Source organism: Diabrotica undecimpunctata, chromosome 6 (genome assembly GCF_040954645.1).
Source record: "Diabrotica undecimpunctata isolate CICGRU chromosome 6, icDiaUnde3, whole genome shotgun sequence".
Lineage (NCBI taxonomy): Eukaryota > Metazoa > Arthropoda > Insecta > Coleoptera > Chrysomelidae > Diabrotica > Diabrotica undecimpunctata.
The window spans coordinates 4,112,947-4,352,143 of record NC_092808.1 but is presented as its reverse complement, the minus strand read 5'-3'; the positions used below and the strand labels follow the sequence as shown (position 1 = coordinate 4,352,143).

The 239,197-nt window shown below is 34.4% G+C and overlaps 11 protein-coding genes across 15 annotated transcripts; 4 read left to right on the top strand and 7 right to left on the bottom strand.

Annotated features, from left to right (window-relative positions):
• Positions 1-17,702: 17,702 nt before the first annotated feature.
• Positions 17,703-33,536, bottom strand: CCT3 (chaperonin containing TCP1 subunit 3). Its single transcript, XM_072534032.1, has 10 exons — positions 33,403-33,536; positions 33,280-33,341; positions 33,011-33,187; positions 32,709-32,906; positions 32,412-32,648; positions 27,905-27,988; positions 27,491-27,814; positions 23,818-24,022; positions 18,558-18,736; positions 17,703-18,452 (listed from the first exon to the last, which is right to left on the bottom strand). Exons 1-10 carry the CDS (start codon positions 33,437-33,439, stop codon positions 18,300-18,302), a joined length of 1,656 nt encoding a protein of 551 aa, XP_072390133.1. The 5' UTR covers positions 33,440-33,536; the 3' UTR covers positions 17,703-18,299.
• Positions 33,537-34,052: 516 nt separating this feature from the next.
• Non1 (nucleolar GTP-binding protein 1) lies at positions 34,053-37,936 on the top strand. Its single transcript, XM_072534031.1, has 8 exons — positions 34,053-34,228; positions 34,285-34,759; positions 35,281-35,561; positions 35,632-35,886; positions 36,053-36,284; positions 36,341-36,597; positions 36,659-36,834; positions 37,579-37,936. The coding sequence occupies exons 1-8, from the start codon at positions 34,178-34,180 to the stop codon at positions 37,781-37,783; spliced, it is 1,932 nt and encodes a 643-aa protein (XP_072390132.1). The 5' UTR covers positions 34,053-34,177; the 3' UTR covers positions 37,784-37,936.
• A 164-nt stretch (positions 37,937-38,100) lies between these two features.
• On the bottom strand, positions 38,101-39,358 carry pasi1 (septate junction component pasiflora 1). Of its 2 annotated transcripts, XM_072536476.1 has the most exons (5): positions 39,218-39,358; positions 38,945-39,165; positions 38,681-38,868; positions 38,460-38,510; positions 38,101-38,338 (listed from the first exon to the last, which is right to left on the bottom strand). In XM_072536476.1, the coding sequence occupies exons 2-5, from the start codon at positions 39,129-39,131 to the stop codon at positions 38,255-38,257; spliced, it is 510 nt and encodes a 169-aa protein (XP_072392577.1). In that variant the 5' UTR covers positions 39,132-39,165; positions 39,218-39,358; the 3' UTR covers positions 38,101-38,254. The 2 variants fall into 2 exon arrangements, with proteins under 2 accessions (XP_072392577.1, XP_072392576.1); XM_072536475.1 differs by having other exon boundaries at positions 38,945-39,263.
• A 4,829-nt stretch (positions 39,359-44,187) lies between these two features.
• Positions 44,188-44,941, bottom strand: ND-13A (NADH dehydrogenase (ubiquinone) 13 kDa A subunit). The gene is made up of 3 exons (XM_072536473.1): positions 44,754-44,941; positions 44,410-44,586; positions 44,188-44,350 (listed from the first exon to the last, which is right to left on the bottom strand). Exons 1-3 carry the CDS (start codon positions 44,883-44,885, stop codon positions 44,282-44,284), a joined length of 378 nt encoding a protein of 125 aa, XP_072392574.1. The 5' UTR covers positions 44,886-44,941; the 3' UTR covers positions 44,188-44,281.
• A 256-nt stretch (positions 44,942-45,197) lies between these two features.
• On the bottom strand, positions 45,198-51,849 carry Hel25E (ATP-dependent RNA helicase 25E). Of its 2 annotated transcripts, none has more exons than XM_072534029.1 (8): positions 51,698-51,849; positions 51,255-51,480; positions 50,716-51,120; positions 50,540-50,658; positions 46,173-46,304; positions 45,835-45,981; positions 45,503-45,758; positions 45,198-45,335 (listed from the first exon to the last, which is right to left on the bottom strand). In XM_072534029.1, exons 2-8 carry the CDS (start codon positions 51,457-51,459, stop codon positions 45,322-45,324), a joined length of 1,278 nt encoding a protein of 425 aa, XP_072390130.1. In that variant the 5' UTR covers positions 51,460-51,480; positions 51,698-51,849; the 3' UTR covers positions 45,198-45,321. The 2 variants fall into 2 exon arrangements, with proteins under 2 accessions (XP_072390130.1, XP_072390131.1); XM_072534030.1 differs by having other exon boundaries at positions 51,595-51,711.
• Positions 51,850-52,304: 455 nt separating this feature from the next.
• Su(dx) (WW domain containing E3 ubiquitin protein ligase suppressor of deltex) lies at positions 52,305-87,740 on the top strand. 2 transcript variants are annotated; one of them, XM_072534028.1, is made up of 12 exons: positions 52,305-52,667; positions 52,989-53,048; positions 60,269-60,621; positions 60,674-60,950; positions 61,395-61,545; positions 61,605-61,786; positions 75,986-76,111; positions 76,470-76,743; positions 77,267-77,583; positions 81,805-82,063; positions 82,341-82,599; positions 82,677-87,740. In XM_072534028.1, the coding sequence occupies exons 2-12, from the start codon at positions 52,991-52,993 to the stop codon at positions 82,944-82,946; spliced, it is 2,526 nt and encodes an 841-aa protein (XP_072390129.1). In that variant the 5' UTR covers positions 52,305-52,667; positions 52,989-52,990; the 3' UTR covers positions 82,947-87,740. The 2 variants fall into 2 exon arrangements, with proteins under 2 accessions (XP_072390129.1, XP_072390128.1); XM_072534027.1 differs by having other exon boundaries at positions 52,306-52,667; positions 52,969-53,048.
• A 5,020-nt stretch (positions 87,741-92,760) lies between these two features.
• Plod (procollagen lysyl hydroxylase) lies at positions 92,761-189,050 on the bottom strand. Of its 2 annotated transcripts, XM_072534022.1 has the most exons (10): positions 188,919-189,050; positions 183,975-184,052; positions 142,011-142,292; positions 141,620-141,901; positions 140,919-141,268; positions 139,365-139,486; positions 136,290-136,517; positions 98,543-98,867; positions 94,487-94,770; positions 92,761-93,803 (listed from the first exon to the last, which is right to left on the bottom strand). In XM_072534022.1, the coding sequence occupies exons 1-10, from the start codon at positions 188,971-188,973 to the stop codon at positions 93,551-93,553; spliced, it is 2,259 nt and encodes a 752-aa protein (XP_072390123.1). In that variant the 5' UTR covers positions 188,974-189,050; the 3' UTR covers positions 92,761-93,550. The 2 variants fall into 2 exon arrangements, with proteins under 2 accessions (XP_072390123.1, XP_072390124.1); XM_072534023.1 differs by lacking the exons at positions 183,975-184,052; positions 188,919-189,050 and adding an exon at positions 173,562-173,762.
• On the top strand, positions 103,898-117,323 carry LOC140443003 (immunoglobulin domain-containing protein oig-4-like). Its single transcript, XM_072534025.1, has 5 exons — positions 103,898-104,112; positions 107,810-107,910; positions 107,969-108,050; positions 111,480-111,547; positions 117,067-117,323. The coding sequence occupies exons 1-5, from the start codon at positions 104,031-104,033 to the stop codon at positions 117,223-117,225; spliced, it is 492 nt and encodes a 163-aa protein (XP_072390126.1). The 5' UTR covers positions 103,898-104,030; the 3' UTR covers positions 117,226-117,323.
• On the top strand, positions 123,283-131,730 carry LOC140443004 (immunoglobulin domain-containing protein oig-4-like). Its single transcript, XM_072534026.1, has 4 exons — positions 123,283-123,475; positions 126,789-126,860; positions 129,209-129,358; positions 131,121-131,730. The coding sequence occupies exons 1-4, from the start codon at positions 123,377-123,379 to the stop codon at positions 131,277-131,279; spliced, it is 480 nt and encodes a 159-aa protein (XP_072390127.1). The 5' UTR covers positions 123,283-123,376; the 3' UTR covers positions 131,280-131,730.
• Positions 189,051-197,347: 8,297 nt separating the features above from the next.
• On the bottom strand, positions 197,348-220,232 carry Gbeta76C (guanine nucleotide-binding protein subunit beta-2). The gene is made up of 6 exons (XM_072534024.1): positions 220,075-220,232; positions 216,323-216,602; positions 213,365-213,530; positions 212,470-212,671; positions 212,180-212,396; positions 197,348-197,626 (listed from the first exon to the last, which is right to left on the bottom strand). The coding sequence occupies exons 1-6, from the start codon at positions 220,144-220,146 to the stop codon at positions 197,520-197,522; spliced, it is 1,044 nt and encodes a 347-aa protein (XP_072390125.1). The 5' UTR covers positions 220,147-220,232; the 3' UTR covers positions 197,348-197,519.
• A 9,753-nt stretch (positions 220,233-229,985) lies between these two features.
• On the bottom strand, positions 229,986-234,056 carry Tasp1 (Taspase 1). The gene is made up of 5 exons (XM_072536472.1): positions 233,916-234,056; positions 233,674-233,802; positions 232,804-233,226; positions 231,679-232,061; positions 229,986-230,164 (listed from the first exon to the last, which is right to left on the bottom strand). The coding sequence occupies exons 1-5, from the start codon at positions 233,941-233,943 to the stop codon at positions 230,060-230,062; spliced, it is 1,068 nt and encodes a 355-aa protein (XP_072392573.1). The 5' UTR covers positions 233,944-234,056; the 3' UTR covers positions 229,986-230,059.
• Between the last annotated feature and the right edge of the window lie 5,141 nt (positions 234,057-239,197).

Sequence of the window (239,197 nt, the reverse complement as noted above, 5' to 3'; positions counted from 1 at the left end):
TATATCTATATTTTCGGACTTTTGTTCTTCTATCTTTATATTGGCCTTTTGATTCCAATACAGATTGATAATGATTCGTAAGTCTCGTCTGTATATATCTTTGTTTCTCAGTATTTCTATTAGTTTTTCATGTCGGACCCTGTCGAATGCCTTCTCGAAGTCGACGAAACAGGAATAAATATCTAGGTTCATATCTAAGCATCTTTGAGAGAGGACATTAAAAGCAAACAATGCCTCTCTCGTTCCCAGTCCCTTGCGGAACCCAAACTGAGAATCATCCATATCATCTTCTAGTTTTATATATAATCTACCATGAATCACCTTTAGAAATATTTTGAGGGTATGGCTTATTAGTGATATTGTCCTATAGTCTGAACAATCTTTGGCATATACTGTTTTTGGTATTGCTACAAAGGTGGACACCAACCATTCCTGTGGGATTTTTCCAGTTTTATATACTTCATTAAATAGGTCCAGAAGTGCAGGTAGAGTTTCATCGTCTAGACATTTCAGTAGTTCCGCAGGTATTTCGTCTGGACCTACAGTTTTTCCGTTTTTTGCGTTTCGTATTGCTTGTTCGATTTCCTCTATTATGATCTCTGGCCCCGTTTCGCTGTCGATTTCTTCCGGTACTTGCCGATTATCCTCAAACAGATCTGTTATGTATGTCTTCCATTTTTTAATTTCATCCATTTAATCCATTTCTCTTTAATTTCTATAATGATTTTTCCATTTGCGTCTTTCAGAAGGGCATCTTTCTTTTTTCTCAGTGTATTTGTCATTTCCTTTATTTTTTTATGCATGTTAAAGCTATCATACTGTTTAGCATATGCCTCTATTTCACTGCATTGATTAGCAAGCCAGGTGGATTTGGCCTCTTTTATTTTCTTTCCTATCAATCTCTGTAGTTCCTTGTATTTTGCTTTACTCCTGCTTTTATGTTTCCTTCTTTCCTCCATTAGATCTAAGATTCCTGAAGTCATCCATCTCTGTTTTTTTCTTATTTTTGTCTGCAGTAGCTTTTCTCCTGCCTTTATTAAAGTTTCCTGTACCATGTTCCATTTGTCATTAACATCTGTTGTTTTTATCACGTCTTGTTTGATTTTCTTTAAGTTATCATTTATTTCTTGTTTTAAGCTCTGACGTATAGGTTCTTCTTTTATCTTTGAGACATCAAACCGTGGTATATTTGTTTGTTTTTGGATCTTCTTCAATTTTATCTGCATTACGCCTACTAATGGATTATGGTCTGAATTTATGTCAGCTCCGGGGTATGTTCTCAGAGACTTTATAGCGTTTTTATATCTAGATTTTATTAAAATGTAATCTATCTGGTTTCGAACAATGTTGTCCTCTGAATCCGCAGGTGATTTCCAAGTATAAAGTCTTCTTTTAGGTAATTTAAAATTTGTATTCATTATTACCATCTCCTCGCTTTGGCAGAATTCGACAAGTCTGTCCCCTCTTTCATTTCTTTCTCCCAAGCCAAATTCCCCCACGCATCAGTCCACTTTTCCTTTTCCAACCTTGGCGTTGAAATCTCCCATCACCAACAATATATCATCTTTTTTTGTGGATCTTATGATTTCGTTCAATTGCATGTAGAACCTCTCTATCTCGGTCTTATCTTTGTCGGCAGTTGGTGCATATATTTGTACAATGTTTATCTTTTTAGAAAATGTCTACAATTGAATCATCATCAATCTCTCTGAGTAGGGAGTAAAACCAACTACTGATTTATCTCCTAGTACCTGGGAGAAATTAAGTCTAGTTCAATTCTCCCAACTAAATACCAAAGTTTCCCTTCCCATACCCTATTCTGATGTCGGGCAGCGGCATCACTAGTACCAAGATAGAGCGTAAGGGAAATGATCATGGATTGCTCTGTTATAGAATACTACGAGTTTAAATTTAAATTTAACCGAACAATTACCGGCACAAGTAATCCCGCCTTGTTGGTCAACAGCTACGGGTGGAAGAGAAGAACCGACACGTGGTAGGGCACTTCATTGCCCTGGAGCTGAAAAATTAACTCCGTAAGACGAAAAAGCTAGATCAGCCAACGGCATTGAGATGTGGAAAGCCACATGATGACTACCACATTAAAGATAATTAAACCACTAGTCGATAATTAACTTAATGATCATATAGCTCGAAATCCATGATCCGGCAGGGCAGGACAATCATATTTAGATGACAGGGCCTCTCAGGTCGGCATCAAGGTAAATATCTGTGAAACAAATAAGAATAACTCTATAGCCTTGAAAATTCGAACATGGAACGTAAAGAGTGTATACCAATCTGGCAAAGTAGATAAAACTGTGCCGAAAATATGCAGAATGAAGATTAACAAACCGGGGCTTAATGATATACATTGGCCTGAATCAGGAAAATGTATTACTAGAAATCTAACAATGTATTGTTCCAGTGACAACAACTCCAGTCACAGGCAAGAGTTGGCATTATAGTTGATAAGAATTCTCAAAAAGCTGTTTGTAACTTTGTTCCCTAATCTGATCGAATATTGCTGTTGTCTCCCAACTCTCATTTAAAACGTAAAATAAATATAATCCAAGTATATGCACCCACTGCAGACAAGGATGAAGACACCATAGAAAACTTCTATGAACAAATTGGCAATGTCTCAAAGCTGACTAAAAGACATGATATAAAAATTATAATGGGAGATTTAAACGCTAAAGTGGGCCAAGGAGAAGTGGAAAATTGTGTGGGGCGATATAGACTCGGGGAGAGGAATGAACGTGGCGATATGCTGGTTTATTTCTGGATCAATGAGGAACTCGTAATTGCAAATACCTTGTTCAAACTTCCTAAACGTAGATTATACACATGGAGGTCACCAGAGCTGACAATAACAACAAAATAGTCAAAAATCAAATAGATTATATTCATCCAAATATCATCCAAAACTTATCCAGGAGCGGACATATCCTCCGATTACAATCCGGTAGCTTTGTCGGTGAGAGCGAAACTAAAGAATGTAAAGCACCCTAGCTCCAAGAAAATCATGGCTACAAGGCGGCTCAAATAGGCAACACATATGCGGAAACGAAATTTAAAATAAACGAGAACTTAAGGAAAGTGAAAGAAGGTAATGCAGAAACTCTAACTGTTTTGTATAAAACTTAATGAGGTCGCTGGTTAAATGATAATCGATAAATAATAATAAAAATAAAAATAAAAAATAATAAATAAAAATAATAAAATAAATGAAATAATTTGTTTGTAAGTAAATTAGCGAAAAATAGCAAATGTTCGTAAATAGATATGTAAAATAAAATGCAATTCAAATAACAATTGGCAGATTTAATATCTTATTATCTGTGGTTGGGCCTCGCTCGGAGTCTAAGGTCTGAGGGTAAATATGGGATGCACACCCGATGCTGGTTTGCTTGCTTCTGTCTACGATGAGAGGTTGTTGTAAAGTGGCCGATCATACGAAACAAAATATGTATGTACGCGAATCCATTGGGGTGGTTCTTCTGTTCTTAGGACCTCCGTAAATAGCCGTAAATTAAGCTTAAAGTGGCATTTTAAATTTTCTACACAAAGAATGGGTACGTTTCCTTAAGGACTCTGAAGTGTTTGGGTTGATAAATGTTTCCCAAAAACATGTTGTTTTCAGACAAGTGAATTCTCAGAACTTGACAATAATTAATCAGCCAATTTGAGTTCGAAAATTTAAAGGATGAACTAAAGCCATATTATACTTAGCTAATATACCATGATTGAATAAAAGATTTAACACTAAATAAGGTCATATTCTGAATATTAAAAATAAAATATTTAAATCAGTCTTGATACTTTTCCAAACACTATTGACCAAAAATGGGAAAAAAATTCAACATGCCCTTGTGTCAGTTGGAAACGAAACCCTCAAACCACTTGGGGAAAATACAAAACTGTAACGATTATTTTGCCTACCACATAGGGTATTATTATAGGGCGTTGAAAATTTGAGACAGAAATTATTGGGGTGGAGATAGGGCAAGCCAAACAAACTGAAACATTACGAACGGCCACTCAGGGTTTATTTGGAGAACTGGGACGTGGATAAGTGAATGACAAGGGGACTGAAATGGGGTAACTACAAAAATGAAACAAAAGCTATTTAAAATAAGGACGCCACCTTGAAGAATCTTGCTTGATGAAAGAAAAGGTTCTTCCTTCCTGAAAACACAAAAAGGGTTTAGAGAGTTAGTTAAAAGAAATAAGCAAAATGGTTTAGGGAAAAATTAAATATTTATTACTGTCTTTACCAAATGTCAAAAAAAATAAAGCTAGCTGTCAGATGTCAATATTAAATTTTAAAACAGAACAAATAATATGACAGCTAGATCTAGACCACACCCTAGCATCTACAATTTTAATTATTACAATTTCTTAAACTGTTATGAAAGCAATTATTATTAGAAAATGTTTATTTTTCTTTTAAAAATCAAACACAAAAGTTACCTGGATTTCACTAAAATTTCTGGGGGTGGAAACTGGACTTACACTCTCACAAACAATTCATCTTGCCACACGAACAATTCATATCCAAACTGCGAAAAAGCCTGGGATGGCAACCAGGGACAAACAAAACGAGGAAGGAAGCTGCTGGGTAAAATGGAAACATGTGGTTATCCTTCAAAGTTGTTGTAAATGCCGTTTTATAAATATCTCAGATGAGAGACGGCATGAAAAATAAAACACAGTGATTACTCGTTCAAAATTGACAAATTACATTGAGTATAATTCACTTTTTTCAACAAATTTGCCGGTTTTTAACGCCCACACTCACAGCATCTTGACTGTTCAACGATTCTTCCAAAACATCACTTTAACTTCACATAAACTTTACACTGCTACTCATTTTACCATAAAAAAAGGCGAAAAACGAAAAGATATTTACGAATTTGAATCTAAATTTGGACAAACACTGAAACCAACTGCCTCAGACAGCGGCCTTAGCGAGAGTAATGTAATTATCTTTAAAATTCATTCTCCCGATATGCATGACGATGATCACATTTTAGATAGATAGAAACAATATTACGAGGATCTACTGAACACTGACGTTTTTGCCCAAAAAAGAATCCCAAAAAGCCAAAGTGGCCATCTATAAAACAGTGTTTGTGCCCATTTGAACTTTTGGCAGTGGAAGTTGGACATTACTCACAGATTACGATCGAAAATACAGAGCATAGAAAATAATGGGCATAACCAGGTTGGACAGGATTAGTAATGAGGCAGTTAGAGAACATCTTAAGGTCCAATCAATTATTAATGAAATTGAAGACGCCCAACTCACCAAGATGGTAACACCAGCTAAACAAGTATTGGAAAGGAGAAGACAAATTAAGAGACCAAAGGGCAGGGTAATGAAGACATGGGACGATAATGTAACCTTAATCCTAGAGACAAAGGGAATCAGCAAAGAACAAGAGAGAAACCAAGTGAAGAATAAGAAGCAATGGAGAAAAATTGTGTAGGGAAATAACTAATGACATTACACCGGACATCTTAGGGTAAAATGGTTGAGGATTACATAATATGTATAAAAGAATTACATCTAACCAATGAATAGCTGGGTGGAATACTTTAACCAGGCACTTGGAAAAAACACTGGAATATCGCATTGATACTCACCACATATTTATCAACTACAAAGTAGCCTACGACTCTATGAATAGAAGAGAAATGTTGAAAGCAATGAAAGAGCTAGGAATACCAAATCAGTTGGTTAACAAAACTAACTTTTGAAAAAGTTGAATGTAGAGTACGAATTCAGGGGGAACTGTCTGTACTTTTTAGAACAAATATCGGGCTGCACAAGTGAGACCCTCTGTATACAGTTCAATCTGGCTCTGGAAAAAGTAATACGTATGTCACAAATCACAACCACTGGTTCAATCTATAATATATCAGAGAATAAACGCTGTACGTTTGGTGTATGTAGCATTAAAAGAATCAGCTATAAAAATGGGTTTAATAATAAACACCAACAAAACGAAGTATATGAAAATAAGCACGTAACCAAAAATCCTACCATTTGTTATAGAAAACGACGTCATCGAAGCAATGAACGAATTTGTATACCAGGGAGCGCTCCTTAACACTGAAAATAATACTACCGCAGAGATAAACCGCAGAATTTGCACGTCCAACAGTGCTATTTTGGGCTCAATCTCCTTAAATCCATTATTATGCCGAGAAAGATAAAAATAAAACTCTACAAAAAATAATCCTAATATATTGTTCAGAGACCTGGACTCCAACAAAAAATAATGAAAACATGTTAGGATGTTTCTAAAGAAAAGTACTAAGGCGAATCTATGCAGCAGTGAACGACAATGGAGTGTGGAGAAGACGATACAACTTCGAACTGTATAGAATATACCAGGAACCTGATATCGTAAAACATATTAAGATAGGACGTTTGAGGTGGATAGGGCATGTAATGAGGATGAAACAAAATGACCTAGCTAGAAAAACACTACTTGATAGACCCATTGGTCAGAGAAAAGGTCAGGAACTAGAACAAGGTTCGTTGATAACATCGATGAAGATATGAGAAATATGGGAATGCGTGCTTGGCGGAGAAAGTCGATAGATAGGGACGACTGGAGAGAAATTCTTGAGGCCGGTAGGACCCACGCAGGTTTGTAAAGCCAGAATGAATGAATTAATGAAGATCACATCCTTTATTAAGACCAGCAGCATTAAAATCACGATCACTTCTTAAAAACGAGTACGCTTGGAAACAATTAACTACTACCTATATATGCATTTAACCACAATTATGGTATGAAAATGATATCAGATTCACAATAAAATAAAATTCAATACATATTTTTGAAAAAAAAAATGTTTGACCAAAAAGAAAGAAATGGGGAGGAATGATAAGTAATATCAGTAATCCAAATCCAACACCTGAAAGTGTAAAAGGGAGGAGGAAAAGAAAGTGTTTTATATACTAATACTACCTATTTATTATTTTCACGGAATCCGTTTTAATGATTTATGAATTTATTGCGAAGCGCGAGTGTGTGGTTCGCCTTAATTCGTCAGTTTCATTCTGGAATACTACTTCTCCCCTCTCCCCCGCCGCTCCGCTTCAAAACGTCAAGACATTTGTTATTCTACCTCTTTCTTCGAAAACTTTCAAACCTGTTTAAGCACTCGAGAGCAGCTGTCTTTGTCTGAGCTTGGATTCACCTTACCACCAGCACATACGCTTCGCTCGCTCTAACACATATCGCCTTCCTCGTTTATTTTTTGCCAAGCGTGCGATAGCGATACTGAGTTTAAAGTCTACTTAAAAAACATTATTCCAATGCTATATAAACAGTCACCGATCGAAAAACGGAATTGTGTTTACGATTTAAATTTTGACTTTATAATTTGCATGTCATCGTCATGGTATAGTCGTTTATTTTTTATTCAACATCTCTATAAAATTGGAAATAATACCTCGAATTGTAGTCGATTATGCGTGTGGGATCATAGGCTATTTTTAGGAGAAGACTAATTGCCGAAAAGTACGTAAGCATTAAAGCATCTCGAGATGAATTCTTGGAAAAGCCGAGGGATCACCGATGCATCGCGTCATCTTTTTCTAATCTAGCGGAATTTCCTCTCTCTCTTATTGAAGCGGATTCTCCTCATTGTCCTTGTTTTATGTAACAGGTTTTCAGTTGTATCGGAATCACCCTCGGTTGTCCTTGTTGTTTAGTGCATGGGTATGGTTATGGGCGAGGCGCGAGGCTTACAAGGCACTCAAAGACAGGACCGGCATTGCGCAATAGCAATTAATTAAAAAAAAACTTCTAATATAGATTATGGTCAAATTTCTTAAACTGTACTATTAAGGATAGTGCTATAGTATCAGGTGACCTATATTACGAGTATTAGAGAACAATAAAATTAAAGTTCACTAAAACGGTGGAAAAATATTTTGACGTTTTCTTAACATTTCCATGCTAGAAAAACTTACGCTTTACGCCGTGTGGAGTAACTATGACACTCCACTGAAATACTTCAGGAACTTTTGTTCAACATCAAGTTATAGAATAAAACAATAATTCAAAATGGTTTGCAAAAAAATGTTTTGATTTTTCAATTATTCGTTAAATAAGTGATGGATTTGACCATTACTTAATGGAAATTCATTTCATATAACAATAATCACATAAACCTTTTGTTTTAACACTTCCACAAAATGTATTATAATTTATTACCACTATAGCTGTTTCGGCAGACTGCTTTTCTCAAGTGATCTATTTTTGTTATGCGTTTACACTTTATAGTATTTAACTGAATAAGTTGAGGAGGGGAGAATTGTTTGTCTCAATTTGGTCATTCAAAATTATGTCTGTATTTTTTAATTTGTCAATTTCCATAGATTCTAATAAAGACAGCTTTTTTTTCTTTTGAATAATTATTTCTTGTCCGGTCTCTTCTGTCCCTGTTTTTAATTGTGAATATATTTATGCCGCATCTTCTGTTCTGCGAGACAGAATGCTAATGTCATCGGCATAGGCGGCAATCTGTGTTGATTTATTTGTTAGAAGATTACTTCTTCCTATATTCAGCTGTCTTATCACATATTACATATTTAAGAGTCAGGTTGAATAATGTAGGTTATAAATATATATGGAATGTTGAATATAAAAAGACCACAGATGAGATGGGTTGATGACATTAAAAGAATCTTCTTCTTCTTCCTATGCCGTCCCCATTAACGGAGGTTGGCGACCACATTTTTAAAGGCTTCTCTATCTTTTGCAACGTGGAATAATTCGTCTACAGTCATGTTTGTCCAGTCTCGAATATTTCGCAGCCATGACTTCCTCTTTCTACCTATTCCCTTTTTGCCATCGACTCTACCCTGCATGATGACCTGCAGAAGACTATATTTATTATTTCTTAGTATGTGTCCAAGGTATGCAGTCTTGCGTACTTTTATCGTTCTCAACAATTTTTTGTCTCGACCCATTCTTCTCAGCACTTCCTCATTGGTGACCCTGGCAGTCCATGGGATTCTCAACATTCTCCGGTATATCCAAAGTTCAAAGGCTTCAATCTTTTTAACTGTTTGCGCTTTTAGTGTCCATGTTTCTACCCCGTACAATAGTTGCGACCAGACGTAACATTCAATAAACCTCAGTCTCAGCGCAATATTCAGATTTTTGTCACAGAACAATTGTTTGAATTTTAGGAACGCTGCCCTTGCCATTTCTATTCGTACCCGGATCTCTTGGTCTGGATCTAATTCTGTGTTGATGTAAGCTCCCAGATATTTATATTTTGTCACTCTCTCTATTTGCTGTCCACCAAGAGTTAGTTGTTCATTATTTATTGGACTCCTTGATACTATCATAAATTTGGTCTTATCTGTGTTGATGTCAAGTCCCATTTGAATGCATTCACTATTTATTGCATCTAGTAACGTTTGTAGATCTTTTATACTCTCAGCCATAATTACCGTGTCATCTGCAAATCTCATGGTGTTTATGATTTCTCCACCAATTCTTATTCCCTCTTTTCTTTCCCATAAGGCTTTTCTGAATATGACCTGTGAGTACACGTTGAAAAGCGTCGGAGACAAGACGCATCCTTGCCTAACCCCTCTCGCAATCTGTATATTATTTGTTTCTATATCGTTCACCTTTACTACTGCTTTCTGGTTCCAGTATATAGCCTTAATAAACTCAATGTCTTTTTTGTCTAAATTGATGTTTTTTAATTCATTTATTAACTTCATATGCTGCACTCGGTCAAAGGCCTTCCTAAAGTCTATGAAGCATACATATGCACTCTTGTTATACTCCCGACATTTCTGCAAGAGTACCGTCAACGCAAATAATGCCTCTCTTGTACCCATGCCTCCTCTGAAGCCAAACTGAGTTTCATCTATCTGCTCCTCACATTTCTTATAAATTCGGTTTTGAACAATTTTCAAGAGAATCTTTAAAGGGTGGCACATTAGGCTTATCAATCTATAGTCATTACATGATTTGGGATTGTTGTTTTTTGGTAGAGGTAAAAATATCGATTTAAGCCATTCTTCCGGGATGTTGCCCTCTACATATATGTGGTTGAGAATTCGGGTGAGTCTCTTTATATTACCGTCATCTAAGGCTTTTAACAGTTCAACTGGAATTTGATCAGGACCCGGTGCTTTTCCTTGTTAAAAGTTTCCCTATTAAAAGAATAGCCGGAACAAATTGGAAATATGTTGCTCAGGATAGAGACCGATGGAAGGAGTTGGGAGAGGCCTATGTCCAAATATGGACGACAGAAAGCTAAGGAGAAGAAGAATATAAAAAAATCTGTTTTTTAAACCAGTAAGTAAATTTTGGGGAAACTTCTTATACCGAAAGCGCGCAAGATGACTCACATAAAACTTCATTTCATAAAAAGCGTCATATCAGTAAAGATAAATGAAGAGAATATAGAGAAAAAAGGAAAAAGAAAGGCTACCAGGCTTCAGGGCTGTAAGATCTTGTACGGACATCATTTGCTTGAAGCAACAATAGAAAAACGATCAAATGCATATATTAAAACTCACAATATGTTCGTGAATCTACGTAAAGATCTTCTTCCTTCTTGTATGTAAGCTTTAAAGCCTGTTTCTGTTTCAGTATTAGCCTCATAAATTGTTTAAATTATCGAACCATTTTTTTCTTGGTCTACCAATACTTCTTCGTCCATTTGGTGACTTATCTCGTGCTATTCGTACTATCCTATCCTCTGCCATTCTACAAATGTGTTCGTTCCACTCCTGTTTTCGTTTTGTCACCCATCCATTTACGTCTTCTATATTGCATGATCTTCTTCTGTTTTCGCTTCTCTCCCTATTAAACAGACTTTTCCCTGATATTCGTCGGATTATTTTCATCTCTGTTTATAATAGTCGTCTCGTTTTAGATGTGTCAGGTCTTGTCTCCGCCGTGTATGTTAATATAGGTCTAATTGCTGCTTTATAGATTCTTGTTTTTGTGTCTTGTCTTAGATGTTTGTTCTCCAGATAGTGTCATTAAGAGATCCCGCCGCTTTACTTGCTTTTAAGCTTTGTTGTCATACTTCTTCTTCAACATCTCCGTATTGTATAATGCGTAGTCTGCATAACATAATATTTGGATTTCTTTGTTCCCCATTCTGCAACCATGACCTTTACGTACTGCTTGTATTATTTCGTCCATTATTATATTTAAGAGAAGTGGGCTTAACGAGTCACCCTGTGTGACTGCGCTTTGTACTGGTATACACTGTGTTAGTTTTCCATTTATCTTTGCCTATATTCGATTATGGAAGTAGATGTTTTCGATGGTTTGTATAATATTAATTGGTATGTTTCTTTTATACAGTAGGTGTAAGACGTCCTCGACTTGGATGCGATCGAATGCCTTTGTCGGGTCTATAAAACATAGATATGTTGGTTTATTGTACTTGATGGTCTTTTCTGTGATTTGTCTTAGTACCAATACGGCGTCTACGCAGGATCTTCCGGATCTCGTTCATCTGATAAAGTTGTTAGTTTATTGATTGTGTTGGGTAAGACTTTTGTGGTAAGCTTAAGTGCGGTGTTCATACATCTATAATTGTTGGGGTCTTCTTTCTTTCCCTTCTTGAACATTGGTATCATTATTCTATTTCTCCATGCGTCTAGTATTTTGCAGTACCATATTAGTTTTTGTATAAGTTTTGTCATCTCTAGGGTTATATTTCCTCCTCTGTGTTTTAGACTCTCGATCTACGCAAAGTGTATGATAAAATTTTTGTAAAAACGATTTTGAAGACACTACAAGAAACCAATACCGATCACGCTCTTGTAGCCTCTCAAGCCCTTAAAAATTTCGATAGTGAGTTAACTACAAGATTAAAAATTGGTAACGTGAACATACATAAGAAACTCACCTCTATGAACAGGAGTTACAACCTAAAAACTATCCAAGGCTAAATCATCCTGCCCAAAATATTGAACAATTTATTCGTGTGACAATAAAAAAAATTAATTTCATCCAAATCTTCGGCCAGCAACAAAATAGCTGAAACTATAGTCAGTAAGTTCAAAACAAAAAATTCTGAAAGGAACCGTTCAAACTCTTTCTTCTCAGGTCTTCACTCTTCTCCTCAGGACTTCACGCCAACCACCAACACCAACCACTAGGGAGAATACAACACAAAATACCAACACACAAGTTGTATTCTATACACACCTTAACAACCGAACACCCAAGACAATTATCGCGAAGACAATGGTGACTCTAACGGTTATTAGTATTTACTTGATCTTCAAGCGAAAAAAGAAAAAAATATTTTAATCGAAAGTTTATTAATTTTATTAATAAACATTCGAGTCTTTCATTACTTTAGTTTAATCTTACATGTAATGATCAGCTTTTTAATTTCTTCTTTTTTAGAAACTGATTTCAAGTGTTTGATGGATAATGCTAAAGAAATCTTTTTATATAAACAAAGTCCGTTTATGCATTTGACATTCTATAAAACAAGCCCTAATTCATTAAGCATAGAAGATACAAGTCCGAAGTCTACAAAATAAAAAAAAATACTGACATAATTTTTAAATAACTTATGAACAGTTGGGGCTAGTGCGGTACTGCGCAAAAGGCCTCTAGTTCAGTCGACTGGATTTGATTTGTTGTATTCTTTCTTGCAAGTTATTTGAGATATCGAGTGTGAATGGAACAAAACAACCAGATTGAATCAAGTCAAAGCAAAGCTGTTTTTGTTGTGTTGCAGTTCACTGTCTGCGTTGCTAGGACGACTGTTTGAGACCTTTAAATTTTTAATACAACGTTGTCGAATTCCATTGAAAGGCTAGTTCATTTAAGAGCATATTTATAATGTATTAATAAATATACTTGTATATAAAGTTTATAAGAAAACAAATTACAGAAGCCAAATGTAAACATTGAGAAAATGCAGCTGCTTTATAATGAAAATTGGATTTATTGTGGATCTATATATAATGTCGGTTTACAACGTTCTTTGACGTCTTCCGATTTCCATTCTCCATCTCATTCTATCGTTCCATATATCGTCCTCCAGTTCTCTTTCCCTGATTTCTTTATCAACTCCTCTCCAACTTCTTCTAGGCCTTCATGGTCTCCGCCTACCTCTTGGTTGTCATTCAAGAATTTGTCTTGGTATTCTATTGGCATTCTCCTTACGTGTCCGTACCATCTGAATTGTGTCGTTTTGATGTCATCAACAATATTATGTGTAACCCCCATGATTTCTCGGACTCTCTCGTTTGTTATTCTGTCGCGTCTGGAGATTCCCGCCGAGCGGCGCCAGAAGTCCATTTCTGTTGCTCTAAGCATTTTCTCTGTTCTGTCTTTTAGGGGCCATATTTCGCATCCATATGTTGTGATACTTTTTATTATGGTGTTGTATATTCTTTTATTTTCCTTAGAGATGTTTTTATCCCACAGTACGCTGTTCAGTAAGGCTATGCCTTTCCTTCCCTGTGTATTTCGTTCCTTAATGGCTGCATCTAATTTTCCGTCCTGAGTGATCTTTACTCCTAGGTATTTGTAGTCGTCACATAGTTTGATCTTTTGATTTTCCTCTACGAGAAGGTTATGTTGATCTCCTCCGATACTCAGTTTTTTCCATATTCTCTTCCAAACCCCACTCTGTATACTCTTCTAATAGTTTTCTCATCATGTAACTAAGGTCTTCAGAGTCCTGTGCGATGATGACCTGGTCATCCGCAAAGCACAGAGTGTACAAAGTTTAGTCCATTAGTGGTATGCCCATATTCGTACATTTTTTCTTCCATTTGTTGAGTGCTGCTTCGAGGTATATTTTGAATAATGTTGGGGATATGCAGCATCCTTGTCTCAGTCCTTTAGTCACTTTAAATCCCGGTGTTATCAGATTTCCTGTTTTAATTCTTGTTGTTTGTTGGTAGTACAACGGTTTTACCGCTTCAATCAATTCTATGTTTATATTTGTTTTCCCCAGTGCCTCCCATAATTTATCAAGCGGGACACTATCATATGCTTTCCTAAGGTCTACGAACGTCAGGTGGACTTCTTGGCCATGAGCAACTTTCTTTTCAATTATCTGAGTAATAGAGAAGACATGGTCTATTGTAGATCGACCTGCACCAAAACCAGCCTGTTCTTCGGCTTCCATATCTTGGTATTCTTCTTTTATTCGATTTTTTATTATTTTCCCATATATTCTGCTAATACTAACTGCAATTTCTCTATAGTTTTCAGGTTTAGATTTATCTCCCTTTTTATGGATGGTGCTCATATGCGATTCTTTCCATTCCTCAGTTATTTCATGTTTATTTATGCATTCCTGGAAAAGTTGTCGTAGCCGTTGAATTAGTATTTTGGGTCCATATTTGATGAGTTCCGGAGCTACATTTCCTGGGTCAGGTGATTTGCCATTCTTTAGATGTCTGCATACGGTTTCGACTTCTCTCTCATTTACTCTCTTTGATGATCCTATCAGCCTGACGCCTTGTAGACCATAGTTCTCTAGCTGTTTGAAGGGCTCTCTTGTCTGTGTTAGTAAATCTTGAAAGTATTCTTCCCAAGTTTGCGGCGATATGGACCGGATAATATCTCTTTTTCTGTTGTTTCTTAAATTTTTTAACCCTTTCCAGCTTTCTGAACTTTGGCTTCCACCAATGTATGTATTTAGCATGGTGTACTTTTTTTCCCAGGATTCATTTTTCTTTTGGCATATTTTTCTTCTGACCATCGCTTGCATTCTTTTGTATTCGATTCCGTCTTCCACATTTCTTGTGTTCAGATATTTTTGATACAATTTTCTTTTCTGTGTTATTTCCTGCAAAATATCTTGATCCCACCAATATGGATTTTGTTGTCCGATCTTTTCATATCGCCCTAGTGCTTCTAGGACAGCGGCGTGTATACATTCTTTGATGGTTTTGTATAACTGATTAACATTCCTGGTATTATCTTCCGTTTCAATTAGTTTTTGTTCCAGTCTACGTTTATATAGGTTTCTAACACTTTCTTGGTGTAAACTATTCAGATTGTATCGTACTTCTTGTACTTGCTCCTTTGAATGGTTATCTTGCGGCGTTTTCTGTTCTCTTTTATGTGGAAATTAAATATCTGAACGTAGGAGGTAGTGGTCACTGCCGCAAGTGGGTCCTCTACATGCTCTTACGTCTGTTATTTTCAGTCGACTTTTTTGTTTGAGGATGACATAGTCTATAACTGATTTTAAGTTTCGTGTTTCCTGAGTCCACGTATATTTATGAATGTTTCTATGTTGGAAATATCCATTCATAGATCTATGATCTATTCTATGGGCATACCACTAATGGACTTAATGGAAATATCCATTCATGGATTCCATCTATTGTGGATCTGCCTTGCATAAATCAAACTGATTTTCCGTTAATTCGGTTTTTTAATGCCGTCTATCAATTGCTCTCTCTCTCTCTCATATTCTGCTATGGTCCAATTTCATAAAATATTGTTATGAATGTAATCACGCGCTGCTACTCTATTTAATATCCATGCTATACGATGGAGCCATGGAGTTACCAATAAAAACCCTTCTGTGCTGTGTCCTCTTATAGAGCAATTATTGGACTCTGATTGATGACTTATATAAGCGTCTGAAACTGTAGAAATGCAATACCTATTGTCCATCAAAATTTATCAAAAATCAATGACTTCCAACAAAACCCAAGAAGCTCTTTCTTTAGACCAATTAGATCCTGAGAGCACTTGGAATTTATCTCAAAGATAAGATAATCGAGGCTGCAAAAGACTGAGGCAGCGGTTTCCACGTAAGCCGTGTCAAAAAAGAACATAAAACTAGATACGGAAGAAACGATGAATACAGAGCGTTATCGAAAGAAATAAAAAAAAACAGTACCACAAAGACAAAGCTGATGCAGAGAGATAGAGGAACATGGCTGTCGAAATGAACCGAGGGATTTATTTCAGAAGATCAAAATCCTTACCAGAGAATTTAAATCTCAAACGTGGTCTGTAATAGATAAGGAAGGTAATCTAAAGACCGATACTGACGAAAATTCGAAACATGGCGAAACTACTGTGGCGAGCTATATAAAAATAACCCTATGACTACCCTAGGAGGTACCAGCAGAAAATCAATGGCCCTATGACTACCCTAGAGAACCTACTATCTTACTCGCTGAAGTCAAAGATGGAATTAAATCGCTAAGAGAAATAAATACCCAGGCATTGATTCAATACCAGGTGAAATACTACAGTTACTACGTAACAAAGGATATCATCCATTCTATCTGTGTCGCTGTTTGGAATTCAGGAAAATGGCCATCTGATTGGTGTACCTCAATTTATATCCCGCTACACAAAAAAGAAACTACTACCAGATGTAAAAACTACCGCACACTGTCACTAATAACACATGCTAACATGCGCATGCGTTGTAAGTCTCTATTTGACAGAATATAGTCTATCATAGATCTTTGTCCTCTACTGTTTTCAAAAGTGTATCTGTATTGTTCTTTGTGAAGGAAAAATGTATTTTTCTGCAGAGGTCCGTCAGAAGGTCTTCATTTTCATTATATCGCTGTTTTATTCGTGGAACTATATCATTACCAACACGGGCGTTAAAATCACCCATAATGATTATATACTCATCGTTTGGGGTCTCGTTTATTACAGTCTGAAGCTGTTCGTAAAAGTTTTCTCTTGTGGTGGTATCTCTGTTGTTTCCTGGTGCATAGATTGCTATCACATTCAGAGATTTGACATCCAGTTACTTATTTAACTTCTACACTTACTATTCTTTCAGAGGTATATTTATATTCTTTCACTTGGTGTAAAAATTTTCTATGTACTAACAGAGCGACTCCTTCTTTGGCTCTGGTTTCTGTCACACCACTATAAATCATCAGATAGTCATCTAGCATATTTTGATCCTTTCCTCTTTTCTTCGTCTCTTGTATATTTTTCTGTCTTATATTTTTTTCTACAAACTTTTGTAATTTCTTGCTCTCTTTAGAGACTTTACGTTCATTCTTGTTCCGAGGCATAATCTTGTTTCTGTGAGCTGTATGGTTTTAAAGTCTATCAGTAGGGTGCTAATCTGGCTGTGGACCCCCTCCTCCTTTATCCGGGCGTGGGACCGGTAACAGTTGGAGTCTGGTGAACTACTCGATCCACCCAACAAAACTGCAGGCGGAGTTACTACCCAAATTCGGAATGCTTAATAATACACGCAGAGATTTTTATAAAAGATTAAGTGAACACCGATAAAATATTTTACTTCCTTTAGTATGTTAGTTTTGCCTGATATGCTGATTCCAAGAAATATTAGTTCTATCTACAGTTCGTTCGTGACAGTGACATGTCTGTAAATGAAAGTTACTGATACTGCCAGCTATTAAAAATTGAAAGAAGGTTATAAAATGGCACAAAGGCATTTAAATCTTGGCGAAGAGCTCACAAAATGTCAGTAGGTTTAGTTTAGCTTCGGTGTGAGCCTCTCCTGCTCCTAAAGCAACATTCTAAGACCATACAATAGTTTTTCAATTGTATCCAGGCAAGTAATAGTTTTTGGGCGTCAACAGTGGAGTTCTGTTCATTTGAGAGCATTTTCACTCATACACTCGCCCTAAAATTCGGTAATACCCTCGTATGCTTACTTTCTGGATACCTCTCGTAAAAAAAAGACAGTTTACGTTATAAATATTCTTTATTACAAACCGTTGTCAAATATAAAGTAGCGACATTTTATTAAACGTGAATGATGTGAATTAAGCGATAAAAACAATTAACAAAAGACATTTTGCAAGACACAATTTTATCCGCTTAAACAAACAAATTATCAGTTCACTGGGATCAAAATCACTGTCCTATAAACATAAAATACTACTCAAATGCCGGATACTCAATATGTAGACACACGAAGAGGATTTTCAAAAAATGTACTAGACACAGTTCAAATATTTCACTTCAATTGGTTTGTTAGTGTAAAATTAAGCGTATAGTTTGTAACTATACGAAGCGTGAAAAGAAAAAATATCACTTTAGATCTCAAATCTTCCCCAGAAGTTACTTAAACTGGACATAAACTAACATTTTTTGAAAATCGTGTTTGTGTGTCTACCTCAAGAAAAAAACAATTTTTTTATATGTGGTACACAATATACTGCGTAAAAGCGATGCAGACATCGAACAGTTCCAGTATTGGACGAAGCATTATTATGTGTATGTATATAGATATCTTGCAAAGACAGAGTTATTAATTTATTGAATGGTTACAGAATTAGTTTATTCAGCATCTCCTCTAGCTTCTTGCTGTTGCATTTGGCTAGGAGTCGGTGGTTCGTTGCCCCCCTTCTTTTTGGAGCCAGATACGATGCCGTCGATGCGAAGTAAGAGAATGGCAGTTTCTATAGCGGTTTTGTATGTTTGTAGTTTGACCTAAAATAAAATATAGGTGGTTATTTAGACAGTGGAAGGAGACAGCTGCAAAACTTTTACAATCAACAGTATTAAATAATAATAAATATATGTTTTTTGACTTACAGCTAGAGGCTCCCACAATTCTTTCTTGTCCATCTCCACGAGTTCTCCAGTTTCGCCATCGATACCCCAAAGGCATGGTTTGGTAACGTCTGTGTGGTTGGCGTGTTTCGCTCTCAAAGCAGTTAACGTTCTGATGGTGTTAGCTCCGCAGTTCTGAGTAAGAGTTTTTGGAATAATTTCTGTAAAAATGGAAACGTATTAAAGAAATTTAAATCAAGAAAAAATCGATGTTGTGAGGTACCAAATCACCGATTATTATTCCTAAAGTTCATTTAGAAGAAAAATACCAAGATTAAATAAAATAAGAAGTTAAATTAACTTCAATACATAAATGTCGGGTCTACTAACTTCTAAAACAATAAATTTTTCTGCCAGCAACATGGCCGATAACCAAGTGACAAAAAAGATCAAAGGCAGCATTTGTGAGTTTATCTTATTTTTTCTTATACTGTGGCTGAAGTATGTCACCAGAATACTAAGAGACTGTAAAAATACAGGAAAAACAAAATCTTTAGGACTTACTGAACCTGAATTGATTAGAAACAGTGACAATGGTAGGTGTTAAAGCAAAACAACAAGTAGAAAAAATTTTTTAAACTATAAAGCGGACTAAAAACTTATTATGTAATTTTTGTGTAAAATAAGATGTGAAAATGACTTGTGAAATTATTGATTAATATACGGGGTGTGTCATAAAAGCATCCGATCTTCGTTCATACACCTTGATGGATCAAAATTTAAGTGCACTGGATCAGTAGCAATGAGTAGTGGTGATGTATCTTATTCCATCTGAAATGGACACACACGACTCAAGTTTCTAAGTATTTAAAACCTTCAATCCAAGCAAATGCACATTTGGGGCAGTCCTCGTGAATTTTATGTAATTTTTTTATTTCATATTTTACACAAAAATTGTAATTATAGTTAAAATAATGATAATTTTTAAAAACGATACATCAAATTGTCATGCAATTAATGAAATATGTATAGACAAATATACACAGAGTTTCAAAAGTAATGCATCACCCAATATTTTCGCCAATTAACTATTTTTTCATAAATAAAATTATATTTTATGTACACATACATAAAAAATATTTCAGATCATTTATATAAAAAAAATATCATACCATTAACATGTATTTTTTGTTATAAAAGAAATACCGTTTTTTTTAATAAACAAAAAATTAAAAAATAAAATTTGTTTCTAATTAAAATATATTTAACTTGTTAATATTATTTATATTCCCATCACGAGCATCGATGCAAGCCTGGATCCGAGCTCTAATAATGCTAAGTCGATCAATCATTTCCTGTGGCAGATTCTTCCATTCTTCTCTACAGGCAATTGTAAGTTCATGAAGGGTTCTAGTAGCATTCCTTCGGGCTTGAATAGCTCTGGACAACAGATTCAGATGCATGTTCAATGGGATTCATGTCTGGAGAATCGCAGGCCACTGCAAACAGCGAATAACTTCTGCCTCAAGATAGTCATTAACTGCTTGAGAGATATGTGGACGGGCGTTATCATCCATAATAATACAAAATTTTCACTCACAGCTCCTTGCCATAGTCTCACATGAGGTTCTAGAATCCATGTGACATACTTTTGTCCTATTAAAGTCCCGTCAATAACCACCAATAGCGTGCATCCACCTGTCATAGTCTTCTTCTTAGGGTGCCTGTCCGTTCCGAACGTTGGGGATCATTCTGACTATGATGACTTTGTTGGTTGCTATAGGAAATAGCTGTGTTGGGGTCTTTATATACCATGCTCTCAGGTTAGCAAGCCAGGATATTCTTCTTCGTCCTGGGGCCCTTTTTCCTTCAATCTTATCTTGCAAAATGCATTGGAGTAGCTCATATCTGCCTTGATTTCTCATTATATGTCCCAAGTACTGCAGCTTACAGTTCTTCAATACTTCTTCAGTTCATCCTCCGCAGTACTTCTTCATTGGTTACTTTGTCTGTCCATGGTATCTTCAGGATCCTTATGTATAACCATAGCTCAAAAGCCTGAAGTTTTGATAAAGTTTCAGGCCGTTAGACAAATGCCGTCTGACCTGTCATAATACCTGCCCAAAACACAACACTACCACCAGTGAAAGGAAGTATGGGACAAGCATTTGCTAGTTGTACAGCTCTTGTTGGCTCTCGCCAAATACGAATTCGCCGCCTACCACTATTTAAACAGATTCTGGTCTCGTCTGAAAAAAGCGCACAATTCCAAAACTGTTGAGGGAGCTGTATGTGTTCTTGAGCCCACTGGAGGCGGTGTAAAACATATTTAGGACGTAGCTGAGGAACTCTTATTGGTCGACGACTCCTCAAACCTGACTTTAAAATTCTTCTAATTGCAGCCAACGATACTCTGACTCTTGTAGCATGCCTGAAGTCTCTTTAGAGGTCTGGTACAGACATAGAAGAATTTATCTGAATGTAAATTCTGATATATATGTTCTGTTGCTCATTGGTAACTCGGGGTCTACCGGAGCGAGCTCTATTTTGTATCAAATTTGTCTCCAGACAAATCGGACATCACTTTGAGAAACATCCACTCTTTCCGCCACGAACCGCTGTGAATGGCCTTCTTCAACTAAAGCGATAATCCCGCATGGTCCAACTCAGAAATTAAATTAAGATTCATTACAAATAAATTTTACCAGAATAAATTTTTCAAATGTTTACACTTAACCCTTAAGTACCATGGCGGGGTCAAAATTGACCCCCCGCGTTTTTAATGCCAAGTTTCGCTACCGAAACATAGATTGAGCATTGCGCGCTTTCTGCTAATCTTCGACCGGTAGGCGATTTATCTGTTACTACTGCAGAGTTAGGCACGCATAGGGTCAATTTTGACCCGCTTAGGGTATAAGTGTTTCTAGTGCAATTAACGAGTAATTTGAAATGGCGGGGTGTAGTCGCAATAAACGTCCTCTGACACAGAAAGAACTTGAAGAGGAGGGACAAAAAATTATGGATAATGGACTAGATAGTGACAGTGAGTTTTTAGACCAGGCTAGTGAACACAGTGATCACGAAACAGACAGTGAAGAGGAATGGGACGATGATGACGAAAAAAATTGGCAAATTAATAATTCCGAAACTGGTAGTGAATATTCGGGTGAAGAAAGTGATATAGCTGACTCAAGGGATGTGTTTTATGGCAAAAATAGGTACAAGTGGTCTAAAACTTCTCCCACCTTTTCTCGTACACGTAAGCATAATTTAATTAGTCATTTACCTGGTGTTATTGGAAAAGCTCGAGCTAGTATGCCAGAGAAATCAGTTGATGCTTGGGAATGTATTATTAGCCACGATATATTGCAAGAAATTCTTGAGAAAACCAATGAACGAATAACTAATATGGCTTCTAAATATAATTTACACAATTTATCGTGTCAATATACCAAACATCTTGACATAATTGAATTAAAGGCCTTCTTAGGCTTATTATATTTAGCTGGGGTATTTAAATCCAATAATGAAGATTTAAGGTCTTTATTTGCTACGAATGGTACTGGCCGTGATATATTTCGAGCAACCATGTCACTAAACCGATTTTATTTTTTGCTTGGAAGCCTTTGTTTTGACGACCCAGCTACTAGACAAGAACGTATTACGCACGGAGATAACCTGGCAGCTATATCCAATATTTTTAATATGTTTATAATTAATTGCCAGTCCAATTATAGCTGTGGTGAATATCTCACAATAGATGAAATGCATATTGCATTTAGAGGAAGGTGCCAATTCAGGATGTATCTCAAAAATAAGCCAGACAAATACGGTCTGAAAATGCAGTGTTTAGTAGACTCTAAGACACGTTATTTGCTAAATGGTTTTATATATACTGGAAAAGATACACGCAGAGCAAATCCAAAAAAGTTATCCATCCCCACTCTAGATGTTTTGACACTTATTCCACCAATTTCTGGTACAAATAGAAACATAACAGCAGATAATTGGTTTTCATCCATTGAGCTCATAAAAGAACTGAGAAGCCATAAAATTTCATATGTTGGAACTCTAAAAAGAAATAAAAGAGAGGTTCCTGCTGAATTTCAACCCCAAAAAAACAGGCCACCTAATTCTGCCTTATTTGGTTTTACAGCAAGCGAGAGCCTTGTATCTTTTGTTCCTAAGAAAAATCGTGCAGTGTTGTTAGTGTCAACTATGCATCATTCCAATACAATGGTTAATGGAAAGCCAGAGATTATAAATTTTTACAACGAGACAAAAGGTGGGGTGGATTCATTGGATAAGAAATGTGCATGCTATAAAACTGGCAGAAGAACTCGTAGATGGCCTCAAGTAATATGGTTTCGCATTTTGGACATTGCAGGATTAAATGCTAACGTAATTTTTAATGGAGTTCAGCAAAATCAAATAATGAAAAGAAGATTGTTTCTAACCACTTTAGGTCAAGAACTTATTAAGGCCCATTTAACTCGTAGAGCTCAGCAAACTTGTTTACCGAGAGAAATTCGTAGTGCCATTTTTAAAGTTTCCGGACTTCAGGAACCAATGCCTGCCGCAAATCCAGAGCCACAACGACGAAAAAAGAGGGGAAGGTGTAAAATATGTCCCTATTCCAAAAACCAAAAGAAAGAAAGCTCATCGTGCGATAAATGTCGAGATTTTATTTGCAAAAATCATTCCCGCATACAGACGTTATGCATAAGCTGTGTTGAAAATTAAGGTAAAATCATGCTTGTCATTTTTGAGATACGAAATCTAAATCGATTTTTTTTATTTTAGGTAGGAGCTATGATACCTAGATTTCACCATTAGATATAAAAAAACTGCACATTGTTATTATTTTTCTTATAATTCGAGAAAGTGCATAGCTATGTTAATTTGACTGAATACAAAAGTTTTTTTTAAATAAAGTTATATCTAATTAACCAAATTCGTTTATTTTTATATAAATGTAAAAGTAGCTGTAAACAAAATAATTTAAAATAAACCAAGTTAAAAAAAGAATATTTTTTGATATAAAAAACAATGGGGGGTCAAATTTGACCCTGCCATGGTACAAATGTTACTATTTTTGGCCATGGTAGTTAAGGGTTAAAACCAGATCAATTAAATGGGTATTTAAATTAAATAAAAAAACCAAAAAAAGGATATTTTATATGAAAAAGGCTATTAAATATCTGATAAGATACGAATTTATAAAAGTATAAAAATCGTGAATACGAGGGGTGATGCATATTTTTTGAAACTATGTGTATATAGATAATCACGTTAAACTTACCTAAAGCGTGTGCAAGAGCTCTATAAGGTCCGTGCGTCGCCTTCTGCATCAAACGTTGAGCTACAGCCATTTCTATGGCGCCACCTCCGGGCACTAAACGGGGAGATAGGATAATATTTCTGGCGACTTGTAGAGCGTCTTGTAGATTCCTTTCAGTTTCGTTGAGAATGTCTTTACTGGCACCTCTGAGTAAAATTGTACACGCCTGTAAATCAAAACGTTTGTAAAAAAGATAACGAAAATGATGTAAACAATAAGAGAGGCATCGATAAAGTTTGATAAAATACATATTGGATATGTTGCGTAACAACAATATTTAATATTTTTATCTTATTTTGTGTCACATTATTTTATATCACACTGTATATTAGTTTAAGATTTATAAAATTCTCTGTACCATCCAATAATCTGTATGGCGTCGATAACTTGCATTCAAATAACTTTCTAGACATAAGCTTTTAAAATCATCAAAGAATCATAACAATGAAAGGATTAGTAATTCCAAATTATCGGTTTGAGTCATTTGAAATTTCCCAACATTAACGAAAGTTACCCTTCTCAGGTAATTTTAACAATAAAATAAAGGTCGAAGGTATTGAATGGAGATATATCCGTTAGATACGTCGAGGGGGCCAGGGGGAGATTTCTTAATGTGAAGAAACGGTTACAAGCCGAGTGAAAAATCAGTTTGCATTAGTTCGAATCCAGCATTGGATGAGCTCTAGGCTCATACTCGCGCCAGTCGCACTTCAGAAGGTTTAACACAGTCGGGATATTAAGTTACTCAGTTCGTGGCAATATTGTATCACCGACAATTGATCTAATTTTATAGTTTCATAAATCAGCTATCGTAAGCAAGTTATCGGCGTCCAAAATACGTTGTAGTAATAGTTTAAATAGATTTGTTAAAACGTTCTTTTCGAAACTTTCATTTGTCCCAGTTTTCTGGGTGGTCCTTCAAAGAAGTATATAAAGTGAACCTATTTCCCTAAGGACAAAACTTGTTCCCCAAGGGAAAAAACCAGCGACCTATGACTGGTGCGCGAAACAAAGGCATCAGGACAAGGTGTAAGGAAAAACACACCTGCATCTTCGCTCAGGATACATTAACAACGGTAAGAAATCGTTAAACCTGACAAGAACACGTTAAAAGCTACGAAAAGAGTTAAAAAATGACAAAAGTATCGAATAAGCGATGAAAATCTTTTATAAACCGTTATAAATTTACAATAAGCATAAAAAAGCTTTAAAAACTGTCGAAAAGGAGTCAAAAATTGTGACAGGCATTTAAAAGATTGATAAAACATTTAATTTTTCTTTTTATTGACAATTCTATGCATTAAAAGGCAGTAAGACATAGCTACACATGTTTATAAAGAGTTAAAACCTACCAAAAAGTGTTAAAAACGCCAAAATTATCAAATAAGCTATGAAAAACTGTGAAAATGCCGTAAAAAAAAGGGGGATGATTTTTCTCTTTATTGCCCATTACATACATTAAAATTAGGGAAAACACTGCTAAAAGTGATAAAAAAAAAATGCCAAAGTATCGCATACCGATGAAAAACTTTGTTAAACCGTTATAAGCTTCTAAGTAAAAAAAGACAAAAACCGTTGGAAAAGCGGCAAAATTGTGAAAAGGAACCGAAAAGATTGGCAAAACATTTCATTTTTCTCTTTACAGACCAATACATACACTAAAAACAGTTAAATGCTACGAAAAAGAATTAAAATATGCAAAAAAATGTTTTGACAATCGTTACGAATCGAATCTTTTAGTGGCAGATATTGTTTTAATGTTTTACTTCTCATTTAATGTCCATATTTTAGTTATTTTCATGCAGTTTTTAATTTGAATCTGCTTAGAGTAAATATATGATGACTAAAAACAAATTGATCGAGAGTAGTGAATCGATGTCAAGCACCGCTTTTCTATGACACTACCCGTGACGACGCCGTCTTGTGGCGCTAGTTCCGTGACGCTTGCCTCAGCATTTTACTGTAGAGAAAAAAAAAGTAATACAATACGTCAGTATAGAAGCTTCGCTTCAAAAAGCATTAAAACCGTTGAAAAGGCTGTAAAAAAATGGAAAAAAGCATCGGAAAAGATTGATAAAACACTTAATGTTCCTCTCTATTGGCCGTTGTGTATACTAAAAAGCGGAAAGACACCTCTAAACGTGACGAGAAAGCAATGAACAATATTATACGAGGCATGTTTTTTAAGTAAGTACCGTTTTGCGATTCCGCCGCCGCAGCGCTACGGTCGGCGTTCCGCGCATGAGCGCTGGTTACCTACATCTCTTGTCTACGCACTGACGCCATTACAGTCTGGTTCTTCATTGAATACTTGTTTACTCCAGTGTTTAAGATGCCTCCAACAATCGTGAGTCACGCTGATTGTGAAGTACGGGCTGTTATACGATTTCATAGTGCTAAAGGCGTAAAACCGATCGATATTCATCGTGAGATCGTTGAAGTTTACGGACAAAACATTATGAGTGCTGGAATGGTAAGTAAATGGGTGAGAGCATTTAAAGATGGCGGCACAAATGTGCATGATGAAGAACGGAGTGGGCGACCTTCGGTCGTTAATGAAAATTTGGTGCAGAAAGTGGACGAAAAGGTGAGAGAAAACAGACGCTTTACAATTTCATCATTGTCCGACTGCTTTCCTCAGTATTCTCGTAGTGTTTTGTATCGCATTGTTACCGAGAACTTGAATTACCGGAAATTGTGTTCACGTTGGGTTCCAAAAATGTTGACGGATTTGCACAAAACCCAACGTTTAGGCAGTGCATTGACTTTCCTTGAGCGGTTCCAAAGTGAAGGTGAAGATTTTTTAGATCAAATTGTTACTGGTGACGAAACGTGGGTGGCCTACGTCACACCAGAATCGAAACAACAATCCATGTAATGGCGACATTCATCATCACCCAAAAGAGTGAAGTTTAAGCAAATAATTTCTGCCCGGAAAATCATGTGCACAGTTTTTTGGGACAGAAAAGGAGTATTGCTAGTGGAGTTTCTGCCTCGTAATGAGACAATCAATGCAGCGTCTTATTGTGAGACATTGAAAAATCTGCGTCGTGCAATCCAGAACAAAAGACGTGGCAAGTTGAGTAAGGGTATCGTTTTGCTGCATGACAATGCCCGTCCACATGTGGCTAATCAGACCAAAGATCTCATCAAATCATTTAAATGGGAAACTCTAGATCATTCTCCATACAGCCCTGATCTGGCGCCCAGCGACTACCATTTGTTCCAGCACTTGAAGAAATTCCTGGGCGGTCAGCGTCTTCAAGACGATAACGAAGTCAAAACATTTGTGGTGCAGTGGTTAACAAGTCAGGCGGCAGAATTTTATCAGGAGGGTATTCAAAAACTGGTGCCACGTTATGACAAGTGCCTCAATATTCACGGAAATTATGTAGAAAAGTAGATTAAGGCACAGGCTTTCATGTAAAAATAAAATTATTGCCATATCTTTGCACGTCTTTTTTTAATTCCAAAACGGTACTTACTTAAAAAACACGCCTCGTATCTGTGATAATGAACAAAATTTTAATGCTGATGATTTAATTTTGATAGCAAATAAAAAACAGTTTAAAAGTTTACTAGACAAAAATAGTTGATCTATAAACCCATGTTTAATATAAAATATCTTTCTTACCTTTGGATTTTTGCATTCAACCACAAAGCAGAAATACTCATCCCCAATTTTCTTGATTTCGAAGAGTCCAGCTCCTAAACCAACATCGCTTTCTTGTAACTCTTCAGTTCTGTTAACAATCGTGGCTCCGCAGGCTCTGGCAATTCTGTTATTATCAGATTTTCGTACACGTCTGATAGCGGTAATACCGGCTTTCAGCAAAAAGTGTTGCGCCAAATCGGACACTCCTTTTTCTGTGAAGACGACGTCGGGTTTGAGTGCGATTATGTCATCGCATTGACGCTTAACGTGCTCCTCTTCCAGTTCTAATAGTTTGGTGAAGTCCTTTAAAAACACATTACATATAAGGAATATATTTCTCCAAATTCTAGTTAATTAAATATTGGACGCAATAAAAAATTAAAAGGTACTTACTGTGTCTCCCGTGATTTCTACATTTGTCTGAGATTCCCCTTTCTTATATTCTAACGCGCAATCCAAAAGTATTATTCTCGGATTCTAAAATAAAAAAATTTTTAGTTTGCTTGGTTAATTTTAGTTTTAATGCTTGTACAATGATAAAAACAAAAAAGATGGTATTCTTTACAGTAAATGAAGCCTATAAATTATTCTTTATGTGTATTTATGTAGCGGTTATTTGAAAAAAACTTGGATTTGCGAATAATTATTTTTACTCCAAGGTTTTTTTAATCCACAAATGACACACATTTTCCCTAATTAGGGTTAGGCATTGTAACGAGAACGTCGTCATCAGTTACCAACAGCTATTTCCCTGTGTGCTCGCACTCCACCAATAACCGATCACCACCATCGATGCGCGCTGGAGATGGAACATCGACCAAAAGTATAAAATGCCATGAAGGACGAGAACTAAGTTCGATCCGGAATATTGATCTGGCAATAACTTCTATCCCGGTCTCTGAGTATTGATCAGCGTTGAGAAAAGGCATTAAAGAATATGAAAAATATCCAATTAGCGTGGAAAGTATCACAGAAGAGCTAACAGAACATTAAAACCATAAAATACGCAAGGAAAACTTTTGAAAACAGTTGCCAATGCTTTTTCGACTGCTTTAAAGTGATTCTATGCTAATTAGCGCTTCGTCAGCAGTTTTTAATGCTATTTTTTCGCCTTTTAAGTTTATTGTATGCCTTTAAACACTTTATTCCATGATTTTAACATTATTTAACGCTTTTTCGGCTCTTCCTTACGCTGTTTGATGTTTGCTCAAAGTTTTTACTGTTTTATGAACACTTTCTCGACCTTCTTAACGGTTCTTTATGCTCTATTGTGGCTTTTTCCCTGTATTATTAACCCTTCCTCGACTGTTTTTAATGCCTTTTTTGCCTTTCGCGTTTATTCAATATCTTTAACATTATTTAACACTTTTACAGCTCTTTTTTAACCTTTTATTAATACTTTCTCGTAGTATTTAAAGAGTTATGATACTTAATAGATGTTTTAATGCTTTCTCAATAATTCTTCATGTCTTCCATGACTTTTTTCAGTGATTACACACAGTCTTGAGTATGCTGGATCCAGTCAAATATTTTTTCCAAAGCTGTTTACGATTTTAACGAATTTTTGACGCTATTTTATATTTATTTGAAGCATTTAACATTTATCAACGCTTTCTAGGCAATTTTTTTACCACTTTTCATGGCCTGACAATGGATAATCTTGAACATGTTGGATGTAACTGAGATTTAGAAGTTAAAAGTATGCTAATGTGGCTTACTATATACTCCAATTACTATTTTCGTTGGGAATAAGCCACAATATAAGTTTAAAATAAGTCTATTTTTGACGCTTCGATTTCCACTTATGATATAATATACTCCAATCTAGTGGTTAACAAAAAAATGACATTTAAAATTTGTTAAAAGCATCAAAAATGCTTTTTTGGCCATACAAAGGTTTTTTTGTCACTTTTAGCATTTTTTAAGCTTATTTGACAATGACTTTTAACACTTTTCCTTCACTTAAAACTATTTGATGATTTTAACATTTTTCAAATGGTTTTTCAGCAGTTTTAACGCTTTTGTTTTATTCTTCTATGCTTCTGTTTTATTAAAGCTTGTTGAACAGTTTTCATCTATTTGTTAAGCTCATTCGATCTTTCTAAAATTTTTTTAAAGCTCTTTTTAGGACTTAAAATTTTTTTAAAGGCTTTTTTTTAACGCTTTTCCGATTCTCTGACATTTTATAACGGATTCCACAATATATAATTGTTTTAAAATTGATTAAGGGTTTTTGAAAGTTACTTTTTTTGTAGCTTTTAACGGTTTTTAACAATCCCTCGTCATGTCTATCTGTTTTTTACCCCTTTTTAGTGTACCCAAAAGTCATTCACTAGAAAACTTAAATGTTTTATCAAACTTTTTCATCACTTATTTCATATTTTTGGAATTTCGTGACACTTTTTCACTGCTTTTTAGTTAATTCAATGGTAATGTAAAACATTGGTAACGCTTTTTTATTATTGGATAGTTTTGACATTGTTTTTAAAGTTTTATCTCGCTTCTTTTACCTAATCAATGTCTTTAACATTTTTCACTAGTATTTCATGTTCATGCCTATTTAATGTTTTTTACATTTTTTAGCACATTCTCGATCGTTTAAAGCCTCTCCTCTCTGATAGAAAGTTAATTTGTTGTAGATTTCAATATTTTTAATGATTCAATGAAGCCTATAAAGTTTTGAAATCCCTTTTTCATTGTTTTTAACAATTTGTCAGGCTTAAAAGTGAGGCTTTAATATATCTTTTTAAAGCTTCTTCGTCACTTTTAACCTTCTAATGCTTTCTTGATGCTCCTTAACATCTTTTGTAATGTTCCATTAGGGATACGTAGTTAAATATGTTTATACATTAGAAATAAAGTTAAATTGAAATTTACCTTATTCACATTTCAATTCTATTTCAAATAGAGGGTATTTGTTTACATTAGTGAGGGTCCCTAAAAATGCGAATTTTTGTTGGACTTAGCCTGAAAAATAGAAAAAAGGCAAAATTTTCATGTTTACGTCTACGGAAACACACAAAAAGTGAAAAAATGTAACAAAAATTGAAAAAAAAATCATAAAAAGTATAGGAAATCAAAAATTAACAAGAGAAAAATGTTATCAAAAGACGAAATAGCCTTAGTAGTTACATAAAATTTATAAATCAATTGTAAATACCAATCATTTTCCCCGTTAAATTATCCAAAAATATTAAATACATATTGTAAAGTGTCCAAAATTCATTTATTTGGAAAAACAAGTCAAGCGCGTTTGCGCACAATATACAATATTCTGCGCAGGTTCAATGTTGCCACATATATATATTTGTTTTTTTCGGAGTAAATATATTGAATTTAAATTTTAATAAGAGACTCCATATGACTTAATATTGTTTTTTTTTTTGAAGAGTAAATATATTGAATTTAAGTTTTAATAAGAGTATACTACATATGAGTTAATATTGTTTTTTTGCGGAGTAAATATATTAAATTTTTAAGTTTTAATAAAAGTGTACCACATATGACTTAATATTGCTTTTTGTGGAGTATATATATTGAAATTAAGTTTTAAACACTGTTGTCAGGTTGCAGAATTAGTGTTTTGTAAAAATCATTATTGACTATTAAATAACAAAATAAAACCTAATCTAAACTAATCCAATCACATCTAAACCTTTAAATTAAAAAAGAAGTTAATAACTAATGCATCCAACAAAATACAACATAAAACGAAATACTCACCAGTTTAATGGCAACGGCATGGGAAAACGGAAATTGGACTAGTATTTTTGCAAAACTCGTTGTCAGTATAGTATATTAAGTAGGTAAGTATGTATAAGATTAAAAGATTGGGGCAATTAAGATTTCCAAATATTTAAATAAAGCTTTTGAAATATTTGTTACTAATATTTTATTCCTATATTATTTGTTTGACATTACAAGTTATGTACTCCTGTCAGGTCAGCTAAATATTTAAAACTGTTGATGTTGCCAGGGTAACTTTAAAACACACGCGTTTTGGAAAGTTGAATTTAAACACGCTACGGCGTATTTTAAATAAGCAAAATGGGGTACCAATAAAAAAAAACAAATTAAAACCTAATCTTAATTAATATAATCACATCTAACTATGTAAATTAATAAAGAAGTTAATAACTAATGCACCCAACTAAATACAACATAAAACGAAATAAACTATAATCTATATGTAATAACATAAGTGAATAATAAATGAAATACAGTTATACGAATCCCTTAGAAACAGAAAACGGAAATAATACTCATTATCATTATTCCTTTATTATTGTACTTGAGAAGCTTGAGAAATAATATTTTCACAATAAACAATATATTTAAAAAGTGTGGCAACATTGGATCAAGAAGTATGTACTACGCACACGCACATCATTGACAGCAGCTGTAATGGCGGCGGCATCTTGAAATTTGTCAAAATATCAGTTTTTTAAATACGAAATACAGAAAAACTATAGCTCAGCGTAAAAAAATGTATAGATTGAAAAGTGAATAAAAAATAAAACATAATCCACTGTCCAAATTTCAGACTAATCCGACTATCCTCACTAATGTAAGTAATTACCAAATAGAGTAATACTATAATCAAAAATCTCAAAAAGTAACTATAAGATTTACATTAGTATTCAAAACAGCAAATATTAGGAACAAATAAATTAGACAATAGATAGATGATATTTGAAAAATTTGTTTTTTATGATTGTCTGAAACTTTATGCAGAAATTTCACAATAAGAATTGACTAACAAAAATTTATATAACTTATTTTTATATTAGATTCTATTGTAGTCAGTTTATTCTTGTTATATACCCATGGTTACAGATTCAAACATTATATAAATAAAATTGGGAGCCTACGAGATGATTAGGTATTAGAGTGTAATTACCTGTATATATCTTTTCATTTTGGGATGTGTTACATCTTTATTAAGCATAACACCTTTTAAAATTTTAGACTCTTCAATAGATCCTCCAGGAATCTTCTCAACTTTGGCATACCTCTTGATATCAACTTCAGTTCTGCCATTTTCTTCTAATAATACTGTGTTTACTGCATCTAAAGCAATATTTACTGCTAAATCTGACCATTTACTTATGAATTTTGTACCAATGCAGCCTTTAACCTATAACAATAATTGATAAATTACTGTCCTAAGACAACATTCAGTTTTAAGACAACTTACAACTTGTGCAAGAGCATTTTTATCATTTCTATCGACTGGTATACTCAATGGACCTTCCAATAACTGGATCATATCTTCAAGTGCTTGTCTGTACTGGCGAATTATGATTGTTGGGTGAATGTGTTGTTCCAAAAACTGTTCAGCTGCCACTAACATTTCTCCTGCTAAGACAATTACTGAGGTAGTACCATCTCCAACCTAAAATAGTGTATAATAAATGACCAGTTTTTATGAATTCAAGATCCAACATTATATTGGAGCATCAATTGCGATGTCCCTACCGAAAAAAATGTTTTACTTACTTCTTCATCTTGTGTTCTTGCAATTTCAATCATACTTTTAGCAGCTGGATGTTGTACTGTAATTTCACGTAAAATAGCATTGCCATCATTAGTCATCACAATACCTCCCATTGGATCCATAAGCATTTTTAACATAGCTTGAGGACCAAGGCATGTCCTTATCACATCCGCGATTTGCTACAAAACAAAACATTAGTTTTATTTAACACTTTAAATCACTTTCTGTGTGATATTTTCAGAATATTCTAAAATCACACGTGCTTTTTTACCTTTCCGGCATTGATGTTTTCCAGCTGAACTTTTCGGCCGGATTCTCGTTTGGTATTTTGACCTAAAACACCAAAAAAAAATTTATTGACATTAGTTAGTTAACAAAATTTTAAAATTCGTACTTAACACCAAAATAGGGGCACGTCCTCCACCAAACATTTTATTTTTTTATAAAAAAGTTCGAATGAAACAACACGAGATTCGAGAGGAACTCCTAGTTGTCAAATTGTCAATGTCATAGTGAAATTCTTCTTTTTTTATTTATGTTATCGCTTTAATATCACATGTACGTACGAACTTTGGTTTTTGAACCATGGTTGGTTTTGGATGGTTTTTATGAAGGAAATTATCAATTTTTAAAAACCTAAATTATATTCTCAAGGAAATATTATTTTCGCAAGAATATAACCTTTATTTAATTTCATCTATACTCGGAGATACTGCATAATTGCACTAATTAATTAAATAGGCAGATTAATCTGCCAAGAGAGCCTATCATACCTGTTACCATTTTAATGGAATTAAATATTATCTTAAAAGGAAAGTGATTTTTTTTATTTATTATGAATAAATATTATTCTTACCAAAGTATAGATGCATGCGTCTATATTCTTTGCTAAGACATCTATTTTAAAATAATTTTATTCCCCTTTTATTCTGACTTTTTTGTTGCTGAATAACTGAACTGTACACGCAACTTAATTGTTCACTCTCCTCGTATTTCGCATTGAACAACTTCTGTGTCAAACTGCTCAAAAGTGTCAGTGTCAACACTGTCAACCTTCCTTTCAAGTCCCCAGCTACAACTGTAGCACGTGGGAATTTGTCAAAAAACATATTCGCAGTTAAATATTCTTTTATATTTTTAGGCAGTAAAGTTAACAACAAATTTTCAAAATGTCTAATATGTACAATTTCAAAAAAATAGCTGTAGTTCCTACAGCAAAGGTAATTTATGAAATATTGTTCAATGTTTTGAAATCCTTATCTCTGTTTTGTTTTAGGACTTTATAGATATTATATTGTCAAAAACACAAAGGAAAACACCTACAGTAGTCCACAAACAATATAAAATCACAAGAATAAGGGCTTTTTATGTGAGAAAAGTTAAATTTTCTCAACAAAGTTTTCATGATAGGTTAACACAAATTTTGACTGAATTCCCCAAACTGGACGACGTCCATCCCTTCTACGCCGATTTGATGAACGTTCTGTACGACAAAGACCATTACAAATTAGCTCTGGGTCAATTAAATACAGCGAGGCATTTAATTGACAATGTAGCTAAAGATTATTGCAGACTTTTGAAGTATGGAGACTCACTTTACAGGTGCAAACAGCTTAAAAGAGCTGCTTTGGGGCGTATGGCTACCATCATGAAGAGACAAGCCGCTAATTTGTCTTATTTGGAACAAGTTAGACAACATTTGGCGAGATTGCCTTCCATTGATCCTTATACAAGAACTATTATTATTTGCGGTAAGAACTTTTCTGTTTTTATCGTGTATTTACAATGGGTTTCCATGTGTCAGTAATACATAAGTAATGTGCAGTGCTCAAACAAGATTTTTAGGAAGAGTAGAACTCTGTAGTCGAGATCTGACTACTGAGATTGATTGTATCAAGTCAAACCTTAGGATTTTTGCAGAAATTCTCAAATGATATTTTGGATCTCTGGATAACGATAATTTGAATATGCACCTGCTGAAAAAGTTGTGGAAAATTCAAGAACAATTCTTTTGTACAAAAATCGGCATCAAATACCCCATTTTTAAGCTATTTGTCCTGAATAATTTGGTTAATGCTGCATTATCTATTTAGATCCCAATGATGCATTACTGAGTAATATTTAAAAATACAAAAAGTTTTCTGCTGTTTAGTAATTCTTCAACTTGTAGCTGAGCTATATAGTTTGCCATGCAATTTTTATTTGGGAATTTAGATTTTGAATTGACTCTAGTTTAATAGCTGTTTAAACATCTTTTATTTTTGTAATTTAGGTTTCCCAAATGTCGGCAAGTCCTCGTTCATCAACAAAATCACGAGAGCCGACGTTGAAGTTCAACCATACGCATTCACAACAAAATCGTTGTATGTAGGGCACACAGATTACAAATATTTGCGTTGGCAAGTCATCGACACGCCTGGTATATTGGATCATTCTCTCGAAGAAAGAAATGTTATTGAAATGCAGGCTGTTACAGCCCTGGCACATCTTAGGGCTTGTGTTTTATACTTTTTGGATCTGTCTGAACAGTGTGGACATAATTTAGATGAACAAGTAAGTAAATTGAAACGAAATCAAATAAAACGATTCTGAATATACAGTATGAAAATCACTGTTTTTTTAGGTAAAACTTTTTGAATCAATCAAACCATTATTCGCTAACAAACCTCTTTTGCTTGTTGCAAATAAATGTGACATTATCAAATTAGACGAATTGCCAAAGGAAAAAAGGAAAGTTCTTAAAGAGATTGAAGAAGATAAACAATTGACTGTTATAGAAATGTCAACAGTTGATGACACTGGTGTGATGGAAGTTAAGACTGAAGCTTGTGAGAAATTGTTGAGCTTCCGAGTCGATCAAAAGATGAGATCCAAAAAGGTAAGTACTTCTCCAATATGCTGTATACCATAAGTGGCAATTTCGAATTTGGGTCTTTATATAAAATATTGCCTGTTTAAACATTTAAGGTTTTTTATCATTATTCTTTCTATCATGTGTTATGAATGTGAGGGAAAAGACCTATAAATGTGTCTACTATTTTAAGGTTGATGGTGTACTTAATCGTTTACATGTAGCTACACCTAAGCCCAGAGATGATAAGGCTCGTCCTCCTTGTATCCCCGAAAGCGTTTTAGCCAAGAAACAATTGTTAGGAGAAAAACGTAAAAGAAAACTTGAAAGAGATATTGAAATTGAAGAGGGAGATGACTATGTTCTGGATCTTAAGAAACATTATGTCGATATACCAGAAGAAGAAAGACATGATATCATACCAGGTACCACTTTTTGTTTTATTATTGTAACATTCAATATTACAGAGACATTTTTTCAGAATTTTGGGAAGGTCATAACATTGCTGATTACATTGATCCTGAAATTTTTGAAAAATTGGCAGAATTGGAAAAAGATGAGGAATTCAGGGAAGAAACTGGTATGTATGTGGTACCTAAGATTGAACTGGATGACACCATGAAAGAGATTAAGAAATTGGCTCTCCAAATTAGACATAAAAAGGCTATTATTAAGGATGAGGCGAGGGTTAACAAGCAAAGTAGGAAACCTGTTATGCCAAGAACAGCTGGAGCTAAGGTAAAGTAATTTTCTTAGGTTGGCATCTTTAATTATAATTTACAATTGTGTTTTGATATAGGTTAGAGGAAGATCAGCTTCAAGACTTCGTGAAAACATGGCTGAATTGGGTGTTGACCTTTCTGACAATGAGGATGCTCATTACATGAATACTAAGCAAAGAAGCAGATCCATGGGTCCACCAACCAAGAAGATGAGGATGGAAGTAAGCGACAGTACCTCTCTCAACAGATCAAGGTATGTTTTTATGTTTGCATATTAGGTGCTAAAAGATAAATAAGATTAATGTTAAGTATATAGTGCCAAACAATATTCCTGCTTAATGTTCATTTATTTTTTATAGGCGCTTTAAGATGTTGTCAACATCCACTATTCAGATAAACAATACTTCTATTTGTCCTGCTTTGCTCTAGCCACTGCATTCAGTTAATTTTTTTGAATAGATTTATAGTTATCCTGCAGGAACTTGCTATTGGAAAATTTTTTTATGTATATTTTTTTCTATGTACTTAAAGTTTATCAATTTTAAATAAACAGATTTGATAATCATCCAAGTCCTCCTCATCCACTATATACAGTTTATCATCATATATGTAAAAGCTTGTAGCAGGCTGTTTCAGGCCCATAGCTTAGTAATTCTTTTCCATCTACTTCTGTCTCTAGCTTCTTTCCTCAAATTTTCTATCTTCTTTTCTTGTAGATCTTCCGCAACTGCTCCCCTCCATCTTCTCCTCAGTCTGCCTCTTTTCCTCTTATCTTCCGCTGTTCTCCATGCTATGTTCTTTACCTCTCTACTCTCCTCCATTTTAACAAGATGACCCAGCCACTGCAATCTTCTTACTTTGACAAACTTCCTTATTCTCCCTTCGCCAAACATTTAATAAATTTCAGCATTTGTTCTTCGCTCCCATCCTATTTCTGTCAACTTTCCTCCAAAAATTCTTCTTAATCACCATAATTTAAGCTTTAATAATGTTTCAGATCTTTGTCGAAACCTCCAAGGAATGAAATGGGTGTGAAAGATGTCGCCATGAAGAAGAAATTGGCCAAGATTGCTCACAGAGCTATAGCTAAGAAGGTCAAGAAGATGGGATTGAAGGGTGAAGCAGACAGGTTCATTGGTAACAAAATGCCCAAACATTTGTTCTCAGGAAAGAGAGGAGTAGGAAAAACAGACAGGAGATAAGTTAAAGAACATATACTGGAAGAAAAATGATTTGTGTTGGACATGTGTTTTGGTATGACCATAAAAATGATGGATGGTGTTGTTATTTTATTATAGAACATGATTAGATTGTTTGTTTGTAATTTTATTGATAATAAATAAAATTTGAGCCTTTGTTTAAAATAATTATTACAAAATATCCTTCCTAAACTAAAAAATAAGTCCTAAACCATACACCTGAGGAAAAATATTTGATAGTTTTGTCTGTGAATATGTGTACAGTATTATTTTCAAATCAAACCAAATTTACTGCAAAGAGCCAAAATAAATAAAACACATTTTTTAAATAAAAATATATTTAAAAACTTCCATATAAAAACAAAAGAAGACAAAATATCTAAACCTATATAGTATATAGATAGTATAAAAACGATTTAAAATACAAAATCTTAGTCTATATGTGGACGGATTGTTACAAAATAAAATAATGCCTTAAGGCCACAACAGTTCAATATTGGGAGACTGCAACTTCTTTATCACCTTGTATTGGGAGTAAACTACAATCCAACAATAAACCTGGAAACAAATAATGTATTAATTTCATCCAGCATTTCTTTTAATAATCAATTTAATATCATGCGCAAAGATAAATACATTTTTTTCGACTATTTTACATCAAAATATAAATTTAACTTACATTATAGCCCATCCAACACCATATAACGATGGCATAGAGTACTGTTTCAAGCTAAAAAAAAATGAAAATATTAAAGAAATAACAGATCAAAATATTCAATTCTAGTTTATAGTATCATGGATCTTTAATAGATTTAAGAAGATATTTTTCGATTTAAAATTCATATTTGCCGTTCACATTGCTCCTAACATTTTATGCACACTTAAAACAGTACAACTTACATAAATATAATATCCTCCAATCAGCCACATGCCAAACACAAGTTGAAACAAAATAGCAAATCCAAAACTAATCATCCATGGCACCATAAAACCTCTTACCATTTCTCTTATACCATACACCAGTGAAACAGCTGATGCGACCAGCAATACAAAATAGAGTATGATGAAAGCTCCCACAACTTGCATAGCTACAAAAACACAAAGCTTAACATATGACTTACACTGCATAAATGAAACAAACATCAAATTGGTGTGAATACTTACACAATCTCACATCAGCTTCAAATAAGGGATTATATAGCTGTGTGGAATCTCCACCTGCCATGTTAAATATAACAAAAGTCGTTAAAACAACGCTCATTGCTCCAGTGTAATATGCAATTGCATTGCAACCTGATCTCAGATTATCAGTCCAAATGCATGGAGACCAACAGGAATTTACTAGGACCATTTTTGAATATTTGTACTTAATGTGCTGCCAAGACCTAAAACCTTAATTAATTAATCATTAACCTGACTAATAATGGCACACCCTACTGTATATTATTATTAGAGCTTGTCTTGTCAACAAACTTCAAATTGTTAACCTCAAAATAAATCACAGCACACTCCCACACAGCAGTGCAAGTTCTGTGTTAAAAAGTAAAACGACGATTGGTACATTGCTTAGTGCCAGGGTGCGTAACTATATAAACTGTTTGGGTTTCTCAGAGATATACACTATGCATTTTCTTGTATCATTTCTTAAATTATTTCTGATATAACAAAAAAATGGATAGTGTCATACAAGCGTATAGTTCTTATATCAGAAACGATACAAGAATTTGTGTCCGCTGCAGTTTCTTGTACAAGAAATGCGCCAATTTGTGCGCAAAAACGTAAAACTTCTGTCATAATGGCGGCTGGTAGAGAACTTTGATATACAATTAGACCAAGCCATCGAGTTAGAACCTATGGTTAGAATCTAACTCGATGGACCAAGCAGACATCAGAGAAAAGTGCACACCAACAATACCCAAGATTATAACAGCAGTAGCCAAATTGAAAAACAATAAATCACAGGGATTGGATCAAATAGCATCGGAACTTCTGAAATTAGGAGGAGATGTATTACTAAAAACAATACATAACCGCTTTAAAAATTCGTGATAAGTTTAAAAATTATTTTATATCTCCAAATAATTTAGTTTTAATATTGGGACATTTTATTTCTTTCATTTTTGAAGCACAGGGCCCTGATTCTATTTCATTTCGATGTCGAAATTTAAAAGCGACTACGCCATGACAGTCGCAATCGCTAGCGATTCTCATTCATTTCGATTGTAGTTAAAACTGGGGATATTTACTTTATCATTTTGACACTGCTGAAAATTTGGGTTGGCCCTGTTGTTTATTGGCTGCACTACGCTTGTTGAATGTTTGTTTTGTTTACGTTACGTGAACGTCTTTTTTTTCTTGTTTGAGTTGTTAAATCATAAATAGTGGCCATTCTCAATTATATTTTGAATTGAAAGAAAAGATGGCAAGAAAAAAAAAGGCGATGTGGGAGATCCTTAAGTTATAACCACTAAGATTTGACTTAGTGGTTATATTCTAATATATTTTTAAATTTACTGCAGCTTAGTAATACTAACCCTAAACATTTTGGGTATCCTAGAGGCATAAACATCTTCCAAATATGGTTCTAATACCCTTATTAAATAATTTGCAACTTGTTTATTAAGCCGGAATTGCTGCCTAAATTGAGCATCACTTAGTGAAAAAGAATTTTGAGTATTCCGTAACATTCTTCTTATCGTCCGTTATGAGCGTCGGATATCTATCTAATCTCTCTAATTCCTCCAAAACTAGCAAATGTCCGTAAAACACAGCCATATTAATACTTTTTGCCTCAGTTTTCCTTGCAAGGATCAAAACACCGCCTACCTAAACTGAACCTATGTTCACTTCTCCCAGTCCAGTGTCCAGTCAGTCATGTCACTCATGTCAGATTAATTTCGACTCGAAATTAAATTTCAACCACTTTCTTGAAGTTGAAATTAATTTCGATAAATCGAAATTTAGTGACGTCGTTTGGTTAGTTCAGCTGAAATCCACAAGGTTCGCAAAGTCGCATTTCGACGTCGCCATATTAATTTCGACTTGTTTTGAGTCGAAATCTCAATTAGAATCAGGGCCCAGTATTTTAAAAAATAATCAGTAGCATCTAGCTGGGGTTCTCAGGTACTGCAGTTCTATTTTTATATGTGTCAAAATTTCGACCAATCATGTGCCGAATCACATACAATTTCCGGTAAAAGAACTTGCATAGTGTCATACTGAGCACAAATGTACGTGCAAGAAACGATACAAGAAAACATAAATAACTTTCTATATCAGAAACGATATAAGAAATGATACAAGAAAATGCATAGTGTCATACGGCCTTTACATATCTCTGCATTAGAATAACAAAATAATTATTTAAATACTGACAAGTTCTTGTCACAAAATTAAGCACATTAAATTATACTGTACTTTACTTGTATTATTTGTAACACATATAACATTTCTTGTAATATTTTTATAAAGATTTTATTCTTTAATTTCTTTAATCACTTTGGCATTTTAATGTAATGGAAAATAAAAATATGACCCCAACATAACAAGAAAACCTAAATAATGTAGGAACAATATATACATATTATCGTACAGAATAAGGGTTTTTTTGTTATTTTAACATTATATTGATTTTCCATTACTTTAAAATGCGTTTTCCTAGGTAATTTTTATGTACCGTTCGCGTCATAAAAAACTGGTACAACTCCTATAACCGAAAATCGTGTTTTTTAAGTGGTGTAAATTGAGCTTTTCACATGTGTCATTCTAATTTCGAAGGCAACGTTGCCAGTTAAACGAAAATATTATATCAAACCAGCTAAAAGCAGGGCTGTGTGACAGGTCGCAAGTTTTTAGTATATCAAAAACTAAAACAATATCGAGCATTCTCGATCAGTCAGTCACATTTATATTTAAACATTTATTTAAACATACATCTCAAAAATTCTATTAATTTTGAAATTTTCCATTATCTCAGTACCTATACATTAATTCGTGTTTAATTATAATTTAATAAAATATTTCAATTCAAAAATCTGTATTGAGTTGTGGAATACTACAGTAAATAAAACCCACTGGACACACATCTTTAAAAATTCATTTTGACAAATTCTGTCAAATGTGACTGATGACAAGCAATATTTTTTATGTTTAATTTTTATGTTTAATCGTTCGGATATGTTCGGGAAGTTTTCACGTACTGATAACATCTGTAGATACTAAACCAACATTTTTCAGTTATAAGAGGATTTTTTAAGACAGACGATGATATCTTACTCCCCTTAATTTTATTCTCATTATCATTTACACACCGTAAATCATTTAATTTTGAAAAAAATATGCATGTCAATGGGTAGGTAAATGTTTTTTGTTTACATTTTATACATAATAATGTAAAAAAGTAATAGTCTATTTATAGATAAAAACGGATTACAATTAGGGTGTAGATTCAACCTCCATAAGGAACATTACAGTGAGATATTGGATTGTAATGTAATACTGTCACGTTTTGAAAAGCATTTTTCTACGTAGGATAAAGTATAATGTTAGTTTTTCACATTTATCGTTTATGTAATAAATAATAAATTAATTTAAGTAGTTTGCCTGTTACTGAACTTATTGACATAACATACAGTCAACAGTTTGTGTTCGGTAAGTAATTAAGTAAAGTATAAAATTACAGTAGATGCATTCCAATGTTCCCTGTGCCAATACCCTACGTTTAAATATCGTTCAACATTTTGGACATTAACTTAATCCTCTCTCTGGTTATTAAATTTATTAGATACGGTTTTTTGTTGTTAATAATAAAAATAATACCTATCTAAATACTTTATACATTTTTGAACGTTATTTTTTACGTTTTAAGTTTTATTTAAATTTACTGAAATTCCGTTATCTGTGATGGCAACAACGAATTGATTCACGAACCATTGTGTCCAGTCTGAACACAGGTTTACATTGGAAAAAAAAAGTGTACCAGTTTTATATGACGGGAAGTGTACCTTTTGAATTTATATATGTACGTATATATAGTTACGCACCCTGGCACTAGACGATGCGTCAATCGTCGTTTTACTTTTTACCAGAGGACTTGCACTGCTAAATGGGAATGTGCTGTGTTAATGACTAATGACATAAATTGACAAAGAATAACGCGCAGGAGCATGGAGGTAAGATATTTCTTACCTCCATGCGCACAATCGAGACTAGTAGTGCCACTAAACGGAAGGGTGCACAAATAAAACCGAAAGTACTTATAATAGTAAGTAGTTTCTTTGTACCAACATTACAAAATTATTGTTAAGTTAGTTGCGGGTATTAAGGGCACAAGTTTAGCGTTTTAAAAAAAGTGTTACTACAAAATGAGGGACAAAATTTTGTATGGCGTATTAACCAGGAAATGCCTCTAAAGTTGGAACAGTCAAGCATGTTTCCTTTTTTTGTGTATATATAATTTCAGTATTCCAATCTTCTGGAAAAGCGCGTTCTTGCCTTTACAAATTAAAATAATTTGTGAAATAAGGTTACAAATATTTGAGGGCCACATTTAAATATTTGTGCAAGTAGGTTGTCTGCTCCGGGCGACTTATATTTTTGGCTAGAGACTGAATTGCTTTAGCAAAGTAGGTAGCTCAGTTTCCTCATGTTCTATCATATTATCTCTACTTTCTCCATTAAGTAGCATACTAAAGTGTCCCTGCCACTTTTTCAGTACTTCTACTGGGTTGTTCAAAAAAATTCCATCATGAGCCTTGACTTGGTTTGCTTGTGACTTGAAATTTTTTCTTTTTGTTTGTAAAATGTTCTGTGCTCCTGTTCTTTATTTAAATTTTTGATTTCTTTGAACTTGATTTGTTGCAGCTTTTTCTGTTTGTACTTTTGATTTTTGATTTGAAAAATTCTCATATACAGTTTGAAAACAAAAATATCTTTTTTATATATTTTTTTTTATTTTCAGATTACAATTTATGCCACAGAAGTTCAATAGCGTCTTCTAAATATTTTTGTATGAATTAAGTGCTGTTATATACATTAATGAGATTATACTGTTAGATATGACCATAGCATAAAATACAAAACTCTGTATCTTATACATTAGACTTAATATCATATAAAATATAGAGAAGGAAGTCAAATTTTCAGTCTTTTTTTGTTAAATGTGTCTATATTCTGCAGTAGCTCTTGTTCATGTCTTTTTTTTGTTTGCATGTATGGTTTATTAGTTTTTGTACCCTACACATGGAGATTCTATTAAACATAAATTGCTTTATTTAACATGCAATAATTCAATGAAGAGAAGTTAAGATTTGCTTTCGTTTTAGTCCATTTTTCTATTAACTCCATTTAAAAGATTTGCAGAATTACTTTCAAAACCAAAAATCTATTACAATAAAAAAGAACAATAATTTAAACACATTCACATACTTTTATTTGTTTTCTGCAATACATTTTTTTATATACCTATTAATTTAGTTCTAAATAAAAAATCTTTAGATGCATTTAATGATGGTGCTCTTCCCTATAAAACCTCAATCCGCAATATCCACAGGTATGATTGCCGGGTTTATCCTAAAAAATATTTATTACAAATTTCAAAACATCAATAATATATTGATTTGTTAACATACCAAGTTGATATATACTTTTGGATGACCTGTAGGGCCACTACCTCCATCACACCATACTACGCGATCTTTACATGGCTTTGGGGGAACTTCATCAATAAGATTAATTGCGAAGTTTGGATTGACATGTTTTGGTCTGTCTACGAATCTAGATAATCTGTAGTCATCGGAATCCCATTTCTGAAAGAATAGGTGGATGATTTTATTTATATACTCTAGTTTATACAATGGATATACTAATTATATTAGTATGTTCACTCTAATTATCGATTAGGCAAATGCTATAATAATGTTTGATACTGCTTTAAGCATTAAAATTAATAAAATTGTAATATTTGTTAACCAACCTGTCCAGTGTGTGTTTCTTTTTCTTTAGGTACCCAATCAGACGTACATCTAACAGCTGGTCTAGCAATGTTTTGCCTAAGAATTCTCTCTGAAAGCTGGCCCAATAATTTTACTTGAGACATTTTTACCATTATTTTGAAACTATTCTTCTATGACATAACTCAGATGAGACTGTAGTAACCATACATTTTCTTCTTTTTTACTCGTAATTTTGGTCTTTATTTGTTAGTATAAACAGCCATTTTATATAACAGCTGAATCACAGCATACCAACACAAATTTTTGTTTCTGATGGCGAATTAAAATCAGATAAATTCAATTTAGAAAATATTCTCAATTTGTATGTACTTTATAAGCTGTTCTTTTCATTGTAGCTACGTAAATGCTGGTTTTAACATTTTTTCCATGGTATCCTTTCTATAATTAAAATTAAAACAAATAGATTGTAAAAAGACCATTTATTATAATACTAACTTAATCACATTGGATAAAATAATGACAAGTGAAATTACATCTAGTGGAAATCTTATTCTATATCTTAAAATTACTTCAAAGATCTTGATATCCTTATCTTCCTTCAACTAGAAAAGAAAAAATATATATTAGCAAGTGGAAATATGTGGTTGAGTAACAGAAATGAGTATGAAACACCACACACTTTTGATTTACAGCATCTTCCTGTACATTTCTCATAAAATGTGCGGTTTTTCAACCTCATACATATTCTCAAATCGTTCTCAATACTCACTGTATGAACTGAGATCTATTTCGTCAGGTAATTCGGTAATATTAACATCAAATCGTTCTTGTACTTCATTCAATATTTTGGCATCCCCCTCTTCTGATACGAAGGTAATGGCTAGACCTTTGGTACCGAAACGACCAGCTCGCGCCACTCTGTGCAGGTAAGTGTCGGAATCCTCGGGCATATCATAGTTGAAGACAATGTTCACTCTTTCGATATCCATACCACGTCCAAATAAGTTAGTGGCTACTAGAATTCTCTGAAATGAAAAATTGGATTTAGAGAAAAGAATAAAACTATCCTATATACAAAAACTGGTTGTAATAAATACAAACCTTTTGGAAATCCTTGAATTGTTCATACCGGGACAGTCTTTCTTTTTGATCCATTCCTCTGTGGATTCCTATTGCTGGAAAGTTTTGTTCAGTCAGTAGTTGTGCCAGCGCCACACACCTTTGTACGGATTTTACGAAAATAACAACCTTAAAAAAATAGATTATTAGATTTTGAACACAAAGATTACACATGAATATATTTTAGTAGTAAAAATCAGTGAGAGAGTTCGTGATTTCATCAGAATCATATAAAAATCTTTCATCATAGTATTCTTAACATAGGTATACCTTTTAAATATCTGAAGACTAAACTGTATATCATAAATACAAGTACATACCTGGTTGAATTCCAAAACATCTAGTAACTCAAATAACTTTTTATTCTTTTCATTTTCTTTTAGTTTTACATAATGTTGTTGTAGACCATGCAATGTTAATTTAGCTTCATCGTCAACATATACTTCCATGGGCTGAACAAAAAATAATTAATTACACACATTTTTCTAGTATGATCTACATTCTCTATAAAAAATTGTAATAAACACACTTTTACTACAAGAATGACACAAGAAATTTTTTTAACAGTAGTTAATTTGTAATAATTGTTTTTTGATGAAGCTGCAAAGGAAATGTCCAGGAAGAAATTACAATATCAAGCATATCAGCCTGGAAAACATGGTTCATTACAAAACACAGACAGCAAGGAAGAAATTATCCAAAAACCGGAAATATTTGCTTATGTATGGAAGCAAAACTTTGGTAATTATTGGAAAGACTTAATATAGTATAATATAAGTAAATATCCTACATTAATGTAAAACACCCCAAATCACAGACAGTGATGGAACAAGACAACAAATAATCACTACAGTGCATCAAGCAGCTAGAGGGGCTCTCAGAAACAGATTAGGGTTTAGATTAATATAAGAATGGCAAGATCTCAATAGACTGTCAGAACATGTGTCACACTGGAGTTTCAGGTGATCCTGGAACTCGTCTGCAGATGTTAAATTAGATGAAAATTATGCTAACAGGACTGAAGTACTGAAGAAACCAAGCACGGATACACTCAGGACAAATGCCAGTGAATGGACACCTGCAAAGAATGTCACCCTAGAACTCATCTGCAGATTGGTATATTGGATGACAATGTGCTAATAGGACTGAGGTAGTGAAGAAACCAAGCAGGAATACACCCGGGACAAGTGCCAGTGAATGGACACCTGCATACAATGGAACTGTTTCATGGAGACAAGCTGCAGAGAGCCTGAGAAACATCCCTTCGGAAAACCAAAAAACCACCTGAGATATTGTTGAACATCTTGTGAGAGATTGAAGCCCTACACAAAAGCCTGTATAGAATATCATGCAAGTTTCAGGTTAGTCCTTTTGGCCATTAACCAGATCTTCACTTTATATCAAATTTTTGGAAAAACATTTAAAAGCAACATATGACATTAACCAATTAGAAATTCCTAATTCATATTTGGAATCTTTGAAGTCAATAAATCAAAATCAAGCAAGATAACTGATTTAGTTGGTTTCCAATGTTCACTTTGGGGGGTATATTACAAAAACTAAATGTGTGACATGAAACATTAGGGTAGAAAATAATTCTCAAAGTTTCTTGAAACATATTCATGTGATGCTCCATGTTAAATACCAAATGATGCACTGAACAGAGTATCCACAGAATAAGAGGAATTTATGAAATGCAATTTCACCTAAGAGAAAAAGTGTAGGTCCTATTATCTTCTTGATACTAAGTAGACTCAAGACTAAGAAATTACCTTAATACATATAGCGAGCAGTTCTCTTTAGTTGGGTTTAGTGACAATGAATAGGGGCTGTGTTGAAACTGGGAGAAGTCTAACAACCCAAGGCAAAAATGCATATTGCAGGCTCCTCACCATAAAAGACTTACTGTATATAATTAGACAAGAATACAAAAACATGCAAACAATACAAATTTGAATGTGTCATTTTTGTAATAAAGGCATAAAAAAATAAAGTAAAAAAAAAATGTGGCATATTTTTGGAAGATTAAATTTTTTTTAACCAAATCTGTCGGTTTCCAGCACACCAGGGCAATTAAAATGTGAAAATGATTAATGTGGAATCAGAAATTGAATAGTAACATAATTTACTGATTATGAGGACAGTGGTTGAACTTGATTCCTATAATATGAGGAAAATAAAATTTTTATTACGAAACAAAAGCTAAAAATTGAAAGTGGACAATAAAAAAACTATAGCACAGCAAAAGCAATCTTAAAAAAACACAGTATAAAAAATGTACAATATTAGCTAAAACATGTAAGAATTGATGTATAAAATATGGGAGAACTTAAACATTGATTGTTACACAGTAAAACAACTAGAGATATAACATCTGAAGAAATAGGGTCATTCCTGAAATCCTTGAAATTGAAAGTTTTATCCTGGAAATAAAAAAAAAGATAAATGTCAATATGCAATTATTATTTTTACTTTAGTTGTTAAAATCCATCTCTCCTTACTCCTGCCAGTCAAATAACAACCTGAACACATACAAAAATATGCCACGTAATTCAATTGTCATTTGATTAATTTTTAATAGAAATAACTGTTTTACTATAAGATATTGTAAAGTTTCTGTCCTAATGATCCACAAACAAAATTTAAGCATAAATTACAGAAAATGATGATATTGACTTTGTTAATAACAGGTTTCTAGTAAATATAAAATAGTTTTTATTGATTGCTGTCTATAAAAATTACTAAAATCAAAAGTAATGATAAATTATTATTCATATAAAAAAGATTGATGGACTTATCAACACAAGTGCCACAATACAAGACACCAAATGACAACTGAAGAGAAAATAAGATAACCAAAACTATGATTTTGGGTTAAATATACAAAAAAACTGCTGATTTAAGTAATACCTTGAAATATTAGTTTATCAACATGTATTATTATTAAAACAAGTATTTTTAAGTCAAAAGAAACAAATAAAAAAAGGAAAAACAAGAATACATTTGAGATAATCAGGAATTACTTATAACATAAAAAAATGCATTTATAAAAAATTTAGTATCTGTGGAAAGAAAAACTGAAAATTATTTACATCAAGAATAAATAAAGTTATCAATACAACTGAAACAGTTTTAAACCATGTTTGGCTGATATGATTCTATAGATCAATATTTTCTGTTAATGTTGTTAAAAAAATTTAACTACAAAATGATGCTTATATCACTTACTGAATCTTTATAATAAAGGATTTCTTTGTTAATAGCAGGTTTTTAGTGAATATAAAATGGTTGTTATTGATTGCCACCAATTAAAAATACTGGAATTTTTAAAAGGTATAATAATGGAAAATTTTGTTGACATCCCAACAGAAGTTTTTTAATAAAAGTCACTAAAGAAAACTGCATTTGAGATGTACATATACAGACAAATGTTGAGAATTCCATGGGTACAAAGAGTTGCTAATGTTGAGGTACTTCATAGCATGTGTAAACAAAAAGAATTACTAAAAATAATCAAAGAGAGGAAAATGCAATACTTGGGTCATGTGTTGAGAGGCGAAAGATATGAATTACTTCAAGTTATACTGGAAGGAAAAGTACAGGGCAAAAGATCAGTAGGAAGACCCAGAACTCGTGGCTGAAAGACCTGAGGAGATGGTTCGACCGCTCATCCACAGAAAACTTTCGCTCAACAGTTTCCAAAACTACAATTGCCATTTGGATCGCCAACCTTCGAACGGAGACGGCGCTATAAGAAGAAGAAAGAAAACTGATAAAGAAAATAAGATAACCAATCCTATGCTTTTGTGTTAAATATAATAAAAAACTGCAAATCCAAATAATATGTCGATATATTCAAGTATTCAAGATGAATAGTCATTACAAGCATTATTTTATTAAAAGTATGAAAGTATTTTGAAGTTGAAATAAATTAGGTAAAAAAAAAAAGAAAACTAAATTGAGATAATCAGTAATACACTAAATGTAATGTCTTCCACTACTTCATCACAAATGAATACTCATTATATCACATAATTTTAAGTCTTACAGCCAGTTTTCTGTGAAAATTTAAATGAAAAAAAAATACTAATTGCCAGTTTAAATAAAATCATAAACAAAATCATAGTTTCCTTATCATTATATAAATTATTTGAAATAATAATTGAGGCGATAAAAAACTCAATTATTACTTTATATTTATTAAAATAATGAACTAGTCTGCAGTTACGAGGCTCAGGAGGCTTGACTGAATCCATCGTACATACAGTCAGTTGATATCTCGCATCCCATCATCGCTGCATCACCATTGAAATGATCTCTGAACAAATATCCAAAAATACTCTTCTAAATAAATCAAGAAAGAACTCCACTGGTACTTCAAATGTTAACCCCATTAACTCTATTGGACTTGGAGGGTGTGTAAATTTTTCTACATTGTAGCACGGCCGAAAGTGTGGTCGCGAAACCCTATATACGGAAATTTAGAAAATCTTGTATTGTGTCCTCTTCTTGGCCCGGCCCACCCCTGCCTACTCGTTGGGCTACAATGCGCTAATGATTTAAACCCAACACCCTCATAATTTAAATGATTTAACAAAACTTTGCCCCATATTTTGAATTAAACTTTTCAAACATTGCGAGTGGGTGCGTCATTACAAAATTGTGTATTATAAGAATTTTGAATTACATCTTGCATAAATTTCTTGCAAACTGGTCTAATTTCTTTACTTAAGGTGGCACTGAACATCATGACTTGTTTTTCATGGGGAGTGTTACGATATATTTCCTGAACATCACGTCTCATATCTGAAAATCATACATCATAATTAAAATTGAACACCAAACAGTTATTAATATTCCTACCTAATAACTCTAACATTTTATCACATTCATCCAAAATAAAATGCTTTAGATGTTTGAGATTTAGTTTTTTAGATCTGACCAATGCTAAAATTCTTCCTGGAGTACCCACAACAATATGTGGGCAATTATTTTTCAACACCTCCTCATCTTTCTGGATAGGCAAACCACCAAAGAAGACACCTACTTTAATATTGGGCATATATTTACTGAACCGTTCATATTCTTTGCTTATCTGGAATGCTAACTCTCTAGTATGGCACATGACAAGAACATATGCAACATTTTCTGTAGGATCCAGCACTTGGAGTGTAGCTAATACAAAGACAGCAGTTTTCCCCATACCGGATTTGGCTTGGCACAGAATATCCATGCCAATGACAGCCTGAGGAATACATTCATGTTGAACTACAACAAAATGACCATTATAAACAAAATATCCACAAACATTCAATTGTATCCACTGTGTGGACAGAATACCTGATTAAATTTCGCAATTGATTTGATCGATATTTCTAACTGGGAAGTAAACAGAAACTTACCTTCAGAAGGATGTTCGAACCCGCAATCTACTATAGCTCGTAGAATTGCTGGTTTTAGAAGAAAATCTCTAAACCCAGAACTGTGTATTGATACGTATGTGCCCTTGACACCCTTTTTCTGTACCTCAGTACTCGCTGTTTCCGTTGCGGTTTGCTCTGTTTGTTCCTCATCTTCATAATCTAATAGATCATCAGCGTCTGCCATCTTTTATATTATTACTGATAACTAAAATAAAATTATGAAATTTAAGTACATACGCTTGTCAAAATGGCGGCAAATAAACCGCTTGTTTTCATTGATATATTTTTTGTTTTCCAAAAATACATGCGTGTATAATACCTAATATCGTTTACTTCTACTAATAAAATTTTTGTGTTACATTTACATAAACGATGACTATAAATTAAAACGATTTTAAAATTTTATATTTTGAAGACCTTACCCTATCAAAAGAACACAGCGAGGAGTGAACAGAAACAGAACACAGAACAGACAGAGAACACCACAGTCACCACAACAGAGAACACAGACAAGAGACACTGCACACAGCACATTCCCACTTCCACCTAGCAGTTCCCATGTTAACGAGTAAAACGACGATTGGCGCGTCTCATAGTGCTGGGGTGCGTAACTATATATACATTGCCGTAAATTCAAAACGAACGTAAAATTACCTCAGATTGTAAACTCATTTTAAAGTAAGGGAAAATCAATATAATCATAAAATATCAAAAAAAAACCTTATTCTATACGATAGTATGTATATATTTTTCGTATACTATTTGTGTTTTCTTGTTATGTTGAGGTTATATTTTTATTTTCCATTACATTAAAATGCCTGCTTATTTATATTATTTAATGTCATTTATCAACATAAAAGAGTTCTTCAACATGTTATGGTTTCAAACTCTTTATTATAACAGAGACATCTATAAGTTATTTCTTAAAATATGACAACCTGTTTATGAAAAGATTTTGAAACAATTATACCAACCAACGTCATAAAAAATATAACAAAACAAAAATGTTATCTTTATACAATAAATTAATTATACATATAATAGATAAGATAACAGAGGTATTTGTATTGTATGGATTACTATGTAGAATCGCTTTTAATTGAAAGGACAAATAAAGTCCATCTTTTTAAAATTTTTTAGGGAGTTTGCTTGTAATTGAAGTCATTTTGGTACTATTGTGAAGTGAAAGAATAATGAAAAATGTCGGACAGGTTTTGTGTTGTCAATATATTTTCGTAAATAATTGTTACAGTGATATTTTCTCAGAGGTTTAATTCAAAGTGCATATCCAATGAATTGCCATACATATTTAGAAAGACAATAACCCTGGAATAATATTTTATTTGAAATCACGTATTTTTATTGTGTAATGATTCCCTACGTCAGCGCTTGGTAAGTTATCTTTTCATTTTTTATTGTACACTTTGAACAATTTATCAAGAAATATATTATTTTCGTCACAGTGATAAATTTATTAATATTTAACACTTCCCTGGAAGTCATTTTGATAGTTGTTTTAATGGTGACCACAGTTTAAATAGAAATAAAAAAAAAAGATAGTAATGGATTTGATCCTAAAATTTACGTAGAAATTAGAAATTATCGTACACAAAGTTACATCATTGTCATTGGTGATTAACAAACCAATTATTTATTTGTTGTTGTGTGTAAACCATGTCCATATAATTTTTAGGTCTTTAATTTGATTGTTAGAAATGGATCAAGCTCAAGGAAATGTTGCAGGACCTGCCTTTTACCAGCTTAGTATTACTGGTAAGTAATTTTTTGTAATGCAAAGGGACTATTTAACATATATTATGAATTTGGTACAATGTAGGTGCAATTAACCTTTGAGTGTGTTATTGTCAGATTGCTTGCTATTGTTTTTTTCTTGTAATGTTTTGATATAGTACATATGATTTCCAACAGTTTTATGATTTTGTGTAAGGTTTTCTTTAGGTATTCATACTTAGCAAAGCAGGAAAACCACATGCAAAGTGATATATATTTATGATTTAGGGAAATCCCATTTTATAGTGTGCCATGAACTTTGATTTTTATAATTAATTCAACTTTTCAACAGATAATGGCCTCTTTATTTTTTATTTAAGTTCTTTGATAAGGAATATTTAATGTAAATGAAGTGATTAGTCATGCTTTGGATTACATTTTTATTTTACTTCATAAAAAATATAGATTGTGATAACTGCTGTTCATATAACTGATAAACATCAATTTTATGAGAATATGTGTAGGCAGTTTTCAGAATCTTCACTCCTCGTGAATTATTGGGGGCTTCTGTGTTTCTAATTCAGTAATGTGAGATAGCCTATAGGTTGTGTCAGCACAGACTATATATTTGGTCCAAATGAGATACATTAATAGTTTTAATTTATATTCTTTAATATCAAAATTTATAACTTTTTACTAAAGCAAAAAACTTCAATGCTTAGTACATATTTTTCTTTCTTAGTATTTAGTTAATTATTACTTTAAAAAAACATGCCTAAACATAGATATTATATTCTATTACTTTCCATTTTAGTCTATTTTGTGCAGGTGTACCTTGTTTCCCTTTTACATCTTTTAAAGCTTTTGGTATCATCTAATTATTGTATCCTCAGTGGTTAGTAATATTTCCTATACTGTGGATCCCGTTGCTTTAGTACTTCTTGTTTGAGCTTAATCTTTGTCATGTAATTTTGTTTTTTGTTATATATTTGTTGAAAATTATATAGTGTGCCTTTTGTTTGTAACATTTATAAAATTTCCTCTGTTATCACTCCATCTATTCCCAAATTCTGTTTGTTATGAACATACTGGTTTTGAATACAATATTTTAGTTGGATATACTTTTTTAATTTTAAATTCGATCTAAATTCTATGTGTTATTCTTTTTTGTACTTCTAACATAAATTTGATTAACTGTATCATCTTTCTTAATAGTCCCAGTCCCTTGTATTATCTGGAACATTCAGTTTCATTTATTATATCATTGGATTATTTGAAATCTTTGACAACTGTATGTGATGTATTTTTATGTTTGGAACAACTCGTTTGCAGCCTTTTGGTAGTAAAATTGTTCTGTAATTGACCCATGTATTTATAAATTCCACTTGGAATGATCAAACTGCTTTTTAATACAAGATAAAGTTGGATACACATTTTCTGTAGACCAAAATATCAGATTGTGATGAAAAATGGAGAGATGTATATAAAAAGAAAAATCATCATCAACAGATAGATATTTTAGAATTTTTTCATATTAAAAACATGTCACAATAGAAATAACATTTTAGATGCACACAAAAGTAATAAAAAGAAGGCATACAGTAACACATAAAGTAATTAAGAAATAATACAATAATATGAATTCTTTTATATCAGTTACCTACTGATTTTGACATGATATTTGCTAATAATTTTAATAATAGCAGCTGTATCAGTTTTTTTTACTGTATACATTGAAATAAGATAAGACTTGATTTGAAGTACATCAATTGTCATGTTAAAAATTCAAGTAGCATATCTCATGTAGATTAGCAACTTTAAAGATTTGCAAAAATCTGTAGGGTTATCCTAAAATGGCTTATCATATTGTCATTCCTAGTTTGTAACAAAATATTCCCTTTTTTAAGCTCAAACTGCTATTAGGTATTTTTCTTTACTTCCAATCATTTCCTTATTGATTATATTGGTTAGTTTCACATCACTGCATAAGTGTCACTAATATTAAGGTACTTATCAGGCTTACCACATGATTTGACAGCCACTGTAATAGCCTGATTATGTGTAGTGCCCGTTTGGTAGTCTCTTTGTTTGTTTTTTCTATCGAAATTATTCGTTATATCCTCCCCTTTTATTTGCTATGTCGCATGTGAGGATTCGATCAGTTGTTTATTTTGTACTCCGCCTGAGGCCTTCTGCAAGTCAATAAATCAAAATTTGTGTTATGGTATATCTGTTTTTATCTATAGTGCCGTATGATACCTTGTATGTCGCTATACATTCATTAATAATGAAGATACTGTGTAGTGTCCTCTTGGTAGTCGCCTTGTTTGTTTTTTCTATCTGAATATATTCGTTATATTCTCCCCTTTCATTTGCTATGTCGCATGTTAAGATTCGTTCAGTTGTTTATTTCGTACTCAGCTGAGGGCCTTCTTTAAGTCAATAAATCAACATTTGTCTCTTAATTAAACTATTTTCATGCATAGTGCCCTATGACATCTTGTATGTAACTATACATGCATTAATAATGAAGACACTGTGTAGTGCCCTTTTGGTAGTCGCTTTGTTTGTTTTTTCTCTTAATATATTCGTGATATCCTTCCCTTTCATTCAACGTATCACACGCTCCAATCGGACCAAACACAAAAACTTGCTGTGACTCAGCCACCTTACGTCGATGTCTGGCTCAGTTGAAACTTTTGTGTTAAAACTTTTACTGGTCAAGACCTGTTGATGAATAAGGCAGTGGTAATTAATGAAGTCCGGGAAATCATCATCTTTGTGAAATAGTGATATAAATCCATTACTAACACCAATCATTACCCGAGCCTCATCTGTCGTTATTGAAACAAGCTTAAATAAAGGTAAATTAATCTTACCGACAAAATGTTTGAATTCCATGAATAAATCAACGCCACTTATTCTGCCTTTTAAGGATATCATTATTAGCAACTCTTCTCTTGTTGAGAAATCATCAAAGACCATCCGAATGAAAATAAGTAACTGTGTAGTATCCATGATATCCGTTGACTCATCAAGCTGTAACGAAAAGCAACGCACCGGAGTAGATCTCTTTGCAGTTGTTCTTTAAGATTACTCTAAGAATCTCTAAGATCTCTAAGAAAAGTATACATGATACAGAACATATTTTCCTGGGTAGTCAAAAGAGATTTTAATGCTTGAAATTTATTCTTTCTCACTTCACTCTTAGGTGGAAAGTCTGACTGGTATTTACCGTGCATATAAATATAGCCGTTTCAAAAACAAAATATGATTGAAATATGGTAGTTCATATTTCTTTCCTAGATGGCGCCGTTAGTTTACTGGACTTACAGTGTGACCTGTCATTATAGCCTTTTGTATAGATAGATTGTATTTGTTTGTCATCACAATATTGATCTTCGAAATACAGTTGCAGAAACACATAGTAAGTCACTGTGCACTAGACAGTGAAAATAAGTAACTGTGTAGTATCCATGATATCCGTTGACTCATCAAGCTGTAACGAAAAGCAACGCACCGGAGTAGATCTCTTTGCAGTTGTTCTTTAAGATTACTCTAAGAATCTCTAAGATCTCTAAGACAAGTATACATGATACAGAACATATTTTCCTGGGTAGTCAAAAGAGATTTTAATGCTTGAAATTTATTCTTTCTCACTTCACTCTTAGGTGGAAAGTCTGACTGGTATTTACCGTGCATATAAATATAGCCGTTTCAAAAACAAAATATGATTGAAATATGGTAGTTCATATTTCTTTCCTAGATGGCGCCGTTAGTTTACTGGACTTACAGTGTGACCTGTCATTATAGCCTTTTGTATAGATAGATTGTATTTGTTTGTCATCACAATATTGATCTTCGAAATACAGTTGCAGAAACACATAGTAAGTCACTGTGCACTAGACCAGAACAATTGAAGCAGTAATAACTTTAATTTTTATAGCTACATGTTGACAGGCGTTGTCATGTAGGAAGACTATCCTTTTATTTAACATGCACAGACTTTTGTTTTGAATTCCAAGGCAATTTTTTATTTAAAGTCAATCTGATTCCAAATTTATTTTGGCAGCAAGGTCCAAAAAATCAACAACACTCCCTCTCTGTTTCAAAATGTGGTACAAATAATTTGTCAGACAAAAATTGTCTGCTTAAACTTCATTCTCTTGGGTGATGTTGAATGTATCCATTCCATGTTGTTTTGTTTCGCTTACTTAAAGATTTGTTTTCAATTCATCTATAATTAAGACATCTAATCAAGTATCTCATACTAATAGTTTAAAGTAATAATTTTCTTAAATCACGTATTTCCTTTCTATGTTGATACATGGCATATTATCCATAAACTTTTTGTAAGATGGTATGTAATTATTGAGTGTTAACAGCAAATATAATGTGAGATGCTCGTCCCTTAGCCAAATGCAATATTTGATCTCTCGCTTTGTGATGTATAACTGAAATTATCTTACTTGTCCTTGAACATAACATAAAGCAATTCTTTCTCCCAATCACTATCAAAATAGTATGTTTGACTTTTTTTCTGTACTCATTATGTGTTTCAAATATTGCTATTTTACAGTATTCTTGAATTCTTTGAACTGAAACTCTATGAATTCTTTTGACTGTTTGAGAAAAGCTGGTTTAAGCACTTTGTAACAATTTCGTGGATAATACTTTTTTAAAACTTAAGGGAAAATTAATGAAGCATCTTTACTCTGTTATTTTTTCTTCAACTTTTTGGACCAAATCTTCAGTAGATTCGCCCACTCAGTTGCTCTTATAAACGTTTATCAGCCATTTTTGAAGGTTCTTACCCATCATTTCATCTGTGCTAGAGAATTCGATCAGAAGATCGACATTTTCATTTCTGACATTCTTGTTACATCATTGTTTTATCTTTGGTACTATGTCATCTCTAATCATCATCATAACGGGGGTCCTACGGCGATTGCCGCTTCCCGCATTTCAGCCTCCATCTTTTCCTATCTCTCCAATCTCCCTCTTCTAAGCCTCTAGATTGCATTGTTTTTGTAATTTCTCTTCTCCAGGAATTTGGTGGTCTTCCCCTTTTCCTTCTTTCTGGCGGAACATACATTAAGGCTTTCTTTGGCCACCGCTCCTCCTCCATTCTCATCACGTGACCATACCATTGTAATTGCCTTCCTTGTATTCTATCTGAAAGAGTATCTCTAATTCCTGTACGGTTTCGTATTTCCTCATTCCTGATTCTTTCCATTCTCGATACTCGACATGACCTTCTAAGATAATCCATTTCCACAACGTCTACTTTATCTGGTTCATTCTTTGTCATCGTCCAACATTCGGCACCATATGTGGTAATTGGTTCTATACTTGTTCTGTATACTCGAAGTTTGGTATGCATCTTTATTTTATTAGACCACAGTAATGAATTCAGTATTCGGATGCATTTTTTCCCTTGGGTTATTCGGTTTTGTACATCTATCTTAACTCTGCCATCTGCTGATATGATGCTTCCTAGATATTTATACTGGTTTCAGCCTTTTATGACTGCGTTTTCAAGCCTCAGATCTGTGGTATTTCCTCCAATTTTTAAATATTCTGTTTTGCTTATGTTTACAGTAAGCCCCCATTTGGCATATTCCTCAAATAATTTTCGATTCATATAATTTATAACTTCCTCATCGGTTGCAACCACCACCTGATCATCTGCAAACAATGTATACAGAGTTTCTTGTCCCACTTGGATGCCCATAAATCTACATTTATTTCTCCAATTCCTCAATGCTTCTTGGACGTATATTTTAAAGAGTGTCGGTGACAAACAGCATCCTTGCTTTAGGCCTTTAGTGACTTTAAATTCATTTGAGGTTCTGGTTCCAATTTTTACACAACTAACTGCATTTTCGTACAATTTATATATCGCTCGGATATACGTCGAATCCAATCCGGATCTTTCGAGGACCTCAAACATTTTCTTTAACAGGACACTATCATATGCTTTCTCAAGGTCTATAAATACTAAATGGGTCTCTCTACTTTTCTACTCGACACGCTTTTCAATTATTTGTCGTAGGATAAATATATTATCCAGGCAGGATCTCCCGGTACGAAAGCCGCTTTGTTCTTCAATATCTTGTATCTGTCTTTCAACCCTCTTCTTTAATATTCTGCCGTACAACCATCGCCAATACAGGCCTTAAAATAATTCATTATGATCCTATATTCATTTTGTAGGGTCTCTTTTAATGTACTTTGGAGTAGTTTATAGAAGCTTTCCCTTGTATTGTCATTTACGTTTTGTTTTTCATTATAATTATTATGTTGCCCACATATGGTAAAAATTGATGCCTAATGTTGAAGATAACGATTTACTGCATGAAACAAATTATCGGCTTTTGAAATATTCATGTGTATTGTTTGGAGGACGTTTTTGTTTACAAATTTATAACAATAGGTAGTTATTGTAATGTCATTTATATGCACAGATGTTTCACCAGCATTGTTTTTTGTGTTATATTGAGTACTTTATCGCAGTAAAGGTATTAAAGTATGTAAATTAGATCAAAAAATGTGAATTCTTAGAGTAATTTTCTAAAGCTGCTAATTTTTGGGCCATTTCATCCAGACATTTTCTCTTAATATCTATTAATAACTAACTATACTCTTTAATGAAGTATTCTGTGCATCTTAGCGGATATGTAGTGATTAGAGTGTTGACTTTCTTCCAGAAATATTTTTTTTATGTCATTCTCCATGTTTCTTCATTTTGGGTTATTCACGCTGCACTTTTTTTGGAAGCTGGTCGTACTAGAGCCAATTAGCTTGTTGAACATCTTTCATTCATTCATGATACCCATTTACGAATTGTGTGACCCTCTACCAGGTTATACAGGTTTATTGGATGAATACCATCTGTTTTTGGAGTCGATTGGTAGTCTTCACTCTAATTCAGGAGTCCTATGTTTACTAAACCCATATTGGTGGAAGAATATAATATTTTTCTGTTATAAATTGTATAGATAAAAATATTATTTTCAATTTTAAGTGCCTAAGGGACAATAACGACACACCTTTACTTGATGAAGTCTTAGTTTACTCTACTTTGTAAATCGATGTAAAATTAATTATTCAAATCACCCTGTGCTAACTCAGTTCACTAGTCTGCTTAATTAATCTTTCTAATAAATGTAATTCTGGATAATGTTATTCTTCTCACATCATAAAATGACAGCAGCACATTAGGACTATCTACTGCTTATTTCACATGTACTTGTTTTTAGTTGAGTCCGCCAACTTAAGACCGAGCATGCTACTCAAGCCTTACGTAGAGATCCTGGTAGACGATAGGGGCGCTCAAAAGACTGAGACGGTAAAAACGAGTAGCTGTCAACCGAAATGGAATGAAACATTTACTTGCTTGGTCACACCTCGATCAAAAATCGTTTTCTCCGTTAAGGATCATTACAGAATCAAAAAGGACACAGTTATAGGAGAGAAAAAAGTCGATTTGTTTATGTTATTGTTTCATTTTAATGGAAGATGTGATAATTTGGATGTTACGTTAGATCTCATGGGCGAGGCGAAACAGAACGATGCTCCAATTAAAGTCGGTGAATTGATTTGTACATTTAAGGTAAGCAATCGAGTGATTCATTCGATGTGTTACTAAATATTTCAACTTTCAGGGACTAATTGTTGATATGACTCAATACATTCGCTCAAATGACTCTTTACCACTAGGACAGAACAATACAGACTCCACGACTAGGGCGGTACTAAATGGCATTCGAGCCAAAATTAAAGGGCAAGGAGCAGAGAATGTAATGCCGACCCAGAATTCCTCATCGACACCAGCCACAGCTAGAAACAGTACAGAGAGGATAGAGGCGAGAAGAAGCCAGGTGGTCACACCAGCTGCTACACCCTTGCCGATGTCCACCAGCAGCAACAATATTCCTAATGGTAAGTGTATATTCAATATATATTAAAAAATAACGTTCTACTCAAAAATTTTAGGATACCTTGTATTTTTTATATATTGCTTGTTCACGCCCTAATCTTTCTTTCTCGTTCGCTTCGCGAAGAGCAATAATGGACCAGGCAAATAACGATTTTCCCAAGACACTCTATGATACTGATATCTAACAAATGCTTTTTAGCAATACGTAATGAACAAAATATACTAAAGATTAAACGTCATTTCTTACTTATAAACAATATATAAACAATGAAATTAAATATTTGGAGCTGAATGACAATTTGTTTATATTTTTTCAATTTATATACCAACTTTAACCTCTTGCAACTGTATTGAGGTTTGCAACCTCCACAAATTTGCATTCAGCGTTAATTCAAAAAGTTGCATGCTCATATATGGACTTGGTTTAAAATTTGACGTAATTTCAGGCTGTATCGGACCACCAATAACTGTGCCAAATGGTAATGTCGTACACAGCGAGTCAGATGAAACCAGAGCCGACGCTGAACCTTTGCCACCCGGTTGGGAACTTAGATTCGATACGTACGGTCGAAGATATTATGTGGACCACAACACTAGGTGAGTAAAGTTCATTAATGTAGAGATTCGACGGTGTTTTTATACGTTTCGTACTGTAGGTCGACGTCTTGGGAACGACCACAGCCTTTACCGCCCGGATGGGAAATGCGGCGGGATCCCAGAGGTCGCGTCTACTATGTAGATCACAATACAAGGACCACTACATGGCAGAGGCCGAATTCTGAGAGACTGCAGCACTACCAGCAATGGCAAGGACAGCGACAGCACATCGTTTCGCAAGGTACGTTTTTTTAAATTGTTACGTTCCAAATTTAAAGTAGAAAGTCCCACCTCTATTTTATCAAAATTTAAATAATTCAGGACGTGTAAGAGCGGTTGCCTATAATATATTATAAGCAAGGTGGCGAAAATAAAATTAGTAATTTTCAAATAGGGGTAATGTCTGGCAAATTGTGCTGAAGTTAAGGGAACACGTCCTCTTTTTTGTGAAGAAACTAATTTAGATCGTTCTTTCTAGAGTTATCTTGGAAGAATTGGGATCATAAAATTGAAATTTTTGAATCTCGGTATTATTCGGTGACCTCCGTGTGTCAAGTTGTCAAGTGTTCGGAAAGACGACGGAAAGAAAGTGATTCCAGGTTTGACGGTGTAACTGAAAGGTTGGGCTAGATTAAAAACGGCATTTTGTTTTTTGCTTTTGCTGCTGTTCCATGTGGGATCTGGACTAGTCCGAACCGTGTGGATATTCAAGGGGATTTGCTGCCTTCGTGGAAGGGTTTTTTTTTGGAATATCCACAATTTCGCTAAAAAAAAGCGGATCTACAGTACACGTGAATACCGGGAGTCGTATTTAGATCAAGAAATTAGCCTTAATCACGAGTCCAAATAGCCGGCTACGCTTCGGTCCAATTTGGGATATTTCAAACCCCTAATCTGGCTAAGAAGGGTGAGTGTTAGAACATTTCGTTTTTAATTAATTAAAAAGTTGTAGTTATTTTTTTATCCCATCTCTAAAAAGCTATTCACATTTTTATCAGTTTTCATACATTCAAGTTCGGAGACAAGTTTTTTTTGTATTGCTCCATTATCGCCAAAAGGCAGATAAACAAAGTGTTAAAATCAATATATTTATTTCCAAATAATTATTTTAGACACAGATGGTAATTAATGTTTTCTTGCTTCAGGGTTGGTTTGTTTGTTTTTTTCTGCTTCTTCTTCTTCGTATTTTTCCATCTGGCTGTAATTTTCAACTTTTCAACATTGTCACACAAGTCTATGTACATCGGCAATCGTATGGGATTTTGGATTGAAGACACGCTGAACTATAACTGGAATTCCACGCGGTGAAGTATATGAAAATTCGAGGTATGGATCGATAATTAATTTTCAACGGAAGATTTAAGCACCGTCTAATTTGGTTTGCGGAATACAATAGTTTTTTTTAAAGATTATTTGCTGTTAGTTTTTATTTTCATATTTACAAATACTTTACAGATTTTTTTTTAAAGATAATTTGCGGTTTATTTTATTAATTCAATATTTACACATACCTATTTTAATTTTGTAAACTGCGTCTAAGGGGGGGTTATATATTTGAGATTTATTTTTTTATATTATTTTCTGCGCACGCACTTGAGCTCACGTGGTGTCCTATTTGCGTTAATTATTTTTTTTGGTTGGTATTGAACCGCACACCCCTTAGCGTCCGGTACTTTTGATACGTCCTACCTTTCATTTTGTTCTGTTAAATAGAAATAACTTATGAATTTTTGTTAGGCAAGCAGAAGCCGCATTTTTATATTATTTTTTTATTAAGCCTATGGTAAAGTTAAATAATATTGTAATATGTAGTATGTATGTATTTATTTTCAACTATCTTGGGAATCTATTTATTAAAATTGACTAAATTCTAATCTGACAATTTCATTTATTTTTTTTTATTTATTCAGGTTGTATACTGTTACTTAGTATTTTAGTAGTAAACCTATTGGTAAGTTGGTGGTTTATTGAATAGTAACGTAGGGAAGGCTGTGGGCCAATTTACCTGGCGCCCCTGATATAACTTCGGATTTTTTTTGTTTTGTGGACCGCACGACCATCTCCACTGTTTTGTCTAGCCGCGAGCCATTCCCAGACTGTCACCGTATAGTACTTTTCTTTCCGGGTGTACGTCTGATTTATATTTGGTACATTTTATAATTTTTTTTATATAGATTCGGTTTTGTACGCCACATATTTTGGCGCCCAACGTGGGGCCCTTAATTAATTAACCTTTTTTTGTCAACCCCTTGTGTAGATTCCTTTTAATTAGTTAACCTAACGTGTTTGGGCTTTAATTGACTAACTTTGATTTATTTACTTTACCACTGGTTTTGCACTTAGTAGTAGTCTTAGAACTTCGTGTTTAGTGGAAGTGTATGCCAAGAAGTGCTTACTAGTTTTTTTTTGTGTGACGTGAAGTTGGAAGAAGCCAAAAATGGAACTTAAAAGAAGATACTTTGAAGTGGTGTTGTGGAACTTAGAAGAATTATGGATATATTAGGACTTTGAAATATTTCTATTTCAGTTGGAGTTCAAATTTATTTTTTTGAGAAGTTGGACTTCGAAATTCTACATTGTGGTTTAACTTACTTATGTTAGGGAATGTAAAATCTTTTTTTGAGATTATGTTGTGACTTGTAATTTGTTCTGAAACAATGAAATTTTGAAAATCTTTTGTGAAATTTTATAGATTGAATAAAGCGACTATTACTTTTATTTTGCTTTTGGTTTGCTCCCATTAATAAAGTAAACTGTACCTGTGTGTTAATATTTTTACTTATATCTTGATTTTGTTTGAATATTTGCTCCTTTCGGTTGATACATTTTTTTAAATTTTGAACTTTGGCAAGATGGTGCGAAAACTTGTACCCAACTACTTAAGGAAAGAGGAACTGGAATATGAACTCAAAATTCGTGGAGTGTCTACTGGCACTGTTGAGTCTATGAGGTCTAGTCTGTCTGATGCACTTAGTCGTGAGGCAGCAAATGAAAGCTTTAGATATCCTGAGCACCCATTCACCTTTTCACAGGATAAAACTGCAATCGAGACTAAACTTGCGGAGCTGAATACGGCTGTTGGAAAGTTTGCCGGAACTCCTACTTGTGCTGAGTCCTTGAGATTGCGGACACAGATTAACCATGTCTTGGGGAGAATTGATCTTATGGTATTGCCAACAGGTGACGATGCAGACGCAGCCCAGGTTGTTAAGTCAGACTTTCTTGCTGAGATTTTGAAGTTGTCACAGGATTTACATGATAAGCAGCATCCAATCGGATCTGGTTCGGTACCAGTAGCGCTCGATGTGATTTCGGTTTTAAATCAGTCTTTTCAGGCAGGGGTAGGACAAGTTCATGCTTATCAGTTTTATAAAGATGTTCGTCTACGTGTAGGGAGTTGGGCTGAATTAGTTGAAGAGTTTCGTAGGGAGTACCTGTCAGCTCACCATGGGGAAGCGCTTTTTGAAGAGCTTCGGAGGAGAACTCAGCATTCGGCTGAGACTATTGGAGTTTACTTGGCAATAATGAATAGTTACTTTAATCGCTTGCGTTGTCATGTTCCAGAGGAAGTTAAATTGTCTATAGTTATTAGGAATTTGCATCCGTTCTATCAAGATAGATTACGTGATCCTTTGCCAGCTACCTTGGAGGAACTTCGTGTTCTATGTCGCAGTATGGAGGAAAGACGTGATTGTATTAGGAACTATGTTGAACCGAATAGTAGGAAAATGAATACTTTGGAAAAGGACCTAGCTTATATCAGTGTGGATGCTGAAAGTTGTAGTAGTGTTAGTGAAGGTCCTGTTGTTTCATCCGAATCGGAGTCCGCTAGAGGAAAGTTTAGGACTTTAATCTGTTATCGTTGTAATCAGTCAGGCCATAAGGCAGTAGGGTGTTTAATGAAGAAGGAGGCTGTTCACTGTTTTAAGTGTAAGAAAGAAGGGTTTACAGTCAGAACTTGTCCTTCGTGTAATTCGGGAAACGGAAGGAAGCGCACCTAACTGGTCGAAGAGGTGTTGCCGACGTTGACTCGACCAACCTACGTCCTATTTTAGACTTTATTTTACATCATTCCGAAGGAGATGAACGTCCATATTTGAAAGTTAATGTCTTAGGAAAGGAAATTTTGGGATTATTGGATTCTGGTGCTTCAAAGACCATTGTAGGAAGAACTGGTTGGAAATTTTTACAAAACTTGGGTTTAGAGTTGGATACTTCGAAGAAGATCGTTTGTAGAGTGGCGAATGGTCAGATGTGTGAATCGTTGGGGGAATGTTTAGTACCTTTCATGGTTAGGGATCGCTTGCGTGTCTTGCCAGTATTAGTTATTTTGGACGTACCGCACATTCTGATTTTAGGATCTGATTTTTGGCGTGTTATGGGTATCGTTCCAGATTTGAGGCATAACGAATGGTATTTTTCGGACGCTCCAGCAATGGTAGGTTCAGTGGATCATCTCCGAGGTCAAACTATTTTGACCGATGCAGAGAAGTCGCAATTGGAGGAAGTTATTAATAGAAGTCGTGAACTAATGGGCACTTCTCTTGGTTGTACTGATGTCACTGAGCATGTGATTGTTTGTAAATCTGCACCCATAAAACAACGTTACTATCCTGTATCCCCAGTAATCCAAAGCCATATTGATAAAGAGCTAGAAGATATGTTGGCGAAAGGAGTAGTGGAGCGATCGAATAGTGCTTGGTCGTCCCCGATTCTCTTGGTGAAAAAAAAGGTTCCAGAAGGTGAAGAACCAAAATGGAGGTTCTGCGTAGACTATCGAAAGCTTAATGCCGTAACAGAGAGGGATGGCTACCCATTACCGTACATCTCTAATATTTTAAATAAATTGAAGAACGCGCATTATCTTTCCACCATAGACATTAAGTCGGCATATTGGCAGGTACCTGTTGCTAAGGCTTCCAGGCCTTATACTGCTTTTACGGTTCCTGGTCGAGGTCTTTTTCAGTTTTGCAGAATGCCTTTTGGATTACATAATGCCCCGGCTACATGGCAGAGGTTGATAGATCGTGTCCTCGGTCCGGAGTTGGAACCCTATGTTTTTACTTACTTGGATGACGTGGTCATCGTGACAAAGTCTATTGAAGAACATGTAAGGATCTTAGAGGAAGTCTTTAGACGCTTGAGAGAAGCTAAGTTAACCGTTAGCTGGGATAAATGTCAATTTTGTAGACCGGAACTAAAGTATTTGGGTCATGTGGTTGATAGGAATGGACTACATGTTGATGGTGATAAGGTCAAGGCTATGCTACGTATCCCAACACCCACATCCGTCAAGGAAGTTCGTAGCATCATAGGCACATTTTCCTGGTATCGAAGATTTATTCCTTCCTTTGCGACACTACTAGCTCCAATTACAGCGATATTGAAGAAAGGAAGAAAATTCAATTGGACCCCGAGTTGTGAAGAATCTTTTCAGAAAATAAAAGAATGTCTAGTTTCTGCTCCGATACTTAATTGTCCTGACTACAATTTGCCTTTTGTTGTCCAATGTGATGCCTCAGGATATGGAGTGGGCGCCGTGTTATTGCAGCCAGGCCCGGATGGTGACGAAGTAATTAGTTTCCTGAGCAGATCACTAACGCGTCAAGAAAGGAATTTTTCCACGACGGAACGGGAATGTTTAGCTGTGTTATGGGCAGTCGAAAAACTGCGTCCTTATTTGGAGGGTGTTCCGTTTACGGTCGTGACTGATCACGCATCCCTCGTATGGCTTCAAAATTTGAAGGATCCTACTGGAAGATTAGCTCGATGGGCGGTAAGATTGCAACAATATGACTTTAAGATTGTGCATCGGAAAGGAAAAGAACATGTTGTCCCCGATTTGTTATCTCGGTCAGTTCCCGTGCTTGATATGGTTGAAGAGGTTGTACCGCTTCCTAGTGGTGATAGTTGGTATGATAAACTTTGTAGAAAAATCGAGTCTAATCCCTTGAAGTATCCTCAGTGGAGAATGTCTGGTGGCAAACTTTATAAATACATCCGTCCCAGTCATGGATTTTTGGTCGAGGAAGCGGACAATTGGAAGGAAGTCGTTCCTAAGGGTCAACGATTGGAAGTGCTGAAGTTGTGTCATGATAGTCCTTTAGCAGGTCATATGGGGATCCTGAAAACTTATAAGCGTATTAACGAGAAGTATTTTTGGCCGAAACTGCGGAGTGATGTGTCTCGTTACGTTAGACGTTGCTCACTGTGTGCCATGCATAAGATGGAACAAGGTAAGCCCAAAGGCTTTATGACTCCTCAACCTAAAGCTACTCAACCATGGGAGATAGTAGCAACCGATCTTATGGGACCTTTCCCAAGATCAACTCAAGGCTATAAGTTTATCTTAGTGGTAATGGATGTGTTTAGTAAATTTTCTTTGGTATTTCCGTTGCGATCCTCAAAAGCCGTGCATGTCGTTAAGAAAATAGAAGAAGAAGTTTTTCTCGTATTTGGAGTTCCACGTCTGTTACTATGTGATAATGGTGTCCAGTATACTTCGGGTATTTTCAAGAAAATGACGGAAACCTATGGTGTCTCAGTTCGTTATAATGCGTTGTATCATCCACAGTGCAATCCATCTGAACGCTATAACCGAACCCTTAAAACAATGATGGCAACTTATATAGCTGACAACCATAGGAAGTGGGATGAAAATTTGGCCAAACTAGCATGTGCTACGCGCACTGCATACCACGAGTCGACTGGTCAAGATCCCTACTTCATAAATTTCGGTCGGAAGATGGTAGTGGATGGACGAGATTTTTCCCGAAAGGACAAACTCGGAGACCCGGAGGACGAAGTAGCTAAAATGGGATATAATCGATCGCGTGGACTCCAGGAATTATTTGTTGATGTTAGAAAACGTTTAGATAAAGCTTCGGCTAAGTGTGAGAAGACCTATAATCTACGGAGACGTCCAGAGGAATTTCAGCCCCATCAGTCAGTATGGCGGAGAAATTTTGTGTTGTCAGATGCCGCTAAATATTTCACGAAAAAGTTAGCTCCTAGATGGATAGGACCCTACTTCGTGAAGAAGAAAGTTTCCCCCTGGACATATAGTTTAGAGGATGAAAATGGCAAGGATCAAGGTATTTGGAATATTAAGGATTTAAGGATTAGTAACCCGACTGGTGATCCCGATAGGATTTAGGTCGGAGTAGAACGGACTAGCAAAGTTTTGTCTAGTCTAAGTAAATTCTTCTGAAATTGGTTGTATTTATTTTTTTTTGTTGTGTCCGTGAAGGATGACTGAGTGTTGGCTATGATCGGTTCTTAGGATGTATTTGGATGGTCAACCGATTCGTTTTTTTTTGTGTTAGGTAGCCAATACGAAGTCGTAGGGTTGCGGTAGCCTTAATTTCTTTTGATTTATGGAATTGAATGTCACTTAGGTTTGGTCAGAAATATGTTGTCTTCGATGATATGGCGTTGGGATTTGTTTTGATGTTAGTAAGCCATTCTATTTAATTGGGATTTTTTCGAAGCCACATAATTATGTTTTGGTGAATCTTGTTTTATAATAGCTTAGTTTTGGATGATTCACTAAATTTCGTTGTATACGGATTTAAATTCTGGAAGACCTATCTCATTTTTATTTTAATGAACAATTGGAATTACACTACTGTTTCGGTAGATGTTTCTCGCAGTATCAGTAAGAGTGGAATGGTGGAGAGTTTCTTATGGACTCATGTTATGCGAGGTATAGTGAAGTACTAGCGATGCCCCAGAGCTGGGAGGTCGCGAATAAGGGCAACATCCAGTAACCGACCTAATCAGTGTTGTCAGATTGACGTTGGAATTTGAAACTATTCTACTTGATCTCATACGATGAGAGATGACTGTTGTGTGGAAGTGGAGTAAGTGTTGTAAGTAAGTTGTTGCTTTGTGCGTGTGGTTTGAGATTGGTATGTCTTTCGTTGTCCAAGTACTTGCGCATGGTGAAGACGGTGTGGATGATGATTGTGTTGTGGACTTCGCTCGGAGTTTAGGTAGTGCGTCGCTAGCGCGAGGGAAAATTTTCTTCGTCTAGTTTTTCCTCGTAAATTTTCCTCTGGGAAAGGGAGGTGTTGTTACGTTCCAAATTTAAAGTAGAAAGTCCCACCTCTATTTTATCAAAATTTAAATAATTCAGGACGTGTAAGAGCGGTTGCCTATAATATATTATAAGCAAGGTGGCGAAAATAAAATTAGTAATTTTCAAATAGGGGTAATGTCTGGCAAATTGTGCTGAAGTTAAGGGAACACGTCCTCTTTTTTGTGAAGAAACTAATTTAGATCGTTCTTTCTAGAGTTATCTTGGAAGAATTGGGATCATAAAATTGAAATTTTTGAATCTCGGTATTATTCGGTGACCTCCGTGTGTCAAGTTGTCAAGTGTTCGGAAAGACGACGGAAAGAAAGTGATTCCAGGTTTGACGGTGTAACTGAAAGGTTGGGCTAGATTAAAAACGGCATTTTGTTTTTTGCTTTTGCTGCTGTTCCATGTGGGATCTGGACTAGTCCGAACCGTGTGGATATTCAAGGGGATTTGCTGCCTTCGTGGAAGGGTTTTTTTTTGGAATATCCACAATTTCGCTAAAAAAAAGCGGATCTACAGTACACGTGAATACCGGGAGTCGTATTTAGATCAAGAAATTAGCCTTAATCACGAGTCCAAATAGCCGGCTACGCTTCGGTCCAATTTGGGATATTTCAAACCCCTAATCTGGCTAAGAAGGGTGAGTGTTAGAACATTTCGTTTTTAATTAATTAAAAAGTTGTAGTTATTTTTTTATCCCATCTCTAAAAAGCTATTCACATTTTTATCAGTTTTCATACATTCAAGTTCGGAGACAAGTTTTTTTTGTATTGCTCCATTATCGCCAAAAGGCAGATAAACAAAGTGTTAAAATCAATATATTTATTTCCAAATAATTATTTTAGACACAGATGGTAATTAATGTTTTCTTGCTTCAGGGTTGGTTTGTTTGTTTTTTTCTGCTTCTTCTTCTTCGTATTTTTCCATCTGGCTGTAATTTTCAACTTTTCAACATTGTCACACAAGTCTATGTACATCGGCAATCGTATGGGATTTTGGATTGAAGACACGCTGAACTATAACTGGAATTCCACGCGGTGAAGTATATGAAAATTCGAGGTATGGATCGATAATTAATTTTCAACGGAAGATTTAAGCACCGTCTAATTTGGTTTGCGGAATACAATAGTTTTTTTTAAAGATTATTTGCTGTTAGTTTTTATTTTCATATTTACAAATACTTTACAGATTTTTTTTTAAAGATAATTTGCGGTTTATTTTATTAATTCAATATTTACACATACCTATTTTAATTTTGTAAACTGCGTCTAAGGGGGGGTTATATATTTGAGATTTATTTTTTTATATTATTTTCTGCGCACGCACTTGAGCTCACGTGGTGTCCTATTTGCGTTAATTATTTTTTTTGGTTGGTATTGAACCGCACACCCCTTAGCGTCCGGTACTTTTGATACGTCCTACCTTTCATTTTGTTCTGTTAAATAGAAATAACTTATGAATTTTTGTTAGGCAAGCAGAAGCCGCATTTTTATATTATTTTTTTATTAAGCCTATGGTAAAGTTAAATAATATTGTAATATGTAGTATGTATGTATTTATTTTCAACTATCTTGGGAATCTATTTATTAAAATTGACTAAATTCTAATCTGACAATTTCATTTATTTTTTTTTTATTTATTCAGGTTGTATACTGTTACTTAGTATTTTAGTAGTAAACCTATTGGTAAGTTGGTGGTTTATTGAATAGTAACGTAGGGAAGGCTGTGGGCCAATTTACCTGGCGCCCCTGATATAACTTCGGATTTTTTTTGTTTTGTGGACCGCACGACCATCTCCACTGTTTTGTCTAGCCGCGAGCCATTCCCAGACTGTCACCGTATAGTACTTTTCTTTCCGGGTGTACGTCTGATTTATATTTGGTACATTTTATAATTTTTTTTATATAGATTCGGTTTTGTACGCCACAAAATTACTATTTTTAAATGATAATGTTTTTTTTTCAGTTTTCAACTGATAAAGAATTTATGTTTAATTTTAAACTCATTTGAACAATCCTTTCGGAATAAATCAAAGAACGTTTTCGGAATAAATATTCCATCTTCAGTGCTGCTGCAAAGGTATACATGTTAAAAGGCACTGAATACATAGGTTAAAATCCTATAAATGTTATTAAATTGATATTAAAAATTTTTGTACATGTATACATGTATACCTTTGTAGCGTAGTAGCACTGAAGATGGAATATTTATTCCGAAAACGTTCTGAGATGTAGCCCGAAAGGGTTTGTTAAATAAATATACATTTTGTAAAGGATTTTGTAATAAATTTTTTGTGCCATATGGTATACAGTCTACTACAGGAAATTAACTTTTCGTTGTGGATTGTTTTCTTATTAATTGCATTATCAGGGAGTAGAATTTGTTAAGAGATTTAACATTTTTTTGACATCGATAACTGACGAATGAAAGTGAATATGCAATGCTTGACATTAATCTAGACTTACATAGATGGCGTTTTTTAAAGTGTGTCACCCAACACATTGATATGAAAAGGCTATTCGCTCGATTGGTGCTGCATTTGCTTATTGTTGATCAAAAACGGACACGCATGTTGGCTCCGTAGAATATTTTCGCAATCCGAAAAATTATTTTTCTGTATAAGTAATCGTCAAAAAAACGTGGGTCCATTTCTATACTTTGGAGCTGAAAGAACACTCAAGGCAATGGAGAAAAAGTCCATTGAAGAAGGAAAAATGTCTTCTGGGATCCGAAAGTTTTATTCACGATGATTAATTGAAAAAGGATACAACAAAAAAACAGGTGTGGCAGTCCAGTTGGACTGCCGGTGGAAGTTACACTTCTGTACACGCATTCGCCGTTACAAATTTATTTGGGAGTCAATCTGCACAATCATTACATATGTAATTCTATAGTAAGACATAGCAGAAAGAGAAACAGAATTAATAACAACTTACTAACAATGAAGGATTGAATCAATATTTTGATGAAAATGTATATTTTTATTTTCATATATGTATGAAAGGAGTTGAATGCAAAAATTTTTTTACACATACTCTGCAGTAAAATTCATTGTTTATTTTGTTATTAATATAATAATACAATACAAATTAAACTGTAATATTCATAAGTATTTAAAAATGGCAATAATATACATAAAAAAATACACTACAATACAGTGCAACATAATTCCATATAATAATACAATACAAATTAAAATTCAATATCCGTAAGTATTTAAAAATGACAATAATGTAATAATATTAATAAAAAAGTCCTCCCCGACTGGGAATCGAACCCCGGTCTCCCGCGTGACAGGCGGGGATACTGACTACTATACTACCGAGGACATGACACAAATGTATTTCAAAATTGACAGTTCTAGATCATACAGTGATTTATTGAGATTATTATTTTGAAATACAAAAGAATAATATACACTCGCGATCATAAAATCCGGGTCATCTTGAAAGTTTCAAGTTTCTTCAATATTTTTGCCTCTGGTGCAGTAATAACCTTTTTTTTTGCTAATGTATTTTTTATTTGTCATCAATGTTTGTTTTGAAAGAAAAAAAATGGTTTTTTATTTTTATTGAAAAAAAAAACAGAAAACAAATCAAATTGTTGATAAAACAGACATACGAAAAAATATGGAAAATACAGAACGTGGTAAAAAATCAGCGAAATTTCAATGACCAATATTGTGTATTGCCTCCCCTTGCTCTAATAACCTCTTGCAGACGACGGGGCATACTCTCAATTTTTCTCCGGATTACATGTTGTGGTATGTTATTCCACTCACTCACTAACAGATCCTTAAGCTCCTGTGCGTTGTTAGGAGGAGGTGTATGGGTTTGAATACGTTTTTTCAAATCGTCCCAGAGATGTTCGATGGGATTCAGGTCCGGAGACCTAGCTGGCCAGGGTACCCTCGTAATTACAACTTCGTCCAAGCATTACATACTGATCCTGGCAACGTGCGATCGCACGTTGTCCTGCATAAAAACGGCGTTTTCTCCAAGACCTGCCATGTTGGGCATACCATGTTCTTCCGGAATCTCCGTAATGTACCTTCGTGCAGTTAGGGACCCATTTTCGATGAAGGGTAATTCTGTGTGGAAGTCGGAAGATATACCTCCCCAAGCCATGACCGAGCCTCCACCAAATGGCATTCTTGGAGCAATGCAAGCTTGTGAAAATCGTTCACCGGTTCTCCTCCAAACTCTTACACGTCCATCGGATCCAGTTAGTCAGAAACGGGATTCATCTGAGAATAACACTTTGCTAACAATTACTTTGTAATTAACAATCGTTAATTCCCCAACGCGCGTATTGTCGAGCAAAAGCTAGTCGTGCAACTCGAGGCACCCGGCTAAGTGGCGGTCCTCTAGCCATTACCCGAGAAAATAGTCAAGAAGAACAAAGTCTTCTTCTGACTGTTGCAACACTAAAATTGCGATTTCGTACTTCCTCTAGGCGATTTTGATGCATAACCGCTGTTGAGGTCCGGTTTCGTAAAGACTGAAACACAAGGAAACGGTCATCTAGTGCCGTGGTCGTTGTTCTTCGTCCAGAGCCAGGTCGCCTGGTTAGCAAACTTGCCTCCTGAAAGCGTTGAAGCACTCGTTGAACCGTAGAAAGGCTTACGCCAACAGTTCTTGTGACTTGCCGTTGAGTGTGACCGTCTTCCACAAGTGCAACAATTTGTGCCGTTTCAAGAGTCAAAGGCATTTTTGTCAAAAAATAAACACTAATAATGGCACTAAGAAACACTAATGGTGGCAATAATAAACGTTTGTCCGTTGCATTTTAACAGAAAGTCGAAGCACAAATGAGACATTTAAAACAAGCGGAGTTACAGGTAGCGTTCATTTTGGGAAGTGTGCACTTTACCGCGAAATTGGCACTATTGGAATTCTTTGTTACAAAGGAAACCGCAACAATTCTCAGAAACATGTATTAGTTTGTATTTGTGTTATTATTATTTACGATAAAGCTCGTTAAAAATGAAATATCGGTGATTTTCAAGGTGACCCGGATTTTATGATCGCGAGTGTAATTATGAACATTTAATAAATAATACAAAACATATCACATAAATAATAATATTAATAAATATTTTTTTATATGTATAATATTATATGTATATATATCTTTATATAATATTTATAATATTAAATTATATATACAAAAGGAATATTCTTATATTCGAGAGAGTAAGACAGAGAAAAAATATCTTCTGTCTCTCTCTTACTCATTATCTTACATATGTAATGGTTTCACAGATTCACTCCCATACAAATTTCCAACGTGGAGCGCGCGTATAGAGGTATAACTTCAATAACAGGCAGTTTTCGCTTTGCAAAAAAATTTCACTTATAAACGCGGCACGTGCACCAACCTGCTCACAACGCGGTCGTTGCAATAAAATTCATTAATTAAGGTACGAATTGATCGACCATCCACCGCATTTGTCAGATTTAGTCCTATGTGACTATTTCCTCTTTCCAAACTTAAACAACATGCCGCGTAGGACCTTATTTATGACCAATGGAATTATTTTTTAATATATATCCGGTGTCTCGTCTAAGCAAAAAGACAAATCTCCAAGTTAAGGATCGTATCTCAAAAAATCGAAGAGTGGAAATTGCTCTATCCGGTACGATACCCTATCAGGTACATAAGCCGCTTACAGACAATTTCGAGTACCCTCATCGACAAGATTATAATACTCATTTTCGTCAGTCTAAAGATCGAGTCTATTGGCAAAGATAGATCCCATCTTAAACCGATAATCTCAACGAAAATAAGGACTCATGCAGCTATCGTAGCGAACTACGATTGCCGAGGAAAGTCACATTATTTTGAAATTTTTGACCCTCCGAATTCCAAGAGATATAGTTGCAACCGTTGACTAGAAAGGATACGACCTTGAGACATTAAGGCATAATTCCACAGGTGGGATCTTCGCACGATTACCCGCTCGAGTACAAAGTAGGATAAAACTAACCTGTCTTACAATGGTCTAATTCCTGTGGTATGGGGAACAAACCAAAGCTTGGTAATCTGATTTGCAGTAATAGGAAGAGCCGACATACAAGGATCAAAAAGCAACGTCGTCGCTATGAATGCTTGGCCGTCACAAGTCAGTTATATCTGTGGTAACTTTTCTGATACCTTTTGCTGAAAACTCTTGAAACCAAAAGGATCGCTAGGCCATACACTAGGCGTTCATACTGAAGACAGTTTACAAGATATAGGTACATTACAATCAAAATTTTAAGGGCCATTATTACTAGAAAAATCAAACCCTAACTGTAACTGCTTCTACAGTCCTTATACACAATTGGACGCTTTAACAACGTATTCTTTTTATAGGTAATCAAAGATTTTTGTATCCCCAACACCAACCCGGGCCCATACCAGGTCCTTCGGTTGTTGCTGACGACGACGATGGTCTGGGTCCTCTTCCTTCTGGATGGGAAAGACGCGTGCAGCCAGAAGGTAAGCCTTACTTTTATTGTACTGTATAAAGGTAGTAAATAGAACGTTGAACTTCACGCTCAACAAGTGTATTTACTAGGGAATAAAGGGAACTACAGTAAATAGTGAAAATGGCGGACATATAGAAAACGTTGTACTGTATAACTAATTCGAGTTGAGTCGAATATGTTGAGCCTAATATGTGATCTATTTGGTGTTCTATATTCCCGTTGTCTGGGTGTCACCAGGTCTGCCAACTGACAGTTTTAGATATCATTATGTATTAAATTGACAGTTGTATTTAATTCAACTGTCATTTTAAAATAATTACATTTAATGGCAGTGTCTACCCAACCGAATATCCTTATTATTGTTCTAGGTCGTGTGTATTTTGTCAACCACAAGAACAGGACCACCCAATGGGAAGACCCACGGACTCAAGGACAGGAGATCAGCGAAGTAGAGGAGTTACCGTTGCCGCCCGGTTGGGAAATTAGATATACGGAGGATAACAAAAGGTACTTCGTGGATCACAATACGAAATCGACGACTTTCGATGATCCTAGACCCGGTGCGCCTAAGGGACCCAAAGGAGTTTACGGCGTTCCGAGGGCATACGAGAGGTCGTTCAAATGGAAAATTAGTCAATTCAGGTAAGAAATGGCGTCTATAAATTGTCTTTAATAATGTAATGGGATTTAAAATGTACGATTCAAGTTTAATTTACTTTTTATTATATTTTTATCTCTAAAACTAAAAATGAGCTCAATTTGTAGCCATACAAAAATATTCGAGAGACTTCTAGTAAATAGAAGAGGTGTTTTCAAAATATAATGCCATTGGTAACTTATCGTAGATACTTCGGAAATGTACAGCTGATACAGATCCGGCTTAGCACACAATAGTTTTCTTATCAATTTCCGTTTGCACAAATATATAGTAGTATGATAAAAGTTGACCTAAAAAAGAGAGGAAGTGTGGAAGAGAGGAAAATTGTTGGAGAAAAGACATAGTGTCGTAACTGGACTTTTGAAGCATGAGACATCACCATATGGTAACAAAGGACTTGTATACTGAATGAAGAAGAAACAAGCGTCCAGATGAAGATGATTTCAGCAAATTACACTCGAAAGAATATTTATTCAGCGACATTCATTCAGGGTCTTTTTGTTTCAGATTTTTGTGTCAAAGCAACGCCCTCCCCAGCCACATAAAGATCCAAGTCACCCGTCAAACCTTATTCGAAGACTCTTTCCATACTATCATGAGGTTACCGGCGTACGAGCTTCGCAGACGGCTTTACATCATCTTCAAAGGCGAAGAAGGCTTAGATTATGGCGGTGTTAGCAGAGAATGGTTCTTCCTCGTCTCCCACGAAGCGCTCAACCCGATGTATTGTCTGTTTGAGTACGCGAACAAAAATAACTACAGTTTACAGATCAATCCCGCTTCGTATGTCAATCCGGAACACTTGACGTATTTCAAATTTATAGGTAAGTGATTACATCTTCTTATATAACATTTTTTTCATATGATTTTATGTTCCAACATATTTTTTAAACAACTATTATCATACGGCAAGATTCTAGATGAGTCTTTGGGACAGAAACCATAGTATATTAACATAAATGTAATAAAATTGGACAAGAGTAAGAACTATCAATAAGAAAATCTCTACATGGATAAAAGGTACAAATAATACATCTGCTTCACCTTCAAATCTTTAAAATAGGAAAAAGGGAGTAAACATGGAAAACTAAGTGGGTGAATAGCATAAACTGACATCAAAATATTAAGCGGTTTAAGAGAAAAGTATAAAAGAAAGAATTCTACAAGACTCTAGATCATCATTCAATCTTCGCTTATCCACTGCTGGACATAGCTCTCCCTCATAATTTTCCATCTATTTCGATCTTGTGCCTCTTGCATCCAATTCCTATGACAACGTTTTAGATTGTCAGTCCAACGTGTTGGTGGACGACCTCTACTTCGGTAGGCATCATCTCTTGGTCTCCATTCCAGTATCCGCTTTGTCCATATATTGTCTGTCATTCGAGCCACGTGACCTGCCCAGTTCCATTTTAGTGTTGCTACTCTCTCTACTGCATCAGCCACTCCTGTTCTTTGTCGTAGCTGGCGATTTGGGATCTTGTCTCGTAGTGAAACGCCCAACATAGCACGCTCCATCGCCCTTTGACACACACGGATCTTTTGAACTGTTCTCCTTGTCATGGTCAACGTTTCGGCACCGTAAGTTAACACTGGCAAAACACACTGATTAAACGTTTTTCTTTTAAGGCATATTGGTATATCAGACGATTTAAAAATATGGTTCAGCTTGCCGAAGGCTGCCCAAGTCAGTCTTATACGACGGAGAAGCTCAACGGTTTGGTTATCTTTTCCTATGCGAATCTCATGACCTAGGTATTTATAGGCCATTACCTGGTCTCTGGATCTTGTTCCTACGCATATATCTTCGCTGACTACAAGATTTGTCATCATCTGGGTTTTAGATATATTTATTTTCAATCCCCCTTCTAGCGAGGAAAGGTAGAGCTGATTTAAAAGTTCTTTGGCCTCATCTATCCTATCAGCTATTAGTACAATATCATCTGCAAACCTTAGATGGCAGAAGACTCTAGATAAATCAAAAGAAATGTGAGAGACCTACTAGAGAATATGGAGAGATCCAGAAAAAATAATGAACATACGGCGACAGCACAATAATTATGCAGAAATCAAAACTAAATAAAAGAATAATTAGAATATCAGAGAGAAATAAGGGATATATAGTAAATGATTCACATGGAAAGATAGACATAAATATGACCATGGATAGACAGAGAGCAAAAAATATAGAGAGACAAATAAGAGGAAAAAGATAAAAGAGATAAAGTGCGAGTGTAGAAAAGATAACACAACTTGACACTTATGGTAGTGTAGAGGGGGAAGGAAACAGATAAAAATGGCAGCAAATAGCTCATAAATCGAAAGAAGTAAAGGGTATTGATATAGTAAAGGGAATTGATATAGTAAAATATAGATTACAGTAGGAAAAATAAAATATTGTAGAGGTAATTAAAACACAGGTTTAAATTATTTACTCAGATAATTTATTTAAATGTTTACAAACTTAATGATCTCGAAATTTATTTTATAACTGACTCTTCAATCAAATCAAGCGTTCCTTTATATTAAATCATATCTATTCGAGCCACTTCTGGGGATTTCTATGTGACCTCGAACTTCGAGATAGTTCAGCGCCTGTCACTTCCCACATTATAGACTAGCCGGCGTGTACCGGCAGCATTCTGAGTTCAGGACAAGACTTGTAAAACTTGTAACAATATATAAATCAAAAGAGCCAAATAGAAAGGTGCATGTAAATAAGGCTAGATACAGGAGACAATGAGTGACAACAAGAACTTATGGAGCGGTAGAGGAGAAACACAACAGAACAGAGAAGCTGGACTAAAGGAAATAGCCTAAGTCGACGTGAACAACCTGAAAATAATATAGACAATGGAGAAAAAATAAATAAAGGGGGAGAAAAATAGAGATTAAAGTACAGCGAAATGATCTGACATTTAGTAGGATGGAGAGATGAAACAGAGAGATACAAATTGTTAGGAAATTGTTGATGTGGATAAAAAAATATAAATAGAGAGGAGTAAATATAGAGATATTGGGTAGGAAGAAGAGATAAATTAAAAAAGAGAAATAGACTGACAACATTTCACCGGAGTCAAAAAGAAAAAGTCATAGAAAAGATGGGAAAATCATGGGGAAGTATAGATCATTGAAAAAATAAGAGAAATAAGACAGGAAAGCAGTGAAGCCGAGAAAGCAACAGGGATAAAAGCATAAACAGCGAAATAGGATAATAAGACAATAAAAAGAGAAAAACAACGGATATACGGAGAAAAAAATTAAGAAACGTAACACGGCCAAAAAGTTAGAAAATGGCCATAGAAAACGTGGAGAGATCATGGAGAAAAGGGATCGTGATGAGGTCAAGCAGAAAAATAAGGGCTAATGCAGGAAGAAAAACGATATATTGCGACGATTAAATAGAGATAAAAGTAGTGAAATAGTTGTAGTAAATGTCAGTGAAATGATTTAAAAAAGATAACAGATTTAAAACAGTATAGAATTCATACGAGGCGATGGATAAATGAAGGAACACATAAAGATGTTTTGGGATAGAGAGGAGAAAAACGAGCTAAGAGGATGGAGAGCCGAAAAAAAAACATGACAAGATGGAGAAATAGAAAAATGGAATTGAAAAATAGAAAAATGGAATATTTGTAGATCATAGAGGAGGCTGGAAGGAAAACAACAGACAAAGGAAATTGAAAAATATAAAGAAAGAATAAAAATGGAGCGAAAAGAAAAAGAGAGAGGGAGAGGGAGGTAAAGATGAACAATGGAAGGAAAAATAAATATGTATTGGGGATAGAGGGGAGAAAAACTTTTCTTCAGGGGAGCTAAGAGAATGAAGAGTGGAAAAAACCATAGAAAAAATGGAGAAATCATGGTAGATCATGGGGAAAACGAGAAGGAAAACAACATACAAAGCAAATAAAAGATATAAAGAACGAGGAAAAAGGGAGACAAGAGCTCAGTCAGTGAAATTATATAAAACACATAATAGAATAGAGCGGAAAGGAAAAGGGTTGAGGGGAAATTGTCAGCAAATAACTCACGTAGACCGAATAGGTAGGAAAAGATGGATAAAGGAAGGAAAATGAAGATGAATTTTGGATAGAGAGGAGAAAAACTTAGATCTAAGAGAATGAAGAGTGGAAAAAACCGTAGAAAAGAAGAAATCATAGAGAAAAATCGATTATAGGTATAAAATAGACAGATCAAGAAAAAAAAAACAACAGGAAAAAGAAATAAAAAATATAAAGAACGAGGAAAAATGGGGAGAAAAGCACATACAGTGAAATAATCGAAAAAAAATTGAGGCGTACGGTGGAAAAGAAAGAAGAAGATAGGAATTCAGTTGAAATGTCTCACTTGGACAGAGAAAAATCGAGAATATGAGAATGAGAAAAGATAAATCTAAACTGAACTCAGAGTGGGAAAGCAATAGAAAAGATTTATTATGGTGAAAGACTGATAATTAAAAAAGCAACCAACAACAAAAGCACAGACAACGACATGATCTAAAACAGATAGTAGGAGAGGGATAGAAAGAAACAGAGAAAGAGAGATTAATTGACAATAAATGACTCAAATAGGCAGAAAAAAGATACGTTGAATGTACGTAGGGAAAAATAAACTAGATAAGAGATAATTCAGTGTGGAAAAACTACAAAAAACACGAAAAAGTAATAGAGGAAGTAGGATAGTTGATGGACCATGAGTTCGGGAAGAAAAATAACAGATAAAGGAAAGAAAACGATATAGAGAATAATTTGCGTGTCAAAAATAAAGAAAAAGTATAAAGGAAGAAAAAATAAAGAGGTACTGTGTAGATAAAAAAGTCAAAGTAAAAAAGGTGAAGTAAATAGTATTGAAGCAAAATGGGAAACATAAGTACACGGAAATTCGTGGGAATAAAAATAAGAAATAGTATATAACTGATAGTGATAGATGAAGAGCAAAAAGGAAGATATAGAGAGATGAGAAATATTGCTAACATTGCTCATTTTAAAATTCTATGTGGTAAAGAATATTTTTATTGGTTTATTTTATTGTATTTGCAGGTAGATTTATAGCGATGGCGCTCTACCACGGTAGGTTTATCTATTCCGGATTCACGATGCCTTTCTACAAGAGAATGCTGGGCAAGAAACTTGTAATGAAGGACATCGAAAGTATAGATCCAGAATTTTACAATTCGTTAGTGTGGATAAAAGAGAACGACATCGACGACTGCGGTCTGGAGTTGTTCTATAGTGTAGATTTTGAAGTTTTGGGTCAGATAGTGCATCACGAGTTAAAGAAAAACGGAGACAAAGAAAGGTATGTCTAGTGTTTTATAATATAGATTGATATTAATTACATTGGTCCTTCGAGCCGGATTACTTCCATTATATTGCCACGAAATACATACATGTTGAAATGTGGAACATAATACGTTATTTCTCAGAGATGATGAGTCTTCTTTGAAAGTTACCACCCAAAAACTTTCTTTATGGACAAGAATTGTTGATTTTTGTTTCCATACATTGTTGCCACATTTTCGCTTTCTGATTCTCTTTTATATCTATTTATATTTTACCAAATTTGTATATTTTAGAGTCACTGAAGAAAACAAAGAGGAGTATTTGACGTTAATGACTGACTGGAGGATGACGAGGGGCATCGAAGAACAGACCCAGGCGTTCCTTGATGGTTTTAATGAAGTGGTACCGATTGAATGGCTCAAATATTTCGACGAACGGGAACTGGAACTTTTATTATGCGGAATGCAAGAAATTGATGTCGAGGACTGGCAGAGGCACACGATATACCGGCATTATACAAGAAATAGTAAACCCGTAGCCTGGTTTTGGCAGGTCAGTCGTTTATTTTAATCTGATATTGCAGTCAATAGAATTTAAGACAGTTTTTTTAATGAATATTTTCCTTGCAGTTTGTCAAGCAATCAGACAACGAAAAACGTGCTCGATTACTACAATTCGTAACCGGTACTTGTCGAGTACCGGTCGGAGGCTTCGCCGAACTGATGGGATCCAACGGTCCTCAAAGGTTCTGTATAGAAAAAGTAGGCAAAGAATCGTGGCTGCCCCGCTCACACACCTGCTTTAACAGGCTGGACCTTCCCCCATACAAAAGCTACGAACAACTCGTAGAGAAACTGACGTACGCTATAGAAGAAACCGATACTTTTGGACAAGAATAATAATCTTCACTTCTAAATGTATTTGTACCTGATTCCGACATATAAGTCTATTTCCTCTAGAAGTTTTTGTTTTTGGGTGGTCTTAGAAATGTAGTACTGCATCGCAAAATATTAATTGTTTATATTAATATAAATAGTAATTGGTCGTCGCACGATAAAGGTGAAAGTATTTCTGACTTTTCTATAAAATACCAAAAATTGGACGGTTCAAATAATACTATGAGAAATAAACAAACAGTTTATTAGTAATATTCACAATTCTTCATCTTATGCTTGTATCGCGGTTTTGGTAGGTAAGCTATCTACTTGTTTTGTTATTTTAAAGTTTAAATCATCAATAATAACGATTCATCCCATCTCTATTTTTCAAAAACTCTTGTCTCTAAATAATAAAATTCTTTCAAGTAAGTAAGTTACTGTAACGTCTTGTTAATAGGAAGGCCGTATAATGTATTTTTATTGTACAAACACGTTGAATGATCAAGCTCTAACTAACTTGTTTTTTGATAGATCATTATGAATTTTAACCATTTTTTAAGTTCGAATCGTCAAAATTACGACTCAGTCCAATTTTGTTTCCCATCTCTAACTCTTCATCCCATCTTCAAAAAAGTTCAAAAAGTTTCACATCTCTTAATAATATAATTCTTTCAACCTATGATGTCTTTTTATTGAAAAATCCCTATAATGGATCAATATTGCATAAGACACATTTTAGACAATTTTAAAGTTCGAGTTATCAAAAGTAATGACTCAGCCCAATTTTTTTTTTCTATCTCTAACGTTAAGAAAAATACTTCTGGTATAGAAGAAATGTGAAAATGGACGAGTTACTCTCATGTCTAATAAAGATTATGTTTGTCACAGTGGTGATTCTTTGGTGATTTCTGCAGAATCATATAACACACCGACATTATACAAGAAATAGAGTTTTAGCTTGTTTTTCTTTTAGCCAATTTTTAAGTTCGATAGATTATTAAGATACTCCCATCTCTAATAAAGATTATATTTTTCACAGCAGTGGTTCTTTTGTGATTTCTGGCAGAAACATCATACATATCGACGTGTCGATATGTCATATTTGACAGTTCAGCCACGCCTTTTAGCTAATTTTAAGGTTTGAATCATCAAAAGTAACGACTCAGTTAAATTTTATTTCCCATCTCTAATATAGAGGAAAATATTTTTGATATAAAAGAAATATTAGGGGGAAATGAAATACTCTTAACTCTACTAGGGATTATATTTTGCCAGTGGTCATTTTTTTTTTAATGTCTGAAATATGCAATATACTGATATTGTATGATAGCACCTCTCAACTCTTATAGGGATTATATTTTTGCCAGCGGTGATTTTTTTGTGATGATCTCTAGTAATAATATACAATATATCGACATTTTACGATTACACGGCAGCTGGGTTTTTGATAGTTCAGTTTTTTTTATTAATTTTTCGCCAATTTTAAAGTCGAAAAGAACGATTCAGTCCAATTTTATTTCCCATCTCTTTCGTACTCTCACCTATAATAGGGGCTATCTTTTTGTCAGCGGTGTTTTTTTTTACTATATTGAGTATAAATAGGCAGTATACTGTTGTCATGCGATTTCACCTGTAGATTGTTTTTTTGGTAGTCCAGTTATTTATTACTGATGGTTAATTTTAAAAATCGAATCATCAAATGGAACGATTCAGTCCAATTTTATTTCTCATTTCTAACGTAGCACTACACTACTCTAGTAGTGCACTACTCTAGTAATATTACAGATGGGGAAATGCTCTCATCACTAATAGGGATTATATTTATTCTCACATTTGTTTTTTGATATAGCGTGGGTTTTGGCAATACATTTAGTTATTACTTCTAGCCAATTATAAATTTTGAATTGTCAAAAAGATCGATAAGTACAACTTACCAATCTTTAATATAAATAAAATGTTTTAATATAAAAGAAAATGTTTTTGATGTAGAAGAAATATTAGAGATGGGGAAAAAACTCACCTGTTCAATATACGTTACATTTTTTCCACTATTCTATGCTAGTATTCCAGTTACAGTTTTGTTCTAGCAAATAAATTATTTTCGAGGAAAATATTTCTGAACTGATATCATATTTACCAGCAGCAGTGTTATCTTTGTGGTAGGAGTATACAATATACCGAGAACAGTAAATAATTGTACAAGGTTTTGGTGAAATCGAGTATTCATCATTTTTAGTTCTTTTCAACTTCAACTCATTCAAAAGAACGATTCAAATGTTGTTAACCATCTCTAATATAAAAAAAATATTTGTGATACATAAGAAATAATACTTTCATCTTTAATAGATATTATATTTTTCTGAGCACTGAAGACATGAATATACCTGTAGCCTGGCTTTTGGCAATTCAGTTATTTATTACTTTCAGTCAATTTAAGAGATCGAATCATTTCTATTTTGCGATGCAGACATTTACGAAGTGCAGCAGGGTTCATAGAAAATATGTATTTATATTTTACAGTAGCTCATATACATATTACTATAATTCAAATATACAGGGTGTGTTCTTTATTTAACACTTTATTCATAATATATATGGTTTTTATAATAAAATCACTATTTCGTGAGATATGAACTCTGATTGTATCACTTTTTATCGTGTTTCTAGTAATTGGCAAATATACGGAGTAATTTTGATAATTTTAAATTATAATCATATATTTGGTCATATTTTAACTAGCTAAACGATGTTCTTTTGTTAAAAATAAAATCAATCATTCAACATTTAACAACTTTTCTGCCTAAAAATAAGTTATATAAGAAGATATATAAGGTATAATAAGCTCATTTTATGCAAAACTTCGTAAAAAAAATTACTGGATGTGTCTTCGATTGTTACTGGACCAATTTGTAGGTGGGTATCTCATATCAAGATGAAAAACACATAAATTCACTTAAAAGTACTTTATTTTTACATCAGTCTCGAGTTATTACAAATTATACATTAAAAAAATGTACTTTAATACGAATATTGCTGATTTTTATCCATTAGTGTGTTTCTAGACCTGTTTGAACAGTCCCACCACCTTATTTATCTCGTTTGCTGTCTAAACTGCTATAAATAATGTTGAATTATTGACGATAATAATTATATTGATATTATTATGTTACTACCGCATTATTTACTAAAAATATTTGCTGCAAATTCAGTCTGCTCCATTTACAAACTTCTGATATTGCCAACTACTAACGCTCACTTATTTCGCACTTTCCTAAGGGAATTGAAGGAGTATATTATAAATCCGTGGGATTCCCCCGACTCAGTATTCACTTCCCACAACTTTTTAACTGTATTTACTTAAATGTGATATCTAGTAATATATTGGCCTACTTCTGCTGTTAGATGTATCTTTTATTGTGAAAGATCGATGGTTGAATAATTTTCGAAGTTATCACAAGAATTGAAGTCGTATTTGAGGTACGAAACGTTTATATTTTGATAAAAAAAAACTCACCAGCAAACCAAAACGGTCCATTCAGAGGTTTTTCTAAGTAATTCGGGATACATATTTGAATTAAACAAAAAATAAATAATAATACAATATAAAACTAAATAAATTATTAAACTAAATACTGTATACGCTATTTTTTGTCAAATATCGACAACAATGTTGACAAATTGTCTGTTCTGAATCTTTCTAAGCAGAGTATTTCAGCTTAAGCCCACGTATTCTCGAATTTTCTTCACCTAGGTGCAATTTCTGCACCAAGTCTTCTCGACTGGTCTAAAAACATTTCAAAAGCTTCCAGTGAAGCTTAGGACAAATTTTGTGAATGAACGTTTTATTTTTCCGGTGACTTTATGACTTAATATATGCTAAAACTTACTTTCTTATGGATTCTACATGTCGTGATTAACACATAAGTGTGCAAGTTTTGGAACTAGAAACGGATAGACTGAAAAATATAACCAAATTAGACTAAAATAATATTTATTGCTGATACCTACAATATTAATGCTGTAAAGAAGCTACGATGACGTCTAAAAAGATTGATATATCACAATTTAATAAACATTTTTTAGTGAAATATGGAGATTTTGTGGTCAATGACAATGGAATCTCAAGTTTCTTCATCCTTTTCTGGGCAGCGTTGAAGGAATCTTTTGTTAGAATTCGCGAATCCTCATCCGCTAGTCTTTAAACACATCTTTAAGTCAGAAATCGAAGGTCCACTGTATTCCTAAACTCTGAGCGAATATTTAATGTCAATACTTGACAGCTGCCAAGACAGGGTCACAGCCAGGTTAGTGTGGTAGCGGTTTAAATTGTTAAGCTTTCCTTGTAGGTGCAGCGGCTTTATTTACTTTATATTGCCATGCCAATGAGCTAAATACAATTTTAATGATTTAAAATTGTCTTTAACTCACAACCATGTTCGTTTTTTTGTAGAAAGTGCTTCCGAAATTTACCAAATCATCGACCTTTTGCAGCGGTATACTAATAATGTATATAATGACTGTAGAAAGTACATATATAGCGATTATTTTTGAAAGAAAAGTTCAAGTAACAAAACGCGAACATTCCTGATATCTATTATTTACTTGTAAGAGATTAATTAGTCTATATAACGGCCTCAACGGAAAAAGAACCAAAGGTTTTGTTGATTTTTTCTATACACACCGTATTTATTTTTAATCAAACCGTATAACTTTTTGTATATTTTAATTTTAATGTATAGAATTGTAAATGATAAATTATAGATGTAAATATATGAATGTATATATAGAACGTACTACAATAAATTATGGATTATTTTTTCTTTTTTATTGAACATTTCCTAAGCAATTAACAACTTTTATTTATAATTTAAAAATGAACAAATTCTTGACAAAAATAAAAAAATCAACAATTATAGGAAAAGATATAAAAAGTGCGAGCTGATAATTAACATAAGAGATATTAAAAGAAAGTATAGAACGGTGAGAAACGGCAAAGATGGGAATGCAAGAGAGATAAATGAAGAACAAAAGAAGTGGAGTGAGTAAACAGTAAAATAGGGAAGGACACTGTAATGATTCAAAAATCTTTTATTTTTTTAAACTCCATTTAATTCAGAAAGCAGTAACTTTTATGCGATCCTGCATAAGGTTATAATTGAAGACATGAGTTTATAAAGGTGCTATGTCCATTTTTTTTTTCAAAAAATGACTTATTTGTATATTTGGTTACCTAAAGTCGTAATACAACCCCTGAATAACTCAAGATTCTTAAATTGTTAATAATAAGGATTATTTTCATTGATAAAGGTACTATGTCCTATGACTAAGTACCCTTTTTTATTAGATAAAGGTGCTATGTCCATATTTAAGGATAAAAAAGTCTTTAAAGCTCAAAATGACTTAAAATCTGGCCAGGTAATGCCCTCATCACATAAGCAAGGGCATCACAAAAATTCAAAAAAATATCCGATGAAGTAATAAACTGCATTGAAAATCATATCAAGCAGTTTCCTTCAGAAGAATCACATTATTCTAGGACTAAAAACCCACATAAAAAATACCTTTCCCCTTTACTAAATATTAACCGACTTCATCAACTGTATATAGAGGATTGTCAAACAAAACGCTCGAAACTAAATATTTCGTAAAGGCCTCTTTTTACAGACATATATTTGAAACAAGGTTTAACTTATCTTTTGGTGTACCAAAAAGTGATACTTGCAGTTTATGCGATGCTGGAGAGAACTCTTTAGAGCACTCGAATAATTTTCAACTTGCTTTTGCGCAGCAGAAAGTTGACCGCGAAGCAGTAAAAATTTCCAAAGAAAAATGTTACATAACAATGGATCTTCAACAAACGATGCCTTTGCTAAAGCTATCAACGTCAAAATCTTTTTACTTAAGACAAATAATGTAGCTATACAACTTTGGAGTCCACTGTTTAACTAGTTCTGGTCATAAGTCCTATTTTTTTACATGGACTGAGGATATTGCCAATAGGAGAAGTAATGAAATAGCAAGTTGTTTGCTACGATTTTGTCTGCTTCTTAAAGAAGAAAATCCCCAAATTGCTCATTTAATAATTTGGTCAAATCAATGTGGGGGACAAAACAAAAACTTCTCCATTATTAACCTTTTTCAATACCTAATATTAAATAAAATATTTAAGATCATTGACCATAAATTTCCCGAAGTTGGTCACAGTTACCTTGACTCTGACAGAGACTTTGGAAGAATAGAAAAGGTTCTTAGAAAACATCAGAATATTTATATACCAGACCAATATCGGGAAATTATTAGATCTGCGAGTACCAAACAAAGTGGAACATCCCTTAACATGGAACATTTTTTTTATTGCTTTGAAACTCTACCTGCAAAACTTCATTTAAACAAAAGACTCACTAATAGTCTTGACCAAAAAATAAATTTTCGAGATAAAGTGAAGTGGCTAAGAGTAATTTGTTTTGGAAAATACTTTTACAAAACTAGTTTATATCATTTACCCCATTTATGGAAGTTGACTTACAAAAAAAGAGAACTGATAGTACAAAGTAATCAAGTTGTTTTACAAAAGTTACCTAAATGCGGTGGTTTGACTTCTGAAAAAATTTCAAATCTACAAGATCAACTTATGTTTATTCCAGCAGAGTATAAATGGTATTATGATATTGTTAGAAGAATGTTTGAAAAACCCTAAGAAAAATCGTAATTCATGATAAATTTAAATGTTTCTGTGTCTTAGTTTATAAATTTTTAATGTATCTTACTTTGCTTTTGTTAATCTGCAAATAAAATTTAATTTACAGATTATTTAATAGTTTTTTTTATTATTTTTTTAAAATTTAAATACAACATAGGTGACATAACACCTTTCTCTACTCAAGTTTATACCAACATCTGCATAAAATGTTGGTTGATTAAGGTGCTATGTCCATTAAAATTAAAATTACTAAAAAAGTTTAAATTCTAGAAAAACAAAAAATATTAAATAAAAAAGTACAAAACGATTCTAATCTAATAAGATATTGGTAATTTTTATAAAATTTATTAAAAAAAATATATAAGTGAAAACGCGTTTCCTTCAATTACTCAATATCTGAAAAAGTGGACATGGCACCTTTATCATCTCATGTCTTCAATTAGAGTTGGTCGGAGCCCTTCAGACTTCCTAAGACGGGTCCATTGTATCACATCGAATACTTACTATGATCCAAAGTAATCGAATCCTATCCGACAAGTCCCCGATACCAAAAGTAATCACAAGACCCACTAGATACCGATTTAAATACTGGAGTAATCAACACGTCACTCGCTCACTACCATAATATCGCTACACGATACTAATAAAAACTGAAAGTAATCGTAAGTCATTCGCTCACTCTCAAGCTTAAGTGTAAAAAATTATAATGGATCATGGTTGGGTTGTCTATTTCATCCAGATCACTTACACTTTTATGTATAGTTGTCAACAAATTATTGCAGAAAACCTTACTACAAAGTCATTCGTATTTAAGTGGTGTCAGTTTCGAGAGGTATCTATCGTAAACAAATAGTCCAGTTACAGATGAACAAAATGCTACTGCTCTCTGGGAGTATGCTGCACTGGGACATGGGAAAATTTTTGATCTCAATTGCATTTGCTCTTACATCCCGTCGAAGAAATCTACATTACTAACTGTCATAGTTCAATTATTAAACGCCATTTTTAAAATAGCTATACACAGTCAAGGATAATTGAAGGTGAAACGGCAGAGAAGCGTAATGCTGGGAGGAGATACAAGTGAGATAGAAAAATAAAAGGTTGAACTACAAAACAAATGAGGTAGAATAGCAAACAGGGACAGTACAGGAAAGAGATAGAGGTGGAGCAAAAACTGGAGTTTTTCTCAAAAAGTCATAGAAAGCGAGAAATATAGTGCTATATCGAGGAACGTATGGACAAAGTTAAAGAAGACTGAAGTTAACAAGAAAGAGAGCGAGCGAGAGGTACAGACTGACGAAAATTGGAGCTAGAACATCAGTGAAGACCAAAATAAATGGTGAAAGTATTAATAGGAAAACGTAGGGAAAGTCATACAAATGAGAAATATAGATTCACGGAGCGCGTTTAGAAAGAAACAATGAAGATTGCTGATATCCAAAGAAAATCAGAGGGACGGGAGGACGAAACAGCGAAAAAGGAGTGGACAAAGATACAGGCACGTAGATTAAAAAAAGGCAAATAAAGATACAGAAAGCGAGAGATATAGAGTGGCAGATAGTGAAGGACATAAACGAGGATAAAGAAGACGGGAGATAACAGCACGGACAGCGAGAGAGGGCAGAGATACGAAATTAGAACAGCAGAGAGATGGAATGCAAGAGAAATATAGAACGAGAGTAGAAAACAAAAGAAGGGGGTTAAGTTATAGAAAAAGGAAGATATACTTGTGGACCGAGGTAGGTATAGAGAACAACATACCGAAAATGGGTTGCTAGCTATAGAGAGACAGGAATATTTAAAGTGAAATGGCAAAGAAGAGAAGTACTGAGAAGATATGCGAGAGCAAAATAGAGGACTGAAATAGGGGGTAGTGCAGGAAAGAAATAGATTTGGGCCGAAAAAATGGAGTAAGGATACAGAAAGCGAGAGATATAGGGTGGAATATCGAGGAAGGTATGGACAAAAATCAAGAGGTCTTTAGAAAATTGTAGAGAGGAGGAACACAACAGGTATAGAGGGAAACATGTCTGATAACTAAAGAGAACCAAGGAAAATGGAGGAGGGGAGTGAGAGAGTATAAGAAGGGTAGAATAAAAAGACAATAAATAGGCAGATGTGTACAAAGATACAGAAGAAGAGAGATAACAAGAGAGTGAGATCCTGTGAGGAGTACAGAAGAGATGTAGGAGAGCAAAATAAATAAAAGGAGTAGAAAACAGGAAAAGGAGGAAGAGTTATAGAAATCGAAAGATATAAGAGTCACAAAGCGAGGGAAATCTAAGGGGAAATATAACGAAAAATGATGACAGCTAGAGAGAGCCAGGGGGGCTAAGAAGGGAGAAACAGCAGATAGAGGAAGTGACACATCAGTAGAGCGAAACAAAATTAAGAAAGAAATTTGAGAAAAAATTTAGCGAGGGATATAGAGTGGCAGACTGAGAGGGAGAAATGGATGAAGATAAAGACAAAAGGGTGATAACAAGATAGATAGAGATAGAATTATAACATAAGAAAACAGGGCAAATAAAGCAGCAAAGAGGGAGAATGCAAGAGAGATGGAGGGAGAGCGAAAAAAAAACGGATGTAAGAACACAAAATGAGAAATATATAGTGGTAGATCGAGGAAGAGAGTGCGAGTGAGATGAATAAAATGACAGAAAGAGAAAACAAGGCAGATAGAACACTAGTAGGGTGAAGTGGAGAAAATAGAGGGAGCAGATAGAAGAAAAGGGAGAAAGACATAGAAAACGAGTCGCAGAGCGGGGAGGGAGGTATAGAGGAAACATGACAAAAATGGGTTATCGCTAGTCAACTAGCTAGGACGGCGAAAGTGCAGACAGGGGAGTGCGGGGGAGATATGGGAAGAAGAGCAAAGCAAATTAAGGAAACGAAAATAAGAAGAGACAAAGAGGGCGACTAATATAAAGGAAAAAAGAAGATAAATAAGAGCGTTAGAAAAATATACAAAAAACAGAAGTACAGAATCAAAAATCGAGATTTCTATCATAGAACAATTTTTGTGTTTAATTCTAACGATTTTCTGTCAGTCTGTGCATCTTATACCCTTCCAAAAGCTTCAGGACTTCCAATAATAGGTTAAATATAAAAATAAAACAGTTTTTACTAAAATAGTTTATTTTTTTATAAAACTAGTTACAAAATTGTTCGTTTCTAACTTTAAGACCTACAAAAAGAGAAAAAAAAGGAACAGGGCAAGCTTAGCAGAATACCAACACTGTGTTAGATTTGTTAAGTAGTTGTTTGCTAAGTTAGAGAGTAAAACTGACTAGTACTACAACTTAATCGATGTAATATTGATACAGATATGTTCAAACAAATTAGAAATGCTACGTGTTTTACGAGGAGACTGCGAAAAGTTCTAAGACTAGCCCTACTAGAGGGTACTGTTACTATTGAAGTTACTGCTGTTGTGAGGTTCGTACACTTGTTGCAAAGTAATACTCAGCAACGCATCAGGACACTGTCCACGCTTCCTGAACACAAAAAGTTACCCCAGTTTATAGTGGAACTCGTAAAAGTTGGTCATAAAATATTGGTCATAGCGACTTTTGTGCCATATTAAGATAAATACAACAGATTTTATCCGTTGTTTTAATACGATCTAAATTACTTTCCGGGAATATTATGATAAGTGTTTTCTATAATTCTAAATAAGTTTTTTTAGTTAGCTTTGTTATCTTTGTATAGTTAAACAATTAATGAATACTACGCATAACTTTTTGATCAGCTACATGAAAAAATGAAGAAGAAAAATACTGATTTGCATAAGAAAACTACAAAAATATAGCAACCGGTAGCTGGAACTTTTCACATTACTCTCGTATATAGCTTTTACTAAAGAAAACATTAATAAATTTCGTTGTATCAATAAAGTACACATTAAGTAAAATATTTCTACTGTTTATGGATCTACAAACGCAATCATTATATATCTTGTGCCTTTGGTAACGCGCAATCCTTCGTGGAAGTGGGTCAGTCTTCCAGGATGCATTAACAGCCATCCCGGTTTGGTGTCCACGACGCTACAGTTGTATCGGATGAATCTGCATCCGCCACCTTCATAATCGACACCTCTTCGGTTGAGTGCTATGTTGATGGTGTACGTAGAGCTGTCGTGGTGTGGTCTTAACTCTGGCTGTTCGTCTGGGCGATACCTAAAAGAAACAAAGTAGTAACAATTATGACATCGCAGATTTGATTTTAAAAAGTCGTTTGTGTAACGGATTACAAAACACAAATTTGTACTAGAGATAGAGATGGAAAGATAACGAAGTTAAGGGATAAAAAGATAAAGGGAGAGAGGGCGAAGGAGAGTTAAACAGATGCGAGTGAAATCGCACGATTGGAGATTGATTTTTAGAGGGACTATCGTAAAAATGATCGTGTTTCTTTACTCCGAAATGATCATGCTTTCAAAAACGGTTGATTTTTACTTCTTTATCAAAAGATTATACAGATCTGGAAATATCTGTCGCTTTTGCCACCAAGCCGATAATTTCTGATCGAGACGATGAGAGCTAAAAGAGAGCCATTTTAACAAGCTCCTTGACTAATGTGCGATAGCAGGAATTGTCGGGATTATATGAGCGGCAGAAATCTTTAGATATTGTACGAGGATCCAAACTGTTTTTTGTTAACTGTATAAATAAACAAAAAATCTATATCGAACCGTGTGTTTTATTTAACGTTGCAATATATTGCAACCTGTATCAACTCTCAATCTCTCTCAAAAAATATCTATCAAATTGAATAAGAGGTCTTTAAACAACATCCGCTTGAAAAAATAATAAAATTAATGCGTAGCTACTAGTACCTATATGAATAAAACTGCACTTACCTCACTACGAAGTTCATTAGCGACTTCGGTGGATCGTGATAGTAACCGGTGAAAACCTTTTCTTGCAAAGGTCTTACGTATTTTTGCAAGAAGTGCAACCAGTGACGCTCCCATCCAACTTGGTTCATGTGTATATCCCTGGTGGGAACTGCCTCGTACCCACCATTTAGACGATCGTCTTCATTCTTACCCGACGACCATTTACCGTAGCTCTCCATCATGTGGATGAGGGCTTCGTTGAATCTCTTGGAGACGATTGGGAACCAGTATACGTCAGGGCAGGGCTAACATGTACAATAAAGGTTTTTATTTAAAAAAGACATAAATAGTTAAATATACTTAAATATTTTTTAAATTTAAATTTTAGGGCAAAGTGGGGGAATGTAGGAGAGAAATACATATAGAGCATAAGAAGTGGACAGAAAGCGGGAGATATAGGATTGCATATCGATGGAGATATGAACGAAGATACAAAAAAGAGAAGATAAAAGACAGACTACAGAAGTATGAAGTTGAAACAAGACAGATATACTAGTAGATAAGATGAGTATAGAAGATGTATGAGTCACAGAAGATATATATTTTTGCTAGAAAGAGCTATAGTAAACGAGTGTTGCATGTTTCTCCAATAAACCACGTCTACATAAACCTTTCTACCACCGAATCAAAATGGATCTCTCATCTCTGAACACCACCTTACCTCCTTGCTTTCCCGTTAGTTTTGAACCTGCTGCACCATGGACTTTGGGAGTACCTAAAATAATAACTACCCTAACATCATTGGACAAACACACTACTAACCATAGTATAATACATCAAAATCTGCAAAACTTATTATCAAAGTATACAAATTTCTCTTAAATTTATACAGATGCTTCAAAATCAACAGATGGCGTGGGAGCAGCAGTTATATCCTCTAATATGTGTCAAAAATATAAGTTGCCAATACCCTGTAGTACTCTTAATGCAGAATTATATGCCATTTACGAGGCACTCACATATATTATATCCTCACCAAATCAGAAATATATAATTTTGACTGATTCACTAAACTCACTACAATCTATAGGAAGAATATACAAAGAGAATCATATTCTTGAAAAAATAAAACAAAATCTGATAGAGATAGAAAATTGTAATAAGGAGGTAATCTTTATTTGGATCCCATCACATAATGGTATTAGAGGTAATGAAGAAGCAGATAAGTGTGCGCGTGAAGCCGTCAATTCAGCTGACTCTATTATTGTCAAATACGTGATAGCTAGTGATGTTTCAAGTGTTATCAAATCGAGGATCCTAAGTAAGTGGCAAAACCGGTGGGAATCTTCAGTGTCCAATCTTCGGAATATTAAACCGGACATTAAACCATGGAGATGTTTCCCCACTAAAAGAAGGGATCAAGTGACAATAACTCGTCTTAGATTAGGTCATACCAGTGCCACGCACAAGTTCTTAATTACTAAAGAATCCGAACCAAAATGTGAGCAGTGTAACGTTAAACTCTCGGTGAAACATGTTGTTGTAGACTGTCCAGTTTTCTCCACAGCAAGAATCAATTATGGTATCTCAATAAACTTAGAGCAGCCGTCTCAAAAGTCCGAATAGCTATGATGATTGCCGACCTCCACCGCGGAGATGGCACTTGAAGAAGAAGAATAAACTTAGAGAAAGCACTTGGTGCAAATTGTTCATTCACAAATATGTTAAACTACTTAAAAGCTATTAATTTTGTTAATATATAATATATTTAATATTGTAAATCTGATTCTCGCTAATAACCTTCGGGTTGATGCGAATTTGTAAATAAATAAAAAAAAAACGAGTGTTGACAGCGAAATAGCAGAAAATGGAAGTGCGGGACATCTACTAGAAAGGGTAAAATAAGAAGAAAAAAAAATAATGGGTACAGAAGAAAAAATAACTTATAATTCAGATATCGACAGACATAAATCAAAGATAAAAATGTTAGAAATATATAGATATAAGAAACAGACGTGGATTGTTTAGAATCGAAAACTCTTTTTGATTTCCATTTCAGAACAATTCTTGTGGTTACTTCAAAGGGTTTTTGTCAGTCTATGCATATCTTACCCTTTTAAAAGCTTGCTCTAAATACACTTCTCAACTCTTGAAGTAGATATTATGAAAATGTGTATTTTATTTTTTGTTCAGGTTTCAGTTCAAGGTTAAATAGAAAAATGGAGTGATATAAATAAAGATTTATTTTTACTTCGTATTCTCATATAGATGAACCGAAAGAAATAAATTCTTAAAAAAAAAAATAGAAAATAAACAAAAATTGTAAAAGTAACAACCTACAATTTATATTCCTGCTCAATTTCTAATATCCCGAAAAGAAAAATTAATAGTGTGTGGGTCCACCTCTGTGTCGCCTTAGTACTCTAACTCTATTTAGAAGACCTCTTATTAAATTATTGATGAACTGCTGCGGTATACGTTCCCAAATCGCGCGTAATGTATTGGCCAACTGATCTAAGGTTTGGGGCGGTTTAAGGAGCCTGTTTTGTTGCCTAGACATTTCGGCCTAAACATGTTCAATGCAATTCATATCAGGTGAACACGGTGGCCACTTCATTCTTGTAATGCCATGAGCTTCTATACACTCGTTGACAATTCTCGCACGGTGAGGGCGAGCATTATCATCAATCAGAACAAATTATTCACCTATTTCACCAAAAAATGGAACAACTATTGATACTATGACTCTGTCTCGATATCGTGTAGCAGTCATTGTCTCATTAGTTAAGACGACTAAGTCCGTGCGACCGTCAAAACATATGCCTCCCCACACGCAAACGGATCCACCTCCAAAAAGAGTGGTTGGGACTCTCAGATTTTTATTGTAACGCTGTCCTCTTTCCCTTCACACCAATATTCGGCCATCATTCGTATACAAACGAAATCTGGACTCGTCAGAGCAAAGAGACAATTCCTCCAATTTTCGAAATTCCGCTGATAGTGTTCCATCGCCCAGCTATATCTGCATGCACGCTGCTCCCTAGTTAGTCGTGGATGGGTAGCGCGCCGTCTAGCCCATAAATTGGATGCATGTAACCGTATTCTGACAGTTTGACTGGAAATCGCTCGTTCAGTAGTATGCCTGAAGATACTGTTAATTCTGGAAGTCGTGAATGTTGGATTTCTTCTAGCCGTCAGAACTACAAAACGGTCTTGCCGACGAGTTGTAGATCGTTCTCTTCCTCCTCGATGCCTGTATGTTGCAGATCCAGTTGCTACATACCGATTCCATGCACGACTTATCACACTTTGCGACACATTTAGCCTCATAGCAACCTCTTGTTGAGTTATGCCTTGTTGGATCCAACGAACTAACTGCTCAAGCTGCACTAGTTCTAAACGTCTTTGCGGCATAATGTTTTTGTGATAAATAGATTCCTTGACTTATTGACAACTGGTAAAGCCAATACAAGCACTTTTATACGAATGATATATTCATGTTTGGAACTACATGTCTCTCTTTGTACGAGATAAGGGCCGATAAGAATAGGGAGAAAAAAACCACATGCAAAAAATATTTGCAATAAAGGTAGCATATAGAGTATAGTACAGGCAATTATTTTAAAAATAGTTTTATATGTTAATTTTAGGAATTTTAAAATGATCCACTTCAATTGTTGAGTAGTGTATATACACAAGTATGAGATTATAGTATTATAAACATATCAAAGCACATACTGATGGAAGAGTAAATGGGGATCTTCCGTTCGACATGAAGTCTGAGGAAGGATTCAACACGCTGCACTGAAAGTCTTATTACCAGTTCCATCTTGCTAATTAGTTTGTGCAGTTATATGGAAGGAAATACTCCAAGAAGGAAATCCATCACGATTCCACGCAAAAGACCTAAGAGGAATCCATGCATGTGGAAAAAAAACGTTACAGAGTTTTCAAATTATGAGTATACCAGACCCAAACGTTGAAATCCTGAATTTCTTCAAGAGTTCTTGGCGAAGTTGAATGAAAGAGCAGTGTTTGGTCCAGAAGTATCACATATAAAGTACACAATTCTCTTACCTGGGCATCTTTCTTCTCCGGATTGAAATTCTCAGGGTACTCTTCATTGATATACCTATCCTCCCAATCCCTCTCATTCTCGAAAATCTGGTACATGTCAGGTTCAGTCCTCGTAATATCGAAAGTGTCCGCGTTGATCAAATGCCCGAATTCGAGTCTGTTCGATACGTACATAAAAACGTCTAAATCTCGCAAGATGCTGCAGAAAGCCATATCGGCATCCAAGTCGGGTTTTGTATAGTTTAGAACGGTGCGATCGTGTTTTCTCAGGAGAGTGGCGTTGATGATGTAGGCGTTGGAGATGAAGGGAACGTTCCAGAGACCTCTGAAACAACACGAAGATTATTAAAATATTGTGTTTCTACGTATTATATTTTTTCATTAATTTTTCAGTGCAAGACATGAAGTAACGAATATATTAAAAAACTTGTAATTTTAGAGGATTAGGATCAAAGGAAGAGGATATCGCTATTAAACGAATAATTGAATAATTTTTATTTTGACGACGTTTCTATTTCAAGCATCAGCAAGAAGCGTCACTACCTGACTTCGCAATGGCAACTTTGCCGAAACGTCGTCGAAATAATGGTTTTCCCCAAAACCAAAATTATTCAACGCGGAATAAAACCGGGAAAACCACAGAAAGCACATATAGCTCTCGCGGAAATTTCAAGTCAAAAATACGAGCTCAAAGAGCTAGATGACTTAAAACAATACTGAAGGAGGGAGAAATGGGGAAACAAGAAAAGGACGCCCAAAGAAGAAATGGTTGGAAGCAGTAAAGCAAGACTTGTCAGAAATAGGCGTGGGAGATCGGAGAGAGAAAGCAAGGGACTGGAAAAAATGGAGGGAACTAATCAAGTTCTTAGAAGCTAGGAGCCTGCAAGACCTATATTTTGATAAGTTTAACTGTAAGTATTTTATATATGATAAGATTTTATCAAAATTTTGCCATATATTAATCAAGTCTAAAGCAAGTTGCTTAAATCTTAAAAATGTATGGGCAGAATTTAGAAAGTACATAAATTGGTAATTTTTTATGATATATCTCATTTTTTCGAACTCTGTATGCAAAAATACAAATAATTATTTACAATACACTTAACTATTTGTTTCAAAAACATACAAATATTACCTTAACAGCAACTCGACGAGCTCTTTTATATCTTAGAATTATTGCATGTTATATGTGCAAACATTATATGACGAATTGTTTAAAAAGTGGTAAAAAATTAGAATAAGTTTGATGCAATATCTCATTTTATTGGATATCAAAATGTTCTAGCTGTAGGAAATATATTTTAAATAAACACAATTAAAATGATTTTATTTATTACAACTATTATAATCCAAAGATGATATTAAAAAAAAAAGAAACAAAAAATTCTTTTAACAACATTTTATTCACACCAAACATAATACTATAAAAATGTTGACAATTTTGTCTATTAGTGTCTAAACATACACTATCTATTCTCTGCAATAAACAAAACAACACATTTGAAATATTTTCCCAGTTGGATGGTCATTCAAAAACATTACATCTGCTTAAATATCTAATTGGGAGATGGGACTTAAGTGTTCCTGTTTTTTATAGTGTTCAAAAGCTCTAAGATTAAAAGCTCTAAGTGTTAAATCATAATTAGTAATACATATTTTACAATTTCTCATCAAGTTGATTTATAAAGGAATTAATTTCATTGTGATGTTGCACATCAGTAGAGGTGTGTCTTTTAGTTTAAAATAATTAATTCACAGTGTTTTGCGACAAAGGCTTTCAATCACATCCAAGTCGAAGACGTCTTACACCTAATGTATAAAAGAAACATACTACATCTACTTCCATAATCGGATACGGACAAAGATAAATGGAAACCTAACACAGTGTATACCAGTACACAGCGGAGTCAGACAGGGTGACTCGTTAAGCCCACTTCTCTTTAATATAATAATGAACGAAATAATATAAGCAGTACGTAAAGGTCATGGTTACAGAATGGGGAATAAAGAAATCCAAATATTATGTTATGCAGACGACGCCGCATTAATCGCCGAGACAGAAGACAAGCTCCATGCATGACAACATCTAAATACCCAATACGACGTAAAATCGAAATTGATGGGAAAATAATAAAGCAGGAAGCAAGTAATCTGGGAATAGATATAACTAGTTACGGAAATGTTGAAGAAGAAGTACGACAACAAAGCTTAAAAGCAAGTAAAGTATCGAGATCTCTTAATGACACAAATGGAAGAACAAACACCTAAGACAAGACACAAAAACAAGAATCTATAAAGCAGCAATTAGACCTATATTAACATACACAGCGCGGCTTAGACAAGACCTGACACATCTAAAACGAGACGACTACTAGAAACAACAGAGATGGAAATACTTCGACGAATATCAGGGAAAAGTGTGTTGGATAGGAAGAGAAGCGAAAATATTGTTACGATAAATTCTGACCCTAAACTGTAAATATTGAATATGACTAATTCTGTTTTCTTGTAGAAATTTCGGCGTTTGTTTACCAGAAGCCTCTAGACCCGAATTATGATGAGTCATCCATCTCGAGGGTTTCAAGCAGTTGAAAAACTAGTTTTAGCCGTTGACCGCCTTCTAGTTTACTCGATGGCATTCCCGTTATTCTTGTCACCACCACCAACAGTGTTCGAGTAAATTCGAGTCTGCTATAAGGAATTCCGGAACTAATGGGGGTTTATATAAAAGAGAAATTTTATATGGAGGGTCAGTTAAATCTGAAGACTCGCGCCCGCGATTTAATTGTCACGTTCGCCTTTAAATAAATTATGTATTATTGAGTAGTTAAATAAATTAATATAAGTTATTGTGCTTTTTAATAAATTAAAATAAGAACCTTTTAATAAAGACATTATAAATTGAATAAAGACAAAAGACAGCAGTTAAATAAATATCATTTCAATATAAAAAGAGCATGCAAACATAAGAAGATCATACACGGAAACAGGAGTGGAACGAAGACATTAGTAGAATGAAAGAGGATAGGATAGTACGAATAGCACGAGATAAGTCACGAAATGGACGAAGAAGTATTGGCAGACCAAAAAAAAATTTGGTACTAATTTAAACAATTTAGGAGGCTAATATTGAAGAAAAAACAAGCTTTATAGCCTACATACAAGAAGGAAGAAGACTAGGCTACTACCGAACCGTAAAGGATATCAAAATGCCGTCATTTCTAGAATTTAAATTTTTTTACGTTCTGTGTGAAAAAAGCCACCTTCTCCCCCTTTCCACCAAAAACGTAAATTTTTCGTTTGTATTTTTTTTTGGGAGGTGCAATGAATTTAAAAATTTCAAAAAATTCACACGCCTAGTTAAGACTTTTAAAAAACCCGTAGATTGAGTATACATAACCTAAAAATGCATTTTTTTTTTTTCGAAAAAAGCGCATAACTTTTTTTTAGAGGTGGCTGTTGCTCCAATTTTTTTTCTATTTTTTGTATTGGCGTTTCTCCGTTTTTTTAGATGGTTCTATATAAGATATTCATAGCTTGTGTTCAACGTGCTTGATGAATTGTGCCTCTTTTGACGCCCTTCGCCTTCTCTTCTTCACGTGCCATCTCCGCGACGGAGGTTGGTAATCATCATGGCTATTCTGATCTTAGATGCTGCTGCTCTGAATAGTTCAATTGATGTGCATCCGTACCATTCCCTCAAGTTACGCAACCATGAGATTCTTCTTCTTCCTACACTTCTCTTGCCCTGGATTTTCCCTTGTAATATCAATTGAAGTAGGTTGTATCTCTCATTACGCATAACATGCCCCAGGTATTGCAGCTTTCGTGTCTTGATGGTTTCCAATACTTCCATTCTTTTGTTGATTCTTCTCATGACTTCGTTGTTTGTTACATGCTCGGTCCATGATATCTTCAGGATTCTTCTATACACCCACATTTCAAATGCTTCCAACTTTTTAGCAGTCGACGCGTTAAGTGTCCATGCTTCTATCCCATAAAGCAGAGTCGAGAAAATATAGCACCTTGCCAGCCTAACTCTCAAGTCCAATTTTAGTTCTCTTGCACAAAGTACCTTTCTCATTTTATTGAAGTTTGTACGTGCTTTCTCTATTCGAACTTTGATTTCTTTGGAGTAATCGTTTGTGTGATTAATTATTGTGCCAAGATAGTGGTAGTTTTCAACTTGTTCTAAAGCACTACCGTTAATTGTCAGGCTTTCACCATTATTTTGGGTTTTTGATATCCTCATAAATTTGGTTTTCTTGGTGTTTATTGATAATCCATATTCCTCTCCATACTCAACTATCTTGTTCATTATCTTTTGGAGGTGTAGGAGGTTGTCTGTTATTATGATAGTATCGTCCGCATATCTAATGTTGTTAATTGGTGTTCCGTTGACCTTGATTCCTGCTGTTTCTCCCTCAAGAGCTCTTTTCATAATTTCTTCAGAGTATGCATTGAATAGTAGTGGTGACAATACACACCCCTGTCGCACTCCTCTTTTAACTTCGAACTCTTCTGATGTGTATTCATTAATGCGTATGTGTGCCTGCTGTTTATAATATAGATTTGTTATAATTCGAAGGTCATTGTGTTGTATTTGTTTTGCTTTGAGGATGTCCATTAGCTCTTTGTGGCGGACTTTGTCGAAAGCTTTGTTGTAGTCTATGAAACAGACGTACATATCTTGGTTCACATCCAAGCATCTCTGGATTAGTACGTTGAATGCAAATAGAGCTTCACGGGTACCTACGCCATTACGGAATCCAAATTGAGTTTCTTCAATATCCATATCAAGTGTTTTATAAATGCGTTTATGAATGATCTTTAAAAATAATTTAAGTGTGTGAGACATCAAGCTTATGGTACGGTGGTCGGTGCATTCTCTAGCATTTTTCTTTTTTGGGAGACAAATGAATGTTGAGGTCAACCATTCGTTGGGTATGTCACCCGATTGATAAATTTTATTAAAAAGCTTTAAGAGGACATCAATGTACTCATTTTCTATTATTTTAAGGATATCAATAGGCAGTTGATCTGGCCCCTTCGCCTTAGATTATGTTATTTCATTATTTGGTAGGTGTAAAAATTTATGCATGAATTGTAAATTGCGAATTGTACAGAACAATCAACTTAAGTAAAAATTAAAGCCCAAAATGTCTCATTTTCCCCTCCTTTACCCCCTTTCCTATATTGGTAGTGTAGATAACAAACATATTAAAACCATAAGCGAATTTTTCAATTTGCTAAGCAAATATCGTGATAAACAACAATTTAACTCGTATCATCCTTGTCCCCTTTTAAGAGGTCACCTAATTATTTAATGGGAGAGAAAACAAAAGTACCAATTGTTGACCCCTTTCGGTTGTAAGACTACACTAAAATCGTTCGAATCAACTGCTCTACCATAGCGTAGTATCATCGGATTTTTTGCGTTGTCTTAGGGTCCGTCTCCTCGCGTTGTTTTATCATTTAATTGGCACCAATGAGAGGCAGGAAGTTTGTGGTGTTTGTATGCGTTTGCATTTGTGCACATTTATGTGAAAGTGCCAGAGGTGGAGGACGAGGTAAGGCCATTTATGCATTGACAATATAACGAGTCTTTATTAAAAATGACGAAATGTGCATTCGTAAATTCTAGATTCTAATATCTTCATTTCCTCTTGACTTTTCTGACATGTATGTGGTTCTACATTATATATTACCACTTCTTTGCATTGTTTGCTTATTTAGCTTTAATTATTATCAAAATTCTTTTGTGGTCGAGTAAAGAAACACTAGTATACTGCGGAAATGACACTTATTCCCAACATTATCTAGTAGGTGGAATGACTCGAATACTGAGACGATGAACGAAGACGCTTAAATCAATATTTGGAACCATAATGTAAGAAACCAGATATCAATGAGTGATTTTGAAAAAAAAAATGATTGAAAAAGAAGCTTATGAGACTCTAGACAAGAAAAAGAAAACAAGCAGTAAGAAAGGATTATGATAATGGAATGAGCAGGTGAAAAATGCGGTAATTGAAAAAAAAGTGCAGATCACGAGCACTTATAAAAGGAACTTCAAGGCAAATACATTAGTAATCATGGAAAAAGTTTATTAGTTAAATTGAAAATGATTTACAAAAATGGGGAAATAGATGATACACTGGAATAATAAACCATAGCAAAAACAAAAAACTATGTATTTTAAGATAAGAGAATTTACTGTGACAAATTGAATTGATATTGATATCTAAATACAAACTTCGTGAATGCTGTTACTATACTCTCACATTCTCTTACTACACTTTGGAATCCAAAATACCTAAATATTCATCATCATTCTGGCTTTACAATCCTGTAGGTCCTAGCCTCCTCAAGAATTTCTCTCCAGTCGTCCCTATCCATCGCTTTTCTCCGCCAATCACGTCCCATATTTCTCATGTCTTCATCGATGTTATCAAGGAACCTTGTTCTGGGTCTTCCTCTTCTTCCCTGATTCGCCTTAGTACTTTTGTTTCGAAACTCCCTAACATGTTTTCATCACTTGTTGTTAGAGTCCAGGTCTCTGAACCATATGTTAGGACTGGGCGTATTATTATTGTGTAGAGTTTTATTTTTGTATTTCTCGATATAATTGTGGATTTAAGGAGGAAATTGAGCCCAAAATAGCATCTCTTGACCGTGCAAATTCTGCAGTTTATCTCTGCGGTAGTATTGCAGGTATATAAATTCGTTCACTGCTTCGATGGCGTCGTTTTCTATAACTAGTGGTCGTAGGATTTGTGGTTGCGTGCTTATTTTCATATACTTCGTTTTGTTGGTGTTTATTATTAAACCCATTTTTGTAGTTGATTCTTTTAATGCTACATACGCCTCTCGTACAACGTTTTCCATTCTCCCAATAATGTTGACATCAGCAGCATAGGCAAGGATTTGCACTGATTTATTATATATTGGACCAATGGTTTTGATGTGTAACATACATATTACTTTTTCCAGAGCCAGATTGAACAGTATACAGGAAAGAGGGTCTCCCTGGCGCAGCCAGTTATTTGTTTTAAAAGGTTCAGATAGTTCCCCCTGAATTCGTACTCGACATTCAACTTACATTTCGCTTCTATGCACAGAGTCGTAGGTTGCTTTGTAGTTTATAAATATGTGATGAGTATTTATGCCATATTTCAATGTTTTTTCTAAAATTTGTTTCAGGGTTGTAATCTGATGAATTGTCGATTTACCACCTCTGAAACCAGCCTGGTATTTTCCTAGAGCATTCAAAGACATCTCCTTTTTTGTGTATGGTGCAAAATATTCCAATATTCCAATCATTAGGGAGAAATTTCCGTGTCCACATTTCTCTTATAAGCTGTTGTAATGCCATTATGATATCGTGGTCACCTTCTTTATATAGTTCAGCTGGGAGATTATCTATTCCAGGTGATTTGTTTCTGGCTAGTTTTTTAATTGCATCTTTAACTTCAAGAATAGTTGGTGGTTCCTATTCCCTCTCGTCTGTTACCCTTACCTCATCTCTTTCGTCTTCCAGGTTTTCTTCTTCTTTCTCTATATTAAGTGCCTGGTTAACGTATTCCACCTATCTATTCAATACATCTTGCCTTGTTGTTAATAGGTCACCATTCTGACTTCTTCTTCTTCTTCACTAGATTTACAACTCAAGGTGAATCTTCGCCGCATCCACTATCGCCCCCCATCCTCTACGATCTTGCGCTTCTATTTCCCATTGTTGTACCCCAATTCTAGATAAATCGGCTTCAACATCATCCTTCCATCTTTTTCTCGGTCGGCCTACTGATCTTCTACCATCTGGTCTTTCAAACAACACTGTCTTTAACACTCTGTCATCCTCTGATCGTACCACGTGACCTGCCCATCTTATTCGGTTTGCCTTGATATGTCTAACTATGTTTTCACTTCCATACAGAGTCACCAATTCAGCATTGCGGTGTTTTCTCCAATCCCCTGTGAATTCATCTCTTTGAGGGCCAAATATTATTCTGAGCACCTTTCTTTTAAATACTAGAAGCTTATTGATTTCCCGCTGGTTGAGAGTCCATGACTAACTGCCGTTCTGACTTCTGCATTGTGTTATGGTTGCTTTGAATTCTTTTCTGTTGATGTTAACTTTTTTATATAATGCTCTGAATACTTTCTCTCTGTTGAGGTTTTCTATATATTTAAGTTCCTTATTTAAGTGGTTTCGTTTTTTTTTCTTTTGTGTATGCTCTTTTCTTCTCTTCTGTTTATCTGGTAATTCTTTACAGTTGTTCTAGTTCGTCGGGAAAGCATCTTTCTGTAATCATCAAACCAATGATTTTTACAAATTTCTGTTCCTATTTCATCTTTCGCTGCTGCTTCAATGTCTTCCTTTATTCTGGTCCAATAGAAGTCTATATCTGTCTGGCATTCTTCATTTACATTTTAATTCCTTAACCTGCTGGTGATGTTTTCCGAGTACCGTTCTGCAATTGACACATCTCTTAGCTTTTGCACATTCGACTTTTTTCTATCCATTTTATCTTCTTTGCTGGTGTTTGAAATTCTAGTCCTTAATGTTGAGAGAACTAGGCAATGATCTGAGTCTATGATTGCGCTTCTATAACTTCTGCAGTTTATTACATCTGTTCCATGTCTTAAATCTATTAAGATGTGATCAATCTGACTAGTTACTCTTCCATCAGGAGAGGTTACCTTGTGCATGTTCTTGTGTTCAAAATAGGTGTTAGCGACTGTCATATTTAGTGCTGCTGCTAAGTTTATTAGTCGTAATCCATCATCGCTACTGATATGTAGGCTATGCTTTCCTATCGTGGGCATGGAAATGTAAAACACAGAAAAAACAATTAAGATGATGTCGATACAAAAATATTCCGAATGGCTTTTTCCGTACTTTTTAGCAAGTATATTTTAACTGAGCCCCATTTGAAAAATTCATCAGCTCTTTCATTGGCGTGTATTTCCCGGTCACCTGAATCCCATACTTTCCGCCAGTTTGTCGACTTCTTGGCATTCCCACACTAACTTGGACTTCTAAGAGCTTTCATGACTGCTTCTTCTTTAAAAGCCTGAGCATATATCGAAAAAATACTTTCCAGATCATTTATTTTTTTTATAGTACTAAAAGATTATCATCTAAAGAACAAATAACTACCAAATATTCTAATTTATGGCTTCCTATAAAAACAAACTCTTTAAGGTCACAATCAAAGCAATCTGTTTCTTTACAATTTTATAGTTATAACATTCTTTTCTCAGGAAAATTAACCAGAGGAAGAGGACGCATATACAGTTCTAGCGTTCCAGTCATCATACAGCATAGAAACCCTGCTGCCAAAAACTACTACGAAAATAAAGATGTATGTTGTAAAAAACGGTAATAGAACAGCATTATAAGAACTCACATTTTTGTTGCAGGGTGCAAAAATTGTCAAAGCCAGTCATTTTGAGTTGGATTATATGCTGGGACGGAAGATTACGTTCTTCTGTATGGCTACAGGTACCTTATCAATATTATAGAAAATACTTTACGTATACAATATTATATGATCGTTAAAAGAATTTTAGACAATAAAATATTCTTTGATCAAATAAAAGGCATATATCGAGCACAGTTTAATTTAATCTTGTCCAAGTACTTTCGATCCCTAGATCATCTTCAGGGGCATTTCGTCAATTGCGGCCTATCCGACAAGAATAAAATGTCATAATTAGACTTCGGCAAATATGCATATTGCATATTTTGCATATTGTGCATATTTTATGCAAATATTTCATATTTTGGCATATTTGTATAAAAGTTTGCATAAAGTGCATAAAAGTTCAGATTTTTATACTGTATTTGAAAATTTTTAAACATACCAATTTATTTCAAATCTTGTATAAAATTTTGTAGTCATTTTAATCAAGAAATGATCTAAGTACGTAATCTCTACAGGTACAAAACATTTACAATTTCAAAGAAGATCAATTTAAGTAGCCCTCAACATTCTTAGAAAGTCTCGGTCACTGAGGCATTCAGTTATTGGATAATCGCTAAGGGTTCGCTCATTTGCATTTTATGATCTAATCCCCAAATCTATCTACAATTTATTGTATCTTAACAGCAGGTAAACGGCTAATAGTTTTGTTCCTAATTTAGGGATTTTCCAAAATCTCCCAGTTTATTGAATTAGGTACCTAAACATTTCTAATTTGATGCTCAGATTTGTAAATCATTTTTGTTTTGATATTCAAAGCGTAAACACTCGTTGTGCGTAACAAAAAGGAAGATTGTGATTTTATAATGCCTAAAACAACCAGTGCTTCAACTTGGATTAAACCTTATAAAGAGCTGTCTATGGATATGGGAAAAATCTACTGTTCAGTCTGTGGCAAAATTGTAAGTATCTAATATTTTCTATTAAATATCTAATATTTCATACATACAGGGTGTTTCCAAATGACACTTACAACGTTTGACTGTAGATACTTCTCGAAAAATTGAACAAAACGATATAGTTAATGAGGGGTCAAACTTATTTACTTTTCGAGATACAGGGTGTTAAAATTAAAAAAAATTAAATTCTTTTAGTTAATAACAACAATAACTTTAAAACCAATAAACGTATTTACTTGAAATTTAGTACTCGTAGGTTGTTTTTAAATGAAAAATAGCTTCCTTTAGTGAGAAAAAATTGTCCACGGTACAATACAATGGTGTGTATTTAGAAAAATTTTTCACCTTTACTTTTTTTATGAAGTCATCTATTCTAAAACACAATTATTTTTATTGTAATTGAATCAACAAAAAAAAAAACTTTTGTTGAATTTTAAAATAAGTTATATGATGTATTAATGGTTAGTAACAAAAACTAATTTGTGGATTAATACTGCATTTAAAACACTTAGCGAGTGTTTTTTTTCCAAACCAGTTATTTGATTAACCAAAAACACCTTGTATATTTTTATATTTTAAAGGTTGGGTTAAAATAAAGGTTTTTATTTTTATTTATAGATAGCATGTGAGAAGAAATTTCAGATAGACCAACATGTGAGAACTGCTTCACACATTGCAAAAAAAGGAAAAATAGGAGGAAAACATCAAACTTCAATGGCTAAATGTTTCCAATCTACTTCAAAAAAATTAGATGAGCAAGAAACTTTTAATGAAGACTTGTGTCGCGCATTAGTGTCTGCAAACATACCGCTTTCAAAATTAGCAAATGTAAATTTTAGTTCGTTTCTAAAAAAATATTGCAAACTTAATGTTCCAAGTGATCGGTCTCTAAGAAGAAATAATGTGAACGGGCTATACTCGTCGGTGTTAATTAATATTAAGGAAGAAATTGCAGATAATTATTTTTACATATCTGTAGACGAAACCACTGATTCCTCAGGAAAGTATATTGCTCATTTATTGATTGGTGTTCTTAAAGAAGATACCTTACCAAAATCTCATCTTATTTCATGCCAGCAACTTGAGAAAACAAATGCTTTAACAATTTCGCGTTTTATACAAGAAACATTAGCAACTTTTTTTCTTCCGACAACTATTCCTTCTAATAAATTACTGCTTATTTTATCGGATGCTGCTCCTTATATGGTGAAAGCAGGACAAAATTTAAAAATATTTTTCCCAGATTTAATACATGTTACTTGTGTAGCGCATGGATTAAACAGAGTTGCAGAGGAAATACGAAAAAAGTTTCTTCTTGTAAATACCATGATATCCAGTGTCAAAAAAGTATTTCTTAAATCTCCTATAAGAATTCAACTTTATAAAGAAATGCTACCTAACATTCCTCTTCCACCACAACCTATTTTAACGCGATGGGGAACATGGTTAGAAGCAGCTAATTTTTATGCAGATCATTTTGTTAAAATAAAGAACATAATTGATACGTTAACAGATGAAAGTTCCCAATCTCTTTTGGATTCTAAACAAACTTTTCAGAGTAACTTGCTTCAACAAGAACTTTCATTTATAAAATCAAATTTTAGTTTTGTTCAAAAAACAATTATGTACTCAGTTAGAATCACCAAAACTGTCATTGTTCGAAAGTACAGCATTAATAAAAGAATTTGCGTCATGTTGTCGGAACGTTAGAGGTAATATTGGAAAAGATATTTTAAAAAAATTTGAAGCTACTATGGAAAAAAATAAAGGTTACCATATTCTTTCTGAAGTAGTCAGTGTTCTAGCTGGAAATATTTCGGAAACAATTAATTTAGAACCAAATGTTTTGGTTAGTTTGAAAAATGCTCCCGTTACATCAGTTGATGTTGAACGAAGTTTTTCCATATATAAATATATGTACTCAGACAGAAGCCACAAGTTTTTGTTAGAAAATTTTGAACACCACTTGGTCATTTATTGTTACCATAATTCTAAATAAGTTTATTCATACTTAAAAATGATGTAGTTACTTAAAATAAATGTAAATCTTAATGAATAGTAAGAAATATTTAGTTATGTACACTTTTTTTTTAAATAAAATTGTTACTATTTTACGATTTTTTTATTTATTTGTATGCATATTTTGTAAAATATTTGCATATTTTCGGGTAAACACGTGCATATTTATGCGCATATTTTCTACATTTTTATTTGCATATTTGCCGAAGTCTAGTCATAATGTTCTGTCTCCGGCTTCTGTACGCAATGTAGCTATTCTTCAATCATTTTAAAGTGTTTGTTTGTCCTTGTGTAGTGTAGTGTGTTGTACAATTATATGTTTATGACATTTTATTCTTGTCGGATAGGCCGCAATTGACGAAATGCCCCTGAAGATGATCTAGGGATCGAAAGTACTTGGGCAAGATTAAATTAAACTGTGCTCGATATATGCCTTTTATTTGATCAAAGTTCATTTATCCGAGCATTCAACCTTATATTTATTTGATAAAATATTCATTGGAATGCTTTAATACGAAATTGTTTTTGTAGGATATCCACGACCAGAGATAACGTGGTTTAAGGATGGCATAGAACTTTTGTATCACAAATTTTTTCAAGTAGGTATTACGAGTTGTGATAAGGCAACCAATTTATCCGCCAAAAATGTTTCAATATGTTTTTACATACATACATAATCGTTCCTCTTCTACCGTCAGGTGTCGAGGGTATATATGTTTTTAAATGATCTTAAATATGTGAGAATAGTTAAAAATTGTTGATGCAGCCCAAAGACGGTATCAATATAGAAATTATTGTATGTATTGCTAGTTGCGATAAAGTAAACAACATTAAATTTGTTTTTTAGATATTCTTAAATATAACGGAAGGATTAACAGTTCTCAATGCAGACGACACTTCTTCTTTAGATGCCATATCCGTATTATGACGTTGGCCGTCATCATAAGATATGTTGTTAAAATATCCCGAAATCCTTATGCGCTGCTGCGCGAAATAATTCTTCCACCATAAGATTACTATCAGATTTTACGCAACCATGAGAGCCTATCCTAAGTATGAGTATCCTAAACTGGGGAAAGAAGAAACGTTTGCAAATATATTTGGGAAACACAGTTTGCACACTAAAACCAGTCAAAATGGACTCAGGGTGGCACAGTTCGCAGCAGCAAATAATTACGTAGTTGTCAGTACTAACTTTCAGAGAAAAGATATCCATAAAGGAACATGGAAAATACCAGGAACTAACGAAGCCAATCAAATTGACCATATACTCATCTCAAAAAGATGGGCAACAGACATAACTAATGTCAGAACGTATCGCGGGGCGAACTCTGACTCAGATCACTATCTTGTAGGGGCAAAATTACGGCAGAAAATAGCGAAAGTAGCAAAAGGGAAAAATATTCAAATCAAAAAATGGAATGTCGAAGGATTCAAAAGCGAAACAAAAAGACAAGATTACAGAAATGCTCTCCAAATAAAACTCAACTGAACTAGAGAGGAAGATACTGCAGAGGAGGAATGGAGACAATTAAAAACAATTATAACGGAGTCAGCAGAGGAAACTGTCGGAAAAGCCAAAAGGCAAAGAAATGCGGATTGGTATGATGATGAATGCAGAACTGCAGTAGAGGAAAAAAGGCAAGCTAGGCTTAACCAACTTCAAAGAAATACAAGAAATAGCAGTGAGATTTATAACGAAAAAAGAATACAAGCGACTAGAATATGCAGAAGAAAGAAAAGAGAGGCTATGAAAAAACAAGTACAAGAAATCGTAAAGCATAACAACAGACGCGAAAGCAGAAAATTCTATAAATGCATAAAAGAAAGCACACAGTCATTTAGACCAAAACTAACGATATGCAAAGACAAGGACGGAGAACTACTAACAGAGAAGCAAAAAATTATAATGAGATGGAAACAATATTTCGAAGAAAATCTAAATGCAGACAACGAAAATGATCAAAACGAGACAATATATTATACGGCGGAGCTGCACATCGAAAATCCAAGTTATGAAGAAGTAGTTCAGATAATAAATAAACTAAAAAATAATAAAGCACCAGGAACGGACGGAATTTCGGCAGAATTATTAAAGCATGGAGGATCCGAACTCTGGGAAAGAATCCATTACCTAATAACATTAATATGGACGAAGGAGCAAATGCCAGAGGAATGGACAGTTGGCCTCATACAGCCAATATATAAAAAAGGAGATAAGAGGGAATGCCAGAATTATAGGCCAATTACATTGCTAAATGTAATATACAAAATTCTTTCTGGTATAATCTACAATAGATTATTAGAATACTCCGAAAATATAATTGGTGATTATCAAAATGGATTCAGACCAAATAGAGCCACTACAGATAACATATTCATACTAAGAACGATACAAGAAAAAGCTTATGAATACGACATAGACCTATATAATATGTATATAGACTTTAAACAAGCTTTTGATAGTGTGAAAAGAGACAAAATGCTGGAAGACCTTTGTAATCTAGGTATACCTAAGAAATACATCAGCCTCATAAAAATGACATTGCAGGGTTCAAAAGCCGCAGTCAGAGTAGATGGAGAACTGACTCCCTTGTTTAACATCAACATGGGAGTAAGACAGGGAGATGCCCTATCAACCATGCTATTCAACCTAGTTCTTGAGGCAGTCATCAGAAAAACCAATATAACCGGCCATATAAACACCAAATCAGTACAAATTACTGCATATGCAGACGATGTAGCCATCATTAGTAGGAATAAGCCACGACTAATGGAAGTGTTCAAACAAATTGGTCCTGAAGCAAGAAAACGAGGTCTCAAAATAAACGAAGCAAAAACGAAGTATATAACAGTCAAAAGAATAACTGACAATGAAAATAATATCACAATAGACAACTATACTATCGAACGAGTGGATGCCTTTACATATCTCGGCACAGAAATCAATCAGAATAACTCCGTAAGTAGCAAAATTAATGCACGTATTTCCAGCGGGAATCGTACATACTATGCTAATAAAAGATTGATGACCTCGAAATTATTAGACAAAAGAACCAAAATGACTATCTACAGAACACTGATTAGACCCGTAGTAACCTATGGATGTGAAACTTGGGTAATGACGAAAAAAGATGAAGCCCAACTCAGGACATTCGAGAGAAAAATACTGAGGAAAGTATATGGCCCGGTACAAGAGGAAGATGGCACATGGAGAATCAGGAGAAACGACGAGGTTAATGAGTTAAATGAAGGTTATGACATTGTAAGATTTGTGAAAAGTCAAAGACTGTCATGGCTGGGACATGTGCAGAGACAAAACGATGCAAAAACAACAAAGAAAATGTTACAATGGAAGCCCATAGGAAGGCGAAAAAAAGGAAGGCCCAGAACGAGATGGTTGGATGACGTGGAAGACGACCTGAAAACAATGAACATAAGACAATGGAGAAGAAGGGCACAAGAGAGATCTGAATGGAAGGACATAGCCAGACAGGCAAAGACTCATCCAGGGTTATGATGCCAAAAGAAGAAGAAGATGAGAGCCTATCCGTCTTTTTCCTTCTACTTTTCCTTCTATTATAAGGCGAAGTAGATAGTATTTAGGTGCTCTAGCTATGTGACTGAAGTATTGTTTCCCTTCTCTTAATAATATTAAAGAACAGTCAGTCTTTATTCATTATTTTATTTCTAGATGTTCGAGACCCACGATATTTAGGATCCCGTGAGAGCACCACAATTCGATTTGTTCAGCATTGACCTCCTCAAGAATATGTATTGATAAGTTTCTTTTAGATAAGACTGACTTTCATGACATTAAAACCCGAAACGCGATATGAGAAATAAACGAAATTCACGTGTTGTGGGTATAAATTTCGGTCAATGATGTCAATTCGGTTATTGAGTACAACATATATGTATAAAGTTTTTACGTTTGGCATTCGTTGCCGCAGGTAGCTGTAGCTTCCTCGGTAGTTATTGTTTTTTGCCCTGGAAACCCTGGGTCTTCTCTATTGCTATAAATTGATCACATTGCTTCTGTAGCGACCCTTTTCCAAGTTAACATGCTCTTTTTCTAGCTTGACTGCACGACCAAATTGTCAGAAATACGTATTTACGGTTGCCCTCCATCGATATACCTATTTCGTTTTTGCTTGGCTAGCCAAATTTTTTACAATTCATTGTCTCAACATTGCCATTGTCATTAACCTCAACATTCATTGTCTTGATACAGAAACTAAACAGTTTCGAAAGCTCGACTTTTGATAAAAGAGTACACATGAGGATTCTACTCTAGGACAGTCTTTACAATACATATGTTATTTTTACTGATCCGATGTGAGTGGACGATTCAACCCCATCTTCTGGGCTTTATTTATTTCTCTGTCCTAATCTCTTTCCTAAATTGACGCAAGATTTGAATTGAATAGAAAACACTGTAATTTTTTTATTAAATCATAAAGTACATGGTATAGGGTTATGGTTTATATGGTTATATTACGGTTTCACTGGACATACCATAAGACAGAAAGACGACAGATGGAATAAGATGATTATACACTGGAGACCATATAGTTATAAACGAAAAAGAGGAAGGCCACAAATGCGATGGTCAGATGACTTGAAGAAACACGCAGGCCTGAAGTGGAGACAAACTGCCTACAATAGAGAGACGTGGAAGAAGGAAGAGGAGGCCTATGTCCAAAATTGGATAGCAAGGGCTGTATAGATAGAGATAGGGTTATGTATGGAATAGCACATCAGGTTAATGTTCTCAGAACTTCAAATGAGGCAATTTTGACGATTAACAAAGCCATCAAGGTAATTCATTGCTTAGGAAGATTTTCGTGTGTTGACGTTTCGAAGTGTTGACGTTAAATAATCCATTCTACAAATTTTCTTCGCTGTCCATCGTCATTAGGCTTCACTTTTGTTTCAATTGAAGGGATGCACCAACATCTCACACACTGCCTCGATATTACCTGTTACATTTGAACGGATTATTTTTGGATGACCAGTGTGTTTAGCCAGTCAGTCATTTGAGGTTTGCTGACGATATTGTCCTCTTTGCTGACAGAATCGATGATGCAGTATCGCAACTGGAGAAACTATACCTAGCCTCCCTACAAGTAGGATTAAAAATCAACCACACAAAAACACAAATCATGACAAATCTTGTGTTAAGCGAAAAGATTTTAGTAAATGGCATGCATATTGAAGAAACCACCTGATATAAGTACTTAGGACATGAGATACGCATAGGAAGAGATAATCAAACATGCGAACTAAGCCGCCGCATAGGACTCACTTGGGTGGCATTCGGCAAGCTAAGCTATGTTCTTAAATCAGAACTGCCTATGTGTCTTAAAAGAAAAGTCTTTAATCAGTGCGTGTTGCCAGTACTTACATATGGTGCAGAGACATTAACACTAACCAAGAAAGTAAGAAATAAAATTTGTGTTACCCAAAGAGCCATGGAACGATCGATGTTAGGCATTTCTCGTAGGGATCGGATCACGAACAAGGAAATAAGACGGAGAATAGGAGTGACAGATGCCATAGAAAGAATGATGACCCTTAAGTGGAACTGGGCGGGGCACATAGCTAGAATGTCGGATAACAGATGGACACAGCGAATAATACAGTGGAGACTGAGACAAGAAGCACATCGAAGTAGAGGTCGTCCACCAACAAGATGGTCTGATGACATAAAACGGATCGACAAAAATTGGATGCAAACAGAACAAAACAGAAATACATGGAAAAGACTGAGGGAGACCTATATCCAGCAGTGGATAAATCCGGGTTAAATGATGATGATGATGATGAGTGTGTTTAGCATCACCAATTGATTCAATTTTCCTGAATTTTTCAGTTACTCAACGTCAACTTCACAGTTGACGAAGTTGAATCAATATTCCGACAAAATATGGCTCAACAATGAAAACGCGTTGTTCTCTCGTGTAATGCTCCATTTTTATTAATTAGAAACTGTCAGCTGTCAAACTGTTTTTCTATTGCCAACACCTTACTGCACAAATGGCGGCAAATCCAAATCTTGCGTGAATTTCGGGAAACCCATTATAAATAACTTTAATTATATGTAACTTTATTTTAGGTACACGAATGGTCAATAGGCAATGATACGGTAAAAAGTAAGATGGAGATTGATCCCACAACACAGAAGGATGCAGGATATTACGAGTGCCAAGCGAACAACAAGTATTCCATAGATTCGAGAGGATTCAGGACGGATTTCGTTATGATCACTTATTGAATAGATTTATGTTGTTTTTTTTTACAAAATTTTAGTTAAGATGATTAATAATCTAATGTTTGTATTTGTTTAGTCTGTAATATAGTTTTTAAGATATTGATGTTTTATTATAATGCAGTAAAGATACAATAGTCATTGTACAAGAAACTGCAAAAGAAATTTTGGGCATACAGAAGAAGGTAAAAAGAAATGAAGAACAATGGTTTAATGAAGAATGTCGATACATAACAGAAAGAATAACTATTATATGTATAAAATTCGGAATAATTATTAATGCATATAAATATAGGTTGCAAGGAGGCAAGAACAGAGACCACATTGAAGGATAAAATAAAGAATATAGAAAGAGAAACCAGAAAATTTCTATCACAACGTAATAAAAGTAGAAAAGTGTTTAAACCAAGATAACAATGTGTAGAGAAAAATGAGGAAACATAGGAACACAACAAAGTGAAATATTGAAAAAATGAACACAATTCTTAAAAAAAAAAAAATTGAAACCAAGAGCTACAAAGGGTTTTCGTGCTAAAGTTGATGATGACAGATACAAAACCAAACTTACAGTATGTTGTTCCTGGAACAAGATATAATATTCAGTTTTTCAATAAGAGAAGAGATTTTGATTTTGCAACTACTTGTTCATTGCGGGTTTAACCTTTTCAGCCAGACATATATGAAGGTAACTTATAAAAATTGGAGTATAGAACACAGGACAAACACATCTTCATATCTGCAACTACCCAGCTGCCAACTATAAATATTGTTCAACGCAATAGAACGCTTTATCTAATAAATCTTCTTTAAGTTAAAGACAAAGTAAACAGTATAGAACGGGTTTTAAATTTCTTTAACAGGTTTTTTCATATTTCATATGTCAAAAAATACACTAAGCAGCAAAATTAACGCACCTTAAAATGGGACATTTTTGATGTCTCGAATTTCCTAAACCTGTTGTCCGATTTAAGTGATTTTTTTTTAATATTTTATAGCCTTATTCTTTAACAATATCGCTGTAATAATATTGTTGCTAGACAGGTAAATTGTCATTGTATACCGGTAAAGTTTATTTCACGAAAAATGGTTGAGCGCTTAATGATTGCAATAAAACCCGACCGCAAGTACCCCAGCTTAATCAACATTAGTTGAGCAGGTAAGTATTCAGGTAAAATTGAAGCTACTGTGAAGTGTCGTTATCTTGTTTGTATAATAAATTCCTGGTAATATAAAAACGATTAAAAAATTGTATAAAATTATAAAAACGATTAGAATACATTTTATTTCATAAAGTTGTAAACATTTTAACAGTGAGTTTCACTATCAATGGTTGATCTTTTAATGACCACAATAAATTTATTGATCGTTAAGTATTTCCTGGAATAATTATACAGGTTCCCTCTATTCTGTATAATTTGTAAAAGTATATAAAACCGATGAGAAATTTTTAAATATACATTTTGTTTCATTCAGTTGAGAGTGTTACAAGTATTACCAGTGTTATACCTATTTATACCTATAAAACAGCATTATGTGGCGTCCGTGGAAAAACGTTGATGGTGCTTCTTCCAGTGTTCCAGCAAAGAAAAAGCATTTATCTGCTGACGCTAGAGAAATCGTAAAAACAATATATAGTTCTTTACTTACAAGAGGACTTACTGCTAATACTGCTGCCAGTGAAATATCTGATTTAACGAAAATACCTCTAACCACAGTGAAAAGAATTACATCAAATCCCATTAAGTCAAGAGGGAAGCGTAAGGATGCCGGTTCTACCAAATGTATTGACGAAAGTGATAAGGACTTAATAAGACGAAAAATTTACACAATGTACGAAGAGCAACGGATACCTACATTAGATGATTTAAAACAACGGCTTACTAATGATGATACACAAATAAACTGTAGCCGCATTAGTCTTTGGAGGATTTTGTCTAAAATGGGCTTCAGATATCGTACAATTGACAAAAGGCAAGTGCTTATGGAGTCCCATCGTTTACAAAAGTGGCGTACTGAATATATAACTTCCATAAGAAAGTACCGTACAGAAGATCGACCAATAATTTATCTGGACGAGACATGGTTTGACACTCATGAAACACCATCCAAAGGATGGTCCGATTCTTTCAACAGGTGTCAAACAAAAGCTCCATCAAACAAAGGGAAAAGAATAACAATTTTACATGCAGGCTCAGAAAATGGTTGGGTCCCAAATGCCTTATGGCTTTCTGCAAAGAATATTAAAGACTCCTGCGTGGACTACCATGAGGATACAACGGCAGAGCTTTTTGAGCAATGGTTTAAGAATTGTCTTATACCTAACCTTCCTCAAAATATTGTGATAGTAATGGACAATGCAAGTTACCTCAATCGTCAATTACATAAGTCTCCAAGTGCAAATAACACGAAAATTGAAATTCAAAACTACCTGTTAGAAAACGATATATATTTTGAAGAAAGTTATTAAAAAAATTAACTGTTAGAAGTGTTAAAATCATTTTCTATTAAAAAAGTATATGTTTGTGACGCATTAGCCGAGGACATGGGACATACAGTGTTACGGCTTCCGCCCTACTATTGTTTATTTAATGCCTTATTGTTAATTTAAATCCATGTGTCTGTAAATAATTTTAAATAGATGTTGTCTAAACAAAAATCAGTAGGTTCGGTGGATTCACTGCTTTTTTGTCGGAACTCGGTTAAAATTCAGTAAAATTAGATCATTCTAAGTCAAATTCTAATAACAAAATTTTCAAATAAATCACGCATCCAGGTTTTGTCCAGACAAAACCTGGATTCTCACCTGAATTACTCAGTCTGTAGCACCAAATTTGCAGCTATACGGTATGTGGATTTTATGTACAAATCGCTGTTTTTGGACCCCTCCCAAATTGGCAACCATATGGTAGGTGGTTTTAATTTACCAATAGGTGTTTTTGGATCACCTCAATTTGCAGCCATAGAGTACGTGGGAGAGAAGATGCCACTTTCATCGTTACCAGGTACCATTCATGTATGCCAAAGATATACGGTACGGTCGCGTTAATCCGAACGGAATCAGGGAAACGGATTGTTCGGATGATCGCATCATTCGGATTACCTATGACTTTTTTATCGGGAGAAGAAAAATTGCAAAATCACAATGAAAATGACTGAAAATGCTTTATGTATATTAATAAAATATTATATTATACAAATATCATATATGTGGGGGAGACAGGGGGGAGTCGCGCGAGCCCGTTCGGACTACCGCGTCGTTCGGACGATCTTGCGTTCGGATTAACGCGATCGTACTGTATAAAGGTAGAACATTTGTGAGTAATGGGTAAAAAAACCATGGTATTGGTTTTCCACTACCATAAACGTGAATTCGAAACGCATTATAATCCGTTTTAAAATTAAAAAGAAAATTATCTTTTTTCCCGATTTCCTATACGACCAATCCAAGCATGTGTAGACAAGGCGAAAAAATAATTTGAGCAACTTTGCCTAGGCGACTTCTTGAACCTTATTTTGGGGTATTTCATGAAAGATGTGTTGTGATGAACTGACAATGAAAAAATCTCATGGGAATATTTTTCAGAACGAACCCGATCTTTTCGCCTTGTCTAGTGTAGTAGGTCAACATAGAACCACAGATTATGAAAATATTCTACCAAAACATAATAAATCAACTTTATATTATCACCATAGCTATAAATAAAATAACAAATAAATCAGCCTTTGAAATGTGGATTTCGACTTTTGAAAATACCCTGGACGGATCGTGTACGCAATGAGGAGGTTCTTTAAATGTCTGCCAAAGTTTAATCAATATTGAGGTGCCATGAAAAGAACCTTAATGTCTCGAAGAGATATTTAGAGAAATAAAATAACAAAAGCAAAAAACTCATAAAAACTAAATTTTTAGATATACCAATTGTTGACATAAAAACAATGCATATTTTAATAAAATTAAACTTTCGAGCAATGTGAAAGATGCAGTCCTCGGATCACGTTCAATTTGGGTATTGAATAGCCGTGTTGTTATAATTTCGAAATAAGATTCTCTCAGATTTGTATAAAAATCCGACCCATCACTACAAACAATGCATAAATGGAAAAAATCGAAATTTTTTTTCGAGTAATCCTGGTATAATCCTGGTATACCTGGATACTTCATTCACAATTATAAGAACTGACTTATGCAGAATTTAAAAGTATCCCGCTGATAAAGTCGAAGCTATAAAGGGATTTGCCTCTTCAGGTAAATAGTAAAAAGGGCCGGCTTAACGAATTTTATATTTTATTTGTCATTTACATTACATATTTAATTTAAATAAATATCTAGATAATTAAGGGAAAAATACATAAACTGATGGAGTATTAGAATTAATTAATTATTATATTTTCTGTCTCGATTCTTTATTAAATATATCCAAATTTTGAAAGTCATAAACAATTTTTGTTTTGTTAAAAAAATTGCAAGTGAAATAATAAAATGGTGAAGTGAAAATTAAAATGAATTAATGTAGATATATACATATAGCTAAATATGAATATATTTTATACTTCATGTAAGGAAAGAAGTGTTTTAATTGTTAGTAAGGTATAAAGTATGTCTGAAAAAGTTGGCAACAAATGGGAAATTTCTTTATTATTAATTTCATGAAAAAAACTATTCTTCATAAACATTTCTGCATTTCATAGAAATCAATAATCAAATTTATAAAAGTTTAAGTGGTATACACCGAAAATCAAAAATATTGATTTATGCTTAAAAGTGAAGTGCTTTTAAATTTAGGTGCAGCATAAAATGTTATTTTAATTTGGTTGTAGGATTTAAAAATTATTTTTAAATTTAGATTCATGGCCTTTTAATGATGTATCAGTAGGTGCATTAATTTTTAATTTACCTTATTCAATATACAAAATCAACAAATGCAAAAGTATTTTTTTATTTACTTTTTACTTTAAATGTATTATTTAATTATTAGAAGGACATGAATCTAAACCTGGACATAATTTTTAATACCTACAAACATTTTAAAATTACATTTTCTTGCATATCTAAATTTAAAATCACTTTCCTCTTCAGTATTAATTAATAATTTTGATTTTTCCTATATACCACTTAATATTTTATAAGATTATCTGTTAATGATTTCTATGTGATGCATAACCTTTAATGAAGAATAATTTTTTTTCGTAAAATTATTAATAAAGAATATTTCCCATTTTTTGCCAACTTTTTCAGACATGAAACGGAAAACTTAAACATAACAAGTCAACATGAATAAATATGAACCTTTTAAAACGAGTAAATCGGTACTCACCGAAGGGACCTCAGACGTTCAGATACAATTAGCGTCTCTTTGTAAAGTCAATGAAGTCGACTTTACTAAAGTAACAAGACATTTACTTAACACAGACACTACACAGTACTCCCCTGAGTTAGTGATAAGTTATAGTCTAAAAAAATCATTATGAAATTGACTGGCCAGTGTGAAAACTAGTGCCAATAAAACACAAAACACACACACAAAACATTTTCTTCGTTGAGACTTAAAATGATGATTAATAACAATAATTATGGGAAATTTGTATTTGGCATTATGCTTGAATGATAATATTTGATCGGATTATATTGGTATATACAGTCGTGCTATGCTTGGCTATTATGCCGGTCCTGGCAGCTTTGGTAGCTGTGATAATTATACAACAATAGAGTATTTACAAGGGATTATTCAGTTTTACAGCTGCTATTAAAATAACTTTTATAATGAGACACTAAATTTCTGGATACAGTATATATAAATATTGCCATATAATATTATAAATATAAAGATCAGAAGGAGGACTAAACGACCCTTAAAGTTTTTCTTGACTTTCAAACGACCTTCAACTCTAACGCAAATGTTTTCGCACCTATACATCGACCTACATTAAGAAAAATTTTCCAAGGGAGAAAATTACGACACAAATCAAAAGACCGCTCGAAACGATCCCGTCGAAAAAATATATAAATAATCCTAATTTAAAAGTTATCATATCATAGTGTGCCTCTTTGATTGAACTAAATTGTCGCCAATCTGTGCTAACAGAAGGGGGACTGCAGTTTCTTGAGCACTAAACTACTTCTTGGATCTTTGGCAAGTTGATAAGGCTACCGGGAAAAATGAAATTCGAAAAGTCGATGTTGGTTTTGGTTCTGATCGTGGTGTTTGGAATGGTCGAGGCGAGAAGAGGGAGAGCGAGAAGTAGGACGAAATCAAAGGTAAGGTATTAGAATAATTTTTTATGTTGTGTAAGTTATTTTCTTTATTATATTTTTATGTATGCACGAAATATTGATTTAAATTATAAAATAATGGTTATATACAGGGTGTTATGTTAGTTTATGTAAATAAAACGTAAGATTTGACCTAAAACAATTAATATAGTGACTTGATACGTATATACAGAGGCATCATCATAAGTGGCGTTTCAGCCCATTATTCAAGGCCTTCTTTAGATCAATCCTTTCTTTGGCAATTCTTCTGCGTACTTTACTGATGTCTTCATGGATTCTGACTCTGCTATCTGTATCTGTGAGTGTTAGTTTTACTAATTGCATAAAATGAATATTTGAAATTCCGTCATAATAAAAAAATGCTTTTTTGTTTGTTTACTGGGTCATATGCGGCTTTGAAATCCACAAATATATGGTGGGTATCCACGCCGAAATCAAGGTTTTTTCAAGCATGTGTGTCACTGTAAACATTTAGTTGTTAATCTGATGATTGCTGATTCATTTGCCTCGAATTTTTTTTTTTTTGCTTCGTTTCGATCTTCCCTGTATATTTCTTTGTTGTCCTCTGTATTATTATTCCAAGTATATGTTTATTCTAAAAATCTTTCGAAAGTTGTTTTCTTCGTCTTCTGAAGATTGAAGTATTTAATCTTCAGAATCTTCATTCCATAGTAATGTACATTTTTTACACCATCAGAAAGTAAAGATTTCAACGAATAAAACGCACAGCGATTTTTTTTTAAGCAGATATTTTGACGTGAGAATTTTCGATTGAAAATTAGGGTTTCGATCATCGTCATAAATGGCTCGACAATCCGTTGTGGATCTTGGCCTGCTCACAAAGAAGTGGCCACTCCTATCGATTTCTGGGAACTTCATCCATCTTCTGATTAGAATCTGTAGGTCTTCTTACTCCTCATCAATCTATTTCCTGCGTGGTCGTCGTCCTCTACTTCTTGTGCCCTCTGGTTTTGAAAATGTTAATATCTTCGTGTATTCGTGATCTGACAGCCTAGCAATGTGTCCAGCCCATCTAAGTCTCTGCACTTTAACGAATTTCACAATATCTGGATCGGTGTATAACTGATATAGTTCTAAGTTGTATCTTCGAATCCATAGCCAAATTTTTCTCTCAAGAATACCAAGAAGTCTTTCATCATTTTGAGATAAGGTCTACGTTAGGTAAAACCGGTCTTATTAAGGTCTTGTATACATTGAGTTGTTGTAAACAACTGATCGTACAACTGATCGTTCAAGGGAAAATAGACAGCAGAAAGGGTCCAGGGAGGAGAAGACATTCGTGGCTCCAAAACTTGCGGCAATGGTTCGGATTGTCATCTGCTGAACTATTCAGATCTGCCGTAAACAAGGTCAGAATAGCCATGTTGATTGCCAACGTTCGGAACGGACAAGGCACATGAAGAAGAAGAAGAATACATTGAGCTTTATTGTACGTTTTATATTTTTATTTTTTAAATATTTCTGGAAACCGTGAACAGTTCTGTTTGCTATTGCAATGCGTCTTTTTATTTCGTCGCTTGTCGTGTTTGTTATGTTTACTAGCGATCCAAGATATGTGAATTCTTTGACTTGCTCAAAGGTATGGTTGTTAATTTAAATTCTCGGGGGTTTTTAGAAACCAACATATATTTGGTTTTTTCCTCGTTTACCAAAAGTTCTAATCACTTGCCGTGTCCGCAAGCCTTGTAAAACCCTGCACCATGTCTCTCATACTTCTTCCCACTATAACTTTATCGTCAGTGAATGCGAGAATTTGCGTCGATCTATGAAAAATAGTTCCATTTATTCTAACATTTAATTGTCCGATTGCCTTTTCCAAGGCAATATTAAAAAGGAAACACGCCAGCGCGCCTTCCTGTCTTAGACCATTATTAAAGTCAAAGAACGTAGTTTTCTCCTTCAATTCTAACGCATGAGCTTACGTTTTGCATTGTTAGTCGGGTCAACTTAATTAACTTAAGTCGGATCCCAAAGTCTATCACTGCATTATATAATGCAGTTCTTTTCACATTGCCATAGGCTGCTTTGAAGTCGACGAAGAGATGGTGTGTATATATGTTATATTCTAGTGACTTTTCTAGAATCTGCCTATGTGCTTGAATTTGATGTGCAGTTAACTTTCCAGCAGTAAATCCGCATTGATTTTGACCAACAATACCCTTTGTAGAATGTTTAAGTATTTCAAACAATACATTGCCGAAGACTATATACGCAGATGCTAACACAGTAATGCCTCTATAGTTCTTACACTCCAGTTGATCACCCTTTTCATGCAACGGACATATTATTTCCATTACCCACTCTTCTGGTACGAATTCATTCTGCCATATAAGTACTATTAGGTTATGGATTGCTGCAAAAAGTTGATCACCATCTTTTTTTATACATTTGCGAACAGATTTCATCGATTCCTGGGGCTTTAATGCCTTTTAGTTTTAGGATGGCATTTGACACTTCTTCTCTTGTTGGGTCTTCACTGTGTAGATGACGTTATAGATTTTGTTGATTGTCTATGTTGTAACCTCCTTCTTTTCTTTTCTTTCTCCCCTTCCTTTTACCCTAACAGGGTGTCGGATGTAACCTCCTTCAATATCCTTTTTCTCCATATACAACCTGCGTCGATGGTTTTTTGATATGCTGCTTTCTTTCTATTTGTGGCCGTTTCGCACTCATGACCAAACCAATGATTTATTTTTTGTGACTTGGTTTTGCCAATATTTCAACCGATTTCTGAAGGGTCAATACAATATCTCGTATATTTGCCCATAATTGGTTAATGTCTTCTTCTTCTTCTTCTAACTTTTCTGTCCTCATTTGATCTTCTATTGCTGTACTGTATACTTTATACAAAAAAGTACTTTTTCACCAAATTTCACGAAAAAAAATTTTTTTTTGTAGAACAAAAATTTTCATTATCTACCACTTTACTATTTAACTTTTTTCATAGGACTTGTAGTTTTGGCGGAAATCGTGCTAAACCGTTTTTTTACCCTTAAAAATTCACCACCTTCTACTTCCCGACCTTAGATCCCCAGGAGTTATTGTTCCTTTAATTACTGTTATAATTATTTTCTTCCTTTTACAATGGGTTCCATTCTGTTAATATTTTTTTGGTCTCAAAAATTATCGGCCCTGGCCTAAAAAGTTTTATAATTTCGTCAGGGACGTTATCGAGTCCGGCGTTGAAAATTTAGACCCTCGACTCATTCCTACAATTCCCGCGAGCAAAATTTTGTGAACAACCAAAACTGATTACTTTATTTTTTGTCTGTTTTAGTTTCAAATTGGTTTACCGATAACAGGAAAATACAGAGACCCAGAATCTGACCAGTACTACAACAATAACAATGTAAGTAAGTAAGTTTTCATCATCATCATCATCATTATCGTTGTTCAATCCTTGCAGATTAGGATTTATACTATCACGTACTATCCTACTCTGAGGTGGATTAGTTAGGTTTAGATAATTTATTGTGTATCAAGACTGTTTTCGTTATTTGTCTCTATTCCTTTTGTTTCTACAATTCTCTTTCCAGTGTTTTATTATCATGACTTTTATGTCGCTTTACATATCATCCCACTTTGAGAGTTATAGGCGTAGATATACTATTAAAATGTACCGAAGGGGTATGGTGAACAACGATCTGGACGGAATAGACGAGAATCACTTTTATGATAAGTGATCTTAGATTTGAGACATCGTGAAGTCTGCCCAATATAACAAGTATTTTAAGAAAAAAGGGAACGTTATAGACAACATTACCAAGCATATCTTTAGGAGATCTATCTTTAATTTAAGAAAAAAATAACATTTAAAGTTAAGGTTGATCTAAAATACAATGTTATTTTTGTTAGTATTCAGATCATTGTCGTTTTATGTTATACAGTACAGAAAATCTGTCATAAAAGCTTCTGCGGACAGATGTAAGAGTTTCTGCTGTAAAAGAATTAGAGACTTCTCTTATTCGGTTTTTCAATTCATACAAATTTTGGGCTCTAGCCTCAGGTGATCGTAGATGTTGCTTTTTAAATGTCCCCAAAAAAAGAAGTCAACTGATTTGTACTGATAACTCGATTCGGGAAAGTATCGTTTAAGTACTCCATAATTATTCGAACGTTGTGAACTGAACAGCCATCTTGATGGAGTCAAACATTCTCCAGATTTACATCAGGAAGATTGAGGATAGCAGGAAGAACATGACTCTGTAACAAATCGAGGTATACTCTACTATTCAAGTTGCCCTCAATAAAAATGGATCTATTATGTGGTCTCCTAAAATGCCAGTCCAGACGTTAACTTTTTGAGGACGTTGAGTTCGGTAAACAACACTTCTGTGCTGGTTTTCCCGCTGTTTGTCCCGGTTTTCCCGGATAAAGCTGCTGCGTTTTCGAATATTTAAAATTCTTGTAACCGTGCTTTTTACATACATTTATTACAGTAAAATTGCTAACATCCAACTCTCTAGCAACGCTTCTACTTAAAAGTGTTGAATCTACCTCGATTGTTAAACAAATGTATGTATCCCGGTATTCTCTTTCCTTTACTTTTTCTGGTGACACTTCTTGAGCGTGATATTTTCTGCAATTTATGAGGCAATAACAACTCTCAAAAAACACAGAAAATAAATCTACACACTGTTGTTCAGAATTACCACCATAAAACCATTTTATTATTTTAACCTTTTTTGCGGGCGTATAAACAGACATGTTTACAAAAATAAATTAAAAATCTACACTCTTATTGCTTTAAACAACCACTGTATAATTGTAACGAGTCCGTCACTTCAATAATTCTTTAATTGCTTTTAAATAAAATAAATCCATATTCCATCAATATTTCTTAATTTTTAATTTCTAAGTTGGTATTAAGCAGCGACTCCAAGCGACAGTTTTGACAGACATGCTTATCCGACTAGCAATCACCACTCGGTCTTGCTCTGACTCCAGGGAAGGAAAGTTGGATTTAAAAAGTAGGTGGCCAGGGATGGCTTAGAAGTTGTTTTTAGAATATTATTAAAGTTTTTTTGGAGAAGAAGAAGTTGGAGAAAGTGTTGTTTTGTTTTTTTTTTGAGTGTGCTGTGACAAATTATTGGCGGCGGGGCAACGGAGGTTTGTGGAAAGTCGACGGCGTGCAGTGTTGCCATTTATAGTGTGTCTATCTAATTTACAACTTAACGTACTGAATGTCTAAAAATTCTGGTTAACCTAAGACTAAGTCTTTAATATGAGGTAGCACTTGCTTAATATTCGCCAGCTCTTTGAGACACTTTTCCCTCTGTTTTTTTTATAATATTTAATTTTCAAACATGGTGACTAGATAAATGCTAATAACACGAAATATGGAGTAGAATCGGATATATATATATATAGACATGGAATATAGGTTAAAATGGAACAACCGATCAGGCAAGTTGAAAATGGGAGCGGTTGGGTAGCGGGCTATTGAATATCTCGCTCATATCGGCCTAGCCTTAAAGTTTCAAGCAAAAGTATACGCGCCAACACATCGAGCACCAGCTTCATACTGCACCTAGTAGTCTTGAGAAATTGTGCACGTCTTGTCCATGATTTCTGTCTCTTCAACTGTCATATGCCATGTTTTTATTTATACAAAAACTTTTGCCATCACCAACATATCAAAAACTCAAATCACTTAATTGCAATCTCAAGATTTTTACTTTTGATATTAATTTATAGGGAGCAAAAATTACTCTAGCTTCACACTTTGACTATGAATACGTCCTGGGCCATAAAATAGCGTTTTTGTGTGTAGCCAGAGGAAATCCACGACCGCATATCACTTGGTATAAAGATGGCAGCGAGATATTTACTCACCAATATTTACACGTAAGTACACCTATTCCACGTATAAAAAAGGAGATGTGACACTCCGGGAGTCATCGGAAAGAAGAAGCATAGCTTTCTTATCGTCTACGCATGGAGCGATGGTTTTTCATTTAATTTTATTTTAGTTTATTTTATTTTCTTTCGATTAGATAGCATACGATTCGAATTCCATTCGACTTCACTCGATTCAATTCGGTTCGATTTGATTCGATATTCGATTCAATTGAATTAGATTCGATCTGATTCGGTTCGACTCACTTGTCTCGATTACATTCGATTCGAATTCATATAGTGTATGATCGCGCAATCTTTTACAGTCGGTTTTATTTTATCACACTCCTGTGCGATCCGCCGCTCTGTCCGTAACTCGCGATAAGAAAGTTGTACGTGGTTATACTTCTAAAAATGATATATTACTAAACCGTATTCATTTTACAAATTCCCAATCGTCAATAGAACCACGTGTAAGCCAAACAGGGTCATACTGATGTACTGTCACCTCGGGGGAACAATTAGGGGTTTAACCACTTTCGGTTATCCCCGGGTGCTCTGTAGAGGGCTTCGAATATACTGTCGAGAGCTCCTCTACTTCTCTACTACTCTACTCCTCTACTAAGTCCATTTTCGGGTTATGGACGGAAAATATTTATCTTCGGTGTCTTGCCTTGAAAAAGGCAAGATATTGCTTACATGACAATTTCTTCGTCGAAATAAAACACCAAGTTAAGTTGAAACAATTCTCAGCCACAGAGTATGGAAAATAAATGCAGGAAGCAGAGCCCCGAGAGCACTAAGCTCTCGGAGAGCCCGTGAGGGACTGACCTGGCTGACCTGAAAATCGCCAATATTTATATGCGCTGTTCGAGCGATAAATAGGGATTTCCAGGTCAAGAGCCAATGGGAAAATTCGAGGCGGGGCGATGCGCATCGAAATGCGTACTAGTCCACAGACTATGGCATTCGATGACAGTACGACCTATGTATCATATGATTTTTAAAAATATTTACTTTTGAAACTGATAGTGTAAGAATTTCTTCAAATTTAATCATTATATCACAATTAAACTAAACTCTAAAAAATAAGACGACCAGTAAATAACTTAACAATAACTATAACATAAATATAACACAATATATTAACTTAAAAATCAACACGATACAATTTGAATTTAAAATGCTGGCAAGTTGGGATCTGTAACATGAGAATCTGTCTCGCTTAAGGTAAATTATATTTAATAGCCTCTTGACGAATGAGACGGCGAATATCAACACGTGCTCATGTTTACTGATGGGAATTTGGTAAACGAATGAACTTTACGTTAAGGTTAAGCCGGATACAGACATGCTCCGAATGCCGTGCCGAAACACGTTGCGTTTTTAAGTGTGGACGGTGGCATGTAACTGCATACCGTAGTTCGATGTGTCAACGAAGTGACATTCTAGTGTTCCACTGGTTGTCGGTAACTGCCAGTAACCACCCATTATATTCATCCTTGCCTGCTAGTTTGAATTTTTTGCAGTTGTGTGCATCAAGATGGATCGGATCGATAGTTTAATGCTAATCGAATGAGGTTCGAGTCGGCATTCGGAGCATGTCTGTACCCAGCTAAGTCAGTCATAAGTTCATCTTGTTATAAATCACGAGTCAGCTATGAAGGTCTTGGCTACAGTTCTGAAAAATCGACCTATCTTTAATCTATTAAGCTTTAACTCTCGTGTTTCGAAATCGTATCTCATTTCAATGACCACGTATTTTTTCCAGATCCACGAATGGCAAATGGGAAGGGATAAAATCAAAAGCAAGTTAGAAATCGATCCTGCTACTCAAATGGACGCCGGAGTATACGAATGCACAGCTGACAACATGTACTCGATTGATCGGAGATCATTCAAAACTGATTTCAGCATTGCTTTCGACTAGTGTACTATATTTATGATAAATCAATAACTTTATTTAATTTTTTATATACCAACAATTACACTTTACTCTACATCGAGTTTGTTATTATTTGACAGCTAAAAACGATGAGAACAAACTGGTATGATGTATATGAAGCAACTTATTAGATAAAATATGTTTGGTTTCAATGTAGGCTTTATATAAGTTCCTAAAGGTGCTACATCCTATGTAAAAACGTATTTCCATAATCATATGAATCACCGATAATTATGAAATTCTCACAGCCTAAAAGAAAGAGCACAAGCAATTTGCTTGTATAAAAATAAAATATGTAAAACAAACTTTTTAATAATGTATTATAATAAATATAGTAAGTGTCTTAATCAACATTAAACACAATTTAAAAGACTGACAATATAGAAGAAAAGAAGAGAAAATGGAAAAGATTAATACATAAGTTGACTTAAATAACAGAAAACGGATTGGAGTAGAGGGAAGCAAAGAAAAACAAAAGGAAGTTTATATAAGAAATAGTAACTTATTTATTCAACGTAGACGCAATTGTAGAAAAGGAAATAGGAAAGAGGAAGAGGCACATAGAAAAGAAAAAATGAATAAAGAAGTTTACTCAATAAGAAGGAAGGAAACAAAAAAGAGAAGGTTTTATAAAAAATATTAATTTGTAAAGTTAATCAATACGAAAATAATTATAAAAGAAGGAAGAAATGAAGAAGACGTATATATAAGATACATAGTAGGTCACTTAATCAACATGGAAAGCAATGCAGAAGAAATAAGACAGAAGAAAGTAAGAGGAATGAGAAATATAAATATAGTTGACATAAACAACGAAAAAAGAACGACAAGAGCAGCAAAAACGTAGGAAGGAGGGAAAAAGGAGAAGATTGATATAAAAATATAGTAGTTCAACAAATCAATGTAAAAATACTAGTACAAGAAAGAAGATAGAAGAAAGGAAGAGGAAATGAAAAAGATTATTGTATAAGTTGGCTTAAATGACAGAAAAGGGATTCGGTAAGAAAGAAGGAAAGAAAAAAAAAGTAAGCGAAAGTTTATGTAAGATATAGTAACTCATTTAATCAACGTACAGGAAATTGTAGAAGGAAGAAAGATATAAGGAAGAAGACACAGAAATACTAATTTTTAAGTTGACTTAACAAGGAGAAAGGATTTTAAAAAGAAGGAAGATAAATATGATGGAAGAAAAAGGAACTGTAGAAGAAGGAAATAGGGAAAAGGACGAGGAATATAGAAAAGAAAAGATTAATAACGAAGCTTAATGATTTTAAAATATAGAGTAAATAATTATTTCAATCGATCAAACTACACATGAAGTACAGCTGGTTCCTAAAAAAACTGATACGACTCTTAGTACTATTTGATCATTTTGAGCAGTTTATTTGATTGGCCTGACATTATATTATATTTATTATGACAGACAAATTATAAAATAAACAAACAAACAACAAACAATCGATTACATTATGTTAATTCATAAATAATTGTAATGATTATTAAGGTCTAAATTTTGATATTATTTTGAATGCATTTTATAAAAAGTACATAAATGATAGTTTTACATAAAATAGGATTGTTGTTATTTTTTATTATTATTAAGGAATAAAACAAACGACTTAACTCAACAATATATTAAAGCAAGAATTGTAACCAAATTAAAAGATAACTGGGCACTATCAGAGGCAGCAAAACATTTGAACATAAGCAGAACCACAGTTTTTCTATTAAGAGCGTAGGCGCAAAAGTTTAAACGCAGAATGAAAGATTATATTATTACCGAGAGCTGAAAGTTCCTTAGAATAAACAAAAAGTTTTAGTGTCTGAGATATTTGAAATTAAAAATTACCCTAAATTTTCTCTTTTTGTCACCCCTGTAACTTATTAAAATAAACATTATAGAAGTTCTTAGGGACTTTTGGCCCTCGACAATAATGTAATCTTTAATTTTGCGTTTAAATTTTAAAAAAATACTTATTAGTCGATACCTTAGAACACAATGGTGCTATGTCCACTTTTTTTTTCTTAAATATTGATGACATTAATTTATGATAGAATGATACAATATATTTCAACTGCACAACTGATCTATGTCCAAAAATAATCTAAAGTTAATTTAATAAAGTTAAATAAAAAAGTGTTATGTCCACCTTCGAATAATATAGGGGTGCACATACGTACCATGTCCACCTGCTAGATCGTTTAAATGAATACTTGTGCTATGTCCGGACATGACAATGACAAACATATTATTAATACAAGCTGTCGCTGTGCTATTATTAAATTTGTGCTGCTTACTTTGATCTAATCACTGTCGGCAACTGTCGAAAAAGTAAAGAAGTTCATGCCAAGCAAGTAAATCTAGATGATTGCAAATGTCGGTTTAAATGTAGACTTGCTATAAGTATTGAACAACAGAAACTATTATTTCGAGAATATTGGAATTTGAGGGATTCATCTAGACAGAAGAACTTCCTACGCTCCATAATAAAAGAAACAACTGTTGCCAGGAAACGAAACAGAAAAGTTGACTCCAATTTTAACAAAGAAGTCAGCAGAGCTTACACCCTTCCCAACGGTGAAGGTGAAAATGTACGAGTCTGCCTCAAGTTCTTCTGTAATACTTTTTCAATATCAAAAAGAATTTCAAATGACGCTTTGAAATTTAAAAGCCCGAATGGCAACTATCATGGTTGTGATAAAAGCAAAGGAAGACCGGCAAGTAACGCTACTCCGCAAGCTCGTATTCGAGAAGTATTGGCATTTCTTTCGAAGTTTCCGAAGGTTCCATCACACTACTGCCGCCAACGCAGTTCCCGATTGTACCTTGCTCCCTCCGTCTGGCTCGCGGAGATAAGAATACGGCCGGGGTCAGAAAGCCCTGCCTGTCGTAAGAGGCGACTAATGGGTAGGAATAGGGAGGTGGAGAGCCGTCGTTTGAGGTGTCGGGTTGGTAGAAACGCACACGGTCGCTTCAGCGACACGGTCACCGGTCTACATTCCTAGTATCCGAGACGAGACTCTCGTGGGACCACTCTACTCCCATTCCAAAAGACCCTGGTGAGGTTGAACGAGCTGGGCCCGTAAATACCTCTCCTGACCTTGGTCAGGAGGGGTGTAGGTGCCCCGGCACGTACCCACCGGGAGATCCAAGAGTGGTAGAGGAGAGATCCTCGGCGGCGACCTGTCTACGTGTGAGGTGGAAATTCCTCCGCCTGCCGAACCTACCCGCCCGTAGTGTGGGAGTAACGGGTAGGCAAGGTACTCACAACACAGGTACTACGGGGAAGGTGGAGCCCCCACGGGCCGCGTATAGTGGACGTGTCATGGTAACCCCACGGGGTACCCCCATGGGGGGACCCACGGGACGTCTTGGTACGCGCCGAGTGGCACCTTCACTTTGGTGTCGGACTCGTAGGGGCAGAGGTTTCGCTACGGGCGTATGTCGAAAGATAGGTAGCCCAGGGTCCTGTCAGGTCTTAGTATTTGGAGGGCACGCACTCATAGCAATGTACCTTGCTCCTGATCTTACTATTGAGAAAATGCACGACCTGTATAAGGAAGATGCTGGAGAACAAGCAGTGAAAAATAACGTTTTCCGAAAGATATTCAGGGAACATGAACCTCCTTTAGCAATTTACATACCAAAAAAGGACCAATGTTCCCTGTGCAACGAGGCAGAGAGAACCAAAGAAACGAACACTGAAAAATACCAACAGCATGTTCAAAGAAAAAATGCAATAAAGGTTATGAAAGATGAGGACAATAGAAAAGCTGCACAGGACAATAAAAACATTATATACGGTAGTTTTGACCTTCAGGCAGTTATGACAATACCGTTTGTTGGGGATTGTCAAATTTACTATAAGCGGAAGCTTTCTTTGCTTAATTTTACTATCTTTGGTTCGCTTAATCAAGGGCACTGTTTTTTATGGGATGAGACACAAGAAAAAAGGGAAGTGCCGAAATATCAACCTCTTTATTAAAGTACATTGAATCATTAGATCAAGATATACAACATCTCGTGCTCTACGCAGATACTTGCGGAGGGCAAAATCGAAATCGCAATGTACTTGCAAGTATGTTTTACGCCGTGAATACATCTAATTTAGAATTGATTGATATTAAATTTATGGAAAGTGGCCATAGCTACCTTGAGGCCGACAGCATTCACGCCACTATTGAACGATCTCGACATTCAATTCTACACTGCGAAACATAATGTTTTCCAGCTGACTAGCTGCTCGATATCTATCAACATATAGAGGATTAAATCTATTATTATCTGGTCTATAAAATCTTGATTTTGTAACTGATGGTAAGTAAATATAAGTCTTGATTGCTTCTGTTGTGGTGAAAGAGGTTTTTTTTTCTGCAGTTCGGTACCTCAGACGCGATGCTTTAATTCTGCACCAAGTTGTTGTCTTTCTTCCAGAAAACTGTGACATAATTCTTGCAGTTTTCGCATCTTCAAATGGATTCTCTTCTAATCTCTCCAAAAGCGTACGATCTTCATAAGCGGTAGATATTTTTGGTCTTCCATAACCTTGCTTTCTTTCGAGAGTTTCTTGTTCTCTCCATCTTTTATTAATATTAAAAACTGTTATTCTGTTTACGTTAAAATGGTTCGCTACGGCAGATAGTGATCAACTATCTTCAAATTTCATTACAATTCTTGCTTTTAGTTCTTTGCTAGCACGTGGAGCCATTTTTTGAGGTAGAAAAGAATAAGTTATTTAACAAATTTTAAGATTTGGCAGTGACAGTATGTAAAAATAATAAGTACTTATCCTTCAAAATACACTGCTCAATTTTCTACAAAATATGCTTTAAGAGTCGTATCAGTTTTTTTAGGAACCAGCTGTACATACAATTTTCTAAAGAGAAAAACGAATTATAATTAAAGCTGCAGAAATTCTGTCTTTGTTCCTAATGTTTTTTCTTTATTCGTTTTACTATGCATATAAATACATTGTGTAAATAAAAATTACTTACCGTTTCTCGTTGTGAACAATATCCATGTAATCGTTGGACCTCGAGTAAAACCCATCTTTGGTAAGAGCGCCCCAGAAATTACTCCACGCCTTTCCCGGTCTGGTCAACATCGGAGCTACAACGGTCCTGTTTTGTTCGATGAGCAGTTTGAGAGTATAGGGATTGTCTATGTGCGCTATAGCGTCCAGCGACAAGTAGACGTCACATTTTTTGGCGAGACAGTGATCCCTGGAACAAAATAAAGATTGTGTAAGAAAGTTTTACGACACCATTCTTATAACAATATTGGAAAGACCAAATATTTATAAATGCTGTACAAGAACTATATAAAGATTCAAAATTCCGAATAAAAGTCGGGTAATTCTATTTAAGCTGTTGCAGAAGCGTTGAAAAACTGGAAGAGAAGTGTACACATAATGGGTATGTATTGGCTAGGCAATTAATGTATATAAGTTTCATTTTTCCAATGACCAAAAAGAGGAAATGGAGGACCTAAAATGCAATGGCACCGTAGCATAAAAAGATCTATGAGCCAAATTAACCTTGGGTACGCCAAAGGAAGTTGGAAAACGTCGAAAGACCTTCTAAACCAATAGATAAGGTGTTTTTGTACCATGTCAGAGTTTGAAATAACATCAAATAGTTTAAATCGTTGATATTATACACTTTAGAGTACACAGAAAACTGGGAATGGACATCAATAATACCCAGTTTGGATTCCGAAATGGACTTGGAACAAGAGAGGCGTTGTTTGCACTGAACGTTATGTCTCAAAGATGTCTTGACATAAATCAAGATGTATTCATGTGTTTCATAGATTACAACAAGGCCTTTGATAAAGTGCGGCATGATCACCTAATCAGACTCCTGACAGAAAAGAATTTAGATAAACGAGATCCGACTAATAGCAAATATGTACTACAATCAGAAAGCAGTAGTGAGAGTAGAGAATAATACCATTGAAGAAATTGAAATAAAGCGAGGTGTGAGACAAGGGTGTATACTGTCACCAACCCTGTTTAATCTCTATTAGGTAGGTAGGTATTAAAATAAATGGTGTTAGATTAAACAATCTGAGATTTGCCGACGACACCGTTCTGATCGCAGAAACACTTGAAGAGCTACAGACATTGGTGAATAAGATTCACCGGACTGCAGCGAAGAATATGGACTATCTTTGAACATAAAGAAAACTAAATTTATGATAATATCAAAATCAACACAAAATGTCCAAAATTTATATTTACACAATGAAATTATCGATCGAGTTAGCAAATATTTAGGCACTTTTATAAATGAAGACAACGATAGCTCAGCAGAAATCAAAATAAGAATAGAAAAAGCCAGATCCATATTCACTAAAATGAAGAGAGTGGTCTGCGGAAGAGATTTGAGCCTTGAAATGAAACTTCGCCTGATGAGATGTTACGTACTTTCTGTGCTGTTCTACGGAATGGAGTCATGGACGTTGAAAAAGATTGATACCAAAAAATTAGAGGCATTTGAACTGTGGATGTATCGCAGAATCCTGAGAATATCATGGACCGAGAGAGTCACAAATGTCGAGGTCTTGAGAAGAATGAATAAAGAAAAGGAAGTCATATTTACGATCAAAAAACGAAAACTGCAATACTCGGGACACATTACAAGAGGCGAAAGATATGAACTGCTTCGAATAATTATGCAAGGGAAAATAGCAGGAAAAAGGTCCATAGGAAGAAGACGAAACTCCTGGCTAAAGAATCTACGGGAATGGTATAGCTGTAGCAGCAACGAATTGTTTCGGTCAGCAGTTTCGAAAATCCGTATAGCCCTGATGATCGCCAACCTTTGGAACGAAGATGACACTTGAATAAGAAGAAATGCTATCCAGATAATAGCTAAACCAAGTTTATAAAAAAGCTTACCAATATTGCTGTTATATACATTTACCCACTGGTAGTTGGCATATAAGCAGGTTTTCAATCGCAGTATTCACACACGGTGGTTTCTCGTAAGAGTTTTAATCTGTCTTTCGTAGATTCGTGGTACTATTCACGTGTATTCACTATTACTGTTTCTTTGTGAGCAGTCTTTCACTAAGAGAGAATACATGAGCGTCTATCATTTACGGGAACCAAATTAAGAGAGGTCGAAAAAAGTGTCTGTTGTGTACGGAGCCGATAGGCAAGAGCGGCGAAAAATACGTCCGTTCGCTACGGTACCAAGAATCAGAGAGATGAAAAACACGTCTATTGTCTACGGGAATCAAAATCAGACAGAAATTTTTCGTTTGCATTGCCCAAGAATAAATGTACTTGGCTAGGGGTAAAAACAGGTAAGAAGAAATTGAACAGATCTTGTTATTACATCTTATCGCAGATAGTTATTATTCCTACTTAATAATAGGTAAGGGTAGCAAAGTTATATCCAAAGATACTACATTCTAGATTGATACTATTAACAACGAGAAGAGAAGTCGGTCTCCAGAGAGACCCTACTCATGTCTCTCGGCTTATTGGCAAATATTCTTCTCTCATCTGTGACGGTAGATCTCAAAATATTTCTTAATCCAAATTTCGTATCTCAGAGATGCAATTATCTAGAGCATTTCACACAGCGACTGCAGTGAGTAAAGAGAAACCGCCTCCTATTGCCTTTTCACCTATTCCACAGTGACAAGTAACTCTTCCCGATATATTCTTCGGTAATTGTTATTTTTGGTCATCCTTTACTCAGCTACCTTCAATTTCTAAACGATTTTGTTGTTTAAACTTCTATATTCTTTTAAATTTTGATAATGAAGCAACAAACACTTTAAATACATTCACTAGTTTTGAAAAAATATCTGTTGGCGATTAATTCTGCCTAAATCACACAAAACCCTACTTGGAAACCCGTATAAACCCAAGTATTCGCTGATCAAGTTCACATTTACAATTATTTGCACATAAAAAATCAGTAATTTCATTAGTAGTACTGCCATCTATAGATTTCATCGAGAACTTTTCAACTGACTCTTATATTGGAACATCGAGGAATTAAATCCTGACAGCATAATATAAATGTTTTAAATACTACAAAATGTATACTTACAGCGACAAATCACGGGCTGTCCACTCAGGTGTACCATCTTCTGGAGTTATTTGTTTGAACGATGCATAATCTTTGCTGTACTTTTCTACGAAATCTTTAACGACGCCGACATGATATTTAACCTGAAAGGAAACGAAACTGTCAATATAACAAAAATATTACAAAATATAACAAACAGACTGAAAATTTCGATTTGGGAACGCCTTGGGAGTAGTGCACGAACGGTTTCGAGCTTTTTCAGCCTAATTTAAGTTACAGATATTAACCAACGTGTGCAATCTGTATAAAAAGAAATTATGATGAAATTAAATCAACAGTAACTGGTAAAGCGTCGTCTAGTTAAACGAGGAAGGTAATACATAATATGTTTTGAGTATTGTAGATGGCAACATAATTAGATGGGTAATGCCGGTTCTGTGCGGAATGGGCCCCAATAGTTCATTGTTATCTGCTAGATGGCGCCAGCAATTCCAAAGTAATCTAAATTATTTCTATGATGATGTCGCGACCTCTATCAAACGGAGGATGAGTGTCTGCTCTCATGCGCCGTTGCCGTTCTTGGAATCTACATTACGTACTGTCATAGTTCAGCATTTATCCGCTAGACGGCCATTATTTATCCTAGCGGATAAAATCTGAACTATGACAGTCCATAATATAGATCTCAAGAGCGACAACGGCGCATGAGAGCAGAGACTCATCCTCCGTTTGATAGATGTCGCGACATCATCATAGAAGTAATGTAGATAAATTTGGAATTACTGGCACCATCTAGAGGATAATGATGAACTATTGGGACCATTCCGTACAGAACCGGCATTACTGACAAATTATGGCATCACAAGGTACAGTCTGTCCCAAACCCTTCTTTCAGTGCGTCACTAATTTTGACGTCATGTAGGATTTTAAGAATGTCGAGAATTATTGCATGACATTTTAGTTAAATTTGACAGTTGCAGGATCCTAATTTCTCTTTTTCTAATTGAAAATAATTTGATAATTTCAATATTAGTCTTTGTTCTTTCTCGATATATCTCGGCATCTTTAAAATATTTTTATGACAATAAATACAAAATTAAATTTTCACTGTAAAATGTCTGATAATACTAACCTGGAATGACAATTATCATTTTATCAGTTGACATTGTGAAAGTACTGTCACGATCGAGACAATCTGCGTCAAGTTATATTTATGCGCATCATTGATTGGATATCTATTTAGCGTATTCTAAACTCCAACCAATTATACATCCGTAAGTAGAATTAGCTTTACGATAAATAATTTTCTAAGTTCTATGTATAATAATCACAGACTCACGTTTTTTTCTGTCACTTCTAGCTTAATGTGTTAGAGAGAATTCGATCAACTATGACGCACTGAAAGAAGGGTTTGGGACGAACTATATGTCTTTACCCTTTATAAGTCAAGTGAACTTTGATTCATATTAAATATAGAAGTAACATATAAATATCAACAAAAAAGATTTCAGAACCATATTAACAAGTTTAACATAAAATAACAAAACAATAATGTAAAAAAATCATAGAACTTACCGAATTATGAATAAAAATGTGAACCCTTTCTTTAGGATAGTCCAAGAAGTACACTTTCTGCAACATCTCTTCCAAAAAGGGCGTGCTTTGTTCGATGAATACAGAAATCAGCACGGACGGGAAATCTTTTGTCGCCGAAGTACCGAGATTGATAGCTCCCTTCTTGCATTGTTTACACCCGTCCACAGAGTTCCATACGTTCGGAACGTAGTTACTGAGATAGTTCAGAGTGTATTTTGCTGCACCGTTTCCGTGAACGATCAAAGGTTCGGTACGAGTCAAGGTATTCCTGACGTAGTATAATTCTCCTTCCCCTTCTTTTTCTTGCCGAGTAGCGATTTCGATTTCAGCTAAAATAATGTTTGGTTAGTCTCAAATTTTCGATGAATCCAAAATAAAATGTGCAAAAATACCAAGCAAAAGTCCTACATATATTTTAGAGTATTTTACTAAAGAAAAAAGAGCTGAGGTCTCTTTTGTTCACTGCTGTAAGTGCAACAACTAATACTAGCCGTTTCCGGAATAGTCAAAACAAAAGTAAATAGTGATTAAACGTGCTCAGAACAAAACAATCTTATAGAAGAAGAAAAACTGACGCAATTATTAAGTTTGATATCATTGTTTGCGAGCAACAAAAGTTCATCTAACACTGGACACAATCTTGTCTGAAATTAAATGAAAACAATCATATTTATACTAACCTGATACACCGTTGAGGTTCTGGAATATTTCACTTTTATGGTCCAGCTTAATTTGAGCTTCGTCTCTGAACTGTTGGTCCAAATACGCTTTGGTGCAATACAATTGATCGTCGTCTGTGTCCTGGATTTCATCTCTAGTTAATAATTTGTAAATTTCAGGCGCGTATCCTATAAACATGCCCGAATTTAAGAATCTTTTTCCCTCGGAGGCTTCCGGGTACTGATCAGCTAGTTTCGGATCGGGCCAACAGAAAGGCTCAGCGCCGAAAAGAATTTTAGCACCTAAAAAAGTTTGGGAATAAGTACTTAAGTGTAAATAATTCGAACATTCGCACTGGATAAAGTGTTTCGACTTCTTTTGCAAAAAAATCGTACGACATTTTTCACTTACCAGTTTGTTTAAATCTCCTAATAATTTCATCCATCTTCCCTAAAAATATCACATCGTAAGAATCTGTAAAGAGTATTAATTTGTTGCTAGCTTTATGTTCTTCCAGTGCTTTCTTCAACAAATTGAACTTGAAGCCACCTCCCGGATGGGTTTTGACTTGTCCACCTCTCCATTCGTACCCCAAGCCCAGTATTTGAGGTTGAATGTTGAATTCGTTGGCTGAATGGAGGTATCTGTCGAAGCCGTTGGTTTGGTCAGTGGCAACAGTGTACACGAGGATATCTGAAATAGGAATAAACATTTTTTAATACAAAAACATCATATTGTCTGTATACATCTTATCTTATGATTTAAAGGCTTCCTATACGATATTTTTTGTATAACACAAGTTAAAATTGTTAGGTACGTATACTTTCAAAGTTTGTACCATAGACTTGACTAAAAATACATGTTCTAGACAAATAAATTATTCCAAATAAAGTAAGATAAAGAATTTGTTGATCAAGGTTTGTCGCGATCTTCTTATAGTTCCTTCCTATCGGAGGTTGGCTGTTATCACAGCTATCCATACCTTATTGGTGGCTGCTCTGAAAAGATCTAGTGAGTTGCAACTATACCACTCTCTTAGGTTTCTTAGCCAAGAAATTCTTCGTCTTCCCATGGATCTTTTACCCTTGCATTATGAGCCTTAATATCTCATATTTCGCACCTCTGGTAATGTGGCCTAACTAAACATTGTTTTCATTTTTATAAATGCTTGTCTTGCAATTTCAATGCGTGTCCTTATTTCTCTACCTTGGTCATTGTTTTCATTTACCCAGGTTGCCAGATATTTGTAGTTATTCACTCTTTCTACTTGTTTTCCCTCGATAGCTAGCCTTCCCACTGTATGTTGCTTAGAAATAATCATGCACTTGGTTTTCTTAACGTTCATTTGTAGTCCATATTTTATACTGACTTGATGTAATCTATTTTCTAGGCATTGCAGTGGTTCTAGACTGTCTGCAAAAACAGCGGTGTCGTCTGCGAATCTTATGTTATTCAAGATTTTTCCGTTTATTGATATACCCTGTTGTTCCTGTTATTGTTTCCTTAAAAATAGCTTCGCTGTACAGATTGAATAACAATGGGGACAGCACGCAACCCTGTTTAACACCTCTTTTGATTTCTATAGTTTCTGTATCGACATTTTCGATTCTAACCTTTGCTGTTTGATAACAGTACAGATTGACAATAACCCGTCTATCTCGACTATCCACATTCTTTTTTTTAACAGTTTTACGAGTTTCTGATGTCGTACTCTATCAAAAGCCTTTTGATAATCTATAAAGCAGACATAGAGATCCTGGTTCATATCTAGTCGTCTTTGTGCGAGAACGTTAAAAGCGAACAGAGCCTCTCTCGTTCCTAGTCCTCCTCTGAATCCAAACTGGGTGTCATCTATATCTTCTTCTATTTTTTTGTATAGTCTTTTATTTATTATTTTTAAAAATATCTTAAGTGTGTGGCTTACTAAGGAAATTGTTCTGTACTTTGAGCATTCTGTCGCATGTATTGAGTTTGGTAGTGTTACAAAGGTGGACATCAACCAATCTTCGGGTATTACTCCTGTTGTATATAGATTGTTGAACAGATCTAAAAGTACATATATACAGTGTTTCTTCGTCAATGCATTTAATTAGCTCAGTGAATATCTGATCTGAGCCTACTGATTTTGTGCTCTTTGCATTTCTAATTGCCTGTTCTAATTCGCAATTATTATTTTCGGTCCTGTTTGTTAATGAAGTTCTTCTTGTATCATTCTATCATCGTCGAATAGTTTCATTATGTATTCTTGCCAAAATCTTAGTTTATCTTTAATGTCTGCAATGAGTTTACCATTATCATCTTTGAGTATCCCATAATGTGCTCTCTTTTTAGTATTTGTTAGTTCTTTTATTTTTTTATTCATATTAAAGCTGTCGTATTTTCTGTCATACTCTTCTATTTCTATGCATTGATCCATTAACCACTTTTCCTTGGTCTTTTTTATTTCTACTTTAATTCTACTTTGTAGTTCTTGATATTTTGGCTTATAATTAATGGCATTAATTGGCATTAATGCTAGAATTTCTGAAGAAATAAAAACGGTGAGAGATTAATAAGTTTCTGCGATCATATGAATTTAAAGATAATGGATATTATCAGCACAAGGAGATTAATAAATTCACGTGGATTCAGCCAACGAGGAATTTGAAATCAATAATCGATTACTGTATATGCAAAAAAAAACTCCACAATAAAGGTTAATAACGTTAGAGTCCATCGAGGAGCAGAATGTGGATCTGATCACTACTATAATAGTAGTGAAGCGTCACTACTATTTACATTTAAAGGAAGCCAACGACAAAATGAAAACGAAAGTTCAATGATACTGCAAGACATTTCAACAAAGAGATATAATCTACAAGGTTTTGAAAACGAGTCTACCCAGTTTCTGTATCGAATGAGGTTGAATCTGAAATTGCACGATGTTTGTTACTCCTCACCAATTAATACGTACAACGAAATTATGAAAGCTCTTGACGAAGCTGCAATGGAAGCTATTGGAGAAGTGGATAGCATAAAAAATAGAAATGAATGGTGGAATAAAGAAATAGAAGATCTTGTGGGGAAGAAGAAGAATATGTATAACAAATGGCTAGCAACAAAGGACCCTTACGATCGACAACAGTACAACAGCTTAAACAAAGAAGTAAAAAAAGAGGTAAATAAAGCCAAAAATGAGATGTGGAATAAAGCCTGCGATAACGTAGAAAATTTTATGGGTACAGCAAGAAGTAAAGAAGCCTGGAAAAAAATTAGAGGTAGTAGAACAGATAGAAAAGAATGCAGTAGGTTAACTCTAATAGCCCCAGAATTATGGGTCGAATATTATGAACAAATGCTGACAATAGATCGAACAGAATTCCAAGATATTTGCTACCAAAAATATGATATTTCCTACCGCGAAGAAACTGAAATAACACCAGAAGAAATTAAAAAACACGCCAACGCTATGAAAAATGGAAAGGCTCCAGGACCGGGGGGAGTACCCATTGAACTGATTAAATATGGCCCTGACAAACTATTTCAGCTATTGGCCTATACTTTTAATTTATTCTTGAGAGGAGAAGAGCTACCCCCAGAATGAAAAACTGCATATATCAGCAATCTATACAAAAATAAAGGCGACAGAAAAGATTGTAAGAACTACCGAGGGCTTAGTGTAACTAACTCAATCTGTAGAGTCTACGGGAAGATAATTAAAAGCCGAATTGAAGATTGTTGGGAAGACGCTGAAGATCAGAGTGGCTTTCGTACTGGTCGTTCTTGTATAGACAATGTGTTCTGCCTAAAACAAACAATAGAAAAGCGTTTGGAACATAATATGGAGACACACATGGTATTTATTGATCTTCAAAAAGCGTATGACAGTGTCCCATTAGCCAAGCTATGGCAGGTGCTAGAAGACAAGAATATTCCACCGATTTACATTAATGCTGAAGGGAGTTGTACGATGATATGACGAGTGTAATAAAGATTGGACAAAAAGTGACAAAAAAGATAAAAGTGACCAAAGGACTTCGCCAAGGCTGCTGCATTGCACCTACACTCTTTAAGATTTATTTGGAGGGGTTTTGGATATTTGGAAAAGAAAATGTGAACCTATGGGTGTTAAAATTGGAGACCATACACAAGGAATCCATATTTATATTTTTTCTACTTCGGTAAGTCCTGCACAAGTCCTGACAGTTGTAATATTTTGTCATAAAAAATACGTATTTTCAAAACAAGTATAAATGATTGATAACTAAAGAACATCCTTTATGTTGATGACCCTGTACTATGATCTAATTCTTCAGAGTATTACCAATTTAATCCACATATTTATTTAAATTACGTAAACATTTATGCGTTATATAAACAAATTATTAAAATACCAATTTGATAAGGTTTCTACAAAAATTATTCCATTATACTTTAGTTATTTATATTTATAGAAGGAAACTTCAACACTATTGATATCTTTGTAGAATATACTCAAATTAAAACTGTTATTGAAATAAAATAATTTGGTATTATAGGAGATACCAAAAAAGTTATTTACAAAAATACGAAGTAGCTGTGAGCTTCATATATTATATTAAAATTAGATTCAAATATACAGGGTTCCCCCAACTAGAGATGGCACCATTAAATATATCGATATATTTTAAAATTTTATCGACATTCAACTTTCGATATATCGTCACAAATGATTAATATATTATATTGGCACGTATTTAATATTGTAGCGTGATTAAATAAAACGAGCGGTTCGAATTTATATACATATATTTATTTATAACTTTACAGTTCGGTAGTATCTTAATAACTAACTCTACTTCTAACATTGTTACCTATATATACTACAGTTACTGGGTTCGAGAATATTCTGGCGTTGTCCCACCTCTAATTCGCCTACGTGACCGGTTATTCTCTCTCGCACTCGATACGCCGCGAACTTTCGAGAGTATTAGAGATGCAATGCAACCGTTACCTGGGCCATGCCAAAAGTATGTTCGTAACACTGCTCCCCTCTTAAATCTGATCGTCCCGATCAGCAACTCCGGTAGGCACAGCATGGCGGAATCTACAGGACTCTCCAGCTCTGCATGAACCCTTTAGAAAGAAATAACAGTCTACTGACTTTGAAGGATACGATCCCATCGGGTTAATGCAACACACAGTAATTCGTACGCCGGTGTCTCGGAAGATCACTTCAAGCATGCTTCTGACAATCTTCCAGTCCAGATTATCTAGTGCATGGCCTATCTTGGGTAAGGCCAAATTCTTGATGTCGTAATTGCACACAATTTTCTTCAAATTAGTTAAAGCACGCCATATATCCTCGTAGCTTGCCCTGTCTGTATAAGACTTCCTGGTCACCATATACAGCAAAGATCGGGAACCATCTTCTAATCTCAGTACTCTTCCAACTTTAGGCTGCTGGTTTTTTAACTCGTCCAAACGACCGAATTTCTTATAAAATACGGATGAGATTCCTTTAGTCATCTCAAGATCTTGGGCAACACAGTGGGCTAGAGAGACGTTATGCGGAACACTAAAAAGATCCTGCTGAACTTCTGTGGTCACGCCGAATCTAGCACTCTTTCTCTCTGCGTAATTTGACATAAATTCATTAAAGCTTGGTCGCCGGTCATCTTTGATCTCATGTTGAAGGGTTCGTGCTTCTTCTGTTTCATTTGAGCCAGCATATGGTGCAAGACGATTTATGTGAACTACTTTTGGTTTACCTTTCGGCAACTTCTTAATTCGGTATATTACGTCATTTATTTTCTTTTTAATTTCATATGGACCTTCCCATTGTCTTTGCAGTTTGGGAGACAAGCCTCGACGACGTTGTGGATTATAAAGCCAAACAAGATCACCTACTTCATAGCTTTCACTCTTACATCGAGAATCATATTGATCTTTCATTCTGTCACTGGCTATCTGGATGTGTTGTCGGGCAAGTTCATGAATGTTGTTCATTCTTAACTTCAGGCGGTCGACATAATCTTCGCTTGCAACATGTTCTTCGGAAGGTCTGCAGCCAAACTCTAGGTCGCAGGGTAAACGAACTTCACGACCTAACATCAGGCAGGTTGGAGTCTGGCCTGTAGTTTCATTCACGGCCGAGCGGTAGGCCATTAGGAATAAATGAATGTGCTGGTCCCAATCTCTTTGATGTTCTGATACAACTTTGGACAGGTGTTTACCCATTGTTCGGTTCATTCTCTCGACCATTCCATCTGATTGAGGATGCAGGGGTGTCGTTCTGGTCTTATTGACACCAATCAATTTACAAACGTTTTGGAAAAGGGTTGACTCGAAATTTCGCCCTTGGTCGGAGTGGATCTCCAAAGGAACACCAAATCGGCTAAAAAATTCTTTAACAAGTACCTCTGCAACGGTAGCAGCTTCTTGATTTGGTATCGCATAGGCCTCAGTCCATTTCGTAAAATAATCCATGGCTACCAGGATATATTTATTTCCATCATTTGTCTCTGGAAGTGGACCTGCAATGTCGATTGCTACTCTTTCCATAGGACTACCAACATTGTACTGTCTCATGGGTGCCCTCTTTTTACCAGCTGGACCATTACTGGTTGCACACAGTTCACATTTCCGGCACCATCTTCTTACATCATCTTTACAGTTCACCCAATAGAACCGTTCTCGAACCTTTTGCAGAGTCTTCGTGATACCAAAGTGTCCACCTGATGCACCGTCATGCAACTGACGCAATACTTCTGACACTTTACTTTTAGGTACAATCAACTGAAGCTTAGTTTCTGTACCATCATCGTTCTCAAAGGTTCTATACAGAAGATCATCTTTCAGCACTAGGCAATTCCATTGGCTCCAGTAACACTTGACTTCTGGACTACATGCACTAATGTCTTGCCAAGAAGGTCTCTCACTTCGACGCATCCAATCCAATACTCTTTTTATACATGGATCATCTGCTTGAGCGTCTTGTAGCTGTTGAGGCTGCCATTGCTCATTAATGACGGTGGTTCGTCTCACGGGGCAAAGTCGTTCTTCTAATTTAAGACAGTGATTACAATTTGCACTGCACGGTCGTCTCGAAAGGGCATCAGCATTTGAATGAACTCTGCCAGCCCTGTGTTCGATCTCGTAATCATATTCTTGTAATCGTTCTAACCATCTTGCCATCTGGCCCTCTGGATTACGAAATTGTAGGAGCCATTTTAGAGCAGCGTGATCCGTGCGAAGAAGAAACTTTCTGCCATATAAGTATTTATGGAAATGCTCACAAGCCTTCACTACGCCTAGCAATTCTCTTCTGGTAACGCAATAGTTTCTTTCTGGTTTTGACAAGACTTTGCTAAAGTAAGCGATGACTTTCTCCTGTCCATCTTGGATTTGGGAAAGAACAGCTCCTATTGCACTGTTGCTTGCATCGGTGTCCAACACAAATTTTCCTGCCTGTCTAGGGTAGCTTAAAATCGGTGCGCTGATCAGAGCCATTTGTAAGTGTTCAAAAGCTCTTTGACACTCTTCGCTCCATGTATATTCTTTGCCTTCTTCTGTCAACTTTGTTAATGGCCTGGAGATATTGGCAAATCCTTTGACAAAACGGCGGTAATATGTACATAGGCCAAGAAAACTTCTAATTTCGTGTTTATCTCTTGGTACTGGCCAATCCTTAATTGCTGCAAGTTTTTCAGGATCAGCTGTTACACCATTACTTGCTACAATATGTCCCAAGTACTTCACTTCTCGTCGAAACAAGTGACATTTCTTTGGACTTAACTTTAAATTCGCTGCCCTCAATCGTTGAAAGACTTCTGTCAGATTATTGGCATGTTCATCGAAGGATCTTCCAACCACAATTACATCATCCAAATATACCAGGCATGTTTTCCATGTTAGACCTCTTAAAACTGCCTCCATTAATCTTTCAAATGTGGCCGGGGCATTACATAAACCAAAGGGCATAACTGTAAACTGCCAAAGCCCTGATCCTATCGAGAATGCGGTTTTTTTCACGATCAGCTGGCTCCATGTCTACTTGCCAATATCCACTTTTCAGATCGAGTGTGGAGAACCAACGAGAACCAGAAAGTGTATCCAAAGTATCGTCTATTCTGGGCAAAGGATAACTATCTTTTTTAGTTACTGCATTGAGCTGTCGGTAGTCAATACAAAAACGTGTTGAACCATCTTTCTTCTTTACTAGGACTACTGGTGATGTCCATGGACTGTTTGATGGTTCAATTACCCCTTGTTTGTTCATATCTTTGATGATGTCTTCGGCTTCATCTCTTTTCGAAAATGGAAGTCGTCTAGGTTGTTGTCTGATTGGCTGAGCGTCTCCGGTATTAATTTTATGCTTTACTATGCTTGTTTTGCCATTATCCTTCTTATCCATGGCAAAAACGTCTTGAAATTCTATCAGCATAGACTTCACTTTTTTAGTTCGTTCATCATCAAGATCTTGGCACGTTTTAATCATCGTCTCGACAAGCTCCTTTGGATACTTAGATTTCGACGATTTCTCATTAGTATTCATGGAACAAATCGAAGCCACGGGAACACACTGTCCAATCAAAGTTCTTTTACTTAACTTAATAGCAGTTCCCTTTAAATTCATAACTCTTACAGGAACGAAATCTCGAATTCTCACCAAAGCTTTTGCCGTTAGGAACTCGGCATTATTCACATCTTCGACCATCCTTAAACTTCCCTCTCGGCAGTAACCATCAGGTCTGGTCATCAAAATTTTCTCACTATTACCGGGTATTGTTACGTCACAAGTAGTTATTAAGCTGATAACATCTTCTTGGTCTTCATGAAACGGCAACTCTTCACCACTGATCTCGAGAACTCCATCTTTGACATTCAATACAGCCCCAACTTTCCTTAGTAAATCCATCCCCAATATGAACTCATCGGAGATCTCTGCAATTAATACTGTATGTCTCACTGTGGTCTGGCCAATGGATACTGACAGATTAGCCTCGCCATATGTATTAATTATCTCACCAGTTGCTGTTCTAAGCTTTACTGTTGCAGGCAATAATTTAAGATGGCCTCGTACTACTTCTGGCCGTGCAATAGTTCTCGTTGCACCTGTATCTACCAAAAACGATCTACATTTATTATTGATACGACCCTCTATGTACAAGCTATGAATTCCACCTGAGGACGTAATGTTCACAGTTACTATGGGGGCTGTGTTTCTCGAGGTCGGCAGTTGCCCCTTGTTGTCGACCCGTTCTAGTTTTCCGACTGTTGTATCATTTTCTTGCAATTACGGCGAATATGACCTACGTCACCGCAATTCCAACATCTGGGCTCGCGTCTCTTCGGCATCGTGTTACGAACTACTTTTCGTACCATTTCTTCCAGACGTTCATCGTTTGGTTCGTCGCCTTCTTCGATGGTTCTTACTCGATGGCTCCGTGAAGTTTGACTAGCTGTTTCATGTTCCAAGGCAATAGCGAGCGCTTCATCCAGAACTTTTGGTCTTGCTAGTCGTAAAGCTTTCTGTAATTCACTTTCTTTTAACCCATTGACGAAGGTATCTACAGCAATTTCTTCCAAAATGTTGTCTGGTACTTCCGGATAAGCCAACCGCACTATACGAGCAACATCTGCTTCAAACTCTTGTAAATTTTCACTTGCTCGTTGAATTCTACTTCTTAGTTGCGCCTTGTAGACTTGTTGTAGATGGGCATCTCCGTAACGTTTGTCTAGTCGAGTGAACAAGGTCTGGTAACATTTTTCTTGACCCTTAGGAATCGATCTTAGGATATCTGCAGCATCACCTCGTAAAGCAGCAGTCAAGGAAACAGCTTTTTCTTGTTCTGTCCAATGATTGGCTGTCGCAATAGCTTCAAATTGTCTAAGGTATATGGACCAAGAGGACTTTCCATCAAATGGTGGCAATTTGAATCTCATATGATGTGTCATTTCGTCTCTGGCTGATTCTTCTTTTACTACCGGATCTAAAGCTACTGTATTAACTGGTGGTAGCACTTTTGTATTAGTTATCATGCTCTCTAACTGTTTGATCTTCTCTTCTACTTTATCGAATGTTTTTGTGACTTCTTCAAATTTGTCATTGTTTTGATTACATACTTCGTCGAATCTTCTAGACATATTTTCGAATTTCTCGTCGTTTTGTCTAGCTATTTCTTTAATAGTTTGAGACGTTTCATTGAATCTTTCATCATTCTTTCGAGAAGATTCTTCTATCATTTGAGACGTTTCATCGAATCTTTTGGAAACAGTCTCGAATTTTCCATCAATTATTTTAGTTAAAACGGCTTCGTCTGCTGACTGAAACTGGAATGTCTCTGGGTCTTCTCCATTTTTGTTGAGAACAGTCTTCAGTCGTTCTTGGAGTGTCTTCTTGGACCCACTGCAGTCTTCATCGCGTTCTTCTAGCTGCTCACGCAACTGTTTTACTGAAAGTTCTACTAGCAGCATCTTTGGTCAGGCACACACGTACTTTTTAAATGTTCTTTTATATAAAGATCACTACGCGGATGTTCCCGACGAATAATACTTTTCAAGTTCAAAAGTCTTTTTCAAAAGTCACTGCTGAATTTATTTGCAAATCTCACACCGTAACACCACTGTAGCGTGATTAAATAAAACGAGCGGTTCGAATTTATATACATATATTTATTTATAACTTTACAGTTCGGTAGTATCTTAATAACTAACTCTACTTCTAACATTGTTACCTATATATACTACAGTTACTGGGTTCGAGAATATTCTGGCGTTGTCCCACCTCTAATTCGCCTACGTGACCGGTTATTCTCTCTCGCACTCGATACGCCGCGAACTTTCGAGAGTATTAGAGATGCAATGCAACCGTTACCTGGGCCATGCCAAAAGTATGTTCGTAACAATATTATACAGAAAAAACATATAAAAAGGAAATAAATCTAAAGCTCTGTGAAGAAAATAATAAATAAATAAAAGTTGTATTTAAATTAGATGTCTGTATCAGTTGTGTGTATGTTTCACTGTCAGAGTCCTCATTTGGATTAATAACAGTGGGTTGTCTATTATAACTTTGCATAGACAGATAGGACTGTTCAACTTTTACAATATGTTGTTCTGAATGTTTCCAACTTTCTACCGACATATTATTTATAACAGTTTTAATTAACTGACAGTGGTACTCAGGGTAGGAGAAATAGGAGAAATATTTTCCGCCCTCACCTTTACTTTGATTTGATGCCACATATCCTGATAATTAAATACATACTGGTACGGCCACACATTTGCTAGACGTGAGAACCTGAAGAAGATCGACGCGGGACCGGCAAGGTTAGAGGGATAGTTTGTAGGAGGCCAAGGCTCGATTTGGGCTTTGGCGCCATTGGAGAGAGAGAAAAGTTTTGTTAAAAACTTTGACTTTTCTGGGCATACGAGAGGTCCGCAAATTTTCGTTTGAATTGGCAACAAGAAACAATTTGAAACACAATTTCAACACATATAAACGTATGGCAGGCAAGAAGTGGTATTATAGCTTCATGTCGAAACATCAATGGCAAGAGCTGCAGGATTTAACAAAGCACGAGTTGAAAAATTCTATGAACTTTTACAAAGAATTTGTGAAGAGGAAAAATTGACCGCCACACGCATATTCAACGTCGATGAGACAGACTACTCAACCGTACAACGGCAATGTCAGAGAATATTAGCCAAGAAGGGAAAACATTAAATTGGGAGCATTTCTAGTGAAGAGAGGGAGGTAAATATTACTGTGGTTTGTTGTGATAGTGGAGCAGGGCACTTTGTACCACTCATCAGTAGCGCACCTAGAATTTGCCTCTGGGGGGGGGGGGTTTAGCTCCGTTTTGAGTCCTTAAAATGTGTGAGTAACAGTGTCGGAATAGGTTTTTAGCCCCCAAACCCCCCCTCCCCGGGTGCGCCACTGCCACCCATGATAATTTTTAAAAGGAAACGTTTTCAAGAGGAACTTTCATTAGGTGCTCCGCCTGGCAGCATTGTCACTATTAGCGATACTGGATATATCAGTAACGATCTTTTTGTGACATGGTTTAATAATTTCATTGAAACAGTTAAGCCAAGCCCTGAGGCCCCTGTTTTGTTATTGTTGGACGGCCACAGAACCCACAGTAAAAACCTAAAAGCTCTACAAATTGTCAGGGATAATGGGATTAGGTTATTGCAGTTACCAAGTCACACCACACACAGACTTAAACCGTTGGATGTTGGATTTTTCAGAGCCTTTTAAAATGTTTATGGACAATGCATTCAAAAATAGTTGCGGAATAACGTGGTTCAAACTGTATCAATGTTTCAGGTTTCCGGGATCATTGGAGATGCTTACGGACCTGCTGCAACAGTGAGAAAATCACAGAACGCTTTTCGTGCTATCTGCATTTGTCCTATAGATGAAAATGTTTTTAAAGAAACTAATTTTGCAGCTTCAATAATGTTTGACAGTGTATCAAACTCTAACCATGAATCCCAACAGGAAGCATCCTCTTCTGAAGAAGATAATATTCCATTCGCAAAACGAACGAAGACAGCAGCATCAACTTCCCTAAATACTATTTCAGTTCAAGATATTTCGCCTTTACGTATATCAGATATAAGTAGAGAACACGGACTTGATCTTAATACGAAGAAAACAAAGTACATGGTAGTCAGTATCAGTAAGCGCTAAATATTAAACACACAGCTTTTGTTTAACCAACATCCAATTGACAGAGTGGACAGCTACACATGCCTTGGTACCAACATTAACAGCCAATGGGATCACTCCAGTGAAATAAAACAACCCATAGGAAAAGCGAGATCGGCGTTCATAATGATGAAGTCTCTTTTCAGAAGTCACGATTTACCACTTGCTACCAAAATCTCTCTCATTAGATGCTATGTATTTTCAACGTTATTATACGAAGTAGAGGCCTGGACACTTTCCGAAGCTTCTTTAAGAAAACTCGAGGCATTCGAAATGTGGTGTTACAGACGTATTTTAAGAATTTCATGGGTGGATCGTGTGACTAATGTTGAGGTCCTACGTAGAATAGGCAAGGAATGCGAGATTATTAACACCATCAAAGAGCGCAAACTACAATATCTTGGCCATGTTATGAGGAATGAACAGAGATACGGCTTGTTGCAACTCATTCTTCAGGGCAAGGTATTTGGAAAGAGAGGACCAGGGAGAAGAAGAATATCTTGGCTTCAAAACCTGAGAAAGTGGTTTAATACATCGACAACCGGACTATTCAGAATAGCAGCAAGCAAAGTTAGGATAGCCATGTTGATCGCCAACATCCGAAACGGATAGGCATCGTAAGAAGAAGAAGCAAAATAATGAGTCTGGCGTTTTGATTGTTTATTTAAAAATATTTCCACTAAAAAATTGATGAATCCCTAGATGAGAGTCTTTTTGTATTATCCCATACTACACATTTCATCTGTCAAACCGTTCTATACAGTTATGACTAGACTTCGGCAAATATGCATATTGCATATTTTGCATATTGTGCATATTTTATGCAAATATTTCATATTTGTATAAAAGTTTGCATAAAGTGCATAAAAGTTCAGATTTTTATACTGTATTTGAAAATTTTTAAACATACCAATTTATTTCAATTCTTGTATAAAATTTTGTAGTCATTTTAATCAAGAAATGATCTAAGTACGTAATCTCTACAGGTACAAAACATTTACAATTTCAAAGAAGATCAATTTAAGTAGCCCTCAACATTCTTAGAAAGTCTCGGTCACTGAGGCATTCAGTTATTGGATAATCGCTATGGGTTCGCTCATTTGCATTTTATGATCTAATCCCCAAATCTATCTACAATTTATTGTATCTTAACAGCAGGTAAACGGCTAATAGTTTTGTTCCTAATTTAGGGATTTTCCAAAATCTCCCAGTTTATTGAATTAGGTACCTAAACATTTATAATTTGATGCTCAGATTTGTAAATCATTTTTGTTTTGATATTCAAAGCGTAAACACTCGTTGTGCGTAACAAAAAGGAAGATTGTGATTTTATAATGCCTAAAACAACCTGTGCTTCAACTTGGATTAAACCTTATAAAGAGCTGTCTATGGATATGGGAAAAATCTACTGTTCAGTCTGTGGCAAAATTGTAAGTATCTAATATTTTCTATTAAATATCTAATATTTCATACATACAGGGTGTTTCCAAATGACACTTACAACGTTTGACTGTAGATACTTCTCGAAAAATTGAACAAAACGATATAGTTAATGAGGGGTCAAACTTATTTACTTTTCGAGATACAGGGTGGTAAAATTAAAAAAAATTAAATTCTTTTAGTTAATAACAACAATAACTTTAAAACCAATAAACGTATTTACTTGAAATTTAGTACTCGTAGGTTGTTTTTAAATGAAAAATAGCTTCCTTTAGTGAGAAAAAATTGTCCATGGTACAATACAATGGTGTGTATTTAGAAAAATTTTTCACCTTTACTTTTTTTTATGAAGTCAGCTATTCTAAAACACAATTATTTTTATTGTAATTGAATTAACAAAAAAAAAACTTTTGTTGAATTTTAAAATAAGTTATATGATGTACTAATGGTTAGTAACAAAAACTAATTTGTGGATTAATACTGCATTTAAAACACTTAGCGAGTGTTTTTTTTCCAAACCAGTTATTTGATTAACCAAAAACACCTTGTATACTTTTATATTTTAAAGGTTGGGTTAAAATAAAGGTTTTTATTTTTATTTATAGATAGCATGTGAGAAGAAATTTCAGATAGACCAACATGTGAGAACTGCTTCACACATTGCAAAAAAAGGAAAAATAGGAGGAAAACATCAAACTTCAATGGCTAAATGTTTCCAATCTACTTCAAAAAAATTAGATGAGCAAGAAACTTTTAATGAAGACTTGTGTCGCGCATTAGTGTCTGCAAACATACCGCTTTCAAAATTAGCAAATGTAAATTTTAGTTCGTTTCTAAAAAAATATTGCAAACTTAATGTTCCAAGTGATCGGTCTCTAAGAAGAAATAATGTGAACGGGCTATACTCGTCGGTGTTAATTAATATTAAGGAAGAAATTGCAGATAATTATTTTTACATATCTGTAGACGAAACCACTGATTCCTCAGGAAAGTATATTGCTCATTTATTGATTGATGTTCTTAAAGAAGATACCTTACCAAAATCTCATCTTATTTCATGCCAGCAACTTGAGAAAACAAATGCTTTAACAATTTCGCGTTTTATACAAGAAACATTAGCAACTTTTTTTCTTCCGACAACTATTCCTTCTAATAAATTACTGCTTATTTTATCGGATGCTGCTCCTTATATGGTGAAAGCAGGACAAAATTTAAAAATATTTTTCCCAGATTTAATACATGTTACTTGTGTAGCGCATGGATTAAACAGAGTTGCAGAGGAAATACGAAAAAAGTTTCCTCTTGTAAATACCATGATATCCAGTGTCAAAAAAGTATTTCTTAAATCTCCTACAAGAATTCAACTTTATAAAGAAATGCTACCTAACATTCCTCTTCCACCACAACCTATTTTAACGCGATGGGGAACATGGTTAGAAGCAGCTAATTTTTATGCAGATCATTTTGTTAAAATAAAGAACATAATTGATACGTTAACAGATGAAAGTTCCCAATCTCTTTTGGATTCTAAACAAACTTTTCAGAGTAACTTGCTTCAACAAGAACTTTCATTTATAAAATCAAATTTTAGTTTTGTTCAAAAAACAATTACTCAGTTAGAATCACCAAAACTGTCATTGTTCGAAAGTACAGCATTAATAAAAGAATTTACGTCATGTTGTCGGAACGTTAGAGGTAATATTGGAAAAGATATTTTAAAAAAATTTGAAGCTACTATGGAAAAAAAATAAAGGTTACCATATTCTTTCTGAAGTAGTCAGTGTTCTAGCTGGAAATATTTCGGAAACAATTAATTTAGAACCAAATGTTTTGGTTAGTTTGAAAAATGCTCCCGTTACATCAGTTGATGTTGAACGAAGTTTTTCCATATATAAATATATGTACTCAGACAGAAGCCACAAGTTTTTGTTAGAAAATTTTGAACACCACTTGGTCATTTATTGTTACCATAATTCTAAATAAGTTTATTCATACTTAAAAATGATGTAGTTACTTAAAATAAATGTAAATCTTAATGAAAAGTAGGAAATATTTAGTTATGTACACTTTTTTTTTAAATAAAATTGTTACTATTTTACGATTTTTTTATTTATTTGTATGCATATTTTGTAAAATATTTGCATATTTTCGGGTAAACACGTGCATATTTATGCGCATATGTTCTACATTTTTATTTGCATATTTGCCGAAGTCTAGTTATGACGAACAAATTCTTATTTTTTACTAATTTAATTGGTATATTTAAAATTATTATTATTCCCAAATAAGTAACTGCCAATGTAAATCATCCAAATTAAAACCAATACCTAATTATAAATCGTAAACACCCATAACTTGCTATTAGTCAAATACATTTCGGACAAGTTTTTTAGTCGCCTTATCAGTATAACTAGTGTTAAGATTGGTGATTCCTTAATTTTGGGTGTGTGTTAATCACATCACTAATGAGAACTACGGAATGTATTGTTTTTTGAAGGTGTGTGAGTAAAGCTGAAATATTATTTGATAAAACGGTAAACCAATAAACAAGGAACGTGCCTTCAAGACGTGTAACTTATTTATACTTAGAAAATTATGGACAAATACAATTTTACTATGTGCTATAAAAGCTGTAATTTTTATTTTTTGTTTTATAAAAGATATATCGCCCGGTTACAGAAAAATAAATTAAGTAAAAAATGCAAGTTTGAATTCTTTGGCTTAAATTATTTTTATATTAAATTTCCTTTTGAATATGGTTTAATTTTAAGAATATTTTACATGGATATGAAGTTTTTCGTAGATGTACTAAAATGACCAACAAGATTTTTTCATATTTTCAATAACTGAGTTTATCTCAATGACTTGTCGCAATGACAGAACAATTAACAACATTAAATAATAAAATAAGTCGATCGGATAGCCAAGCGGGCTGGGCGGCTGGCTTCTCCTTCGCATCAATGCGAGAGATGTCAGTTCAAATCCCCGGCTCGGTGAACAGAAACCAAAAAGGCTAACGCAGTAGTTTAAAATTCTAAAAATGAATCTGCGGCTTAGTCTAGAATATGCTGGTATCTGATCGGCCTATGGTGGAGCAGTACGGCAAGAGATAAGGGCTTGCGACTAGGTGATACTCCTCCATAGATCCCTACCGGAAGGGCGTGGAACGCCTAAATACCGGGTATATATATATATATATATATATATATATATATATATATATATATATATATATATATATATATATATATAAATAATAAAATAAAACACAATAAAATGCCGGAAGAATGGAGAACGAGCTAACTAATTCTACTATTTAAAAAAGGAGATAAAAAACAGCCAGAAAACTACAGAGGTATAAACTTGTTAAATACTACGCTAAAACTTACAACTAAAATCTTACAAGTGCTAATAAATTAGAGGATAAGTTTAGCAGATGAACAACAGGGTTTTCGTAGTTGAAGATAGTGTACATATGCAATATTCGTTATAAAGCAAATAAATGAGAAATCACTAGAGTATAATAGACCAGCATTTCTGTGTCTGATTGGCTTAAAGAAAGCGTTTGACAGAGTAAGACTCAAAGATGTAATCCATCTTCTGTATAATAGAGAAGTTTCCCTATATATTATAGAGACTATCGAAAGCATCTACTAAAACAACAAAATGGAAGTCAGAATAGATGGACAACTTACAGAACCTATAGAAATAGACAGCGGAATAAGACAAGAGGACTCATTGAGCTTTATGATCTTCAATTTAATCATGGATGAAATCATCAAAAGCGTTAACAAAGGAAGAGGATACAGAATGGGAAACAAAGAAATCAAAATACTCTGTTACGCAGATGACGCAATATTGATAGCGCAAGATGAAGATAGTCTGCAAAGACTGGTCCACATATTTAACATAAGAGCAAAATAATTTAATATGACAAATCTCATCTCAGAAAAATCAAACAATAAATAGTAGTCAGCAAAGAATCAACCAGAAGTAAAATAGAAATTGATGGCATCAGTATTAAACAAGTAATGGAAATAAAATACCTGGGAATTACACTGTCTAGCTATGGAGACCTGGACAAAGAAGTGAGAGATCAAGTACAAAAAGCAAATATACTGGCAGGATGCCTTAATGACACTATATGCCGAAATAGTCACATTAACAAGACCCGACACAGCCACAACAATGGACACAAAATAGAAAAAAAGCACGGAATAACCACACAAGCAGAATGGAGGAGACCCGTGTCGTCAAAATAGAAAGAGATAAGTCACCAACCAGCAGAAGAAGTATCGAAGGACCACGCAAAAGATGGAATGACAACCTTCCATAGAGGTATTAATCTGCCAATGAACAAGCAGAATTTCTTATAAAGAGGAGGAAGAAGAATCAATTTTCTTACGTCTCCTCAGTGCATTCGGCATATAAATTGCTGAAATGAAGTCCAAGCTTTTTACACATAGAGGTGTAAAAAGGGTTCTTAGTTCTTACAGCCAGTTTTACAAGAGCAGGTAATTGTTTATAATAAAATCTCTGGTACAAGAAAGGTTGTTGATCGGATCAGTACTAAATGTGCTTTGCTGAATTTCCAAACCCAATCCCAGTATCCACCTGTCTTATACCATTGCCAGCCTTAATTGGGTGGGTTAGTTCTTCTACATTTACTTTTATTGTGTTGTTTTGGTAGATATTTTCGATCCTTTTGATTAGAACTAACTGAGTACAATAAACTCATCGGAGACATCAAAGATAAACTAAGATTTTGGCAGGAATACTTAATGAAACTATTCGACGATGATAGAATGATACAAGAAGAACCACAGGAACAAACAGGACCGAAAATAATAATGTGTGAATTAGAACAGGCAATTAGAAATGCAAAGACCGCAAAATCAGTAGGCCCAGATCAGTAACCCATTGAGCTAATTAAATGCATTGACGAAGAAACACTACATATACTTTTAGATGGGTTCAACGAAGTATATACAACAGGAGTAATACCCGAAGATTGGTGGCTGTCCACGTTTGTAACACTATCAAAGTGTTAATAACAATTACCTTAATAAGCCACACACTTGAGATATTTCTACTAAGACTATACAAAAAACTAGAAGAAGATATAGATGACACCCAGTTTGAATTCAGAGAAGGACTAGGAACGAGAGAGGCTCTGTTCGCTTTTAACGTTCTCTCGCAAAGACGATTAGATATGAACCAGGATCTCTATGTCTGCTTTATAGATTATCAAAAGGCTTTTGATAGAGTACGACATCAGTAAAACTGTTAAAAGAAAGGAATGTGGATAGTCAAGATATACGGGTTATTATCAATCTGTACTGGAATCAAAAAGCAAAGGTTAGAATCGAAAATGTCGATACAGAAACTATAGAAATCAAAAGAGGTTTTAGACAGGATTGCGTCCTGTCCCCATTGTTATTAATCTGTACAGCGAATCTATTTTTAAGGAAGCAATATCAGAGAAATAACAGGGTATATCAATAAACGGAAAAATCTTGAACAACATAAGATTTACAGACGACACCGCTGTTTTTGCAGACAGTCTAGAAGCATGCAACGCAAGTCAGTATGGACAATGGATATACAAATGAACGTTAAGAAAACCAAGTGCATGATTATTTCTAAGCAACATACAATAGGAAGGCTAGATATCGAGGGAAAACAAGTAGAAATAGTGAATATCTGGGAACCTGGGTAAATGAAAACAATGACCAAGGTAGAGAAATAAGGACACGCATTGAAATTCCAAGACAAGCATTTATAAAAATCAAAACAATTCCTCTGGAGCTGAGGATAAGAGCCTTAAGATGCTACGTGTTCTCGACTTTGTTGTATGGAATGGAAAGCTGGACACTAAAAGTGGATAATATAAAGAAGTTGGAATCATTTGAGATGTGGTGCCATAGAAGGATTTTGAAAATACCATGGACTCAATGAGTTACAAATGCAGAAGTGTTAAGAAGGCTACAAAAGGATTGCGAGTTTATAAAGCACATCAAAACAAGAAAGCTGAAATATTTAGGCCACATTACCACAGGTGCGAAATATGAGATATTAAGGCTCATAATGCAAGGTAAAATCAAGGGTAAAAGATCCATAGGAAGACGAAGAATTTCCTGGCTAACAAACCTAAGAGCGTGGTATAGTTGCAGCTCAGTAGATCTTTTCAGAGCAGCCGCCAATAAGGTACGGGTAGCTGTGATAATAGCCAACCTCCGATAGGAACGAACTATAAGAAGAAGAAGCGTTCAATAAGTGGATAACGTCCTTTAATTTTACCCTGATAAATGTTTCCTCAGTTCCACGAAACATAAGTATAACACTTGCCTCATTAAAAATATAGTATAATTTTTTTGCCGTCCCTATTAATAACACTGTATACGTCATCAAATGAACGAAGGAAGCCCTGTTTGTTGTGAATGTACTTGTGCAAAGGTGCATGGATGTTAATCAGCCAGTATATATGTGTTTCTTGGATTACAACAAAGCCTTCGATAAGGTCAGACATAACCGTCTAATCGAATTACTTAAAAACAAAAACTTAGATATGAGAGATATCAGGATCATTAGCACTATCTATTATAATCAGATCGCCGTGGTAAAAGAAAACAACGTCCTTTCAAATGAAATACAGATTGAGAGGGGCGTCAGGCAGGGCTGTGTCCTGTCTCCTACATTATTCAATTTGTATTCAGAGGAAATAATCCAGGAAGCACTAGAAGAACTAACTATGGGAATAAAAGTAAATGGCCGACCAATCAATAATATACGGTTTGCCGACGACACTATTTTATTAGCGGAATGTCTTGAGGATTTACAACAAATGGTTGACAGAGTGGTAGAAGTCAGTGAAGAAAACGGACTGTCCCTAAACACACAAAAGACACAATTTATGGTAATTACAAAAGCCCAACAGCGCCAAGAAACATAACAATACATGGAGAACAAATTAAAAAAGTTGAAAAATATAAATATCTGGGTACAATAATTAACGAAAATAATGAGTACACAGAAAAGATTAAGGCAAGAATAGGACAGGCAAGAAATTCTTTCAAAAAACTGAAAAAAGTACTCTGTAGCAGCGACATTTCAATTTCTTTAAAGATAAGACTTCTGAGATGCTACGTGTTCTCCGTATTATTTTATGGGTTGGAGGCTTGGACATTAAAGAAAGATGTTTCGGACAGATTAGAAGCCTTCGAGTTGTTATGGGCCTACAGAAGGAAATTAAGAATAAGTTGGGTGGATAGAGTCACGAATGTCGTGGTGTTGAGAAAAATGGGAAAAGATAAAGAGGTTTTAAATACAATTAAAGTCAGAAAACTGCAATATCTGGGACATGTCATGAGGGGCGAGCGTTATAACTTGCTGCAATTAATAATGCAAGAAATAATACAGGGTAGGAGTCGCGGAAGAAGACCTGGTTAAACAATTTGAGAGCTTGTTTTAACTGCACTTCTGCTGACCTCTTTAGAGCAGCGGTATCGAAAGTGCGAATTGCCATGATGGTTGCCAACCTTCTTAGAAGAGATGGCACATGAAGAAGAAGAATACGTCATCAAAGGTATGTTTTTTTTTTTAATAAATTACCCTGAATTTTATTTTAAATTTAAAATTCGCTCCACTTTACCGCTACAAGAATACAAAGTTGTTTTGTATTATACACTTATGCACAGTATTTAAAAAATTATAACCTAACTTCAATGAAAATAGTAACAAGTTCAACGCCCTATACAATTGAAAAGCAAAACAAAAGCAACGACCTGCTGTAGTCGTAGTTTTTAAATACTTGTCAAAACTCATAAAAATGATTGATTTTGTTAAAATAACATATCGATAATTAAAAGATTTAATTAACTTTTTGGTACACACGGTACACGCGGACTTAAATCAAAGCGACCGCTGTAAGAATGTTCCAGAACAATCGCTTACAATCTCGACAATTATTATGTGCAACGTGGAATAGCACATATGTGTTTTAAATACGCATTGCATCACTGCCGTTGGTCGTAAAATTAAAAATAACAAAATGATTAAAGAAACAGGACACTCTACAGCTTCCTACGAATGATGCCAATGTATCTTTTAACTTTTATCAATTATTGATACTACTATCTTTAGTTTATATAATAAATTGTCCGTTACTACAGCAATTTTGATTTGATAAAAGTTTTAATTATAACGAAATGTTATAATTTATTGGAAGCAATAATCTAGAGGAACGACTTGACATAGTTTAATTTATTTTCTGTACAATTATTTTCAATCTGTTCAAATCTATGCTTACCAATGACAAAATAATGAAATTACAATTCTTATTCACAAAAAAAAATGTTATAACAAATCTCGACAACTATAGGCCAATTTATCTTTTTTCCCAACTTTCATTAGAATCATAACTAGACTTCGGCAAATATTTCATATTTTGGCATATTTGTATAAAAGTTTGCATAAAGTGCATAAAAGTTCAGATTTTTATACTGTATTTGAAAATTTTTAAACATACCAATTTATTTCAATTCTTGTATAAAATTTTGTAGTCATTTTAATCAAGAAATGATCTAAGTACGTAATCTCTACAGGTACAAAACATTTACAATTTCAAAGAAGATCAATTTAAGTAGCCCTCAACATTTTATGATCTAATCCCCAAATCTATCTACAATTTATTGTATCTTAACAGCAGGTAAACGGCTAATAGTTTTGTTCCTAATTTAGGGATTTTCCAAAATCTCCCAGTTTATTGAATTAGGTACCTAAACATTTCTAATTTGATGCTCAGATTTGTAAATCATTTTTGTTTTGATATTCAAAGCGTAAACACTCGTTGTGCGTAACAAAAAGGAAGATTGTGATTTTATAATGCCTAAAACAACCAGTGCTTCAACTTGGATTAAACCTTATAAAGAGCTGTCTATGGATATGGGAAAAATCTACTGTTCAGTCTGTGGCAAAATTGTAAGTATCTAATATTTTCTATTAAATATCTAATATTTCATACATACAGGGTGTTTCCAAATGACACTTACAACGTTTGACTGTAGATACTTTTCGAAAAATTGAACAAAACGATATAGTTAATGAGGGGTCAAACTTATTTACTTTTCGAGATACAGGGTGTTAAAATAAAAAAAAATTAAATTCTTTTAGTTAATAACAACAATAACTTTAAAACCAATAAACGTATTTACTTGAAATTTAGTACTCGTAGGTTGTTTTTAAATGAAAAATAGCTTCCTTTAGTGAGAAAAAATTGTCCATGGTACAATACAATGGTGTGTATTTAGAAAAATTTTTCACCTTTACTTTTTTTATGAAGTCAGCTATTCTAAAACACAATTATTTTTATTGTAATTTATTGTAAATAACAAAAAAAAACTTTTGTTGAATTTTAAAATAAGTTATATGATGTACTAATGGTTAGTAACAAAAACTAATTTGTGGATTAATACTGCATTTAAAACACTTAGCGAGTGTTTTTTTTTCCAAACCAGTTATTTGATTAACCAAAAACACCTTGTATATTTTTATATTTTAAAGGTTGGGTTAAAATAAAGGTTTTTATTTTTATTTATAGATAGCATGTGAGAAGAAATTTCAGATAGACCAACATGTGAGAACTGCTTCACACATTGCAAAAAAAGGAAAAATAGGAGGAAAACATCAAACTTCGATGGCTAAATGTTTCCAATCTACTTCAAAAAAATTAGATGAGCAAGAAACTTTTAATGAAGACTTGTGTCGCGCATTAGTGTCTGCAAACATACCGCTTTCAAAATTAGCAAATGTAAATTTCAGTTCGTTTCTAAAAAAATATTGCAAACTTAATGTTCCAAGTGATCGGTCTCTAAGAAGAAATAATGTGAACGGGCTATACTCGTCGGTGTTAATTAATATTAAGGAAGAAATTGCAGATAATTATTTTTACATATCTGTAGACGAAACCACTGATTCCTCAGGAAAGTATATTGCTCATTTATTGATTGGTGTTCTTAAAGAAGATACCTTACCAAAATCTCATCTTATTTCATGCCAGCAACTTGAGAAAACAAATGCTTTAACAATTTCGCGTTTTATACAAGAAACATTAGCAACTTTTTTTCTTCCGACAACTATTCCTTCTAATAAATTACTGCTTATTTTATCGGATGCTGCTCCTTATATGGTGAAAGCAGGACAAAATTTAAAAATATTTTTCCCAGATTTAATACATGTTACTTGTGTAGCGCATGGATTAAACAGAGTTGCAGAGGAAATACGAAAAAAGTTTCCTCTTGTAAATACCATGATATCCAGTGTCAAAAAAGTATTTCTTAAATCTCCTATAAGAATTCAACTTTATAAAGAAATGCTACCTAACATTCCTCTTCCACCACAACCTATTTTAACGCGATGGGGAACATGGTTAGAAGCAGCTAATTTTTATGCAGATCATTTTGTTAAAATAAAGAACATAATCGATACGTTAACAGATGAAAGTTCCCAATCTCTTTTGGATTCTAAACAAACTTTTCAGAGTAACTTGCTTCAACAAGAACTTTCATTTATAAAATCAAATTTTAGTTTTGTTCAAAAAACAATTACTCAGTTAGAATCACCAAAACTGTCATTGTTCGAAAGTACAGCATTAATAAAAGAATTTGCGTTATGTTGTCGGAACGTTAGAGGTAATATTGGAAAAGATATTTTAAAAAAATTTGAAGCTACTATGGAAAAAAATAAAGGTTACCATATTCTTTCTGAAGTAGTCAGTGTTCTAGCTGGAAATATTTCGGAAACAATTAATTTAGAACCAAATGTTTTGGTTAGTTTGAAAAATGCTCCCGTTACATCAGTTGATGTTGAACCATGAAGTTTTTCCATATATAAATATATGTACTCAGACAGAAGCCACAAGTTTTTGTTAGAAAATTTTGAACACCACTTGGTCATTTATTGTTACCATAATTCTCAATAAGTTTATTCATACTTAAAAATGATGTAGTTACTTAAAATAAATGTAAATCTTAATGAATAGTAGGAAATATTTAGTTATGTACACTTTTTTTTTTAAATAAAATTGTTACTATTTTACGATTTTTTTATTTATTTGTATGCATATTTTGTAAAATATTTGCATATTTTCGGGTAAACACGTGCATATCTATGCGCATATTTTCTACATTTTTATTTGCATATTTGCCGAAGTCTAATCATAACCAAACGCCTGGACCGAAATTAAGACTTTTATCAAGCTTGCCGAGCAGGCCAGTTTTAGAAGTGGATTCACGAAAAACAATGATTTGCAAACAATTAAGACTTGAATAGAGAGATCAGTGAATTATAATAGAATATAATTTATTTAGTCAATATATACAAACAGTTTTGTTTTTGACAAGTCAAAGGAATAGTGACAATAATTTTTACATACCTACATATAAAATTTTTGCGAATTTAAACATTACAAACAGATATTTAATATTAATAATTTAAGAAACGACAAACACACTAAATAAAAATATAAAAACATTAAATATCGTCATAGTAGGCAAATACCCTGACCAAACTAGTACCATTGTGTAAAAGCTGTGTGAAGACTTTTTACTTCATCTGGCAAAAAGTTATACAAACCAATATCAGTCCAATTTTTTTATGCTCTTTGTCAATCTAAAACATTGTGCTCTAATAGCATATCTAGGTCTTGTATCGTGATAGTGGCATAATACCTAAATCCAGAAATAACCTTATACTTACAGTGTCCTCTATATCCTGCTTTTGCAAATATCCTCACTACTGATAAAATGCGTTAGGTTTTCACGGCCATCGTCTAACTTGTTTATCTGTTTGTTCGTGCTGTTAGGCCGTTGTCTTATGTTTATGTATGTCGATTAGTTCTCGACATTTCGCCGACACTAAGGGTTGGCATCTTCTGGAGAGGTTACTGCTTCGCTTGTAAGCGAGGTCAGTTTCAGCTTACAACCGAATCAGTAAGGAGAGTGTACATCTTTCAAAAAATCTATGGCTACATTTTCATTTGTAGAATTAAAAGAACTTCTAATACGTTTAGCTACTGAAGTAAAGTAATTATTGAAATCGTTTGATAAAATCGAGCTTGGACAGACTTTTTGAAGTTATACTTCTATACGCGCGCTCCACGTTGGAAATTTGTATGGGAGTGAATCTGTGAAATCATTACATAAGTAAGATATAGGTAAGAGAGAGAGACAGAAGATATATTTTCTCTCTCTTCCTCTCTCGAATATAAAAATGTTCCTTTTGTTATATAATTTAATATTATATATATATATACATATATATATATATATATATATATATATATATATATATTTATATTATATAAAGATATATATACATATAATATTATACATATAATAAAATATTTATTAATATTATTATTTATGTGATATGTTTTGTATTATTTATTAAATGTTCATAATTATATTAGTCTTTTGTATTTCTAAATAATAATCTCAATAAATCACTGTATGATCCAGAACTGTCAATTTTGAAATACTTCTGTGTTGTGTCCTCGGTAGTATAGTAGTCAGTATCCCCGCCTGTCATGCGGGAGACCGGGGTTCGATTCCCAGGCGGGGAGGACTTTTTTATTAATATTATTACATTATTGTCATTTTTAAATACTTATGGATATTGCATTTTAATTTGTATTGTATTATTATATGGAATTATGTTGCACTGTATTGTAGTGTATTTTTTTTATGTATATTATTGTCATTTTTAAATACTTATAAATATACAAAATAAACAATGAATTTTACTGCAGAGTATGTGTAAAAAAATTTTTGCATTCAAATCCTTTCATACATATATGAAAATAAAAATATACATTTTCATCAAAATATTGATTCAATCCTTCATTGTTAGTAAGTTGTTATTAATTCTGTTTCTCTTTCTGCTATGTCTTACCTATAGAATTACATATGTAATGATTGCGCAGATTGACTCCCAAATAAATTTGTAACATGCGTGCATAGAAGTGTAACTTCCACCGGCAGTCCCACTGGACTGCCACACCTGTTTTTAATTTTGAAATTTGTTTCTGTGATAATTTATAACTTTCCAACTGTCACGAAATATATTTTCTGAATTGAAAAAGAAATTCTCATAAGCCAGTTTTTTCTTTAATGATATTGTTGATTTATAGTGCTTCTTAAACTTTTTATACTCACTATATTCCCTTGTAACATCAACAATTATCTTGACCGTGAAAAGATTTTCTCGTATTACTATTAGTTCATCATCAAACCAAGAAATTGGAGCATAACTATGAGTTTGCGATTTTTTTATTGGAAAATTAATATCAGTTAACTTTTGGCGATTTACGATTTGGCGAGAGAATAGAGGACTTGTAATAACTTTTGGCGATTTACAAAAAGCTTTCGACACTATTGAGTTTCCTGAAATACTAGCATCATTACATCAAAGGGGGACTACAAATATGACAGGTTAATCGAATATTTATATAATGATCGAACATGTATATATTTATTTGGCGACTGCAACTTACCACTGGCTTCTTGGGCTTGCTCGTTGACTGCCCACAAAACTATCCAGTAAAGCTACTATGCAAATGCTTCTCTTACTTAAATCTGAGGCAATCAAATAACTTACCAAATCAATATGGAGTATTCTTGGATCTTATTTTCCACAGTATTTGCTTCCCAATAACTTTCATCATGTGGCAATTGGATTACACTATATATTTTGACTATTGTAATGCAAATTTTATTAAATTCTAAAACAATTATTTTTTCAGTTGACTGGAATAATATTTTTAATGACTCAAATATTAATATCTCAGTAAATAATTTCTGTGAAGTAGTTTTTAAAGCAATGCCACTTTATGTTCTGGACAAAACATATAAACCTTCAAAATTACCTCGTTGGTTTTCTCTAGAATTAAAAAAAAACGGGTGTGGCAGTCCAGTGGGACTGCCAGTAGAAGTTACACTTCTATACACGCATTCGCAGTTATAAATTTATTTGGGAGTCAATCTGCACAATCATTACATATGTAATGCTATAGGTAACACATAGCAGAAAGAAAAACAGAATTAATAACAACTTACTAACAATTAATAAACAACATTTGACCTGTAATAGGAGTATAGTAAATGAAGGATTGAATCAATATTTTCATGAAAATGTATATTTTTATTTTCATATATGTATGAAAGGAGTTGAATGCAAAAATTTTTTTACACATACTCTGCAGTAAAATTCATTGTTTATTTTGTTATTATAATATAAAAATACAATACAATACACTGCAACATAATTCAATATAATAATACAATACAAATTAAAATGCAATATTCATAAGTATTTAAAAATGACAATAATATACATAAAAAAATACACTACAATACAGTGCAACATAATTCAATATAATAATACAATACAAATTAAAATGCAATATTCATAAGTATTTAAAAATGACAATAATATACATAACTTTTCTACTTACGCATATGTTTAATTTATCATGTAATAATATTAATAAAAAAGTCCTCCCCGACTGGGGATCGAACCCCGGTCTCCCGCGTGACACGCAAGGATACTGACTATACTACCGAGGACATGACACACAAACGGATTTCAAAATTGATAGTTCTGAGTCATACAGTGATTTATTGAGATTATTATTTTGAAATACAAAAGACTAATATAATTATGAACATTTAATAAATAATACAAAACATATCACATAAATAATAATATTAATAAATATTTTATATATTTTATATATATATATATATATATATATATATATTATATAGAAGCCAAATTAATTCTCTTTGGCGAAAACGTTCGGCGAAACAATTGATACACATTAGAGTATTTCTTGCAGATTTCCCCAATATTTAAGAGTTTACTATATATATATATATATATATATATATATATATATATATATATATATATATATATATATATATATATATATATATATATATATATAATATATATATAATATATATATTATTAAATATATATACAAAAGGAACATTTTTATATTCGAGAGAGGAAGAGAGAGAGAAAATATATCTTCTGTCTCTCTCTTACTCATTATCTTACATATGTAATGATTTCACAGATTCACTCCCATACAAATTTCTAACGTGGAGCGCGTGTATAGAAGTATAACTTCAAAAACTTGTTGTTTCAAAAGTCTGCTCGTGCTAGATTCAAACATAGTCAGCAGCTGATTATACTTTATTGTCAGATGTTAGAACACAATGCAAAGCATTAACAAATCAATTCTAAAGATCTTATATCTTCAACATTCCAACAGTAAACCATTCTTTGCTCATCTTTAAATCAAAATATCTTGGCTTTCCTAAGCAGTTTCTCTCATGATTAAGTAGTTATCTTAACGAAAGAGTTCAGTTTGTTTTTCAAAGGGTATGTTGGTCAGTTCGGGCTCATACAAGGTTCACATGTGGGTCCTCTTCTGTTTAACTTGTTTATTAATGATACTTCTGAGGTGATAAAGTTCTGACCTATAAAGTGATGATCTATTTGCTGATGACCTTAAGGTATACTTCAGGATCCAAGAAGACCTGATTACCCTATATAATTGGTCTCTTTTCAATAGTTTCAAGTTGAATAAAGAAAAGTTTTTTGTTATATCTTTTAGCAAATCTAAAAATAATGTTGTTGTTGACTATCACATTAATATAAACCTTCTCTCAAAAGTAACTGAAATAAGAGATTTGGGTTTTTTACAGTTCTTTGTCATTTATCCCTTACATCAACAATTTGTCAAATGAAGCCTATCACAGTCTAGATGTTATCATAAGAAAGTGTCGAAATCTTTCGGTACACTCTCATTAGAATTTAATATCTCACTTTCATTCACAGTATCCTGTGTTATGCTTCTATAATATGACCACCATACTATTTTAACCATATTTACACCCTTAAAAAAATTCAAAATAAGTTTCTCCGGTTTGTGCTTATAGATTAAATTTAAAGAACATGTCTTTTTGGTGGAACTAAGGTCAAGGCTAGATATCAGTTCCCTAGAAGACTACAAAACTAAATGTAATCTAGTTTTTCTCTATAAACTACTCTACCATACCACTAACTGTTCTGATTTATTAAGTCTTATCAACTTTAGATGTAGTACTGGAATTCTTAGAGACATGCATTTGTTTTATATAAAACAATATCACACAAACTGTGGCAAACTCTCTCCTATAACAGAACTCAGACACTGGGAAATGACTTTAATCAATCTTATGATCTGGTGGATATAAAATCTGTAAGATTTAAGCACTCTTTGACTGAGTATGTTAGGAATCGAAGATGAGTTAAACTTCATATTGAATCAATCGAAGTATTCATTTAATTGTACTATGGTTTTCAGGAAAATTTAACTTATTTTAATTTAATCATTTGTTTAACATTTAGTATATATTTGATATTTAGTTTTTAGTATTTTTGTTATTGTTAGGGCGTTCCATTGTTTTTAAATCCTAGTTAAAATGGTGTTTTATAATAGTTTATACCTATGTTATAAATTGAATGAGATATAATCATTTGAAATTGGTCATCTTTTTATATTTTTTTACTTTTTTCAAGAAAAAAACTATCTTTATGCAATAAATAATGTATCTATGGGTAATTTAATGAACTTATTTATTTGAATTTAAAATCAGATTATACATTAGTTTATCTTTAAAGTAAAGCTGAAATATTTACAAATTCAATAACTAATTATATCTGCATATCATCTTTACAAATATTCGAGATATCAATGTTATCAAAATTATTCCCAGTTTTCTACATACAATCTTTTCTTTGTCGCCTTTCCTGCATCCACAAGTAATTTCCTCAAGTTTGGATAGCAGAAATGCTAGTAGTACAAATTGATATCGCTATTATTTTTTACCATTGTTGAATTTGATGGTAGGTCCTCAAACCATGGTGTTTAGTGGCATTAGGGGGTGATTTAACTAGAGAAATTTTTTGATAATCTTTGAAATTGTTAATAACGATAGTAGCTTAAGCTGTTTGTCTGCACACCATACAAAGTAACAACGAGGCTTTCCGCAGCAACAGCAAAAGCCTATCAAAAGATAGGAAAAAAATATTAAAGCCATATGAGTCTTTACCAGAGGTTGAGCTACCAGAGAATTTGAGATACAACCTTATCTAAATTGAATAAAAGTGGGGAAAATATGCAACCTTGTAGCATTTTTCTAAGCACTTATATGCATTTTATTTTTTACAATGTCAATTACGAGTATAAGACATTTTGATGAAGAAAACAAGCTGAAAATCATAGTTTTATGGGAACTATGTAAAAACCTTGATTTTTTTACGGGAACTACAAAATGACAAAAAAAAAAGAAAATAGGTCATCCAGTAAGAAAATGGATAAAGTTGGTAAAAGAAAAAAAGTCAAAGATTAGAAAATCTTGACAAAAGATAAGAAGAAAAATATTGAAACCATAGGTCTTTATGGCATGTTGAGCTATGTGAGAATTTGGGATTTAATCTTATCTGAATTTAATACAAGTGGGTAAAGTATACAACCTTGTTGCCTTTTATGATGTCAATTGCCAGTATCAGATATTTTTACCAAGAAAACAAGCTTATAAATTCATAATTATAATAAAGTTTTATACGAACTATGCAAAAAACCTTGATTTTCTCGAGAACTGCAAACATTACACGAAATATGATCCTCTTAAGTTATTTAACACTTACATTTTATGCAATTCAGTGTAGGAAGCACTGCATATCTCACATCTGAGACTAAACAAATGTTTTATTTTCTATATACAACTTACCATTGCTCTCCTTCGAGGAAACATGAATAAATGTGGCGAATAAAATGAACACTAAACGTAAAATTGGCATAATGGCACACTCTTTGTTTAAATAAATACTATTAAAATAATTAAAAGTTATTTGAAAATATAAAATATTTAAAACATGGCACAAATTTTCACCGACCTACAGCGGCGCATCACAGTCAATGAGGAGGAGTGAGGAGGAGTTCTGTCAAATCGAAGGAAGAACTATCGGTGTTGCCGCATCGTTTTTAATTTGTATCTTACATGGGAAATTTAATTGAAAGAATCGAAAAATCTTTGTTTAATTAATAAGTTATTCAATATTAAATCTTATACGTATTCTATGTTTTGAATTGTACAGAATTGAGATATATTATGAAAAGCTATTGTCTCCGTAACAGTGTTCTCCATAGACTTGTTTGGACAATGTTCACCTTAAAAATTTACAACAAATGCAAGAGACTTAAAACTGGTAAAACATTTTCAACAAATTGATAAAAGCATTCTTAAAAGAAAAGCGCATGAACATCAACACACATCAAGAAAAAACTTAAGAAATAATAAAAATGATGAACAAGGAAGAAGAAAGATTGAAAATGGTTAGACGAACAGGTTTTAGGATTTGTCTGTTTTGTTTTTTGTTTGCAGACATTATTTGTTGATATGATTGATATGAAATAGGTAATGATGACTCCAACAAAAATAATTCTTTTGGAAACTCTTACATCTTATTAAAATCATATTTCTCTTTGAATTATTTTTATAAATTTTTATATTTTCAATTCTTTATACAATTTTTAATTTTTAATTTTAAATACGTGAATGTACAGCTGGTTCCTAAAAAAACTGATACGACTCTTAGTAAGATTTGATCATTTTGAGCAGTGTATTTGATTGGTCTGGCATTATATTATATTTATTATGACAGACAAATAATAAAATAAACAAACAAACAACAAACAATCGATTACATTATGTTAATTCATAAATAATTGTAATAATTATTAAGGTCTAAATTTTGATATTATTTTGAATTCCTGCATTTTATAAAGAGTATATAAATGATAGTTTTTACATAAAATAGGGTTGTTGTTATTATTATTAAGGAATAAAACAAACGACTTAACAATATATTAAAGCTAGAATTGTAACCAAATTAAAAGATAACTGAGCACTAAAACTTTATATCAGAGGCATTTTAACAAAAGCAGAACCACGGCTTTTCTATTAATAAAAAATAAAGGGATCAAGAAACTCTTGAAATAAAGCGAGGGTGTGGAAGACCAAAAACATACTAAATTTAGGTATGTAAAAATAAAATTAATATTTTGTAATGTCTCCATCAGCATTGATAACAGCTTGTAGTCTTCGGTCCATGTGCGTGAAAGGAACTTTGAAATTGTCTTCCTCAGAGAGCTCTTCTCAAACCTGTTGTATACCATGCCACAGCTCTTCAGCATTTTGAGGTAAAAAATTACGCCGATACAACTGTTTTATAATAACCCCCACATATTATCGATTGGGTTTAAATCCGGACTGTAGCTGGGCCATGGTAAGATTTTGATGTTGTTATTCTAGAGCCACTGGTTTATTAGATTTACAGTGTGAACAGAACAATTATGTTGTTGAAGGATAAAATTATTTTCTGGATACAACTGTTCTACACTGGGAAACATGATGTTTTCTGGAATATTCAGTTAAGTCTTCGCAACAAACCTGCCATTAATACACCATACCATTCCCATTTCTCTAGATGAAATCCATCTCCATACATTGGCGCTAAAATGACCTGCTGCTCGATATCTATCAACATATAGAGGAGTAAATCTATTATTATCTGTTCTATTCAACCCAATTTTGCTCTTTTTAGAAGATAGAAAAAAGTTTCTCATCTGTAAATATTAGCCTGTCCCAAAAATCGTGATTTTGTAGCTGATGGTTTAAAGCAAATATAAGTTTTGATTGCGTCTGTTGTGGTGTAAGAGCTTGTTTTTTTGCTACAGTTCGGTACCTAAGACGGGATCCTTTAATTCTGCGCCAAGTTGTTGTCTTTTTCTCGGAAACTGTGACATAATTCTTGCAGTTTTTGCATCTTCAAAAGGATTCTCTTCTAATCTCTCCAAAAGCATACAATCTTCATGAGCAGTAGATATTTTTGGTCTTCCACAACCTTGCTTTCTTTCGAGAGTTTCTTGTTCTCTTCTAATTTCTAATTTCGTTACGATCCTTGCTTTTAGTTCTTTGCTAGCATGTGGAGCCATTTTTTGAGGATGATCAAAATAAGTTATCTGACAAATTTTAAGATTTGGCAGTGGCAGTGACAGTATGTAAATAATAAATATTTATACTTCCAAATACACAGCTCAATTTTCTACAAAATACGCTTTGAGTCGTATCAGTTTTTTAGGAACCAACTGTATTATAGATATTATAGATGCATATCTTGAACTTTTTTTTTTTTAAATTTAACTAATGCAAAATATACAAATCTTCCCCTTGTTACAGCATCCAGTACCGTATCGTCAATGTCGAACCGTTATTATCGGTAAAGGTAAGAGTATGTTTGTGGTGGAGATGTGAGAATATAATTAATAATAGTTTAAATAAAAATATAATATAAAACGAAATGTAAAATTATTAATAAATATTGAAATATTTATTTAAGGTAGGGACTCCACAGTGTAAGAGTTAGAGTGCGATTTCGATAACTGTTAGATGTGATTATTGATAGTTTCTGGATCAATAAGGGTGACTAATCTGTGGGTCTTTCGAGACTCTTGGGTAAGTTGTTCGAGGCTGATCCAGGTAATTCCAAAAAGTTGTCTAAAAGAAGAATTTTGATATGAAGAAGGAAGTGGAAATGAAAAAGTGGGATACAATGGATCATCGAAGAGGATCCAAAAAATGTAATAATTGTTAAAATGCAAGGAAACATAACAAGCACAAGTATCGATTAGGAATCATCACAATTCTTTCTTTAGACAACTTAATGGATAACTAATAGAAACTGTTTTCTGATGGCGTATATATTATGTCAGAATGAGTTGGTCGCCGCCGGGATCAGAAGATGTCCGGAGTGATTCACGCGAACGAGGGTTGAAAGGATGCGAAGAAGCGCAAGTTTACGAGTAATGGATGCTGATACAGACCAGCAGAATGGGAGATATAATTCGACGTAGATTTTGTTTTAAAGGTAAGTTTTAACAGTCTTTTTATTGCCGTCAAAGTAAATGTTCTCGTTATCTCATTTAAAAATATTTACATGTAGTTTTCAATATGTTTAATTTACTTTTGTGCAATATTTATAGCAATAGGTTTGAGCGTCGGTTTGGATTGAGTTTTTCAAATTTTGAAATATGCATACATATTTATTTGGGGTTATACAATTGATTCTTATAAAAATTACATTTTAAATTTGTTTGACGTTTTAATTTCCAATCCGGAGATCGTTTTCAAAAAAGATTGAACTGTTAATCATCTAGTAACAGTGGCGCACCCAGGGGGGGTTTCACCCTATTCCGACACTGTTACTCACACATTTTAAGGACTCAAAATGGAGGTAACATCATAAAAAAAATTTCGGTGACCAACCAAAACCCCCCAGAGGTCAATTCTGGGTGCGCTGCTGTCTAGTAAATGAGTGATTTCTTGGTAAATAATTAATCTGGCACTCTGCTGTCAGATGGCGCTACGCTCAGAATTATTTAATTATTTTTTCTTAATCATATGATCCTACAAACAATTAAATTATCATCATCATCATATTTGGTGTTGGAAAAAAACTGGGAATTCAACCGCGATGTACACCAAATCTTCGTGGACTTTAAACAAGCTTACGATTCTGTTAGTAGAAAAGCATTGTGGAAGACCATGGGAGTACCTGGAAAGCTGGTACGATTAGCACAGGTGAGCACAGAGAACGCTTCCGCACGGATCAGAATTTGCAGTACCACGTCGGAGGAATTCCTCATTGACACCGGGCTTAGACAAGGAGATCCTCTCGCCCCCCCTGCTATTTAATTTTGCACTGGAACATGCGGTAAGGAAAGCTCAACCACAACTGACAAACGGATTTGTCGCCCAAAGATCAAAAATACTATTGGCGTTTGCGGATGACGTGGACACAATTGCACAATTCATCAGAGATGCAAAAGAAGTTTTCACCCTATTCGAAAACGGAGCCAAGGAAGTTGGTCTGAAGGTCAACGAGGACAAGACCAGTTACATGGTGGTTACGAAGAACCCTACGAAGGTTACGAAGAACCCAAGACCAAGGGTTAGACAAAACGTAACAATCAATGAATACAACTTTGAAGTCGTCAAAGAATTCAAGTAATTGGGAGCGATCATAACATCTGAAAATAAATATGAAAAAGACGTGGCAGCCAGGATCACTACAGGAAATATTTAGGCATATTACTCATTAATTACCGTACTTAAATCAAAAATACTCTTCTTCTTCTTCATGTACCATGTCTTTTCAGAACGTTGGTTAGGTACCATCATAGCTATCATAATTTTATTCACTGCCACCCTAAATAGCATGCTTGTATCAACACCGTACCAATCTCGCAAGTTCTTCAACCACGAGGTTCTTCTTCATCCTGGACTGCGTTTGCCTGCTATTTTTCCTTGCATGATATTTTGTAGCAACCTATATTTGGGACCTCTCACTACATGTCCGAAATACTCCAGCTTTCTCTGCTTGATTTTTTTTATGGTCTCAGTAGTCTTGCTGACACGTTCTAGTATTGTGGAGTAAGACCGAGAACACGTAGCAGTGAAGTAGGCATATCCTCAATGCCAATTTTAGGTCTCTGTTACATAACACCTTGGACATCCCTCTAAAAGCCGCTCTAGCCTGCCCTATCCTAAATCTAATTTCGCCGTGACTTTCTACGTTACAATTTAATTGCTGTCCAAGGTAAACGATTTTATCAACTTACTCAAGTTTGGTATTATTTACATATATAGACGGTTTTATATGCTGTCGTTTACTTATTACGAGTATTTTGGTTTTCCGTATGTTCAGATCCAGACCTGCCCTCCCTGCAACTCTCAACGACACTATCAAGTAGTGTTTGCAGATTTTCTTGACTAGAAGCTAGGAGTACTGTATCGTCCGCATATTGCAAATTATTGATGACTTCACCGTTCACAAGTATTCCTTCTTGTTTTTCAGAAAGTGCATTTCTGAAAATTCTTTCTGAGTAAACGTTGAAAAGCAGGGGTGACAAGAGGTATCAAAGCCGTACTCATCTTTTAATATTAAGAGCCTGTGATTCCACACCATCTACTAAAACTGATGCTGTTTGATTCCAATATAAATTTGCAATGATTTGCAATTATTGGAACATCTCTGCCGTCCAAGCCAATGTTTTTTAGAGCTTCGATCAATATAGACTGCTTAACACGATCAAATGCCTTTCGAAAGTCAATAAAACAACAGTATATGTCTACAGATATATCTCGACATCTTTGAGCAAGTACGTTCATGCCAAACAGTGCCTCTCTCGTTCCAAACCCGTCACGGAAACCAAACTGTGTGTCATCCAGGTATTCCTCGCATTTATTGTAGATACGACCATGTATTACCTTCAGAAAAATTTTCAATAAGTGGTTTAACAAACTGATGGTTCTATAATCAGCACAGGTTTTGCTGCTGTCTTTTTAGGTAGAGCTATAAACAGTGAATTAGACCAACCATTAGGTAGTTGTCCGCTGGTATAAATGGTATTGAAAAACGAAGTTATAGCCTCTAAAACATTTATAAGCTTGTATATTTCAGTTAGAATTTCATCAGGACCAGTCGCTCTGCCATCTTTTGATGATTGTATGGCTTTTATATCCTCAGAGCGTGTTAGAGGTCCTTCGCAGTTAGTAATATCGGGAGGTGAACTACTCCTATCGTCTTCGAATAGGTTCGTGACGTAATTTTCCCATTCTTTAAGTTTGTCCTCTACTTCAAATATTACTTTACCATGTTCATCCCTGCACTGCAGTTTATTTCTTATTGAAGATACCAGCCGCTTCTTTCACTTTTTTATACATGATAAACGTGTCGTATCTGTGTTTAACTAAGCCTTACTAAGCCTAACTGTGTTTTTAAGTTCTTCAATGTCATGACACTGTTTGGCTAGATGTTGACTCTTTGCTTCTCGTATTTTACGTCGAATTTATTTTTGTATGCTGTTATAAAGTGTTTCGTTGTTTTTCGCTAGTCGCCGTTGTTCCATGAAATCTAATATGTCATCTGTCATCCAAGCCTGCTTTTTTAGCTTTGACCTGCCTTGTAAATTTCTCACACATATTTCTTTTACTATTGTTACGATTTTATTTAAGCCCTCATCGACAGTTTCACCAATATTTTTCCAAATTAAATTTTCGTTCAGTTGTCTTTGAACTGATTCCTTAACTTTCTCGTCTTGTAATTGGGCTGTATCAATATTTTTGTTTGCAGTATGATTATGCAGGGAAAGATCCAAGGAAAGAGAAGCATAGGGAGGCGTAGAATGTCATGGCTGCGCAACCTGAGAGAGTGGTACGGATGTACATCAAATGAACTTTTCAGAGCAGCCGTATTAAAAGTCCGAATATGATGATGATTGCCGACCTTCGCCGCGGAGATGGCACTTGAAGAAGAAGAAGAGAAGAATATTTTTGCGAGACTTCTTGTTGATCACCTTTTTTAAATTTAAATTGGGTTACAGCTACTATGGGATTGTGATCAGACCCAATGTCTACTCTCAATACCAGCAAAAATAAGAGTGTCCAAGACAATAATTCGTCCCACAATAACGTATGGAAGCGACACATGGACTCCGAACCAGCGGAAAACGACAAAATTATTAGTACTGGAAAGAAAGATACTGCGGACTATCTATGGGCCTTGCAGAAAAGAGACAACAGGAGAATGGAGAAGAAGACACAATGATGAACTCCAAACCGAATAAGATGGGCGGGCCATGTACTAAGATCGAGTGACGAAAGACTCCTGAACGCCATATTCTGGAAAAGGCCCAATGGCAGAAGGTCAGTTGCCCAAGAAAGAGATGGAAGGACGCAGCAGCCAGTCATAATAAATTTAATGTCATACCAATCAAATACATATGTATCAGTTTTTTTAGAAACCAGCTGTACTTTACTATATTTTGCCTTATATATTTTAATCCCTTTATTACTTCTGATATTCTCAACTGACTCATTCAATAGGTTTTTGCCATCGTCTATTTCTGATTTATTTATAATCGCGCGTTCTTCTTCCCTCTTAACCCATTATCGACCAGGCAATGAACATAAGTTAAGTAATAAAATATTTTTTTAAAAGGATTTATTACTACGTCACATTTTTGATACATAAGTGTGATTACTAGTTGTTTAAAATCATAAATTCATATCAATTTTATGTTGCCAACTGGGTAGGACAGTTTTATATTGCAATCAATAATAAAGGCGGTACTAATAGTATCATCCCACCAGGAGTACTGTACTATTATTTTAATTCGTTAGTGAGAAGGTGGAACTGGTTTGTCACTAATTGATTTTTAAGTATTTTCTGTTTATTTTTAGTTTTGATTTGACACAATTTGTAAAAAAGGTACAACCTTACGATTCACAAGAATTTATTGGACGTGAGTATTTTGAAGGATTGGTTTGTATTTACAGTTTTTGTTTCTTAGTAGTTGAGTTTATAAAGTCATACAAACAATGGTAATACGTTTTTACTATTACTTGTCATTTTAAGTTTTAATTTGTGAAGTATATATAGTGATAGAGTACAAATGTATACAAATGCATTATTATATTAATGCTTTGATTTTGTTCTAGAAGAATTTTTGGTCTTCGCCTTTTGTAATCAATTTTTTTAACTTTGTCCTTAAGTTTATGGTACTTTGTTTCGTCTAGCTCATTATTTTTGTCCATACATATTTGACGTGATTCTTTCTTCCTCCTAACATTTGTTTTATATCCTTATTCCACATTCCTTTGACATTTTCAAAAGTATTTCTTTGAATTATGTTCTTCTAGATTCTATTCCTTTTCTTCTTCTTCTTCTTCTCCTTTTTATGTATACATGACTCTGTTTGTTTTTCAATGTGCCTCCAGTAAGTTTTCTTTCTATCGTTTTCGTGGTCTTCCTACTGATCGTCTTCCTATTAGGAAACCGTCTCTTGCCGTCTTTACTACTCTATTTGTTGTCATTCGGCTTACATAATCGTTCCATTCTACTCTTCTTTTTCTTATCCAGTTCTTGATGTTCTCCACCTTGCATCTACGTCATATATATGTACTTCTAGCTCTGTACCAGAGTGTCTTACCATCAAGTGTTTTCATCTCTGCTGTTTCTTCATCCTTCAAAACATCCTTTTTGTCCTCTCTGTGGCAGGTAGTGTGTCTGCCACATTATTGGTCTGATATGACTGTTTTGTAAATTCTGCCTTTCGTTTCTTTCCCGATGTTGTTATTTCTTCCTTTTGTTTCATTCATTCAACCTGTGGCTCTGTTTGCTCTATTCACTTGATCTTCCACTTCAGCTTCGAGCTTTCTGTAGCTAGATAATGTGATGCCTAGATATTTAAACCCCATCACTTGTTCTATTATCTGACCTTTCAGCTCCAATTTACATCTTAGTAAATTTGCTGTTGTAACCATGCATTTTGTCTTTTTTGAGAAAATTAACATGTTAAATTTTCTGGCGGTTATATTAAATTGGTGCAACATACGTTGTAAATCGTCTTCACCCTGAGAGAGTAGCATTGGGTCGTCTACATAGAAGATTATTTTAAGTTGTTTTTCTCCTATTTGGTATCCTTCTTTAGTTCTTACTTTTTTATTATTTCATCCATAATCAGGTTGAACAATAGAGGACTGAGGGAATCTCCCTGTATTATCCTATTGCCAGCTCCAATAGGGTCGGTTAGTTCTTCTTCTTCTACTTTTATTGTGTTGTTTTGGTATAAATTTTCGATCGTTTTGATTATTCCTAGAGTTATTTCTCTTGCGTACAATAAGTGGATAACGTTCTTTAATTTGACCTGGTCAAATGCCTTCTTCAGGTCCACGAAACATAGATATGCCGATTTGTTGTATTCTAATGATTTCTCTTGCACTTACCTCATTATGAATATAACGTCGGTGCTTGATCTTTCCGATCTAAAACCTTGTTGTTCTTCTGCTAGTGTTATAATTTCAGTCAGTTTATTTGTATATTGTCATATTTCCTGCTGAATGTGTTTCATTTTTATTAGTTCTTTCATCTCTTTTCTTTGTTCCCTGATCATTCTCCATATTTCTTTTTGTGTTCCGTATAAGTCGTGTTCCATCTGTTTTGAGAAACTCTGCCAGTGTTCAATCTATCAATATTGCGTCGTCTGCGTAACAAAGTATTTTTATTTCTTTGTTTCCCATTCTGTATTCTCTTTCTTTGTAAAAGCTTTTGATGATTTCATCTATGATCAAATTGAAGAGCATGGGACTGAACGAATCCCCTTGTCTTATTCCGCTGCCTATTTCTGTAGGTTCTGTAAGTTGTCCATTTATTCTGACTTCCATTTTGTTGTTTTGGTAGATGTTTTCGATAGTTTTTATAATCTTTAAGGGAATTTGTATATTATACAGAAGATGGATTACATATTTGAGTCTTACTCTGTCAAACGCTTTCTTTTAGTCAATCAGACACAGAAATGCTGGTCTATTATACTCTAGCGATTTCTCAGTAATTTGCTTTATAACGAACATTGCATCTGTCCACGATCTTCCACTACCAAAACCCTGTTGTTCATCTGCTAAACTTAACCTCTGATTTATTAGTACCTACTCGTAAAATTTTAGTTGTAAGTTTTAGGGTACTTAGTATTTAACCTTTGTTATATATCTAAGTTTATACCTCTGTAGTTTTCTGGCTGTTTTTTATCTCCTTTTTTTAATAGTAGAATTAGTTCGCCCGTTCTCCATTCTTCCGGTATTTTATTGTGTTTTATAATTTTATTAATTAATGTTGTTAATTGTTCTATCATTGCCGCTCCACAATATTTCAGTAATTCGTTTGGTATCCCGTCTTTACCTGCTACTTTTATGTTCTTCAGCTGTTCCAGTATTTTACGAACTTCATGTACATTTATATTAAGTTCTTCATTTGTGAATGAACAATGACAAACTTTTTTATTCGCGGATAATAAAATAAAAAATTATTGTCGCTTAAAATATCATCGTTTTTAGTTAATTATAGATACTCTAAGAAATAAAAAAATAAAATTTGTATTTAAAATATATAAAAGCACAAAAGGATCATTGTATTCTGTATTGTGGAATTTTCAAGAATTGGCAACATTGAATTATTTTTTATCATCTCCTACATGATAGGCAATATACAGTACACGTTTTAGAAGAGGTTAATTTTGTACTTACCTGTTTTTATGTTTGCAAATAAACTGGTATTATTTTCAGCGTCACACGCAGTTTTTTGTGCTACATCACATCCTAGCTCTAAAAAAGTAAGAAATATATAAGGTCTCTATATAATAGAATTAAGTACAACATATACTCAATGACATTAGAAGTGTTACACATAGAAGGAATAAATTCTTGAACTTAATTTTTTGGCAACAGAATGACAACATTTAAAACATGCTATGATAACAATATCAATGTTTTATCTTTTCTACTTTTTGTAAAAATAAAGTTTTACCTTTAAATTTTTTTTGTGAAGATACCGATTTGTAAAAACCGGTTTGTATAGAAATTTTTAGTTATTATTCCTCAGTCTAATTGTATCCAGTGTAAGAAAATGCCTCGAGTTCGAAGACATCAAAATTACCACCATGTAAGCGATTTTGACAGTGGCAGAATTATTGCGTATAGAGATATGGGATTGTCGTATCGCGAAATTGTACGGCAATGACGGTTATGCGCGTCTGTCGTGTGTGGACAAACGAAGGTAGAGGAACACGAAGAAGACCTACTGGTGAACCGAGGCGTATCACAGAGCGTCAAGATAGGCGCTTTAGATTACTGGCTCTGCGAGACCGTTTTGCTACTACGCGTCAAATTGCTGACCAATGGTTTGGAGTAGTAGATAGACCTCTTAGTATGCGTTCACTATATCGTCGTATTCGAGCCTTTGGACTGGTTTCATTCCGCCCACGACTGATAGTGCTTCCTTTGACTGCAGATCACTGTCATCAACGTTTGAATTGGTGCAGAGAACGGCAGCATTGGGTGGCAGAATGGCGTAATATAGCATTCAGCGATGAATCAAGATTCTGTTTAGGAACGCATGATGGTCGTAGGATGGTAAGACGCCGCCGTGGAGAGCGACGAGATATCGGGTTTGCTGTTGAGAGACATGTACACAGGACAGTTGGAGTAATGGTTTGGGGGGCTATTGCCTATGGTAGCCGATCACCACTTGTGTTTATTCGGGGCAATATGATAGCTGCGCGTTATGTTGATGACATCTTACGAACCACTTTACTGCCTTATCTCGACGGCCGTCGAGACGTCCTTTTTCAGCAAGACAACGCGCGTCCCCATATTGCTCGTCAAACTATGGACTTTCTCCAAGAAGCTGGCGTTAATGTTTTGCCGTGGCCACCCCGTGCTCCGGATTTAAATCCTATCGAACATGTATGGGATATGATGGGAAGGAGACTGTCCACTTTGCAAAATCCTCCACAGACTCTGGCACAGTTAATACATGAAGTTCAAGTTGCTTGGAACGAGGTGCCACAAGCAGACATTGATCATCTCATTTTGTCAATGCCTAGACGTATACAGGAGTGTATTCAGCTACGGGGTCGCCAAACATATTATTTTTTTTTTTTGATTACTTGTTAATAAAAGTTCTTGACAACGTTATCGTTTGATTCTTGATGTAAATCTACCATTTTGCCAAAAAATTAAGTTCGAGAAATTATTCCTTCTGGGTGTAACACTTCTAATGTCACTGAGTATATTAATCGTTTTCTTTTGAGATTTTGAGTTTTTTTCCTCTGGTTTTTGTTATTATATTTTGCTACATACATGATCGTATTACTTACTCACTTATTTGTGGCTTTACACAGCATATTCTATTTGTCGTTTACCACATCCCAATCGCTATTTCTTCTTGTCTATATATCTTATTCAGTGAAGTCTCTTTTGTCCGCTGCTGTTTTTATTTGTTCGTTCCTCTGTAATCTTCCTCTTTTTCTCCTTCTATTTAGTTTCCCTTTCCAAATTCTTGTCTCGTCTAGCATTTTTTAAATATTTGTTTTAATTCTTGTATTAAATTAGAACAAGGTGAAGAACAGGAGTGGCTGATGCAGTAGAGAGAGTAGCAACACTGAAATGGAACTGGGCAGGTCACGTGGCTCGAATGACAGATAATAGATGGACAAAGATACTACAAACGGATACTGGAATGGAGACCAAGAGATGATGCCTACCGAAGCAGAGGTCGTCCACCAACACGTTGGACTGACGATATAAAACGTTGTCATAGGAATTGGATGTAAGAGGCACAAGATCGAAATAGATGGAAAATTATGAGGGAGATCTATGTTCAGCAGTGGATAAGCGAAGATTGAATGATGATTAAATCCGAAGGGGCGTGTTTTAGCAGTCCTGCAGATACCTGCAATGTCCTTGATGTCTCAAGGGCCAGTTGTTTTGTTATGTTTCATCTGTTTTAGCGCATTTCTTATTTAGTTTTCAGATATATCTGCAACGTGTGTTTGTCGGTCTCTTATTTCGTAAGTTAAGGGAGTATATAGATATAGTTTTTCTTGTAATAACCCTGAGTAATATTTTACCCACTGGTCAATTTGTATTGGTTCGATCTTTACCCTTTCATGGGTATTCTGTCTGAGAGACCGAATCTCAAACGAAGAAATACAGACGCAATCGAAAAAATCGTCACATTATCGATGGAAGAAATGTATTTTTGAGTGGAGACCAAAACAGGAAGCACTACCGAGCAGAGGACGACCACCAATCAGATGGACTGACTACCTGAAGCCTGTTAGCAATAACTGACGCAAATGCTCACAGGACATGGTTGCTTCCGTAGCTACCTTTTTAGGTTTAGGAGGGCACAGCTCAATCAGTACCTTTACTGTGGTCTTTCGAATACTGTGGCATACACGGTTGGAGTGAGAGCGTTGAGTGGATGAAAGAGAGAAGTTTGAAAGAGAGTGTAACTGCAGAATATTTGAGAGAAATGGTGGAGAAAATGATAAGGGATGAGTGGTGGTGGACACGAATCCACAAATTTATCAGGGAGCTGCTCTCTTCAAAAGAACGAGAGGAGAGGGAACTCACAACAGAATTCTGAAACGAGCGAGTAGCACCTTGGTGGGGTTCGAACTGTGGCAGGCTGAAGTAGGAGTGAATGAGAGACAGACGAGACTGAGAATGAGAGACAGACGAGGCGAGAGAGATGGAAATCACTAAGGTTTCCGATGAATGTATGGGAGAAAAAATGGAAATCGGCTGATAGCTGAGCATCAGGAGAGATAACCAGTTTTTGCCTTAACCAGCCCTTCCATCCTGATGTCTGGAGTGACAGAGGAGAGGTTTTTAGTGGTGACGGGACGAAGTATCAAAGGTCTAACTCCCTCGGGCTTTTCGTCCTGGCACAACTTCGTTGTGGATTAGGAATCCAACACTACCTGGGTGAGTCACAGGTGTCGGTATGCAAATTTTCCTTTTCTTTAAATATGTAACAAAAATAATTGGATGCAACCAGCACAAAACAGAGACAGCTGGAAAGAGCTAAGGGAAACCCGTGTACAGCAGTGATGATGATTAATGTTATATCATCATCCAGCCTCAAGAGTCCACTGCTGAACATAGGCCTCTTCCTCATGTTTCTAACCCCGTCTATCTTGCGCCGCTCTTATCCAGTTTTTATTGAGTCTTCTTAAATCGTCAGTCCATCTTGTAGGTGGTCGATCGACGCTTCTCTTGTCTTCCCTTGGCCTCCATTCCAATAACCTCTTTGTCCATCGCCCATCTGTCATTCTGGCTATGTGTCCTGCCCATCTCCATTTTAATCTGGCTATCTTCTCGATGATGTCAGTCACTCCGGTTCTTCTCCTGATGTCTTCGTTGGTTATTCTGTCTCGCATAGTTATTCCTAAAATGGACCGCTCCATTCTTCTCTGCGTGACTCTCAGTTTGGTAGCTGCTGCTTTTGTTAAGGTAAGTGTTTCTGCTCCGTACGTCAAGACTGGGAGGACGCACTGATCAAATACCTTTCTCTTTGGGCATGTGGGCAGCTCACTTTTAAAAGTTTCTCTCAGTTTTTCAAATGCTGCCCACCCAAGGCCGATTCTTCTCTTCAGTTCATGAGGTTATCCCTGCCAATCATAATTTCATGTCCCAGGTATTTATATCTATCTACGAGTTCTATTTCTTTCCCACCAATACTGATGTTCTGGTTGGGTACCAAATTGGTCATGATGTTTGTTTTCGAGATATTTATATTTAAACCTACATTTTCTTTAGCCACAACGAGTTCCTGTACCATCTCTCTTGCCATACCTAGATCTTCAGCTATTATAAGTATATCATCGGCGAAACGTAAGTTGTTTAGATATTCTCCATCTATTTTTATTCCCTTTGTTATCCAATCCAAATTCTTAAAAGCATGTTCTAGCACCGTATTAAAAAGTTTAGGTGACATTGGGTCTCCTTGTCTAACCCCACGTTCTATTTTTATGCGATTACTGTTAGTATGTAATCTGACAGTGGTTGTTGCCTGCAGGTATATTTTGTATAATAATTTAGTATATCTATAATCTAGCCTGCATTCTTTAAGCGCCTGTAATATTTTGCTTAGCTCAACTGTGTCAAAGGCTTTGTGAAAATCGATAAATATTAGAACTAGAGGTTTATTGTATTCCACTGCTTTCTCTATTAGGGTTTTTATACTTTGTAAATGGTCATTTGTTCCGTAACTTTTTCGGAATCCTGTCTGTTCCCTTGGTTGATAAGTCTCTAATTTTCTTTCCATTCTCTTAACTAGTATTCGCGTAAACAACTTATATATATGGCTGAGGAGGCTAATCGGTCTGTAATTCTCTAAATTTGCTTTGTCTCCTGCTTTATTGATGATGATGATGAGTAATGTTATATAACACAAAATTAATTACGTTTTATGATTATATATCATTTAAAATATTGCTTATTTACTATTATTATCATAACTATTAAAAAATAAATAATAAATTAACAGTCAAACGTCTGAATTTGTTTATATATTTTAATTTACCCCATTATATAGTTGTTAGAGCTCGTATCTCTGTAGTTCTTATACAGCAGTAGAAAATTCACCAGAATAAAAAAACTTTTATATATTTATTTTCTTACCTGTGCATTTGACGTTAAAAAGACACAAACAGAAACAAACAAACAACCTGAACATTCTTGTCCTTCCCAGATAAGAACAAATCGACGACTGATTAAATAACTCAAATCTAAGTAAAAGTTTAGTTCAATCTTGTAAAACTATTCAACCAAAAAATTAGGTAACACAATGGTTTAATCTGTTATTTTCACCACGGAAATCAAATTAGTGTAACCGAGCCATCGAATTGTCCGTAGTTTTTGTGATCAATTAAAAAGTTGCACGCCTTATAGAAATTAATTTCACTGCGTTATAATACTATAATACAATAAGCAATACATAGGCGTGTTTCACGTGGGTGCCGTGGTGAAATGAGGTATTATTCGTCGAAAAATATAAAAAATACTTGTTAAAATTAATTCCCACGAATGGCTATGGCGCAACTATCATTAACATTATCACTGGCTTGACAATCCTTTTTGGGTCCTGGCCTGTTCTAGGCTCTTGTTCATTTTGATCTATTTCGTGCTTTTTCTCTACAATTTTTTATTTTTAAGGTTGTTATATCCTTTTCTATTTGTCATATCTATCTCAGCTTCGGTGTTCCGCTTGTTTTTTTCCTACTGGAGCTTGTTTGCTTATTTTGTTTGGTATTTCGTGTTCTTCCATTCTGTCCACACATCCCATCCAACGCAGCCGTCCTATTTTAATAAATGTAACAATATCTGGATCCTTTTGTATAGTTCAAAGTTGTATCTTCTTCGCCAAATTCCATGTGCGTCTGTATATATGTCACAAGATTTTTCTTTCAAAAATGGCCAATAATCTTTTTCCTCTTTTAGACAGTGTCCAGGTTTCAGGACCATATGTGAGAATCTTTATTAAGGTTTTGTATACAGTAGGCTCTTGTTTTATGCAGTGGATACGTTCCACAGAAAAGGGCTTATAATAAAATCGTATAAAAAAAAACATTACTTGCCTTGAAAAAGTAGAAATACTGTAGCCTTCTAAAATTACATAAAACCAAGACAAAAACAAAAAAGTTTGCAAAAATTAAAATAAATACGCTGGGTGATAAATTACTTCGAATATTTGAAAGATATTCATACAAAAGCTTAAAAAAACTTTTATTTAACTTAATTTTATTTTATGGAAAAGTAATAGGTACATATAGTTTTACATTTACATTTTTAATCATTATCGCAAGCTGATAATGGTTTGCACCGTTTGCGAAGAAACTGTCTCTGCAATAGATATTTGCGGTAAAGGCGATCGATTTTTATAAACTCCATTCTCGTTCTGTGTAGCTCTTTGTTTGACAGTGTAATCAGTAATTAAACTTTGTGATGATGATGCTAGTAATTTTTTATGTAGCTCAGAATATTCTGACATGCAGCTCTGCAGTTCACGTTGTAATTTAAAGGTTCGTTTAGAATTGGGGTCATTAATAAAAATGATTTTCTACTTTACTGCAAAGTTGAAGACCTTCTCGAATTAATTTGGCAGTGAGGGGGGTTGATTTTTCTTCGTCATCATTATCATCTTCTAGACTCACGACGTCATTTAAAGTTTGATCAATTACATCATGATCACTTAATGCATCATCCACAAGTAATTCATCTATATCATTGTGGTTGAAGGTATTAAAACCATCTCAACCAATTTCATGTGCTAAATTAATTATTTCATCTGATAGTGTCTATGTTTGAACTGTTGCATTGCTTGTTACACATGCTGGCCAAACATGTTTCCAACAGGCATTTCAAGTTCTTGGTCTTATGTGAGCGGAAGCAAACGCAACATGAATCGTAATATTTTTTAAATGTTGCAATTATGCCTTGATCTAATGCTTGAATAATTCTTGTTGTATTGGGCGTAAGAAATACTATTTGAAAGTTTGGATGTTTTAAATGTGGATGACCTGCTGTGTTGTCAATAATTAAAAAAAGTTTAAAATCGAGAGATTTTTCCTTCATATAGGCTTCTACTTCTGGCACCAAGCAATTATTGAACCGTTCTGTAAAAATAGCTGTTGTCACCCAGGCTTTCTTGTTAGCCATCCAATGCACTGACATTTATTTTAAATCTTTGCCTTTTAAGGCATGTGTTCTAAGAGATTTCTTTATTAGGAGCGGTTTCAACCTCCGATCTCCTGATGCATTGCTACAAAGTAATAATGATACTCGATCTTTACTTGCTTTATGTCCACTTGCAGTTTTTTCATCCTTTGCAATGTAAGTACGGTTAAGCATTTTTTTCTAATACAGTCCCGTTACATCAGCGTTAAATACTTGATCGGCACAATAGTCTCCATCTTCAATAATTTTCGCTAGCTCCTGCGGAACTATTTTTGCGCTGCTTCATCTGCTGAAGCACTTTCTCCTGTAATCTTGGTATTATGAAGTGCATTTCTTTTTATAAACTCGGTTAGCTATCCTTTGCTAGCTGAAAATTCTTTGCCAGCTTGGGAAGTAGAAGTTGGTGGCTCTGACTGTTTAATTAACTCATAAAACTCAAGAGCTTTTTCCTGGATTAAATAACCACTTACAGGAGTTCTTCTTTGAATTAGTTCCTCAATTCAACATGCGATGGCAATTTCTGTTCTTTATAATAATGCATCCCTTGAGTAAGATGAAAATTTGGTGCTTAATTATGTACCAGAAATTATAGATTTTCTTATAGCAACTTCATTCTTCTTATAGTTGATTCGCCTAAATTAAAATGTTTTTCAATTGGCGTAGATCCTTGTCCTTAGCCGTAGATCTAAAATTGCAATTTTCGTTTCCAACGAAATTGATTGTCTTTGATGTTTTTTTTTCTTTATTGGGCCAAATAGAATCTTAAGACTTAAGATTTTGAGATGGCAAAAACCTCTTCTAATAAAAAATAAAACTTTACGACACTCATTTGAAACGTTTCAATCTGAAAACCGTGCTGCTTATTATACTGCAACTTGGAATCAACAAAATTTTAAACAACTTATTATAAAACGAAGCAGCGCTAAGAGAAAAATTATTTTAAAACAATAACAGGTTATATCTTTCGATGCAAAACTCGCAATGATGTAATAGGGACATCATGTACCAAGGGATTCCCCGAATTGCAAAGGCCCACTTTAGTGACATCTGAATGTGAATAATAGTATATTACTTTATGAGGCGGAGAAGCATGACTTTTCTTGACGCGCCCGATATTACGCGCTGAACGAAGTGAGGCGCGTAATAGAGGGCAAGTCAAGAAAAGTCGCTTCTTTGCCGAATAAAGTATACTATTTTTTCTTCAAACGTAGCAATTTTCAACCATAAATAGTACAATTCATACGGTATTTTTACTCGAAATTAACTGTGACAACTATCAAAGTCGTTTAGATGTTAGAAATTAAAATAATTAAGTCGTCGGTGGGATTTGCGTCTCCCTGGTTACAGTTGTTTGCAATTATTAAAGACAGCTTATTGTTGTTGCAACCGCAAGCGCAAATTTAGTGCGAAAATGGAAAACCTAAACGAAATAAGAAATAAGAACGATAATGCTCAAAAAATTTTAAACCCTCATGATTCGCCAACATCGGGAATGATTGCTGAAAGTTGTTCTCGACCATCAGTATCATCAACAATTACCAATGCGTATCAAGAGTCGGGAACATTTTTGCACGGTTTCAATTTTGAAAATGCCTCATTAACTAATTGTACTTTTAATATTACTATAAATAAAAATGATGTTTAATTGTTGTTAATGACATTTGTATTGTTGCTTTGTGACATGTTTCATATTGTTGCCATGACAACATTTTTCCCTCCGCCGTAAAGAAATGGGAAAAAAAAACTGCTGCCGGCGGAGACATCAAACTTTGACAGGATCAAGTTAGATAAGTAATGTCATCATTATTTGACGTTTGAAGAAAATAAATATTTAATTATATTAGTTATTAATAGAAATTTTTGTATTTTTGTACGATCCTACTGTATTTGTTATTTTATTTTTCTTGCGACATTATCTGATCTTAGTTGTCTAATTAACCCATGGTAACATTTATTGGCAATGAATATTCGTCTTTCCACTTCCTCTGCAACGTTGTTATCAGACGTTCCTAAAGATTCCAGACTAGATAGTTGGCAAACTCCCGTTCTACAGTTTGGATGTAGAAATATGAAATAATTTTTTCGATTAGAAGCTTATGGTTCCCGGTTAGTAATCAAATTACATCGGCATTTTGCCGTAAGTACATTTTCTTCAATGTAAATCCAACCACTGTTTGGTTTTGCGGTTAGTTACGAGAGCCCTACAACAGTTCACTTAAGATGGACTGACTATTCCGAAAACGTTCTGAACTTTACTAATTCATTTTAAATGTTTATTTTATTTTTTAATTAAATATATCGATTACAACACAAGTTTTTTACTTAAATTTTCTTATTTATATATTTTCGTCTCTTGTTTACTATGAATATAGTGCCCAATGTCTATTTTGTATCTATCTAGCTCGCTTAACCTACATAAGGTTCGAATATTCTATTTCGCAAAAGAAAATTAACAGAATTATTCTTATGAAAATATAAAAAGTATTATTAAGTCAATGACTCAGTAATAAAAAAAATCGGTTGCCTGTAAAGTCGGTTTTACGGGCGAAGATTTTACGTGACAACGTCTTTTTCTCGGTAGAATATTTATTGATATGAATATTATTAAATTGCACAATAGGAACAAGGAATTGAATGAAAATAAGAATTGCACAAATTTTAACTATAGAAATATATTTTGTTTACTAAAACATTGTACATGTAAACTTAAACTTAACTAATTTCTATTTGAGTGATTTTGTTGAGGATAGGACGATGATAGGAGAAAGATGAAATGAAAGGAAGTGTTTCTGCTGTAATGTGTCTTGAACGCCAAGAACGCTCGAGAAAGACAGAGACCAGTGATGTTCCGTGGAGCTTATCCAATATCGGGAGATGCCTTCGGCAAAATTTGGTAGATTTCGGTAGATCATATGCAATGACGTAAATTATATATATATATATATATATATATATATATATATATATATATATATATATGTATATATATATATGTATATATATATATATATATATATATATATAGATACTAAAGTATTCAACTAGTGAATTCAGAGGTTTAATCGGTCATTCAGGTTGGCAAATAAAAAAAGAAGTCAACTACTTCATAAGTTTATTGAAGACGTTTCGCTTTATATTTCTAAAGCTTCATCAGTTCTCTAAAATATAACAAATGACATTGAGTTTATAAGAAATACAGATATAGTTCATAACTTACAACTCAATATGTAGTATGTTATCGATGTTATCATATCTACTGTACACTTTACTCCTTATTTGAAACTAACTTAACCAAAAAAGAAAAAACAAAAAACAAAAACAAAAAACACACAAACTTTGCAGAAAATAATGTTCATATTCGTAGATATGAATATTTAAAAAATTTTAAACGAACATTTGGCTTCATTTAGATGGTTCTCCACTGAAGACCAACAAAGTTCTGATTTATTGCAATCTACGCAAACAACTTGACGCGATACCGAAAAATTTTTTTAAGGGCCATGTGTCACCAAATTCCAAGGTTTGAGACAATTATGAACTTCTACAGGGGACATTGCATAATTAGTTGGACAGGTGGAATTTATATGGCGGAAATATTTGATATATTATTTTTAATTTATGTTTTAATGAAACTTGGAAATAGGGGATAATTTTGTTATTATTTTGAACAAAAAATACGCCACCTTTTAACTGAAGAATAATTGGTATCATTTATTTCGTAAGATGAGAGAGTGGTAAACCTGGCTCAAATTGTCGATGTCGGTTCTTTTGTTTATTGCCGATGAGTTCTTGAGGATCTCACACATTTCAATAAAGGAGCGTTTCTGATGGTTGTTTTGTTTCGCCAGTATTTTGGTATTTGTGAAATCAATGTGATGTTTAGTGGAAATGGCGTGTTGTGCAAGGGCACAAGAGGGTTTGGAAAGTCTGATGTCGCTTTTGTGTGAAGTTATACGCCCTAAAAGAGATCGACTAGTCTGGCCAATGTAGCAGGAGTTGCATTCTGAACAAGGTATCTGATAGACAACATTAGTGTGCTCTAACGAGCTTAGTGGAGTTTTAGACTTGGAGAATAACTTTCCAAAAAGTTAAAGACCTTAAATAATTATGCTGAACTAATTATTAGAAATAACCATAATTCATTGAATTTTGTTTAATAAATAAAGAATCAAATTATTGGGACCAAATGCTCACATCAGCTATTATGATACAAATAAGGTTTAATAATATTTTGAGAAATAGTTATAGGTCATAATATTTACAGAAAGTTAAAACGTTCTGGTTCAAATAGATGTAACAACCATTATCTGCTAATGGATTAAGTCGGCAGTCAAAGAAAACCGACAGCACACACACCGTCATTTAGCTAATAATTTATCACTTGATACTTGAGATTCTTTGAGAATTGAAGAGACGTGTGTGAATGATTATGATTACGGAATGATGTTTATACAATATGTTATTATTAGGTATAAAATTACGAACTTGAATCTCGGGGTATTTCGCTTTCTTTGCATCTTTGCAAATATATTTTTAAACACTATAGGGAAGTATCAAATGAATTTTAATACAAACGTATTAAAAATACCAAGTATTAGGTTACACTGAAAAGTTTTTTGATGGTAACAGAAATAAAAAGATAAATTGTATTATCCGAATTTATTTTCAAGTCATTGTGATATTTGTTTTAAAATTAGGTAGATTCAAGGGGCAGTTCGGTAGATCGGTAGATAGGAATCAAATTCGGTAGATCTACCGAAAAATCGGTAGACGGAACAACACTGACAGAGACACAAGCACGGAAGCACGCACCGATTCAACGCGCCTAATTCTCTAGTGCTGCGCGCGCAGCGGACCGATCATGTTTGAGTGGGAGAGAGACGCAAGGCATTCGCCTGTCCGGCGGGCCTCTCTCTCGTTCGGTGACTCACTGTAACAGACGTGAGCGGGCGTTACACTTTTTCATGAATGACTCCGAGCCACAACCTAATTTAAGACGTCACGTCAAAAAAATATTAAACAAATTCAATGATAATTGATAAATATTAGACATAATGTAAATCAAATCTTATTTAATAATTTTTAAAGGGTTTTTACCCACATATTTAGTGGCTACATCCATGTATTAACTTGACACTGATGATGGAATATTTATTCCGAAAACGTTTTGTCAATGCAACATAGCCCAACTGGGTTTTGTATATACCTTTTTATAAAGGATTTTATTCAAAATTCAATGACTAAATAACGGGGCACCCCCATGAAAATTCCTAAACACGCCTATGAAGTACTATGAAAATAAGTTTTAAACTTCCTTTATATTTTCTTACTTTAGGAACTAGAAATTTCTTGCTACTAACCGAATGGTTCTAGTTTCGATCTCCTTAAGTGTCTATTAGGATGATATAATAAAGTTTAGCTGTATTGACATCGCTAAATACGAGGCTAAGTTAAAAAGTAAAATATCAAAGTCTTTAAATGATGAATGGGTTAAACGTGTGAGTCGTTTACGATCGACCTAGGACAATCGGTTTCGATCACTATAATTTGCTGGTCATCTTCAGGCTTCCGGACAGGTTAACTTAAAATGTTAATCGCAAATCAACAAATCGTAACTAAAAGAGTTCTATCAGGTGTGTTGTAAATAGTGCCAATATTACTTATGTATGGTTTGAGGGAGTATATAAATAGTACTTATATGCCGGTGCAAGGATTGTTATGCTATAGTGTTGTCTGTAGGTTTTCAACTTCATTATACATCAAAAAATGTGCGATGTGTCTTGAAGATACAGTCGGGAAGCAACCTATTGTTGTTATGATTAAGAGAAAGTTAATTGATGTTATTGTTTGTCTGAATACATTACTCTCTCTTAATCATAACAAGAATAGGTTGCTTCCCGACTGTCTCCTCAAGACACATCCCAAATTTTTCAATGTGTAATGAAGTTGACGACCAACAGATAACATTATAGCATAAATAAGCGTTCAGTAGACGACTGTCTAACAACAATCCTTGCACAGACTAGTAAGTACTATTTATATACTCCTTCAAACCAAACACCCTCAAAGTAATGTAACTATTTACAATATACCTAATAGAACTCTTCTAGTGAATGTGTAATCCTTTTAAAAACATTTTAATTTAGCTTCTATAGCTTCTATACTGGCGTTGAATTTTACTTTTTTCTCTAGTGAAATGCTGAGGCGAGCGTCACAGAACTAGCGCCACAAAACTTAGTCGTCACGAGTAGCGCCATGGACCACCATTCGCTGATATGCACATTTCTACCTCTAGGCTTCATCAGAGCGAATTCATAGCAAGCTTATCTTATAAGTAAGGTTATCACCGACGAAAATAAATCGAAAGGTACAGATAAACATTAATTATTTTTAATGGCGAGGATGAATATTCCATGTCAATCAATTACATATAATAAAAATTATTAATAAGTACTTATGTAAAATATGAGCATTCAAAATAAAGAACACAATAATATCCTTGTCTGTAGAAACTTGATAATTTATTCTAATTCAGCTTCAAGATAATTATCCCCAAACTCGAACGGTTTGGTCCCAACTGCAAGAAGCGATTGCTATTCCGTTTTCGGCTACTGAAATTGACGTTACTCGATTGTCGTGTCCAGATAGAGTACCTAAAAAATAATTAGATATAGTACATACATTAGATCAACATAGGTATGTTCTAATTACTATCAAAATCACAAATATTAAAAATAATAGTGACAATTACAGGGTCGGATACTCGGAGGAAAGGGAAATTACTTCCCCGTCCCCAAGAAGATTCGAAATTAAAGAAAGCCTATTATTTATGTCTTTTATGTATGGTTGGTGTTTCATTGGAAGTTTCCCGTCCAAGTTGAAAGTCTCCCCGCCAAGGCAAATGTTTAGATCCTCCACTGAACAATTAGAACTAGCGTTAAAGTGCACTGCATTCTTCTACTTTTAGTACCAATTAAGGTCGGCTATAACTAGACTTCGGCAAATATGCAAATAAAAATGTAGAAAATATGCGCATAAATATGCACGTGTTTACCCGAAAATATTGTTACGTAAAAATATGAGTCATAGTTTTAACCTGTAAACTGTAAATGTTTTTATTCTAATATGTTGTAGAGTTTACGAGAGGCCTCGATTTACCTGAGCGACCTTCCAGAACCGATGCGAGGGAAATCCAGTTTGCCTTTACCGTTTCACCATCGAAGGTTTTAGATTTTTCGAGATAACGGCACTGGTATATAATAACGGAACTTTATTTGGAAGGGACAGTTAATTCTCAAGACCCGCGCTCGCGAATTTGTTACGTACGGATATACATAAATTATTGTCAGATAAGTTAATATAAATAAAGAAATAAATTAAATCCGTAAGTGTTATAAATATTGAACCTTTTAATAAATTCACAACAAATGGTGGCAGAAGTGAGATCGAACATAAATTAGACTTATAATAATAATACAAGTGAATATTTATAAATTGTGAAAATGACGACGATTTATGAGCTGACAGTGACTAATTTAAGAAGACATCTCGAAGACAGAGAATTAGCTTCTACCGGAAAAAAGGCTGAGTTAGTCCAACGACTAAAGAACGCTTTGCTAGAAGAAGGACTAGATCCAGAGACTTATATATTTGAAGATGCTGTCCTCTCGTCGATTTCGAAAGTTTCTGGTGATGTAGCCAAAGTTTCTGGTGATATAGCCAAAGTTTCTGGTGATGTAGCCAAAGTTTCTGGTGACATCGCATCATTAGAGAACAAAGTTTCTGGTGACATCGCATCATTAGAGAACAAAGTTTCTGGTGACATCGCATCATTGGAGAACAAAGTTTCTAACGAGATTTCTTCTTTGGAAAGCAAAGTTTCTGCTAACATCTCTTTGGAAATCTCTAAAGTCACTTCTGAGATGTCTGCCCCCGACGATAGAATGTCGTCGTTAAAAAACCAAGTTGCTGCCGATATGTTGGCCTTCGAAGAAAAGATATGGAAAGAGATGGAAAAGAAGCTGGAGGAAACAGGGACAGCAGAGAGAGGAAACAATCCGATTACAGTGGAGATAAAAGAAGACGAGACGAAATGTAAGTTGGAGACACGGCCGAAATTTGAAGGAAGTGGAGGTTCTATTCATGTTAAAGTCCCAACTTTCGACGGAAAATCATCATGGAACAACTACATGAAACAGTTCGAATCAGCCGCAAGAGCAAATGGATGGTCTGAAAAAGAAAAGGCTGTAAACCTGACTATCGCTCTTCGAGGAGACGCCTTAGATGTGCTTCAGACCATAGCCGTAGAGGAGACCGATGATTTCGAACAACTGAAGAAGAGGTTAAATATGCGATATGGCCACGAACATTTGGAGCATGTATATCAGTCACAGCTTAAAAATCGTAGACAGAAGAAAGATGAGGCTCTTCAAGAATATGAGGTAGATATTGCCAGATTAGTACGATATGCTTATCCAACAGCTCCCGAAGACATGATGGAAAAATTGGCCGTTCAAACGTTTATTGATGGTCTTCGTGATCATGAAATGCAGAGAACACTGCGATTAGCTCGTGACAAGACGCTGGTTGATGTCCTATCCGCCGCCCTCGAATACGAGTCAGCTACGCAGGCCTCTGGCGGGTACAGTAAAGTTAGGACTGTAAAAGAGGAAGGAGATGAAGATAAACTTGACCAGCTCGTTAATATGATGAAAAGCATGACATACAAGAAAACGAAGACCATTAGATGCTGGAATTGTGGCGAAATAGGACACGTACGAAGCTCCTGTAAGCACCCTAGGTACGACGCAAATCAAGAAACTCACCATCAGGAAAACTAGAACGGGTCAGCCTTAGGGGGGCAGCTTCGACCCAGAACTTTTCCAAAGACCCTCTCATACTAATAGCTTCTTTGAAATGTCGTGAAGATAGTGTATATGTAGATGGAGACATAAATGGTAAAAAGCATACGTTGTTGGTGGATACCGGAGCGACCAGAACCATTATACGCCCGACAGTTATAAACAGCCGAAAGAAACTGTTACCAACGAGGTTGCGACTTCGGACCGCTACAGGTGAAAATGCCAACATTCATGGAGAAATCCAGGTACAATTGGGAATTGGAGCAGAAAAGTTTGTCCATACTGTTATAGTTGCTGACATCGAAGAGGATGTTATATTAGGGATGGACGTAATGAATATGCATGGATTCCAATTGGATTTTAAGAATAAGGTAATCAAAGTTGGCAACGAGGAAGTATTTCTCCATCCACATAATGACAACACTGTGCAAGCAGCCATTAAAGAAGATACAGTCGTGCCTGCGAGAAGCGAAACGATCATAGTAGCGCGGCTACAGGGAATTGTGGACGAAGGGAGACCTGTTATGATGGAGCCTTGGAACCACGACGATGAGGTTGGCCGTGGAATCATAATTGGAAAGGAATTGGTGACTTCGGCTAAAGAAATTCCTGTGAGACTTATCAATGTCAACGACTACCCAGTGACCATCAAGAAAGAGACAAAGGTAGGAACTTGTGTACCTGTGACATCCATAATCCGTCAGGCGACAACATCTGATAATTCCAACGACAAATTCGACCAAATGGTTGCAGTTGCAGGACAGTCTCTAAATCAGATGGAGAAAAGGAAATTAAGGGAATTTCTTCGGCAGTATCGTGATATTTTCGTACCGAAAGGAGGAAAGACGGGAAGAACTACCGTTGTTAAGCATAAAATTGATACTGGTAATGCTAAGCCAATTCGTCAAACAGCTCGACGATTACCACAGGCGAAGAGAGAGGAAGCTGAAACGATTGTTCAGGAAATGAAGAAAGACGGGGTGATAGAACCTTCTACGAGTCCATGGGTCTCTCCGGTGGTCCTGGTTAAGAAGAAAGACGGAACGACGAGGTTCTGTGTGGATTACCGTTTGCTGAACAACGTTACCAAGAAAGATAGTTATCCTCTGCCTCGGATCGATGACACATTGGACACATTGGCTGGAAGTAAATTGTTTTCTACTTTAGATTTGAAGTCTGGATACTGGCAGGTAGAAATGGACCCAGTCGATAAAGAAAAGACAGCCTTCACCACAGGATCTGGATTGTGGCAATTCAACGTTATGCCATTTGGACTTTGTAATGCTCCTGCGACATTTAAGAGGCTTATGGAAAATGTGTTGAGAGGGTTATCTTGGAAAACATGCCTGGTTTATTTAGATGACATAATCGTCTTGGGGGAGACATTCGAAGATCATTTGAGGAATTTAGAAAACGTTTTGAATCGACTTAAAGCTGCCCAATTGATGCTAAACCCCAAGAAGTGCCAGCTATTTCAAGGTAAAGTCAATTATCTGGGTCATATAGTCAGTAAAGAAGGAGTGGCCGTGGATAAGGGAAAAATCGATTCCATTAAGGAATGGCCAAAACCAACTGACAAACATCAAGTGAGAAGTTTTCTTGGACTATGTACTTACTACCGGAGGTTTATTAAGAAGTTTGCAGATATCGCTAAGCCATTAACGCGACTTACAGAGGAAGCAAGAGAATACCGCTGGGATATAGACTGCCAAAATGCCTTTGAAACGTTGAAAAAGCATTTAATAACAGCACCAATTTTAGGGTATCCACTGCCAGAAGGAGAGTTCATCTTAGATACGGACGCAAGTAATGTGGGAATTGGAGGAGTGCTGTCTCAGATTCAAGGAGGACAGGAACGAGTTCTCGGATATTTTAGTAAAGTTCTTTTAAAACCTGAACGGAATTATTGCGTCACGAGAAGAGAACTTCTGGCAGTAGTGAAATCAGTAGAGCACTTCTATCAATACCTCTATGGCAGAAAGTTTCTAATCCGAACCGACCATGCCGCCCTTAAGTGGTTGATGCAGTTTAAGAATCCAGAGGGTCAGATAGCCAGGTGGATCGAACGACTCCAAGAATACGATTTTAAGATTGAGCACCGGGCCGGAGTTAGCCACAGAAACGCTGATTCTCTTTCCAGAAGGCCATGCCCAGCAGAGTGTTCCCACTGCAACAAAACGGAATCCAAGGAAGCAGCAGTGCTAAGAACGACGATTGTCAACGACGACTGGACGCCTACTAAGATAAGGGAAGAACAAGAGAGAGATCCAGTTATACAGAAAATCCGAAAATGGAAAGAGGAAAACCGTCGACCACCTTGGCAGGAATCATCAAACCTATGCTCAGTAGTTAAGACGTATTGGGCCCAGTGGGACTCATTTATCATCGAAGATGGCTTGCTCAAACGAGTCCTGGAAAATGATGACGGTTCGGAAAAGAGAAGACAGTTGGTGATCCCAAAGAGCAGAATAGCGGAAGTACTTCGTCAGTTACACGACAGTCCATCGGGAGGGCATTTTGGTGTAAGGAAAACCCTTCAGCGAATTCGGGAACGGTTTTATTGGATGAACAGTTCCGACGATGTAAAAGACTGGTGTAAGAAATGTACTATTTGTGCCACGAGTAACGGGCCTTACCGAAAAAGGAGAGCTCCTATGAGACAATATAATGTTGGAAGCCCGTTTGAAAGAATAGCTTTGGACATCGCTGGGCCATTTCCAGAAAGTGAAAACGGGGGCAAGTACATGCTGGTAGTAATGGATTACTTCACTAAGTGGGTCGAGATTTACGCACTTCCAGACCAGAAGGCCGCCACCGTTGCAGATAAGTTGATCCAAGAATATATCAGCCGATTTGGAGTGCCTTTGGAGATCCATAGTGACCAAGGCAGGAACTTCGAAAGCGATCTATTCCAAGGAATATGTGATAGACTAGGCATGAAGAAAACAAGAACTACCGCGTATCATCCGCAATCGGATGGTATGGTAGAACGAATGAATAGGACAGTTGGCAAGTATTTGACAAAGATGGTGTCCGATCATCAGCGAGACTGGGACCAATACCTTCCGTTCTTCACAATGGCCTACAGATCTGCTGTTAACGAATCAACAGGCCAGACACCAGCCAAAGTCCTATTCGGACGCGAAATGCGACTACCTTGTGATCTCGAGTTTGGATGTAAACCTGGAGAAGATGTAGCAGGTGAAGATTATGTGATCGAATTACGAAGAAGAATGGACGATGTACATGAGTTGGTCCGTTCCCACCTTCAGATCGCTAGCGACAGAATGAAGAAACGGTACGATACACAAGCCGAAAAGGGTTGCTTTAAGAAGAACGACAAAGTATGGCTGTATAATCCCAAGAAGCGAAAAGGTTGTTCTCCCAAATTGCAGCAGTTTTGGGAAGGCCCATACCTAATTATGGAGAAGATCAACGATGTCATCTACCGAATAAGCAAGATTCCGAGGGGAAAGCCGATGATAGTACACCATAACCGGCTGGCGTCTTTTGAAGGTGACCACGACGTAGATGAAGAAGTGGAGGTAAACCAAGTCCAAGACGTGTCTGACCTCACGTTTGAGGAATTCATGGGTGCCTATGGAGGTACCGGTAAAGCAAGACATGGTGTTACCACTGAAGAAAAGCAAGATCTACTCGCGCTCCCCGATGACTACTCGCTGGCCCTTACCATCCCGGCCAGTATCAAAGACGCACCAGGGTTGGCATCCGTCTTTCGAAGGGAGTTTGGTCGAGTTGCAGAACTTCAGTGCCAGGTGCCAGCTCCCGGTAAAACCTTGAAACTCCAAGATGCATCACGTTACCTTTTCTACCTGGTAACAAAAGACACTGCCTGTGACCAACCTACCTACCGAGATGTATGGGAAGCCTTACTTCAATTGAGAGAGCACGTACTAGAGTCCGACGTGCAAAAGTTAGCCATGTCAAAGTTGGAGTGCCGCCAATTAGATTGGAGGGTTATCCGAAATATGGTGGAGGAGATCTTTAAAGACACCGAAGTCCAGGTGTTAGTCTGTTGCAATCCGCATAGTTACTGGTGCGGAGAGAAAACCGTCCCTTGTCATTTTTATACAACTGGAAGTTGTAAAAGAGGGTCCAGTTGCCGATACCAGCATACCGTTCCAGTTCTAGCCCCGACAAGGTTCCAGGAGGAACCATCTTTTGAGAGGGGGGCAATGTTACGTAAAAATATGAGTCATAGTTTTAACCTGTAAACTGTAAATGTTTTTATTCTAATATGTTGTAGAGTTTACGAGAGGCCTCGATTTACCTGAGCGACCTTCCAGAACCGATGCGAGGGAAATCCAGTTTGCCTTTACCGTTTCACCATCGAAGGTTTTAGATTTTTCGAGATAACGGCACTGGTATATAATAACGGAACTTTATTTGGAAGGGACAGTTAATTCTCAAGACCCGCGCTCGCGAATTTGTTACGTACGGATATACATAAATTATTGTCAGATAAGTTAATATAAATAAAGAAATAAATTAAATCCGTAAGTGTTATAAATATTGAACCTTTTAATAAATTCACAACAATATGCAAATATTTTACAAAATAGGCATACAAATAAATAAAAAAATCGTAAAATAGTAACAATTTTATTTAAAAAAAAAGTGTATATAACTAAATATTTCCTACTTTTCATTAAGATTTACATTTATTTTAAGTAACTACATCATTTTTAAGTATGAATAAACTTATTTAGAATTATGGTAACAATAAATGACCAAGTGGTGTTCAAAATTTTCTAACAAAAACTTGTGGCTTCTGTCTGAGTACATATATTTATATATGGAAAAACTTCGTTCAACATCAACTGATGTAACGGGAGCATTTTTCAAACTAACCAAAACATTTGGTTCTAAATTAATTGTTTCCGAAATATTTCCAGCTAGAACACTGACTACTTTAGAAAGAATATGGTAACCTTTATTTTTTTCCATAGTAGCTTCAAATTTTTTTAAAATATCTTTTCCAATATTACCTCTAACGTTCCGACAACATGACGCAAATTCTTTTATTAATGCTGTACTTTCGTAAACTAAAGTTTGTTTAGAATCCAAAAGAGATTGGGAACTTTCATCTGTTAACGTATCAATTATGTTCTTTATTTTAACAAAATGATCTGCATAAAAATTAGCTGCTTCTAACCATGTTCCCCATCGCGTTAAAATAGGTTGTGGTGGAAGAGGAATGTTAGGTAGCATTTCTTTATAAAGTTGAATTCTTATAGGAGATTTAAGAAATACTTTTTTGACACTGGAAATCATGGTATTTACAAGAGGAAACTTTTTTCGTATTTCCTCTGCAACTCTGTTTAATCCATGCGCTACACAAGTAACATGTATTAAATCTGGGAAAAATATTTTTAAATTTTGTCCTGCTTTCACCATATAAGGAGCAGCATCCGATAAAATAAGCAGTAATTTATTAGAAGGAATAGTTGTCGGAAGAAAAAAAGTTGCTAATGTTTCTTGTATAAAACGCGAAATTATTAAAGCATTTGTTTTCTCAAGTTGCTGGCATGAAATAAGATGAGATTTTGGTAAGGTATCTTCTTTAAGAACACCAATCAATAAATGAGCAATATACTTTCCTGAGGAATCAGTGGTTTCGTCTACAGATATGTAAAAATAATTATCTGCAATTTCTTCCTTAATATTAATTAACACCGACGAGTATAGCCCGTTCACATTATTTCTTCTTAGAGACCGATCACTTGGAACATTAAGTTTGCAATATTTTTTTAGAAACGAACTAAAATTTACATTTGCTAATTTTGAAAGCGGTATGTTTGCAGACACTAATGCGCGACACAAGTCTTCATTAAAAGTTTCTTGCTCATCTAATTTTTTTGAAGTAGATTGGAAACATTTAGCCATTGAAGTTTGATGTTTTCCTCCTATTTTTCCTTTTTTTGCAATGTGTGAAGCAGTTCTCACATGTTGGTCTATCTGAAATTTCTTCTCACATGCTATCTATAAATAAAAATAAAAACCTTTATTTTAACCCAACCTTTAAAATATAAAAATATACAAGGTGTTTTTGGTTAATCAAATAACTGGTTTGGAAAAAAAAACATTCGCTAAGTGTTTTAAATGCAGTATTAATCCACAAATTAGTTTTTGTTACTAACCATTAGTACATCATATAACTTATTTTAAAATTCAACAAAAGTTTTTTTTTTGTTAATTCAATTACAATAAAAATAATTGTGTTTTAGAATAGCTGACTTCATAAAAAAAAGTAAAGGTGAAAATTTTTTCTAAATACACACCATTGTATTGTACCATGGACAATTTTTTCTCACTAAAGGAAGCTATTTTTCATTTAAAAACAACTTACGAGTACTAAATTTCAAGTAAATACGTTTATTGGTTTTAAAGTTATTGTTGTTATTAACTAAAAGAATTTAATTTTTTTTAATTTCAACACCCTGTATCTCGAAAAGTAAATAAGTTTGACCCCTCATTAACTATATCGTTTTGTTCAATTTTTCGAGAAGTATCTACAGTCAAACGTTGTAAGTGTCATTTGGAAACACCCTGTATGTATGAAATATTAGATATTTAATAGAAAATATTAGATACTTACAATTTTGCCACAGACTGAACAGTAGATTTTTCCCATATCCATAGACAGCTCTTTATAAGGTTTAATCCAAGTTGAAGCACTGGTTGTTTTAGGCATTATAAAATCACAATCTTCCTTTTTGTTACGCACAACGAGTGTTTACGCTTTGAATATCAAAACAAAAATGATTTACAAATCTGAGCATCAAATTAGAAATGTTTAGGTACCTAATTCAATAAACTGGGAGATTTTGGAAAATCCCTAAATTAGGAACAAAACTATTAGCCGTTTACCTGCTGTTAAGATACAATAAATTGTAGATAGATTTGGGGATTAGATCATAAAATGCAAATGAGCGAACCCTTAGCGATTATCCAATAACTGAATGCCTCAGTGACCGAGACTTTCTAAGAATGTTGAGGGCTACTTAAATTGATCTTCTTTGAAATTGTAAATGTTTTGTACCTGTAGAGATTACGTACTTAGATCATTTCTTGATTAAAATGACTACAAAATTTTATACAAGAATTGAAATAAATTGGTATGTTTAAAAATTTTCAAATACAGTATAAAAATCTGAACTTTTATGCACTTTATGCAAACTTTTATACAAATATGCCAAAATATGAAATATTTGCATAAAATATGCACAATATGCAAAATATGCAATATGCATATTTGCCGAAGTCTAGCTATAACTATTACAAATTCATCCCTATCTTCTGCTTTTCTTAAGGTCCAGTCGCAAATGTTTTTCAGGCAGGATATTATCAGATACGCACCATCTTTTTTTAATAATTGCTTCAATTGTGGAGATGATACTGCGTTTTTAGCCATTGTTGATCAAAACAGTACGAAACTATTGAATTGTAGTTGAAAAGGCTTATGCGACTCTGTTACCTATTATGTACTCTCGTCTCCCCCTCGGACTAGATCGACAATTGAGCGACCACAGATATTCAAGTTGAACAGTCAATAATCTCTTTTTAATTTTTCAAACATTTGTTAATTCTTAGTTTATTTTTTTATATTCAATACAACGTTTAAATTCTAAGATATTTACTAGTGTAGTGATTGCATAACATGGATATAGGTATCTTATGTCATAATGTAATAGGCCCTTTCTTTTTTTGTTTGAGGAAACAGTAAACGGAGAGGTTTATTTAGATTTTTTAGTAAATCAATTACTAATTTTACTTGAAAAAAAAAACATTTAACATCCATCCACAATTATGGTGCAGCTGCTTCTCATTATTAGTGGATAGGAAGGACTAATTTACTAGCCAGGTAGATCACCAGAATTAAGTAAGGTCAACTTCCTCTTCTGGGGCCATATTAAAGATCTAGTGTAACTTGAACTTACAACAACAATTGATAACATGAAGATCAGAATTCGAAACGTATTTCATAATGTTATGCTACAAATACTTACAAAAGTAAGTAGATCATTTAAAGAACGTCTTTAAGTCTGTGTTGACGTTATGTTTGCGCATTTAGAATACTTTCTACAACGAAAATAACAATTTCTTTGGTATAAGCATATAAACAAGAACTACCAATAATTCCAAAACCTGTTAGAGATATATTAAATTACCAATTACACGGTCGAATAACTAATAGAAAAAAGAATGGCCAAAAATAGATCCGTCCATCTGGCTTTTGTTGATCTTAAAAAGGCATATGACTCAATACCTAGAACCAAGCTATGGGAAGCAATGGAAGACATAGAAGTTCCACGAAGATTAATAAACGCGGTAAAAGCACTCTACAAGAATAACGAAGTAGCTATCAAAACGGGCAATAGAATATGCAGTCCATTTAAGACGACAAAGGGACTACTATAGGGTTGCTCCACATCCCCCCCCCCTGTTCAAAATATTCCTGGAAAAAACCCTGAAACCATGGAAAAGAAAGTGCGAAGGAATGGGTATACCAGTAAGGAACGAATATCTATATACGCTAAGTTTTGCCGACGACCAAATAGTGATCGCACAAGACAAGGATGACCTCAGTTTTATGATGAGAAAACTGGAGCAGGAATATACAAAGAATGGGATGGAAATAAACCTAAAGAAAACTGAATACCTAACAACGGAGAATACAGAAATAAAACAGCTGGAAATAGACGAAGGTAAACAAATCAAAGGAACAGACAAGTATAAGTATTTAGGTTTCATAATATTTAAACAAAGGAACAACGGAGGAAGATATAAAAAATAGACTAGGACAAACAAGAGACTGCATACGAAAATTGAACCCGGTACTATGGGATAAGAACATCAGCATGAAAACAAAGAAAAAAATATATAATACCATGACAAGAAGTATCCTCACTTATGGGTGTGAAAATTGAACAATAAATAAGAAAACCAAAAACAAAATAAGAGCAACAGAGATGGAATTCCTAAGGAGAAGCTGCAGAGTAACAAGAAGAGATAGAATAAATAACATGGAGATTAAGAGGAGAATGGGAATGAACTCCGACATAATAGACTACATCGAACAGAAGAGGTTAACCTGGTACGGACATGTCAGAAGAGCAGACCAAAATCGGTGGATAAATAGAATAACAGAGTAGAGCCCGATAGGAAGAAGAAAGAGAGGCAGACCCCGAAGATCTTTCAGAGATGAGGTGGACGAAGCAATGAGTAGAAGAAACCTACAGGAAGGGGACTGGCTAAACAGGAAAAATTGGAGAAAACGGTTGAGTAAAGGAATAGAGTGAAAACTGTGGAAATCCTTGTATATATATAAATTACCAATTAGAGCGCCTTCAAGAGAAGCAGGTTGTAAACAGACTGGAGGAAGAAATAAATAAAAAACTAGAGAATTCAGTCAAACAGGATATAGAACAAGAGTGGCAGATGATACAGACAGCCATGTCGGAAGCAGCGGAAAAGTGTATAGGAAGAGAGCATATAAAAAGACGGCAAGATTCGATGAAGAATGTAGGAATGCCTTGGCAAGAAGAAACAGGGCTAAACTACAAAGAGATAAAGAAAATACCCAAAAGGCGATCGAAAACTATGTGACAAGAAGGGAAGTGAAAAGAATTTGCAGAAAAAAGAAAAGAGAACAGCTAGAAAAGCAATTGAAAAACATAGAAGAAGCCTACATAAGCAAAGAGGCAAAGAATCTCTACCAAGAAGTTAAGAAATCAGGAGAAACTACAAACAATAATTTACAGTATTGCAGAAACAAAGGAGGTGAATTTACTTCTACATAGGTGAAACAACAAAAAAATTAAACAGATGGGCGGATTATTTCGAAGATCTATTAAATACAGACCAACAACATTAACTTGAGGGAAATGAAAATTGACAAGAAGATGAAGAAGAGATGAAGATACGATCGAAATGTTAAAACAATACAGAAGGAGGGAGAAATGTGGAAAAAAGAAGAGGACGTTCAAAGAAGAAATGGTTGATGTAATGAAATGCAAAACCTTTATAAACTAGGTTTTAATATACAAGAAATTAGCATTGTTTTGTTTGAATGAATAACATGACAATTACATATGACATTAACTAAAACTAAGATGACAAATGACAAACACAGTTCACAGACCACAGGACATTCACCCCAACTTTATTTTTGCACAAAGTCTTTAACGTAAGCAGGAGTGTTTCTTTCCCTGGTACCTCTTCTAATAAGACTGTCTTTATTTTCTTCCTTTAAAACACTTTCAATATTACCTTGATCTTCCAGAACGTTAACAGGAGAAATATTTGGATTTTCCTCACATATACTCAATCTAGGGCTTGGTGGATCTTTTATAAACTGTTCATTAGAAACCGCAGATTCCGATCCACTAACACAGTCCAGTAGAGACTCCTCGTGGTGCAAGTTGTCTTAAGGCTACTGTTGTTTCTTTACCATCTTCACGTCTAACAACAGCATAGTTTGGATTTGCTTCAATTAGCTGTACTTCTTCAACGAGGGGTTCATATTTGGACTGCCTCACATTTTTTTTCATAAATACTTTTCCGGGGGTTATCAACCATGAAGGAAGCGCAGCTCCATTTATAGCTGTTCTGGAATGATGAAACATTCGCTCATGAGGGGTACTGTTTGTAGATGTAGAATTGAATGAAGAACTATCTCAACTACTTCTTCCCACTGTTCAGTTTTTAAATGTTTAGATTTTAAAGCAAGAGAAATAGTTTTCCATATAATTCCATTATATCTTTCTGTCTGGCCATTGCCTTCAGGATTGTAAGATGTTGTTCGGCTTGTAGGTATTCCTTGTGAATGGAGAAATGTTTTGACTTCTTGAGACATAAATGCCCCCCCACATTGATCTGAATGGATATAACTAGGCATTCCAAGTAAAGAGAATAAGTTTGTAAGACACTTCACAACAGTTTTCGCTGAAACATCTTGACATGGATATACAAAGGGGAATCGAGAATATTCGTCAACAATTGTTAGGATATATTTGTTATGAGATCTAGATGGAAGCGGTCCTTTAAAATCCAGAGACAATCTTTCAAAAGGCGAAGTACCTTTAATTAATCTCCCTTGAGTTTTCAAAAACTTTGGTTTTATTTCTGCACAGATAGGACAGCGATTGGTCATTTCACGGACTTCATCAATAGTATATGGTAAGTTACGTGTATCCAATGTACCATTCTGGTGATTCCTGGATGACACAAGGATTGATGTAGTTCAAATAGACTTGGTCGAGGATTTATTGAACAGCTCACTCGTGAGAAAGTATCTGGCACTACATTTAACTCCTGGTCGGTACTGAATATATGTACAATAACTGTAGCATGATAATTCAAGGCGCCATCTGATAACCTTCTCATTTTTTATCTTACTAGTGTGGCGCATATTGAACATAAAAGAGACAGACTTTTGGATCGTCGAAAATGTTTACCTATCAAGAAATGTCTCCATTTTCTAAGAGCTTCCACTATTGCATAAGCCTCTTTTTCCACTGATGAATGATTTCTTTCACTTTTTGATAAGGTTCTTGAAAAGAAAGCAACAGGTCTTCCTCCTTGGCTAAGAGAAGCAGCAATACAAAAATCTGAAGCACCAGATTCAACGATAAAAGGAATCTTGTCATCAATCGTAGTATCGGCTGAAGAAATAATTTCAGATTTAAGAATTTGGAAAGCTTCAGCTGCTTGTTCTGTTAAAGGAAAAGTATTGCATGTGACTAGTTTTTGTATCTTTTCTGAAAATTGTGGGATAAATTTGGAATAATGTGCAAACATTCCGACAGCTTTCTTTAGTGATTGTGAATCGTTTGGTAAGGGTAACTTCTTTAATGGTTCAAGTCTTTCAGGATCAGGTTTTAAGGTCTGATTTTCTATTTGATAACCCAAAAGTTTGATTGAATTTAGTGTATAAGAACTTTTATTTTGATTTATTGTTAGATCGTATTTCTTCGCTACTTCCATAAATTTATTATATTTCAGTTGAAACAGTAAAGTAAGACTTGTCAGAAATAGTCGTGAGAAATTGGAGAAGGAAAGCAAGGGACCGGAAAAAATGGAGGGAAATAGCCAAGCTTTTAGAAGAGATTTCAATAAAGGTGCAATATATAGGGTGTTGTATTTAAAAAACCAAAGTGACTACTGATATCAGAACAATGGTAAATCTGTCAACGTTACAAATACAAATTTCAAATCTTCATATTGCAAAATAAGTGTATTTTGAATCATCCATTTAAGAGATAATTAGGCATTTCCAGACTTTGGTCCACTCTGTAATTTTTAATATTAAAAAATTATTACCGTTGTGTTGATTTTTCAGCGTATCCCACATATGTATGTTGTTGTCGTCAGATCCGCACAAGAGTATTCGTCCACTAAGCGAGAGTCCACACGATGTGAAGCCACTATTATTAGAAGGTGGTTGATACAGTGCTATTTGCTGATCACTTCTGATGTCGAACATTCTCGCCGATTTATCTTCAGAGCCTGTCGCGAAGCAATAGCCGCTGGGGTGGTACTGAAAAATATAAATTGTTTGTTTTACCAAATTTATTATCTATCCTTAAAAATTCTGAACAAATTAAACTTACACAAACTGAATTGACATCTGCCTGATGTCCAAAGAATGTCTGTTTAGGTTTCTCCTCCCTGATATCCCACAACCTACAGGTTTTATCCACGCTCCCTGTGACGAAGGTATTGCCGTCTGGAGCTAGACTAATTGATACCACATCGCCATTGTGGGCAACGAAATCTGAGGTTTTTCTACCGGTCTCCAAATCCCATTTGCATCTACAAAAGTATAGAAGTTATTGTGTGATAGATTTGATAATAAAAGATTATTAATCAACAATCATTTAAAACATCTATTTAAACTTAATAATTTAATTAAAGAATCAGCTGTAGGGTTAAGAGGGTTAATTGACTATGTAAATAAGTACCTTTAAGAGCATTAAAAATATTACAATTACCCACTGAGCATTGGGTTGCTATGATAGTTCATATGGTTTCTTTAAATCTTGATAAAAATACAAATCGCTATTGGGAGCAATTTCGAACAGATAAAACATTGCCAAGTTTATCTAGTTTCCTTGAATTTTTAAAAAATAGAGCTGATATTAATGGATGAAGAAGTCGTAAAATTGGAATAGACCTACTTGAATTCACTCAATGTCGGCTTCTGTTCCAATTTTACGACTTCTACATCCATTAACTTAAATGTTGCTTCTATCTGTGCTAAGAATGTTGAATATTCTTCAAATTTTAAAATATATTCACGTATAACTCTATGTAAATGCAACTTAATGGCTTTAATATTAGACTACTAAATACACCACACTTTGGAGGTCTTGGGAAATCTAATATTAAAGCCATTAAGTTGCATTTACATAGAGTTATAGATGAATGGTATAAAGTGAGTACTAAGGAATAATTTCTAAGGATTATAATATTAGTTTCAGTGGACCTTTATTCTATTATACTCACATTTTCATATCACCAGATCCAGTGATGAGAGATTTGTCGCTTAAAAATCTACAAGAACTCAGGAAACCGTCATATCCAGCCAATTCCCTTACCATTTTCGCTACCCCATTTGCATCTCTATTGTTTAAGTCATAAATGGTGCACATATTATCCATACCACCACAAGCTGCAAGAAAAAGTGTTCATGAACTTAACAGCTAGATAAAAACACAAAAAATTAGAAAATAAATGAGTAAATTCTGGGATTTTATTACTCCCACTGTCTTTTCTTCTTCATTCATTCGTATGTTTTTTGATTTCTTAAGCCTCTGATCTTTTCTATTCTTTCTATCTTGTTGTAAGGATAGTTGTACTAAAGCATATAGTAGACTTACTGTTGTCTTGTTTTGTGTTCCGACAACTTTTTATCTGAAAATATTGTTTAATTTCTGCAAAAACACTATTTAATAGTTGAACTCCTCTTTTCAAATTTACTCTTTTATTTGATTTGTTAGAAAATATAATATTGTAACCATTTTAAATAAATGCCCTTATCCTTGTTATAAATAGCAAAAACATCTTGAAATTCTATCAGCATAGACTTCACTTTTTTCGTTCCTTTATCATCACGACTTTGGTACGTTTTAATGACCACTCCAGCTCCTTTGGATACTTCGATTTCGAGAATTTCTCATTGGTATTCATAGATCAAATCGAAGCCATCGGAATACAGTTCCTCTACTCAACTTAATAGCAGTTTCCTTTAAATTTATAACTCTTAAAAGAACAACATTTCGAACTCTCACCAAAGCTTTTGCCGTTAGGAATTCGGCATTATCCACATCTTCGACCATTTTTAAACTTCCCTCTCGACAGTGACCATCAAGTCTTGTCATCAGAATTTTCTAACTATTACCGGACATTGTTACGTTGCATGGAGTAAGAAGGCGGATAATAGTTTGTTTGTCTTTGGTGAAAGGTAAACTCTTCACCATTGGTCTCAAGAAATCCATTTTTAACATTCAATGTTGCTCCAACTTTTCTTAAGAAGTTCACCCTCAATATGAACTCGTCGGTGATTTTGGAAATTGATACTGGGTGTTTAACTTTGGTCTGACCAATGGCTACTGACATATTAGCCTCGCCATATGTATTAATTAGCTCACCAGTTGCTGTTCTAAGCCTTACTGTTGCAGGTGATAATTTAAGATGGTCTGCTACTTCTTTTGGGCATCTAATAGTTCTTGTTGCACCTGTATCTATCAAAAACGATCTACATTTATTATTGATACGACCCTCGATGTACAAGCTATGAATTCCACCGGAGGATGGAATTAATGTTAACAGTTTTTATCTGACAGTCGTATACCTAACATTGCCCTTTCCATTGTTCTTTCTGTTGTGGCTAGTTTATTCATGTTTGCCTTGGTTAGGGTCCAGGTTTGACATCCATATGTCATGATAGGAAGGATGCATTGGTTGAACACTTTGCTCCTCAAGTATTGGGGTATTTTGCGGTTCTTAAGTATCCAACTAAGTTTTCCAAATCCTGCCCATGCTGGTCTTGCTCTTCCAGTAATTTCCGCACTTTGGTTCTCTTTGTTAAGTTTGAGGATTTGGCATAGGTAGATATATTCCTGGATTTGTTCTATCTCACTGCCATTTATAGTTATACGTCTGGGGTCATCTGTGTTTGTCATTATTTTTGTTTTTTTCATATTCATTTTTAGGCCGACGTATTGAGAGCTGGCTGCTAGTTTCCCCATCATAATTTGCAGTTCCTCGAATGTGCTCGCTATAATCACTATGTCGTCAGCGAATCTGAGGTGGTTTAACTTGTTGCCATTAATGTTAATGCCATAGGTTGACCAATTTGTAGTTTTGAAGATGTCTTCTAGGGCTAGGTTAAAAAGCTTTGGCGATATTACGCCTCCTTGTCTCACTCTTCTCTTAATGGGGATGGGATTTGTATTTTCGTCTAGTTGTACTATCATAGTTGCATTTTCATATATATTGCCTATATCGCGAATCTATTCTACAATTATTAATAGCTTGTTCTATGGCCCACATCTCGATACTATCAAACGCCTTTTCATAGTCGACTAAGGCAAGAAATACGGGTAGTTGGTATTCATTTGCCTTCTCTATCAATGTTCTCATTGTCTTCAAATGGTCTGATGTACTATATCCTTTGCGGAAGCGTTCAATCTGTTGGTAATTTAATAATTCTAAAAAATAGTTTGTATACTTGACTGAGAAACGATATAGGTCTATAATACTGTAGATCACATTTATCCCCTTTTTTGTGTAAGAGCATTACTAGAGTCTCGTTCCAGTCTTTAGGGATCTTGCTATTATGGAGACATCTATTAAATAGCTCTGTTAGTACAGGGCTTGTTAATGTCTTGCTTGTTTTCAAGAGCTCGGCAATTATACCGTCGTGTCCTGGAGCTTTATTATTTTTTAGCTCTTTTAAAGCTCTTTCTATTTCGAATCCCTTTAGATTTGGTAGTACTTCTGATCTTTATTCGTTACTACGCCGTATATTCTCGAATACTTCAGTCGCTATTTCAAACGTCGCGAAGAGTTTCCTTCTGCCAAATTGCGACCAATATACGGGATACGTCGAATATAAGGTTTTTCGTTACAATATGTTCTTTTATTTTATTTGAATGTTCGTCCCAAAGTCTGTTGTTAAACCTTCTACTTATTTGGTTATCTTCACATCAAGGATTTTTGATCCACTTGTCTTGTTCCCATCACATAGCAGTCACAACATTTTAAAGTAAAATTTTTAAGATTAGGGTATAGATAAAACTATCAAGAAGCCAAACATTAGTGCCAATATAAATGAGTCAGATAAAATTAAATTATTAGAAGAATTTTTCACCAAGTAACAAAAACACAAAATTTGTTTAATTTACTAATCAAGAAGACAAATTTGGCTACTATAGAGAATATTCAAAGAATTAGACTTACCAACAAAGTTTCCTGAATTGGAAAACGCAACACTCATTACCCAAGCAGACCGCAACGGAATAATCTGCATTTTGTTGCCCGTGTAAGTATCCCAAATGATGAGTTTTCCATCTAAAGACCCAGTGACGCAATGGCGGCTGTCTCCACTGTAATGAACGGAGTTCACCTTATTTAAGTGCCCCTTCATCAGTTTTCGGGTGACTAATTTGACTTTGGGTGCCGCAGCTACACCGTCGCATATTTTTTCTAAGCTGGTGTCTGCGACTTTTTTCTGGTCTTCCTAAAAATGAGAAAGTGATGATGTACAGCTGGTTCCTAAAAAAACTGATACGACTCTTAATAAGATTTGATCATTTTGAGCAGTGCATTTGTTAGTCTGGCATTATATTATCTTTATTAGGGCAGACAAATAATACAAGAATCAAACAAACAATTGATTACATATGTTAATTCATAAATTGTAATAATTATTAAGGTCTAAATTTAGATATTATTTTGAATTCCTGCATTTTATAAAGAGTATATAAATGGTAGTGTTTACATAAAATAGGGCTATTGTTATTATTTTTATTATTATTAAGGAATAAAACAAATGACTTAAATCAACAATATATTAAAGCAAGAATTGTAACCAAATTAAAAGATAACTGGACACTATCAGAGGCAGCAAAACATTTTAACATAAGCAGACCCACAGTGTTAGGCACAATAATAGGCACGTACGGTCCGAATGATGATGCACGCCTAGAAGAAAAAACAAAATACTATGAAGTCCTAGATGAAACTATTTCTCAAATAGGCCAAACACGGAAAACTATTTTACTAGGTGACCTCAATGCAAGAACTGGTAGAAGAATAAACGACAAAACAATAGGACTATATGAAGAAAACACTACAAACGACAATGGCAATAACTTAATAGAAATGTGTAGACACAACTCACTAAAGATCATGAATGGATATTTCGAACATAAGGAAATACATACATATACATGGACTCAGCCTACAAGAAACTTAAGATCAGTAATTGATTACCTAATAATGAAACAAAAATCTAAAATAAAAGTGCATGACGTAAGAGTGTTTCGAGGTGCCGAATGTGGAAGTGACCACCATCTAGTAAAAGCCAAAATGATACTACCTCTAAACGGAAATGGTAAACACCAACAAAATAAAAATCTCAATGAAAATCACTCAGTAGAAGTTGAACAACTGTAGTACAATCTAACAAGTTTAGACAACGATAGTACTAGAGAATTATATAAAAAAGATTGGAGCAACAACTACCACAGGAATTCAAACATAAAACAACAGATTTACATACAATAATAAGAAAAGGAATACATCAACCGGCCAAAGAAGCATTAGGTATAAGAGTAAACAAACTCCGAAAGACAATAATTGGTGGAATGATGATCTACAGGAACAAAGGATCAAAAACACAAAAGAGAATATAGAGAAATGGTAAATAAATTTAAATCCACGATAATAGAGTCAAAAAATCAAAGCTGGGAGAGAAAATGTCAGGAATTAAATAAGTATATTGGCGGCCGCAAATCAAGAGAATCCTGGAGGTTTATAAAAAACAAAAGATCCAACAAAACAGAACAAATAGCCATACACTCCATAGAGCCCGAAAAATAGGAAAAACACTATAAAACACTGTTAGTAGAAGAAAGACCGGAATAAAAAAACATAGAACAACATAAAGTCCTGATTCATGGAGAGCCACCAACAATTAACATCGAAGAAACTAAAAAAGCTGTATCATTGTTCAAAAAATGGACGTGCTCCAGGTCCAGAGGGGATATATGCAGAGTTAATAAAAAATGGAACAAACAAACTATTCGAGATACTAACAGAAGTTTTCAATAGGCACTTGCACGGAAAACCAGTACCACAAAGTTGGAAAGAAGGATGGATTACATCTATCCATAAAAAAGGAAAATAAGGAAGATTGAAATAACTATCGGGGTATAACTGTTACGAGCACGCTTAGCAGATTATATGGGAGAATTATAAAAGAACGCATATGCGAAGAATACTGTCCTTTTGAATCAGAAGAACAATACGGATTCAGAGCAGGACGATCCACAATAGATAGTATTTTCTGCTTATCCCAAATATTCGAGGAAAGAACACTGAGATCTCGAGAAGTGCATTTACTTTTAGTAGATTTAACAAAAGCATATGACACCATGCCTGTTGCGAAATTGTGGGAAGTATTGGAGAAAACCAGTATCAGCGTTCCACTAATCGAGGCTATTAAAGATCTATATAACAACACAATATCAAAAGTTAAAATAGGAAATAAGATTTTTAATGGTTTTCAGGTAACAAAAGGACTGAAGCAAGGTTGTTGTTTATCTCCCATACTATTCAATATATACATGACGAAGCACTCAGGCACTGGAAAAAGAAGTGTAAAGGGATGGGACTGTCTATTGGGGATGAAACGTTATACACGTTGCAGATGACCAAGTAGTTATTGCCCAAGACAAGGAAGACCTGGAGTATATGGCTAGAAAACTAATGGAAGATTACAAAAAATGGGGCCTCGAAGTAGGGACGTCTTTTTAAATGAAATACAGATTGAGAGGGGCGTCAGGCAGGGCTGTGTTCTGTCTCCTACTCTGTTCAATTTGTATTCAAAGGAAATAATCCAGGAAGCACTAGAAGAACTAACTATGGGAATAAAAGTAAATGGTCGACCAATCAATAATATACGGTTTGCCGACGACACTATTTTAGTAGCGGAATGTCTTGAGGCTTTACAACAAATGGTTGACAGAGTGGTAGAAGTCAGTGAGGAAAACGGACTGTCCCTAAACACAAAAAAAACACAATTTATGGTAATTACAAAAGCCCAACAGCGCCAAGAAAACATAACAATACATGGAGAACATATTAAAAAAGTTGAAAAATATAAATATCTGGCTACAATAATTAACGAAAAGAATGAGTACACAGAAGAGATTAAGGCAAGAATAGAACAGGCAAGAAATTCTTTCAACAAACTGAAAAAAGTACTCTGCAGCAGGGACATTTCAATTTCTTTAAAGATAAGACTTCTGAGATGCTACGTATTCTCCGTATTATTTTATGGGTTGGAGGCTTGGACATTAAAGAAAGATGTTTCGGACAGATTAGAAGCTTTCGAGTTATGGGCCTAAAGAAGGATATTAAGAATAAGTTGGGTGGATAGAGTCACGAATGTCGAGGTGTTGAGAAGAATTGGAAAAGGTAAAGAGGTTTTAAATACAATTAAAGTCAGAAAACTGCAATATCTGGGACAAGTCATGAGGAGCGAGCGTTATAACTTGTTGCAATTAATAATACAAGCAAGAATACAGGGTAGAAGGAGTCGCGGAAGAAGACGCATCTCCTGGTTAAACAATTTGAGAGCTTGGTTTAACTGTTCTTCTGCTGACCTCTTTAGAGCAGCGGTATCGAAAGTGCGAATTGCCATGATGGTTGCCAACCTTCTTAGAGGAAGAATATACATGAAGACAATATACAAGGGTTTGTATTTAAAAAGCCAAACTGACTAATGATATCAGAAAAACGATAAATCTGGCAACATTACAAACATCAAATTTTAAATCTTCGTATTGCACAATAGGTATATCCCTATTTTTGTATTTGCGTAACTAAAATTTATAAATTTAAATATTGATCATATGCATTATAAAATAAATAAAACAAAACATATTTTTTTAGGTTAATACTATTTTGGTATTCAAAGTACTTACCTGTAACTTCTTATAAAGCTCCTCTACTTCCTTCCTCATCGCCAAAATTTCTGGATCATTTTTGGGAGGCATCGTCTACGATTTTTTGCTAAAAAACACGCAAACTATGTAACTTCCAACACACAATCTCATGGTATACTGCAGGTTTTGTAATCTACTTAAATTTAATCTAATAAGTAGACATAAAGAGCAGCCGTTGAAGTGCATGTTCTAACCCAATTTATACCCTATTGATTCTTAAAAAATTAAAATATTGTTCTTTGTCTTATACAAGGACGGTTTTTAAGGAAATGAATTGAGTAACTTCCGATTTTGTTATGTAATACGGGAATACTGTCTACGTATATTGTGTACCATTGAAAATTCTATGCCTATCCTTAAATCCCTACAGGATTTAACAGAAAACTAAATGCTCATATTAAAACTAAGAATATTATAATTGGAAAAAATATTTTCAAAATAAAATTTCATAGGAGGACCATCGAATATTTCATCTTTTTATGTATTTAATTTTTCTATACTTCTTCTTCTTCTTTTAAGTTCCATCTCCGCGACGAAGGTTGGCAATCATCATGGCTATTCTGACCTTCGAGGCAGCTGCTCTGAACAATTGCCTGGAGTTGCAACCAATCCACTCTCTCAGGTTCTTCAACCAGGAAACGCGTCTTCTTCCTACGCTTCTCCTACCCTCTACTTTTCCTTGAATTATGAGTCTCAAGATGTTGTATCTTTCGCCACTCATCACATGTCCGAAATATTGCAATTTCCTTTCTTTTGTTGTATTTTCCATTTCCCTCTCTCTGCCTATTCTCCTTATCTGCCAATCTTCTAAATGTCCACATCTCAAACGCGTTAAGTCGATTTATTGTATTCCGGTTTAATGTCCATGATTCAGCTCCATAGTAGAATACACTGTGTACATAGCATTTAATTAGCCTTATTATGAGGGCCAATGTCAGATCTTTGCTGCATAAAATCTTTTTCATTTTCACGAAGTTGGCACGTGCTTTTTCAATTCTGACTCTTATTTCTGCAATATAATCGTTATTTTCTGTGATTATCGTTCCCAAGTAAGTATATCTCTTCAATCTGCTGGCCGCCTACCGTTAATATTTCGTTTGTATTGCTGTTCTTGCTAATTTTCATGAATTTGGTTTTTCTGATGTTAAGAGAGAGTCCGTATGCTCCACTATATCTTAATATTTTCTTCATTATTCTTTCTAAGTCTTCCAAGTTGTCGGCTATTATGACTGTATCGTCGGTATACCTAATGTTGTTAATTAAACTTCCGTTCACTTTCATGCCAACTGTCTCGTTTACCAAAGTTTCTTGTTTGATTTCTTCAGAATAAACATTAAACAATAACGGCGACAGTATGCAACCTTGCCTGACCCCTCTCCTTATCTCCACTTCTCTTCCAATTTTCACATTTGATCGTTGGCTGTAGTATAAATTTGATATCAATATTACATCCATCACATCCAGATTATTGTTTTTGAGTACTTCTTTAAGTCGGTCATGTTTTACCTTATAGAATGCTTTGTTGTAGTTTATAAAGCATACCTAAAGATCTCGATTAACATCCAAACATCTTTGAGTCAGCCCGTTAAAAGAAAATAGTGCCTCTCTTATGCCCACTCCATTCCGAAATCCAAACTGGGAATCACTAAAATCCATCTCCAGCTTAGCATGTATTATATTATGGATAATTTTTAGCAGTGTTTTTAAGGTATGTGACATTAGGCTGATCGTTCGATAATCACTAGATTCTTTGGCATTTACTTTCTTTGGTAGACAAATAAATGTTGATGTCAGCATTTCACTTGGAATGATTCCTGTGGAATAGATTGTGTTCAGTAGTTGGACTAAAAGATCTATGTTTGTTTTATTGACCAGTTTTAGCAATTCACTTGGTATTTCATCTGGACCAGCAGCTTTATTATTTTTCATGGACTTTACTGCATGCATAACTTCTGACTTTGTAATTTCGGGTCCCTCGTCTTTACTCTGATTATCTTCATATATATTTTCCTGTCTCTGGTCATGGAATAATTCCTCTATATATTCTTTCCATCTTCCTTATTTTTGTTTTATCTCCACTAAAATGTTGCCTTGTTTGTCCAATAGTATGCTTGAGGTTTTTTGTTTTGCTACCCCAGCTAATTCTTTAACTTTCTTATGGAGATTGAAGTTATCATATTTGTTTTGTAAGTCTTGTATTTCTTGGCATTTTCCAGCGAAATAAGTCTCTTTAGCTTCTCTTATTTTCCTTCTTATTTGATTATGCAGCTGTTGATACTTTTCTGTTTCTATACTTATTCCAGAAAATTTACGTTACAATTACACAAAACATGTCATTCATTATGTGGCAATATCATTTTTCCTCTTTTTGTAATTAACAGTTTGATGACATTTCTCAAAGGACAATATTATAATTTTTGATCTACATAAAAAGATCAAAGAGACAATACATACTTATAAACACAAAACACCAGCAAAACTTATCGATATATATATATATTATATGATAGAGCCAAAATTACTTGTTCTAACGAAAATTCGTTCTTAGAATCACAAGCACACTATGCGCTTCGCTTGAAATAGAAAAAGAGATTTCCTACAAGAAAATAATTATTGTATATAGACTTTTATATATTTTACAAAAAAAATATTGAAATATCTCGACAATACTTACTGTTTGTATATTCACAACAGACAACTATACTGACTAAACATAGATATATTTTAATCGTAGACCTATTCATCATTAAATATTTTCATAATTATGCATAAAATAGAACAATGTAAGTATTAATATTGTCGTAGAAAATGTTTATGACTTAACCTGTAATTAACTAGGATCATATTTTATGTTTACCGGTAGAAAACAAAAATATAAAAATCTGTAAACAATGAAGTTAGAGAGACTTAAAAAGACGATAACAAACAGCCAGAAAACTACGCTACGGTATCAGCTTGTTAAATATAGAGTCTTTAATTAATCGCTTCCTATCTTTGTGTGTGTGAAAATATCATTAAATAAATCACTGGTTTCGGAGTGGGTCGTGTCTGAGAAGGTCTCTCTGTCAGATTATGGGCACATTCGTATCAAGCTGGAGGCTCTTAAGCTCCAGAGTATTTCATATAGGAATCCACGAGCTACAGAACTCCTTCGAGGAGCGCAGCCATAACCTCGTCGGTTTTTCCCCGCGTCGAGGCGGAGCTGAGGAGATAGAGACCCCTTTGGATCACTTATCCGGCATATGAAGCTAGCTACCCTCTAGTAGACCAGAGGACTGCTGGTTCTGCTATTCCCTCGCTCTGGTAGAAAGAGAGCGCAGGCTAACTGGTTGGCCTGCCCACTGGAACCATGCCCTCTCCAAAGATCCGACTCCGGGGGTCGATCAGTGGCTTCTTCCCAGTGGAAGTCTATCTTCCACTGACAAAGAGGCCCTAAGGACTCTCTTGGACACTCACTTCCCAGAGAACAAGGATGATGATACTGCCCTAGCTAAGATTAGGCTCCCGCAAATGGGGGAGTTCGGATGGCGAAGGAGGTAGCATCGTATATGAATCTTCCAACTTTCTCATTGTAAAATGATGATAAAATGAAATGGCTACAAATACAGCGATAATAAGGAGAAACCTAAAATCTTTAAGGAATTAGCTGTACTAAATCCACTTTTTGATGGTAGAAAAATCATACAAGAAGCTTAATACAAAGGTCTGCTGTTATTGCTTGATTATATTCCTCCTGTTAATTATATTTTTTAATAGTTGTTATTTGAATCTTGCACATAACAGACAACCTGAAGATGATGTCTTATTTGCAGAGGAAGAAAATTATGATGAAGACAGTAATTAATACCTATTTTAAATGGAAAATTTTTTGAGTGTTATAAAATACTTTTGAATAAGTTTTTGGTTTTAAAATCATCTGTAAATTCATTTCTTTGAGAATGAGCCATTTATTCTCTAAAAATATCCCGAAACAGATAAATGGAAAAACATAAAAGAAAATATTAAAGTAAATCCAGTTTGACCTGTTCAAATTAATGCTCGAAAAACACAGAACTTTGTCCTCGATTTTCTCCAAACTGAATATTACATGCATTTAACTATGTATGCTTATCATCGATAACGCACCAGATCGTGCAAGTTTATTCATTCATTTCCCTCCTGCAAGTTTAACTAGTTTTGACAGCGTCTGACAGTTGAATTTTTACCACCTAATACCATGATACTATGATTAAGAAGATAAGATATTGCGCATAAGTCGTGACGTAATTGGAGACTTGCATGTTCGTAATGTCAATTTTTTGTATGTGTCAAGAAATAATTTTTAATAAATAGTTTGGAGATATCCTTTTGTGTACGATTACTGTAATTATTAAACCTTTATTTAATATTATTATTTTGCTAATTGAATAATTTTATCATAGACTGCATAAAAATCCCATTTAACTTTAACAAGAATTCAAATTCTGGTCTCCAATGACGGCATGCGCGAACACGACCGATTTTGTGCTACGGGAAGATCCTATCTTGTTAGTCATAGTATCATGCCTAATACAATCAGCTTACTTTAACCGATGGATCAGGAAGAATATGATTATAACACTCAAATCTTATTACACCAGATGATTATTTGCATGCTTGCATGAAGTTATAAGAAAAACAACGAGCTCTCTGTTAAAAGACTTTTGGAAACAATTCATCGTTTTAGATGCAGATATAGAAAATTATTGAAATTAAATTTCACAAAAAAACATTAAATGACTTCTGGAAAAAACTGTGCTTTAGTAATGCCAAACTATGAAATTAGTAATGCCTTTAAACAAGCTGTTAATATCGTCATGCAAATAAATTTAGAATTGGATAGTGATAACGTTCAAGAATTGTTGGATTCCTATAATCAGAAGCTGACAATTAATGAACTCATAGAAATGCGTGACCAAGAGCAAGACATTGAAGAGGTTGTTTGTGTAAATCCAGTTCAAACAGAGGATCAAATGACAATTGAAAACTTGACTGAAGGCGAAAAGGGATTATAAATTTTAGAAAATATAGACTACAATAAAGAGCGCATTTCTTCTAAACTCATGGACAAAAATATCGAATATTTTGGAATTTTCTAATTTTTCTTTTGTTGTCACTATTATTTCAAAATAATTTTAGATTACTGATTTTACACATATAGTAGGCTGATGTAGTAGGTTTGAAATAGTTTGACGTTTACACAGCGTTTAGTGTCATTCGTGCATTTTATCATATAAAACCTTCTTCACGTAAAGGAAACAAAAGGTAAAAAACCATAGTAATTTGGATATTTTTAGTTTAATCTATTAAGTTTAATTAAACATTGTTTTGATTCGACTAAGTTTAAAACAAATATGCCACCAATTCGACACTGCGATGAAGCCCAAGCAGCACAGGCTGATTGTAATTTTGTACTACGAAGGATATACACAAAAAGATATCGCACGACGTCTCAGGAGGAGTCAATCTACAGTTACGAATATTTTAAAAAGGTACCATGAGACAGGCAATTTTGTACGAAGGCCTGGTCAAGGACGCCCAAGGTGCACAATCACAATTGATGACCATTTTTTGGTTCTTAATTCTACAAGAAATTGCTCATTGACATCGATGCACCTCAAAAATGAGCTACTAAATGCCAGACAAGTTAATGTGAGTTCAAAAACAGTTGGACGAAGATTAAAAGAAACAAACTGCAAAAGTTCCACGTCTTCTACAAAATCATAAGGCTCGTCGTTTAGAATGTGCAAGAAGACATTTTCATTGGAATATCGACAACTGGAAAATATTCTTTTCACTGATGATACTAGAATCCTATTATATAAGCCAGATGGTCGAAACCACGTCTACAGAAGAATTGGAGAACGATTCGCCACCTGCAATTTTGCCCAGACCGTTAGTTTTGGAGGTGGTGGCATAATGCTTTGGGGAGGTATTAGTTGGGAGAGACGCACTTGTGGAAGTGATTGAACGGATGACTGGTGACACTTACGTTCAAAATATTCTGCAAGATCATGTTTTGCCATATGTTGGTTACATTGGATATGACAGCTTTATGTTAATACACGATATTGCTTGACCACAATGCGCTGCCATAGTAATTATGTTAATGAGATCCAAATTTGAAGATTGATTGCCTACCATTTAGTCCGGATTTAAATCAAATAGAGCACATGTACTTGCAAGCATGCCGAGATGGATTCAAGCAGTAATAAAAGTTAGAGGGGGAAATACTCGTTACTGAACATGCACTTGTTTTATTTAAAAAGACTTGTTTAAGCAATTTAAGTTAGCATTTAGGTTTAGAGTAAAAAAACCTTATTTACCTAGCATTAAGTATTATTTTTTTTCGTAATTTTCTCCGCATAAAACCTTAAAATTGTTCATTAAACATTGTTACAGTACATCCACTAATAATTTTCCAACATAAACATGCCTCATTCTGGTATCAAAGAGACCGCCTTTCAAATCAAGGTTTTCAGACATATTTCCTAAAACTCCTAAGGTTATATTTAAAAAATATGCTCTATTCTCTATTCGTTATTATTCAATTGCTAGTCAACGAACGACACCCTTAAAAAATAATATGAACATATTCTCAAAAAATATATCTATAAATTAATTAACTAGGTACTAATATTTCCATGGACTCTTCACTAATGAATTAAAGCAACCGTGAACTTTGTATATATTACTTATACTCTAAGTAATTTTCGAATATCGGCAACATTGTAGTCTGGAGAGAATTTGAACCTTCCGTCCATATCGACGTTGCCATGTTGGTGAATTTAGCGGTAATACTTTTATAGATATAATGATCGACTTTTAAGAAATCAGACAACTTTTAAGAATCCAAGTTCTCAAAAACGGTTTCAAGAATTGTATTATTTTTTTCCAAATTTCATTGATTTTATACCTTACCTGGAAACATAAAAATTGCAGATATATTATTATGGTATTAAAGTTATATTCACTAATTTTAAACTCATGCATTATGGCAACAGCGAAGCGCAAAGCTATAAATCGTAATGAACACCTGTTTGTCCCGCTATGTGACACCCTAAAATATTTCCTTTTGCAGAGGCGGAGGCTTATTATAAGGTAAGTAATATTATATTTTTCTAGGATGGCATTTTTTAAGATGCGTCAACTTCTGTGTTATCAATAAATAATGACAATTATGTTAATGACAGCTCCGAATTAAAAAATAAAGATTTGCACGTACAATCCCAAAGAATAGTCTTAAATATGTATGAGTGTTTGAAAAAAGAAAATATTGGGATGGCTGATAATGCAATTGTTCTAATTGTATCTAATGCATTGCTATTGTCGGCCAAAAATATAACAAAGTCTTCTGCCGATTATCACGAAGATATGACAGCCGATTTATTTGAAAAGTGGTTTGTTGAACAACTCTTGCCCAATATTCCGCCGAATTCAGTGATTGTTATGGATAATGCTTCGTATCATTCCCGCACATTAAATAAAATACCTAATAATAACACGAAAAAAGGCGAAATTTTAAAATTTATGCAACTTAAAAACATCACTGTTCCTAAAAAGATTCCAGTAAAGAAAGAATTAATTAGAATTATCAAAAGTCGGAATTTTAAAAACGAATACGTTATTGACACCATTTGCAGCAGGCACGGCCATACTCTTTTGCGATTACCCTCATACTATTGCATTTTTAATCCAATTGAAATGGTTTGGGGTACCATAAAAAAACGATTGCGAAAATATAATCAGTCACCAACATTAAGCGCAATGGCCATTGAGAATATTCGAGAAATAATTAGTGGCATTAATAGCGATGTGTGGAAAAATTGCGAAGCTCATGTTGTAAAAATAGAAAACGAATATCCTGTTTTACCGGCAATAGCACCAATAGTTATCCAACCTGGGAACGATTCGACTTCAGAAGACTCTGACGATTCTTTTCAGTCCTTCTAATTAATTTCTTTACAGCTATCGCGATGCATCTTGAACACTAGTATTCATTATTATAAAGTGTGTCGCATTTAAGATGAAGACACCTCTATATATCAGCTACTAAAATACATACAGATTTGACATTTTGCACAGTCATACATGTTGATAGTGCACATTTTTTTTAAGATAGTCATCTGAAATTTAAATTTTAAACGCGGCTTACTGCGAATCCACAAACAGGGTAAATTTTCGATATTTTGCTTCGCGTTAGAGAAATCGGAAAAACTTATTTGGAAAAGTTGTTCCACTTATTGTAACCGCACATACCAAATTTCATGACAAAACTCGCAATTTTAGTTTTTCAGTATTATTTGTAATCTCGATCCTAAATCTACAATTGGCTGTCTAAAGATGCATCTCGGGACAGCCAACTGTCCGTTTTAGAATCCTGACTACAATTGAAGAGCTTATTTCCAAAGTGTCTTAAATCCATATAATGAAATCCATGAAATTACAGATTTTCATACAAATTTAACATACAAATTATACAATTTTACAATTTTCATATGCACCTTTAAATGGTAAATAAGAAGTTGTTTTGGTACATATAACTTTATTCTAGACTTGAAGAAATCTATAAAGTTTAAAAAAAGAAAATTAAAAAAATCGAAATTTTGGATTTAAGACACTTTGGAAATAAGCTCTTCAATTAATGAAAAAAGTAAAAGTGCGAATTTTGACATAAAACTTTGTTATGTGGGGTTATAATAATATTTGGAACATCTTTTCCAAATAACTTTTTCAGATATCTCTAACTCGAAGCAAAATATTGAAGATTCACCCTGTTTGTGCATTAACAGTAGGCCGTGTTTAAAAATTAATTTTCAGTTGACTGTCTTAATTGCTGGATAGACAATCTTTTAAAATTTTCTGACAGAATGAGCCATTATTTACAGATAATTGTAAAAAAATATTATGGTTTATGTAAAAACTAAATAATAAGTCCAATATTCTTATAAATCACTAAAATTAACAAGCTTTAATTTGAAAGAATTAATTTGTTATTTATTCGATGTTGTGAGCCCGCTCCCATTTGAAAAAAAAAACTGATTCTGTCCTTTGAAGAGTCCTATTCAAAAATGCCCCGTTTAAACAAATCGAAGGTTGAAGGGTGCCGGACATTTTTGCCGGAAACAATTCAAATTCAAAAGATCACCTTTTTCTGCTACGGAAAATATTGCTCCGATTTCTCACCAAAATCAATGTTGAGACTTTAGTTTAGATACTCTTGAATCTCAAAAATACTCATTTACATATTTTTCAAGCCTCGAAAATGCATATTAGGTATCGCATTTTTCGGATTTTAAATCGCCTATATCTCCAAAACTATTAACTTTTGAGAAAAATGACATAGATCTTATTTAGAGTCACCCAAAAACCTAAAAAATATTTTTTGGAGCACAAAAGGTGATATTTTGAATTTGTTTAAAAAATTGTTTAAACATTTTCTGCCAAAAATTGAGAAATTTTCCTGAATATAATTATGTAAAAATTAATAAAAATTATATGATTTTTCTTGAAATATGCGTTTGATAACTGATCCCTTTTCTTAATTTCCACGCCAATGGTCGGCATTGGCATCAAAGAATCTCAAAAGCCGACGCTTGGCAAACTGACATTGGAAAAAGAATAAAATAAACTCTTTTTCACACTTTCAGACTTGATTGACCATAATTTATGTTCAAAAAGAAAATTAGAAAATTCCACAATATTTGAAATTTTTGTCCACGAGTGTATAAAACAAAGACAATTATTAGCCTGCTATGAGGAAATTTTGCGGGAGAAAAAAAAATTTGAGTCATCAAAACTACTTTGTTAAATTTTATTAACTTAAATTAAGTAGAGAAAGTAAGATTGAACATATTATGAAAAGACGAAAGGGTTTGATACTTATTTATTAAAAAAAATTAAATAATATCACAATAATAAAAATCATCGTCAAAATTCAAACGATTCAAGTCATTTTCAGAATCGAGTCCTCCATGCTGTAAAAATGTGATCCACCTACATTGACTGCTTCTCCTGGTCTAACATTTTGAGGTAGTACGGACATAAAACTCTGAAAAAAAAAACGTCCTCTAATATTACTTTCATAACAAAAAATTCATTAGATACGAGGAAGCTAAAATTCAAATTAAAATAATACCAAAACTACTACGAGAGGTTGCTATTTATATTTCTGGCCTAACAATAAAACAAGTATTTATGGGCGGAAATGACTTTATTACTTTTCAAAATATTCTTCATGAAAATCAATACACTTTTGTATGCATTTGAACCAATTTTAGAAGCACTTTTCCCACTCAGAGTGAGGTAACTCTAAAACATGGGTTTTGAACGCTTCAACCGCTTCTTCGTACGTCGAAAATCGTCCACCACGCAATTTATTTTCGTCATTGGGTGCCAAATCAAGAGTGTACAGCGGATGACCCGTTAATTCGATGTTTTGGCCGGTCAAAAACTCTGTTGTGTGTGACATTGCATTGTCGTTATTGAATAATGATTCGTCTGCTCTTATTCTTTTTTACAATCTTACTGAAAGCTTCTGGTAAACAAATTTTTGTATAATATTCAGAATTGACCGTATTACGTTCTGGTAACGGCACTGTAGCTACATGACCATTTATACCAAAGAAAGAAGCGACCATTTGTTTCGATGTGCTGCTTCCACGAACAACTTTTTGGATTTAGTTCATCTTGGAATACCCATATTGTCGATTGCTGTTTTATTTCGGGCTCATATGCATAGATCCATGTTTCATCACCTGTGTAGGTGTTATACACAGCAATTGACACAAGCCTTTTGTGTCCTTTTCAACCTTTTATCAGATTATGTGGGATCCAATGTGAACAAACTTTTTTTACAGCCAAATATTCATGCAATATTTTATTAATTCTTGTCATACTAACGTCCAAGGATGCCTAAATCTCACGGTATGCCACATAACGATCTTGCTCCATCAGTTTACAGCTTCTGGTATAACAGCTGATTTTGGGCGACCTTCACGGAATTAGTCCTGGAGAGAGCGCCTATCACGATTGAATTAATTGTACCAATTTTTTATGGTGTTAAGGATGATGCTTGATCCCCATATAACGATTTAAGTTCATCGATGCACTCTTGTCTTGACAATGTATGTTGAAAGTTATGATAAATTATTGCATGAAAATGTTCACGGTTCAATTGCATTTTTTGGCGAGACAAATGTTTAAAGTCACTTTAAACAACACAAATATTGCTCGTATGTCAAAACGTTCTGAGTCTTAAAAATGTCAAACTTTCTAGTGCAAGTCTCAGGTGTTATTAGTGTTGCCTAGGTCAGAAATATAAATAGCAGCCATTATATTATTTGTTAACATTTTTTGTTTATAAGAGTACCTGAAAGTTTCCAATTAATATTGTCCCACAGGAAGAGAAAAATAAGTGAGCAAAAGTCTGAAATAACAGTAATTAACGATTTTCTGTAATAGTAATCCAACATTAATATAAAAACTATCGTTTTCTTAAATTCTCCACTTAAAAACTTTTCACTTTGTTCTTGTATATCATGAAAATTAAAAAAACTGTCTCACCTTTGACTTTTTATCGTCTGTTCCCATATACCCCACAACCATGCTCTCGGTGCTATGTCCCCATAATATCACCACATCCCCTGTCACATTATCCCTGTGTAAAACCAACGCCCCACCCATTTTATTCTTAACTTTCTTTAAAAATTTGGAGTTCATAAATTTGTCAGTCATGGTTTTATGTAGATCTACAGTTGGGCAGGTACTTGTTCTCAAATCTAAAGCTATTTCTCTGGCCAGAAGGGTTTGGACTAAATGTTCCCCACAGCCTGACGTACAAACTGCCAAAGCTGGTTCTTTGCTATGGTCTGAACTGTCCGCCCATGTTCCACACCCAAATAGAGCTCCTTGGCCTACTCTGCCTGGCTTTTTCAAAAGAAGTCCACCTATAAAAGGCAAATATCAATAAAACTATAAAATATAAAATAAAAGATCAATCTTTAATAAGTTATATGAAAGAGTCTATAGGGTTATCAACAAAATGATTGTAAAAAGAAATAACTATGAAAATACCTTTTTTCTTTTCTCTTTTGATTTTTTTTATTGATGATTAATTTTTTTATTTTCCTTTTATTTTTCAACAGTTTTCTTTATGCTCAATACACTTCATAACATGCTTTACATGCTTTCTTATCTTTTCCAGTGGGCTTTGATGCTTTTCCTTCACTTATTTAATCTTTCCTTCGTCTCCAGTATATTGAAATGTTTCAACATTTGTACAAATATGTTTTATGTTTGTACAGAATCAATTGTATGGTTAAGTTTTTCATATACAAAGGTTTCTGTATGATTCTGTATCCATGCTCATTTTGTATTTGTTTTCTGCATAGGTTTTCTTTTCCAAGTAAATGTATTTAAAAGCTGAACAATATTAAACTTTTTCCATTTGCCAAAGAACATAAAAGTTGTCTTCTTTCAAAGACTATTACATCAAGCTAAAATTTGGACAAATGTAGAGCATTAAATGACAGGTATCTTCATCCCAACCAATATACTTATTTCAGATACTTTTTGATGAAATACCCAGTACACAGATAAAGCAAAAGGACAAAACAGTGGTTTTCTTTCTGTTACTTGAAAATTATATCTTAAAAAAAAGGAAATGTACATTTTTCCAAATATTCTTACCTGAACTACAAGCTGAGGCAACATCCCCACCACCATCAATACAAATAGCCCCAACTGTATCCAAAAGTTCTTCATGGGCTTCAAAACCATCCAAAATTTTCTTATATTTGTTGAATTGCTTCAAAGCTTTTTTACTAATGAGATCGCTTTGTTTCACAATTTTTAAACCAGCTTGCCTAGCATGGTCTAAACCACCTTGACCTACTAGCAAAGATGGCGGGATCAGACCCATAGGTCTGGGTTCAGATTGTTTGATGCATATGTCATAGGCAAGGGTTATAGGGTTTTTGACTTTTTTTATGCAACCGCAGCCTCCGAAGGATAGAGTTTTGCCGTCCATTATGGACGCATCGTTTTCAACAATTCCAGAAGTGTTAAGGTTGGAACCAAAACCACAGTTTGTTAGGGGATCATCCTCTAAAACTAATGAAAAGCATATATGAATATATTCATTTTAATTTACAAATTAAGTAAATTCAGAATTAGTAGAGTGATGGAATACTGATAAATGTCTGGTTTATATAATTCCAAGTAGAATATACATATTAATCTTTTGGAATAATTTTCAAGCTAAAACTGTATCATATTATTGTCTAATATTATAAGGTCTTTAAACATAGTAGAAAGTAGCTTAACACTTTAGCCAAAAAAGCATTGAAACATTCCTTTCGTCTCAGACCAAACATACTGTGGCCACATTTAAACACAATAATACTGTGGGCCAAACTGGTATGCACAGCACAGTCCCTAGTAAAAACATGCAAGTGCCTGTACATGTAAAGAAAAGATCCTAATTTGCATTATAATTGACATCTATTACTATAAACTTAATATTCTATACAAATTTATAGTAATTTAAGAAATACTTACCCATAACTGCTACTTTTGCAGCTTCTAAGGCAGTTCCATCAGCAGCTAAAACTTCAATGGCCTTATTACATGCTTTATTGCATAGTTTCTTATAATCTAGACACAAGGATTTACTGTGTGAACCAGCTCCTAAAATATAGCAACAAATAATATAGTCACTTCATTTTGTTAATAACTAATTAAGAGCATAATTAAACACCGAACATTAATGAATGTATATAATTATATATTTAAAGTATTACCACAATGTACTGCTACGATTCCGACCATTTTAAAATAATTTAATTAAATTTAGTCATTTAGAGTTTTTATGAGATCATTTATTATTATTTACATGTAAAATCAAAATATTAAAAGATTTCATTGACGTTTGACACAAGGGATTTAAATGTGCATTTGAACTACTGCAAGCCAAGCCTTGAGTTGTCTTTTCTGAAAAGGCTATACAACTGTGTATTGTTAGTTGCCTACATAAAAGAACGATGTAAAAAGGTGTATTTTTGTAAGTAACAACATAGTTATTGAAATTATTTTTTTATATTGTACTATATTTTTAGATCCTCAACTTAAAATATGATATTGTAGTTTTAAATTTATGTTTGTAGCTTTCTTTTTTTTAAGTTTCAGTGACTTTATTTTATAATTTTAATATCTTACCTTTAAATTTTTTAAAATTAATTAAAAAAGGGTTTTTGGTTTATTATGAACAAAGGTAAAATTACTTAACAAAGTAATTCATTAATTTATAGTAAATTCCAGTGTTCTGATGTGTTGGTACATCATTACAGCATATGAAATAAATGTACATACTTTTTTTACCAATCCGGAATATAAACAATTGACAAAGTCGGTGAAGATGACTGATTTCATATCGTAATCTCGACTGAGGCATCAGCTAAAGAAAGTTCTGAAGAAATAAGTTTTGAAATTAGGATCCCAGCCATTGAACTTGTATATTATTGGACAAAGAAACTAAGGATACCACGATAAGGATTTTCTTGGAGGCCTGAAGATGCTGTAAAAGTTTGTAAACAGCGAAACCGGTTTTCATCATTTTATTAGATGTTTTTGAGACTCACAACATTTATTAGGGGATTTAAGAGGACACGGCTACGATAATGGTGCGAATATGAAAGGTCGCAATAACGGTTTACAAAAATAGTTCTTGAATTAAACCCTAGAGCCTTTTATGTGCCTTATGGAGCCATAATTTGTTTATTCAAAGATTATTTTAGCTGTATAATTTCTACTTGAATTTGAGGAAAGTACGCTAATCTTTTCTTTTGTAAATAACTTAATAGGGTACGGTAGGACAATAGACGGTATTTCCGATATCTGTGACATCAGATACCAGCTTTCTTTTTCTACTCCAAGTCACAAGTTAGTCGTTGTACAGGAAGTATCTTCTCTCTCGTGAAATACTTAAAAAAGAGTCGCAAATTATTGGTGCAGAAGGCGCAGATTCTCGCATGTCTCATCTCTTACTATATGTACTTACTTGACTCAGAAGGTTTAAAGGTTACTCTATCCGCTATTAACTATAGCATTCGGTACTCGTGAGTGTACGTTTAAGGTGTAGATGTTTCTTGGAAAATTAGTGAAAGCTGTAATATCGAAACAAGTTGCTGCATATCTAGGCAAGAGATACCCAAGAACTCGGCAGATAAGGTAAGGGCATATGTCGTATGAGCTCGTATAATATTTGCCGGTATAAAGGCCTGAAGCGAGAAAATATAAGACTGTTTTATTGTTGTAGCATTTGCAAATTCCTTGGTATTTTTTGAATCCTATTTGCGTCGCCGAGGTCGATAATAAATTATTTTATAGTTTGTTTATATTTCACAGACGCATATTCTTTGGTATTTTCTTTGATCGAAAGCCGCTCGATATTGCTTTTCAAAGAAACATCCATTTAGATCGCTGAGAAGGTTTTGCCGGACACATAATTGCGACACTCTTGCTGAAGCCGTTGTCAGGGAGAGTTGCTTCAACGTTTGTCCAAATTTTACAACAAATTTGTAATGTTTTCTTGTTTTTCGTCCCTAATCTCTGGAAAATATGTAGTGTATTGTAGCAGTTAATAATTCAGTTACAGTAAAGGCAAGGTTTGAATTTTTGGTCAAGATGAATAGACGTGTTTAATTTAATCGGAAAAGACCTGCAAATTTGTTAGAAATAGTGAATAATACTCTATGTAATATGTCAGTTTTGAAAGAGTAATCACTGTTTCTATGTTTCTAAGTATCTAAGAGATTTGTGTCGTCTGCAACAACTTTGATGGATAACCACATGTTGGCATTGTGTCCAGTTGTATTCATTCCTGTTTTTTAAGATGTCGACTTCAAGGTTTGCGTCTAGTGCCAATTTCAACCTCAATAGTCAGTCCTAAGAAGTCGTTTCAAAATACTTTTCGTAGTATGGAGATGAATTTGTTCTTGTGGCAGAGAATGTAAGTCCAGTTTCCAACCCCAGAAATCTTTTAAAGGCAATTTGGACAAACGTTGAAGCAACTCTCCCTGACAACGGCTTCAGCACGAGTGTCGCAATTATGTGTCCGGCAAAACCTTCTCAGCGATCTAAATGGATGTTTCTTTGAAAAGCAATATCGAGCGGCTTTCGATCAAAGAAAATACCAGGTAACTTTTTTTGTTTGAACTTTTAAAGTAAAGATAGACATTTTTTTCCTAATAATTGCTTTCATAACAATTTAAATTGTAATAATTAAAATTGTAGGGCGTTGCTTAGCTGTCATTTTATTTGTCCTCAGTTTTAAGATTTAAGTTTGACATATGACAGCTAGCTTTATTATTTTTGACATCTGATAAATACCTAATCATAACAGATCTTGTTTTTGTTTTGTTTTTAAAGAAGGTTAACCTCTATACATGGTTTCACTTAAAAAGTTATTTCTTTATTTGTAGTAATTTATTTCTGCTACAATTTTTAGCCCAATAACAATTGTAAGTCTTGTAGTATCTCCAACCTCTAAGAATTTGTAAACGGATAGGACATAGTAAGTGTCTCTTTGCCTCTTTGTTATTTTTGTATTTACCTTTGTAACTACTAATATAATATTTTTGTTATTGTCTATATTTGTAACTGTTTGTGGTGAGACAGTAATAAACGTTTAATTTTTTTCCCCAAACCATTTTTGTTTATTTATTTTAGAAAAGTCTCCTAACCTCTCTCTTGTGTTTTTTTTTTAGAAAGGAAGAGCCTTTTTCTTTCATGCAGTAGGAAGTTTCCTCAAAACGGCGTCCCATTTTAAATAGCTAGAGGTCCTTCTTGTTGTTTTGTTTGCCCATTTGTCCAGGAGATTCATATAAGTACACTCTTTTTGTTTCATTTTTGTAGTTACCCCAATCCAACCCCCTTGCCATTCACTGATCCACGACCCAGTTCTCCAAATAAACATTGAGCGCCGTTCGCATAAGTTTCGTTTATTTTGCTTGCCCTATCTCCACCCCCAGAAACTTCTGTCCCCAATTTTCAACCCTCCATAGTAATACCCTATGTGGTAGACAAAATATTCATTACATTGTGCGGAACTTATACAGATACACTAACGTAGTTTTAGTTTCCGATCATTTTCATTAGTTTTAGTAGGTAGGTATATTAGTAATATTTTTCATTACGGTAATTACTATTTTTATGGGCATAAGCCACAATTGAAGGTTAAAATAAGTTTATTGACGTTTCAATCTCCACTTCGGAAATCGTTCTCTCGTGGGTTGGTAAATATTAAGATATTTTCTCCACTGAGCTAATTATGTCTAATTTTGGAATAGATGGATGAGTAATAGCAAAGTTTAGATCCTTTGACAGTATTAAACTCTCCGTTACATTTAAATGTCTTTTTGATAGATTGACAACTGTCGCTAATGTGTCATTATTTCTATTGAGGTTACCCATCGAGTTAGAGGTTACCTAAAGTATGTATACTGTTTAGATCAAAACTAAAGAATATTAAATTTATTTAAATGTATATTTCTTTGTTTCTTATATGAACTTTCATATACTATATATGTAAACTAAAAATAATTCGATCAAAATCAGAATTAGATCTATAAAATTGCAACCTTTCCCGGATCATGGATAAACTGACTCTGTGTAGAATTTTTTCCAACCTTCTGCTTAAATATGCTGGACGTAACTTCAAGCCCTTTGGTATTATGTTATTGTCTCTACATCTTCGTAAAAATTTGATTGAAATTTGACAATGTGCCAGTTTTTCATAAAGAATTTCCAATCTCCGAAAATTTTGAATAACGCTGGGCCCATAACGGTTTCTTATTATTGTTCTGAAGCTATTTTCTTGTGGCATTGTGTTAAAATCACCTTTCTCTTTATATTTATTGGACTAGATTTAAGCCTTGTAGGAAGCAGTCTCGCTGGTACATTACGTACACAGCTACTAATTACCTATACTCAGTGAACTAGCACCTATAGAACCTTCGTCATCATCATCATCATCAATGGCGCTACAACTCTTCGTGAGTCTTTGCCGCGTTTACTATTGCCTTCCATGTTTGTCGGTCCTCTGCCAGTAATTCCCATTATCGCACTCCCATTTTCTCTAGATCTTCTTTGACTGCATTTTCCCACCTTTTTCTAGGCCGTCCTACAGACCTTCTTTCTGGGCCTCTGGCCCTCTGGCCTTTCCCAGAACACATTATTTATAAGGCGATTGTCGTTACTGCGTATCACATGTTTTGCCCATCTGAGTCTATTGGTCTTTATATATTTGACTAGATTGTCTTTCCGAATAGAGACTCTAGCTCGTTATTGTATCTGCCCCTCCATTCGTTTGTCACGCTGTCTCTGCAAGGGCCATATATCATTCGAAGAATTTTACGTTCCCTCACGAGCAATTTATTTATTTCTCTTTTTGTTAACGTCCATGTTTCGCTATTGTGGTCCTATTATGGTCTTATATATCCGGATTTTTGTATCTCTTAAAAGAAGTTTTGACTTCATTAGATGTTGCATTGCAAAGAAAGATCTGTTTCCTGCCATTATTCTCGTTTCAACTTCTCGCTCTAATTTGTTGTCATTTGTGATTGTTGCTCCTAGATATTTAAATTCTTTAACCACTTCGAAGTTGTGATCATTTATAGTAATAATGTTTTGTCTTATTCGCCGTCGTTCTTGTTTTGAGACGACCATGTATTTTGTTTTGTCTTCATTTATTTTTAGACCGATGTTTAATGCAGCTTCTTCAAAGCTCGAGAAAATATCCTTAATTTCTAATGTTGATTGTGCTACTGCGTCTAGGTCATAGGCAAAAGCGAGTATGATTTTTGCTCCCCGAGCAGTTATGTCTGGTTTGATTTTTGGATATATTTTTCGCATGACATATTCTAAGGCCAGGTTAAACAACAATGGGGACAACGGATCTCCCTGTCTCAGTCCAGAATTTACGCAGAAAGCATTTGATATTTTTCCCCCTATTCTAACTTGTGCAAAAGAATTACTTACACACCTAGTTTCTTGGGTACGCCGAGCTCGATCATTGCCTTCCATA

What these genes read in the sequence shown, in the direction of transcription:
- CCT3 (XM_072534032.1), bottom strand. Translation starts at nt 33,439, where the DNA reads ATGTTTGGTGGAGGACGTGCCCCTATTTTGGTGTTAA. An exon ending in AAAACATCAATGCCGGAAAG is followed by an intron (nt 33,188 to 33,279) that starts GTAAAAAAGCAC and finishes TTTGTTTTGTAG; the next exon opens with CAAATCGCGGATGTGATAAG. An exon ending in AAAATGCTCTTGCACAAGTT is followed by an intron (nt 32,649 to 32,708) that starts GTAAGTTGTCTT and finishes TTATTGTTATAG; the next exon opens with GTTAAAGGCTGCATTGGTAC.
- Non1 (XM_072534031.1), top strand. Translation starts at nt 34,178, where the DNA reads ATGTCTAATATGTACAATTTCAAAAAAATAGCTGTAGTTCCTACAGCA. An exon ending in GACATAATTTAGATGAACAA is followed by an intron (nt 35,562 to 35,631) that starts GTAAGTAAATTG and finishes CTGTTTTTTTAG; the next exon opens with GTAAAACTTTTTGAATCAAT. An exon ending in CAAGAACAGCTGGAGCTAAG is followed by an intron (nt 36,598 to 36,658) that starts GTAAAGTAATTT and finishes GTTTTGATATAG; the next exon opens with GTTAGAGGAAGATCAGCTTC.
- pasi1 (XM_072536476.1), bottom strand. Translation starts at nt 39,131, where the DNA reads ATGGTCCTAGTAAATTCCTGTTGGTCTCCATGCATTTGGACTGATAAT. An exon ending in TGAAGCTGATGTGAGATTGT is followed by an intron (nt 38,869 to 38,944) that starts GTAAGTATTCAC and finishes GTGTTTTTGTAG; the next exon opens with CTATGCAAGTTGTGGGAGCT. An exon ending in GGTGTTGGATGGGCTATAAT is followed by an intron (nt 38,339 to 38,459) that starts GTAAGTTAAATT and finishes ATTTGTTTCCAG; the next exon opens with GTTTATTGTTGGATTGTAGT.
- ND-13A (XM_072536473.1), bottom strand. Translation starts at nt 44,885, where the DNA reads ATGGTAAAAATGTCTCAAGTAAAATTATTGGGCCAGCTTTCAGAGAGA. An exon ending in AAGAAACACACACTGGACAG is followed by an intron (nt 44,587 to 44,753) that starts GTTGGTTAACAA and finishes CTATTCTTTCAG; the next exon opens with AAATGGGATTCCGATGACTA. An exon ending in CAAAAGTATATATCAACTTG is followed by an intron (nt 44,351 to 44,409) that starts GTATGTTAACAA and finishes AATATTTTTTAG; the next exon opens with GATAAACCCGGCAATCATAC.
- Hel25E (XM_072534029.1), bottom strand. Translation starts at nt 51,459, where the DNA reads ATGGCAGACGCTGATGATCTATTAGATTATGAAGATGAGGAACAAACA. An exon ending in GTTCGAACATCCTTCTGAAG is followed by an intron (nt 51,121 to 51,254) that starts GTAAGTTTCTGT and finishes ATTTTGTTGTAG; the next exon opens with TTCAACATGAATGTATTCCT. An exon ending in AATTCAAGGATTTCCAAAAG is followed by an intron (nt 45,759 to 45,834) that starts GTTTGTATTTAT and finishes TTTTCATTTCAG; the next exon opens with AGAATTCTAGTAGCCACTAA.
- LOC140443003 (XM_072534025.1), top strand. Translation starts at nt 104,031, where the DNA reads ATGAGAGGCAGGAAGTTTGTGGTGTTTGTATGCGTTTGCATTTGTGCA. An exon ending in TGCCAGAGGTGGAGGACGAG is followed by an intron (nt 104,113 to 107,809) that starts GTAAGGCCATTT and finishes TTCTTTTCTCAG; the next exon opens with GAAAATTAACCAGAGGAAGA. An exon ending in GTTCTTCTGTATGGCTACAG is followed by an intron (nt 108,051 to 111,479) that starts GTACCTTATCAA and finishes TTGTTTTTGTAG; the next exon opens with GATATCCACGACCAGAGATA.
- LOC140443004 (XM_072534026.1), top strand. Translation starts at nt 123,377, where the DNA reads ATGAAATTCGAAAAGTCGATGTTGGTTTTGGTTCTGATCGTGGTGTTT. An exon ending in AGTACTACAACAATAACAAT is followed by an intron (nt 126,861 to 129,208) that starts GTAAGTAAGTAA and finishes ATTAATTTATAG; the next exon opens with GGAGCAAAAATTACTCTAGC. An exon ending in TTACTCACCAATATTTACAC is followed by an intron (nt 129,359 to 131,120) that starts GTAAGTACACCT and finishes TATTTTTTCCAG; the next exon opens with ATCCACGAATGGCAAATGGG.
- Plod (XM_072534022.1), bottom strand. Translation starts at nt 188,973, where the DNA reads ATGTTCAGGTTGTTTGTTTGTTTCTGTTTGTGTCTTTTTAACGTCAAA. An exon ending in TTTTAACGTCAAATGCACAG is followed by an intron (nt 184,053 to 188,918) that starts GTAAGAAAATAA and finishes TTACTTTTTTAG; the next exon opens with AGCTAGGATGTGATGTAGCA. An exon ending in ACAGCCCGTGATTTGTCGCT is followed by an intron (nt 136,518 to 139,364) that starts GTAAGTATACAT and finishes ATTTTGTTCCAG; the next exon opens with GGATCACTGTCTCGCCAAAA.
- Gbeta76C (XM_072534024.1), bottom strand. Translation starts at nt 220,146, where the DNA reads ATGCCTCCCAAAAATGATCCAGAAATTTTGGCGATGAGGAAGGAAGTA. An exon ending in GGATCTGGTGATATGAAAAT is followed by an intron (nt 212,672 to 213,364) that starts GTGAGTATAATA and finishes ATACTTTTGTAG; the next exon opens with ATGCAAATGGGATTTGGAGA. An exon ending in GCTGAAAAATCAACACAACG is followed by an intron (nt 197,627 to 212,179) that starts GTAATAATTTTT and finishes ATTATTTTTTAG; the next exon opens with GTACTCTATCTGGACACGAC.
- Tasp1 (XM_072536472.1), bottom strand. Translation starts at nt 233,943, where the DNA reads ATGGTCGGAATCGTAGCAGTACATTGTG. An exon ending in AATCGTAGCAGTACATTGTG is followed by an intron (nt 233,803 to 233,915) that starts GTAATACTTTAA and finishes GCTATATTTTAG; the next exon opens with GAGCTGGTTCACACAGTAAA. An exon ending in TGCAAAAGTAGCAGTTATGG is followed by an intron (nt 233,227 to 233,673) that starts GTAAGTATTTCT and finishes GCTTTTCATTAG; the next exon opens with TTTTAGAGGATGATCCCCTA.